Raw genomic sequence first — 288,358 nt, forward strand, 5'->3', positions numbered from 1 at the left:
CTATAGCAATGAGAGTTTTTTTTTCCCACAGCTAGTGTTGAGATGTGTGGTGTGTTTTTCCTTTGGTCAACCATGAGTGGATCATTTGTTGCCGTCAGTCTGAGTCAGCGGTCACCTTCCTCTCCCGCAGAGGATTTGACAGACGTATCTCTCACTTTAGAGACCTTCATAACAGTGGTTGCGCATTGTGAAAGTTTTTATTTAGTTTCCTCCATCCTGGCCCGCTGTCACATCATTGTGTGAGTTTTTTATTACAGGAGAGTGCTCGGTTTGTGTGGCTCTCTGGGAATTTTGATTTCTCCCGTAACTGTCTTTTCAGTCAGCCTCACTCTCATCATTTCATTTTGCTCTTTTGGTGCATTGATGAGTTTGAATTATGTTATGTACATCTCCCTTTTGACAATTTGGAGGGAAAAAAGTATCACCAAAAGAAATATATTGGAACCTCCAAAGTGGAATATTATCAATATGATGAAGTACAGTAGTTGTAAATACAAAACACTAGCCTAGATGAAATAGCAAATAAGTATAGCGCAGCTTATATTCAACTAGTGAATGGGAGCAGGACAATTCAATATATCCTCGTTTTTCTCTTAATGTCGCCCACGTCCTCATTCTGCAGCTCTCTGCTTCCTCATTGACTTACACTACATCTTTTTATGGATTAAAAAAAAGTGATAGACTACAACACACCGTATGTGGAGCCTCAGAACCCGATACTGGCTCACGCAGTTCACGCTGTAGGGCGTGCCGATATCAAATCACCCAATGTGAATTGTGATGGTCAGTTTGGGAGCATCACACGTTGCACGTAAACCCTTATCTTTTTTATTAATTTTCAAAAAATGTGTTTTTGAATTCATGAGTTGTTTCATTATTATTATTATTATTAGTAGTAGTAGTAGCAGTAGTAGTATTTTGTTTGTTTGCTGTTGCTGTATCCTTATCTGTTTCTTACGCATTACATTGCTGGCGTTGGGCCGGAGCCACCTATGTCACAATTTGGTAAATGTAATATTTTTTTCACAAATCTATACTATTTGTCAGTCCACATGTGTGTGTGTGTTATTTTTTTATTTATTTGTTTTATTTTACAAATTATAGACCAATCTAAAGTGTTGTAAAAGGCTTTGCTCTCTTGATCAAGGCAATGCTAATGGTTGAACAAACCTAATCTGAAAAGTGATTATTTTGGCGGTACAAGAATTTGACCCAATATCAGCAATATTTTTTTTAAAAATACGCATGGAGTGCGTGTTTTTAATCGGTGCGTGAGTGTGTTCAATTCCTGGGTCATCTCGGGTCATCATTACACTTGTCCTCACTTATCTTTCGATGGTGGTATCACACAAAAAAGAAAAAGCAAAACTGGTGGAGTTAATGCTTTCTATGGATGCTGATCTGAACTTCCTGTTTGGTTTGACTAAGTGGTTCCTCTAATAAAAAGAATTCCTCCAATATCCAAAAATCGAGTTTGTATGCAGACAAACAGGCTTGTTTAACAGCACAGCGAGGTCGTGAGGGTTTACTGAGCATCATACTGTGACACAACTGGAGACGCTTTCACAGCCTGACTCATCACCGAGCGAGCGTGCAAACTGATGAGAGGTGGCATGACTCCAGATGATTTCCAGTACATGGTGTGTCTGCCTTGTGTGTGTGTTAATCCCTGAATTTTGGCAGAGGAAGGAGCAACAACATGAGGCTGAAAAGACCAAACTCAATTAAAGCAAAGTATTACCCATAGTGGAAAAAGTTATAAAGTATGTACTGTATGCTGAGGTATGCACATTTCCTGGAAAACTCTCAGTTTACAGCGTTTACTGTTGAAGCTTCCTGCTCTGGAGCCCAGAATTATTTTTTTTTGTTTTTTTTAATGCAAGTGGAACTTCTAAAGTTGAACACAGTCTGTTTTGTAACTTTGAAATTGAAATACAGCGGCGAACCCCCACTAATAGCAACAATCTGTAATTGAACCCCAAAAAAGGTTTGTAATTACTTATAGATGCCATAAAATGGTGGCAAAGCACTTTTTTTCTGTTAGACTAAATGTAGCTCCTACCTTCATTTCAACATAGTTCCATGGCTACAAGTTAGCCCCAAAGCAATATTTTTATATTAGACATGGCTTAGGCCTGAGTGCGAAAAAAAAGAAATAGGTCAGTTTTTCGACAAAAAACAGAGAATAGGTCCCCCCCAAAAAATCTATGAATGTATTGGTGACTTCACGAATGACGAACCGCAAATATGCAATATGTACTGTAATCTGTTCCAGTGTCAAACTGCTACGGTTAGGAAAAGAAAGCACCAAATAAATAAATAAATAGCCCGCAAAAAAACATTTCAAGAAACATTCCAACGTTCTTAATTGTCACAAGTATAAAAAGAAGCTAGCCACTATAAAACATAAAATAGTCTATAATATATATTTTTTCAGAGTTAAACAATTTCAGGCTTGATTGTGTTTGGAAGTTCCTCTATAATAAAAGACCCTGTGGTCTCTATGAACACAAATAACAATATCTCACCTAGTCTGGCAGCCTTCTCAAGTGCTCCCTTCATGAGGTATGATCATGATGATGATGATGATGATGATGATGATGATGATGATGATGATGATGAGAGGACGGTGTTAGTGGATCGCTGCGATCCATCTCTTCAAATGGATGAACAGAACATCCCTGGAAAACAGCAGGCACTACATTACAGGCACTGAGCACTGACTGTTTTTTTTTCTTTCTTTTTGGTACAACACTGCCCCATTCTGGATCTAAAATGGAGCGCCTTATTACAGCAAAACACTGTTTTCGACCCGTTTTAACAACAACAACAACAACAATAATAATAATAATTCTAAAACTGTTATTGGACAGTGCAAGTGTACTAAATGAAGTGTTTGCTAAAAAAAATATTTTTGTTTTTATGTCCATCCTGCTCAGTCATCCCAGTCATTGTCATCCGTAAAGGTTGAATCAAAGTCATGTCATCTTCCAAACCGCTTATCCTATATAGGGTCGCGGGGAGTTGCTGGAGCCTATCCCAGCCATCAACGGGCGAAGGCAGACTACACCCCGAACTGGTCGCCAGCCAGTCGCAGGGCACACATAGACACTGTCACTGAGCGGGAATCGATCCCACGCTGCCCACACACAACTCAGGCGTGTGTACCACTACACTATCAGCGGACTTGAATCAAAGTAACTGGCATATTCTACAAAAAAAAAAAATCCCTGAAATTTTTTTCAAAAATGACCTACGCAATGCTAATAGGCTAATGATTATTTAATTGTTTAAGTAAAGCAAAGCAAAACAATAAAAAATAAATAAAATGAAAATGAAGATCAAAGTTTAAATGTAAAATTAAAATTAGTTCAAATAATTATAACTGTATATAAAACTATATATATATACATATATAAATATATATTAGTGCTGTCAAGCGATTACATTTTTCAAACTAATTAATCGCAACATTTTCCATAATTGATCACGATTATTCGCATTTTTCAAGTACAATTTTTTACGAAGCTTTGAACCGATATTTACTTGAGTAATGTCTTGGAATTAATGTGGAAAAAAATAAAAGGATATTTCGATTTAAAGACTGTTCTAATAGCTTTCATTAATCCTTGAATACGATTCTTTTCCTGTAAAATGAAACAGTTGAACGATACACCAAAGACATACAAATAATATAGTATTTGAAATTGGCTGTGCAAAGTGTGCAAATTATTTGGGATTTCTCCAATGAGCCATCAAGCCACTTTCTAAAGTAAAACTACGTAAAAGTCCATCTTTGTGACAGCGACTCTCCTCTAAGTTTGGCTGCACAATGAGCAGAGGTCAGCTGCTACAGGAAGTAAATTAAACTGAGTTAACTGAGTTAGTTTTTTTGGTGCGCTATGAAATTTAAATTAATCTCCATAGTCAATGCTTTAATTTTGACACACATTTTTCAAGACCAGGCAATGTAGCCAACTTGAAAGTGTTTCTTTTTTTTTTTTTTTAGGTAAATGAAGACAGTTTGAAAATAGTGTTTTAAAATAAAAGGGGGAAAACGAATTAAAACAGTGATTTGGTACAAATTTAAATAAAATGTTAAACGTATTATTTAACATCCATGTCAAATTGTCATGTTTCTTTAGTTGTCATCCCAAAAAAAAAAAAAAAAAAATCAAGAAGCCACACCCCCTTTACAAGGGAAGGTTCTCCAACCATGTACATGAATCAGTCTACAGAGCACCACTCCCACATCTGATAGTTTTGCAATGTATTTGAAACATTTTGCCTGTAAAGGTTTCCTTTCTGGATGTTCAAGGACCTATACAAACAAACTTTTGCGTGGATTTAGGTAAGAACTCTATGTGGGTGAAATAAATCAGCGTTATTTGAAATACAGCAATAAGCACAGTTCACATTTGCTTATCTTTCCCAGGAATGGTGTTACGGTACATTGCCGTGTGAATTTGAAGGGTCGCAGCTGTCTGACATTGAAAGACTTCACTTCTGAAGAAATCAAGAAGCTTTTGTGGGTTTCTGCTGATTTAAAACATCGCTTCAAGCATGAAAAACAGGTCAGGGTGTATGCACTTTTGTTACAATGTCGCGCACATGGTGGTGCAATTTGGGAACACGTATTCTCTGGTTTCTATTTCTAGTATCTGCCGCTTCTGCAAGGGAAGTCCATTGCAATGCTATTTGAGAAGAGGAGCACCAGAACAAGAATGTCTACGGAAACAGGTGTCCTCACTTTTAGACACGCATTTTTTTTTTTTCTACTGAGCCACCATTTACACACTGGTGCCACTGAAACACAACAAATCACACACTGGTGCCACTTAAACAGTCTGCTCAGCATTGCTGGACACAAAAGTATTGCTGAACCGGACACATGCATGCACATTCTGAAAAAGAAAGCTTTACCACTGTAGAGCCCGGCTCGAAGTGTGCTTTCAGTGATTTAAGCTAGCTACATTTAAAGCCTCTTTTGTAGCCTACAAAAGAGGGTCAAAATATTAGAAACTGTTCTCACTATGATGCAGTGCAATGCAAGCTACTAGCAATTAAAAAAACAAAAAAAAAAAACAATGTTGAATATGTATTATATTATTATAATTGTAGGCTTCGCTTTGCTGGGTGGACATCCTTGTTTCCTCACAGCCCAAGACATCCATCTGGGAGTGAATGAGAGTTGCACTGACACTGCGAGGTTGGTCCCACTTGTACGCTCTCATCAGACTCAAGAAGTACAAATGATTTGCCACTTGCAGTAATTTGAGACAAGCCGAAAGTCGCAACAACTGCTGTCATTTTAAAATATTACAAGATATTTTGGGGGAGGAAATAAAAAAATCACATTTTCCAAGAAATTTCAAAAGTTGTAATTTCAAAAATAAATTCAATGAGTTTGTCAACCTTTTTTGTTTGAAAATGTTCACAATTAATAATATATTTCTCATACGTGTACAGTATCACATTTTTTTATTCACATTTTTACATACGTCTTCCATAGATTTCACATACATTGTTGATTAATTTATTACACATTTTAAAGAAATTACTTTTATGATTTGTGACTCATTTTTCAATACATTTATGATTTTATTTGCATTTTTAGCGATTTCCTGCAGTTTACTCTTACTTTTTTATAGACTCCTCCGTTTTTCACTTTTCAACAGGTTTGCCACACATTGTAAATATATTTCAAAGACTTTTTTTCTTTACAAATTCCTCACATACTTGTCAAAAAAATGTCCATAATCTTTCAATTGATTTCGACAAATTTCACACGCATTTTTTCACGGATATCTCACATTTTTGCTGAGGTGCTAATGCAATTTTGTAAAGATTTTCATTCATTTCAAAGGAAAAAAATCAAGACATTTGTACTTCTTTATCCTTGAAAATTTCTGTTTTAAAAATATGTCTTACATAAATTTCTGTCATTCTATAATACATTTACATTTATCGCACATTTTGGGATAAAGCTCTTCACCTACCTATTTATTTTTTGTCAATTTCAATCACATTTTTACATATACTTCCATAGATTTTGCATCCTTTTTTTTTAAAATTAGTTTTTTAATACATTTTTGAAGAACTTGCTCTCGTTTTTCACTAAATCATTTTTAATCACAGGTTTTCCCACACATTTCAACAAATTTCTTTTATGTATATTGGTCAATAAATCCCCAAAATGTAAGTTCATTTTGATTACTTGTGTGACTTATTTCGGTTAAAGCCTTTGCCATTGTTTCCGACCTCAGGGTTCTATCAGGATTGTGTGACATCATCCTCGCTCGGGTGCACAGTCACTCCACACTTGAGGAACTGGATAAGGAGTGCTCCATTCCTGTCATTAATGGACTGTCAGACCTCTACCACCCAATCCAGATTCTGGCTGACTTCCTGACCTTGCAGGTGCCTGCAAGTACCTCCTCTTATCTAAAAACAAAATTCATCTAATCAACTTCTATATCAATGTCGACCTGCAGGAGCATTACAGGTCCCTCGCTGGACTAACAGTGAGCTGGATTGGAGATGGGAACAATGTCCTGCACTCTTTTATGATGGCTGCGCCAAAATTGGGAGTACACTTAAAGGTTGCTACCCCCAAGGTACTGTATGTATTGTAGTGCATGTTTGCAGTGTTCATGAATTGTACAGCAAAGCCTATAAGGCGGAACACAAGCTGTTAAAATAAAGAAAGAAAAAATAAATAAATACTGGCTGTTCCTGCCTTGGCCTCATAGGGGCAGTGTTGTCATGCATGCATGGAGATTAAAGAAGCCAAAATCGAAACCACAATTAGAATTTCTCTTATATGCATCCATGTCCATGCACAAATTCCCTGGCCTATCTACCCATTCACAACCAATCACAATCACACCTAGCGACCATTTAAAGTGCTCGCATTTTGTCCAACAGGGATAAAATATATATTTTGCATGACTTTGTAAAGCTAATTCCGATTGCTGTTTTTTTTTTCTCAGGGTTATGAGCCAAAACGGAGCATAATTGAAGAGGCTGAGAGACTCTCTAAAAAGGTGTAGCTCCTTTTGATTTTCTTGTATTTATTTTTTGAACAGTTCAGTTCAAACATTTAATTCTATTTCAGCACAATACCCAGCTGGTGCTGACCACCGAGCCGACAGAGGCGGCTCGCCACAGCAATGTCTTGGTGACTGACACCTGGGTGAGCATGGGGCAGGAGGAGGAGAAGAGAAAGAGACTCCAAGACTTCCGTGGTTACCAGATTACCATGGAGGTAAACGTGGCTGCTATTTTTCCTCTTTCAAACAAGGCACTTACTTTAACTCTTGTTTTGTCAAATTGTGCATCCTGTGTGTGATCTTCAGACAGGAAGTGTAGCCCGGGCAGACTGGACTTTCTTACACTGTCTTCCTCGCAAAAAGGAGGAGGTGGACGATGAAGTTTTCTACTCATCTCGTTCCCTCGTCTTCCCTGAGGCAGAGAATCGGAAGTGGACAATAATGGTGAGGAAAAGTATGGAGGGATTTTGGAGTGGTTGTCCGATAATACTATTTTTGTCAGTAAAATTAATCTTAACAACCTTGTGGCAGTTAAATGATCCCAGAGTTTAACATCTCTCTCTTCGTAGGGTTTGATGGTGTCGCTCCTGACTGACTACAAACCGCATATGCCTATGCTCAAGTTTTAATGTCAGGTTTCGGTGGATCCACGGCATGTCCTCCTCAACAAGATCCAGCTATTGTCCGTTGTGCCTTCTGAATGATACTTGAATTAATTTATACTCAACGATGGAGCTACATGGTGGTAATGGCCACCCCTTGTCATGCTCTGGCCACCCCTAAACCAAGGGGAAAACAAATATATTTGTCTTTTTTACATGGATGCAGTATTAAAAGACCCCTTGATATTATGCCGCGTTTTTTTTTGTATATTAACTGCATATTTGAAGATGAAATGTCCAATTGATCTTAAGCGCACCATAAAAGAATCTTTCTTGTAAAGAAAATTTGATTCTTAGGCAATATCAATAAAAATCATTACTTTCTCATCATAGCAAGCAAACGACACGGCTGATCCAGTCATGCTTTCATGAATTAAAAGGCACACATACAGTACTGTTTAGAAGTTTGTGAACCCTGCAGTAATGGTTAGGTTTTTTTTTTCTTTAATATTAAAGTAACATTCAATTTTTAGTTGCACCCCAATACACAATGCTGACATTGAAAATAATGAAAATATTATGAAATGAAACACATAGCGAACCCAGCTGAACACAAACCTGTCATATGCCTCCATACTTCTATTATTCTGGAAGTTCTTCAAGTCACAGAATGGGCTCGGGTGGAAAACGAGGTAGCGGACAAGATCGATGTAAATCACGACAGGGAGTGCTTGTGGGTCAGTAATCCAGTCTCTCTGTATACGTTTGTATGGGTCCAAATCGGCGATCAAACGAAATCTTTCGGCATACCGCACACGCGTCTGTCTGCCTTTCTGCTCTAAGTCTCTGCGTATTTCTTCATCTCAACAAACAGTTCAAATCCATTAAAAACACATAGTCACTTAAAAGGGTCCAAGTGACCAACATATGCGGTCGGAAGGAAAAGTTGGGGTTGCTTGCCATCCAAAATGGACGATCGCACGGGATTGTGGGATATTTTACCAGCACATACCTTGGAACATTCTACTCCCGACTGAACGTCTCCTTGGAAACATACAGTATATAACCTTTTATATCACACGTAATCCCCAACACTGCTTCCATAAAACATGTCTTTGTGCCTCCTCCAGTGACCCCAAGACACACCCCACCAGTAAGTTCAAAACGGAATATGATTTGCGAATTCTTTTCAACATATATTCAGTTATATGCACTACAAAGACACGCCATACATCAAACAAATATTTTCTTGTCCTCTTTGAAACTCTTCCAAGCAAAAATGTGCAGTCTTGGTGGTGCTTTCTGTTTTGTAAACCAGAAAAAGCAATACATTTTATAGCAAATTATTTACTTTATTTTTTTTTCTTATGGATAGAAAGCCTTGATGGGGGGGAAATCTTGTTGAAAAAGGTTTTTTTTTTTTAATGAAAACATTTAACTGCAGCAGTGGCAAGAAAACGGAAACAAACAAAAAAAGGCAACTAATAATATCATATTATTAAAAATTGTTTTGGATTCCTAGAAGTTGTTACAGGCAACATTTCTCATACTGACCAAGAGACGGTGACAACGTGGCACCAGAAGACGATGTGTTCCCACGGCCATCCAAGTTTCTTGCACCCTTTACTAGCGCTACTGTTCTTGGTCTAGGTTGTTCCTCCCAAATGCGATTTCAGTATGCATTTTTTTTTACTGGTGCAATAATACTCCAAAAAATGCAGTGTGTGTGTGTGTGTGTGTCCCGTTATATGTGTACAAATGCAAATATACATATACACAATGATCGTCGCTACAAACAAGGAAGACATTATTTCAGTCACACTCAGAGCGTTCACTTGTTGCCATGTCTCATTTGTAACCTCTGTCCACGGCTTTCGTGGTTTTGACAAAAAATGCTGAAATAAAGTGTTCATCCACTCGGCTGAGTCAGCAAGGTTCATTGGGGGAGTTCTTGAATTTAAAGCCTCCCTCGTCCTTCAGCTGTCCTTGTCTAGCGTAGTGGCCAACGTCACTGTGGTGATGGGCTGCCCGATGCCGTGCACCTGCACCCGCGACATCTTCTTCTGCTCACACTCCGCTACCAGGCTGTTGAGCTCGGCGGCACTGTAACCGATCAGGGTCCGCAGATCGCACACAAACTTGTACACGAAGCGCTTGCCCTGCACCTTGCTGATCATGTCGCCGTCGTAGTAATACCTGCAAGAAGGAGCAGTGAGTGAAGATGCCGCTAGGCGCTTTTTGTAGCATATTATACCAAAACCCCTTCTCAGATTCCGAATTGTTGTCCATTTGAGTCCACTTGATGTTTGTTGGCAAGAGGGCACTTTGAGTAATAATGGAGACTGCTGCTTGTGATCAAAAAGAAGTATTTTATGTGTGTTTTGTTTTAAAGTTTGACTTTACATTAGCTGATATCAATTTACATTTGTGTGACAGGTATGGTAAAATAAGTTTTTTTCAAGTCTGATGTGTCTTTAAAAATGGCAAGTAGTTTTAAATTACTTTTGGGCATGCACTAATACCAGTACAGGTGCTGATACTGCACATCTGTACACATTTAAAAAACGCTCCGATACTACGACACCTGATACCACTTTACCAGCCTGTCACTATACTATACTATCCTCCCTGTGTGCAATTTGGCAGATAGCGAACGGTTTTTCAAAAAGAATAAACGTCTGCTTTCTTCAACCTGTTGACACTTGTGTTTAGAGTTCAAACTAAAAAATTAAGACATAAAAAGAATTAAATATTGCATATTTAAGCAAACGCGCAGCTTCGGCTGGCAAAAGTCTGCTGGCTTAATGCTGAAACAACAAAACCTAAAAGATGGGCTAACCAATAGCATCAATGTAAGAGCATATTCCTTTAAAAAACATGGACATTCAAATACAAACGGTGCGGCAACATATAGAGAAAATCATATATTATTTCTATTCTGCAACAAACAAAATGTTATATTACTTCAGCTTTGCCACAACATTCTTAGTTGTGTCTGTTTTATTAAATCCACATGTGCTGTCTGTGTGCACCACACCAACCCATTGGAGGCCGAGGCGATGCCCAACAGAAGCAACGCGCCTCCCGGGCAAGTGGAAAAGGATTTTTTCTTGATATGGTAGTATATTTGAGGGACATTTATTCCAAGCTTAATAAAAGATGTGTTTTTATCAATGTGCACACATGCAGTATTGCAGTACGAGTGTACCTGAGGGCTCTGCTGAGTTTCTCGTAGTTCATCGTGGGCTTGTTCTTTCGCTGGCCCCACTTTTGTGCCACAAGTTCGGGCTGGTTGAGCTTGAACTCGCCCTCCTCGCCCACCCAGGAGATGCAGTCCCTGGCGTCTTTGTCCGTCAGCAGCTCCAACAGGAATTGCCACAGCTGGATTTGACCATTGTTGCCTGTCACCAGAGGAGCAGCTCGTTTCTTTTATTTGCTTCATGGCTCTTGCGGCAGTTTCAACTTGTCTTTTTTTTTTTTTGAGCAATCGGCACAAATTTTTTGAAGTGATGCCATTACAGATGTAGTTATTCAAACGGTACTTGTGTCTCTGTCCTGGCTGACATCATTATACACGCTACAAACTCGGCTGTGTTTAGCCTAAATATGAAGGGACTCTCTTCCCTCTGCTCATTCATGACGACACATCCTACACTTTTTTTTTTTTACAATACAGCGGGCTAACTCCATGTTACACTTGATGACTTGATTTGAATTGAGCTATGCCAATATGTTTAAGTACATAAAGACAGATTCTTGCTCAGTAGTAGTAGAAGATTAGTATTAAAATTGAGTTTGATTATGCTCGTGTGGGCTCGACCCTACCTGTGCGATTGCCGGGAGAACTACGCTCCTCTCCAGAAATGCGGGGTGCTCGGGGTCCACGGTTCTGCTTCAACACTTTAATGGCCGTTGGCGTGCTGACTTGGGCCGGGATTATCTGCACAGCTGGACAGCCACGGTGGACGTTCGTCAGAACAAAGCAGCAGCGGAATAATCTGCCTATCTGGTTTTCGGCAAATTCTTGTCTTACGTTGATCAATGGTGACTGTGGCGTCCCCTCCGGACTGGTCCTGGCTTGCCAAAACATCTGAAATTCAAAACATGAACATCAGGATTCGTTCCCGGCAAAGTGAACTAGGGCTGCCATGATTAGTCGACTAATCACGACGACGTCGACGATCACAATCGTCGACAATTCATTTTAATCGTCGACCCATCGTTTATTTATTTCTTTATTTATTTGGCGCATTATTTTTCTTTCGAGACTGCAGCTTCTCGCTCTTCTCCCGCTGGCTGTTTTCCTATCTGCAACGCACATGCGCAGTGGTGGTAATCCGGGTGACGTAAACAGAAGCATTGTGGGTAAAGTAGTGTAAGCCTTACGTTACGGTGTGTTTGATGTAACGCTCCTATTTGGCACACTAACACGTCGTAGCATCTTCTATGGATTAAGCAGCCATCATTCAGTAAACTCGCGTTTATTAACAACCAAAACTCTGTGTGTTTATGCCTGTGGTGGACATCGAAGCAGGAAGCGCGCGCTAGCTCTCTCTCTCTTTCTCTCACTCGCGAACGGAGTGACGCAATCATGAAATGGGAAATATCAGCACTCCACACAAAAACGACATACGTGCCACTCATCGGCATCACATAACAATAAAACCAATAATTAAGTTTGTTATAATATACTTTATTATAGGGCAAAAAAATTTTTTTTGTTACAGGTGCATACCACATTTGGATTGTGTAGCTCAATTTACTACTTTTAAATTATGCATACTAGTGAAAAGAATAACAAAACCTTTTTGATAAAGTTTAAATTAACACAAAATTAAAAACCAATACAAGTGTTTATTTTAGTTTTCTTTAGCACAGAGCATTTGCCCAATTTACTAATCTGATTTCACTACCTTCCGTTAAAAAAAAAAAAAAAAGTCTTGGTGCCCAAGAAGAGTGAAATATGCATAAAAGTACTTCTTTTTGTATTCATAGATAATTTCACTGTATTAATGCAACTCTGCAGAGTGTATAGTTTTGGTTCAATTTTAAAACGCACTAAAGAATTACAGCAAAAAATTTAAGGCCAGAGTATCGCCATCAATTTAAGTCGCTCCTTTTTATAAACATGTCAGGAATGATGGCTTAAGTTGAAAAATTTAATACAAGTTGAATGTACTATCATCTTGTCTGCATGATTAGTTTGTACATAAAGAATTTAAGATGTAAGCGAATGATGCTTATTATAAGAGCAGCAGCTTGCTGCTGCGATTTACTGAATCACTGAAAATGACTTACATTTGCGCAAAAGTTCCAGATGGCTCCAGAGGATCTCGCCGTTGGGCACTTTCTGGAGGAACTCTTCCTGGCTGAATGCGCAGAGGTTTCGACCGGGAATGTGAATGCTGCCGATTTCCATTTCGTCAATGTTGAATTCTTTCATCACCCACACAGCCCAGTGGATCGCCTGGTCGGCCGTCCACAGGACGGGGTCTTAAAGTAAAAGAAAAAGAGAAAGAGAAAGAAAGAGAGAGAGAGAAAGAGAAAGAGAGAGAGAGAGAGAGAGAGAGAGAGAGAGAGAGAGAGAGAGAGAGAGAGAGAGAGAATACCATGTCACAATACCCAAATTCTGACTTCAATACTAAATCTGTCAGATGAAAACTGACGAAACAACCGAAAAATCATTTCTATGTGGTAATTCAAAATATTACATGCTTTGATTTTGAACATTTTAAACCCTTAGGCACATTTGGGCCAATAACATCAAAGAATGTTAAACAGCATGGAACGTTCGAGCACAAAAATAACTCCTACGCGCTATAAATACATTTGAATTGGGTATTTGGCTTTAACCGAAGCCAAATAAAGTTAACAATTTCCTGCTGTCTCACAACATAAGCAGTATTACATTGGTTGCTAAGCGAAAGAAGATGCAGTTGACCGCAAGCAGGTCTAAATTGATGTTCAGCTTCTCGTCGCCTGGATTACGGCGCCTTGGGAGAGGTACAGTACACCTTCTCCAGAGCGCTCCCATTCCTCACCATATGGTATGCCGAGTCGGACTTGCTCCTTGCGGTAGCCTTCCAGTGCAGCGGCCCAGCGCGTCACCTGCTCCGAGGTCTCGTCGGACAGGCCGGATCGCTCCACGGCGATGAGCTGACCCTCGTCCACCAGCGAGCCCTCCTCCCCCGCCGCGTCCGGGTCGATCACCACCTCCACCGTCTCGACGGGCTTCACGATCTCCAAGATGTTCAGCTTCTCGTCGCCTGGATTACGGCGCCAAAAGTACAATGCGGAGTGCGACTTTTGCTTTTGGTGCTGTGGGACTTTGAGGATTGTGGTCCGATCCTCACCTGGTTTGGTGATGAGCTGCAGGCTGAGCTGCACCGTGCCGTCTGTTTTGACGCCCTGATCAAAGAGGCTGTGATCTGGGTGCAGCTACAAACAAGAACGGAACAGATGAGTGCGTACAACGGAACCTAGTCCTGCTTGACATGGATTTCAAACAAAAAATCTTTTCACAAAAAACAATTTTGAATTTCAATCTTATTTCCTCAATAGGTTCCACTGTGTTAGGCGTCCGATGTTATACGGAATTTGGAGGCAGCGGATGAACAAAAGTGTATCATCTTTTTATCGTCTTTTTCTACAACAGTCACTAGAACGAGTAATCTACACTGAACAGTTAAATATGTGGTGTTACCTGAATGTCTTGCAAGCATATCTCATACGAATCCAGTGACATTTGGAGACGAGGCTCCAACAGCTTCTTCAAATTGCCAACCGGCTCGTTGATGTCGATGTCTTGCTGGATTAGATCAGACGCCATGATGGTCTGCTCCTCCATGCTCCTGGCGAGACAAGACGGGATATTGTAACTGTGAAGTGACGCGACTACAACGGCTGGAAACGATGGAAAAGAAATGAAAGCGTCCTCACCCCTCTTCCAAGCATGCTTGTTTTTCCCGTTCGTCAATCTCGATCTCTATCATTTCGTCTGATCCCCCCTTGGACATTGTCTCTTAAAAAAAGAGGGGCGAGCTGCAAGAAGGTGGAAGTTGAAGGGATTTATTTCAAAAACTTTGCTTTGCATAGACATTTGTACTTGATATCAGTGTGGCTTGGTGCTTTAGGTTTCCGTAAGAGTTCATTTGTATTCTTTTTTTATTTTAATGCCTTCCTTTTGAATGTTATTTCAAGCTGTGTGAAAGAAACAGGCAAAGTAATTCCATAGAATTGCTCAGTGTAAGATCTGTTTTATTTTAATATCATAACACCATTCAACAGTAAATTATAATGATGCCGTTAATGTTTGGAGCCATAACAGACATAATGCAATGCTAATATTAACACACAGTTACTTCAAGCAACACTGACAACACAGGTGAATCTCCAAGGCAGGTGAATTCACACCTTTCTTACAAATTCTTTTGTATCCTTCTCCTGAGGGATGCCTTTGTCAATAACCTCCCTCTGAGTCTATGGAAGATCTCTGTGGACCATGGCTTGTGCTGTGGGATGCAACTATAAAAATGAAAGGATATCGTATAACAACATCTTAACTCTGGCCACACGGAAACCAGTTTAAGTACATCCACAAAGGTTTTTTGTTGTTTCCACATTTCGTTTACAAGGACTCATTTTTTTAAGAATAGGTCCCAGAGTGATGTAATTTGAAAACGCTGCCCTTGCATTTCTGTGTGTACAACACAAACATCGTACCTGGGACAATGGCGCCATCGTCCCAGCTCTGGAGTGATTGTGTAGTAGCCAACAACAATTATAATTGTAAATCACTGTGTCAGATGTTCTTGCTTGTGTTCTAAAGTAGAAATTCAAACTTGTTGTCAGTTCATACAAAATGTATCCCATTGCTGGCTACGCATTCCCTGCCATTGTTATATGTTTACATCTTTAGTTTTTTTTTTTTAGTTTGGCTACTCCCTGTGGCAATGCACCACTTGAAGACAACCATGTGTATTACAGCAATTCAGCGTCTTTGTACAGAAAGACATTTATTAAACAATTGTGTTTCCTGGAAACTTTCTAAAAATGAAAAAGAAATATTTTGTGTGGATACGAATGTGACTGGTTAGGTTTGAACACTGCCACATCCCCAGTTTTAAAAGGATCTGCAAAACACGATTGTGCAAACACATCTTTGTCATTGTTTTACTTCCCCTCTGGAGAATTCTTTTTTTTTTATTGAGTTGTACACATTATAGGTCATATTAATGGTCATGTTAAAGTTTTTAAGTGCTTTATCTTGGTCTCATTTTTCAATATATAACAATAACCTGTCATTTCAACAGGAGTATGTACACTTTTTATATCAAATGTATAACTTGTTTCTGCACCCATACTGATGTTACAAATCTTTCATTCATATAATTTTATGAATAACAGTAAAGACATACCCCAATGAATTTCATTTTGAAAATCAATTACATTTCCTGACAGGAGTATTTGAATTATTGGGAGTAATTATCGTTCAAATGGTAATAATTGTTTCGGAGGGAAAAAAAAAAAAAGATTTTGATACTCTTAATGCCAAAATGTCTTGACTGTTATGTTGTCCAAAATAAAATGTAATGATTTGCAAAATGTTTTCTGAAGATGCTGATTACATTTCTGGATATACAGGATGGTTCTCCTATTACCCAACATGCCTTTTCTGTTCAAATGAACAGAAAAGTGCACCTTGGTTTTAAGAGTTGATTGTTTTGATCATTTTTACAAGTGGTCCCTCTAAGTCACTCAAATTATTTTCCTCCCATCAATGCCACACTGAAGGGAGCCTCATTATTTTGTCGCATTACACCAGCAGGATCTGAGATCTCAAGTGCCAGGATGTGGCAGCCATCTTTAGTTTGTACATTATAAGAGCAAAATAAATTGGTGTTATTTCTGAGGTATGTATGATTTTGTCCAAGTGTCAGACCAATTGCATGTATTTAACGACATTATAAATGTATAAATACAAGAGTGTAATGGGTTCTGTGAGTAGTAAGGATCATTTATGCACTTGTATCAGCAGAGTTAGAAGGGCAACGCGTGTAAATTGTACAACCCACATGGTTGCTATGAAGTTTGTCTTCATCATTATGCATTTTTGTTTACCATTATCAAGAAGTGTATTTCAATGGGCTACCAACATTTGCTGTCTCTGCGCTCTATCAACAAATCTGTGGTCAAATTTAAGTCGTTATCAGATTTACATTGAGCAGCCACGGACTTACTTCATTAACCTCATCTTTACAATTATGGGCTAAAATATTAAATCATCATTAACTTTTTGAAAAAAAATGACTTCAAGGATGGAAGTACAGTATTTGGAAGTATTTGTTTGAGCTACCTGTTGAATGATTAATAGTGAACCCCTTAAATCCTCTATGATCATAGGACTTAAAGAACGCATTGTGTTTTATGAAGGTTATGAATCTGGTATGTATCCACAATAAGCTCTTAAAAGTGGGTGAAAGTGGTTTATGTGTTCAAAGTATGCTGGGTAGGTTAGAAATGGGTGTAGTGTGTACAGTCCGGGGTGGCCCTGTCAGCCTCCACTACTCCTACAGTACTGTGCCGCCTGGGACCGTCAACTGTTAACGGCTAACGTTAGCACACTCGAGGGCGAGGCTTTGGCGTCTTAAGGCCAAACGCTAGGCCAGCGTAAACAAAAAAGTGCCCCCCAATATTTACACGTACATGTTGCGAGGGCGAGGATGAATAAGACACGAACTAAACGTCAGGCCGAGTAAGTTACTCAGTGACGCTGAGAGTGTACAAAGTTAGCAACACATTTGTAAAGCGGCGTTGTTGGTCTTGGCGTGGGGGCGAGGCAGCCGTCGTTACACAACCGCGGATCCATCGTAAGAACAAGAAAACGCGTACGATTTCCCTAAACGCACGCGGGGTTTCGTACTTTTCAAAAATAGGAGCGTTAAGTAGCACTTGGACTCTGAAGGGGGGAAAGTTTGAGAAACGGAAATAGAATAAACGGAAACAAAACAGCATAGGGCAAATGGAAAGGAGCCGGAAATCCTGGCAAAGGTTTACTGCGTTGATAGACTTCCGAGAGCAGCCGCCTGGGCAGCACACAGGTTCTACGGCGACACTAAGTCCACGGAGCGACGAAACTCCAGCTCTGAACTTTTTATTCTTTTGTCACACGCTCGGTTTAAAGCCAACTGTTGATAGATGGCGGCGAGAGGATCGATCGACGCCCTTTATCATTTAACGACGTGTATTACGCAGTGTTTGGAGTAGGCGGGCTTGGCTACCAGCGCTAGCGACACGGCTAACTTCCGTTTGGAAATGTTTTTAAGCAATTTACATTCTTGTATGCCTTTAAGATGCTAACACACTTTGTTGGGCGCTCGTATAAAGACAAGAGGACTTTCTTTTCGAGACAGTAGGGCGGGCGGCCTCCACGCGAGGCTAACAACTGCTAGCTCACTAGCTAGCGCAAAACAGCGGGAAGACGGCGAGCACGAGCGAAGCTAACAAAATGGACTTTATTCCACTTCGTTTAGGAGCAGCTCTAGTGTTTCAGAAACAATCATACCTCTTAAATGTGAAGCCTTGGGCTTAAAATCTTGAAACGTGACCAGTGCGATGCGGTAGGCTTGACTGTATTCTCTCAGCCGAGTCGAACTTTTTAGTCAACTACTACTACAACACACTGTACACACACAAGAAAGGAGGGCGGGGACTAAATGGCAAGACTGAAGTGACTTCAGAACTTGTATGGGAAAACAAACGCACATTTTTGGGGGAGGTTGGTTGGCCATCATTGTACGTAGTTTATTGGGCGATTCGTATCTTGTAAGAGAAAAAGAAGCTATTGTTTTATGTTAATAAATGATACTTTCATAAGTCTTTTTCATGTTAGGGCAATGTGGGATCACTTTGTATGAGCAGCATAGACAGCAAGCATCTCCTTAACCTTTATGATACAAGAGTTTAAAAACTGCTGATCGCACATTTGGTGCAACAACTTTACCGGAGTAAAGATGATTGTTAATAGATGTGCATATGTAACAGTAACTATTGCATCGATAACACTTTTTAAAATGCACTTGCATCTAGTTTTATTTTTCCAATTCATACACAGTTGTACTCATAGTTTACATCACCTGGCAGAATTTGTAAAATTTTTAAAACTCGTCTTAAAATACTTATTATTTGACTTTCGACTCAGCGTGAGACTCAGCATTGTTTAGTGTTTAGCATGTGTTTACTGTTTTTATGTTCTTAATTAGTTTTAACTGTTTTTTTTATTTACTTTTGTACTTTTAAGTACAGAACTTTGTATGCAGCTGTGGCTTTTTTTAAAGTGCTCTATAAATTTGACTTGAGTAGCATCGATGAAAGAAAACGAGTAATCTGGCAAAACATTATTTTTTTATGGGATTAAAATTTAACTAATGTATTTCGGGATAGCACAATCATTGAACAAAACAGCAATAAATAAAATAATGAGGGAGTCCCTGTTCAGAATTGTCAATATTTCACAAATTCTGTAAGGGTATGTAAATGTCTAAGCACAAATACAGTATGTATACAACACTACTGTGTGTAATAACGTATTAGCATCCATTTTGATGCGGTGCTTGTCCTTATTATGGTCACGGATAAGTATGCTTGTGGCTTTTAAGTTGTAGGATGTAGTGGCTTTTAAAAATGGTATCTTTTTAATATGGAAAAACTTAATTGTCTACCACAAGGTAGATATGCGTTTTCATTTCCTATTGCGCTGGTCTTAACAAGGGTCGTGGGTGAACTGGGCGATGTATACCCTGGACAGGTCACCAGTCAATCACAGGGCGTCGACAAACATCACTCTCACGTATGCATCAATGGGCAATTTAGTGTTTTTTAACGTGCACGCTTTGGGGATGTGAGAGGAAGTTCACGCAAGAAGGAGAACATACACACTTCACTTTGAGTTTCTGATCTGTGAACAGATTTATCAACTGAATAAACATAATTCCCTTTGCTCTCTTGTGCACGTGTATCAAATTCTATAATGCAAGTAATATGCTATTTAGAGAAACTAGGAAAGCGTAACTAAATGGTAAATCCTTGTACACTCGCGTTTATTGCATATATTGTGTATTTGTGAGTTGAAATAATGCCAATATTTACTGTGGACGCCTACAGAACTCCACACACAAGCTGTGTCTAAATTCTTAAACCGCGTCCTCCAGACGCTGAATATGAGGACCATATGACATAACTATGGTGCGTCTCAACCGCATGCCGATGTCCAAATTCATGGCCGTCAAATCTGGTCTTCGTTTCCATGGAGACGGGCCCCGAAGGCTACTTTGGAGCACACTTTCATTGCCTGCATTGCTCTGCTGTTCTTTGCTAGACCAATCCAAATTTGCCATGGTTTATGAGGGCCATGGAGGCTACATCAGGAGAAGCCTTCAAAGGATTCAGCCGCAGGGGTCCTTCGAAGGATGCAGCCTACGAATTTGGAGATAATTTTCATGAACATTTTTTTGAGGAAAGTTACAGTTGGGCTTATTCGGGCAAACATATTTTTCATATAACAATTACAGTAAATTTCAAACCTACACAAAACAAATCAAAAAGGAAAACAAACTTGTTGAGAAGATTAATTTAGCACAGTCCCTGAAAACCACTCAACATAACACTTATTTTGAAAGCCATTTTAGACTGAAATGCACAGTGCTGTACATTTCCGTTAAGGATTTGTTGCTTTCAAAATAAAGGTGCATTTCCGTTTGTTACTTTGTTGGAACAATGAGTACTGTATTTCCTCGTGTTTGTGAGGAACATGTGATACAAATAAATGAAGAGTAAATAATGACCATCATTGTCAATGTAATGTTTTCTTTTTTTGCCATTTGAAAGTGTTCCAACCTGCATACATAGTATAATATTAATATACAGGAATATGTGTGAAAGGATTAAATTCAACTCGTGATAGGGCATTGTTTCCGAGAATGGTCGTCGCCTGGTTTGAGCTGGATTATTTTATTGTGAAGGGATGGGACGGGAAAGCGTGGTGTTTCTGGTAGGGCATACACAGGCTAGCCAAGATGGCGGAGTACTTGGCGTCGATTTTTGGGACAGAGAAAGACAAGTAAGCAATTTTATGAATAATTCGTCATTTAGTAAAAGCGACTCTGTAAATTTTACGTCGACATGTGTTCCATGCTTTTGTGCGCATGCTGTGGTACAGCTTCAAAAGAACTACATCGTTAGCGATTAACGCTAGGTAGCTTTAGCTAGCTAGCCAGAAAATGCCGCGCCGCTAACATTTCTTGGCCTGGACCGCCAACATGCCGAGTAGTGCTGGAATACTTCGACGAGTTCACCTTTCTCATTAAAATTGTAGTGCCTCAGTGTGTTGAGTCGCAGGAAGTGATACTATTATGGAATCGCCGCGTAAGTGGCCGCATTCAAGTCAAGTCTTTGTTTGAATGAAAACGGCGTGAAGCATGCCATGTAGCATCTCGACCACCTTCAAATATCAGTACAGTACATTAGACACATGTACCCCCGAAACCGAGTTAAATTTGATTCTAATTTGATTTGATTTGAGCTTTAGTATTGATATAAATTGTAACCAAATACCCACGTGATTTAATACTCTTCTTGCTAGTGTTCGTTCACTTTAATGCAACCACTTTCATTAGCAGTACCCTCGAAACCGATTTAAACATGATTCTAATTTGATTTGTTTGATTCGAGCTTTAGTATTGATATAAATCGTAACCAAATATCCACCTGATTTAATACTCTTCTTGTTAGTGTTCACTTTAATGCAACCACTTTCATTAGGAGTATTCCCCCGTTTTACACTATATTTTGTTGAACTAAAGAAGAGAGTGCAGAGGGGGAGGAACCAGGTTGCTGGATGATTTAGCACTGGGTCACCAACCCGCGGGCACCTGGTAGCCCCAGAGGACCACATGAGTAGGCTGTGGACCTGTTCTTAAAGCAGGTAACATCAGTGAGGGGACATTGTGATTTCCTAGGAATGTTGTAGCAGTAATTATTTGAAAAAAAACATGTGTAGGAATATAAAGGAATTAAGTTTGTATATTAGTATATGTCTGTTAAATAAATGATTGCTAATTATTGTGAGAAATAAGTGAACAATAAGTAACACGTCAAGGCTTTCCCATAATCTTGTGAAACATTCTAGGCGAGGATTAAGTGTGGTTTTGTTGTCAAAAGGGACAAAATACTAACATCAGGACCGCTAATACTTGTGGCTCACATGAGTTGATGTACTATAATTATTTATTAATGTGGGTGACCCCCCGCGCGCACACACACACTGTATGAATGCATTTGAATTAAAGGTTGGATTACCACCCCCCCCCCTCTTTTTTTCTTCAATTTTGGTCTTGTAATATTTAGGGAAAATGCATTTATTAGAAGCTTAAGAACACATCATAACCAAGAATGTCAATAATTATGGAGGGCAGCGTATATATATTAATTCAATACTTGTCAACATCTCTGCAATTGTTTACATTTTGAAATGATGACTTCAAATTGGTGACGACCACCGCTCTATTGGTTGCAAGTCCATAACTCATCTGAATGTTGGGCTCTCTCTTGTTTCTCTTCCAGAGTAAATTGCTCTTTTTATTTCAAAATTGGTGCCTGTCGACATGGTGACCGCTGTTCCAGATTACACAACAAACCCACTTTCAGCCAGGTAAATCCATCTTTTTGCTTCCTATAGATTCAATATTGCACCAGATAGATCTGCATAATCTCATGAGATCAGATGCAAACATTATGATTTTCACCGAGTACTGATTTGATTTCAAATGTTAATTGTTAGACTGTACTTGTAGTTGCAGTGTTGTAGACCAGCAATGCCCCGCCTTGAGCTGTTTCCTCCCATTTAGCTTCATGTAAGGGTCCAAATATCATTCTTTCTCCATGGGGATCACTACAACCACAATAACAGGCATATAGTTTGAAAATTACGGGACAAGATTGCATTGTGACGAGAATAAAGTAACATTTTAATCGAATCCCAATAACATTATTCATGTAAAATTCTGGCCTGCGCAAGTGTTGTGAAAACGTGGGCGCCATCAAACGATTTCAATTTGAAATTAAACAAGATCTTAAAATGATTGTCAAACTAATTATTTCAGTTGATAATCTATTAGTTTTTGCACGTCTCGTGGGTATATATGCACAACTTCTAGGTTACGTGCAGTAATATTAGTCATTTTTCACATTGGATAAAGAATATATGCCTGTGAGTATTGTTACATTGGTTGTCTGCAAGTGTGGCTCCACTGTTAGTGCTAAAATACTTTGCTGCCTTGCAAACACTTTTACACTCCAACATTGATGCTACTTTCACCAGTCGTCCATGGCGATTTACAATATATGTCAAGATAGCGGACTTTCATCATTGGTTAAATACAATTTTTGTTTTGTTTAGCTTTCTGATCAACTTCAATTGGGAGTGGCAATCAACAACTTGAAGAAAGCACTTTTTTTTTAAAAAAAGATTTTTACATCTGCCAAATTGCTTTTTGTGAAGTTTTATACCACCATCGAACACTTGTAAGTCAAGACCAAAAATGTACCGAGCAACTTTGCTCATATCAGAAAGCTTATAAGTCGGGTCATTCGTAAGTCAATGTATCAATTATCAGTTAGGAAGCCGTGAGAAGTCAGGGCCACAAAGTCTGAATCTTGATATAGCAAACGATTGCTCTAATAATGCAACTTGATGCTCATAAATGACAACATTTACATATAGCCCAAATATTCTTTCGGCTCTGACAGAGAATTGCCTTTTATGACGACAGAATATTTCACTGAGCGCTTCCATTGGTTCTCATGAGATTGTGCAGGTGTTCCTAACGTCTACTGAGTGTGTAACTGTTAAGCCCTAGGGTACACAATTGAAGTTTTTTCAGACTGTCTCCATTTGAAGTCACTATAAAGCCCTCTGAATTTTGTGCACATTGGGTTTCAGACCATCGCCCTCCTGAACATTTACCGCAACCCTCAGAACAGCGCCCAGTCTGCTGATGGCCTCACCTGTAAGATTCTTTAAATAAATAAATAAATAAAAAAACATATATATATATATATATATATATATATACATATATACATACATACATATATACATATATACATATATACATACATACATATATACATATATACATACATACATACATACATACATACATACATACATACATACATACATACATACATACATACATACATACATACATACAGTTAAATCACAAGTGCTGGCATGTGCCTCATTGTTATTCTCTGTTGTGTCCACTAGGTGCCATCAGTGATATGGAAATGCAGGAGCACTATGATGAGTTTTTTGAGGTATGGTTTACCCATAGGTGCTTTTAAGTGCAACTGGTCCTGTATTACATAGAAAATGGAGCCTGATTGTTCCCCGCCGCCCTCTTAGGAGGTCTTCACAGAAATGGAGGAGAAGTATGGCGAGGTGGAGGAAATGAACGTCTGCGACAACCTGGGAGACCACCTCGTGGGGAACGTTTATGTCAAGGTGAGTGTCCGATCTCCCTTTTTTCATTTTATACTTTTTATTTGATTTTTTTTTCAACTTTGTGATTGTTCCCTTGTAGTTCCGCTGTGAGGAGGATGCCGAGAAGGCCGTGATCGACCTGAACAATCGCTGGTTCAACGGGCAGCCCATCCATGCCGAGCTCTCTCCTGTCACAGACTTCAGGGAAGCTTGCTGTCGCCAGTATGAAATGGGGTGAGTGTGCGCGCTTCTGAGGCTTTGCTGATCAACCTCATGAACTTCCAAGTCCAACTGGGACTTGTACGGTTTCAAAGCCTGCTGGGTCACATTCAAACGTTGTCACATTTAAAGGCATAAGATGACAAAGTCAAGTACAAGGCGTTCTTCAGTGTATGATGGAGTTCTGTCCTTATGGGCTGCTGTAGCTAGAATTTGTCAGTTGGAAGGAGTCTCCATTGGTTTTCCTAATACCCCTTGTGAGGCTGCTCCTTCTTTTGGAATCTGTGTCACAAAAAAACACCCTCAGTGTTTTTTCTTTGACACTCCCTGGACTGTAGTCGTAGTTTTTAGATTTATACAGAGCATATTTTTGTCCCAAAAAAATGTTGGCTGAATTTTTAAGTACACCTCAAACTTCACAGAATTTTTTTTTTTTTTGCGTTTAAGTTTGTTTTTTAAATTTTTTTTGGGGGGGGGGGTCGTCAGCATCAGAGTTATAATGATTTTGATTTGTTAATATAGTTAGTTTTGATTTTGTTTTAACTTTTGGTTTTCAAATACAGTTAAAATGTTTTATTTCAACCTGCTGTGGCAACACATCACCTTCACCAGACGAATGTATAAATTCCACAAGAGTAGGCCTGTCACAATAACACTTTTTTTTAAATAGTTTTTAATAGTATCGTTTTTTGTGTTTTTCTCTTCCACTGATATAATGGATATTAGAGTATAATAATTCAAGTACATACTCTTACAGAGCAAACAACTTTTAATCATTTAACACAAAATAATCATTGTGATTTCAATCTCAATCAAAATAATCCTGAGTATTATATTTTTTCATAATCGTCCAGCCCTACTCACTGAGACATTTTGAGTGTCTGAAGTCACTGTCCTCCTGACAGCTTGTATGTTTTCTGTGCTCTGTGTGTTCCTCCTTCCACAGGGAATGCACTCGAGGTGGCTTCTGCAATTTCATGCACCTGAAGCCCATCTCACGCGAGCTGAGGAGAGAATTGTATGGACGTCGCCGGAAGGGAGGGTACGTTTACACAGTTACATGTTTAGTAAACCATGATACATTTGCAAATTCGACAATTGTGTCCTCTGTTATTCAATGAAAAACTCACCTATTCACTGCTTTTGTGTTCAGGCCAAAGAAATTAAAGTATTACTTTGGTGCTATCATGGTGTTGTTATTGGATCTAATTCTTTAGTGGGGTTTATTTTGGTCTCGTTTGAGAATTTGTTTTTGTTGGCAGCTTTGTGGAAGGGATCACTATGAATAATTTGCAACTTAATACTATTGATGAGTCTCATGTGAAGGAGGGGTTGTATGTGTTGAATGATTTGACTAGTGAATGCAGTGGCTTGTGTAACATGGTTTCGTGATTGTGCACGTGCCAGATGCGTGGTGTTGATGCCTTGCTGATTTTACTTTGTGTTGCTGAAGACCACAGTACATAAATCAATACAAATTCCTTTGCGTTTGGAAGCGATTGGTAATTTGTCCCTCCTCCTTCCTGTAGCCGTCACAGGTCCCGTTCCCGTTCCAGAGACCGCCGATCCCGCTCAAGGGACCGGGACAGAGGAGGCCGAGGTGGTGGACGCGACCACGATAGACGTCGCTCCAGAGACAGAGAACGCTCGGGACGTTTCTGAACCACACAAGCCACGACAACTTGCTTCCTTGTACCATTCTCTCATTTTTTTCCCCTCCTCTTTTTTTAATTTTTTTTTTTTTTTTAAGTTTATACCTTCCCGCTAGTAATGTAGGAACAATTGAGTGGTGCCAGATGTTGAAGCTGTGACGGCTGTAAGTAACCTGTTATGTTCTGAAATGACTTTCACCCCATTAAAATTTTTATGTAACGATGTGTGATGTCTTTAATCTGTCTGCGTAACTTTTTGGCCTCTGTTATCAGTTTGAATACAGTATTAAGACTCTCACATTTAATTTGTGGCTTTTGTCCAATTGTAGTATTGAACACTTCGCCATTAGTGACCCATTTGAGCGCAGTGCGCTATCTAGGCAGGTGATGTGGGCATTCTCTGTAGCTATTCTGGTTAAGGCATTCGAACAAATTGCTTTTTGGTGATGCTGGCATTCTTACTGACTCACCCATAGCTTTTAAATTACCGAACAATATTCAGATGATATATTATTACCCTGAATTGCATCAAACTGACAATGCTGGACCCCCACTAAGTGAAATTGCAATCAGGAACGAGCCTTGCTGTGAATAACGAAAATCAGTACGTTGGTAAAGATATGTGAAGCAATGACAGTGTTTGTGTATATTTACATAAAAACAAAACCTTGTGATAAAATAAAAACATATCGAGGATTTCTCTATGTTTCTGGGTGGTGTGCATCCTAGATATGGTACGGCCACGGCATCACGACCATGCACCTCAGAACTAAAACGATCTATCTGCTAAGATGATCTTGCCACCGAACAGAAAGTGGGGGAAACAAATGTGGTTCACGCCATTTTCTGCCGCAGCTGAAATGTATTAATCAGGGTGGTAGGAATTGACATTTTGTGACTGTTCAAGTGATGCATGAGTAGTAGAAAATGGGGAATGAAAGATGAGAATCAATTCCGTATTCCCATTCCTTTCCTACGTTGACATCCTGTGTAGAAAGCAAGTCGTACATTGCAGGCAAGCAACACTTGCCGAATCCGTTTTAAAACCGCCTGACAAGAGTTAGCTAGCTGGCCCCCAACAACGTCAGCATTCCCCCTCCTCTGATTGATTGGTCAGCGCAAGCTTAATGAATTTGATAATCACCACGTCCAGTGAGTACGATTTCTTTTGTATTTAAAAAAAAAATACTTTTGTCATATCAGATACAAGATACATATCGATTCTGAACTGTTCTAGCTGTAGCTGTAACAAATGACGCAGAGTTTATGGCCGAAAGCGTGATATTGACACGACAGTTTTTTTCACACAGTGATACGGCATCCCGCAATCCCGTAATAGGATGTGCCTTGTGACAAACAGTGACAAGCGATTGTGAACGAATGTGCTAATAATTTGTTTTATTTTTCCACCCCCCTTCTCGGTCATTTACTTTCTGTCTGTGCTTTGACGCCATCAGAAAAGCAGAAGAGGACAGGCACGTGCCATGATTTGATGACCACAAACCCCCTGCTCGTGTGTATGTGCGTGTGTGTGTGTGTGTGTGTGTGTTGGGGTGCGCGCGTGCAGGCGTGCTGATGAGGAACACGCGAGTTCAGACGGATGACGCATGTCCGCTTCCCTCTGGCCTTTCATGCACTCCTTTGCTTGCTGCAAATAATTGCAGAAACTGGAAGTTAAGTCGTTGCCTCGGAGCCACGAGTCACGTGAGGTTTGAAAAGAAATAGTATTTTTTAGACCAGATGATGCTTGTGTAGCGGCTGCTCGAATGACCTCAACACTCGCATGGCAAAAACCACGCTGGCTTTAGCTGCTCAAATTCTTTTTTCCCCATTGGTATTCACAATGGAGCTTTTGCCATGTCATTTTTGGCTTGATTAATATGTGCTATATGAGTGTTTCTCTTACATAAAATCAACTTGTAAACCTTCTATATTACTTGACACCAGCTGCTATCCCATACAATATTCTTACATAAATCCACATTCTTATGATGACATCCCTCCAGTGTCATTACATGCTTTGAAGATGTTAAGGAATGTGCTTTTTCTCTGATGTGGGCCTCAATCGAAATCATTGTTTCTGCAGCAGAAATTCTGCTACATTTACTTGCTCCCATTCAGTACAGCAGTGTTTTTCAAACTTTTTGGAGTCAAGGCACATCTATTTCATTGAAAAAAATCCCGCCGCACACCGCCATCTGAAATGGTTAAAAAAAAAAAAAAAGCTTATTTTAACAAAATAAGTCTTATATTGGTCATGTAAGCATTTTTAACATTGAAGAATGATGTTATATTATAAAATCTTGAATAGGAATTAAATAAACACAAATAAAAAAGTGTTTTATAATGTTTCATATTGATACTCTGTGAAACATGGGCCTGTTTGGATAAACATGTGTCAGTAATTCTCTTGTCTCTAAACAAAGACAATTAGCTACCTGCTGCTGCTGCTGCTACCTGCTGGTATGGAAGAGTACTACAATGTAGTAAAGACATGATTACGCTGCTAGGCACTAGACCGCACAGGCAAACAAATTAGATCATTTCCCACGGCACACCTGGCAATATCTCACACTGGTGTGCCACGGCACAGAGTTTGAAAAACATTGCAGTACAGTGCAGGGGGCGGCCATTTTGTCACTTCTGTCAACTGAAAATGACATCGCAGTTGCTCAGGGCTCAGGTAACGACCAATCACAGCTCACTTGTTTTCTGAAGCTAAGCCATGATTGGTTGTTACCAGAGCTGTCCACTTGACCCTTTTTTGCAGGTCCGGCTGCAACCCTCCACCCTTATTCATAAACAATGTTGGCCCACGCACCGCTACAACACCCCTCCCCCCCAAAAAAATAAGTGTCCGTGATTGACGCCGCCGCGGGAGAGATGCTAATGGCAGAAGCTTTTTAAGGATCATTATCTGGCTAATTTAATATTCGAACCCGCTGAAAAATTTGTCACCCATCGCCCCCTCGCCCCAAAAATGGGCATCCAGCCGGGCCGGAGGGTCCGGCCCAGGGATGGACTGTCCAGCTCTGGTTGTTATCTGAGCCCTGAGTATCTGTGATGTCATTTTCAGTTGACAGAAGTGACAAAATGGCCGCCCCTGAGATGGTTAAAAACGGGTGGATTTCTCATATTCCACAAAGGCAATATTAATCAGAATGCCTTGTTTCAACTAGTGATCCTGCATAGAATATAATCTGGAAAAATATATATTTAAGTGGATTGACATCCACTTTAACAATTAATAACATTTTTTCTCAATCGTTTGACTATGACGTGTTTTTTCAGAAAGGCGCAAAATGCGAATCAAACGTCATTCGCTGACGTTAGCACAAATGGCCAATGGAGACTATGTGCGCAAATCTGAACTCTAATAATTACTTTAATAAGCAGTGAGGTATGAATCTACATTGTATTCTGAGTTACTTTCTTTCTTTGACTTCCTCTGAATTCCTCAGGTAATTGTCATTTGGGGTTGTGACGTAGTGTTCCTTTCAGTGCTACTATGTAAATAGGTTGACTGTGTTTCGAAGTGGACCAAGGACACAGGGAGATATTACCCTCTCACGCGGCACACACGTACACACGTCGGTGTGAGTGACATGTCCCCGCGAGTGACACAAACGTCACCTCGGCATTCACACAGCACTCACATCCAGGCAGGAAGTTCGTCAGCGCTCTGTTGCTGGTGCTTATGTCACCCGGGCCTCTTTTCCCACTGTCCTATCACGTCGCCCTCCAAACACACACACCCTCACCCTCAGGCCACCATTATCCAAATCATTGACGGAGAGGTGGGTGATGAGGAGGAGGGGCCTCATGCGGCCGTGGAACCTTCAGTCACGACCCCGCGTCTGGGAGTTTGCGTCACACGGAGGCGGCCCTGATAGCGCTTGATTGTCACGTCCATTAGTGGAGGGGGCCGCTCAATAGAAGGTGAAAATAGCTCCACTCTCTCTCTCTTTCTGTCTGGCTGGAAATAACAATACAAAGACTGTGTCCGAAATGACTTCCTATTCACTATAAAGCACCCTATATAGTGAGTTTGCCGTTTTGTAGTGCTTTTCACTATGATGTCACACATACTTCTGTGTGGCAAAAACTTCCATTGCAGCACTAGTACACAAAGCATTCTGTTTCATTTGACCAAGGCAGAGCAATTGAGAAAACGGTACATGGCTTGAATGATGAATTCAGGCCCATCGCACATAGGGTTGCCAATTCCCTGAAAAATAAATAAGGGACACCTCATTGGCAGGGATGGCCGACCTGGCTTCCATACAGAAATATCGATATTCCGATCCAGAGTCCTCAATTTTAAGTATCGATCCTCAAGATGAAGGAGTGACATTTGCAATTAATTCATATATATATATATATATATATATATATATATATATATATATATATATATATAATATATTTATTAATCTATAATTTAGAAGGTTGTATTGTCATCCAATCAGAATTTCCACTACGTGTTGTCAAGGGCAACGAGCTTTCTGCCATGGCAACGCCTTTAAAACGCTGAGCAAGACATGTCATAGTTGAGGCTCAAAATGAGCTCACCTTTAATCAGTTCCGCAGAACATTTTCACATATTTGTCCACTTAACTCTTCATTAAAAGAGAAAAATAATGTAAACAATTTATTTTTACTTTTTTTTTTTTTTTACTATATTTATAGTTAAAGTGAAGTATATCGACTGGCTGTACGGTAAAAATTATGCATCTCTGTTTGAACTTGTAATGAATCTAAGGCTGTGTGTGTATTATTTGTCTATTATTCATCAATGTCTTACTTTCACGTATTATTAATCTATTTAACATACTTGTCAATCAATTGTACTTGTTTATTCCACCCCAAAATTATTATATGTTGATTGTCCATACAATGCTGACATTCATTGCACATTCCCATTTTAACCTTGATCGGAGGGTTGAAAAACAAATAATTCTTTACATACCATATCTATCTCTGGCGTTGCCTGGTGGACACCAAATTTGTCATGCTGCTTTGTTGTCTTCCGCCATCTACTTTGGCAAGCGACATTACCTCGACCAATTAGATAAGCGAATTCTGTATCCTGATATGCAAGAATGTGCTGTCAGCTCATTGGTCGCAGCGCAGGGGAGGGCTTAGGACCGTTACCGTAAATTGTCATATAAAGTTAACTGTTGTTCATAAATTTCATCGACATTTTACAGATTCTTTTTTACTTTGACGACATTACGGGACAAAGTGCGTCCCTTTACAACTCAATACGGGACGCGTACTTTACGTTCCGAAATACGGGACGATTCCGTTTTTCAAGGGACGGTTGGCAACCCTAATCGCACACCAAGAAATGCAGCCCAACGTGACTGAGGTAGACCATTGTGAAAAAAAATATAGTTGCCAACTCTGCCGCACACCAAGATTGAGCAATGCGCATCTACTGACGAGCTATAACAAAAAAACTGCGAACCTGTATCCGGTTTTCAGCCTCCACATAGAGTATCCTGTATTATTTTTTTACTGAGCCACAAAACCATGGCACCATAGTCAAGGAGGAAGTGGATTGCCACAAAGAGAATAAAGTAGGCAATTGTTGACTGCACCCATGCATTTCGGCAACGGAGACTCTCCACACTTTGCTTATTAACCACAGGTACAAAGGATATTATAAATATTGTTCAGTATTAGTGTAAAAACAATCATTAAAACTAGTTGCAAAACGCTGCATACTGCGCAACAGTTCACTCAGGTTTAGCTGTGTCACTGCAACCAACCTTAGCCATGTTGGCTACTGGCGTAGTTTAATTGTGTGAATTGTCGAATGAAAACAAGATGCTACGTCAGGTAAAGTGCTTCCAAAGGAGACAGAAGGCTGCTTTAAATTACATTTCAACAAGAAAGTTGATTGCAAATTAGTGGTGGCAAGTCAGCCATTATTTATTAGTTTATTTATTAGTGAAGGGCTGGCAAATTAATGGACTTTTCTGTCGCTTGGATTAATGGCATGCTGTTTTGGCGGTGAAACAGTACGTTGTAATTATGCGCCGGCAATGACGTAATTAACGGCACGCCCAAGTAAAGTTCAAAAAACATTTTTGACTCAGGACTCAACTATATAGTCCGCTATAATAATAACAATAATAATAATAATAACAACAATAATAATAATAATAATAATAATAATAATCCTTTCGATCCCTGCTCCGGCCTCCCTGTGTGGAGTTTGCATTTTCTCCCCGTGCCTGCGTGGGTTTTCTCCGGGTACTCCGGTTTCCTCCCACATTCCAAAAACATGCATGGTAAATTGATTGGACTGTCTAAATTGGCCCTAGGTGTGATTGTGAGTGCGGATGTTTGTCTCTGTGTGCCCTGCGATTGGCTGGCAACCAATTCAGGGTGTCCCCCGCCTACTGCCCGAAGACAGCTGGGATAGGCTCCAGCACGCCCGCGACCCTTTTGAGGAGAAGCGGTTTAGATGATGGATGGATGGATGGATGGATAATAATCATTTTAAAAATCCCCAAATAGGGAGTATGGCAGGAGTGAATGATTCCAGATGAACACAGCCAAAGTGAATGGAGGTTTGAATGTGCACTTTCTAACAGATTTAATGAAGAAAAAAAAAATAAAGTACCTCAGCATTTTAATCTTGCATTATGCTTCCATTTTGTATAATCCTGAGCCAAGATTCAAACCCAAACCTCAGGCGTACAGTTAGGGTTACCCCAATGATTCTTAATAACTGTCACATGTCAGAGTCAAATGAGGATATAACTCATTTCAAGTTAACCGTTATTCAAACCACTCTTTCTTTGGCTCTTTTTCCTCAGGGCTTCAAATCTTTAGCAATAAATCTTCCCACTGCGAGGACTATTTTGTTGTGTTGATCAAAATGGCTTGGTGACTATGTACAAAAGCGTTCCCAATAGAGCACCTGTTGTTTCACTGCTGTGCCCGATTCAGCGAAGCCGCCCTAGAACCTGAGCTCAAAAAGTTCCAGTGTGTCTTTATTTTGCTCTTGTTCCTTACAAAGGAGGAGGGCTGCTCGCCGGAGAACACAGCGGGCAGGAGTCACGTGAGAGGAAGACCGCATAACCGTCACACTTCTGTGGCAAAACATGAAGAGCCTTTGTCGCAACCTCTCTCAGGCTTTGCAGCACAGCAGATAGAGACAAAAGATAACGTGCTTTTTTTCTTTTCTTTTAGTGGCACGCATAGATTAATGACCTGATAGACAGCCCGGAGGAGAATAAAATGGAATTATAGATGTAGATAAAGGCAAAAAAGGACACATGTTGTGTTGTTGTGTTGGTGTGAAATCTGTCTTCACACGAATGAATCCCCTTCGGGGGAGTGCAGCCGTCTGAAAAGAAACTTTGAACTGTGTGTATTGCGCCTTACTTTTCTCCTCGCCAATGCCTCGCAGCTCACAAATGGGACTGTTCCGAAGAAGGATGCGGGATGGGGCGGGTGGCTGGGAGGCTTTGTTTTTTCTTGTATACTGAAGACATTTGGGTTTCGGAGAAAAAGATGAACATGAGACAAAAGTTCAGTAATTCCGATTTTATTTCACGGTATTTACATCTAGATGTGTTCAAGATCTCATAACAGAGCGCCTTTTGTTTGAAGCCACTCAACTTTGCAAGTGAGCAAAAGTATTGAAACGAATATTTACTTGAAGTGAATAACAGTTAATATTTGGTGCCATTGCAAAATGCATCAAGCCTGCGACTCATTGACTTCAGCAGACTGTTGCATTCTTCATTTGAAATGCTTTTCCAGGACTTTACTGCAGCCTCTATCAGTTCTTGTTTGTTCCTGGGGCTTTCTCCCTTCCGTCTCCGACTTGGCCAGTCTAAGACCGTTCCAATTTCACCCCCCATGATGAAGTCCTTTGTTGTGTTGGAAGTGTGTTTTGGGTCATTGTCTTGTTGGATTTCAGCTTCTGCCAATTACTTTGGATACGTTTTACTGTAAATTGCCTGACAAAATGGTTTTGTGTACTTCAGAATTCACTCTGCTGCGACCATCATTTGCAAGCGAGTGCCACATTCAGCAACATGTGTGTTTGGTTCACCGAAGAGTCGAAATAGCCCAAAGGTGTGAATGTGAGTGTGCATGGCTATTTGTTTATATATTACCTGCGATTGACGGACCACCATGAATTTACTATTTGCTAGTAGATCGGACAAGTTGTATAGAAATAGTCAAAAAAATAAATAGTCACAAGTTGGCACCCAAGTAATAATGGATGTTTTATCGCTTTGGCCAGAGAACTAAAACAGTCAATACATGAGTCCGCCAATAGTTGAATGTGAAAATATGTGAAATCGAAATGTACCAAATGGTATATTTGCGTTTCAAATAATGATACTATCAGTACACTTCAAAAAACATTAATTATGAGGGTTGCTTTCAAGAGCAATTTGATACTGATGTGTCGCATTCCGCACCTCGTGGACAGCTCAGTCCCTCAAAGTTGAGAATGTTTTATCCATTGGGGCTCATTTCAGTTTTACAAAGTATTCCATACTTCATTGATGGTAAAAATGATGTGTTTGTCCCGCTCATTGTTTTTTGTTTGTATGGAAATGATTGCCATCCCTTGTGCTAGGTGCCTGAAAGTGTCTCTCAGGGGACATTTTCAGCTTTCCTGTTATGAAAGCTGAAGTTTAGCAGCGAGCGCAGCTTTTTAAATACTTAATGAGATGCTTTGGCCTCATGACGCTGTGTGGGAGAAACAAATACAAAAAAAAGAAATGAACGGGTGTCAAGTCTGCAGTTAAAGATTCTCATTGTGTTTGCATCCCGAGCCTGCCGCTTTTCTCTCTCCTCTGCAAACTTTGCAGGTTATTGACGTCTGCAGTGTGTTTTCACCCCCACCCCGTCGGTGACCTTGCACAGCTCCAGCTTACGCAACATTCGCAGAGCTGTGTCATGACTGAGGACTCCACAGCTGCTGCTACTCAACTCGTGCAGCACGCATACTACCTTCGTTCTAAATGAATGAATAATTAATTGGTTTGGTATGCCTTTTCATGCCGCAGCAGTTTTGCTGTGCACCAGGAACTTTTGATATCCAGTCTCTATTGAGTGTGAATATTTAGTGGAAATGCAGACGGACAGAATAACTTTTGAGAGGGGACAGACAGAGGGAAAATACAGGAAAAATAGGACAGAAGAAACAACAATAGCATAACAAGAGTTTATCGCAACAATACATCTGGGTTTGATCTACATGTGGAGTGGGAAGGCAATGCTGCACACGGTGAAGAAGGGACATCATTAGCAGCAAATGGGACAGGGTGGGACAGGACAGAAAAGAACAAAGGAGGGTATAGAAATACAGGACAGGACAGACTAGGACACAATAGGACCGGTCAGCGCATGGCAACAGAATACATGACATAACAGGACAGGACACAGGATAGGACAATAAATAACTGAAAGGACAGGACAAATAGGACAGGACAGAAGGGGATTGAATAGAACGTGTGGATTTGACCAAATTACCAACAATTTCAAACACAAATCTAAATGTCATTTTTAACTTTATATTCCTGAATAGGTTGTATGGTCTTCAGCAGAGCTAAAAATAAACAACAAAAGTCCAAATCAAAACTCACAAATCTATTGTGAAAAGAAACAGATGACATTACTGATATTATAAATATTTTATATTATACCTGCGCCGTAATGAAACATAATTAATTTCTGGTTACTTGTTCTGGTACTGTCAAAGAGAAAATCAACCCCCAAATTTTCTTTACAATACTATGTTCTATGCAGCCCCACTAGTCTAAACACAACATTCTGATTGATATTGTGTTTGTAGAATATGAGTTAAGCAGTAAAATCCACCCGATTTTGTCCATCAGGGGGCGGCCATTTTGTCACTTGCCGTCAACTGAAAATCACATCAAAGTTTCTCAGGGCTCAGGTAACAACCAATCATGGCTCATCTTAAGAAAAAAAATACTATACAATTCTATAGCACTTTCACCATAGCTGCAACTGTAACGAAACACTTTACAGAACATAAAGAACATAAAGAACATCAACAATACAACAAAACACATAACATAAACCATTGACAATAATGCAATCATAATCTGAAAACCTGATGTCCTAGAGAAAAAACTAGGACAGATTTGGAATCAGTGCAAAAAAATATCTAGAAAGGTTTACTTGTGATTAAAATATTTGTAAAAAATTGTTGGCCAGTGTTATTTTTGTAAGCTTGGTCCCCCACCCCCCACCCCACCCCCCACCACCACACCCTCTCCAAAATCCCGTCTACACCCCTGGGGGTAGGACAGAACTAAGACAATAAAAGGACAGGACAATGAAGAATGAAAGGGATCCCACAGCAAGCGATTAAATCGCGAAAGTGTGTGACTAGAAAACATGTGGGCTAATCAACATCCGCACACACAGAAGTTATCTGGAGTTCCTGTGGAGGCGCAATGAGGACAGAGCATTAAATATATATTATGAGCAATTGTGGATCCCATGAGTTTTATGACTGTCACATAAATGTCTCTCCTTCCAAAGCCTTTCAGGGACATATGTTTGTGTGTTTGGAGAATTGTTATGGTGACTCAGGATTTTCCATCCCAAGAGCCCCTATCCTCCCCATTAGCTTTTTTTTTTTTCCACCTCCTACGTCAATGCATGCAGACAGCCGGGTCACCGGGTTTTCCTGCTCAAAGCCTCGTGAGAGCTGCGGCCATCCAGCCGCGCTTGCTCGCTTGCTTGTTTTTTTACAGGCTCATGATTGCAGCCTGCACGATCACAGGGTTTGTCCGAGGTGAGTGTTGTGTTTAAAATAAAGCAGTCAAGTGATAAGAAATTGATGTTAATCTTTATCCTGCAAAGGAACCATATTTGGTCACTTTAGTGACTGTTCGTAATGGATCCCGACAGCCTAACTGTAAGACCGTTAGAACCACCCAATTCTCAGGTTCAAAAAGTACGAAGCCCTGCCACAGTTAGGCTTTAGCCACAAGTGCTTCTACTCAACCAGCAGGTAAACGAAGCTCGTTTACTGATATATATTAGAGGTCCTGACCAATGAGTAATATATATTAGAGGTGCAATAATGAATCGATCAATCAACAACTACTACAACGATTATCAAATTAAAGGATAATTATTTTTGATAATCGATTCATTGTTTAGAGGCCTTGTTAAACGTGAACTTGTCATTCTCAGATTTTCCTTTAAAGCAGACTGATTATTTTTTTGTGTGTGTGTGTGTGTGTTTTTTAATAAGACATTTGCAACCACTTGCAACATCTGCTCTAACTTTGGACAACATTTTCTATGATTTTCTGATGGATGTTATGGACCAAACTGCTAACTGGATCATAATTAATTCACATGGGTGTATTTTCTGCACTGCCGATTTCAAAGAATGTCCTGTTTTTCAATAAAGGGACGGAAATGATTTTTTTTTTCCGATTCATCAATAAATCGAAACTATAATCAATTATTAAAATATTTCTTATATTATATTTCCACCTGCACGTGAGGACTGGCCAATAGTATAAATTTGTGAAAATATATGAAATTTACCAAATTGTGACAAAGCAGGTTTTGGCCCAGCGCAGTCGATATGTAAACTCCAAACGCTACCACCTTTGGGGTGTGTAAGGGGGAAATTTGTGGAAGAAATAACTCGGAGTGAGCTCATATAGGAAAAGTGACAACAAAAAGATATACAGAGGAGAAAATAGACTGAAATCTGTGTTAATTACCTCGACAAATCCCAAAAGAGCCTCCATGACGGACTGTTCTGGCGCAAACCACTCATCCTTGCTGCTGCCAATGCTCATCGTCATTTTGTCCTCCAGGCAGTTGTGCCAGCATGACACATGACCTACTTAGGGGAGAACTAAACCATTCAACATGGACATCCTGCACACTGCGCGTATGACGTCTTGATGACCTTGTGCAGTGTAATGCAGGTAAACAATGCAGATGCAGATGGTGTTTAGTGAGACACCGTCGCACTGACCTATTACCTGCAGCCAATCTTGCGCACAATGCTCATCCGAATGCAACATTACGTCACAATCTGCTTTCCACCCCATGCAGGTCAACTGACTGGTTCACTTGCCTGGCATGGCATCAGAAACAAAAACTCTAATGTTGCATAAAATAGTCCAAAAAAATAATAAAGTTCACTAAAATTAAAAATGAACTAAATTAGATTAGGTTAAAAAGATGCATCACATTGATTAGTAATTTATATTTTACATACATGTTAATATGTTGATATATTAAAAATTATGAACAACTGTTTATTAAATATATCAAATATATTCAATTATTTTCAAGAAAAAAATCTGTATCATAAATACATCCCGCGACCCTCGTGAGATTAAGCGGTTCGGATAATGGATGGGTGGGTGGACAATTAAAATGAGCAATTTAAATATAATGAATTAAGTTTCCATGTTCTCCCCGTGCTTGCGTGGGTTTTCTCCGGGTACTCCGGTTTCCTCCCACATTCCAAAAAAAACATGCTTGGTAGGTTAATTGGACACTCTAAATTGCCCCTAGGTGTGATTGTGAGTGCGGATGTTTGTCTTTGTGTGCCCTGCGATTGGCTGGCAACCAATTCAGGGTGTCCCCCGCCTACTGCCCAAAGACAGCTGGGATAGGCTCCAGCACGCCCCGCGACCCTTGTGAGGAGAAGCGGTATCGATAATGGATGGATGGATGGATGGATGACTTAAGTTTCGAAAAACTTTATCAAAATATCCCAAAACTTTTTTTTTTTAAAGTTACAGGAAAAGGAACATTATTCAATAAAATCTTTATAAAAGAATGTAATAAATTAATAAAAAAAAGCTACCTCTAGAAAACATAAATAAACAAATGTTTAAAACTAAAAATAAAACTAATTCAAAATTTACGTATAAGGTACATGAAATAAAACTGAACAAAATAAAATGTAAAATACATTCACTTAAAAGAAAGCTGCAATCCAAAATTTATGAATAAATCCCTACAAAAATAAAAAACAAATGTAAAAGTTACATAAAAATACAATGACATTGACATTCAATTTACTCAAATTATTCAAAAACCTGTAATATTATAAGGAAGTTTAAAAAGTTGTACCATAGTTTCATAAATAACTATTATGACGTTACATAAATCAAAATGATTTAATCTTCCTGCATCCCAAATTCTCCCTATCCAAAGAAAATTATGCTCAGTTACACTCTAAAAACAGAAGGGATACAAATAACACAATTTTGGGGAAAAAATGGACCTTTCCACTACTTGGGTCAATTTGACCCAACTTTCTGAATGGCTAACCAAAATGGGTACTAAGCAAGACAAGAGGGTGGGTCAAATTGACCCAATTAGTGGATCGGTCAATTTTTCACCCCAAATTATGTTATTTTTAACCCATCTGTGTATCAGTGACACTCTCAGAGAAATATTACTTTAACAACACATTTATTTTTCTGGTATCAGGAGTGTTTCCTTAAAGATAAAAAGTAAACATTTGCATTTTAAATTATTAAATAATCCCAACACTTTGTTTGTCATCACCACTGCAAGTGATGTAGACACAAACACACTCACACCCACACACACTTGCAACACATGCTCACGTCGCAACCACACGTCGCGGCGTGTCTCTGGTGTCACTTAATTGCGACACGACTCAAGTGAGGCCCCCGCCATGAACCCGAATTTCCTCCTCAGATAGTCGTGTGTCACGATGGGAATGTGTGATGCAACGAGAGGCACATGTGTAATAACGTATTATAATGTTTTACTTCACTTTTTAAAATCCTTGCTTATCATGCAAATGTGAGATGTTCAATCAGTCAATCAATCATTCAATCAATCAAACTTTATTTAAAATCTGCCAGACGGGAACATATATATACTGAACAATAAAGGGCCCAAAATCGAACCCTGAGGCACACCACACGTTACTTCGTAGACTTCCGAGGAACGTATTCAAACTTACTATAAAAGTCAACCGCTATTAATAGTAAAATGTGAATTACATTATATATGGGAAAGTTGGTGTCTTTAAAAATAATTCTGCTTACTCCACGCAACTTCAAATGTACGTTGTCATTTTGGAATAAGCGTCTCAAAAGCCTAAGAAATAGCAAAATGCACCGATTTAAGGTCTCTCATGGATCTCCATCCAATGTATAATACTGTGAAAATGTGAGAATTTTGGGAAGTGACATAAATAGTTGCGTATATGTCCTGAACGAGCTAACCAATTTTAAGTTGAAATAGATCGAATGATTTGACAAATATGCGATGGGGAAGTGGTCAATATGTAAAATATCTCTTAATTTGGGAATTTTACCATGAAGAATGCGTGGTTCCATATATATACCCTGAATAAGCGGAACAGTTTGAAGTCGGGATGGTTTGAAGCATTTGCGACGCATGTCTCCCACTGCGAGCTGGCAGCGGTCGGCCGTGTGTTAAAAACGCAGCTGCCTGCCAGCGGCTTCAGTTACGCGTATGAAAGGTGAGGCGCTTCGAACAAGAGCGCAGAAAGACAATCTGCAAAGGCCAGCTAAATCGGCACGCAGCTGCTCGGCTGAGTGGGCAGCAGCCATAATGGAAAGGAATGCCTGTCATGGAATGCTCGCGGAGCTGCTGTGCAATATTAACAGAGGCCCGACGTGCGTCATAGCACTCACAGCTGACAGCCCCTGAAGTGTGTGCATACGCGTGTGTGTGTGTTCTGCTGTCATATGTCCCATTACTGTGCTACAGTGAGCTGATGTATGCAGCGTCCTAATTAGAGGTCTGTGAATGCACTTCATCCCAAAGTGTAGGTTGACTACTTAGTGACAGATGGGAAGGTTAAAAGCCCCTGAACTGATTGATTCATTGTTCTGAAGGGAGCACCGTGCTTGACAAAGGCCCTCTCCTGAACCACAAACACTCTCTCAAAGAGGAAGTCAAGTCAAAAATGTTCTGAACAATGTTATATAATAAGAAATAATGAATGATTACTATTATATATGTTCTCTTTGCGCCCACTGATCCAAACACGGTATTCTGATTAATATTGCATTGTCCATGGTCCATGAGTTAAGCAGAAAAATCCACCTCAATCAATCTCAGGGGGCCGCCATTTTGGATGGTACTGCCACTTGTTTCGACTGGTGGGGGAGCATAGAGCATATTTATTGTACAGAAAATGTTTAAGTTTCTTCCTCTTTAAAATGTATACTGAACCCCTGCTATTTTGCATTTGAACGTTCATGCCCATGCTACGTTGTGGATTTCTAAGTGATTGTTTTGTGGATGAAGCGTAATTAACTAAAGTGCAGTAATAGTTGCTGCTCCCAGAGATTAGAGAAAATATATGCCCTTGAGTATTGTATCGTGTCCTCTGTTTATACGAGTTGCTGTTCTTTGTGTGTTAAAGCAGCTGTCCTTGCTAATTTCCATTAGCCCGTCTACAATATTTTGCATTATTAGTTAGCATTAAGCTAGTGGTGATAGAGTTATATGTTTCTGGTGAACAATTTGGTGTTTAACTATACAATGTTTAATTGTATTTTGTTTTATGTGTGGGCTTTGCAGTAGGCTTCAACTGGGAGTGACAAATAGACCACACTTTCCCTTATATTTGGAGAAGCGAGAGTCATCTTTTCGTTTCCTCAAAGTCATGACTACCATTTCTTGCAGTGGCGTGCACAGCACAGTGGATGTCCACATGATATATATGCCGCCTTAAAAAATTTTGCTGTGAGGAGGTGGAAGATTTGTAAATGATTGGCAATATAGCCAGGGTTAGAAAGATGGTTGCCCCTTCCCATCGTTCGATGCCCCTCATAAACGATTGTGCGAATGGAATATTGGTGTAATTGACATGGTGTATTGCTTGGCAAAAGACATTTTGCTAACCATTGAAATGTTTCCATTGATGGATGCCCCCCCCCTCCTCAGGTGGACCTCTTCCCCCCCCTCCCCGCCCTTTTGGCCCTCCACTTTGCACGCCACAGATTTCTTGCACTCAAGCAGTGAGAGCAGGCCCTGAGGATTACTTTTAAGTCCCTGTGTGTCTAAGTTTGTTGTAAACAACCCTGCCAAAATTGAATGCGTACAAAAATCAGCAATAAGATTACTGCGGTTTCAGAGTTGTTCAAAATCCAACAGATATCTCCACTCTCGCCAGCTGTGGCCGTGTCTTCACAATGTGCCGAAAACCACGCCCCACTCAACTGTCAAACAAATACCACTACGCCTCAACTCCTCTCTCAGCGTCCCAGTAACATTAACACTAGTTGTTATAAAGAGGAAATAACGGCTACCGTGACTAATTGTTTACTGTCAAAGTACACGTTACTGCACTTGTGCTGACGATAACTGCAGAACCTGAACAGGAACTGGATCTGGCTCTTCACCGTAATGTGAGCGCTATATAAATATCAATTACATACTCTAATTAAATTTACCAAGAAGATGCTAACGTAAATAGCACATAGTCGATACAAATGCAGTAAACAGTGAGAGGTCATGCACACACACACACACACACACACAAACGCACGCACACAGATATCATGTACATTTGGCTTGTGACCTTTTTACCGAGTAGCTTGTGAAAGGAGGGCTGCTGCAAACATTGACCAACAAGCACATTGCAACACACTCTCAACAACACCGTGACCACGTGAGTTACAACTACAAGGAAACGTTTGTATACTAAGGTTGAACGATTTCACATTCTAATTCAAATCCAAAAATTATTTTCTCATTATTGCAATTAGGATTTAATATGTGATTACTTTTTCAAGGTCTTCCTCACATGTACTGTTAAACAAATGCAAGTAATAAATTAATCTGTATGACAATATGCAATATCAGTTTTATTTTCCATAATTTTTTGGGTCTCATAAGTTAGGTTAAAATAAAGGCAAAAGAATGATGAATTAATATGAAAGACAGCTTACCAACTTTAAGTTGTAACAAACACTGACTTGCAGAATTTTATTTTAAGTATTGGCTACAACAACTTCACATAAATGAGTAAACCATAAATCAGATTAAAACAAATTACAAACAAATCTGTTGCTTTATCACTTCAGCTTTACATGTTTAATGAAACCATGACATGTAAACGTGGACTCCTGTTCTTAAAGATGAAATCAAGTCATAAACCTTCTTGACAATCTGTGGACTATCAGTATTGTGAATTGTGACTCACAAAGTCCGAGATTATCATTGAACATGTTATTATTACATATATGTGTTATATATGTAAATGTTTCTGCACCATTTGTGCTCAGATATCCATTGTTTAAAGGGTAGCAACACTGCCTCGCAGATGCTAATTGTTAGCCTATGTGCCTATGGTTTTAGCGGATACGCACGATGTAATTCTTTATGTTTTATATTTAGTTTAACAGTAACCTTCATCTGTGAGCAGCAATAAATGGCCTGAAACAAATTTGTGGTGTTTTTGGGGGTATTTCAGTTCATTTCACTTTGGAAATTGTATTTGACATAGAAGTAAATTAAATTCGTCACAGAGCAAAATCAGCTTATCACTGTATGTGTGTATTCTTGATAGTTTGAGTATTTCGAGCATACCACAGAGATCTTATCAAGACTCAAGATTTTAAAGTGTGAAAAAAGTGCGTACGATGTCTCCGAAAACAATGACGCGACATCAGCCGTAAACACAAACACAACAAGCAGAATTGTCAGGAAGCCGGCCGTGGAGCCCTGTGATATAAGGGCGCCGCTAATTGGGCGTACGTGAGGAGGGAAAGGAGACACATGCGTCACGCCGCATAATGGAGCTCTTTGGCAGGAAGAGAATGAATGTGGCGCGCGGAGGGCCGCAGCAAAGTCAACAAACAAGATCAGCGGGACTTTCAGTTCACACAGTTTGGGAAATAGCACCGTTTCCCTGAATGGGGACATATTATGGAAAAGTGACTTTTTAAGAAGAAGTGTCCACAATGTCCATTTTAAACTTGTGCTTTTATCGAAGTTGTAGTGAAAGCCATATACCTGAGATGCAGCCCCATTATCATCAACGACTGTGGAAAATTGCGTTTTCTTCACTCTGTTACCGCCTTAAATCTAATTGGAATGTCACCAAACAAAAGTTCCAGCCCAATGCCAATTCGCCATTCATCACTGACTTAGACTTTCATCCAGTATATCTCCAGTCCATGATTGCTTTTCCTTAGTCCATTGTGCTTGTTTTTTTTTCTGTTTAGGCGTTCTATGCGTAAATCCCATTTCCCTTTCTTACAGTTCGGTCACAGTCATTGATTGCAGTTTCCTCCCATTTGTTCCTCATTCGTATTGCTGTGCATTTTCTGTTTCCCAGACATATTGCTTTAAGTTTCAACTAGTGGGCCTGCTGGGAAGATATTCTTGAAAAAAATATGTTTGGGTTGACTTCTGCTTTAACAACCTTCTCATGTTGTTTGTACTTGATCCAGATTTTTGAGCCTGTTGATTGTGACCAATCAACATCTTTTGCAACATTGTGTGATGTTTTACCATCTTTAAGGGGAAGTCAATTCAAAAATGTTATTTACAATAATATGTTCTATGCATCCCTACTAGTCTAAATCTGGTATTCAGATTAATATTGCGTTTGTGGAATATGAATTAAGAAACAAAATCTAGCCGTTTTTATCCATCTCAGGTCCCCGGCTATTTAAACCGGAAGTCAAGCCATTTTTTTCAAGAATATATTCCCAGCAGGCCCACTAGTTGAAACGGCATTCTGATTAATTTTGCGTGTATGGAATATAAATTAAGCAGCAAAATGCACTCGTTGATAGCCATCTCTGGGGGCGGCCATTTTGTCTTCTGTCGACTGAAAATGACAACACAACTGCTCATCATGACTAATCGCGGCTGACTTGTTTTCTGAATCTGAGCCGTGGTTGGTCGTTGTGAGCAGTTGTGATGTCATTTTCAGTCGACAGAAGACAAAATGGCTGCCCCCAGAAATGGTTAGACACGAGTGGATTAACACTTATTCCACAAACGCAATATTTATCAGAACGCCCTGTTTCAACTAGTGGGCTTGCATAGAACATATTCTTGAAAAAAATATGTTTGCGTTCACTTCCTCTTCAAGACACTTGTTGTCGAAGGAAAGTGACATCGCAGCTGCTCAGTGTTCAGGTAACAACCAATCATGGCTCAGCTTGCAAACGTCGCATGACCAAACTCAGAAAACATCAATAGTTGTGTTGCTTTTGCCTGATCACAAAACAGCAAATTTGCTTTTCTAAAGCAAATAACATGATAGGTTAAAACAAACCATGAGTAGGTGAATGCGCAAATATCAAACCACCGTTATGCGCGAGTTCACTGTACTTACCATAATGTCCTTGCATGTGGGAAAGGAGAGACACAGTTGCCGACACACTTTTCGGCCATGTACACAGGCACTGTAATATGTACGGTATTTTGTTATTTGATGTTGCGTTCAAATACGTAATTTTACAGTGTTCAAGGGTACCTCACTGGTTAAGTAAATGACTCGCGCTACGGCCCCACATGACTTCTCGACATTCCCGCGTCTTCATGCATTCCCAAAGAAGTTATATAAATAGGCCGACACATGAGATCATGCTGGGCGGCGACAGTGGAATGCGTTTGTCAACACGCACTGTCCGGGTTTGTCAGGCAGTTTTATAATTTCTTCTAAATGAAAATGAAGCTGTGTGTGCTCACTCTGAGACACAAACACTCTTGTATAATGTGTCACAGTTTTTGCAAGGTTCAGGACCGAAGTGCAGGGAAGCAGGTAGGCAAGACCAGCGAGAAAATGGGATCCAACAAAGTGTCATCTTCAACACCGCATATCCTGTACAGTCTTACGCGGAGGTGCTGGAGCCTATCCCAGCTGACAATGGGTGAAAGGCAGCCTACACCCTGAACTGGTCGCCAGCCAGTCGCAGGGCACACACAGACACTGTCACTGAGTGGGAACCGATCCCACGCTGGAACAAAAAGGCAACCAAAAACAAGACTCCAAAAAAAAAAAATCCTTGGACAAGGCTTGGCATGAGGATGTGATACTGACAGGAACAGAGACAACCCACACAAGCAATGATTAGACAGAGACAGAAAGAAACCAGAGAACCAAATACAAGCAAACTGACGAGACAACGAGGAACACCTGAACAAGACACGGAGTGGCCAAGGGGGCTGACGAGAACAGATGGACAAATGACATGACATGACATGAAAAAAGGGACACAGAGAAAACACAATAAAATTAAATCTAATCAAACAAATCAACAAAAAAAGATCACGACAAATGGGACTTTTTTTAACTTCACAACAAAACCATTTTTTTACAATCGAACCTCTAGGGCGAAAGACAAATGTTCTCATAGGAAATAATTGAAATAGACAATTTGTTGCTGGATCACCATCATAAAAACTTTACTCAACTAAATAACGGATTACTGTAAGAATCAGTATCATTATACACTGAAAAAAAGAAAGATCCTTTGGATTTACTTAGTTCAAACATGTGCATTGGTTGCACATGTGTGAAATGTGTAAATGTGTTTTCCTAAAAAATAAACAATGATATGTATTAGTTTAACATATTTTAATAACGTGCAACTGAAAATCAAGTACTTTTTTTTCCGTGTAGGGAGAGTTTATTGAATTTCATATTCATTGTATTAAATTGGCATGTGGTTAGAAGAGCATTTTAAAAATTTAAATAACTTGAAGCAGACAACGTACATGCCAAGAACAAAATATATATGCTTGCTAACAAGGTGGACATTTTTGGCTCATGTTAGCATTTTATGAGCACATGGTGGACCATCAGGTAGCAAGATGATTCAGTTATCAAGCCATGTTGATTGATATTTCCCTTTTATAGCATGGACACGCTAAACTTGACAACGCCAAACAAACCAAATATGATGAAAATTACATAACATACTGGTGTTTCATTATTCCGCTGGTGTCATGATGACTAAATGATTGTAATGAGGACACCAAAGACACTTCATAGTGTGGTACAAGACAAAAAAAATGGATGAACGAGATTATCGTTCGCCTCTGGCTGCCCTGTATTGTAGTCGACTAAAGATGTGTTGGGGCTAAAAGTGTAATCAAATGATCCACACAGCCAATATACTACATGGCTGTGTCAATGAGAAATAAATTCCAACCACAGGCAATTTAGGAAGTGAACTTTATTCAAATAAATAGCACATAAATAAACACATCGTTCCTCATTCTCATACACACAAGCACACACAGTCAGTCAAGTAACAAATCAGGAAAACAAACAAGCATGAAATACTTATCATCCAAAATTGTTATCAAAAAGGGTCATGTTGCATCAAAAGTTTTAGTGTTTCAGTCGCTAGGGACCATTCTTTTTGCACAACAAATACAACTTGAACCCATTTCAGCAATAGGAAATATGTGCAATCTTGCTTTTGCTTACACAGCAAGGTCAAAAAGGAGCTCTAACATTGCACGTTTGTTCATATAAAGGCACACGTGTTAGTAGTGAGTGCAAAACAACCCGCAGAATCAACACTACAATGTTTTCCCAACATGGAAGTGGAAATAACAAATTATTCATGAAGAAGATATTAGGGTTTTTTTTTCTTCTTTTTTTTTAAAGTATGATTGACTTGCTTCTACACGTTGTTGCTGGGTACAGTATGCAGTATATTGCTAGACTGTGAGTACCAGCCGAAGCTTTTACAACAAGCAGCATTAGGATTTGGTGACCGCCCAAGTTTACTTCAGATTGGCTGAGCAACATGCTACATGTGGACAACTCAGTAGTGTGTCTAGCACTGATTCTAGTTGGCTCTTTGGTAGCAAAAAAAACAAAAAAAAAAAACTTTTGAAGTACTCGGTTACATAACTCGTACCTGTGCATTTGCAACCATCTTCCTATTAAGCTATTGCACTGTTCCCGCAGTTTCGGGATGGCCTGAAATTGCCTTGCTGAGATGTCAGAATCTTTTTCTGAATGTTCTCAATTCCTGCTTCCATCTCAGTGGAGCATTGAGCAGAATAGCCTCCTATGTTGGTCTTCCTCCATTTTGCCGCAGTGGCATTTTAGTATTGCTAACTTCTCCTCAGTGAAAAATGAACGAAAATATGTAGCTGGAGTGTGACCGAGGTTTGATTGGGCTCTTCCATAGCAATGGACCTTGCTTTGTATACCTAAGTCCACATGGTGTATTGCTGAGGCTGAGGGGATTGCCTTACTGGATCCAAGGTACCTATAGTTGTGCTTGTCTCGCTCAAAAAAAAGACCGTTTTCCTTCGCAGTCTTTTGAGGTAAAAAAAAAAAAAAAATGACAACAACAAATTCAGCATTGCACAGCTTAGACATAAAAAAATAATAATAATCACAGTTTCATCCAACATATTCATTGTATGTTAATTGGAGAGTGTCTGGAGAGAAAAAATGTGAAAAAAGTGGGAAGCGTATCATAAGGAAGTGAAATGTTTTGGTCCTCGCTCCAGTCATATGCCTGATGGTGTCTTCCTGTTTTCGTACGGCATGGAAACAGTCTGTTATTGCTTCTCGTGTCACCTTGTGCACAGTTTGGTTATTGCTCTTTTAGCTTATATGATAACAAAAGCGCACGCACTTAGCTTGCTTCAATGTTACTTTTCGCGTCAAGTCTTTCTACTTGACCATTACGCAGCTGCTCAGCGGGGTCTGACCCGTCAGAACCAGCTCCTGCATGTCGGGCTCGGCTCCGGTCAGCGAGCTTGCGGCCCAGGTGGCGGGTTTGCTGGCGAAGTGTGCTGCGCCCGGCTGTTGCTGCAGGCCCGTGTGCCGGTGGTGGTGGGCGTGCGGGCTTATGTGCAGACGGGCCTCCAGGAGGTAAGCAGCGGAGGTCACGGGAGACAAAGAGGTGGAGGTGGTCTCCAGGCCGTGCTGCCAGAAACCGTGAGGCAGGCCCAGTGGCTGAGGAGGCGGCATGGGGTGCTGAGGCTTGTTCTGAAGGAGGGATGGCACCTCGAATAAAGGAGACGAGGCGAATAACGAAGTAGGCGGAGGGGAGGGCGACTGCTGCTGGGACAGAAAACGCAAAGGATTCTGGCCGGGTCCTGGCGGAACATTCTGGACCTGAGCTTGGTGCGACTGGTGCTGGATTTGGAGCATCCTAATAGAAATAAAGGAAAGAAAAAAAGAAAGTTTGAGTTTTTGATCTGATGACATTGAACAGTATTGCTGTGGAACAAGGTTATCAGAGTTAACAAAACTAACTGAATAACTAAGACTAAAATTGAAAAAAAAAAAAAAAACGTTTTTGCTAACAAATTAAAATGAGAGAGGGCATTTAAAAAAACGATAACTGAAATAAAATTTTACATTCATAAAACAAAATAAGACTAACTGTAATTATAGCGAAAATGTACTTTGATTTTCTTCATTCATTTTATTTTGAATGTACTTATTTCGGTATGACTGTTTGGCCAAAGAAAAGACGGATGGTCGAGCAGGTTTTTGAGACCACCTATGAGGAAATGTGATGACCAAAGATTAGACAATGGAACTTCTCAGTCTCAGTCCTGGCTGCTCAGTATACAAAAGTGACAATAAATCAACAATAACAATCAAAGAAGAATGCGTTTTTAGTCTGTATGTGAAGAGACTCGCATCCCAAGCACAGGAAGTTATCTCCTTATGTTCTATCGGTTTCTCATTTTATGGTTCACATCTGTTAGCTTGTCATATGATGGTAAACATGTTAAAATTGACATACATATAATCCACCCTACTTTTCCATACATTTCTTTCTCTCGTCGGCAAAGCAAAGTTATTCATACACTGTTACTTAAAACATTGCCTGTACAGTTCATAACGGTTGAGGGCAAGAGATTATTTACATTTACATTTCAGGATTTAACATAGTTCATTTTTTTTACGTGACTGTAGTTATTTTTTTTACAGTAAACCTTCTAACGGTAACATTTGTTTAAACACATTTAGAATGTGTTTAAAAAAGGTTTTAATAGGTTTAACTTTTTACTGATTGCAGGTGGGTCTGGAAAATGTCATTTTAAATCTGACTGCAAGAGACTTTTTTTCAATGACTCACCGTTGCTGGTGCAGCACCTCCTCCAGCATGCTGCGGTGCTCGGAGAGGGCGGGGCCCAGGGAGCCACGGCTGCCCCGGTTGGAGGACGGGGGCGACGGCACCGGCCTCGTCAGGCCCTTGATCTTGTTCAATCCCAGGAGCCCTTTGGTGCGAGTGTTTTTCCTCAGCTGCTGCCGGAAAGCTTTGAGGCCTGGAGAGAGGCATGGGAATGTGTTACACAATACCATCTTGTGATCCGACAAGGTTCAGGCATGAGATAGCAGCGGAAATCAGGTTCGGAGAAGAGGGGGAAAAAAATGACCCCGTTTGAATGTTCTGTTTTGGTACCTTGTGTCAGGGAGGTGTCAGAGGCCCTGCGACCCTCCTGGAAGCTGGCCGCAGGAAGGCTCCCCTGGATCTGGGGCATGAGGTGGGAGGTGAGGGCCAGGGGGGTGCCAGCAGGCAGGAGGCCCGACTCTTTAGCACCGCAGGCAGGAGGTGTTGACATGTCGCCACCCATGGGAGCCTGAAGAGTGGCGGTGGGACTGGAGGACGACTTGAGGCAGCTGTCAGAAGAGGCGCCGTCGGAGGGACTCACAACAATACCTGAGAAGAAAAAGGAGAATTTTGTCAGAAAGGATGACAATATTGCTTGTGAGTCAAAATGGCAAAGAAATAAATGCTGGAAAACTGGATGGCTAGTGGATATTTAAACAGTGAACTCAGTCTGCATATATTCTTCAACTGCACTGTTTCTATCTTCAGTCCTGTTTGACAGTACAGTGCTGTCACTTTGACTTTTTAAAGCTGTCACTTTGACTTTTTAAGTCAATGTTAATGCAATCCACTTCTGTCCGTATCCATCATTGCGTACGAATGCAGTTGCGGAGTCAAAATGCCAAAGGAAAAAAAACTTTGGAGCCGAAGGGCTGGTTAAAAATATCAGTCCTACAAATATGTCCCCACAGGGCTGCAATGAATGCTGCAGAATGACATTAGAGCACTCTGACTAGATATTGTGGTGATTAAGATGTTTCAGCAATACCATGACATCACTGCCTTTTTTGTCCATGAGTTAGCTTTAGAGCCTTATTTAACTCTTGAAATGTGGCATGAAATATTGAGCATTTCTTGCATAAGGTTTTGAGTCTGCTTGGACAACAGATTATTATTTACATTTTTAATTTTAATAAATATTTATTATCTTCATATTTTTATTTTATTCAGATGTTTGATTATTTTGTTGTTAGTTAAATCATCTTATTTTTTCAATTATTCTTGTTTATTTAAAAAAAATGTATTTTATATCATAATAGTTCATTTGATCAGTTTATTATTCATATTCTCATGTAATTAAATGTATACAATTTTGTTTATTTGTTAAATATATAGTGTACCAACTATCATATATCGATTATTACTTCCATTTTTATGTATTTCATTTAAATGAAAATGTATTATTCATTTATATTTAATCACAATAATTACAATAAAAATAAACAATTATCATTATTATTTTTTAAATTATTTTTTTTCCCTAGCCTGATAAGGCAGAAAAGGCATAATGAAGTGGACTACTTACAAGGAGGGTTGCACTGGTGAAACCGTGCAGACACCTCGGCCAGAGTGTGCCGACGTGAGGTGGTGGAGGGGGGCAGCAGCGGACCCACGCTTTGCGCCGCCTCCTCTTCCTCCAGGTCGCGGGGCCGCACCTCCTCGCTGATGCTCGTCTCCAGCAGGCTGTTGGGCGAAATGGAGCGGTTCCACAGCAGCCTGTTCAAGCTGGCCTCCACAGGGAAGACCACGCGCTGGAGAGGATAAGCTCACTTTAGAAATGCGTTCAAGTTGATGATGATGATCATGTTTGGTGCCCTCTTTTTACTATATTTACCTGGAACAATCCACCTTGATCGCACTCCATCTCAGAATAGATCGTAGGAACATTTTTGGTTGGAATGGGAAATGCCGCCGTTCTGAAGTTGTCTGCTTTCATGATGACTTGCTGCAAATCGGAGAATCTTCTTAAGCGACTTGAATGAGATCCGGTTGTTTCTTGACAGAGCAGGAGGAGAACTAACCTCCGCTCCGGTGGTGTCGGAGATGCTCCTCTGCCTTTGGTTCCAGCTTCCGCACTGACGGCTCAGCTGTTGGTTGCGATGCTCTTTGACCCTCTCCAGAAGCAGGTAGTAGATGGCCGAAAAGTGATTGTAGCTGCTGCTCTGCAAAGACTTCAGACAGAACAGTAAAAGTTAGCTTCTTCCAAACACCATGATCAACTCTAAACTGAAAACCACTGTCCACTGTGTAGATGAGAGTATAAGTGACGGAAATACATTTATTTATTCTTTGTTTTTCCTTTACTTGTTTTATTTTATGAGTCCAGTCTTCAGATGCAGAGATATTTTGATCTATGTTGTGCAATGACCTAATTCGAATGCTGCCCAAGGTAGTTTAAATTGCTCACTTCGATGGTCCTCTGGCGGTCGATCCCCAGGGTGTTCATGATCCCCAGCACAGGTTCACTATAGTCCCCGAGGTTGGAGTTGTAATCTGTCAGGGAGTGGCTCAGGGTCTGGTGGGCCGCCGTGGGGTCCGCCAGCATCCAGCGGTGCTGCTTGATCTGGGCCACGCTGATCCTCTTTGCCGGGTCCACTACCAGCATCTTGCGGATGAGGTTTTCACAGTCTGGAGGAATTGTTTGGGAACAATGTGAGTATTTTTTTTTTTCAAACAAATGACCAAGAACTGATTAGTACTCATTTCACTGTGGTGGTAATTAAAAGCTACCTTGGGACATGAAGAAGGGAATTCTGAAGCGTCCCTCCGTGACTCTTTGCTTGAGTGCAGGCAGGCTGGGACCGTCGAAGGGAAGGGAGCCACACACCAGCACGTACAGCACCACACCGAGGCTCTGCGAGGGAGAAATATACATTAACCAAGATCATGACAAAATGTATTTGGATTTGTTTCATTTTTAAAAGAATAACTTACCCAAATGTCCAGTTGAGGGCCTTCATACTCTTTACCCTCAAAGACTTCAGGGGCCGCGTACGGGGGGCTGCCACACCATGTCGACAGGGGCTCCCCAGCATTGTAGAAGTTACCGAATCCAAAGTCTACACACACAAGAAAAAGATGCATTATTTGATTGTAATTGCTGCACTCTGCATTCCAATAAAACCACCAGGGAGCCCTGTAGTAGCTGAATGTGTATCCAAACTAAAAATGGAATATATGAAATTAAAATAGAAATTCAGATGTATTAACTGGATTTATTTCCTCTGCATTCCAAGTCTCATTTGAACAAGTATAGACGCCACAAAAGTACATTTTAATCAGGTAATGAATCAATCAGGAGTTGTCTTGTTTCTGTCTGAGTCTTAATTCTTCAAACGTATCAAGAAATCCTGCCAATTGTATCCTTCCAGCTGTGTGGGAACAATTTAATGGTAACAGTTTCGAGAATAATACCCCCTTTTGTTCCAAGGGCACTGAACCAGGGTTCAGCTTGTTTGTGGACCACATTACATCACTCGGCTGTGACTAGAACTACATGTTCTTTTGCGTGCTGATGTAACTGTGGTCAGCGTACATAGCGTTATCACGCTTAATTAGTGCCGAGACATTGCAGCAATTAGACGTTCTTGTCACGGGATGCTGAGCATGAAGTTATTTGCAATGATATATAGAGGACAATGAGTCATAGAGGACATACCGGCCAGTTTGATGTTCATGTTGGCGTCCAGCAGCAGGTTCTCGGTTTTGAGGTCACGGTGGACGATGTGGTGCCGGTGGCAGTAGTCCACTGCCGTAAGAATCTGCCAAAATTTCTTCCGCGCTTCCGTTTCGCTCATGCGGCCGTTTGAGGTCAGATGATCTGGAAGTAGGACAAAGATGTTTTTTTTAAAGTAAGTAAGGATTCCGTGTTATCGAAATTCCCTGATGTCATGTAAACATGCCCCATCATGGCCATGAGCAGGCAGCATAGCGTCACTGTCCTGTGAAAAGCACGTATGTCCAATTTTTTATTTTTTTTTCCCCACGTTAATGCAATGTCTGTAACGCGGAAACACCATTCACATAAAAATAAGAAAGATGAAAAAAAAATGGAAAAAAGTATTTTTCACAGGATAGCGACAATAGGGTACTCTCAGCATCATATTTTTCTCTTCATCATAGTTAAGAAGGTACATTTTAGAACAAATGTTTTCCTGCCCCAAGTTAAATTTTGCTCTTTGATTACTTTGATGAGTTATTGAAATGCTTATGATTCGAATGAGTCATTGACGGCGCCAAGAAATCCCACCAATTGGTTATAATACTTCACGAATGTAGACCATGAAATACGTTTCACAAAACAATTACATTCCAATAACAGTATAGGATCAGCTCCAATAGAACTTTTAATGTATTTACAATAATGTTGAAAATGCCACAAAAAAAAACTGAATGTGATGCAGGTTCATTGCAGAAAAAAACATGGATGCGTGAATGGATGAAAAAGTAAAACAATTTTAATGCCTCTCTCACACCGAGCATGCAGTAAGGAATGAAACTACTTGGCTAACTCTACGGCAAGTTGAGTTACAGTGGAAACTTCTCACTATAAACTTTCAGAGAAAAATTATTCAAGAACTCACCAAACATCTCCCCGTTCTTTGCATATTCTGTCACGATGTACAGCATGTCTTTGGTCTCCATGACCTAGAGAGAGAGAGAGAGAGAGAGAGAGAGAGAGAGAGAGAGAGAGGAATATTGAATGAAACCCACTATGAATGGAACGAAGTGGGAAAATTGATATAGTGAAAAAAATTCTCAAGCATTCTTTAGAGTGAACTAAAGACGACTGCGGTGTTGTCTTTCGTATCGTTTGATTTCTACGAATCATTTGATGTGGTTTCAGAGAGCCGCTCACATGGCCCAGTAATGTGTCCGCAAGCCATCGGACAACGCAGGCTGGAAAGACGCCCTTTCGGCTCTTTCCAGCTTCTAACAAAAAGGTATTATTTATCCAAAGAGCTCTCAGGGAAGGGCCCCATCAGCTGAGGGTGATAGCTGTATCACAAATGGTACTTTCAACAGATTAGAAAAATCGCCAGAAAACTTGGTGCTGGACATTAAATTCCGATTCTTCTTTCAGTGAGAGAGAGCAGCACTTGTGAAGGTGTCGCTGATGTCACAGCACCAGAGCACGTCAAGGGCCTTCGGGCATGACGGGATCAGAGACAACGCGTGTGGTGCAAGGTCAAAGGGAGAACGAGTCGACAGTAAAGTGCGCCTCGGCAGGAAAATAACACGATGCGCGTGTACTGTGTCAAGACTGACTGGACCCGATGAGGAATGCTGACTCATCGTCCGCATTCTGAATGACGCCAGGAAACAAGATTTTCCCCTGAGACCGAGTGAATTACGCCTGAAACCAATGAGGGTTACAGCTGCGCAGTTTATGTAATTGTTAGAATTGCCTCCAACAAGGGGAACGTCTGTCTGTTAGCAGGATTATGACAAAATTACCAGGATTACTGTCACGCAATATGAAAGAAGTCCCTTTGACAGAGCTGAAATGCAGAATATTAATTTTTAGCAATAACGGTCGATGAAAGGTTATTAAAAGCATCAAAAAAAGGCTAAAGCTGTTTATTTTACAATAAAAATATTACAATAAAAATGTCATATTTAAACTAGATTAAAAGTGTCATTTTTGAGAAACAACGTATCCTTGTACGATAATGACTTTTTATTACGCTATTAATTCACTAGAATAAAAGTAAAACAATGTCAAACAGGTGTAATGTTTAGTGAACAAAGTACTAAACAAGTATTTTGGGGATAAAATTGTAGTCTTATGAGAAAAGTTGTATTGTTAGAAGAATGAAGTCAGCAAGACTTGTGGTTATTGTACAATTACAGAGCTTCTCTGGCATTTTTGTAACCCTTTGGGGCGTTAGTAACTTGTTATTTGCAAGTAACAACAGAGACAAAAAAAAAAAAGTCAGAAGGAAAAAGCCAGAGCAACTTGATAATATTTCTGCTTGAACACTTTTCTTCCCCTCAAAGGACTTCCAACAAGTTTTTGAAAATGTTTTGTTGGTGTTGTCATTACATTTCTTTATTGAATTGATCACAGAAATCACAATGCTGTAGTTGTGAGCATTTTGGCATCCATTTTGATGCCGCAATGCACGTGAACTTGTCATATTACCAAAAACTGCCCAAATATGATTCCCTAAGCCAACAAAGGACTACAAAATAACAAAAACAACTAATCACAGTCTGCCAAATGATTAAAAATCAAGGTACTGTTGATCTTCTTATAACTGGAATTTCTATTAATAATCCCCCAAATTAGGTAGCCAAAACACAGCAGACTGGGACAAAAGGCAGAAAGGAAAACAAAGACGTTTGTTTACATGCTGGTGTGTTGCATTTCGCTGCCACGTGTCACGCAAAGCCAGTTGAGAGGATTCTCTCTACTTTAATTCCTCAATTTAATTAGCGAGGGAAGGCCTTCACGTGACGCGCAGACACATTGCACTTAGTTGCAGAGGACACTAACTGGACTTAACGCTAAGCTCTGTCAACCAATGTGACCCTCCCATTCGTACAAGCATTATATGACAACAACAACAAAAAAATTGAGGCATGCATTGTTCCATTAGTATGTTGCTACCATTTGGCCGGTGAACATGAAGTCACTTCCTGCACTTCTGAGACTTTCTCGTAAGGTGGAAAATAAATACTGTCAAACAGTAACATTACACCCACAAATGATGCAGCTGTTAACAGACCTGATAGAGTTTGATGATGTGAGGATGGTTGAGCAGCTTCATAATCTGCACTTCCCTGTAGATTTTCTCCAAATTGGACGGGTTCAGTCGGGTCTTGTCAATAATCTTTATGGCCACCTTAGCAAATCATTAATATTTAATTAGGATTTGCCAAATAAAACAGAAGAGGGTATATGCAAATGCATGCCAAAGAAGAATATTCTGCCAACCTGGGTTTTTGTGACTTTATGCTTTGCCAGTTTCACCACAGCAAAATTGCCTTTGCCCAGCGTGCGGATGATCTCGTAGAAGCCCACCTGCAGGGGCCTTCCCTGGGGCCCTGGGCTGGGCTGGACCCCCCGGCTGTTGTCTGACATGATCACCATGGTGCACCAATGCAGGCAGGGGACGGGATGAGGGTAGGGAGCTAAAATATGATAGTTCAGTGTTACCTGGATGTCAGTAAACGTTCTAACGTCATGCATTGTTCACTCACTGTATGGCTTAGCATCAACTTTTAAATGAGGACACGTGTTATAGAAAATGGATGACTGGAAACAGTAGACTTACAAGTTAGAAAACATAAATGGCGTATCGATTCCTTGATTCCACAGTGGGGATATTTTAACCCCCCGGGGGATACTTTAACACCCCCGACCCCCACCCCGCATACAAACACACAGCCCGTCAATACGTAAACACACTACATACATTACGTTTTTGAAGTAAACATACTAACTGTACATTGCTTTGCAGAAAGTTATTATGTTCTCCTCACAGCAATCATTTTGCCATGACAAAAGTACAAGTAGTAGTAGCAGACACAGGTATGATTTTGTTTTAATCCATTTAGTTTTAATAGAAAAAAATGCTGGCAGAGCCCTACAAACTTAATGAAAAATATGAGCATTTGTGGGCTTTTTAGAATAGTGCACACTAAGTGGCCAATGAGCCGCACATCCCTGCACTAAATACACAAAATTTCAATCAAATTTAAGATGTAAATGTTGTGATTATATTTCCCGGTTGTATTCTAATAAATGGACTGGTCAAATGATAATTTTTATGTACTTACAGAGATGCTAATTCAGCAAAACTAAGGGTGGCCCACAGAACTGCATAAACTGTCGTTAATATTGTGTTTAAAGAGATTGGAAATGAGTTAGCTTTGAGAAATGTTAGCATGACTCCATCACATGAAACCTATCGCGCATTAAAGACGCGTGAAAAATGAGAAGCAGTCATAATTAAAAGTCAAATATTAGTCTTACCTTACAAAGTGTACATAAATCTCCTCCGAGGGTTCTTCTCAAAAGAAGAAGTCAACAAAATGACATCACAGCTTCGCAGCGACGTTGGAAAAACCAAACGGGAGCAACTTCGCCTCCTCGCCTGTTTTGGGAGACTCGGCGTGGCACCGTGCTACCGCTGCGTGCTAGTGCTTTCCGCCGAAATGTGGCTGAGTGGCTCTGCCCGTACTCGCACTGGCGGGGGAACTCCTCCTCTCCGTACTCGGCCGCCTCCTCTTCCTCCACCCCCTCCGCCATGACAAATTGATATCCACCTCATTAACGTCACACTCGCGTCAGAGATCCAAGCCGAGTGCACTGCAAGGCCGGGCACGGGCGCAAGGAGCGGGTTGCCAGGCAACAACGCGGCTTGGGCTCCGGGTGACGTCGACGCTGATGGAGGGGTTGCTGGGAGATGAGCACAGTGACGTCAGTGGTGGGGACGTGTAACCCCGTGATATTTGAGCGAGAGAAAGAAAGAGAGAGAGTAGTGACGATCAGCAGTTCACTTTCGCTTTTAACATATGTATACATATTGTACTGTACTGTACAATAGAAATCGAAACATTGTATCTAATATTGTTGTTGTTACTATACTGTTTAAGCATCTCATTTCAGTATCTAATTCAATTATTGGTTGATTGATTTATTTAAAATAAACAGTTTGACATTAACATGTAACATTTTTCATTAATTTTATTTAATAATGAGCTGTTAATTAAATTAAATGATAAATCAAACAATGAATTCATAAATGTGAATAATAAGAATTGTATTATATTTTTCAAAGGGGAAGTCAACTCCAAAAATGTCTTCATAAGAACATGTTCTATGCAGGCCCACTACTTGAAACATGGCATTCTGATTAGTACTGCGTTTGAGGAATATGAGTAAAGCAGCAAAATCCACCCGTTTGTCCATCTCAGGGGCCAGCAATTTTGCCACATGCTGTGGACATCATAGTTGCTCAGGGTTCAGATAACGACCAATCACGGCTCCGCTTCAGAAAACTGGTGAGCCATTTAAATTTAGACTCTCGGTTTTTCAATAAAAGTCTAATACACACTAGTGGTGCAAGGTAGAGACATAAATTCAATACATGGTAAGATATGAATTTGCCCAAAGGCAGAGATTTGGACCCTACCATCCAATCAGGGCAATTGATTACATCTTTGTATCCCTTTCTGTGTGCACTGCTCAGTGTGACAGAAATGCCTACATGGCATTCCCGCATCACCTCACTGTTTTCAGCTGTTCTTAATGGGCAATGCTTGTTGCACACTATTTTGAAGCCTCCGCACTTATGAACTGTGGATGGTGCTCCGAGTTGTGCAGGCTCATTTTTCCTATTGCCCTCTTTTCCTTTACCTCTCTGGGAGACTGGGAGATTTTGGGGGAAAATGTGTTAAAAAAAAATGTTTATTACACAGCGATCCACTGCTGAGATGGACTACGAAAGCGCGTTCGGAAATTCGCTCTGATGCCCGTGCACTACTGAAGGAGGGCTAGACAGATATCAGGCGGGGCTATAGCGCGGTGTGTAGCAACCATTTTTCCCGATGGACTCTGAGCTATTCTCTTGTCTAAAATGGTGCTATCACTGCTATCTACGGTTGGTTGTGTGTCAATAGAGTTGTTTCCAAGCTTGAAATTCACAGCAGAGGAGCGTCACACCATCCGCCACCCAGCCTTATTAATTTGAAAAATATAATTGAAAAGTATACTCGTCAATGGCGGTGAATTTTATACATAACTATTTAAACTTGACCTGGCCCAACTGTTAGTTTTAAAAATCAAATCAAATTATGAGCCACTTCTTAAATACAAAACTTTGTTGGTTTAGCTAATACCGGTGGTCACCAACATCGTAGCCCCTGGGGCCCAAGGATCATGAGTGGCCTGCGAGCCTGTTCTGAAAATAGCTCACCAGTGATGGGACATTGTGGTTTTCTAGGAATGTTGTATGTGCGCATTTGAAAAGGTCAAAACACTTGCAGAGATATATAGAAACAGTCTTGTATGGGGTCGCCGATGGTGCAGTGGTGTACCCGCCTGAATTGTGTGCGGGTAAGTGTGGGATCGGTTCCCGCTCAGTGATGGTGCCTTTTGTGTACCCTGTGACTGACTGGTGACCAGCCCAGGGTGTAGTCCGCCTTTTGCCCGAAGTCAGCTGGGAAAAACCTCAGCACCTCCCTGCAACCATGTACAGGATAAGTGGTATCCAAGATAACACACATGACAAAGTCTTGTACAATATATTGATATTTATTTGTTTCCTTCTTTGTATTTTGTTCAATCACTGTCGATAATTACTCTGGGAAATAATTAAGTCAAGTCAAGTCCAATTTGTTGATATAGCTCTTAATAACAAGAAAGTCTCAATGGGCTTCACATGTCCATAGTTGACAACATATTAACAACATCCCCTGATTTTAACGTCCAGGAGTGCAAGGAAAAACTCATCGGGGGAAAAAATGAGAAAAATTGAGAAGGGACCACAGATGGGGGAATCCCCCTTCCAGGATGATTACGATGCAGTGGATGCCGAGTGGGCATCATTTAACACATATTATGACACTATACAATGTTTGTTAAAATAATGTGAAAGTCAATCAAACAAAGTGCTATAGCAAGAACTTTTGTGTAATTAATGATCAGTGTCATTGTCTTCATGTATTGCAGACGAGTATTATCAATTATTAACAAAAACATAATCAAAGTAAAATAAATGTGTTATTTCAAAAGTGTGTATAAAACTAGCAGACCTTAGAATTAATTAGCAACCAGTAGCTCCCACTTTCAAAGTGGTTGATGATCCCTGTTGTACTGGTGAAGAATTAAGAGGGTTTATTTATAGTTTTTTCTCAAGCTGCTGCACCTACCCTGAAGTTCCATGTCACTCCTCACATATAATTAAATTTGATTGTTATACTTATTACAATTATTTGACATGGAATTTTACATAATCAAAAAAAAAAAAATGTAATCATACATTAAATGAAACTGGTCTGTTGTCCGGTTAGGGGGAAGTTTGGAATTCGCTGAAAGCTGCTGCCTTCACAACCCAACCCAGAATTTGCAGAAAAAATGGCTTCATGAAGTGATTATGACTATTATTATTATTATTATGATAAATTGACGAAATATCTAACATACAAGCATAGACGTGGTACCCAAGAATAAAGACATGGAATGTAAAAATTGCATGCCAACTTTTGAGTGAGGACCGTTTCCTCATTCCAGTGCTGTGCGTGCAACCTGCTGTCATTCCAGTCTCACACTCGTGTCATCATGAGACATTGCCCACATCTTTTCATCTTCAGATAGTGTATCATCAGTATGAATGGAATGCTGCAAAATGATGACTGACGCTAACAGTTCACATTCTTGCTGCAAAGACGTGCAGAAAAGCAGAGCTAGGCATTCTGTCTATGTGACGGACCGGTCCGTCGGTCGGGAGGGGAGGGTTTGCGTGTGAAAGTTTAGTCGGACTCGCCGACAGATGGCCGTTCAAAAATGGAGGCGGACCGGCCGATAGATGGGTACTAATTTTTTCCCCCCAGCAAAAATTATTAATGACGGACGACGGTCAAGGGAAGGGTACCCTCGCTGCTGACGGATGACGAACGCTCAATTTTCAGTAGTATGCCCAGCTCTGCAGAAAAGGAGGGCATCATATTAGTCGTGCTTGGTTAGTTTTGATCGACATGGATTAAAAGCATGCAATCCAGTCACATGTGTCTCAATCAAAAGCCGTTTGGAGCGTTGTCAAACTCTTCCGCAAGCAGTAAGGGTTTGTATGGCAGGATGTAGTGTGAGTCATGCTTTTTGCCAGCGGTGTTGCTTTCCATGATTATTTACTGGCACTCACGTGTACCCGTTGACAATGAAACAAGCACAAAGGGAGGCATTGAGAGTGGAGAGCTGTTAATCTGCTGGTCTCGTATAATAACGTCTGCAGACGTACTTAAATCCAAATGTCCTGTAGGGGAGCCATCAAGGTCAAGATCACGAGATGCATGTTGGCAAAACAAGATGGATCCCCAGGCGGCAGCAAATTGGCACACTTTTGACGGCATGAGCCACATAAAGTAGTTTGTATGATGAAAACAATTGTTCCCATTGGAAATAACAGCAATGAACCCTTTAAAGCAGGAGTCTTCAATCCTGTTCCTCGAGGGCTGGTGTCTGCCTGTTTTCCATCTCTCCCTGCTACAGATATTCACCAAAGGTCTGCAGAAGCTGGATAACGATCCTGATCATTTGAATCAGGTGTGTGTTGCAGCACGGACAGATGGAAAACATGCAGGACACCGGCCATCGAGGAACAGGATTGAAGACCCCTGCTTTAAGGTGTCAAATTGTCACCGTTAATTACACAAAGTCCAAGCAATGTTTCAAGTAGCACTTTAACACACCTATCTGTCATCCATTGTCAAAATAAGTTAACCAACCGCTGCATGTGAATGCAGGTGCTCATTGGTTTATGACGTTCCCAAATATGGCATTATGAACGTAAACCATTGTGCGTTGCTTAGTGTTTTTGATTTCATTGTTTTAGAAAGAGATGGGCAGTCCGTTCCATGGACGGAACACTCTGACTGTCCGGAGGACGAGACGTTTTTTAAAAAGGATGGACTAAGCAAGGACGGAAGTGGGTTTTCAGGCGTCCGTGTAATCGTCCAAAACCGGGTCAGTACCGACTGACGTGTTGCGGTGATTTCTCTAAAAAAAACTCTCTAAACTGTCATTCATTTTCATAACAGTGCCACCGTACACTTAGGGTTAGGACAGAGATATGCAGCGCTTAGGTAATACAACCTCAAATATGTTGTTCTTCATCTCTTAGGTCCTTTTGTGTAAATGTTACACTAAACCTATCATTCATATGTTGAATACGATATGTTAAATGATAACGCATATGCTTTAGCAAGTGACATCAATTGCAATTAAATCCCAATGATGCCTAAGGGACAATATAAAACTCTAGATATTGACCCCCTGGGGATTTTGGAGGAGGGCGAAGTAAATCAACTAGCTTTAACAAGGAGCATGGACTACATACAGTATTACTCAAAGGAACCAAACACTGTAACACTGAACAATACATGGAAATGAAATAAAACACTCGACATGACGTGGTCAGAGCAGGAGCCTATGGCTCAAATTGACAGGATGCAGGTGAAACAGACGTTCACATATGGGGATCAAAATTTGAAAACAACAGTAATGGCGTTTGTAGGATTTGCTTTATGTATCAGTGTCAGTTTGGTTTATTTAAAACATTAATACTACACAAATAGTATTAGCAGAGTTTCAGGGTGGAACCAAAGTTTGATGTCAGGTTGTTGTTGTCAATCATCAATTAAGTTTGCACTGCTGCCCAAGTTTTATTGGCTGCGTCTGTTTTTTTGTTTTTTTTTGTTCTCACTCCACCATATTAGGGAGACTCAATTCTCCTCGATGTGCATCGAGGACCAAGCATCGAGGAGCCACCGATGTTTGTGACAAGCGTCAAAGAAAGATGTTATGTCATGTTTGATTGATGTCACCTGAAATGATGACAATGAGGAGTGGACGTCACATTTCTCCAGATATTTTGTCCTCTTCGCTCCTCTATTGTTCTCTTCGACCCCATGATTGGCTCTTTGGGAATGGGAGCAGCTAACATGTAAACAGGAAGATTGATGATCAAGGAAGTTGCAACCAAAGCTATGATATTCATCCATCTACGTTTCTCTGGTTAGCTCAAAGCTTACATGCTAATAATGACTTGTAGCCACATGTGTTGATTATTCAAGCTAATACTTGTAGTAAATGTGTTTAGAAGTTTATGCAAACAAGTTGTGAATTCATTCGTATTTGTATATTGACATCTACCTTCCTATATTGTAGCAAAACAATTGGGACACCTACAGGAAGTGAAAATTCAAGAGAGTCCTATTGTTATTTTTGTTCATTCATCTAGAAGAGCATTTGTGAGGTCACTGATGTTTGGCTTGCAATGCCCAATGTTGTTCATCCCAAAGCTGTTTTCCAGTCTACTTCTTCCACATCAAACTCATCCAAGCATGCCTTTACGGACCTTGTTTTATGCACTGTGATCAGAAAAGGACCTTCCCTAAAAAAAAGACCGTACAAAACGTCTTGTTAAGATGAAGAATTTATAATCCTGTTCCCGGTAGCCCTAATTAGTTCAAGGAGTCACATTATGCATTTGAAACACATGCTTTCATCAAAGTATCTGAAGGATCAAGAACAATTTAGCACATTTGATTTTAATTGATTATCTTTCTGAAAGCAGCTCATTTTGGGGGCATTCTTGTCTCATTCAGGTGAACCAAGGCTCAACTCACCTCTTTTACTGTACAGCTGGGTCAAAGCTGAGTAAGGCATAACCATGACAACCATGGGTGAAACTAGGGGGTTGCCTTAGGGAACGGCTTCTACTTGAAGATGAGCTTGGAACAAGCAAGTGATTTATTATTATTATATTTCTTAAAGCGGAAGTCAACCCAAACATATTTTTTCAAGAAAATGTTCTATGCAGGCCCACTAGCTGAAACAAGTCAATATGATTAATATGAAGTATGAGTTTTTTTAAGAAGCAAAATCCACCCATTTTTAGTCATCTCAGAGAGTGGCCATTTTGTCACTTTTGTCGACTGAAAATGACATCACAGACTCTCGGGGATTAGGTAACGACCAATTACGGCTCACCCTTTTTCTGAAGCTGAGCCATGATTGGTCGTTATCTGAGCCCTGAGGGTGTGTGATGTCATTTTCAATTGACAGAAGTGACAAAATGTCTGCCCCCAGAGATGGCTAAAAACTAGTGGATTTTGTTGCTTAACTCATATTCCACAAATGCAATATTAATTGGAATGCTTTGTTTCCTGCATAGAACATCCATCCATCCATTATCGATACCGCTTATCCTCACAAGGGTTGCGGGGCGTGCTGGAGCCTATCCCAGCTGTCTTTGGGCAGTAGGCGGGGGACACCCTGAATTGGTTGCCAGCCAATCGCAGGGCACACAGAGACAAACATCCGCACTCACAATCACACCTAGGGGCAATTTAGAGAGTCCAATCAACTTACCATGCGTGTTTTTGGAATGTGGGAGGAAACCGGAGTACCCGGAGAAAACCCACGCAGGCACGGGGAAAACATGCAAACTCCACACAGGGAGGGAGCCGGGATCGAACCCACGACCTCTGAACTGTGAGGCGGATGTGCTAACCAGTCGACCACCATGCCGCCCTGTATAGAACATATCTTACAAAAATGTTTGGGTTGACTTGCGCTTTAAATAATCCCACTGGCATGCACAGCCATAGGAGGGCGGGGCACATGGATGATTTTCAAGTGCCCACTTCATGGTGCAGATGTTTTGAAACCCCATGTGTCGGGCCGCTATGTCAAGACCCTCAATGCGCAACCAGCGCGTCATATTTAAAAAGAATGAGAGGAGCCGCTTTTAATTTGCCATAATTGAATTCGGCGGTGATCACTACCACAGTGGCGGATACCTCCATCTCTCTGATTTCCTGGCCTGTGCTCATCTTTGAAATGACCAACAACCCGCTTCTGGCACAGAGTTACGCCACGCACCACACAGGATTTAAACAGCTTTACCAAAATAAAGCCCATAGTGTGTTTGACAGAGAAATGCAGCATCCAGACTGTCACTTAAAACTGGCGGATCTTCACCAAGAAGATAAATTCCTTTCGCTCAAAATCTCAAAGTTAGTTTTATTCATACAGCACCATTTCACATCAGACATTATTTCAAGGCACATACGTACAAGCAGTTTAAAAGTAAAATTTCCATAATATGTCCCCTGAATTATTCAATTGATAGTATCTCTTTATGCATTTTAGCTCCATCAGATTGGTTTGGAAAAGGCATGATATCACTGATGCCGCAGAAAGCTCGTGTGAATTATTCGATTAAAGGCAATGAATCATCGGCAGTAGTCACATCTCATTCCAACAAAACACCTGCAGAAGATTATTGTGGGATGACGCAAGCAATCCATTAGCGTGATCAAAACACAAAGATGGCGTTCATTGCTCCAGAGCACGTAAAAGCTTTCACAAACTCTTGCAGTTGAATTTTCCCTACATCGATTACCCACAGTTCCAACAGAAATGTCAGTAAATGTTGGCCTAAGAGTCATGATCTCACTGCAGTGAAAACACAGTGTGAAAAGCATCTCTGTCAGGGCAATGGTTTGCTGTCTTTGTGTGACAAAGACACAAGGGGCTCTATTCACTCCTAATTTGTGCCACCATCATGTCCTCTCTCTGGCACTAGCACGTTCCATGTGCCTTTGTGCGTCACAACAAAATCCTCACATTGAGGGCCCTGAGCGTGCTTCCATGTGCTTTGTGTACTTTCAAGATTCATGACTTACATGATTTTGTTTACACCATTAAGTCAGTATAAAGGTCGTCGGAGGTCATGAAGCGTCGAGGCGTCTGATTGCGCCGTCTGATTGGTGTAGTGACCACCGTCGTAGCGACATAACCCATCAGGAATCGTCTGGGGGGCGCTTCAACATGTATAATCGGCATCGTGAGTCATGACATTTGGTCACTCTGGTTGGCTGTTAGCTAACAAATCGGCGCTCTGAATCTCCTTACAAGTACAAGAGCGAGGGTTGACAATTTAAGTATTTCACGGTATCGTATCAAGAACGTGATGGTTTACTTCGCGTGGGAGTTCATCGTCAGCGAAGAATATAGCTGAATGCATTGTTTACGTTTTTATAATCCACCCCCGGCCAATAGCTTTCCGGTTGGATTTTTCTAACCACGAGAAATAGTGACTACCGCCGCCGATGGTACGGAAGGGTATTACATCTCACGCATGCGCAGAAGGTACTTTAATGGTCAGCGCCGCTGTCTGTTGTTGCGGTGTATTTTTCCAGCGTGACGTGCCGACAGCTGGCCCCGACGCCACCGGGGGGAAGCGTCTGTCACAGTTGGCCAACGTCGAATTGGTCTATCTAGGCCTTAACTTGATTGTTTTGTTTAGTTATGAAACACGACTCGTTTCAAGGGAAAGGATGACAATGTACTTCAACAGAAGCTGACCCCAACATTAGGCACAATTGCACAACTGAACTGGTCGCCAGCCCGTTGCAGGGGACACACACGCAGACTGTCACTGAGCGGGAACCGATCCTACTACACCATCAGTGACCCTAATATTTTTAAGATCACTAGTGGTTAAATTATTTTTACACTTGTACTGTGGCTAAGAATGTTATCTAAAAAGCTTGTGCAGTAAATAAAGGAGTTTTATGGTGTCCGCCTGTCATTTTATTTATTTAGTTTTTTCATTTATTAAATTCCAAGAAATTGGACATCCATGACTCAGGAGGTATTTAAAAAAAGTAACCATTACAATATCGATACAAACACAAATTTCAAATTTGTAGTGTCAACCAAAAGTGAGTATTATCATTTTTGTAAATGTGCACTTTTTGGTAGAGCTCTTTAGAGCTCATTATATTGACAACACAACTTATATTGACATTTTTAGGGAAACAGGCTTTAAATTTTTGGCAGCAGGTTTTCCCTGACAGTTGTTGACTCTGAATGTCCTTACCACCCATTCACTTTAATGGCATGTAATCAAATTGCCGAAAAAAGTTCTTAAATCTGCTTCTATGATCACTTCCTACCAGCGCAATAAAAACTACTTTTTCAGCAAAAGAATGTAGTGCGGTGTACTATCAGCACAAAGCATGCTGATACAATAATCCTGTGGCGTCAGTTACTTATCTTATGATGTAAATACCTGCTTGCAACCCATGTCTGCAAACCAAGCAAGACAGAGCCTTTATGAATGCTTGTGTGTGCAAAAGTCCCTCTGGAGACCAAAGCCATGTGCGTCATAACATGGATCAGTCTATTATCCTGGCTTGTTTTTTTTTCGTTTTTTTTTTGCAGTAGAAGGCTTGTGGGATACCCTGGAGGTGAGGGTGAAAAGCATATGAAATATGAAGATGGCAGCAGACATGCAAGCCTGTAAAATGTCTAAAAAGGAAGGTTCATTTTACTTATGTCTGTATTGTGATGAATTGAAAGAAGAGAACTCCAAGCTAGTTCTAGCTTGTTTCACATTATAATGGAACTTATAATGGGAATCAAATTGTACTAAAAAAAACACCTTTTGAAAAGTCCAACTAACAGATCAAGAGTACAAAGTAGGCAACATTGTCTTCACAGTGTACAGGGCCGGAGTTCTGCTGACTTCAACACTCGCACAGCACGCACGCACACACACGCAGACACACGCAAACACACCCCCACACACGCACATGCGCACACACAGCCACGCACACACACACAATCTAAACCAACAGGGGATTTATAAAATTGAGCTGCTTATATTGAAATGGATTTAATATATCGCACAGTGGAAAAAAAAGATTGGCTCACGTCTAAACAAATCATGGAAGCTCCACAAAGTTAGAAAGGTAAAAAATGTCTGCAGCCCACAATAGAGAAATACAATAAAATAAACACAAGAATAACAGCAGTGATCCTATTGGTATTTAACCTTGTGATATTTTTGTTTTGTTTTTTTACCCCAATGGTCCTTGGTTAAAACCAGAGTAAAGGGCAGAGCTGAGCATTCCGCCTATCCGACGGTCCGTCTATCTGCCTACGACTGGCGCCCATTTTGTAGGCGATAAACGATAGAATGGGAAACATTTGCCCCGTTTGCCCCGGGCATCGAGCGACACATCGTCCGTCCAATACATTTCAGCGCCAATGACATGTTAATCTTGGGTTACTTTATCAATTAGCTTGACTTCGCCGTCTTTCCTTGTCATCCCTTCATAAGAACAATACTTGCAATACATGCAAATTATTAGCTCCCTGATAATTGATTTGGGAGCGACTCCACCACGTGTTTAGCTGCGCTAGAAGCCAGCCAAAGCTCGTTGCTAGCTAACTGGTGCAACGTACGTATAACAAGGCTTGCCTTGACCTACGTACAGTAGGTGACGTGAGCGCGTTGCTCCACTTTAACGTGGGTGCATCCGATCCAGCAAAGCCTTTTTTCTGCTGATCAGCAAAATTATAAATCTTTGATTCTCAGTTTTGCTATTCAATGCGATGTGAAACAGATTATTTTGAGCCTTGACAACTGTTGTGTATGTAATCCAGCTAACAGCCTTCTGTCTTTTTTTTTTTTTTTTTTTTTTCATTTGACACGGGTTCAGATCTGGTACGTCTGTAGTTTCAGACAAAGGACTTTGGTTGGTAGGACTGGATGATTAAAATGGGACACTTGTGTGTGAGATACTGTAGTGTCTGCTGCACTGCAGTTGTATTTGTAATGCGGCAACCATGCCAAAGAGCCTTTGACCTTTTTCAACCCAACAGACTAGGTTTCAAATCAGATAGTGTGACACCGTAACCCAATAAACTGAGGGTTCAAATAAGGCTTGATATTACTTCTCCTCAAACTTTCTTGACAACTGCATGGCCATTGTACAAGTTTGCTGACCTAAAAGACCCAAGGTTCAAGTCCATGTTTGGGGTAGTCAAATATCCATGGTGTCAGAAGCGAGATCATCAGGTGTGAGGCTACCCAGCTGTAAGGATTCTTGAGATGAGACTTGTGTAGGGTATGCGGCGGATACCATGCCGGACAGCCTTTAGCCTTACCGACCCGAAATGCCCGAGGTTAAAATTCAATTCATGGTCACTACTCTCTATGGTGTCAGAAGCAGGATTGTCGGATTTAAGGTTATGCGTGGTGGGCATAGTTGGAAAAACTCTCGGGAGGTGATTTCCTGTTTGCGATTACATCCTGGAGATGGGTGAGGTGCTTGGTCGGTTGTAACAGGCTACCTCCAGAATTGGGAGGTAGTGTGATGGAGTATGCCATACAGCTGAGTATGCAATCTGCATTGAGGTGTCATAAAAGGGATTGTCTGATCCTGCATGACTGTCGACTACGCACTTGTATTTTTACTTATTCCAAGGACAAATATGAGATGGCCCTGAACGTTTATGCTGCCAAAGTCCAGATGGAGAGAAAGTTTTATCCCTCCAGGTGTTCCAGCTTCTGCTCCTGATCCTGCCACTCAGCGTCCATATGGTCTGTCAGCCGGTCCCTTGAAAGCCGGATAAATCTCTAAGCGGCAGAGACAAGGGAAGAAGAAGTACAGGCTGGAAGTAGCAAAAACGCAGATTTGTGTGAGAACTCCTTATGGTTTTTGCATCACCTTCCGAAGTGACTTTGTGTACCCCCAAACGCTGTGCGTTTGGTCCTTATTTATTACTTAATTCCCTCCCTGGTATCACCTTACACATTTCTTCGTAGAGGAGGGCGGCAGAGCAATGTGCTTTTGATTTGGCAACAACGAAGAGGCCAGAGAGGCGTCTGCCAGAGGAAAGAACAGCTAAGCGAGGATTAGGAGTTCTAATCTGGGTAAAGGAGGGTGTCCAAAAGCCCGAGATGACACTTGGGACATCTGTGTGGCTGGCTGCTCCAGCCATGTGAGCGCTGGACTGAAGCAGAAAAAAAGGGGAGGAGCCCCTGGGGATCGTCTTCTATACGCCAAGGCCAAAAAAGGAAAGCAAAACACTGTGGGTCAATGAGGTTGATCTCCATGTGTTGTGGGATGAGTTTTACTCTTATCTGGAGAGGTAACCACAACATAAGTAAGATATAACAAGTACAATTATAAAAAGGCTTTCATTGTTCACGTTTGCAGTTTGCAAATATTCATGATCACCTTCAATAAACCAGTACAACACACAAGTTGATGACAAGGTGTTCATTAGTGCTTGATGTATCTTCTACACTAAACCGTTTGTGTAATCACTCCAAGAGAATGTGCAAATAAGCACACACACACCCACACACGCATACACACAGGCGGTGGGAGCAGCACATACTGTTCTCCTCTCTCATATGTCAGTGCTTTGAAAAGTCCTGGAACAATATATCCAGAGATTGTGCTCAGTTTTCTTTGTTCCCTATGCCCCTACCCCCCAAATTTGAAGGGCCGAATCAAAGTACAGTCCTGTACAATTCGTTCCTGGACTGCTGCTCAAACTTAAATTTGCTTATATTTCAAAACCATTTCTCCAATAACAAATCAAAAATTTGGCTTGTACAGTCGGGTAACGCTGGACTCTTACGCTTTTGAATGTGGAGCTTTTCTGCTTTTCTACTTTCCGTCACTTCCTGTGTATATTTCTTCTAAGGATGGAACTGTGCGTACAAAACAGTTTCCTAATTTCCAGTCTCATGTTTGGAACATTCAGCACTTTGTACTGACCTCTCATACAAATGCTTTAATGATCTAATTTGTGTAAATGGTCAGAAAACAGAATGGTAATAGTTCTAATAGTTTTGTTGCAACGGTTGTTAAGAAAATAAGGACAAGCGTCAAACACCTCCGTTGTTCTTTGGGCCAACTGGGTGAATTTGGTTCCACCCAGCTTTAACCATTAACCTGTCAAACAAAGACCCTGATTGTTTCCATCTCTATTCATCCTCCCCACCACGGGCCACCCATATTCACTTCTCTAGTTACATTATCGTCTCTGCAGATAAGTGCGAGTCACATACAGTAGGGCAGAATAATAAACTGTCAGAATAAATTCTAAATAAACTAATAAGGCTAATTACTGGACTCTTAACGTAACTTCATACACCTTTTCGAGAAAATAAAAATGATGTGCCGAAGAGCGGAGGGTTGAAAGTTGGAATCATGAGGAAATCTCGTCAATAACCAGTCCTGATTGACTTTTGTTTTATTCATAGCATGATTTGGTTCTAAATACTTCATACATGTTTGAAGATAATTGCTTAAAATGTGCAAGGACTGAGAACCATTTCAGTTTTCCTGATTTTTTGGGGCATGGCTAAAATATGGTACAGTGATGTGCTTGGGCTATGGCAAGAACTTGAGCACCTTTTTTCGCATCATCATCGCATCATCCAACGCAATTGTGGTGTGTAGTAGCATGCCCAGGCCGAAAAAGCGCCTTTCTTTCGGATAGTCTGCTTACGTGGCCGCTGAAGAGCGCCTTGTTCATTGCCATGAATGGCTGCACGTTAAGGAGAGAAAGTTTCAAAAGCATGAGAGGAAAAAGTCAGACTTGACAGCCAGTGTGTGGTCAGGCGCTTTGCATTTGCATGGCCGCTTTAGAGCACTTTGTTGTTTGCTGTGAGTGCACAAATGTCACAGAGAGAAATGTGGAACATGTAGGGATTTTTGGGCAACAGAAAGATGCCAGACAAAGTACCATCTATTTTGAAGCCCATTTTATATACTGTACACTTTTTATATACAATCTTTTTAAATCACATTTGGTCGATTTGCTCACAAAACTATTTTCTGTGGTGTCAAATTTATGGTAGATATTTATTTTCATACATATTTATTTGCACTTTACAGGGATTAAGAGTGACAGGAGAACCCAAATGGTAAATTTGAGAGGATCTTTGACATTCTATTATAACTCTAAAGCTTTGATGTACTTTTTTTTGCAGGAACAGAAGTCACCTGTCATTCTGTGTGCACTTGCCCGTTATAGTAAAAAGGACAGCAGACACGAGAGGATTTTTTGCAGTGCTGTCTTTGACCTATTGCATGACCTATTTTTGTACTAAACTTTGCCTCAAGATTTTAAAATCCTCCAGCTGTAGCAACACCATAACGTCAGTGATGTCAGCTTGATTGCCGCACTCTCTCTCTCTCTCTCTCTCTCTCTATCAGATGAAGCATCCCTCTGACTTCCTCACAATATCCATGCACCCCATGCTATGAGTCAAGGATCATTATCTCAGCATGATATACTTTCTTCTGTGTAATTAAAATCTGTAACCCTAATTATAATAATATGGAAAAGGAGGTGTGAAAACATTTTTTTCCTGGAGTGAAAATATAATAGTGTGGTGAAAGGGTGGGTGACTGCTGTATTTTTAAAATGGAACATTTCTCCCCATGGTATTACTCCCATTTTTCTTTTCAATCTCCCTTTCATCACACACACCCAGCGTCATAGGAGCGACCAAATCCACCTCCATCGCCGTCATGGTCGTGAGCGGCGAGCAGACAGCTCAGTCCAAAGGAGCAATGATGTCAGCAGCTTGCGTCAAAGTCTCAGGGGCACGTTTTACAATCCCCTGAGCCTGACTGAGCCTTCCATTGAAATCACACTCTGCACTAATCAAATCTGCACCACCAGCCCGTAGGGTGGGTCTTTAGCATGAGATTCAGTGAAGTCCATCAAATCCTTTCAATGCACAGAGGAAAACCAGTATGTACGCTTTAGAAAGGACTCTTCTCTCAAGGCCAAACATCCTTAGTCAGCAGTGAATAAAAATGCTAATTTCCTGCATATGCCTTCCTTTAACATTAAGATTCATGAATTACAGCATTATGTCAGTAACAGACACGCAATAGTTGGAAGCTAAAACAAGATTATCCAAACTATTTCTTAAAGAAGAAGTCAGCCCAAACGTATTTTTTTCAAGATTATGTTCTATGCAAGCCCACTAGTTGAAACAAGACATTCTGATCAATATTGCGTTTGTGGAATAAGAGTTAATCCATCCGTTTTCAGCCATCTCTGGGGGCGGTCACTTCTGTCGACTGAAAATGACATCACAACTGCTCAGGGCTCAGGTAACGACCAATCACGGCTGACCTGTTTTCTGAAGCTGGGCTGTGATTGGTCGTTACCTGAGCCCTGAGTAGTTGTGATGTCATTTTCAGGAAACAGATATTGACATTTGCTGCTTCCAAATGCATCTCCAAACATCATTTTGGTTAGATATACAATGCAGTTTTATAATCAACATGATTTGTCAGATTGGTCTGTTGTAGTGTATGATAATAACTTAGACTGAATTATTACAGATTTTATTATAATAGAATTGTTTTAGGCTAAACCGGCAAATTAACGAAACCTGCAAGTCTCACAAGATGTAATCAAAATGCTGATTCTGCTGAGCATGTGGCGCTTTAAGTAGTTTTTGAAAATGCTGAAAATAAACAGTCAGAACAATCTAGGTGCATAATTGACTGACAGATTTGTTAAAATCAAGGCAAAACTCTCAATGAAAATGAAAGAAAAAAACATGCATCCACACCAGAGCAGCTCCTTCTCTGACATCATACCTCCACAAAATTTAAATTCGGTAGTTATTGCGCAATTCTTCTAACAAATGTACAATCTGATTTAGATTAGAACCAAATCATCCAATTTAATAGATGCTGTACATTATTTACTGATGAAATAAGGAACATAAAAAAAAGCCCAAAAATTGGAAAATATTGTCATTACAATTGTTCGTTTAGTCCAAACATATTAATAGTCTCAGTGATTAATGCGTATTTCTTGGATGTATAAACAACAAAAATGAGTAAACATTCTCAAAATATGTGGACATTGCCTGAATAATTTTTGCATAATAACAAATTAGTGGTTTGCACCTCCCAGTTGAGGGAAGTGATAACAACAAATAGACGTAATGGGCAATGGAGGTGACCAATATCATTTCTGAACAGTGATCTATTGTTCCCCCTTTAGGCTTATTGCAAAGGTCCGATTTTACTGGCTTGTGGACCTTGGAAAGGATGAATTGTTTATTGACACTTTCACATGCACTGATGCACACACACCCACACACACATTTGCACGCGCACACATGTACATAATGGATGAGCATTAAATGAGTTGTGCCCTGCGACTGGCTGGCGACCAGTTCGGGGTGTAGTCTGCCTTCGCCCATTGACGGCTGGGATAGGCTCCAGCAACTCCCCGCGACCCTATATAGGATAAGCGGTTTTGAAGATGACATGACATGACATTAAATGAGTCAGCTGGCTTGTGTTTCACATTCATGCTTGATTGCATCACGTAACACGCACAAAATGTAACAGCACGTTTGCTTTCACAATTGATATCCACCGGAGACAACATGTACCAAAGAAATCGGGCATCATTACTCAAAGAAGTCTTTAACGAATGAAATCCTCACCTAAGAACTTGCAAAATTTCTTGGAAAATGCCGTTAATATGGTTAGACGGCGAATCAAGGCTGTCACATTGCAAGGGTCAACAAATATACCAAGCAACATTTCACTAATTTAACAAGGGCCCCTGATAAAATATGACAGTAAAACAGCTTAAGTCTGAGATGTTTCATGTGATTCTGAAGTACTCAAATAAACAAACACATATATTTAAATTTAATGTAATGTGGTATACACGTTTGTGTAAAATATAACAATGTCCGAAAAAGGAATCAAGGATGACAGCGACATACAATACTGTATACAGTATTCACTTTTTATCTGTTTGTTTCTTAGCAGGCTGGCTATCTATCTAAAAGTGAAAATAAATTCAGCACCTGGCTTTTACAGGACATCAAAAATCGTTCAAAACTCATAAGAATCAAGCCTCTGTCTCCACTCTTGAACGCTGTGGACATGTCAAGACATGTCAATGCGCCGAAACCACGCCATGCAAAACTGTTAACTGTCATACCACTACTGCAGAGAGCAGTGTATACATTTGCTATGACAATTATGGTATCTTACACAATGAAAAATCACATTAGAAGGGACAAAACGGAATAGTTACTGTAGGCTATAGTCATAAAATACATACACAAGCCAACCTACGCTCTTTGGTGGAGACATAAAGTGACTGCCTACTGCTCGGCCAAGTGCAGCACTGGGCGCCATTTTAGCCACGCCTCAAAAATCTGGGAAAAATAAAGGTGTTAATAAATGGTAGTTAAAGTAGGCTTTATTTAAGTGGAGTTAATATTATGTGGGAATCCTTGGAAAAATCACTTCCCAGTAGTGGGTTCAACTCAAAATCTCTGGAAACCCTGATTTAAAAAATGTCCCCCATTATATATTTAAACATTTAGCACATTTTCCAAATACCTTGATTAGATCTTGCATAACGTATTTGTTAATTTTTAGTCTACTGTTTGTTCTCTTCCAAACATACCAGCATGATTTCATTGTGTTAGTCATCATATGCAAAATAGTTTGTTCAATTGTCAAAATAAGTCAAGAACATAATACCATGAACACCATGTATGAATTCCTTGGATAATAAATGTTTATGGAATGGAGCTACTACCACCATACTCTCCTTTCCTCAATCCGACTGAGAATTTTTTTTTCCAGCTCGGTGGTCGAGCGTGTATGAACATTGGGCCAGGACCAGAGGTCCCTGCTCCATGCAATTTGTTGTGTTTTCATGTTGATCTTGCTGGTGTTAGCCACATAATCAATCAACAATGAGTCCCACTCAAAAATCCCAAAAATCAATTAACCGCGTTCCTGTGAGTGATGAAGTGTTACAGACTGTTGCCGTGTATGGAGACTTCACTCGAGTTTCCAACGAGTTCAGGTCAAGCTGGTCCACATACAGTCCATGGGTACTGCTGCCGAAGCGAGTTAGCATGACAGAGTTGAAGGGAGTGCGAGCTAACCCATTAACCGGTTGGAACTGTGAAAGCACAAACCCTGCATTTGTGTGCCGTTTACGTCAGACGGCAGCTGCGGTTCTTCCCTCCTGAACACCCGCCCCGCCCCTATGCAATACTGTGAGCGTAAGCCAGACAGGAATCAGGACTGGGAAAGAAAACACACTACCGATGTAGTAGAATGCGCATACAAACAAGGCACACAAATAAGATTAAAACGGTGGCCCTTCCACTCAGATGACAGAGCTAAGAGTCATACAAAGCTCCCACAATCCACAACATGACATCTGCTATAATCCTCCTTGGCATTGAGAGTGCGAGCACAGCTGAGCTATGATAACAGGTGTCACGTCATGTTTAAGGCCGGATTATCCTGCATGTGTCTTGCAAACATGTGCAAGAGGGTGTGAAATGTCCATGCAGTAGACTCATAATATTGTTTTATTTGAGGAATGTGAGGACTGACGTCTACTGTTTGGGATTTCAATGTGCCCCTGCTGGAATTCGAGACCCAGAGTGGATTAAACCTGCAAAAACCAACAAATGAAAGCATATTGAGCAGCCTTAATGTTTATTTCTGCATGATCTGATAGACTGCTGGGTGAATTTGGGACGTGTTTTTGCAATTGCTGTTTGCGCAAAAGAAAACCTGTTTACTGACTTGGTCAAAGTCTGAAAGTAGAGCGTCTTAACGCTTTGATAGAATAAACACTGACTCACAATTAGAGCTCTGTATTGGTGGAGTGCCCTTTCCCATTTAATGAGATTGATTGGGGATGGATTGCGTTGTATCACAAGCATTTTAGACGAAAAAATATGTGGAGACATTTAGTGGGAGTTATTCTCCGAATTCGGAACGGTGGTCGACTGATTAGCACGCCCGCCTCACAGTTCAGAGGTCGTGGGTTCGATCCCGACTCCGGCCTCCCTGTGTGGAGTTTGCATGTTCTCCCCGTGCCTGCGTGGGTTTTCTCCGGGTACTCCGGTTTCCTCCCACATTCCGAAGTTGTTAAGTTGATTGGACTCTCTAAATTGCCCCTAGGTGTGATTGAATTAGCAGTTAATATAAAATAATATCCAGCCATCCATTATCTATACTGCTTATCCTCACAAGGGTCGCGGGCTATATAATAATAATAATTATTATTATTATTATAGAATTAAAACACAGTAAGACAACACCATGTGAAGTGTCCTGACAAACACGCAACAGAACAGGGGAAAAAAGGGTTAGCTGGTTCAACTTTAAGTACAGTCAAAGTGACCTGAGATTTCATCGGGAGTCCATCCCCATAGCAACAGTGTAACCTATTCTTCACCTCTGACGCCTTTTCCACTGCACGATAGCTGCCCTCCTTGCATTAGTTTGGAACAGCCAGCTTCAACATAGAAAGATGAGAAACTTAAAATGAAAAACAATGGCATAAGAACAATAACCGAACAAACAACAAAAAAGCAAGATGAAAAATGAGGGTCTGCTTACTTGCGTTATAGACTGTGGAGTATAACACTGTGTTGCAGCAAGCTAAAGCCGCACTAAGCCAACGTTAGCATCTGCGTCTATTTTTGTCATTTCAACCTGAACATCTTCAAACAATGACTAAACTTCTCAAACAAAGAGCAACCAATACCTGTTTACGTTGCACATACACAATTGGCTTAGCACAGTGGGTATTTAAATGAGCACATTGTCGTACCTAAGTTTGCCAATGGTATTGCTTCAATAGTGAGCACCCTTTTTGACGAGATGAAAAGCAAGGTCCATAAAAACTTCAATAAACAAAGAGAGTTACTAGTGGCTGAAACAAACAATTTATGAATTAAGACTAAAAGGCATAATCTGGACGTTGATCTTTATTGAAACATTTCATTTGTAAACTACAATTTTTGTTGTTGTTGCGCTGCCATTTTGTTTTTTGTATATGTGGGTTTTTGTAATGTTGATTGTTTTGTGTATTGTGGTTGTGTTTTATTTTGTCTTTGTATGTTTGAGTATATGGATGGGTGATGACGTTTAACTCTTTTGTTGTATATGTAGATGTTCGTAATAAAAAAGGGAAGAAAAAAAAAAAACACTCCAACATCTTGGATCAAATGTTCTAAGAGAATTACACCCTGCTGTTATATACAGTACCTGCAACAGCATGGACAACTCCACATCATGCAGCCATATCATCTGTGTCAATGGAATTCTGCCCACAACCCACACTCGAAGAATAAGCAAAAGTATGCTTTGCTAAAGTATGTTGTTTGGAATAAGTCACATCACACCATGGCTACAATGGCGATACTTGTTAGCTATCTGCCATCATGGAGACTCTGTTGACACACTGGATGATCATTTCCATGTTTCTTACAAGGCCCCCATTGTGCACTGTATGTTATACAAAGTACAGTACGGTTAAATGACGTAAGTGCGCAATAGTGAAAACAAAGTTGACTATACCACATCTGGTACCAAAAAGAGGTTTAGCTACATGGCCAGTCAACCCAAAATTTTTCTTTACAAGAATACGTTCTATGCAGCCCCACTAGTTGAAACATAGCATTCTGATTAATACTGTGTTTGTGGAATATGAATTAAGCAGCAAAATCCCCCCGTTTTTGTCCCTCTCAGGGGGCGGCCATTTTGCCACTTGCTGTCGATTGAAAGTGACATCACAGTTGCTCAGGGCTCAGACAATGACCAATCATGGCTCAGCTTCAGAAAGCAGGCGAGCCGTGAACATTACAACATACTCTACAGAGGTGTACCTGCACGGAATATATTAGGTAAGGGACAGGAAATGGAACTATCTCGTGTTCCAGTCACACATCTATTATACAATGCGGCTCGGCCTCTGACAAGTGGATGTCAGGCTAGCAGCATGTTTTTGCCAGAATGTCAAGTATTAGAATTGTCGTTCAATTTATTCTCTTTCAAAAATAATGAACAGAACTGTGATTTTTAGCGTAATGTTAGACCCCACTATACTGTAAAGACAAATTAAACAAAACAGTTTCATGAAACAGTACATGCATGTAAAACTCATTAAATAGAACAACATCACGCAAACTCTTTGGAGGGGGGAAAAAAAAGCTGTTAATCATAATCTCTTGCCATAAGCGCTAGTGCTGTGCTGGCGTCAGAGGCAACTGATGTCAGCCCTAAAGCTGCAGCCCCTCCTCCAAACATTCTCAGGAGGACTGCAGGCTGAAGGGCACCCTGCTGATTACACTGTATATAATCGACCTTGGGATTACATGTATATCCTGAACTATTTTGCATGGCCACGTTCGATATGAGGTCATTGAATGACGACGGTATGTGGCGGAAAAAGGAAAATGAATGTGGTGAAACACAGGACGTGGTGGTGCGACACAAGTAGAACAACAGATGGCAAGACAATGTGTATACGCATGTGGCAGCAGAGCGCGCTTCCTCTCTGCAGCGACGCACACAAAAGCACAAATGGTGCGGCACATGTTTCTCATAGCTGCTTTATCCAAAACATGGCTGTTGGTTCTGGAAGGCGTTGGGGAGGTAAGACCTGTCAAAGGGGACGCAAATCCCTCAAATAGTTTGGGAGAATGTGTCATTCATGCAATTTGTTTCATGCAAAACTTGGAGAAAAAAAGGCAGTAACAAGGAAAACCAACAGCCTCTAAATTTCCTCCCTTGAATACTCGTAGAAGTTATATTCTTCCTATGCATGCCCCGAATCCACTGAATTGTACTGACAATAGTGACAATACTCGTCTTTTTAATTCACAGCTCAATATCAGTGATTAACGTCTTTTCCCATCACATCTACTCCTCTCAGACATGCATGCTGTGACTATTTAGACAAGTGGTCACAAAATCCGGTACTCGAGGGCCGCTTTTCTGCATGTTTTAGAAGTTTCCCAACTGCGACACACCTGATTCAAATGATCAGCTCATCAGCAACTGCAGGATCCCGATCAAGGAACCACCCCAGTTGTCGAGCCATTGTACCCCTAAAAATACAATGCTGTCATTTCCTCAGAGAGAATAATGTGCGTATCGACACACTGAGATGAGATCTTCGACAGATTTACATAAGAGGGACATTTTGTGATTGAATGAGACAACCTCAGAGGGCCAATCTGCCTGCGAGTCACGTCCTACTCTACATACAAGGTCACGTCATCATCTGGATTAAATCACTGTGGACATTCATCTTTCACAGCTGTCATGTGTGGCACAGCCCGACTCCTCCTCAAAACCTTTAAGCACTAAAGTATCCACTCCACCTCCATTAGTAACAGAGGCATTTACTGTGTTGGCTTTAGTGTAACATATTTTGACTGACAGGTTACTTTGTCAAATATAAAATCCTATATCTACTATGATGTATATTTAAGGAGTGAATGCCGACGGGATTATACATTTAAACATGAGAGTCCACATGGTTGGCATCATCACTGACATCAGCACTTAGCATGGTATGGCGTACAGCAAGGGTAGATAAAGAGGCTCTCTTAATAATTCTACATCCTGTCTCATTCATCACATGATGTTTTGCTCAGTCAGGAGGGGAACATTTCGCAAAGCAAAGAACAATGTTGGTTGTTCTGTGAAAAGATTTACAACAAGAGGAAGAAGGAATGTTTACCTTTGGCCCAGATAAAACGAGGCAAAAGCTATTGTATTGTACTGTATATTCTCGGGTGTATTTATTGCAATTACGCAATAAATGATTTCCATTAAACTTGTCAGGCTATGGCACATATCCAGGTAGGTACAGATAAAATCATTTATTTACACATTCCCCCCGTGTTGTTAACAGATCATTTGCATTTGAGCCAAGGATTGCAATGACCAACTAGATCCAGCAGAGGGAATTGTACTTCTAGAACAGAAGTGGACAATATCTTTTTAATTTGTGATATTTGTCAACTGAAACAGTTAAAAATACTGTATACGTTTTCCTTTTTATTTGGTCCCATGTGAAAGCAATATGAATAGATATGTGCCTACATTTTAATGTGTAACGTCTGGAATAATTATATCAAATATTTGGCTTGTTTTTGAGCATCACATTGCTGTTCAGTGGAGAAGCTAACGCTTATATATAGTTTGCTTTTGTTGTTGTTGTTGTTGTTGTTGTTATACACACAAAAACAACAAAAAGTCTTATTTCTTGTGATTCAGAAGAAAAGAAAAACAATTTTCTGAAAATTTAGAAATGCTGCACACAAAGATACAAAATGCATAGACACAGTGGGGACAAGCACTCCCGGTCCACGGTCTATTACGCACTAATGTCCCTGTTATTTATCAAACACCTTTGCGTCACTTAGATTTTGCCTGCGTGGAGTTGACTCAGCGAAGCGTTATCGGAACAAAGCAAATAATTCTCTGTACACTTTCAACACACAACTGAGGAAAGACCGGGGAATGGGGTAGAGGGCTTTAATGAGGTTTGATTCACTGAGAGGTCTGCATGTTCACCCCGTGCTTGCGTGGTTCCTTCCACAGTCACAAAACATGCATGACAGGTGAATGGTTGGTTGTTTTTGCGATTAGCTGGCGAACAGTCCAAAGTGTACTTGCCTCTCGCCAAAAGTCAGCTGGGATAGGCTCCAACTAAAGTCAATTGCTATAATAATAATAAAAAAAGGATGGATAGATGCACTACATCAAGTGCATCTAAAGTGTGCTTCTGTCCATTGGCATTGCTTCCAAAATCCAACGTACAAATGCACTATCAGACATACCCTTGCCTGTCAAGAGTGAGCTGTGTTATTGGTTGTGTGCTGCCATCCTGTGGCAAAAAAGAAAACAAACTATAGCAGCGTGTCATGGCATTTCGACACTGGAGCGATTCGATCATAGGTAGAAATACAGTATTTGGGGGAAATGATGAGGCGAGGCTTTTTCGATCTCATTTCATGGAGACGTCACTAAAGCTGACGTCACGTCATAACCGCGCGTAACACATGATCCGATGGAGCCGTGGTTTAATTTCTACTATCACCATAAATGTCCACTTCATGGTTTATGTTTCAAGTTGGATTAAATTAAAGTAAAATATAAAGTCAATACTGTTACTCAAAACAACTGCAGAGTCACTGTCAGCACTGATCCCTCCGCCCGTGCAAGCGCATTTTGGGCTCCTGACGTCAATGTCGGATGTATGCGACCTGGAGGTTCAGACTGGCATCGCATTGCAAAAAAATAATCAGACAGGTACCCGATATAGGACCACATATGAAGTGGAAAAAAAATACTAAGAAGGCACGTTTTTGAGACAAATAACATGCATTTCAATCGGACACTTGACACAATTTATTTTCCCAAGCCACGCAGAGCTGCAACATAAGGATGAAAGAGCCGCGAGTTGCTGACCTACTGTAGTGTAGGGTGTCCCAATTCTACAAAGTGCTCTGTCGCCCCGCCCCCTTTGCGCCCTTGCTCTGCACTTCTGCCAAACTCTCATCCGTGGCTCCTCAGCCGAAGTATATTACCCACAATTAATTGCAGATTTGACCAAAATAACGGGACACTGACGACATCCGGTGGAATTCCTTTACCTGTGCCGAAAAAAAGTCTCTTCAGGTGTAAATATCCCATTATTACAAAGTTTATTATTTGGTAATGTGTTTCAATCGATGTTTAGCGTAAATTTGGACATTCGGACTCAGTTGTATGGTATCCAGTCCATCTCTTCCGGGTTCATCGACTCCATTCCGCGCTTTGTGGAAACTCCGTGCCACGTTTAACATCTCGCACGGCTTCTCTCAAGTTTCACTAGGCAGTAGGGGTGGGTGATACTGGGAATTTTGGTATCGATCCGATACCGACGAAATACAGGGTAGTATCGGCCGATACCGATACCGATGCTTTTGCTTGGAAATGTTATGATCCCCCTTGAGTTTGATGTATAGTTTGCCACTTATAGCAAGCTGGTTGCAATTAAAGTAAACAATACAATGTAAAAATCTTTAACACTATAAAAAAATCAAATACTTCTACTACAACAACTATTGTTGATTTTTGGGCTGAAAAACCTCTGCCAGAGTAGGAGGAGGGGGGAAGAAGTGGCGCTTTGAGCGAAGTATCGATAATATACCAATAGTATCGATCACTTGCTTAGTATCAATAATATCGATATTTGGATCGATCTGCTCACCCCTACCAGGCGGTGTGCTTTGTGTTGTCAGGCAGAAAGGCAACTGGGGCGGCGTGGGACCTGCTCTCACACTCACTTCATTTCTTTCCCTTTCGTCAGTTGTTTGTACGTTTATCCGTTTTCCTAACTATGTCGGTGGGGTGCGAGTCTGGATTCTCGAGCGAGGAGGTGTTAAATAGCCGCTTCCCTCTACACCGGGCGTGCAGAGATGGAGATGTCGGCGCCTTGTGCTCCTTCCTTCAGACAACCGCGAACCCGGCTGACCTAATCGTGGAGGACACTTTCTATGGCTGGACGCCCATACACTGGGCAGCTCATTTCGGAAAGGTAGCTTGACAATTTGGAGGGGCACCTTCATTTCCATTTCGTTTCCATTTACGTTTCCTTTCGTTTCTTCCGAGCGCGCCAAGCCTGTCTGGGCCATTTCCTGACGTCCGCCTCCTCGTCTGTTATCTCACGAAGAATATAAGCCGCCATAGTTAACTGGAAGCAGTAATGGAGGGAATAGAGCGCGGTCGTCTTTTGTTACACACAAACACACACGAATGCACTCTCCCCCCCTCAACTAGTCATAATGATTATTTCGCACATGGTAGCTTTGTAGACGTTTGTTGCCACTTGTGACATTAATTGGACCGGGAGACCTACAGAAGATTTAGCTGAACTAAAAATAACCCTTTAAGCCTCAGCAAAACTGTTCCAATGTTGATAACCGTGTCGACATTTTTACAAGTTTTAATGTGTCACAAGTAAATAATGCTTCCTTTGCTTATGCTAATGTTTAGCTAGTGGTTTAAAAATAAACCCATTATGTTCACTTATGGGAAGGGCCCGTTCATCCTGCCTGTGAATGATATCATTCATCTGGTTCATCAGGTCCTGGAAGAGATTCAGTAATTTAGGCTCTAAGTAAAAAAACTAACAAAACACTTTTGGCGTTCAGGTGCTTCCACAACAATTGTTCAAACTAGACGGAAAATTCAGAACACAAGGATAATTCCACCTGTTATTTGCAGGCAGAGACCTCTACTATATATTTAAACAACTGTTTTGTATCCGAAAAAAGTTGAGTTGGGGCGTGCCTCTAAATTACAAGCTAAATACTTATATGTTTCCACACCAACACTCAGGCTAGATCTTTGCTATCCAGCCCGTGTGCATGCAGTGATGAAAGGAGATCCAGATGCATGCAGTGATGAAAGGACATCCAGAACAGTCAATTCAATGCTCTGCAAATATCTGTTAATCATTCTCTGCTAGGAATTTGAAGACACGCCGAAAGTAGACTGAGCCTACTATGCAAATGAACTACAGATAAATGTCCCAACCAGCCTTTCAAATCACCCGTCAGTGTCATTAGTTAAATGAATAATTATGGCGATCATCTCTTTGTGTCTTCACAGCTGGAGTGCGTGATGCGTCTGGTACAAGTGGGCTGCGGCGTCAACATTGTGACCTCCAAGTTTGCCCAGACGCCAACTCACATTTCAGCATTTGGAGGCCATCCCCAGTGCTTGTTATGGCTCCTACAAGCCGGCGCAGACATTAATAGACAGGTGTGATATCAGATGAGTATGCGCACTGGACACCGAGAGTACGAAAAGAAAAAAAATCACTCAACTTCATCAGGAAGTTCAAAGTTTTCTGGCTATCTCTTTAGTGCCGCCACTCTCGTCTCCCGCACGCAACAGTCAGCGTCCGTGCGTAAGGTCGCGCTAATAAGTGGACCGAACCGAACATGCCATACTGAAACTTATTAATACACCCGAGTGTACCGTTACACCCCTAATGATTACCTTATATTATCACATAATACACAGCAAATTGATGGATAACTAGTTTTGAAATCAGAAGCCAGTAAATAGTGTGTTCAAGTATTTTCAATGTATTTTAAAGGAGGAATGGGTTGCAAATGCTTGCAATATCTCATATCATCACTGTCATGTGAAAAACACTTATGTTCATTTTTAAGTACCTTCTGCGCATGCATAAAATGTAATCCCCTTCCATACCATCGGCGGCGGTAGTCACCATTTCTCATGGTTAGAAAAATCCAACAGGAAAGCTGTTGGCCGGGGACCGGATTATAAAAAGGTAAACAACGCATTCAGCTATATCCTTCGCTCACTATGAACTCCCACGCGAAGTAAACCATCACGTTCTTGACACGGTATCGTGAAATAATTACATCGTCAACCCTCACTCTCGTACTTGTAAGAAGATTAAGGTTCTGAAAACATTCGCTGTGCCCGCCAGGAATTTAAAAAGACTCCCAAGGACTGCCGCATCAGATTCCCGTTTTGAGTGGCAGAACTGCCAGTGAGACCACCCAGTGTACAGTCTAGCTCCAATGCAGTAATCACTGGTGCTGCTTATCCTCACAAGGGCTGTGGGCGTGCTGGAGCCTGTCCCAGCTGTCTTGGGGCAGCAGTAATACTGTATATGTTACAAAAAATATGATATCATTTGAATTGAGTTCAGTTTGGTTCGGCATTGAGTGAAATGAGCATTGTTGTGACAGTTTGCGCTCAGGCTGATCCCATCAAGGAGGATCATTTATTGACGACAAGCTCCGCAGACCGGTATTTCCTCTCCATAGTCCACTTTCCTATTTAGCATTCTCTCAAAATGGAGTTGCACTGTTTTGCTTTTTTTTTTTTTTTCTTCATGCACCTTGGTTGTCTTTTCGCAAACGGTGGGATTATATTTTATGCTCTGCTGCACTACTTGGAGAATTGAGATTAGTAGGTCACAATGACATAACACACTGACGTCATCATGACACAGAGCGTGCAGACTGTTTATTTCTAATAGCTGGTAGTTCTCTTCTTTTGTGGGCTAACCAGCCATCTTAAAGTGGAGGATTTGTGTCCTTTCCTGTCTGCTGAACAGTTGCACTAGACTGCCGGCAGCTAGCATCGCCTGGTATTTGATCATGACTCATTCGAGGTGCGAGTGTGCGTTTCTCTCCCGCTCTCCTACATTCTTAATGTTAATTAGCTAATGAGCTAGGATGGTGTTGAAGTCTGGGTGAAAAGTTCACATATTGCCTGCAGACTTCCACCCTGTTCTCATTAATACATTGGAAATGGAAAAAAATGATTCAACACCAATGTGCATAAACTGCCCATCATCGCTGGGTTTTTCATGAAAACAAAACACAAAGGGAGAGACCCAATTCATCCTTTAAACATCAATACAAAATACTTTGGGCATGACAAAAAAAAGTCTTTTTAATCCTCTACCAAATGGTTGAGATGCCACCTGATACTTTTTTGTAAGAAATACACAGCTCAAAGATTTGGCTACACTGTACAGCATTTCCTTGCATATTATTTTGATTCTGTTTTTTTTTTTTTTTTTTTTTTTGCAATGCATGGAAAATTGCACAAATGGTTGCAGAAAACAGAAACCGTCATATTACACCTTCATCTCCTTTGCATAAGGTGCAAAAGCACATAATTGTTTGAATTTTGCAATAAGAAAATGTGCTTTAAATGTTAAATATGTTTTAAAACTTGGTCTACCAAATGGTTCAGTTGGCATCAAAAAGGTCTGTGGTCCCTAAAAGACATTGTTTTTCTTAATGTGCTCCACTGATTGGTTGAGTGGGTAGTTGGAGATAAACCAATTCAAAAGATGAACCAACCAGCCAAAGAGAAACCATTCTACCATGTGCTGTAAACATTCATCCAAACATTCATTACCCAAGGTTGTCTTGTCTGCACTCAATTCATCAAAAGAAAGCTGATTGGCTCTTTTCTGGCGAATGGAAATTGTTAAAATATGGTGTTGGTTTCCACTTGTTCGCGCAAGTTAAGAGAATGTCATGTTAAAAAGTCAAACTAGCCGAAAAGTTGACTTCAGACAGTGAAGATATTTGCCATTGGAAACAGGAAATGTTGAGGCGCTCACTTTTGTTCTATCTAGTCTAAACATGTGTTTCTATGTTTAACCGAGCTCGTCTGTTATCTCTCAGGACTATGTGGGCGAGACGCCCATCCATAAGGCTGCACGTGCGGGCAGTCTGGAGTGCATCAACGCTCTCCTGGTACAGGGAGCAAAAGCTGAGTAAGTCCTGTGGTCAATGTGTCGAGCTCATCTCTTTCCCCCCCTCTCCCCCACCCTCTCTTCTCCAACCTCTGGACATGACATCTTTACAAGGGCTCGCCACCAAAATCTGAATCAGAATTACGGTGATGTTTACTGGGTAATCTTTATGAAACATGCTAATAATGGTGATTAAAAATTCAATCTGCTCTGTTTAGCCAACTGCACACGGAGTCACGCGGCCGAACGCCATTGAAGTGGACTGTCTCGGAAAAAAAAAACATGACAGTATGCGATTCCGATCCGCATACCAAGCGATTCAGCACCGCGCATGAATCGACGCGCTGCAATGAAAAAACAGCGACACTGTATCAGGTTTTGAGGTTCCACAATACAGTCTGCAACTGTACTAAATCATTTTTTAATCGAACCACAAAAACATGCCGCGATTGTCAAGGACGACGCAGATTGCCACAAAGAGAGGAAACACTGACCGCACGTGTGCGTTTTGATGACAGAGATGCTGCTCACAAAAGCTGACTGCTTTTCTTTCTAGCCACATGTACAGATGAAATGTTCCATCTGCGACGTTGCAATGTCATTCACCAGCGATTCAAATTTTTAATTGCAGCAAAACCCCTGGCCGACAGTCACCCGTTCATAAAAAGCTAGTTGCCGATCCCTGCACAATGTGTGACGGTTCAATCAGTTTTGGCCACCAATCTCTTGTTTCCGTTTGAAGCCATATATTAACATAAACATCATCTAAAGTAACTTTAACGTAGCCATGATCATACAATTTCTTTGTCTTATGTAACACTTTACAGTGGAACCACGTGCCAAAACCGTGACAAAATTGGCCTGTCGGTAATTATATCTGGCCCGCCAGATGGGGAACCTGCTCGTCTGTCTAGCGAATTTAAAGGCGTATTTTTCTGTCAAACGTTGCCACTGCCACGTTGATGCGATTTCTTCTTATATCACCTTTGATCGTGAAATTTTCAATTTGGTGGTGCGCCCTTGAAAAGGTGATTCATTGTGTTCATTTTTTCAATTGTTGTTTATCATTGTGACAATTCTCATCAAACTGCCCCTTGTGTGTCTAGCAAGATTGAAGATTTCCGATCATTTTTGTTTGCACTCAATTGACTGGATAATCTTAGCTAGTTATTAATAAAAGTTGATCATTAACTGAGCCTAACGGCTTCGAGCTCCAGTGCTACCTTTTTTGGGTCACCTGGAACACAAGGACAGCTTGATGAAAATGTTGATAAACTGTTCTTAACTTAGTAGGCCATGTTGCATGATATTTGTTATATCTAAAGTGTGTTTTTATTTAACGTTTTGGTTCATGTCTTAAATGCAGTTTTAACTATATGACCAAATGCACATTACACTTCATTATGGTTTGTTATGACCAAAGCTGAAATGCATTGTATGGAACTGCATAAACACAACATAACTGGCAATGTGACTAAAACTATGGGATACATTTTGTCTAGACTTTTTATGCAGCTACATCGACTAACACACACATGGATACGATTGTTTTTACACCCCTGTGAATGAAGTAAAAACTCACACAAATACCAACATAATAAAACACAGTAACAATAAATAAAAATGCAATTCAAATTAACCATTGAAAAATGTATATTGCTTTTTGATTGTGGTTCAACAGAATTATTTTGAAAGCAGGTCTGGACAAAAAAAATATGGTACCCCTAACTTAATATTTTGTTGCACAGCCTTTTGAGGCAATCATTGCAATCAAACGATTTTTGGCACTTTAATTGCCTCTTCTGCACCACCCAGCAGGAATTTTGCCCCACTCTTCATGGGCAAACTGCTCAAGGTTTGAAGGATGATTTCTCCAGGCGGCATGTTTCAGCTCCTTCCACAAATCGTATTAGGATTTAGATCAGGGCTACGAGAAGGTCACAAAATAGTCCAGTGTTTTGTTCTTAGCCATTCTTGGGTGTTTTTAGCTGTGTGTTTTGGGTCATTATCCTGTTGCGAGACCCCATGACCTTTGACCGAGACCAAGCTTTCTGACACTGGTAGAACTTGTCTCTCTATAACACCTTGATGGTCTTGAGATTTCATTATACCCTTCACAGAATCAAGATACCCTGTGTCAGATTCAGCAAAGCATTCCAACAACATAACAGAGCCTCCTTGATAAACATCAAGTAGGGACAGTAGGGACAGTGTTCTTTTTTTGGTATACTTCCTTTTTGCGTCTGTGAACATAGGTCTGGTGTGCCATGCCAAAATGTTCCTGCTTTGACTCGTCTTACCAGCCGTAGGACATTCTTTCAGAAGTTTTGTGGTTTGTCAGCACGTAGTTTGGCAAATTAAAGTCTCTTTTTTTCTTCTTCTTTTTTTCTTTTTTTTTTTTTTTTCAATAGCCGTGTCCTCCTTCGTTGTCTCTCTTGAAATCTGATGGTGTGATCTGACACTAATGTAACTTGACCTTGGAATTCATCTTTCATTTCTTTGAAGGTTATTCTTGGCTCTTTTGTTACCATTCGTAATATCTGTTTCTTCAATTAGTCATCAATTTCCCCTCTGCAGCCATGTCCCGGCAGGTTGGCTACAGTCTTTGAAATTTAAATTTAAAGTGCAACTGTCGTCTCAGGAATATCAAGTTGCTTGAGGATGGTCTTGTAGCCTTTACCTTCAACATGCCTTTCTATCATTTTCTTTCTGATCTCCTTAGACAACTCTCTCCTTTGCTTCTTCAGGACCATGGTTAGTGTGGTGCACACAATGTCACCTAACAGTTCAGTGACTACTTGTCAGCTTTTCAGTAAGGTGACTGAGATTACAACTTTGAAGACACTTGCGACGCTAATTAGTGGGCACAACTTGGTCGAAGATGTCCCTATGGTCAAATGATTTTCAATCTTGTGTAGGGGTTCCTTCAAGTCCAGGCCGGTTTCATGAGTTTTTAAAAATTATGTTGAACCTCAATTCAAAAGCAATTGTCTGTGTTTCATTGGTTCATTTTTATGTTTAAATTTATTATTACTTTATTTATTATTATATTCATATTTATTGCTTAATTTTTCCCACGTGTGTAATAAGGTACCATAGTTTTCACATAAATGACGTGAACCAGCCAAGTGAGGTTCATATATTTAATGATTCCTAATCCAGAATAAAAATAATCACAAATGACTAGTTGATGTCTTTTATTTTCTTACATCTTACTAAGATAATCATGATTCAATTTTATTGATAATATAATGCATGTTCCTGGCTCAAAGACTATATAAAGTACAGCAATAAAGAAATATTAAAACACACCATCCTAAGGAACCTTTATCTTAAGGTTATTTTAAAACGCCTACAGATGAAATATCATGAGCCACTAAATTCTCACAAATTTATTGAATTGAATTATTAACTTCAAATGTCATGTTTTGCAATTTTTAAAATATATTTGACTGTTAATAGTAACGATGTAATTGTCCTTTTTCAGGCTAAACCGATCCCCTGCAGTCTGATTTTTCTATTGTTTGCTTGGAATATTCTTGGCTTTTACGACCCAAAATAGCAAACATTTTACTGCATATTTCCAGTTTATTTCCCTCCTTGGTTTAAATTTGACTTGCAGTTTCATACTTTGCATCTGACTGTGTGGCTAATTGTTGTTATGCCATTTGACATTGTTCTGAGAGCCAGAGCTTCCAGGGAGCTTTCATATGTGGATTTTTCTAATTGTTTTACTTATTGATTAAAAAAAAAAAAAAGATTTCTTTAAATGACATGTTTGAGCAAAAAATGTTTGGAATCTTCTGTACCGGAACTGAAAAAACAACATTTCATTTATTGGAGATGAGCCACCGTTTATGTAGTTTTTGTAATGATGAAGAGAGAAGAAAATCATTTGACTTGATAAAACAACCGAAACATATACTATCCAATGGTAACTTACAAAAAAAATCACATTTAATTCTGATTGTCAAATTTTCACTAAGCATTTTACTCTGCATTGAAATGTGACTTTTCATGGCACATGAAATCCCTGGTTGGTTTGGCTTCACCAAAATTAATCAATGCTCCATCTTTTGTTATGTGCATTTGGTCATTACCTGATGAGTAAATGTATAAGTGATGAAAATGATGTTATTTTTTTTCCCTTTTAGATCACAGATTGTGTCTTTAGTCTCGACTATGAAGTTCATTATTTTTAACTAGTGGGGATTTTTTTTGGGGCACATTTAAGAGGGAATCTTAGGCAAGTAAGTTAGGTGGGAATGAGGCTCATGACAAACCAATTAAAGTCTTAATTTCAGGCCAAATACTATTGCACTTCTTAAATACATAAAATGTCTTAACGAAACACTTAGGATAAGTATAGTAGGTCTTTTTGAAAAGGCTAACACAGTGAATAAACCAACCTGCAATTTACAAATAATTAATTCTAGTTTTGTATGAAAATGTTTCGTAACAGCAAACAGATAGCATTGTCAGTCAAAAGATGTGAGTCAGCTCTTCACTTTACCAAGTGTAGAGCCAATTAAAAATGAGCATACTATTCCAATAAATATTAAATATCACAAACCAGATTTAACTGTTCATACTATTCAAAGCCTTTACCTTTATCGTTACACTTAAAATACAGTGCCACAGATAGCATTTATCATCTCTGCTTCTTGAGATAAATGTCAGTTCTAACTTTACTCAAGCGTTGCTGTTTACCCTGCATCACCAAGCCAACCTCTTAAACCCATGGAAAGAAGACGTAAAGAGGTAGACTGGAATGGAAAAAAAATCCCCACAGAGTTTCGTATTGGAAATCATGAAGCACAATTCAACAACTACTGCTTAGTCACCACACCCGGCCAGAGGAATACATCTGTGCACCCCATTGGCGATCCTCATCCTGGACAAAAAAGGCCAAATATCCCTTCAGTGGAGAAAGAAAGTCTCACATTTGCATGGACTTGGATTTTAAGGTCTTGACTTACAGGCCCATCTTGTGCTCCACTCTTATCTCTTCTTGGGATCCAACATCCAAACGCTTCCACTTGACAGTGGATGAATCATTTTCCCGTCCTACCCGGCATCAGAACTACTTGCAATAAATAGTCTGTTTCATCTCAGGATTTCTTTCAACCCCTCTATGTTCACGCTCTTGAAATGACAATTTATCGACTTAAACCAACGAGAGGACACAACATTGATCAATTTGGTACTACAAAGAGAAATGGGGGTGGTGGGAAAGGTACTTTGCCACCTTGAGGATCAATAAGAAAGCTTACATCTTGACTGACAACTAACCACAGAGCCATTTTTGGTCAAGCTTTTTAGACAGTAAATCCAGCATGTGAAAAAAGATGAATACATTTGTCTCGTACGTCCTTAAAGAATGGTGACAGAATCAAAACCTTTCATTATTATTCAATGGTCTACTTGCTAGTGAAATGATCCAAAAACTCAACATGCATCACCTTTCTCGGTGTTGGCTAACTTTTCAACTTCATAATACTGATTGCCTGACCACCACCCCCCCCAACCCCAAACAGACTAATATTCATATTCTTAGAATTTTTAAAAATTTGTCATGAGCCTTGGGAATTGGAAAAGCAACCAGTTTGCAGGAGACAGGATGCTGTGAGGGAAGAGTGCAGACATTGAATATTAGAACAGCTGAGCGATTAGAGGTTGTTAGCATTAGCGTTGCTAAGCACCATGTACTCACCTATTAACTGTTTAATGGTAACAATCATCCTGTGCATTGGTTATTTATTTATTCACTGTTATGTCACTGTGTCAAATATTTTAACGTCATGCCAAGAAATGTCTTAATTTTGTTATGTCACACTATTAACCTGATACAATATCCTGTAATCCTTTGTCACCTTTTCCTTCATGAAAGTGACACTAAGTGACAAGAAAAAGACAAACGTTTGCTCACCTGCTAAAACAGAACCGTACATCTTAATTGTTTTGCAGCCATTGAGTTGGAAATGACTTGGTTTTTTCAAGTAATCCTAGAAAGGGGGAGAATAGACACTGCTGAGTCTGCCCCGTTCCCTGGGATAGCCGCACTGTTGTGGCATTGAGTGTTCTCACTATCGCTTCCTATCTACACACTGGCAAACTGTTGAGGTATTTCTTGCGGTGATTGGTTTTGATGCTAGGTTTTGATGTCAATGAATCACAACTGAATTTTTGTTAGACCTGCATGCTTTGCTTATTACCCATGATTGTTCTTGTATCTAGCTTTTGTCTTTATTTGTAGCTTATTTATTTTTATTCAGTCTTTATTTTTGTCAACTAACCATTAGGAGCCCTTTATATGGACAGGTTTAATCACGTGAGTCCCATGTCAAAGCACTAGCATGACTATAGGCTGCCTCTGGGAGGTTAGACGATTAGTTAGCGAAGACATACAGTATGTACATAGGACTGAAAAGCAAAGCATACCAGGCATTTACAAGAATTAACGCTTCCTTTTTTCAAATGTAGCTAAACAAATGGATTGGTGAACAATTAAGATGTCATGTCTCACTAAAGGAATACAGTACTTGCCTTTTTTTCCCCCAAGATTGTAAATCGAGTTTTGCTAAATTTGTCTGATGAAGCAAAAAGAACCCATGCATATATTTTGCTTGCATTTAAAGACACTAACAGTAAACGTTCAAAGTTTGATTGCAGTCTTTAAGTTAGGCTTGCGCTGTACTTCAAGTCTTAAAATTGACACACTGTACGTAAGCTAATGATAGAACACAACAACATCAACGAAAAGCCCTTTGCCAAGAAATTGTATGTCTGCTTTATGATCAATGAAATGATAATAAAACACGTACTCACTTTAACGTATTATGATCTATTTAAGTAAGCCTACCTTTGCAAGCATATGGGTAATTGACGAATTTGCAAGCACTGAGAGATAGTATCTGAAGTCAACTTTTGGCAGAAAATGTTTTCGTTTTGTTTTTTTGTGTGGAAGTATCAATCTGACTGATAAATCAACAGAACAGCTCTACTCCTTATAGGGAGCGCCGGAGCAGTGCGTTTAAGGTCACGCTGCTGGAAGTGGAGCTGAAGGCCTTAGTTGGAAATGAGTGGGAATATGAGCCGATGTTATAACACATTTTAGAACTTTTGCCCTTTCACCCTTTTTAAAGAGTTAACTGATAGTTTATTCCAAACTGTGGGTGTCTGGACCTTTATACCACCTATATATAGTTTTATTTTTTTTAAATCTCTCTCTATATATATATTTTACAAATGGAGTTGTATTCCTTGGTGTGAGAAGAGTACATTTAAATGAATACAAAACCTAATACAAATGATCTGATTTGATTAACGTTTTGGAAGCGTTAATTTGAATGGGGGGGAGGGGGGCGGATGATGTGCAACAAGTAATTGTGTGATTTTTTTTTTTTGGGGGGGGGGGGGGGGGGGAATGTTAAGATCCTTAATGTGCACTACTTCCCTAAAGGTTTTTATGACACGAGTTGATTTGAATTGGCTGGAAGTTGTCACGTGGAAGTCGATGGCACTTACAGTAAAACTATACAGGTAACACATTGATTAAAAACATTCTTCAGCACAAGTGAAATTGAAGGTCTTTTAGAACTTCTGTGGGGAGGTATAATTCCTACAGTACATGAAATGGTGCCTCTCACATAGAGCTGCAGCCTGGCTCTTTTCCATAACTCCCATTTAGTTAACAAAGACCTTTCTGTTTGCGCTTAGAACACATTATGCACTGTGATGACATTCACACGAACAAGTGCAGTATTGTTTTGTAAATGGAGAATTCCGTTCATAAAGCTAGAAGAAATCCATCCCTCAGCTGTTTTTTTCCCCCCCACTGTCAATCAAACAACTATTTTCCATTGGCATTGGATAATTTTGGAATAATGATGGATAATTGTTTTACTGTCAAGTAACATCGATTCCACAAACGGCGACGATCCAGTCCCAGCACTGTTTGCTCGATCTTTTCTCGCATTATCAAAGTCTGCTGCAAAGAGGCATGATTAACACAAAGGTGAAAAATGCACACGCAAGGATGCATATGCTCACATTCTTCTGCACAGTCTTCAGATAAGACTTTTACCTTGAAAGTCCAATTTTACTTGTCGAAGATACTTTAATTTTTCAATTCCTTTCAACGGGCTTCCCCATGTCTTTGGCACTTGCCTCATCCTCAGGATCTTGGATTTATCATGGAGCAATTTGGGAACCCTACTTTGTCTGCTTTTGACACCATTGTAATTTTTTAGCAACTGTCGTTGGCAGAGGTGTGTTTTTGTCAACTGTAGCACTTCTACCTGACAAACAGACTTAAAACTTCACATACTCTCTTCTGGTGCACTCCATACTTGAATCCTTGCACGCATTTGGATTTGGACGTGATCTTGTCCTATTCCGTATTAGCTTGTCTTGCATTTCGAGCACGTTGGACACCAAGTCTTTTCTGGATCACATGACGCTTGATCGCCCGCTCTCATGTCGGATCATGTCAGGTACACGTAAAAATGAAAATGCATCACTTCCAATTGTTTTAATCCTGTCTCTTGGCCAGCAGACGTATTTTTCCTCTGAATATTTGGAACCATTCGATTCATTCAAAAGATGATGCAAACGATCCAAAAGGGATCCATCATCATCTGTCATGATGATGACAAAGGCAATTTATTTCATCGTTGTACATGTCCGTGTGCGAGTGTTTGCCTGATAAGTCTGTCAGTTTGTGTGTATGTGTGCGTGAGAGAAAGAGAGAGAGTGTGTCTGCGTCATGTTTTCTTTTTATTTGTGTTCAAGAAACCATGCAGTAAGTCCCACTGACACTCAACGTCTCCCATTGTGCAGTGTAAGGAATGCCAGTGGGCTGACCGCCGCCGACCTGGCCCACGCGCAGGGCTTCCAGGAGTGCGCTGAGCTTCTCTCCAATGCCCAGAACTTTCAACAAAACATGGCTCAGTTCCATAACGGGGCCTTTCCTAATGGCACCAGCCAGAATGGGGGCCACGCTCACCCCACTACCCAGGGCCGCAGCTTCTTCAAGGGCATACCCAACAGAAAGCGGTCATTCGATGAGCAGGAAATCAACCCGGTCAAGAAGGCAAGACCTAACGGTGAGTCAAAATCAGACCACTTCCATTGTGAATAAAAAATAGAATTTGTATCAGACATCAGGCAAGCGTTAATGGACAGATAGATGTACACCAGGCCTGGCCAACCCGCGAGCCCCGTCTCTGATGCGGTAAAAGTTCCTTGCGATCTTCACTGGTCTTGTTTCGCTGCAGTTCTTCTTAAAATATCATTTTGCTCGGCAGGGTGGCATATCAGCGTCTCACGTCCGGGTTCGTGTTACGCACCCATAATGCGACGCATCTGAAGAAATACACTTATGATTGGCTGACTGGCGCATGTGACATTTATCCTGCGAGCTATGTAAACAAATGCCAGCCGTATGCGCTCGGAGCTATGGGACATTAATCTGCCTATTAAAAAATATTTATAACTAATGTGAATTGAAGCACACGATTAGGGACACTTTCAATGCATTTAGCGGCCCCGGGTCCCTCCTGGACTACCCCCTGTGTTACCGTGGCTTCGCATGTCACCGTCATGTGCCGTCGTCTGGTGGGGAACGGTTGAGACTTCCGCTTCGCCCGACTTCCACCTCTTGTCTCAGATAACACATCAGAGATAAATTGCCCTCCAAATTTGACCCATTCACTGCTAGACATTTTTAAAACCCTCTTTTACGCTAACCTTTGAAAAAATATAAATAAATTCCTGCATTTTGTGTTTACCTCTCTTCTCTTACTAATATTTAAATTTGTTTGATCATCTGAAATTTAAGTGTTTTTCTTTCTAAAGAAAGGTTAGCCCATCAATTGGTGGTCAGTTGATCAGGCTAGTGTTCATATAAATGACATATTTTTTTATCGTGGTGGCCTGTCTTCAAGCTATAGGTTGAGGAACAAGAGTTCGCTGCTCGGCAGCAACCAGTAGAGGGTACCATTGACTCAGGTTCAACTAGTTGCAGCCTTTACAGGTTGGCATGGAAATCTATATTATGAAACAAAGTGATGAATTTGCCAGATCAAACAAATGGTTGAAAAGTCAATCCTCACAACACACGGGAGACCAAATTTAATGAGACACAATACAAGCCCTGTATCAGACATTATATTGAGTGTTTGTATCATTTGCGAAATAAGGTTGCCTGTATTGAGTTGCTAATGCTTAATGAATTAACTAGCCTGTAAAGCAAAAAAAATAGTCAAAACATTTTTTCTTTTTTCTTTTTTTTTTTTTTTTTTTTTAGGTCTGGGCATGCCGTTTGAACTGCAGAACGGCAACGGGCCACTGGTTGGTGCTGGAGAGTCCCCGACGGAAAGCATGGAGTTGGCGTCTACTGTGACCTCAGGTGGGCCAGGACCCTTTGCGTTGGGGCTGAATGGGGTGGCGCCAGCGAACGGGTCGGGGCCCATGGATCAGTGGGAGGACCGGGGGGGACGGGCCACTCCCAGCCCCACAGCTAAAGAGCTGGAAGTCTTCAATGTGGCATCCATGCAGACTCCTTGTCGCTGCACCAACTCGTACGCTTATTTGTAGAGAGGCTGCGAGTGTGTATGTATGTCCATTTGTGTGTGTGGTGTCACACTCTAATACTCATGTTTGTGTTGTATATATTTTGCTATTGTTAAACTATCGTTTACGGTAATTGTTTGCGTCTTACATAATAGATAAAGGCAAATATTAGAAAGGTGTGTTGCCGTGTGCGTAAGCACTCGACCCTCCTATGTACCCGATTCCAAACATAATTTAAAGCATTTGTCCAAGTTATACTGGAAATTTAAGAGGTTTGTTGTTTAAAGAGTAGACTTATTTTGCACATTTTATAGAACATTTACATACAACAGAATTATTTGCAGTTCCCTGTATCATTGGTTGAACAGTGTAAAAAGAATACTGTCCTTGGTTATTAGTCTTAATAATTTAAATGACTGTTGCTTCACAACATAGTCAGTTTCACTATCAGTTTTATTGTTGTGTGCTTTTGTGTGTTGTGGCTAAAGCTAAACATGTTGGGAAATGTAAAGTGTTAATTTGCCACGTTGAAGGGAAACTTGAGTTTTATAAATGGTCATGTGATGTCATACATTTAAATTGGGGCTATAAGGTTTAATTTTCATAACGCCCCCTCCCTCCTCTCTTTGCTGCGTCTGCTGTCGAACATTCCTTGCACATTTGTCTTCAATGAAAATCTGAGAGCACTGAGGTATTAACTGCCCTGAGTTGATACTGTTAAATCATTTCAAACTGCCTCATGCCGAAGCAATTCCCAACATGAATGTAGCTCATAGCATAAATCATTCACAGTGCAGTTTTTCTACCAGCTTTTACAGTATATTGATGTCACAAATTAAGACTCAGTACAGTGGTACCTCAAAAGGTCGTCGACGATTTATCCGTGACGCTGGTCAAACTTGCTTTTCCCACTTAAAAAATCAATTGTATTTGAAATAATTTGATCCACAGTTCAAACTTTTGTCACCACAAAATCTTGATTAACTGTACAGGCAATTTTTTTAAGTAACATTTTAACATCATTACCGTAATTGCCATACAAGTTTACAACAAGTGACAAGTACCAGTATATGGCAGCTAACCAGTCAGCAACTATAGTGAGAAGCTAACATAGCAGTCTACATCATTACTCATTTTTCCTTAACAACGAAGGGAAGGGCTCAATTACATAACACCAGGACAGGAAGGTGCAACTCAAAATCTGTTGTTCACACAATGTTTGCAAATAACTACATACGTGGAGAACTCCTATCAAATACACAGGAATGGGAATTTAAAAACAAGAAGTAGAAACTGGTCAACATAGCTTACCCAAAACAGCACTTCTGCTTAGAATCCACATGACTACCGATCATCGCTTCAGACTATTTTGGCACCAGGTCAATCCTTCGATGCTGCCTAAGATGAGGTCTACAGGTGCATGGAGGCTCACGCGTAATCAAAGTTGAATTTCTCTTGAAAATATTGGTAAAATTCCCAAATCTCTTAAGCGTTTATGGCGTTCGACTTGGAAGGTACCAGTGTACTCCCATTTACTTTTTTTTTTTTTTCAAGAATTGTTGCGCAAGTATGATGAATGTTTACTCTGTTAGCAATGTTGTTCTATAATAATGTTCATTAAAAAAAAGTTTTAAGTTAATTTTATAATCGGTGTTAACTGCCCAATAAAGTTTGCATTGAATTGTACAGATTGCTAAGGAGAAAAAAAAAAGCCTTATTACTTGAGCTGATAGTGGAACAAATGTTTTGTTTCCTTATTGCATTTAAGAGTATGGGATTTTTTTGGGTGTGTGTCAGTATATGAAAGTTTCAGGTGATCTGTGAGTGTGTCACAGTTGAGCAGGTGTAGCTTTGTAGTTAATGATGTCAAATCATTAAACGTTGGACAATTTTATAAATGTTTTTTCTTTCCTTTATTGCACTACTTGAATCAATGTAAAAAGTGTTAACTTCTTGTTCTGACTTGGAGCGCAACAGTTGGAGCTTCTGTTTTGTCAAAATTTGAACCTTCCGTTAAAGTGGCACCTAGGAACTAGTTCAGCGTGTCATTCAGCTTGCACAAATCAGGTTGTGACCTATTTAGAAACAGGTCTGGGCTTGTGACTTTTGAGATTTTGTCAGCGTCTTTCACAATTTATTGATCACGCTTGCACATGCCTGGTGAAATGTACATGACAAAGTTTGCACAGGACTTCACTGACCGATGTATTTTAAACAGGTCACCTCCGGAATCAGGTCTACATTCACCAATGATTTATTTTCACACGCTCTTGACTGTTTGTCTTCTTCCTCCCAGTGTCAGTGGGCATTTCCTCACTTGGTCACTGTCAACCGCAGCTTCCCTTCGAGCGCAATTCGACTACAGTCTACAGGGGGTCGCCTGAGATCAGCCAAGTGGAGCACCAGAAGTCTGTTAAAGCGGAACAGTTGTACGACCACACCTTCTTCAGCACCATGCTCCTCTACCATGGAGCCTAAAGATAGATGAACAACAACAGGCTGTTAGCCTAACATTTCTTCATTTGCCTTAAAAGCCATTGAGTGGTTTTCCGCTAGTTAATGGAAGCATTTCCTTTTGCGAAGGGCAGACCCAGTGTGGCTGTTTTTCTTGGTGTATGTGACGCTTGAAGAATTGGTTCATAATTTGAGTTGACGTGATTGTTGTTTGTAACTTCATATCTTCGTAAGTAAGCATCTTTATTAAAAGCACTGCCAACGTACAAAATGATTCAGTTTGATTTGTGTGAAAGAGTATTAGAAGCCACGGTGAAAAGGAAAATTGTGTATAATTTAACACTGGTACAGTGTTATGAATTTTAAGTTTTGATACCAAATCTAACTTTTATGAATTAGGAATAAATCTGTGCTTGTAATGTTACAACTCGGAACATTTTTGCAATGTTCCTACTACTGACTAAATTGAGTTTTCTCACTATTGCAACATAAAATTGCCGCTTGTAATATTTCATTTTCCCCCTTCTAATATTACAACTTATTTCTTGTATTACAACCTTCTCTAGCTTCCCCCCATATTATAACTTCTAAAAATGTATTTGTTCTCTCAAGACTGGTTTTCTTGTTATAAAATTAGGATATTTAGAAAAAAAATTGCAGCTTTTCGGGGCAACCTTTGCCCCTTTTTTTATTTTCCCCACCAAAGTTCTAACTTCCTCTTTTTTATCACATTGACTTTTTTTTAAATCTCGCTGAACAAGTATGTCTTTTCTTTATACTAATGTTTCATTTTAGCTGTATGGCTTATTTTATATTTTTTTCTCCAGTGTGGCCTTAACGCACTTTAGTTTTGTACAAAGAAACAATCTTTTATGTTCCTAACATTTTAATATATACTCATGAATAATTTTCATTTTGTGCATTTACAGAGAGGTTGCGCTACTGTATTTCTGTTTCACTACTGCAGTGGAAAGTCGTCAATTTTCTGTTGTTCGGTTAGTTTGCAGGCAGCTCGGTCAGTTCATGAATTCCTGGCCAAACTATCTTTAAATAGAGCGGATGGGTTGGCACAACCGGGCTCACGTGTTTGGCCCCCGTAGAGTCGGTGCTCCGAGCCCAGTCACCTGTCAGGAGCAGGCCCGACCTTCACCACCACAGCACCGCACAAACAGCACGTCATTGTGGCCGCGCCCCGTCGCGCGCTACCACTTTACCAAAACGGGGGAGTGTAGAATCATGTCATCAAAGAAAAACGGTTTGTTTGTAATTTAAGGTTGCAATTGTGGAAACCAACTAAGATGTGACGGATAACAGTAAAGTTGTTGTATTTATGTATATTTAGTTCGAGGTATTTATGGCATTTATGTGTAATTTAATATTATTCCGCCCTCTATTCATTCACATATGGTAGCTACCATTTAAAGCGACTGGGCTAACCAGACCGGATTATCCGAAAACGACAGGGACGATAACTTCAAAACGAGCGAACGGGGATGTTATCAGATAAACGTTAGTGGCATTAGTTAAAAACGGTCTCGCCAAAACACAAACGATAAACGAATTAAATAGGCCGTTCATAAAGTTGGACCATGTCCACACCGGCTAGAAGAAGACTTATGAGAGATTTTAAACGGTGAGTTGCATTTTTTTTGCATGTAGCTGGTAATGATTTGTCAAAACGGCTAACATGGAGAGTAAAGTCCGGTCGAAACTCGCAGCACCGTTGTTGAAATTCGAATTATTAAAAATACATAATATGAATGTGAAAAGTATATAAAGTATTATGTTCTTGTAGGCTAGAAACTAGTCGAATAAATTCAGAAAACAACACGTTAGCCGTCTACGTGTTCACAAGTTTCGAGAGAGCTAACATTTAGCCAGTGGTAAGCAAGACTTTGTTTGACAAGTCTATTTTTTAGCCCATGTCATCGTTTGCATGTTCTTTCGTAGCGAACTCTTAACATTTGTTTAGTCAGTAAACAACTGAGCAATGGCGGAAGCTGTCAAGGAACACTTTGTCCGTGGAATGTGGATCGTTTTACCTTTCCTTTTCATTTGCGAGCAAGTCTTAACTAAAGAATCTCGTAAACGTTCAGGTGCTTATGTACATGAACTTATAATGACCCCGACCACTCACTAGCCACTCGATTAAGCAGGAAGGATTTTAAACATATACATGTTTTGTTATTGCTGTACAGGTTACAAGAGGACCCCCCAGCTGGTGTCAGTGGAGCCCCATCTGAAAACAACATTATGGTGTGGAATGCAGTCATTTTTGGGTAAGCCATAATGTACTGAATACATTTGTGCATTAATTTAGGAGTTTAATTCGTTGTGTACCAAGCATGTTACACAGTGGTTCCTTGACTTGCGAGTTTTTAAAGTACGAGCCGTCGCTTGGCAATTTTTTTTCCGTCTTGTTGTGAGCAAAATTGAGTTATGACTTAACGAGATCCAGATGAGGGCAGTAAACATCACAACAATCAGCAGACAGTGCGTGCTTCAAACTTGCATTCACAGTTGAGGTTTACTGTAAAAAAAAAAAAAACTAAACAAAAAACCCCTGAGAATTCCATGTGTAGTTAACCAAACTATGACTTACAAAAGTCCACTATCTTAATGCTCACACTGAATGCAAAAAACCATAGACAATGCAAGGAAAAAAGCATCAATGTTACAGTAATAATAACACGCTATTTGAACACAAACAGTGCTGCCACACATGTAGACAGACAGTATAACAATACTTAATTATTTTACTATCTTCTGCAAAAAAAAAATACTATTACTGCAGCTAGTCGTGATGGAAGTTCAATTGTTTCACTTTAAAACATGATGATAAATAACCATTTTTGTTTATTCCGCGATGTCAGAATTGTTTACGTGTCGAGCATGGTGTCCAATATTGGAAGCGTCCATATAATAAATTAGATGAATACATCTTTTCAAGCTAGTTGCATATGTACAATTTTTGGGGTGTATTTTTGAGGATGTGTTAGCATGATTTGAAAGGTGCACAGTTCAGCTGCAGGCCTTTTGTATTTTGTGAAACAAACAGCTAAGTTGTAGTGTCCAAGTGGTCCTCGAATGTATCACAGCCATTGTTCACCATTCAGATGTAATTTCCTAAGTTTAATTGGTCATTTGTACCAGTTTTTCAACGGAATATCTTTGTAGGAAGGTAGTGAAGCTGTCTAAGTGGAAAAATAATTGAACATTAATTTGGTACTTTGTGTGCGAGCAACTGTAGGAGTGGCCAATCAAAATGCATCCTCCAGTTACAATACATGATTTGAACATGGCTGTCCCAGCGATGTTGTGGCTACATATTAGAGGATGAATTGGTTGATATGTAGTGTCGTACGATTTCACAAACTGAAGATGCTAGCAAAATGACGTTATTCATTTAATTGCTAAGGTGTCACCGTTGCCTTACTTTTTTTTATCCCCACTTCACTCGAGCGTTCCGAACTGAAATTTTGGCTCACAACAAAAAAATCTTTCAAGCGACAACTTGGAACTCGAAAAGCTCATAACTTGTGGCACTTGTAAGTTAGGGTACCACCCGTCTATGTTTTGTCTTCTTCAAAGCCTGAAATAATGGAATTGTTAATGCACAATTATCTTGTTTCAGCCCTGAAGGAACTCCATTTGAAGATGGTAGGTGTTTTGATTTCATGGGCAATGATAGTGCCTGACAGTTTGTTTTATAATTGATTATGAGGCACATGACTAAATCATTGTTGTCTGTTTTTGCTCACAGGTACATTTAAACTCATTGTCGAGTTCACAGAAGAATACCCCAACAAACCTCCCACAGTGCGATTTGTGTCAAAGATGTTTCATCCTAATGGTAAGAATGTCACTCCACTAGGTGCATAACTGTCATGCACGTGTTTCGACAAAATATTAGGACCATGCCAACAAAGACAAAAATGGCACAATAATAAAGGCTACGTTTTACCAAAATGGAAATATTGCAAGAATAAAGTCACTGCTTAATTTGAAAAAAGAAAAAGTCCAATATTATAAGAATAAAGTTGTCATATTATTTATATTTTTGTTATATTTTATATAATTTTAAAAGAAAAGAAATTGAAAAGTTGTAATTTTAGGAGAATATAGTGCTAATTTTCATGTCAGTGAGTACAGCCTAATGTTTTGGTGGGAATTTTGATAATGAATGCATTAAAATGACCACTTTGTTCTTTTATGAATTTAACTCTTTCTAGGAAAAAGCGACTATTTTCACATTACAACTGTTGAATAGTTACAACTTGTCATAAATGTACATATTTTTTCCCATGAATTACAACTCTCAAGTTTGTTTTTAGAGAAAAAAAAACCCTACCATTTTTTTAAACTAACACTTTATTCTAATAATTTTCTCCTTTTCAAATGTAGCCTTTTTGCTATAATGAGTTGTAGAATGGCGGATTTGTAGAAATATATTATTTTAGTATTTCTGAAGTTCAAAAAACTTTTGAACTTTAGGACTTTACTGTCATTTTAGATTTTGTTTCTTTAGAAAAATGATACTCTCTTGTAGCAGTGTGCTTTTAATATTAGTTTTATTCTTGTAACAAGACAAATTTCCTGTGTTGGCTTTTAGCTATTTTGTCTTTTCACTGTGACCCTATTCATGTCTGTATTTGAGGAAACAATGGAATAATATTAAATAATATCTCAATGTTACTCCCCCCCACAGTGTATGCAGATGGTAGTATTTGTTTGGACATCCTCCAAAATCGATGGAGCCCCACTTACGATGTGTCTTCTATTCTTACGTCCATCCAGGTACAGAATATGATGTGTGATATTTGCATTGTTGACACTTTGAAAGTTATCTAAATCAATGGCCGTCTATGTCGTTTGTCCTGCAGTCTTTGCTGGATGAGCCAAACCCCAACAGTCCGGCCAACAGCCAGGCGGCTCAGCTGTATCAGGAGAACAAACGCGAGTACGAGAAGAGAGTTTCGGCGATCGTAGAGCGAAGCTGGCGAGACAGTTGACCTGGTTGAGGATGTGTGCTGAACGCTAGCGTGGAGAACACTCTTAATTTCCTCTCACCTTATGTTTTTTTTTTTTTTTAAACGTTTTATGCACTTTACCTTCGATGTCCCTTCATAGGATTTTTATTTTTTTCTTGCCTGCCAAGAGGGAAATGTTTTCTATCGCTACTATTGTTGCCCGTGTTCCCAACAGCATTTGTGCTGAATCCTGCCTTGTTTGCCGGCCACCAGCTTACTCTGATCACGTTTAACGTCCCGGGTGCTTCACAGATCTCGTCATTTTTCACAGAGAAGTTTGCCATCGAGGACTCCTGACATTGTTACGCTATCTCTCCGTTGTGCTGTGAAGCGTTTGTTGCATGCATGACACAATGAGCAAACCTTACCTCCTCCCTCTTCAGTACTCATGTATATAAGAAACCTGCATCTGAATATATGTACAGATTTTGCACTGGTTGTCTCCAATGTTGTTTTTTTCCCAACACTGGTACATACACAAAGAAACCTCGAGACTCATAAGCTGCGTTTGAATTGTTTAACCTAAAATAGATGCACAATGACCTTCTAGTGTAATTCTTTGTGAGTGCCTAAATTTAGACTTACATTTACTTAACCAATCCCTTGCGTTACGCAATGTTTCAACATGACCACAATTAACAGGCATCATGTTACACGTTCTTGGCAGCAAATCCAGAGAGGGTATTAACCAGCCTTTTGCGGGCAACTGCCTTCTTTGTATTAGTACAGTATGTGACTGGCGTCATGCATTTCAATCTTTGCCCTGTTGATTAGGAGCACCGAGTGACGATGTAGACTGCTGCACTAGATTCTCGCGCTAGCCACTTGCGCTTATAAAAGGGGTACTGTTTTGGCTGAACAGTTTACATATTAAAATAAGTGTTGTTTATTTCATACAGCACACAGTGAATGAGACACTATCGTATTTTTTTTTTATTAAAACAAATGGCAGGTTGACCACTTGGAAGGGCCACTGCATACTTATTACTAGCCTGGCAAGCCACACCCACTCTTGCCCTCCACCGCAACTGGGCCCCGGTTCAAAACGAAGCGTCCAATCAAATTCATTTATTTGCTTTGACGTTTCCCGTAACGTCATTCTTCAGCGACGGAAGTCCATCCTCATTCAATTTTTTTCTAAACTTTATTGTAAACTGTATATGATACAAAAGTTGTAAATAAGGAACAATTTTGGTAATAGTACAAATACAGGAAATAGAACAATCAGTCAAATAACACTCTATATATACAGAGAAATAACCAACAAAGAAAGAATAATAATAAAATAATTTAAAACAAACAGATAGGAAAAAACTCATGCTTCGACGTGCCAGGGTCACGAAAGTTTCCAGAAATTTAACTTGATGCAAATCTCCATTGTTTTCAGAGCCTTTGGATTGTTTGAATATTCAATAGAACGGATGTACTGTCTAAATTCGTTATAAAAGGCAATAATGCATGGCTTTCTTCCACGGAATTTACAACAATGTATATTATATTTTGACATGAGTACCAAAAGATTAATCAGGTATGTATTACTTTTTTCCATAGTATCTTCAAAAAAACCCATATTTTTTCCAGGCGATGATGACATCCCTTACTATGAATAAAATCACACAGTACCTGCCAAAATAAACCAACTGAAGCACAGCTAGTACCGAAATAATGAACATTTCAGGGCACGTATCACAGAAGCTACAATTCTCATCAATGTCCTTCTTAAATCTCTTGTTTAGGTTTTAGTTGGATAGAATTTATGGATCTGTTTAAAAGATATTTCTCTAACTTTGTTCGTAATAAGATATTTGATAGAAGCCAGACTTTTTTCCACTGTATTATCTAATCTTGGTAGGTTAATTGGACACTCTAAATTGCCCCTAAGTGTGTTTGTGAGTGCGGATGTTTGTTTGTCTCTGTTTGCCCTGCGATTGGCTGGCAACCAATTCAGGGTGTCCCCCGCCTGCTGCCCGAACACAGCTGGGATAGGTTCCAGCACTCCCCGCAACCCTTGTGAGGATAAGTGGTATAGAAAATGGATGGAAAGTATTAAGAATACCACTAAAAAAGTTTATCAAAACAAAACACGTTTTTTTATAGGGTGATTTATTTGTTAACTGGACACAGTTGAATGGCAGATGCCACATGTATCTGGAAACAAGATGGATGAGTGCTGGATGTTTGCTTACTAACATACCCATCGTTCAAGGTTGGGGAAACTGAGAGAGCATTTTAGCCGCCATTTAACCATCAAACAAAATCTCTAAACCGTTAACCCCCACAAAAGCTCATCACAGTGCTAATCGGACAGGTTGCCCACCCCTGCTTCAGAACAATGCCCTGACAAGTAGCAGGCAGTCTTAGAAAAATAACTATTTACAGAACTATTCAGAGACAACACAGACAAAACCTAGTTGTAATAATAATACTACAAATGTTGAAAAGTGTTCTTGGAGAGCCGGGGTCAGCTACCTATTGTAAGCCCGCTCCTTCTTGGCCCTCTCCAAGGCTTTGTCCATGGTCTTCTCATTTTCGCCGCGACACTTAGGGCAGTACCACTTGCCTTTGGGCTTGTGATGGAGGCCCACGCAGGAGAAGTGGAACCACTCAATGGGACACTCGTCGTTGTCGCAGCCGATCATCTCGCCGTAGGACACCTGCTCGCACAGGCAGTACGTGGGCTCGTCAGGGTCGATGGGCAGGTCCGGCGGCGACACCTCCCGCTCCGACTTCCCCTTGGATCTCTTTTTCTTTTTGGATGAGGTCTTTGCTCTCTTCTCCCGGGATGCCCCAGCGCCGACATCGTCGGCGGTGTCTAGACCGCCGTAGCTCTCCCTACTCTCGCCGTTCTTCTGCCGCCTGGAGCGCTTGCCGCCAGACTTGTCTCCTCCTGCCGAGCTCGGCGTGACATCGTCGCGTTTCTTGTCGTGGTGGCCCGTTTTGCTCGGGGTGGCGGCGGACGAAGATGAGGACGACGTGATCATGGATGCCGCGGCGGTTGCCAAGGACGTTGGCGTGGCGATGTGGCTCTCTGGAGCTTCTTGGGAGGAGACAAGGAGTTGGGAATGCCAGTCTAACTGCCGGGTTCGGTTCTCCACCAACTCCACCTGAAACAAAGTACATTTAGTACTCATAAAGAGGATATTCTGAGTTCATATGCTCTAAATTGTTAAATGCGTGAAGGGCTGGAGGATATGGCCTTAAAATAAAATCTCTGATATTTAAATAAAAAGTCAATTACCAATTAAATCCACCAATCACCCAGTCCGGATTGGTGGTCTATTTGTTGTAACATACTAACCATTTGTCCAGCAATCTGAATCTTTTCATCTCCGAGCTCCTGACTGCGGATCAGCGCCCTCTGGATAGACAACTGCAGCTTGCGTCTCTGGGGTGCGTCCGATTCCTTGCGATACCGTTCGTATGCATCCTCGAGCTCCTTCAGAACATCTGATAGAAAGAGGACAGCATCATGGCTGATTACAAATCTTTATAACTACTGTCCGGCAGTGGTGGAGGACTTTTAATGCATTTATTAAACTCATAAAGTGAAACGTTCTTAATCTTTCTGTCCTGTCTTGTCAAACTTAATGTGTTAAGCTACATGTCAGAGTCAGTGCATTAATGTGTCTGTATGACAAAACCAGATGATTTTAATTTGGTGAACAATGTGCATTTTTACCTTGATATCTGGCATCAATTTCCTTCATGAGGGACACACTTCTCTGCAAATCAAATGGCAGTGACTCCACTAAGTCCAAGTACTCTTCCACATAATTGACAACAACATGGCCGGGGTCGCCATTGGTGGCGTTCAACATCGTGCCTTCACTCTTCGTGTCACACACACCTCCTCCACCTGGAAGAAAATGTAGCGAGAAGGCTGTCATTTATGTACAAACAGCTGCTCTAATGTAGTTGGTATAATTAATAATCATAATATTGTAATCTTGTTATTTAGTCTTCAACCGCTTCAACTGTCTTATTTTAAGGTTGATTAACAAGGCATTTTATCATTTTACTTCTGTAATGATGGGCTGAATTTGGGTAAATTTCCACTGCAAAAGATGATCTGGTGCATACCAGCATTGAAAAACAACCTGCTCTTTGTTTTTGGTTCTGTGGATTTTTCAAAGTTCAGTCAAAACAAAATATGTGGAACTGTGCTTTGAAAACGGCTGGCAGTGAATGAGTTAATATCGCTGTACTCAATACTTAGCATTGCAAACCATCACAGCATTAACAATACAATTATAAAGGTTGTTTTTTGGAGATATATAAATAAAAAGCATCTCAATGTTTCCGCCTTCGGAAAAAATCTAACGTGGATTATATTAAACACCATAAGGGGGCAGGGCTAAAAGACGTTCACTGTACTCCATAGATGCAGGAGTTGATAAATAACGTCGCTTTCAAATCAGTTCCAACCCAATACGGTGGTAATGAAAATAATGACGTTATAGGTGGCACATTGAATATATTAGTATGTATGTAACCTCAAAGTTTTTTCCCTCGAAACTACGACAAGAAAGCGAGGCTTGCGTGAAGCTGGTAGCAAGGCTAGTACGTTAGCTCGTTTTCCCGGCGACTTTACACTAATTAGATTTATGTAAACGAAGCATAAAAGCAACATTTGATGTTAATTAGGGAACCGACGTCGGTTAAAATGTTATGCTCATTGTAGAATATGCGTTTTACAGCGTCGAGTAGTGACGTCTGAGCGTGTAGTAATTAGCGTATTAATGCAGCAGCTAGCCCCTTCGGCGAGTTGCGTCAACTCCAATCAAATGTTAATTTGAAGAGTCAATGTTGTCCGTGGCAACCGTTTTGAAGTCTTCCATCTCTGGGTAGTGTGCATTTAGCCATGTATAACTTGTAGCGTTTGCTTACCGAAGTTTCGTATTTAGTCTTAAGAGTGGGTCAGTCAAACGTTGGAGTTAAACGAACGGAGCAGAAAAAAAAAACTTCGTACGCTCAACGCAACGATCGTCAAATCTATGGATATTTGATCACAGAGGTTCACATTTCGAATGCTAAAAACTTGAAAGTTCCTGTAATTTCTTGGTCGCAAACTGTAGCTAGCGTGGTGATTTATCACTGCAAAACAAACATAACCGTTGTATTTCTATTCCGCGGTTACTCGAAGGCATGCTTACCTGTGTGTGTACATATATTGCTACTTTTCCAGTCAGTTTTCTGCTCTGAGCGTCAAATCAAATAAAGAGGTTGATGAATGTTAACATCAATCGTGCAGTGCCAGGGAGCGAGTCGGCGACTTGAGAAGCTAATGCTAACCGTTAGCTCGAGGTGAAGGTCGGATTTGCGCATGTGCGTAGTGCCACACGCCGCCATCAACACTGGTCTTTCCAATTACCGCCAAACCCATTCAGATAGAGTTAAATACAATGTGTAATTATTAGATATGCATTTCTACTCGACGTTACTTCCATAAATTATAATACTGTAGGATTAAATGTGGAGTAGCAGTCATAAATTGATCCGTTCAGGTCGATGCTGCCACCTGGCGGCGGACACAGGTTAGCCTTTTCTTTTTACAGTGCAGTACAGTATAACGGTACTTAGATAATTATCATGTAAACTGACTCACACAAAGTCGTATTTTTATTTTTTTCATAAAAAACATCAATTACAACCACGTTTATATTTTCCCCAATCACTTTGGTGGCCTCGGAAAAACTGTTTGAGGGATGCTTATGTTTACATGATGCATACACAGAGGTATAGTCCACACATCTTCAACCTTCGGGTACTTTTATTTTTCATTAACCCCCACCCATTTATGAAAACGACTGTAAGTAATAATTGGGAGCAAAGAATGAAAAAAAATAACACAACTGCCTTTGTTTATTTTTTGTATGTACAATGTCAGTTTTCATCTTTCAAATAGATTTTGGAAGACTGCGCCAATCTCATGGATCATGTCCGAGGTGGTGGTAGACCTGCCGTGTCGCTGGAAGGCTTGTTTGTTGCACTGTCTGGTGAGTGAAGAGGCCCCCATCGCTGCAACCACCGACGGGTTCACACTGCGGTAAGACAACAATGATGGACTTGGCAATAATACATGTTACTTTAAAAAAGGAATGAAACATTTGGTTCACTTGCACAATCAAATGAGATCCAATATAATACCTGTATCAAATTACACCTTTGTGAAGGTGAAGATGAAGTTAATATTGCTCTATTGATTTAATGTAGGTTTGCAGTGTTGAATTGCACGATAAGATAGTTTTAACATTCCCTCTCGTGCATTTAACAACACGTTGTATAAATACAGTGCAACATCGGAAGCTCCAAAGGTTGTACAGTGCGAATTTTTCTGGAAATGTATAATATAATAATATATATAATATATATAGCATAATTTTCAAACTCTTCTATTGGCTAGACTAATGTTATGGCTGAGCATATGATTGCCACCATATCAAGTTGACTCAAGACTCATCCATATTTAATGCGTATTACCAGCAACATGTCTTATCAGGTTTATGCAGCACCCACCCTGTGATCAGTCCTGCTTGAGAGGCAGTGTGGGCCCAGTGGGCCAGTACACCAGCAGATCCAGACAGAAGATCACCTTGTCCTCCACATCGCCTCCCACTGCCCTCTGTGCTGCATGCGACCACTGCATAAAAAAAACAAACGAAAAAAAAAAAAAAAAACAAGGTGACACTATCAGTCACTGACATAAACCCTCATCCAGTAGTAGGCTCAATACAAACCTGTGCTACCATCTGCAATTAGATCCTTCTCTCCTTTAAGCAGCACAGTGATGTTTCCCATCGTTTCGCTTAGCTGCAGTACGCCACTACGGTGATCAACGCTGTCCACGGCCTTATGTTGCTAAGATGTCAACATGCAGACGCGTTGAAAACACTTTTAGCACAGACTTGAATTCATCACTTGGCAAGAGACCCACCAGCGTCTCGTACAGTCGCGTGAACTCCATGAAGTTGGGCGTGATGATGCCCTTCTGGTAGCCCTGAATAACTGACGGCTGCTTTGTGACCAGCCATAATCCGTCCTGTAGAAGAAGGCAAACAGAGAAAAACACCGCATTGACTCGCTTTGATTTTGTAAACACAAGACAAACCTGATCCAGACAAACACTCACTGCATCGATGACGATTGGAATATCTCTTGCTTTGGACTTCTCTATCACCTCCTACAAGGGAGAAATGCATTACTTGTGGAAATAATCCATGCCTGCCTCCATTGGTCTTATCCAAAAACATCTATTAAATGCCCCTCATTAGCGTATAAGCAGAGCCTGCTTTTAATCCTTTCAGGAGTGCATGAAGGTGTGGCAAAGAAGGCTGGAAAAGTGTGGGGAGATTCCAGGGGGTTACTTCGAAGGGAAAACGTGTACATTGGAACCTCGTGTAATAAACTTTTCAAGTTACAAACAACATTTTTGTAGAAAAGACACTACTAGTTACGTGCATGTTTCGTTATGCGAATCGTCTCAGCATGGACGAGCAGATGGATCAGTGCTGTGCTTCTCGTGCTTTTTAACCATCATTGGCTCTGCGTAACTCAGAGGTATAATTATGCTTCTTCCAATCACAATAACAATGCATGCATTACCATTCATTTCAAATGGGAAACTGTTCCTCGATTTACGAACGCTTTGAATTACAAGTGGGGTCATGGAACCAATTATGTTCATACGTTGAGGTACCACTGTAGTATATAATATCTATAATGTATAATGTAAAAGATTATATCTTTCTGTGACAACAGTCTTGGAACTTTTTTCGACACACCTTGTCAATAGCTGCATAAGTGACAAAACCAGGCAGTGACAACACAGACGTAAATATTGCGACGATACATATATAATACTACGATTAAATTATTGATTTAAATGAGGATAACTTTCCCATTATTGCAATGGCCACCATTAGCAAAGATTTAGCTTATTAAATGACGAATGCAGCTCTAATGTAGCACATTTGCATGTTTTTTCATTGCCTATGCTTTTGCTGTACTTTCGATTTAAAGCGGATGGCTGATGCAGAATTTTTATCCACAATAGGAAGAGGCCTGATTCTGATCTGATGATATGCAATTCCAGGTATTTCTTTCCTGTTTACAATACCATTATGCAATTCCGCATTGTGTCACTTGAGAGCAAATAAATTAATAAAATCATAATTGTTTTACATGAAGCATGATGAATAAATCCAATACATGTAACAGAATCCCCAGCATGTAAAGAATCACGTGGTCTATGTGAGTGCTAACACAGTAGCCCTTACTTCCATGTTATAGTTTAATGCATGCAAATATGTTGTACGTGCCTTGGCTGTTTTTAATAAGAAGTCTTCCCTCCCTAGACCAGGTCCCACTACAAGGCTGTGCAGTCTCGGAAGCCATTTTTCAATCTCCTCCACCGCGTTTGGGCTGTCCCTTTCAAAGGTGCACACACACACACACATTACAATTAGGGACACACAATTGGTACAAATGTTACATAATTAACTCTAAAACCTAGAAATGTCGCAATTCAGCCACAGATCTGCTTTGGGCAAAATAAATAAAAATAAATAAATCCAGAGGTCATTAATTGTGGCCCATGTCATAAAGCAGAACTTCTTCTCAGCGAGCATTTAAAACATTCAATCCATGAGTATGTTTTGCTTAAGCTTTTTTTTTTTTTGGGAACACCACCACATATGGGTGCCAATGACGGCAGGGAGAAAATGTGATGACCACTACTAGAGCTTTGCATCCCTCAAATAAAAGCCAATTTGATACGTATCACATACAGGGTACGAGGTGTTTCTAAAACGGCACGTTTTGAAATGGAATACTTCAATTTGGTTAGACTCAGTGAGATTTAAATATTGCTTGACATTGCCTGTACAGTTCATTAAGAGTTCATGCAGGCAGTTTAAACCTGTAACAAACAAGGCTATTAGAGTTAACAAAAACTAACAAATTAATTGAAGAAGAAAAAAACATTTGTTTAAACGAAATAAAATAAAAACGAGAGTGCTTAAAAAAAAAAAAAAACTGAAACTACATTTTACTTTTATAAGTCTAACTATCACTATAGTGAAAATGTCATTTGTTTTCATCTTTGTCAATTAATTTCATACATGAGCTTTCGGGGGTTATTTCAAACATTTCTTTCGATATTACCATTCAGCCATACAAAAGAAAGAAGGTCGAACAGTCATTTGGAAATTGTGGTTTGCTTTACTTGATTACACAATACTTGGTGACCTTTCTTTCTTTGTTGCACTTAACAAATACTCCACATATTAAAAAACAAACTAATACAAACAAAATTAACACGAAGCAATTTCAAACAAATAAAAACCAACAAACCCACTCTAAAAACTAATTCAAGCTAAACTAAATTAAAAAAACAAACATCAAAATGAAATAAACTGTAACTAATGAAAAATTCCTAAACTATTATAACCCTGAAAACAAATGAACTCAATTTACATTATTTCCTATTGATGTTTTTTTTTTTTTCCCAAAACTGGAACAAATCGGACGCCGACAAGCGCCCTGAAACCTTGTAACCGACTTTAGCGGACCCCCTGTCCTCTGTCATGTGCTGAAATACTGCCCAGATAAAGCGATTACACTGGATCATTATAGTTTTTAACTGCGACCAAAGTGAGGCAGCGGGAGTTTTTCCTGCCATCTGCTCGCATGATCATTTTACACAAATGGTCTACTCACAGGACAGGATGAACTATGAGCTCAGGGCTGTAGGATTTGATTACAGCTGCAGCGTCTTTGGTGCAGAACACGTGAGACAAGTCAGCACCCTGGAGACGAGACAAAAACGTTGCACCGACGCTGCATTTCAAGAAAAAATACACAGTGAGGTATATGCGTCTTACCACTTTCAGTGCAGAGATGGCAGCAAAGTAGGGCGCTCCAGTGTAGCTTGAAGGTGAAGACGGAAGCATTAGAGCGTGAAATCAAATGTGATCAATACAAGATTGAAATCTGAAGCTGGCGTGCGCACGCGTGCGACATACTCTTGGCATCCGCCAATGATCCCGATTCGGCCATCTTGTCCCTTGTGCTTGTGGCTGGACAACGGAGGGACTATCTTCTTCACTAGAGACAGGATGTGCTCCTCCATGCCCCCGTCAGATGTCGGGGCCAGGCTGTAGCGGCGCTCAAACACTGTAGTAAGAAAACAGGGTTTAAACAATGTTTGGTTTTAAGTATATGAAATCTAAAATAAATCAATAAGAAAATAAAATACACCAACAATACTAAAAAGAACAGCTCATTTGTCCCCTGCTTAAAAAAAGTGGAGAAGTTGCAAAGTCAGATCTTCATAAATAAAAGATCATTTTCATCCAGGTATGATCATCCGTTAACTGATTGTTAAGAATTGTGGATTTTGTGGAACTGATTGTTGATTAATCGTGTCTTGAAGAAACTGAGGCAATATGGATTGCACTACCGTCAAAAGAACATTATTTGAAATTGTGGGAAAAAAAAAAAATCTTTTCATATTTTCTGGAAATGAAAATGAAAATAAGATTTGAATAATTATTCAATTATTTTTTTCCCTGTTAGGCAAATGCCCATCCCTTGTCTAAGGTAACAGAATTTAATATTATCCTCCGTAAGCGCATCGCACAACAATCTGATTAGCGTGAGATGCAGTTTGTTGACCGTGTTACATTAGATTCTCAATGGATGGATCATTTATATTACTACCACACCTACCCAATCTGGATTTATATTTGCTGCACGTTGTGTTCATGACAGTGATATGATTTATTTTCCGTCTATTCTAATCAAATAGACCAACTATGGTAATTTCTTAACATGTCAGTAAAGTGGATTGCCACCTGAGCGCAATAGAATACCATCAGGATGGGAATTTGACCTTGTCCTTGATTAACTATGGGGAGAATGAACATTAATTTATGTAAGAAATTTCTCATTTCCAATTTGTATGGCGGAAATCTCAGAAATGTGTTAACACCTGTTTTCATGCCAGTGTTGTATGAAGCCGAATAATGGTGCCATGGCCAAGGTCTACATATATGTAGCTCAACTTCCCATAGCTGATGTCATGTTGATCTTCCAGACAAGAACTAGTTAAGAGTGAATCAACAGCGCCTCTACTTGTTGGAGCCAAGCTTGGGATGGAACTGACATACGGAGTTTTGAAGTTCTGAACAGCGCAAAGCGACATAGTTTGTGCAGAGGCATTACAATACATCATCACAAGAAGGGGCACCTTACCCTTTTTTGATTGTTTACTGGCCTCTGAGTGTTTTTCATACCAATATTTACTAAAATTTTGACTACCACTTTGACTACTATGAAATGGAAGTTGAACTTCATCATAAACCGAGAATCCCCTATAAAACACCCCCTAGAAGAGGAAATACGGTATGTAGTTTGGGCATCAAAAAACGAACAGAGGTCCTTTGATTGGGTTCCTTGCTGTGGCAGTAATACCTTCAGAATTCATTAATCACTTGAGGTGATTTTTACTTTCCACAATTTCTCCTGTGTTCAATGTGAATATTTACCTGAAGTCTCTATTCAAGTCTGCGCCGGTTTATAGGAGGCATAAAAAACTACTACAGCGCGTTACGTAAAAATTCATGTTATATCGTTGGAAGGGAACTCGTCGAAAACAGAGCACACTCTGTATTGTGCACTCCGTTTTGCCTCACCTGCAGATAATCCACAGTCATTTCCATATAATCAACCAAATTATTTGATCACTGAATATGCCCATTCTTATTATCAAACATTAAAAACACATTATAGTACAGGGTGTTCATAAAGCCACTTTAAATTGAACAAATTGATATATATTTAAACACTGAATTCTTTTTATTTATTTTTTTTTCTTTTACTTATTTAATAAAGCACACCTCTAAATGGGCTCCACTAGTTCAGAAGCTATAAAGTGGGGGAACTTTGTGAACACCCTCCAATATTTCCTGTAAACAGATATTTCTCAGCAAACAAACCCCGCTGGAGGTAACCATCAGATTCAAGCCTCATTCAGAAACAATCGCAAAAGCATCATTGAGTGAAAACTCCGCCACAACCTGTTTGTCTGCACAGGTGACAACCACACTAATACCTAATGGCTGAGAGTCTGGCTTCAACAGCTGACCCTGCTTGGCCAAACTGTTTGTTGGGGGCGAGGGCTGGCGGGATGTGCACGACAGCAAGGGTTGGGAGAACACGGGGGCGTGGGCGGGCACGGCGATTTTCAAGTGAGGAGGGGGCGCCGCTCCCGAGCCAGGCCTGCTGGAGGAGATGTTGGAGAACATCTGACCGAGCATCTGGAGCATGTGCAGCTCCCTGGCGTGCTCCGCCTCTCGCCGGTTGTCCTCAGCCTGCAAGCGGCTCTCCTCCATGCGGTAGAAGTTGTCCTCGGCCTGCGAGCTCTGCTTCAGGAACTGCTCCATTAGCCTCTCCATAGGGAAGTTAGCGCGCCGCCTCCGCCGCTGCTTGGGTGTGGAGGCAGAGCAGTTCGCTGCCAACTGGCTGCTGTTGGGAGGTCTTTCTGAGGTACCTGAAGGGGACACGAAACATTTTGCTTTCAATATACATGTAGAAGTCTCAGAATTTTGATGGTAGAGTAGCTAGTCAAGAGTGGTCATCCACTAACGTTGCTGTTAGCGCTAGCCCCAGGTTGACTGGTGGCTAGCGCGATGTTAGCTATGAGACAGAGTAAAGTGTTGCCCTGCCTATTTGTGATTTGCTACTTGTGAATTCACCTCACTCTATCCATCCATTTTCTACACCTCTTATCCTTTTCGTGGAGAGCTGCAGCAGACATCGAGTGAAAGACACAAAATCACAAAATCATATTTTTGTGAAGAAAACTTTAGAAGAAGACTTTATCATGCACCCGGATCTCTAATAATTAGTGTATTGTTAGCTTTGAGACAGTGTTCCAATAACAACATCAACCTAAACTGTCCTTAGGTGTGAATGTGAACGGTTGTTTGTCTATTTGTGCCCTATGACTGGTTGGCACCCAGTCAGGGATGTACACGGCTTCTCGTCGTTGCTTCACCTGGAGTGGAGGCCCTCTCAGGCCACATTATCTGCTTCAAAACTGGTTTGGCAACGTTCACATTCTGTCTGCATGCTGGTATTAGCATAACTGGTATTAGCATAACGGTGATGTGGTCTGACATTCTAATGTGGGGGAAGGGGAAGGCTTTGGATGTCTGTCTGTGAGTCTTTAATGCAAGGCCCTAGTCTGCACCGATAATAAAGGTTTTATAATGGCGACTCTGCAACGGATTAATTCTGTCAATGATTTTGTTTTTAAATCTGAAAAAATCCTGAACGGATTGCGTTAAACTGGATCAACAGAGTTCATCTGTACCGCATCTCGTCATGTTGTCTGTACTTTATTCTACCTACACTAACCTGAATATTAAATACGTATGTAACTCTGGAGTATCTTTGACACAAAAACACAATAAGCACTAACTTTAATTGACGCATAACAACGAATGCATGTGCACTTACTGTTATTGCCCACTGTGACTTTAACCGGGATGGGAATAGGAATACTGGGGTACTCCAGCTTTACTTCAGTCTCAGCAGGGAAGGGACAGTCTCCAGTACTTTCGGAGTAGACGTCCTGAGCATCCTCCGCATCCTCATCTAAGCCGTCCACGGCCTCTTCCCCTCCCGGCCCGCCATCTATGAACTCTTGGGGGTCAAGGGCGGGTCGGTTGCTCAGGATCCTCTCCATGGTGTCGTAGAACTTGGCGATCTTGTGATATTGCCTGTTGTTGCGCAGATTGCCCTCCTTTGCGAGCAAGTATTGTCTTTTGAGGCTCTTAATCCGCACCCTGCACTGCTCCGGCGTGCGCTCGAAGCCCATCGCCGCCAGCCGCCGGGACACGTCGCGGTAGACGAAGCTGTTGCGGAAGTTGCCGTCCAGCGCCTCCTGGACGTCCTGCTCCCCCCAGATGTTCAACAACGTCCTCGTCTCCGCGTCCGACCACAGAAAGCCCCGTGTTGTGTTGTTGAGCAGCATAGTCGAGCCTCGAGTACTTGGGATGGATGTCGCTGGCCTGGTTCGCTACCCGTGCGTCGTCTCCAAAAACCCCAGGCAGGGCGCTATCTGACCGTTCAAGTGTCTTAAAATTGTGAAAACGTGCGTATTGTTTGAATGAGGGAGCATCTGTATGTCGAATCGCGGTGTTCTAGCTAAACCTTGCCATGTTTATCCTTTACGTCGTTCGCAAAAATGCCTAAGCTGGGAAGTTTCACCAAAACTGAACAAGGACCAGCTTTCTAAACCAATCCACGTCGTTAGCCTCATTTTGGTGAATTTAGGAAACTGACCTCTGATCGGTCCTCTCAGGGAGTCGGTTCGCGTCCACCCCCTGGTTTACGAGGTGTCTGCGGGGTCTTAAAGACCACCAAGTCAATTTTACAAGCTAACAACATGGGCGTAAACTTCGACACAACAGTGAATATAACAGAAGGAACGCCGTAACACGGAGAGGACAATATATTAAACACGTGGTCCCACTTTACCTTCCATGTTCAAACAGAACAATGTGGCGAGAATTGACACCATTACGGTGACAAACAAGAAGGCGAACGTCTGACCGGGCTGCGGCATGTTGTTGTCATTCATTGTTTACTGACATGCTAGCCGTCAACACGAAGCTTTTCACCGAGAGGACGACCCTATGTGGTGCACACACTTCTTACCTATACTCCAAGTGCGTATCAACGCTGTCAACTGTGCACAAATACGTCTGGTCATAAGGCTTTACTTAGCCACAGCAATACAGGAAGAAATAGTTCACGATGCCTTCAAAGACTGCTCGGAAATTCCTAAATCCACTAAAAAACGGTCATAACTATATGACAATTCTAGGACATAAAGCTCGGGTCCTATAAATAACGTATTTTCTTTTATCTGGATTGCTCGACGTATTCATTTAGACTTGTTAGTGGGACATATTTTAGAATATTGACATATCAGTATCATGTAGGTGTTGTCGTGACTGTGTTATTATCAGTGAAGCCAGCAAAACTCGCGAGACTTCAGTTTAGTGAGCATTTAGGGATTACCTCCAAAATTGTAATTAGCTTTTTCTGTGGCTTTTATTTTTGGGACAACGTGATAACGAAAAGTGTTGATGCTATACTGCTGAATGGTAGACTAGAATTTTCTTCAATTCATTCCAATGCGAAAGCTAATATTTAATAATCATATTTGAAGAATGATTTATTTATCAATTTCATCCATCCATCCGTTATCTATACCGGTTTTCCTCACAAGGGTCGTGGGGCGTGCTGGAGCCTATCCCAGCAGTCTTCGGGCAGTGGGCGGGGAACATCCTGAATTGGTTTCCAGCCAATCGCAGGGCACACAGAGACAAACATCCGCACTCACAATCACACCTCGGGGCAGTTTAGAGTGTCCAATTAAGCTACCAAGCATGTTTTTGGAATGTGGGAGGAAACCGTAGTACCCGGAGAAAACCCACGCAGAACATGCGAACTCCACACAGGGAGGCCGGGATCGAACCCACAACCTCTGAACTGTGCTAACCAGTCAACCACCGTGCCGCCCTTATCAATTTCATGCCCATTTAAATTATTTTATGGCATGTCACAGGTGACAGGACCCTATCCGGAGGGACAGACCTGTGCAGCATTCACCCTGAATTTCACACTTATGGACTGTTTAGAGACTGAATGAACATAACATGCATGTTTTGGGAATGCGGGAGTACCCAGGCAAAAACACACAAGTGTAAGAACATGCAAGAAAGTCCAGAGTTGAACCAGAGACCTCTCGACTAGTTCACTGCATGTGCGGCAGACTCACTGACCACCAATTCGCCATGCTACCCTCCCCTAGGAATATTTAATACTGTAATAGAAAATCACGTCAAAACAGTTGCTAATTATAGGACAGTGATTCCCAAATCACTGTGCTGCAGCACTTTTGTGTGTGATTATAAAATCATTATTTATGTACTGCAAATAATATCGCTTTGTATAGTGGCAGGAAGAGCAATTCAATGCTCTTCCACCAGATGTCAGAATGCGTGTCCACACGCCCATGGTTTTCACATTGAGTCAATACATTTGTTTTTGTTTTGTCAAATTTCTGTTTGATGGGGTCCGTGAGAGTTTTCCAATGTAAGCATGTTCCTTGCCCATTAATACTTGGGCAACACTTCTATACAGGAGATATAGGTGACTGACAATGACATTACAGTGCCTATAAGGGCTCAGATAATGACCAATCACAGCTTACCTGTTGGGTTTGTGCACGTGGCGCTTGCAAGCTGAGCCTTTCAGCACTATGATGTGATTTTCAGTCAAGAGCAACTGGCAAAATGGCCGCCCTCTGAGATGGATAAAAACGGGTGGATTTTGCTGCTTAATTCATATTCCACAAATGCAATATTAATCAGTATATCGTGTTTAGACTAATGACTAATGATGGCATATACCACATTATTGTAAAGATTATTTTTGACTTGACTTCCCCTTTAATAACTTTGAGCTATTGGAAGCATTTGTTTTTGGTACCAAACTTAAAATTTTTGTTAAATAATTGAAAAATAGTTGAAAAACAATTTTCATTGACTTCTGAATTCAAAACCGTTTATCCATCGATTTCTTATGTATATGTAAAAATATGACATGGTAAGTTTATGTTTACATGGTTTCGGAATAGTTTTGGAAATCATAACTAGCTTGACACACCTGCTACAGGGTTTGTTCCAAAATTAAATAACAACTCAATATTATTTATCAAGCACTTTAAAAACAACCACATATGAAACGAGGTGTTGCACGTAAATAAAAATTGAACTTCAAAACTTGAGAATTGAACATGACGTAATTTAAAGACAACAAAACAATAACAAAGTTCAAAAGTATGTATGTATGTATGTATGTAAATTATTTTCATTTTCATATTTAATAAAATTAATTATTTAATTATTCCGTTATTTTTTTTGTGACTGTATTTGTTATGTATTCCAAAAATATTAAAGACAACCTATTTCATGACGTAGAATTGAAAAAGCGCTCTAAAGTGTGTTATCCTTATGAAGAGTGAAAAGCGCCTTGAAGGGGCGGGGCCACGGTTGAACCTGCGAGGCGTGATTCAAGACAAGTTGCCCAATTTCACTTCCTGCTTTACTCCACTTGTGGTTGCTGCAAACACTCAAAGGTTCGAGCGCAGATTTCAGGATGAGTATCTTGTAACAGTCACCACCTCCAACTATACCACGTCAAAAATGGCGTTTGTCTACCGTACGCTCTTGACGTTTACGAAGTAGACCGCCCATTGTGGTTATTTAACGTAACGTAACGTAGCGGTAAGTCCGACTGAGGGAAGTTGCGCTGAACATGCCCGAGTCTTCCAAGATGAGGAAGCCCGACGTGAAAGTGGTGCTCCTGGGGGACATGAACGTGGGCAAGACGTCTCTGCTTCACAGGTACACTGAGAGGAAGTTCAAAGACACCATCAGCACCGTCGGAGGGGCGTTTTTCCTCAAACAGTGGGGGCCCTACAACGTCTCCATATGGGACACCGCTGGTAATACCTCCTCTCAAATGTGTTTTGTTTTTCTATGTGTGCTTATTCCCTTGGGGTTCGCTGGAGACAGTCTAGAACGCTTAATGTACGTGTAAAAAAAGAAAAAAAAACGTCTCATGATCAGAAAACTGCTATAAATTATCACCAGAATTCACATGCACATCTGTACTTGTGCCCACTTCAACCACTCAAAATATCAAAACAAATGCCATAATATTTTGCATTTTATGGGCATAATTTTTTCCTTCCCATTGACGGACATTGACTATAGGGTAAAAGCTTAACGTCCCTTAATGTTAGAAAACTACGACCGATCGCCAAGTTTCATGTGCACATCTCTAGGTATGCCCACATCAAGCAATGAAATACTAAACAAAAGTGAGTAGTTTCAGAGGTTGAAGTGGGCATCAGCAGAAATGTGCCTGTGAATTTTTATAAAGAAAGGTTGTAGTTTTCTGACATTGACGTTAACCTTTTTTACATTAAGAGTTTTATACTGTCCCTACTTGCTGCATTTGCCCAATGATGTGTGATTCCCGCAGTTGAGGCAATCACTCGCATGTGACCTGCAGTTTAGATCGAAGCAAATGGGAACTCGTCTCTCTCATGGGGTCTTGTTGGCACAAGGCTTACATGTGTGATGAAGTGGACAAAGTATCTGCTCTATGCTTGTAGAAGGGGAGGCAGATGCCAGCTCTGAAAATGAGTTCAATTTTCCCCATTTGACTGATTCTCCCAAGACCCACAGATTATTATCTTCTGTGGCAATAAAAGTACTGTCTCACTCCCTACCGAAGGAAGGAATACACAAGGCTCTCTTATTTAATTAGAAACAAAGTTTGTTTCTAGCGTTTTCTGTTCTTTAGGAAGTAGAGCATGGGTTAGTCTCATCAAACAGCGGAGAAAACAAGCTTTTTATGTAAACATGTTAATTAAACAGAACACACTTTGATGCTAGCATTTTTTTGCTTTTGTGACACCTCAAACTCTTAAGTAATTATCAAACGCGATGTGAGTGACACTGATCTTTGGCTTTTTTACATGGCATTCGTCATTCACGCAGTGTACCCCGCAAGGTCCAACATTAAGCGCTTTTGTTTGGGCCACCATGAGCCATGTTTTGGTCGCCCTGTACATTCATGAGATATATGGTTTGTTTCAAACAAACCATATATTTCACATTTAGCATTTTTATACTGTTTTCATTTAAGCCGGTAAGAAAATTGTAGTACAACTCAAAACAATGAATGTTAAATATTACAGAATGAAGGATGTGTTTTAATGTGATTTAATCATATTGATCAAATTTACACTGTGCAGGTTGTGCTGGTGTCACTGAACTTCAGGTAGTCTGACACAGCCACATAGTGTTAATGTAGAACCCTGCATTATCTTCCTTAAGATTATGATGCACACTTCCTACTCATTACCATGACACATAGTCTGTTATAACATAACATAACATTACATAACATATTCTGTTTGAGTGAGGTGCCTAAACATTCCCAACTTCCATGTTGGCATTTTTCTCCCTTACAATCATGTGACTAGCTGAGATTTAACCCCTAATCTTTATCTTCTTCTCAAATGCTGATTTCAAATCCAAAGCGATGCAACGCCACCATCTACAGGGATCTCTTAGTCATTACAGTGGTTTACAATGGTCAGTTTCACAGACAAGCGGGGTGAGAGCCTCTTCCACACCTACCCAAGAAACGTACGTAACGCATCTATATGTTAACGGTTAGATTTACTAATTTAATTAGTACACATTAGTAATTTACTTTACTAATGTGAACATCAACAGCAGTGGCACATTTAATAGATCAAACCCAAAATGTAGACTGGATTATGATCCCAAAATACTTTTAATATCATTTCACACCCATCTTGCATAATTTCCCTGAAAAGTAAATGATTATGGATGATTTTGTGTTGAATGAATTAATTGGTGTGCAAGGACGATGGTGTATGTCGCCTCTTCAAAGCCTGTAAAAATACCAATTAATACTTTCCTAGTAGCCATCTTACTACGTTTTTGACTCTGTGATGCGAGAGTGAAAATAAAAAAAAAAAAGTTACTTTTGTAAGATTAGAGATAATGTTCTACAGAAAAATTGGCGAGTAGGGGTGAATGATTCTTAACAGTCATGAAATTATATAAGTAGGCTAATCACTGTTCATATTATGACACAATTTTATGGTAACAGCGTCATACATCAATTAAATGTCAAACAACAAGCAGAAGCTAATCGCAGCAAAAGTTAACATAACAAAATTCTCTGCCGTAATTGTGATAAGAGACTGATTTGAATGTCTGTTTACTTCATGTTACTTCCGATGTATGTTTGTCTTCTCATAACACCACTTGTTGAGGTATAGGTAGAGCTGTTCGCATGAATTTTCTGGACATTGGTTTTCGTTTTCTAACATTAAGCGATATTAAACGTTTTCTCTATAGTGAACGTCTATGGGGAGTAAAAGGGGTAATTTCTATAAAATCCAAAATACACTGGGGATTGTGTTTGATATTTTGAAAACGTTAGCCCAATAAAAAAAACAAAAAACAATCCAAGTCCAAAGCTGGGCCTTTGATGCTTTCTTTACTGACCATCTTTTGTGGTATCATGTGAGACAGAAGTTTGAACGTTCGTGTGAGAAACGTATATATAACCCCCCCAAACATTCGCTTAGCATTCCAAATTGTCCAACGTCCCCGGCATTCAATTCCATGTTGCTTATTATTTGTCCAATTACCAGCAGGGGCAACTCCTCAGCAAGTGCTCCCTCAGAGAAATGCTAAAAACCTTTCGTGATGGTTGTGGATTTGACCCATGGCTCTTGTTGCAAACGGTTACGAAATATTGGAATTCATCCGTAGGAAAATCCAAGGTCAACTCACAGGAAGAACGTTGGCCACAAAGAAGTATAGCGTTTCCTCATTTACAGTCTGGGGTTGTATGAACATGTTGTGAGTGGTAACCTTTTTAATAATGGCCTGTCTTTCAAATTGGGGTTCAATTCTAAAGCTCTGTGACAAATTCTGCCACAACAGTCAGAAACAGACATTCATTGTGCACTTTCTCTCACACTAGCAATTGATTATTCACGATGACTTTTGCATTCATACAGCGTCTCTGCCCCGTGCTAATCTGAAAGATAATAATGTCCCGTCATGATGTTTACTGAACGTGCTAGCTGTGACGTGAGTCATTATGCGGACCGCTATGTCAACTTGACTTACTGAAATACTTCAGTAATGTAAGAAAAGGCATGGTTGGTGAGTCACTTCCTGTCTGTGTTTCCATGACCTATCCCAAGACTTAATCGTCTGGTTTAGTGGGTCACCTTGCTTATGAAATGCAAGATCAGCGGAATTCTGCTAAAGAAACCTGTTGTGTGATGTTTTCAAAACAAACAAGCTGGCCGCTGCTCTTTTCGTCTTTCTAGTCTGCCTTTTTCATTTGGACAGCTGAGTTTGTTTCAAAACAATGGTTTTAAGGATCTTACCCTGTTCCTCTTAATAGTCACATGATGGTGTCATGACAGGAAGACCTTATGCCCCAGCCAGCTGTTTTCCAGAAGCACAACATCTCATCAGTCCCTCCCAGAACGTGTATATAGAAATACTCACATCCTCAGCAGATGTATTCTGGGACATCATTGTGGTATATTGTACTTATGGTCACACAGAAGGTGATTCCTCACATTGCATTGTTGTCTGAAATGACGGTGCATTGAATATTCTGGAGTTGCTTAATCGATGTGTAAAGAAATTGTTCTATGGCACAACTTTTCCAAGCAACAATGTTGTGCCTGGCCTGGCCTGAAAACAGGAGGTCAGAGGATCCGGAAGGAGATCAAAATCTTCTGTATGTTGGACTTCAAATATGTATGTTGCTCGTCGCCGTTTTAGTGTGTCTTCAATGACCGCTCTGCTTGTCCGACTGCGCTCCTCTTGTTTCCGTTGGGAATGTACAGGTCTTTCTTGCCTTTGAGCCACTTATGTGACTAGAGGAGCCTCTCAGTTACGCTGCTTATATCGAGAGTTGCGCTCATGCACGCGGTGCACATTGAATTCCCTGAATGCAAAATGCCCAGCTCTGCCGATACCGATTATTAGTAGTCAAGTAGGCCGATGATGAAATTTGGAGCCGATATGAATTTTCAGCAAAAAGGAAAATATTGGTGTTGAAATCCAAACAAATCTAAACTCTTATGAGCATGTGTTTATTGAACCACTTTTGAGATTTACAGTTTTTTTTTTTTATTATCAATGTTTGCCAATATACATAAATTCTAACAAAAAGGGAGCCCCCAGGGTCATCAGCATGTCTTCAAAAGTTAAATGAAACTTAACAAAATAGCTCCATATAAGTTTCTACAGTAAATAAAGCCCTCCAAAATTGTAAAATCACAGAAATGTTAAAGTTTTACTTACCTTTCCTTCGGTTTCAAACAAAAACCAAAAGTGCAGCACGTTCCCAGGATCAGTAGAAATGTTAACTGAAAATGTAAATAAATAGATCATTGAAGTAACACAGTTTAAAATTGGTTTATTATCGGCCATCAGATTAAAAAAAAAAAAAAAAAATTGAAAAAAAAAAGGCAGATGCCGATATTCGGCAAAACACCGAATATCGGAGCCGATAATCGGTCTCCGTCCCTCTCTCTCTCTCTCTCTCTCTCTCTCTTTATTTATTTAGTTATTTATTTCAAGAATCTGAATCAAAATGCATTTAGGGACACATAAACCATACTCTTATCAAAATTTGCTGTTGACCTTTGTTATTAAAGTTGTCTTATTGTTGGTGAAGAAACACTTCTTGAGGCAACTGAATGAGGTTTTGTACAGAAACAGAGGTTGTTTTTGTTTCAAAACAGCTGAGTTTTCCCACGCTGGGCTCTTGGGGGCCTGTGCATGTTTAAATTGACCCAGTTTTGCTGTGCTACGTTGTGCTTCATATAATAGCTTACCAAATACATGAATACTAAGTGGTAATGTGGACAGGATAACTAAAGAGTGTTGTCACCAGATAAAGACTTGTTGATGATTTAACCAAGAGTCACTTGGGGTGCATGGCGACCAGAAATACCTGCAAGTGTTGGGTTTTTTTTTGTTTTGTTTATGTTTTGGTCAGAGAGGCATGAATCAAATCGGGGAAAATTCACTAGTAACAACCTGCACTCCACTTCCAGTCAAGTCAACAGACTCATTCCAGGCGCATGATCATTTGTGCAAAGTGCAAAGTCTGTAGGTTAAATGAGGCCGAGAAAAGTTTTGGCATGCACTGTACCTTTCCATTTTTTCATACCCAAACATGACACGACAGTATGACATTATGAAAAGAATTAGTTGGAACTTATGTAACAAATTTAGTCGGAACAGGTCTACTCAAATCCAGCCCCAATCCAAAAGTGAGTTGGTCATAATCAGACTTGAAGTGTGTGCAAATCTTGCGGCTTTTTTCGCTGGCATCAAACTTTGATTCTCCCTCCACAGGCCGGGAACAGTTCCACGGCTTGGGCTCCATGTACTGTCGCGGCGCCGCCGCTGTCATCCTGACTTACGACGTCACCAACTGGCATAGCCTGGCCGAACTTGAGGATCGCTTCCTGTCCCTGACGGACACCGCCAACCACGACTGCATTTACGCCGTTGTGGGCAACAAGGCCGACCTGACGGACACTAAAGCAAAGCTGTCTCAGGAGATGACCGACGTGAATCCAATGGAATCCGAGGAGGACAGATCAGATGTGCTGAACGCTTGCCCCACGCCGCCCGCCTCGCCCGTGTCCGTCTCCAGCGTCACGTTTCCCAAACAAGTCACCCGCGAGGATGCGCTGGCATTCTACGGGCGGATTCTTCGCTACAAGGGCTCGGATGAGAAGACCAGCCTGCCCGCTGAGAAGATGTGTTTCGAGACCAGCGCCAAGACCGGCTACAATGTGGATACTCTGTTCGAGGCGCTCTTTGACCTGGTGCTCCCCTCCATGATGAGGAAGAGGAATGAGAACCTGGAATCTGCCACCGTGGACTTGGAAGTGTGCAGGAAGGGCGGCAACAAGCGGGGTCGATCAACCTGCTGCTAAGACCCAACAAGGGAGAACCAGAGGAAGAGTTTTATTTAACAAGTGATGGTACCACTTAATATGTGAATTGACAAAGAAACCACTAGCATTTGTCACCTTAATACTTTCTTCATACTGTGAAGCAGCATCTAATTGACATTGTGAAGTCTTCCCAATGACTTAAAAGTAGATGTCTGCGGACAATATACCGTACACACTTCAGTATCCGGAAAAGTAGTTTTCATGAATTTCACTAACCTAACTGCACTAATTGATATGATTAGGTGGTGTTTTACACTGTCTTTAATAACACTTTAATTTGAATGTTTTCATGGATCAGACTTAAATCTGTTATCGTTATTAACGCCAATGTATTTTATTTTGTTTATGTAACTTGTCAGTTTCCGTAAGTAACGGCACATAGCTATGTTGAATTTTTAAGACAATTATCATGATAATAAAGATTTTTATTTAGATGTGGTTCGTGAATGAAATCACACAAGCACTCTTAAGAAACAACATTTAATCGTTTACATTATAATGCAACAATAATGTATTTCAATGAATAAGTGTTGTTTGACTAATAATTATCTGCTGTGTTTCCAAACAAGGGGTAAAATGGACAGTGTGTTATATGGAGCACTTGATCTGGCCTACCATACAGAAAAACATTTAACCCACAAATGCTCATAAATTACAAAAAAATATATATTTTTTCCATCTTTGCATCAGATTTGTTTATAAACAAGAGAAGTCTACTCAAATTCAGCTCCAATCCAAATATGGTGGTAGGACAGGGACGGACAACTTAAATGATGGTTCTTCAGCGGTCATAGGACCACACACTTTCTAACCTGCAATGTCTACCATCTAGTGGTGAATGGTGATATTACAATTTAAAACTACACAGTCGACCCCCGCTGCTCGTGGTGGATTGGGACGAAGGCTATCTAGTGAATGACACAAATCTGCATATAATTGATGACCATTGAAAAAAACATTTTCATTTTGATTGTAAACCTCAAACCGCTGATAAACTTTTAATGCGCTAAAAAAAAAAATATATGAAAAAAAAAAAATCCAATGCAAGCAGGTTTCTTTTATAGATTAAACATATTTATAACACACACCCAAAAGGTTTTAGTTTGTTTCTTTGGGGTGAAAATTAATCCAGTTGACCTGCAGTTGCCCATCCCTGCCCTCGGAACACTTACTAAAAACTGCAAAGTCCCCTGATAAGGAAAAGGTTACCCAAGGACCTTTGATCCAGGCTGTTTACGCTCTATCCGCCTGGCAGGTGAATTAATCATTAGCAGATTTGTATAGTGGAAAACGAGCCTGAAAATACATTTCACTGCAGTTAAATTCAAAAACTGATAACCCCAAAATTTGAATCAGTGCGTTCTGTGGGTTGCAATTAACATTACGGCTGATAGAAGTGCATGTGACAGGGAAACGACTCATCGGAAGTAATAAAAAGCATAACAATAGTAAAGGCCTGGTGGACAAACAGAGTTAGTGGCTTAAAGATAAAGGCTGGATGCAGTGCAATAGTAGCAATGAACAGTCTCTGTGTGATTACCTGAGGTAATAAGTTAAAACAGTAAGCACCATTACACATTTAGAACCAACATAATGATTTCTCTAGGCACCAAACAGTCATAGCGTATATGAGCTTCGTGGCTCAAGCGGGGCTGTTGTCGTTTACACTGATAGATGGCCTAATGACCTATTACACAAGGAGTCTCCTTTCACAAGTTCTTCATGCAGACTTGGCAGCGGCTGATGCGCGACAGGAGCTGGCCCGCTTTGAGCGTCTCTGATGCCGGCTCGGCGTGGAAAGACTGATCTATGGAGGTGAGCCAGAAGCTGTGCTTGTTGGCGAAGTAGTGACACGTGCCTTTGGCGCCGTTGCACTCGATGAACGGCGACGTCCGGAAGTCTTCCAGGCAAGATCCTGGCGATGACAGCGACTGACCCCCGCCTTCGTTTCCTGCTGCCGTGTGCTGCGCGAAAGAGGTAATTGATTCTTCATTCATTTGACTGCGACATGAATTTGGGTAATATTTGTTGTATTCTGTAATTATGATGAACATTCTCAAAGTAGTGACCATACATTAATTATTTGCATGTATTTTAAATCTGGATGCATAATACCGATACAAAATATGCATGTGAGGTGCAGGTAGTATCTTTGTCCATTTGGGGTCACCATCCTCATGTTCTACACTGTAGTTTATGTGCCTTTGAATGTGTGTGGCTTTAAAAGGCCGGGCCTAACCTATTGAGTGATGTGGAAGTCAGCGAATGAGTGTTGTTGGCTCAGTATAGCAGCTGGCTTTTAAGTGGATAACCGACGTCAGTTGTGACATTTACACACTCGTTCCTCCTGGCCGAGTGAGTGTGCAGTAAAAACTGTGTGGAAAAATGGTCACTGCAAAATCTTCACAAAAAAATGGGACTGTATTCTAAAAAATATGCCTTTTGTTGTTGAAAGAAAAACACAACTCAATTTCGGTGCTAATACGTATGCCTTTTGTTGTAAGAAAATATTTTACAAAACTATTAATGTAGGGATGTCATGTTTATGTGATATGTCATAATCATATTGGAGGTTTTAATTGGCCAGAAGCTAAGATGGGAAGGAATAATTTGGTGCTGGTCTCCATTGAAGGTGTGCACTTTTTTAAATGGTACTATAATGAGCTCCAAGCTGCGGCTTGTGGACCCGCTGAACTCCAGTTTAAAGAGGAAGTCAACCTAAACATATTTTTTTCCACAATATGTTCTATGCAGGCCTTGTAGTTGAAACACGGCATTCTGATTAATATTGCGTTTGTGGAATATAAATTAAGCAGCAAGATGCACCCACTTTTAGCCATCTCAGGGGGCGGCCTTTTTGTCACTTCTGTCGACTGAACATGACATCGAAGTTGCTCAGGGCTGAGATGACGACCAATCGCGGCTCACCAGTTTCCAGAAGGTGAGCCATGATTGGTCGTTACCTGAGCAACTCTGATGTCATCGTCAGTTGACAGAAGTGACAAAATGGTCGCCCCCTGTGCTAGCTAAAAACGGGTGAATTTTTCATATTCCACAAACGCAATATTAATCAGAAGCCGTGTTTAGACTAGTGGGCCTGCATAGAACATATTCTGGAATGTATTTATGGTTTTGGTTTCATTTTTATTTGTGGAAAAGTATTTTAAAAAAATGAATATAGAAATGTAGGGTCTTTGTTAGCACATTTGTACACTTCTGTGATTGGGAATTCATGTGGTTTGTATGTTCTCTCTGTACTTGTGTCGGCTTCCTGCCAGTATTCTGGCTTCCTTCAACGTTCCATAAACATGCATGTCTGGTTCTTTGAAGAATTTTAATCAACCATGAATATGAATGGTTGACCCATTTGAGAATAAGTGGTTTAGGAAATGAATGGAAGGATTATAGAAACACATTTATCATACTGTAGATGCTGCATGTTGTGTTGTTGTACAGTGTTGTATTGCAGTGCCTTTGCTCAGCCTACATTCTGTAGAGTGCTTACTTGAGTGTCTTTATTTCTCCCCCTCATTGTAGCCATTCACATTCTGATTTTACAGTTGATAATCCGTGGCGGAGGTCTGCACTTGCAGATTTTACTCACCATGAGGAAGGAGTAGCCAATCCACAGGCTGCGCCATCCAGCGGGACACTGCGGGATAGCGATGTCCTGGCTGTGCACGGCGATGGCGACCGACGGGGCCTCGCAAACCGAGCAGCGACTGATGTAGGGTTTGATGTCGCCCTCCTCCACGGGCATCATGGGCAGGGGGGCGGTGGTGGACAGCCAGTAGGACTTGTCATTCCTGCTGGCGTAGTAGCAGATGTCTCCAGGGTTGCAGTACAGGAAGGGCATGGTGCTGAAGCGTGGAAGGCAAGAGCCAGCCAAACCTGACGAGAACAACACGAAGGTAATGCACGTTGATTTCATATTCATCAAGCAGGACGTCGCTTGAATTTCGCCAGACTGACCAAGATCCTGGTTGTGAGCCTTTTCCTGGCCTTCCAGGTACAAAAGACTGTATCCATCCCATATTTTTGACATCCCCACGGGGCACATGGGAGTCTGCTCGGACTGACTGTGCTTCACCAGCAAGTAACCCACACTGACACTGCGGCCGGGCATGCCAGGTAAGCCGGGGGCACCTGGTTTACCGGGATTACCTTTGACCAAACATAATGCAAAAATCAACAACCTGGCACAAACAGCTACCTGAAGCCTCAACAACCATCTCAACTATAGTAAATCAAGAGTACAAAGATAAACTCCCTTGTCCTCAACTATCCGTTGATCATTTACAGCTCTCAGTAGTTTCTCAGTTTATCAATGAAACAATCTTTTACAAAAGAAGAATGATAAAAATCCTATTTGCTAACTAACCAGTTCCCTGCAAAAAAAAACAGCACCTACTTTTCAATCCTTTAATCCAAGACTATTAACACTAATCCTCATCTGCCCTGATCAGATGTACCTTCCATGCCTTGCAGACCAGCGTGGCCCAGTTGACCTGCCTCTCCACGGAACCCAGGCGTTCCTGGTCTTCCACCTATTCCAGGCATGCCTTTCTGTCCGATGGGCCCAAAAAAACCTATAAAAAATTATAATTGATTTTATTAACTTGAAAATATGAATGTTTGTCAATATTACAGCATACAAATGTTTCCTTTTTTGAAAATCAGTACATCAGTGTTGCAGAATTATGTTTATATCAATGAATTTATTTAAATGTTTACATCATTTCTTCAGAAAAATCACAGCAAATGTCTATTAAAAAAAATACAGTAAATATACATTTTTGAAAACAACAGGGTGTATGATTACCCTCTTATTCATTCATTATTTCGTTCACAAAAAAAACAAAAAAAAAACTGACCAGCATCCCCAGGGGGTCCTTTTGGCCCTGGTTCGCCTTGGATGCCTCTCGGTCCCTGAATACCCTGTCGTCCCGGAAGGCCCCTCTCTCCTGGGACTATGCTGGGATCTGCAAGTGGACCCTGGTTTCCTGGCAACCCACGGAAACCTGCAGGCCAAACAGATCATTTAAGACACCACCAGGACAACAAACTGGACACTAACCAATAGGAAGTCTTAATCTCATCACTTACCTGGAGGTCCAGTATCTCCTTTAGGGCCATATGGTCCTCTCTCTCCCTTGACACCAATCTGACCAGGAGTTCCCATTGAGCCTTGTTCCCCTTTCCCACCTGCAAGAAATGCATGAAACTAGAAATGTACTGTGATGTAGACGGCCATAATGAGGGGTGTGGTGGACCTTGGATTTGTGACGCAGTAATTTTTGCAAGCGTATTGTACCTTTCTTCCCAGAAATTCCATTTGGTCCTCTATATCCGCTTGAACCTTGATCTCCTTTGAACCCTTTCCTACCCGGGACTCCGGGATGCCCAGGTGTTCCAAATATACCCTTTTCTCCAGCGGAGGCATCAATACCAGGAAACCCACTGGCTCCAGGGAAACCTGGGAAACACAATTTTAGGGTTAATAAAATCGATTACCATTCAAAACTATTATAAATAGTTCTTTGCTGCTTATACCATCAAATTTGGAATAGATATGCTTAAGCTTGTAAGGCATATTATGTCTTACTAGGTATATTGCAGCGCCATCAGAGCATTTGAGCTAACAATTGAGCTAAGTAAACAAACATGGTAATAATGATGGTTTTGGTTTTTGAAAGTATATTCTTACCTTGGAACCCTTGGGGTCCAGGAAAGCCCTTATCCCCTGAGTGTCCTGGTCTGTCTGGTTTTCCATCTGGTCCTCTTGGCCCACGGATTCCTGATGCTCCAGGGTGACCTTGGTCACCTGAACACGCCCAACATGGGGATAGTCATTAGCCCAGTGGCTCAATGAAATACACATTGGTCAGCTGAGAGCTTAGTAAGTGGCAGAGAAACTTACCAGCATCTCCTTGCAAGCCTTTTGAACCCGCAACGCCTGGCGCACCTGCCTGGTTGTTGGGGTTACCACCATCCCCCCTCTCTCCCTTGGGTCCTGGGTTGCCAGATGGTCCAGTCGTATCCAAACCTGGCAAGATTGCAACAAGAAGCAATGTTCAACTCCCACAAGTATATGCCTCAAATTTGGATACTTGGCGCATCCGTTTTGACAGTTACAGGAACACTGGCTATTCATGATTATGGAATAACATGCTGTAAAAATACCTGTGATTCCCGAGACACCCTTTTGTCCTTTCAAACCATCTAATCCATAAAGACCAATGAGACCAGGGAAGCCTGCACACATTTGCAAGTAAAGAATGAATGTAACAACTAAAATTGCTATCTGCCGAACAAAAGCAACACTGAATTGATCTGATCCTTTAACCTTTTGTTCCTGGAACGCCTGGGAAACCTGGCTGTCCCTCTTTTCCAGGTGTCCCAGCAAAACCCTTATAACCTTGGTTGCCAGGAGTTCCTTTCTGTCCATCGGAACCTATCATTTTTAAAAACAATTTACCGGTAATGGAATACAACTGCAATCTAATTCCATGTAAAACAGAATCATAAAGCCTGGAAGGTAAACCTCTTACCTGGATATCCCACATCACCTGCATCACCTGACTGTCCCCTTTTCCCTTCGATACCATCAAAACCAGGGAGTCCCCTATCTCCAGCCAGCCCAGGTATTCCTCTCGCACCTATTTGGATGATATCAAACATTCATAACAGTACAGCGATCGCCAGAAATGCTATGAAGCACTAAAGCAGAATTAGTATGAATTATTTTTTACCTGGGTCTCCTGAAGAACCAACCTCTCCCCTCAATCCAGTTGCTCCTGGCATGTCTATGCGAAGGCCGCCCTCACCTTGAATCGTATAAAAATACCAGGTAAAGATAAACTACTGTTAACAAATATTGTTTAATTGTAAGTGAATTTGAAATTATCACCTTTGATTCCCGTCTTGCCCTTGTCTCCTGTTGCACCATATGCACCGGGGCTTCCCTTGACCCCCTAGAAACAAGAACAAGACATTACAAATGGACTGTGAAAAGCAATAAATGGTGGTAGAATGGAACAAGAAACTGAAAGACAAGAGATTCCAGACTTTTGACAACATATTTCTAGTCACCTTTTCACCGCTCATCCCATCAAAGCCAGAAATTCCTTGATTCCCGGTATACCCTGGCATCCCCTTAAACCCCGGTAGTCCCTGTGCACCCGGATCTCCTTGGAAACCCTTTTCATGACTGGGCTCTCCAGGAAACCCATGACCTCCCTCATGGCCCGGAACACCAGGGAGACCCTTTGAGCCTGTGGAAATTAGTCATGTGTGAGGAAGTAAAATGACAAAGAAAATGTAACATTTCTTGGCAATTGGCAATATCTGATTAACCTCTTGGACCGACGAAACCCTGAGTTCCTAGGTCTCCACGTTCTCCCTTGATTCCTTTCATGTCGACTTTCATCTGTGCAGGGATCTCTGGCTTCTCGCCAGGTGGGCCCCTTAACCCCCGATCACCTAGCAAACAACATTTGATCAGCGGATAAGAGTGAATAAAAAAAACTCCCTAATAATGGCTAAGATCATTTAACCCCCGATCACCTAGCAAACAACATTTGATCAGCGGATAAGAGTGAATAAAAAAAACTTCCTAATAATGGCTGAGATCACAGTTTAGAAAAGATAGGTCCAGCACCTTTTTGTCCGGTTTTGCCTGACATTCCTTGAGGGCCAGTTTGTCCTGGCAATCCAGTGTCTCCTTTTACCCCACTGACTCCTTTAGCGCCTGTATTACCAGAGACCCCGCCAAAGCCTGACATGCCAGGAGACCCTTTGTATCCTTGAATTTGAGAAACATTGGTTCACAGAAATTCTCAAATCCTGGACATTTGGGTATGAATATTATAGAAATAAACATCGGTGGAACCGACCTTTCATTCCCGGAGGTCCTGGTTTTCCATCTGGCCCAGGCAGTCCTGCGTTACCTGGCAAGCCGTTCTCCCCAAGAACCCCATAGTTACCTGGTTCCCCTGGGAAACCTTTTATTCCAAATAGACCTGGAGCTCCCGGGTCTCCTTCTGTTCCCCTTTGACCAGTTAAACCTGGATAACGGGGTAAGTGAGATAAGTCAAATATGAACAAGGATGTTTCGAACATATGTACTCGTGGATAGGGTCTCACCTGGTTGTCCGACTGCACCTGGTGGTCCTGGTGGACCAGCATTGCCAAGATCGCCAGGGTAGCCATAATTGCCTGCTGGTCCAGGGCTTCCTTCCAGCCCCTGAAGGCCTGGAGGCCCAATGTCGCCTTTGGGACCAATCATACCAGGCACACCCCCCCTTCCTGGAGTGATAGACAGAATGAAACATCATATAAAAACAAAACCGGTAAGGCATTTTCCTGGCTTTTCTCTTTGTTGCCTTGTAGAAATGGGACCAACATAGAATGTCAGTGGAAAACGCCCTTCCACGCTGCCAGTCAAAGATGGTTTTCATTGTCTTATTTCTGTTTTACTGTTTTGTGTGAAAGGTTATGAGTGTGAATAGGTGGGGCTGAGGTAAACTGAGGCAAATCTTTCACCTACATTATGGAGTATCAGAGGCGATGGCAGAAACGGTATGATTACCTTTCTGTATTGATTTATTCATGGGTATTAATGCAGAAATTGTGTAATTGTGTGATCATGTTAAAATATGCCTTACCTGGAAACCCTGGTTGTCCCTGATCTCCAGCGAAACCCTTGCTTCCTTGAAACCCATACAGTCCTGGGTCACCGGGGGGTCCCTGAAATGCACCCAATACTTCCCCGTGGACACCTTTATTGCCGACTGCTCCGACCCATCCGGACAGTCCAGGCACACCTGGAGATCCAACGGACCCTTTTCTGCCCGGCACGCCCAAGTCACCGCGGGGGCCAGGAAAACCTATCAGAAGGGGTTAATCGGGTTAATTCAACAATATGATAACGTTAGGTTTCATAATGGCTTGCATAGATGTCATAGTTACCTGGTGGTCCAGTTTGGCCACCTGGGCCATAGTCTCCTCTTTCTCCTCTATCTCCCTTTCGTCCAAAAAGACCTGGCAGACCCTTATCACCTGGAAGACCTTATCGTTGATGAGAGAAAATAATAGTGAGACCAGCTATCTATTTGCCAAAAAAGAAAGATCACTCTGTTGCTTCTGATCTTTGCCTGTGAGACCGGGTAATCCTCTGGGTCCAGGAGAACCAGGCAGTCCAGGAGGTCCTGGGAAAGTCCCACAAGGACCTAAAATGAAAGTAACAAACAACACATTTAATCATGATTATATCATGGTTATATACCGAACTAGCTGTACAAGAAAAGTATGGTGACTTTGTCTGGTGCCCAGCGTGGATTGTGTTCATATATGCAATAGCATTATCTTTACTTGATCAACTTACACAGTTGTACTTTTATCGTCAAATTGAAAGCAATTCACTTCTGGCAAAATTCATGCAAACAACGGTGAAGCACAAAGAGATTTAAAAACATCATTATGCCCGCTACCTGTTACATCCCATTGTTCTCCATCTCCTGCTGGACTACAGCCGCCTTTCAGTCGCGAGAGAGACAGAATGAGAAAGGCATTCGGTACAAGAGTTATTCAAAAGCATAAGCATTATTTTGCAAACAAGCTCGATCTGAGCTGGTTTGATAGCTGCAGGCCCTGCAACAAAGGTGTCAACTGGAGGCACAGAAGGAAAAGTAACAGTACAACAGTAAAATATACTCATCATGCGTCCTTGTTTTAATTCTCAAGCCATGAATATTCTTTTCAAATTCAATGCTTTGCAAAAAACAATGAAAAGAGATGAAAAAAAAGTGTTAAGACTTAGTAAAAAGAAAATTAGATGAAGCATCAAATGAAACAGTGGAGCGTATGTGTCATTGAATCAATCAGATTCCTCTTACCTGGGCTACCAGGTGTTCCTGCAACTCCAGGATAACCATCAAGACCAGCATCACCGGCTAAACCAGGCTGGCCTTTGATACCCTCTAACTCTGGACCTGGTTCTCCTCTAAGTCCAGGTGCACCAGCTCGACCTGGTACACCAGAAGAACCTTTTTCTCCTCTCTCTCCTTTGGAATCGTCTCCCTGTTTGCATGAACAAAACCTGGTATCTAACCATCCTAAGGAGACGATTGATGTTTACTTTGGGAATGAATGAATAGTGGACTCACTGGAAGACCACGACTGCCAGGAAACCCAGGCAGACCCACTTGGCCCGCCAATCCTTGCTTTCCCAGTTCACCATCTTGCCCCGCAATCCCAGGGTCTCCACGGTAGCCTGCGGACATTATATTGCATCCACATAAAGGAATATTGACACCATACAGGCACAGTGTCGAAATACATTTAATTATGTGGATGTGATTGCTCATTAATCATGTCTTAAAGCAATTGAGAATAAATTACTACTTGACTAAAACTATTAGCGACACTGTTGATTTACTGTCATCTAGTTTGCTGTTTAAAGAAGGACCTGAATCTGTTATGGGAAATTGAGCTACATGCATGAAGATCTCACTTATAGTCCAGGATTATTCTGTTAAATATAACACTGGCATTGAAACAGGAGGTCAGAAGATTCAGTCATCATTCTCATATGTTGTCTCACCATTTGGGGCTTCATTCTTCAAATATTCCGACCTCATTCCTTTATTTTATAACCTATTCACTATTACTTTCAATGTGGCTCTATCGCTCCTTTGAATGATTATGTAAGGTGGTGGGCATCGCAACTGTACTGCATTATTGTACCTGAGCAACGTGTCATCTCTTCTAAACATGCTTGGATTAGGAAAGTGTGCCATGCTTGAACCCGGTATGGCCTTACAATCAAATAAGTAAAGCACACCTTTTTGTGTCGCCACAGCTGTGTCTCCTTTTCTTCCTCTTGCGCCTGGCTCACCAATGAGCCCCGGATTTCCCTGCAAGAAGACATTATCATGGGAAGTGAGCAGGAACTTCGACAATGTCTTATTTCTCTTACTGAGAATCCATCCACTCCTGCGGGACCCGGGTCTCCAGTGTCACCTTCCCGTCCAAACTCTCCAGTCATCCCGGGGTCTCCGGCATCACCAAGGGCCCCGGGTGGCCCTGGTGGAGAGTTGTTAACGGTGCATTCACATTGTCCGTGATCTCCTGAAAAAATGCAAAAACAACAAATTCAGCTTAACATAAAAAACCCTTCAAAAACAACACCTTTAACAAAAACAGTACCTTTGACTCCCTTGAAACCTGCATTTCCAGGCCTTCCTCTACCACCAGGAGACCCCTTGAAGAAATCTCCCCCTTGATATGTCAGGCAGAAACATTGGACATTTAATCTTTAATTACTGTATCAACACATGGTGGCGACCAATGATGCTGTTCCTTTACTCACATGATCCTTTGGGGCCCGGAGGACCTCTAGAACCCGGGCGACCAGGGCTGCCTGCTGGTCCTGCACTGACAGCAGGACTTCCTTGTTCTCCCTGTTGGCCCTTCTCTCCTGGCTCCCCCTTTCTTCCGAATGGACCGGCATAATCAAACACTGGCCGACCAAGGAAAAGGTTCCGTTTGACTTTTGATCATGGGGTAGCGCATTTCCTCATATAGTGGTTTATTTACGCAACTGTAGAGAGTACCTTGGTCTCTTCTTGGAAGTGGACCACAGATTATTTGTATGTTCTGGGATTTTCTACATAGCATACAACAATACTTCAAACTTGAGCTGTACAGATATGACGTCTACTGTATGATGGTATCACTCGTCTGTTAACGCCGTTTTTTTAAATTGTTTTTCAGATTAAATGAGAAATGTATTTGTGACACAGTATTGATTTTTAGAACTGGACACAAACACGCAGCTTCAGTTGTGATTTATTTGAGCACTATTTGAGGAAGTGGCACATTTCCATACCAACTTTGTTGCTTATTTGATAATCAGTATCGTGATCTTTACGTTTTTAACCAGTAACACTAACACAAACCTTGTTGCTGTGTGTACGATGCAGTCCGTCCTGGTGGCCCAGGAATGCCTTGATCTCCTATCGGTCCCCTCCCACCTTGGGGACCTTGCTCACCCGGTGGACCAAGTGCACCAGCTTGTAAAGTTAATAAAACAAATCCAGCTATCAATATTTGTATCTGGGTTTTTTTTTTTAATAAATGTGTAGTCATTACATTGGTTGTTGTAACTGAATTAAAGATGTTCAAACAATCATGGTGACTTTTGAATTTGTTGTTAGTCAATTGTCATACCTGATGAAGACCAGGGCCATAATCCAGATGAAATCAATTCCCCCGCTTCACCACTTACTCCCTAAAATACAAAATTAGTACAATTTATGTATTCTCCACAAATAGGTATCTGATTTGGTGCATTTTAAGAATAGGCATAATATTAAGCACATAATTTGATCATTAAAAAGTGTGTTAATTGTGTGGGGAATTGATGTGCAGTGTATTACTTGGCTGCCACCAACAGATGTGTTGTTGATTACCAGTTAACTCTACTAGTTTGCTGCCTGAAAAATATCTTTCCTCTGTATTTTTTGCCCATTTTCTAAAATGAACAATTACAGTCACACTTTCCCGTTCGTACAACTAATCAATTCTTAATCTTCCCCAGTTATGATCAAGAAAATACATTTTGTTATTTGCCAGCTCTAGCATGTCTCCAAAGGATGCTACCTCATTAGCACATAGCATCAATTTTTGTTTTTTGCATTTTACACACAAACCTCTCAAAGATAAAGCTAATTTTGAATTATGTCACTTAGTTTATTGTTGAATTTTGTTGAATGAAAATATTCACCTTTGGACCCGCTCTGCCTATTGGTCCTTGTTCCCCCGCATCTCCCTGAAAGGTAGACTCGTTAATAACACTGCAATAGATTACCTCATCAAAGATCACATTGTTGATGTGTGATACAATCTTACCCTTGGTCCGGGCCTCCCAGGTGCACCAGGTAGACCCTAGAAATGCATCCAAGGCACATTATGAAGATAAAATGCATCTCAGGCTTCAAAAAGGTCTGACTGGAATAAGCAGAAATGTGCTCACTCGTGATCCCGGGAATCCCGTGATTCCAGTTTCTCCTTTGTTATCAGCCTGTAATTCAGCAACAATAACAATGCCGTTATGTAATAAAATTAGAGGAATAAGGAACTAGATGCATTAACGAGTGCCTACCAGGTCTCCTGCTTCTCCTTTAACACCCTTAGGTCCAGGAGGGCCCTAAAACGATGTGTATATTTTCACAATTTAGAATCAAGGCACATTTCTTTCAGGCAGAGGAATGAGATTGGAGCAGATGTACACACCAAGGGTCCGAAAGGGGGCTGACTGTGGGGATGAGTGGAGTTTCCTGGGGGACCCGGGGGTCCAATCTCCCCCTGTGGTGCAAGAAAGAAAATTGATCTCCCAATTTTAATCAACTGCAGTGAGAATCAGACATCTTATTTGAAGTACTGTAGGCATCTACAGTATTTGAGAAGTTGCCTATGCCTTATTTCCTCAAATAGTGTCCAGAACTGTTTGTTAAATCAACTTCAGAGCGCACCAAACATTTTATTTGAAATAAGGTGTTCATTTGAGAGGAGGCCTATACTCTATCAATACAAATTGCATCTTTGGTTTCTTATTTACTCAGTTGATCAGAATACCAGACACCTTATTTAAAGTTGGTGCGTGTATGAGAGGACAGCTATACTGTATTTATACTCAGACACTCAGGGTAGAGGTGAAAGTTATTATGTCTCCGCCTGTTATGTTTTACTGAGTAGAGAAAAAGGTGTGTTCATTGTCACTCAGCATTTGACTTAAAGCAGAAGTCAACCCAAACATTTTTTTTCAAGAATATGTTCTCAGCAGGCCCACTAGTTGAAACACGGCATTCTGATTAATTTTGCGCTTGTGGAATATAAGTTAAGCAGCAAAATGTACTCGTTTTTAGCCATTCACGGCTGACCTGTTTTCTGAATCTGAGCCGTGATTGGTCGTTGAGAGCAGTTGTGATGTCATTTTCAGTCAGAAGAAGACAAAATGGTCGCCCCCACAGATGTCTAAAAACGAGTAGATTAACACTTATTCCACAAACGCAATATTTATCAGAATGCCCTGTTTCAACTAGTGGGCTTGCATAGAACATGTTTTTGAAAAAAAAAAAAAAAGTTTGAGTTGACTTTCGCTTTAAGGCTACTATTAGAGCGGAGGGCACTATTTGAGGATATTACAGGACATGTGACATATTCTACCAATGTTGTTGTCACAAGCGGTCACTAACCTGATCGCCCTTCATCCCCTTGAGTACGTTTGTTACAGCCTGTGCAGAAAACACAACAAATAGCGCAAATTAATTAAATTGAGTGACAAAAGGTCATCCACATGCAAATTTATCAACTGAGTCAGAGTTACCTTTGGTCCCCGAGGACCTGGTGGCCCTGGTGGACCCTAGAAGAGGACATTAACAGCAACATTTTAGCACTTACATGTATGAAGTCTTAATATTCACACAAGATGAAATACACAAAAGTGCATGCATGTTAGAATTATTATTCCAATTATTTTTAAATTATTATTATTACCTTTGGTCCTGGGATCCCTGGGTTTCCCTGCCACCCTCGGTTACCAGGGGGTCCCTGTCAAATGTCACATAAACAGTCAATAGGCAAGTCTAACGAACGTTTCACTACAATGTAGGCAGACCAAGGTAAACCCCGGCCCGCGCGCCACATCCGGACCAACCACAGTGTCTGACTAGCCCTCACAGCCTTTATGGATTCAAAATAAAACCTAAAATATGCGGTGTTCTTATTTTTGAAAGCGGTGCTTTTGTTTTGATGTGCGCGCATGTGTACGGTACAAGCGAGGCAGCGAGCAGGTGCTGTAAATTATGTCTGCAGTGTTGTCAGCTTTGCGACAAATGTGCTATATTTAGTGACTTTTCCGTCTTCTCTAGTGACTATATTTCAAATTTCTATCTATCTATCTATCTATCTATCTATCAAGTGGTGGGTATATCAAATTTGTGGAATCGATATGTCGATACTCTCACATGTATCAGTTAGGTTTTGACTACACTCATAAAGTCATTGGTTAAATCAGTTAAAACTAAATCAGCCCGCTTTGGGTCCAATCTCTGTGATTTTTAAGAAACCACTGCACCTAAGAAAAAACAACCAAAAACAACAGAAGGCGTGACCAACGAGGTGTTAATCATTTGACAGGGACACGCGTGGTGGGCACACCCCTGCAGCCTCGCGCTGACAGGGTAGCTTGGGCTTCGGTAACTTTGCCGAAACTGTGCTGGAAAACCCACCTGTGGAAAATGTTTAAAATGCTCACTCTTGTTTGCAAATAACTGGGAATAAGATTAGCTAACAGAAGCAGAGTGAAAGGCTCTCAGGCAGATGAGGATTCCGAAGCGCCATGAATTAGTAACATTAACGCTCAGCAGCGTTGAATAAGTTTATCAGCCATTTGATTTTTATTTGATAGTGCATTCTAAACATTAAACTCAAAACCAGTCAAATTCAGTGTTATAGTAGAACTTCATTACGAATAAGTCATGTTACCAACGTAGCAGTCGTGGCTAACTTCGACCTTTTAGTTTATGTGAGTGGAGTGTGTGGTTTTGGTCAGAGACTCGAGGGCTGGGGGCCTTCAGATCTTGTTTGTTATTTTAAAACTGAAAACTCTCCTGTTTAAAAATGAAGCTAAATTAAATGAAATATCATCATGCATAAATACACATCCAACAATTAGGTCTTACAAATAGTCCATTGGCTCCTGGTGTGCCCGCGTCTCCCTGTGGAGAGATGATCAAAACATTCATATGATCTGACTGCAGCAAAATGCGGTTCAAATGTCAACATCACACAAATATTTCATGTGATTTCCTCTTCACCCTGAATCTCTGCATGTATACGGTCACATCCAAGGTGTCGCCCTTCTCGCCCTTCCTGCCCACTTGTCCCTGGCAGGAAACATAAAATCAGGCACTGCAAGTACAACTTGCAAGTTACTATCAAAACCTAATTGGAGGTACGCTTACAGGAAAACCAGGTTCTCCTTTACGTCCGATTTGACCCGGGATGCCGGATTCCCCTGCTGTCCCATTACAGCCGTCCGCCCCGGCCTTTCCTCTGGGTCCCGCTTGTCCTGGGTGGCCCTAAAGAAAGGAATGACCATTTCAATGTGTATATACAGTATTTGAAAATGTGTCCACAAAAGTAGTTGCTTACTGGAATTCCATCATTTCCAGAGAAGCCAGGTACACCTGTCATTCCCTGCGGACAAATAATTTAGCATGAAATGGAGCATGTATGGAACCCCCCCCAAACATCGACAATTTACCATATTTCCTTTGGGTCCAATATTGCCATTGCGTCCGGTGTCACCTTGGTGCCCCTTTGGCCCTTGGATGCCTGGATCTCCTGGTCTCCCAGGGGGCCCCGTGATGCCTTGGGGACCAACAGGCCCGTGTTGACCCTGACGTTGAAGGAAAGAAAAAAACCCAAATATGAATCAGTTTTTTTTTGTACGTGTGTGGGAGCAATAAGCTTGAGTACAAAGAATATGGTAGTACATTTTTAAAAAATTGATAATTAGTTAAAATGCATTTATTTATTTAATTTCCATTTATTTTTACGTTATATAAACTCAGTAGCTATTTTTCATTCAGCCATCTGTTTCTTAATTGTTCATATTATTTTAATGTAAAGTGCTTTGTTACAGCTGTAGCTATATGCGCTATATAAATAAATTTGCAATCGTATTGTATATTTTGGGTTATGTGGGTATATGTATTTTACTGGTATTTTAAAGAAAAGCAAAATTGATCTAAATTTACTTTCATTTAGCTAAAAATAATTAAAAAAAATATTTTTTTTAATTACAGACTCGTATTAAAAACTCTTTCAGCCCATGTTATTACATGTGCTATTATTTCATTTTTAATTTCATAATTAATTAAATTTTAATTCATTAATTAATTACTTTTGAATTTAATTCTATTCATCCATACAATTCTCTTACATCTATTTTATTTCAAATTAAATGAAGTCATAATTTATTTTTATTAATGATACAACTATCCCTCTTACCCATCTTTTAAAAAATGACCTCATGTGCACCGTTTTTTCTCGCAGAGTAAGCTCTTCTGGCATTTGAAGCTCTTTACATACATCTCCTGGTCAAACCATGGTACTACAGCAGCCGTCTGCCTCTCATAGAAGAGTTGCATGTCGACCAAAAATAGCCACTAGACGTTTAAAAAGGTAAGTAGTACAAAGATGGAAAAAAAAAAAAAAAAAAAAAAAAAAATCAACATTCTTGTTTACATTCCTCTCTTTGTTGTTTTTCCTGTCTCTGGTGGGAGTGACAGTGGTGGTCTGAGACGTTGGGTTGAAGAGTTGGACTCAGGAGAATCTATGACTTTGCAAATGATTGCGAAGCTTGTGGTCAGTGATATCATGGGAAACGGCGTTGTTTGTTTGGTCTGACAGCCCAAAAGGTCAGCCAGCGATGACCGCTGAGGTCGAGGGGTCTGAACGTGTTCTTGTGAGAAACCAACAAAAACACCCACGGACAAATAGTTCAGAGGCTTGGTGACAGCAGGGCATGTGTAACAAAATGTCACCCTCTTCACTTCATCTGTTGTTTAAGCCTCGTGTACATCAGTGGTGGGAAGTAATGAAATACAAATACTCATGTGTATAGGCAGATTTTTTTTCGGGAATCAGTAAAATACCTTTAAAACAAAGAGTGAAAACATTTAGTGTGCAGTTTTTTTTTTCAAACTGTTGTGCAAGGTTATATTGGACGTCTACACACGCCTGTTCAAATGCCATTTTATGATACAAAAATAAGCACGAGATTAAAAAAAAAAAGAAAAAAGAAAAAAAAACACCATTATTGTGACCTTCAACCTGTACAACTCAATTGATTTATTTTTCTTTTCAAGGGGGTCAGTCAAAATAACCTGACAGTGTTGCACAAGTGGGCACACCTGCTTAACATGTGGACCGTGTTCAGAATGAATGAATCACATTCACACTAATGTTAAATGGGAGTCAGGAATTTGATTAAGCTCAACAAAAGTTCAGAAGTTCTATTAATCTTTTTGTGATTATTTTCTTATCTCGCAGAAGCCTGAATGTTTTGTGCTAACACTGACTGCTATTTTAAATTGTTTATAATTCTTCCAACTTAACAAATGGCCCCAGTTCCAATTGAAGAAACAGCCACAAGCATGGTTCTGCCTCAACAAATGCTTTGGTGGTTAAGCTGTTCTTTTGGCAATGTGTAGTGTTGTATTTGCACCAAACATATCTTTTGGAATAATTGCAAAAAAGTTCAACCTTGGTTTCATTGGAACATAACAATATCGCTCAAACACATGGGGAAATGTATCATTCTGAACGCAACCGCACCCTACTTATAAGAAGTTGTGCATATTATCTCAGTTGTTCATTTTTACTCTCACTCTTGAAAACATTTTACCCCCGAATTGGATTATACAACCTGTATAACTCACATTAATAGTGGAAACAGTTTTGAAGTGATTTATCTTGGTCTCATTTTATATTTCATAAAAACCTGACATTTGAACAGGGGTGTGAATTCTTTTTGTATCCACTGTAACAAAACAGAAGTGTATACATTTGCAGGTAAATTCACATTTTACTTTAAAAAGACAATGAGTAGAATTTAGTGCCATTTAGTGGTCAACTAATAGAATGCAACGACCTAAGATGGAAGCGCATGCATTTTGAAGCAGACGGACTACGGTGCCTCCGAAAGACCACAATCGCAAGCCTACCAATAGTTTCTTCCGCAAAGGTGCAAGACAAATGTCATCACAAACGACTTCTAGTATTCGCTGAAGTCATGACGTAACTGTATTTACATATGCAGTAGTCATGATGGTTCGCACCTACATTCTCAGTCTCCTTCGAGTATCTGTAGGACAAGGATGGCAGCGAAACATGGCAGCCTCCTGTAGGGGAGGCGCACCCTATGTAATATAATTAGATATTATTTCACCTACAATTATATAAAAATAATTACGTTGATGTGAGCATATATTTTTTTTGCATATTGTTGAAATGAATAGCGAATTTTGAAAATGAATGATCATTGAAAAATCAAAACATTGTACACATTGTCACTTTAAGTATGTTTGAGAGTTTTTAATTTTTTTTTTTTTTTTTTAACTTTTGCTCAAGCAACAGTTTTACGAACGCTTTTACCGGGAGTCTTATTATTATTATTATTATTAATTATTTTTTTCCCCCACAAGTATCTCTGTAATTGTACTTTAGAACAGAGTGTTCAAAATTGTGTCACCTCAGATGAACATGTCTGAGTATAAAAAAAATAAACGTTAGTAAAGAAAAAAGCAGATTTTAAGATTCACTTTAAATATTCTAATCTAGATTTAAATGATTTACAAAATGAATTAACTTGAAAAAAAAGTTTGAACTCTGATTTCATTCTAAAGAATTGATTAAATCCTCAGATGACTGGATTCTATTGTACATGTGTGTGCGTGTTTGTTTGTGTGCGTCAACTTAGAGACAGTTGTGTCTATGACACCCATTTAGGATGTGTGTGTTTTGTCTCGCGTCAATCTGGACACCGCAGCTGTTCAGACAAGACCACCACCATTCTGGTCAAACAAATTAAACCAAACGCCACCTTATGGGGGCGCTATAACAACACGGATTCCAGGTCGTGCACAGACGTGCGCCTCTACATTTAAAGTAGAAACCTGTGTATGTGCTTAGCTTCCAGCCACAAAATTCATCCATCCAATATCCATACCACTGTTCCTCATCAGGGACAACTTAGAGTCTTCAATTAATTTAACGTGCATGTTTTTGGCGTATGGAGGGAAGATTCTCCACACAAGCCTAAGGAGAACATGCATGATATAACCATAAAATAACCAAGAAATGAGTATTCTAATATGCTTTTACCTTCTGTTAAGTGGATAAAATGTTAGCGTAGATGTGCTAAACTTCTCTACGGCAGAATTGGACAAATTAGAGGCAAGATTAGGATCAGACAGTTACAGTATGATGACGGTCAATGTGTAAAGAAACAGATGTGCTCCCTATTGTTTTAGTGGAAAAGCCCCTTCACAGGATGATAAATGACGCACCACCACACTCGCAGGCATTCGTAGATTAAATCAAAACCCTTAACCAGCTAAGATTTAGTGAGATAACTAATTTGATGGAGAGTTTTGGCTCAGTCAAAGTAATACACTTGCTCCTATTTACAGTGCGCGGGAGGCATGAGGTAAGTTGGATTGTTGTAATTCTATTATGTTTGGAAAAATGAAACAAATGAATAACTGTTTGCCAATAAGCACGATGAGGAAGTGATTCGCACTTCTCCTCCACAGTTCTGAGGTTGGGGTTTGAATCTTGGCCTTCCTCTGTGGTTGTAGGTGTGAATGCCAGTGCGAATAGTTGTTTGCCTATGTCTGCCCTGTGATTGGTTGGCGACTGGTCTAGAGTGTAATACCTTACTGCCCCAAATTTGAATGTAAAATATCTAAAACAAGTTTATTATGATAATAAAATTACAATAATACTACTAATAATTAATTACAGTAATTCTAGTGTATTCTTTTATTATTTAGAATTAGTTTAATTATAAATGATGAACCAATTGTCTAGTAAAAATAAATGAAAAATAATAAATACATTTTAATTAACAAATTATAGCGGGAAATGGCTGAATTAAGGCAACAAATGTGACAGGTTTCTGGATTATTTCATTTTTTATCTTAGATGAGATTTGTATTTTTCTTTTATTCTTCTTAAATGCTGCTTTTGCATGTGTTTTTTCTTCCTTTTTGGTAGTTTCTATGTTAACAACACAAGTATATACAGTAGGTGTGAATATTGCTGCTGTGACCGTTTAGTTATGAATAATATCCATATCTCCATCCATCTATGTATCAACATTTCGAATCATAATATGCTGCATTCAAGAAAACTCGTAATTGGTATTCGAAATTCCCCACATTTTGTACTTGAATTTACAATGGCGGCGCCCATCATTAATGCAAAATGTCAAATCAAGCATTGATGACAACCAGAAAGGCGCAGATGGAGATTGCCATTGACCTTGGTGGAGGTATGCACGTTGCATCGCCTTTACTGTTGAACACTGGACATTCTTTGGCATCGCTCTGCCGTCACTTCGTTTCCTTCATTCTTCGTCCTCGGCTCGCCATTGTTATCTGCTCGCACCGCTTCCACCCAGCATTTCCTGCCTTCCTCTCCCCAAACTCTCCTTCTAAATCGCCGTCAAAGTACTTCCCCTCGTTCGGACGCCAAGGGGACAATCTCTTGACAAGGCGAACGGATAACAAATAGAAGACATCCTGCTGTTGTCTGCGCTCCGTAACACTGAACCGAAACAAGTTCATGGCAGGTGAGCGTAACTTCAAAATTTGAATATTCCTAATGTCGTACAAATTGGAAATCGATCAAAACGTTTGGGAAAAATCCACATTAAAGTGGCACAAAATCTTCCATGCATGAATTGGAGCACTTTTCCATTTTTTCGATCAAAGTCAGCGGAAACCTGTTCAATATTTCCAACTGCAGGTATCGAGTCTCAAGTCATCTGCCACAGTAAAAATGACAAGGAGAGGAGTTTGCAATGGCAATCTAACTACCAAATGAACGCAAAGTTAGCCTAGCTTCTCCTATTTCCTCATTTATTTTTACTCTGTTGGCAGTCTGGATGCTCTCTGTTACCATTCTGCCTATTACATGTCAGTAGTAGTATTACAACATTCAACATACAACATCGTCCCCTTTGGCCTTGCATAACAGAACAAAACATTAAGAAAACACAATATTATTAGATAATTAAACCATAAATAACGGACCTCATTAAGCAACAAACAAAAACAAAAAACTGAGCAATAAAAAACGATTTTCCCAGGCTGGTCTGGTAACTTGCGTCTGCTTTTTATTCAATCACTTCTCACCTCATTTGGAGAGCATAAAATGCCACACACACACACAGTCGCACACACATCGCCAGACACAGACACACCAGCTGACCGGTCACAGCGATGCTGAGGTGTGCAGTGATGGGACGCTGATACTGAAAATGTCCTTCGGAATGTCCGAAAAAGATAAGACGTCAGTTATTGTTCCTTCAGAGATGGACATCCTGCAGCTGGAATCATGACAAGGTGACAAGGTTTCTTTTCGGAATAATGTCCTTCAGTTGAATGTGACTCACATGAGTGCAGATAGATGAGAAGAAATGAACCTCTGATCTGAACGTGAAAATACCAAAGACCTGCGCGAAGGACGTGGCCTAACACGTACTTGTACAAGCCACGTCATTAGGTACACTTGAATGTTGCCTATTGAAACCTGACAAACTAACAAAAGCTGTATCGAAAAGTCTGCCTTTACAAAAATAAAAAGACTTACTTTTGATTGAGAAATTAACTTAAAAATGTTTGTTATTGTATTTTTTCTAAGTAATGGAACAATCTATTTTGACCCTTGTTGAACAAAATTTAATACCTCTTTGACAGTGGAAATCAAGACTGAGCATTATTATTTTTTTTTATTTTTGGTACAATTCTTTAGAGATTAGATCGCATAAGATCATGCAGGTGTACCAAATAAAGTGGCAAGCAGTGATGCCAGTAACTTGTTATTGAGTGAAATTGTATCTTAGGTAACGTGTCACTAAGTAACGCACAACCAGGGGTGCAAGCTGGTCACATGCATGGCCGACTACATCATCCGCAAAGGGGAGATTTTGCAGTTTACGCGCTAATGTCATGCACGGACCCCAGCGAATCTATTTCTCTTTCGGCAATGTTAAATTGGAATGCTCTGATTTTGAAGCAAATGAGGGATGGGGCTAGGATTGACCGGGAAAAGACTACGTTCCATCCCTCAATGCTGCACAAAGGTGAAATCGCCCCGTTAGGCCCAATTCGACTTGTGCAAAGTCTAGCAAAACACCAAAACAAAGAAAACCCCATCCATAGACTGCACTTTGTGCTAGACTTGCACTCAGCACAAAAATAGGGCCCTACACCTCTGCTAGAATGTACTGAACTCCTGTTTCCATGCCAGTGTAGCTCCACTTCCCTTATCTGATGTCATGTTGTGCTTCTTAAGGCAGCAAAGAAAGCATCACAAACATTCTAGGCTGTAATTATCTTTCTCATATTACTCACACAAGTTAAACTGTAAGGGGACATGCAGTTTCTGTGAAACCTCTGAGACCCCGACCAAACACCGCCCCCCTCCTCTTGCTTTTTGTGTTTGCATTTTTGTTACCCTTAAATCGCACATCTATTAGTCACTCTGTCTGATGCCGTAAATTTAATCTGGGCCCGGGAACTGTCTCCTGGGGTGTACGTTTTGGGACGGGCCCAATAAGAGCAGGATGGGAAACACACGGCCCTGTGTACCGACCTCTGACCTCCGGGAAAAATAAAAATGAACCCATAAACAACTGTCGGAAAAGCACGCTTTGTTGAGAAAAAAAAAAAAAAACTAGGATGATTCAGCATTTCACAATTAGCACTTGACCACTTGCAAATTTTTCACCTGTTGCTTTAAATGTCGTAATTATGATATATTGATGATATGTGTATTGTATAATAATCTATACTTTTGTCCTTTTGAAATGAAAACAGCTCACCTGCAACCCTTAGAAGGATAAGCAGCATAGAAAAAAGATGGATGGATGCATGCTGTGATAAGGCACAAAAAGCCAAAGAAAAAGCTCAAGCTAATTTGGGACTTCTGTTTCCAAATTGGATTGGAAGTTGAAAATCATCTTGGGTGTTTGACTTTAGCCTTTTTTTTTTAAATTAAAGTTGTCATCGTTAAAAGCTAGCAGCCGTTTAAGAAATTGTCAAGAACATTCTCATGATGAGCAGAATTGAACTTAAGTGCTTTAGGGACAAGTTTCTCCTGAAGGAATTTTGGTCCCACGTGACAAATCCACAACCCCATTTACAAGTTTGTATTGGACGGAACTTTTGTGAACCCATTTCCTGGAGATCACTGTTTGCACGATGTCCATGAAGAAAAGGGGGTCAGCTTCACCGGTGGGGGGTTTGCCCCAAGGAGAACTCAGGCAGAGTAAATAAACATCTGCAGATATGTTTGGAAATCTATGAGTTTGTTTGGATCGGGGGGGCAACTTCTCCATTCCCCCACGGCTGAAGAAAAACGTCAGTGACCCCGTTGCATGAGCACAGACTTCAAATATACAACGGCAGTGCAAGGAAGGACACGATTGACACATACTTTTGGAGTCCGTTATGACTTCTCATCCCTTGTTTTGTTTCTCACTTTGGCCTGCTTACAAGCGTTGGCCCCTTTGAGCCCCGTCGGCTATGAGAATCCTCATTTGCGCCAAGTACCAAATTACCGATCATGCGTTTAATGACCAGTGGCTGCACTGGACCCGAGGGGTAGATCCAAGAACTGCTCGCACTTCCCGCTACGCTCCCAAGCTTCTCCACGGCCGGACACCTGCGCTCTTGCCTCAGGTCTGAGGAATGAGATGTCTGCGGGCCCAAAGCACGCGTGTGTCGAAACAGGACACAGCTGCGGCGTCCGCGCGTGAGAAAAAATATATAATGGCGCACGGTCCAGAATGAGGTGTTGCCTTAAACGTGTCGATATTGTGCGTCTGCACGATGTCTGATTGTGTTTATGTGTAATGAAATCCATCGTGGGTGTGTTGCTTTTTCGCTCCCACGGTTATATTATAACACCGACTTCTTTAGGGGGAACTCATCTTTTTAGGGAGTTTCTACCTACCTCTAGGATTGAAGCATTGGGGAATCTATACATGGGCAAAGCACAAACGTGCAAAGGCTCGACGTATTGTTTTTGTCGTTATTTGACGTCACATGTTTTTTAGCAGTTTTCTGTAAAAGCGTCATATGATCAAGAGCCCATTAAATTCCTTGCAAAGCAAATTAAAATGCAGACACTTCCTGATACATTGCCTAAAGTCCAGTTACTTTATGACACTGTTGTGCTTCTATTATGATATAAATCTTGGCAATCATAGATTTTTGCTTTTGGATTTTTCATTGTTAGTTTTTATTTCATTTTGACTTTTGTTTTTTAAATTCAGTTACCGGTAGTTTTAATTACTTTTGAGAGTTTGTTAGCTTGATACGTTTTTTAGAATAGTTTTTATTAGCTTTAGTATTAGTTTTAGTTTTTTAAATGTGTGGATTATTTGTCAAGTCTAAGGTAAAAAAAAATGTCACTAAGTATTGCGTGATAAAATAAAGTACAATTCCCAAATGACTTGTTCGAACTTCCTCCTGAGGCTTACGTCCCATACAGCAGTTTCGAAATAAATTCATTAAAAAAGAACCTGAACGCTCATGTAATGCATGATATTAATTGACAAATATGAGAACGAAGGACATTCTCGCTATAAAGTTAATTTTAGTTTGTTTTGTAAACAAAACAGTTTCAGTTGAGTATCATTTTTAATACAGCACTCGTTTTTATTTTATTTTGGTAAAGAAAATGTCTTTTCAAATTTATTTTAAGTTATTTTGTTAGCTTTTGTTATTTGTAACAATTGGCCTTCACTTGACTGTTTGTAGTTAGTTAGCCATGCTTAGCCATGCTTTTCACTAAACTGTACAGCATAGCATGGTTGACTTGGCATTTATGTTGTCATAGTGGTAAAAGCTAACAAAATGACAATTTTTTAAATCTAGTGCTACTTCACAACACACTTCTGAGAATTTTGTTGACTTGATTGTCGACTCAAACGGTATTGAGAGCACTCATAGCTTGTGTCCTAACAAACTACATCCTACAAAGCTACGTCCATGAAGACTCCCTCTCGACAGAATTTTTTCAGTATAATACAATACTGGCATGAAAACAGGAGTTTAGAACATTCAAGGACATTCACCGATCCCTAAAAAAAAAGAATATGTGCGTTTGATGGTCATTGTATTGAAAAAAAAAACAAAAAACTGGAGGTGTGTTTACACTTCAAAACTGAACTGAACTATACCTCTTGGTGGAGGGTTACAAATCAGCCATTGGATACCTCAACACATTTGACCCTAACCTTGTGCCGAGCATGATCACTCAGGGCAGCTTTGTAAACGTTGAGAAAAATGGAACCAAGAGGGAAAGGGACGTATTTACGAGAGCTAATTGTTTCCTGTGCGGCCGTGCCCTCGATGTAGCTTTCACTAGGCGACCTGATGGGGAACATATGCCGTCGCTCTGGTGACCCGCAACACTTTTCCCTCCTGCTCCAAGGACACTCTTCGTTGAGCGTTACATATCCTGACTCCTGTGCGTAAATCAGATGCTACAGTAGATTCCAGTGGATGACCCATGTGGACACCATATTAAAAAAAAAACGCTACTTTCACGAAACTTGAACCTAAAAAGACGTCTGGTTGAAAGACGCAGAAGGACCGTAGTGCCAAATAAATCACCGTTTAGATGTAAACTCTTCCTATGAAGCAGACAATTCCCCTTGCACAATAGGAAACCGAAAACTTGGAGCGTGTTGGCCTTGTCTTTGTTAACAGTGTTTATCTTCGCCGTGCGTCCTGGCTGATGATTAAAGCACGCAGGAAGCTTCCAGAAGACTGGTGTCTGATGCCTAACACATTTACACAAATACGCCACTGCTGATTGGGTGCACACTAAGCAGAAATGTCACTAAATCTAAATTATTGATGATTGGTAATTATTTAGAATGCATCGCGTTACAGTCCTTTTCATATGTATAACGAGCACCAAGAACAGAGTGTGAAAAAGTGTGGCCACATTTGTGCTCATACAAATATATCCCGACATGTTTTATGATTCCAGCTGCACATTTCCAAACAACACAATCTTTGTCAGACAGAAAACTGCACTCCCTCACTATATTTTAATTTGGCTTATAACTTTCAACAGTGTGTTTTCTCAAGGCCTTTTTAGTGATACAGTATTGCTAAATGATTTTCATCTTTAAACCAAAACATGTTGCATTATATATCGTTGGGAAGGCTGACAACACGATATAACTTTATATGAGGCGTGTGCATCTCTCTAATACAAGACAACTTGATATGTAGCTCAATACACTGGGTGCAGTGTGATTCAAGAACGGTTCGTTTTTAATGAGGAGTGATTCGATCCGGTTTGATTCGGTGGGGTACGGCTCATTTTAAGAGGGTGTGACGCAATGTCTTTCTTGTCGTGGTTTTACAATATGAATACTGTACTGTAAATGTGCCATTTTCTTCAAAGAGATTATACAATATGTTGGAAGTTTGCATCTCTTCAATAAAAGATCATTTCATGTGCATCTTATGTTTTTTAAAGTAGAACGATTCATTTTTTATAGCTTTATGTCGTATTCTAAAGCATAAACAATTCATTCTGAATAAGTAATTGGGAGTCCTTCGGACTTAGACTTGCAAACTAATTACCACGACGATCAGGAAAAATATGCCCCCAAACTCACACAAAACCTGGATTTTATACCACGGTTGATCTCGGTATCATCACATGAGGCGTTATATCTTGCAAGATTGCACCTCAGGGAGCAGCTGAAGGATTATTTCCAAAAATTGGAATTTTGTTGTTGCTGTTAATGGGAAGCGACAGCAGGGTATCATTGATGGCAATTTGTGACTTAGTGGTGGTAAAGTGACAAAAGGTGTGTTTCTGGTCTCTGTCCTGCCTGCTAGGGCTGCTCGATATTGGAAAAACATGCGATATGGACGTTGACTACAGCGAGATTGAAATGATTGCGATATCTAACACGTTTAACATGTATTTAAAAATCTTTTCATGCGGCAAAATATGCAAGCTCAATGTGTTCTTAGCTAATTGATTTTACTATTGGGTGGCGATGCGCATTTAAATTTGCATCCGACAGGTCAAATTCAGATAAAAGCATACAACTCCATAAGAAAATTATGGCGTGTCTTTGCGATATGCATATTGCATAGGCCATTACCGCAATATCAATATTTTTTAGGATGTATTGTGCAGCCCAACTGGCTGCTCAGTTCAATAGGACAATAATAATAATACACATAAAAGAGGAATGGAATGTACATGCAGAAGCGAGCCATGTTTCTAAAATACTGTTTTTAGGGCAAAAACAGTAGTGCCGTTGTTCCAATAGCAGCACCTATCATCTTTGAAATGTGGGTGTGAGTCACAGCTGTGTGCCAAAAACAGATAAGGATAATAATTTCTTTGTGTTATTATCTTGTGACATTTGTCTTGTGAGTCATCGGCAGTCCGGACTAAATGTCTCCAAATTCTTGTCTGTTGTTCCTGCCAGTGAGGGCTCATCTTTTCTGGCAAGCTGCTTGCTTTCAATTAAAAAGAAATGACTATGAATAGATTCAAGGGGTTATTCTTCTATCCTTGACTCTTTTCATTTCAATTAGAGATTGTCATGGTAATTGAGTCACTCCGTCAAGAAGGTTGATTGCGGGGCATTGATTGTTGAGTCGTGTCTTGAAGAAAATGAGTGAAATGGAGTGCACTACTTGGCTGCAACCAGCAGAGGCACTGTTGCTTCACTCACAAGTAGTTTGCTTTGAAAGAAAATCCAATGATATCAACTATGGTTAATTTCAGCTACATGCACACAGAGTTCCGCTATGGCATAATGCCTCCACACTGTTCAATTTGACAACACTGACATGCAAACAGGAGTTCAGAACTTCCGCAGAGAGACCACAAGTAATCAATTAATTCATTAATTCACTTACCCCCTAATCAATCAAGAAAATTGTGTCCAATGCTAAATCACTACTTTGCATAATATACTCTATATACTGTAGTATACTGTATAGCTATGCTATATTACACTTAGTCATGGTCATTGCGTCTTCTATATCCTGAATGGATTCTCACCTTGACATGTATTTATATATCATCTCATGTTTTACGTTCTTTATATACAGCGAACCCTCGTTTATGCATTCAGGGATACGTTCCAGACCTGCCTACAAGTGGTGGAAAAATTGCTATAGAGATATTATTAACAACATATAAAAAAGATTTACCAATCCCACTTCAAAGACATTTAAACTTATTAAAAAACAGTTCATCTTATTTAAAAAAAAAGAAGTACTATTTAGTGCCCACTTTCACTCCACCACTTGCACAGGTTTACCAAAAAAAGAGTTAGCGTACTTGCTTCAAGCTTTTTATTTGTCACTGCCAGTTTAAATTTACTATAAAAATGACTCATTGAAGGGCAGTAGCAAGAATGAGAGGAGATGAAGGCAAGCCATGTCTCTTTTACTCCCCACAACATAAAACAAAACAGAATTAAACACTAAATGTTTATAAAATGTTATTACGACAGAATCATATAATTTTGTCTAATGAAAGTCTGCTAGCTTACTGCTACCACATAATGCAAAACTCCCTGTTACGGTAATTATAAACCTTCAAACAACTGCTACTTTAACACATGCAGAACTCATACAAACAGATTATCCAACAGTAACCAAAGACTTATTGTTTGCTCTCTCTTCTCTACGGGAATAACAACCGTTGCTCGGGTTTAGTTGAGGTCTGGTGTATCTTTTCCAGTAGACCTTACTGCTGCCCTGCCTCTGAACGTGTTGTTCCACTAAAGTTGCACAACTTTAAATTCATAATTGCTTTCACATTGTAAAACCCCATAAAAACAAATCACGTCAAAATCTGCACTATAGCGGTTAAGCACTGTACTGTATCTAATTACTGCTAGCGTACATCTTTTTTTGATGCAATCAGCATTGCGTTGCCTTGTACTTGTGAAAAAGTCCAAGTTCTTTGCTCATGTTGCTTGAATGTCCCACTTTTATTTGTATAATTTCCAGTTAAATTCTTTAGAGACTACTTCATCAATTAGTCTTTCTTCTATCTTGATATAAAGATCTCCTCTTAAAATCCCCCACCTGTTGTTTAAATCTACCCATGGTGCTTCGTTCCATCTTAAATCCTGGTACATCATAATATCACACAAGAAGACCTTGTTACTGTCCAATTCCTGCATGGAGATAATCCAAGTCTAGCAACAACATACCCTTCTCTGCACAACTTTTAGTGACGGCAACAGGTTTGCACTCCCCAGACCTCCCCTTCCACCATTTTTGTTGATTGCCAAACAGTTGGTAGTTCTCTTTGCAAGGCCTTGTTTTGAGCGATTTAGGGGATTTAGAGGTCGTTAGAGGTTTATCTTGGGGATTTGGCGCTATATACCAGATGTGTGAAGATTTGCAAGACTGTGGTCTCAGAACTTTGGTTTTGGATCTTCAGTGACTGGTATTTGAGTCCGTATGTTGCGCTCGGTGACACAAAAAGGAGCATTCAGCAAAGTCGCCGTATGCTTTTCACTTCTGCTCTAAAAGTAGAGTTTTACATTTGACCATTAGCCGTTAACCCTTACATTCACATCAATTGGACAATCTCGAGTCCTCAATTAGGCTACCATTAGGGATGCTGGATTAAGCGATTTTGAACTGTAACCGAATTATCTGGATAAAACAATTTTAATAAAATCAAATCGGGCGCGTTCGATTTTTTTATTTTTGGTGTATCTAAGCCACCGTAGTTTCCTCTGCATTTCCGCTTCCTCCCATGGCTACCGGCCATTCTGCTATTTGCTCAGGCAAGTCAGCGTTTAGTTAATAAATTGGGCAAATATAGATCTGCAGTGTAGTGTGTGCCCCGCATGTACAATACAACTCGTGAGCAAGTAACTCAACGTCTGAAAGGCGTCCTTTTTTTCTCCTCTACAACGGACCTCTGGTCCAGCCGAACTATGTTTAAGTAAGACCAGGGAGAAAAGTGAAAGGCTAGTCACTAGCTGGTTGGCAAAATCACTGACTGACAGACTGTTTGGTTTACAGACTTGACTGACTACCTTCTCCCATGTTGATGATTTCGTTTCAGATGGTATATGCACTTTCTTCTTTCATTATTGGTTTAATTAAGAACAGATCTGAAATCTATTGTGTAAGTAAAATGCTGTTAATCCCAATGGATTGTTCTGTGTGTATTGTAAATTATGTAAATTAAATTGACTGGCATTTTGAGTTCAAAGAAAGAAAAATTAAGTTTGAATAAAAGATATTCCAAATACTTCATTTTTCATTATTTTTATTTTACAAAGAAATCGTAATCGAAAAATCGGGTTTGAGAGAAATAATCTGGATTTTCTTGTTAGGCAAAATCAAACAGCCCTAGCTACTATGTATGTTTTTGGAATGTAAGGGTAAGTCGGAGTACTCAAACATACAAACCCCACACAGCCTGAGCCGAGATTCAAATGCAGACAACTTCACCATGCTTGCTGTTCTTAATATAACTAAACTAATTTATTTCGGCATTGTCTGATGCGACCGTCTGAAGCAATCCAGGAGGTGATCCAGAGTTTAAGTTCAAGGGTTACTCTCCAACTACAAAACAGCGCATCCTGTTTGCCTAAGGTTTAATGAGAAGAGCTCTTGAATAAACATGCACGTCATGCGTTTGGAAGTTTTGAATTGTTCTGACATGATCTTACGCACCAGGGAGCTATAAAGTATGGCCGATCCAAGTGGTTGTGATCCCTTGGACAGAATCGACTTGCATCCTTTTGGTGAAAACACCATCAAAAGGTCTTTGAACCTTGTGAAATCCTTAACATTCCTTGTTGGGCCATTATCCCATCCTGGGGCCAACAGGGAAGTGCACGATATTCATGGGCAATAGAATCAGAATGTCGATGTAAGCCTGTTTTCATGGAACAAGGAAATCTCAGCCATTTATAGACGCTGCTGGCAAAAAAAAAAAACAGAGACGATCTTTTTCCCACAAAAACAGAAGCCATCCATATAGAAAAAAAAAAAGATCAGTGGTCTGTCATTGTGCTCCACTTCCTGAGATGTGTCATTTCCTGCTCCAGCATCAGCTGTGCCAGTGTTTCCCAGGATGGACCAGACAGATTCCCCCAGCATCTGCATAACATCCAATGATGCCCAAACCTCATCAAGGAGGACTTGTGCAAACAGGCGCCACTGTTCTCTGTGTACTTCAGCAATATAAAAATCCTAAGGCATTTTTTTTTTTCTTTTATGCCTGCGAAATGAACATTGTCCAAAAGAGCCACACAAAAGATGGCATTGAACTGCAAAACATGCTTTCGGGCTGAACACAGAGGTTGCCTTTTGTTCCGTTCTGACTGTTGCCGTAGTTTATTTTCCCTTCAAACTGTTCTGATTCCATAACGCTAATGCGTCCAAAAATGTAGTCTTGTAAGCTTTCTTTTCAAAAGACTACACCTCCTATTTAGGTTGTCACCACATGGCTGGGATTGCTGAGTAAACATCAAGGAATATAGAGGAGTACAAGATGTTTTTCTGCATTCCTCTAAAGATGATCTTTGCCAGGGGAGTGGGTAGCCAAAGATTTATGATGATTATGTCTTTTGTCTCCTTCTCGGGGCTTCTATCCATTTCAGTCCTCGCTTGTATTGTACGCTACCGGTTGGGAATCTTGGGCTTTTAGGTGACATTTCAGGATTGACCTAAAACGCAATACAACATTTCCATTTGCATGAATCGAATTCTGGTTGAATTAGAATTGCTAATACGATCCTCTTCATTATGCTGGTCACATCGACGACACCGACCAATTGATCAGTCGTATCTCAATTGTGCAAGACTTCTAACGGTGTTTTTAGAATGGAGCTTTGAGTGTCTAACAGTGTCATCCACTGGAAGACTCACAGAAAGGCATACAAGCCCTTCGAAACCCCTTGGGAATTTTTATGGCCTGTTGTCTATCATTCGGCTCCTTGTTAGAGTACAGCATGTGTCCACATGCATTCAAATGTTTGCAGAGGGTCAAATTAAGTTCATCTGTTGTCATTTAAGGTTCATCCTGAAATTTATCAATTGAGTAGTGCACGTCTATAAGTCACCGTTTAGCCTTTTGACTGGAGTCATCCGGCACCACAGCTGAGTCAAGGCTTTGCCAAATCAAGCAGCTGCAAAGCATTTGGCAGAATGACGCGTTCACAGAGATTTGAGAGGAAAGACGATAGATGCATGTCGAAGATAAAGAGACGAGGAGCACATCTGTGAGGAAACATCTTGTTTTCTGTCATATTCCCAAAGTAAAGTACTTGGGTGGCGCACAAGGAGAACATGTTCTAAAAAAGTTTTTTTTTAAAAAAAGGGGAAAACCTAGCAAATGTTTACACTATATTGTATTGATTGACATTTGTTCATCCATCCATCTATTATCATTTTCTCCTTAATTAGCAAAATTACAGAAAATTAATCATTACCATGGAATTTCATAAAGGGATGAGAACCATAAATTAAATTTTGCATTGGTGTTATTTTTTATTTTTTTCATCTACTGTCATCTACTGCCTCATTCTTATGAGTGTACAAGCTGCTGATTGCCACAAAAAAAAATCCAACACTGATGGAAAAATCTCAACCAGTGGCACAATGTAAACCTCTTCTCACAACTTGGCACGTTGTTATCACGTTTTTACGGGATGATGGAAATCCTTTTGACGCAAATTGCAGGCAAGTGAGTGTGAGGTGCAGGAAGATAAAGGCAATCTTCTGACCCTCGTCGCAATCTTTCGCATTGCTTCAACGTGGAATGCGGGACTTCCTCTCTCTGCCTCACTTCACCTTTTTATGGGCTTTTCCTGTGTCCTCCTCAGTGAGCATGGAAGGTCAAGTTCAACAGCTACTGTAAAGTTCCTCTTGTAAATAGTTGGTATAACCAGTGTACAGCAGCTAAACCATTCAAGTCATATAAATATATATATATATATATATATATATATATATATATATATATAAATGCCTCCTGAACAGTTTGCGCCTACTTTTAATCAGTCTTGGTCTTTGCTGTCCGTAGATATCTTAGGTTACCATGACGCCTGGTTAATGATTGGTGAAACAAACATACACAATGATGATAAATAAAAGGTTTCCAGCAATTTAGCACCGCAATTAAAATTGGTAAGAAATGAGTCACCTTTGAAGGGCAACTCAAAATGGTCAAAATGACCATATCCTCATCTATTCAGTTCCAAGTAACTGAAAATAACTTTTTCCACCAATGTCATTGGCAACTACAGTTTGTACTCACATCAAAAATCTGCATTACTATTCATATTAGCATTAGCTACCGAATGACCGAGTCAACTTGAATGGGCAACTCAATTACTTTTGCTGTAAAACACATCATAGTTCAACGAATGAAAAATCCAATTTGATCAAAATGGTAAATCGAGTGCGCTAATATAGGGCTTTATCTTGATCATATGTTTGCAAAGCCATATTCACTTATCTCATTCAAACGTATCGGAGTGCAGAACACACTGGCATGTTGACGCAGCATATCAACCTTAATCTTTTTAGTTTAATATAAATTAGTTCAACCCCTAGGATAACCAGGCAAACGGTAGAACAAAGGAGGTTTTTTGTCTTTGGTCCCATTTTAAATCCATCTACATTGCTACTGGCCTCACACTAGCTAGCACTAAAATACTTAATCTCTCAGGTCCAGCGTTCAAGTTTAAAAACTATCTTTCGTTTGTTGCAAGCGTGACATTACCCGGTCAAATACTCCCATTGCTAGGATAGCGTTAGCCGACCAAATATTCCTGTTGCTAGGATGGCGTTAGCCAGCCAATTATTACTATAACTACTTCTGAGCGTTCGATGTATGTAGCTTTCACACATGTACATCTCTACATAGATAGGGTACTTAGGGCAGACATAGGGGGGCGGGAAGTGCCTTCTAAACATTCCTTTCTGATGACTATATGTTATGACATTCTGACTTGAATGGGAAAAATCTGATTCGGCAGTCGTTTCAACAGCCCACTCACTACTCAGTTGGACTCACCACTGATTTGGCAAGTGTTTTTGTACTTATTTGTAACTTAACCCTAACTCTAAGCCTAACCCTAAAATGTGAGTTTGGGATAAAAACAAACAATGGGAATGTGCCATTAAATTGGAATAAAACCATAAGTGGTTTGTCGAGAAGTGCTCTAGGGAGCACATTTGAAGAACAGATGGAAATCTTCTCACAGATGTCAAATAGGTGTGGAAGGTAGGTGCTGGTTTTCCAAATTTCAAAAGTTACAGAGCCCAAAGGATCCCAACGTTATGTACTGATATGGACTGCACGTGTTTCAAGTGAGGCGAAAAGTAGCCTGTCGTCATTCATTCGGAGATGATTATCCCAGCGTGTTTAGTCTATGTCTGTCTCTATGGGCTTAAGCCCTTGCATCAGGTTCCTCAGACTGGTCTCTATCATTCATTTCTGGCCTTAGTTTGGCCCATACTCGACGCACTACTTCCCATCTGACCTTCTGCTTTTACAGTGATGAATGGTGTGAATTCCATAGTTCCAGCTGCGAGAAAGAGCGATATTTCCAAGTCATGGGCTTCAGCTGGTCAAAAGCACACGTCATTGTCAATGTTGTGATGAGATGCAACGTTGCCCTTAGCTTCATAAACAGAGACAACTTTGTCTAGAACCAGTGATATAAACGGAATTAGATACACAATTCAGACATTGCAGTATGATGCCACTTTATTCACGGGAGAAAGGCTGAGGTGCCACCTGCAGTATCAACACGTGAGCCAATTTGAATGATGCGCCTTCAACCATAGCAACTGCTTTGAAGGAACTTTCAGACCCCTCGGTGCGCCGTCTTAGCCTTATTTGGTCATCCAGTGTGATGACCAAGAGGTTTATTTATGCAGCTATTTAGAACAGTAAGGAACTTACCCTGGCACCCTTCTCGGGAAAACATTTACAGCCTCCACTGCAGTCTCTTCCTCCGCAGGGACCGCTGTGCTTCTTCCCACCCTGCACAAATATATAACATGCAGCTATTAGCAACCAGGGAATACATTGCAAACATTCAGGAAACTGGGTCATTTTATACTTCTGTATTGTACAACAATACATTTTACAATCTAAAAACAGTTGGGTTAAAAATAACACAATTTTGGGTCAAAAACTTACCGATCCACAACTTGGGTCAATTTGACCCAACTTTCTTTGTTGTTTTTGCAGAAAACAACCCCAAAAAATGGGCTGTTTTGTACAAACCAACCCAAAATAATGGACTGTTTTGTACAAAACAATGCAAGATAGTGAGTCAAATTGACCCATTTTGTGTATCGGTCCATTTTTGACCCAAAATGGTGTTATTTTTAATCCAACTGTTTTTAGAGTGTAATTCAATTCAGCCCACCACTGTAAGCTTTGGAATAGTAAAACCTATTGGAGATAGAGGTATTTGAGTCCATTGGTGGACATATGACAATGGAATGGGGGAACCTCTCTCTGAATGTTCTGAACTCCTGCCCCCAGTCAAAAAGCGCATTTAATTACGCCTAAACTGTGTGAAGACATGAATATTCAACAATCGAGCCTATGCCTTTGATCAAATTCTTCTGAGCCCTTCCCTTGCTGCTTCAGTACAGTAAATAATGTGTCAACATAGCAAAGAAACACAATACATATACAGTAACACACAAGTAAATTATACAAAAAAGAAAAGCATTTTGTCTTCTTCCTTCTTGAAAGCTGATTATTAATTAATTTTGTTTGAGAAAATGCACACCATTCGATTCCTTGTCTCATGAAAATATCAAGATTCCGAATCAACCCTCAACTGAAATTTGAGGGAAATAAGAATAATTTGGGGCTTTTATTTCAAAATTTAGAAACAAATTTGGAAAATAGGAATGAGCTGAACCATTTAAAATTGAAACAGTTTCAATCGTCAAAAGAAAAAAAAAAAAAGAGAAATTAGAGGTAAAACCCCCAATTTTGAATTCTGGGCTTTTAATTGACTGCTGCTGATTGTTCCAATTTTAATAAATAAATACATAAATAAATAAATAGTTAAATTTTAAAAATCACATTTTCAAAATAAAGCCAACAACTGATTAGACCATTGAAAGACTTCCTTTTCATTGACAACAATTGTTCAGATATTTATACAGGGAAAGGCTACCCAACAGAAAGCTAGAAGTCTGTATGTGTTTTGCATAGAATAAGATATTTTTACATCAAAAGTATGACAAAGAGGGCAGAAGAAGTAATTCATCCAAGTCATCCTAAAACCTACCCCAAATGAGTGTAACAGATTATATCATTTAAATGAGTCAATTTTGATTATGTGGAAAAAATTAACCTGTAAAATGGTATTAAATGAACATAACTGCTGCCATCCTGTAGTTATAATGAGAGGAGACAGAGAATGATGGTTTTAATTATTATTATATTTTTTACAAGGTTGACAAGTCAGAGGGTGCCACAAAAGGTACAGTAGGCTACAGATGAGTTATTTTGGTAACTTTCATGATTGTTCTGCTAAATGGATGTAGGGCTGATGGAACACAGATATTTGGTAATTTGTTGAGTAGTGGAAGTGTTGTTTGTGTACATTGTGGTGTGTGGACTAAGCTGCTGTTTATGCAGCAACTGGAGTGCTTGAATGAGTCATAATGGACATCCAGACATGAATGGTTAGCAAGTGTCTTTGATAAAGAGAAGCTTGAGCAACAATTCAAGTAGCTGGATCGGTCTGAGAACGTCTCTGTCGTTGACAAACCACCCACTGTCACTGTGACAGTCTGCGTGAGGGTCCCCGATCATAGAAAAGCAGAGGTCAAAGGCTTCAAAAGTCCCTACGCTAGCTAAAGATGACAAGAATGGAGCTTGTTTCAAAGTTCAACCAAATCCCTTTGTGTCTAGTCAGGACAATATTGCTAGCATAAGGGGTAGAAGATGTAGAACAAAGTGGAGTCTAACTCAAATTGTAGACACAACAGACACATTAATATTACGAGCTGAAATTCTATGTGGAGTCTTCAAATTGATTCAAGTTGTCAAAGCTGTCTGCGGTTGAGAAGTCCCACTAAACATTTCCCACATACAGTAGTGCTACAGGGTAACTAATATTAATGGAACAAAGCACCTTCCGCACAGGAAATGAAGGAAATTAAACTCTAGCTCTTTCACAGATGAGTGAATTTGCTGTTCATGCTAGTCCAGGCCTACGTCTTCCACCTACACGATCATACCATAGCTGGATCGGGTTCCAAATGTCCCTTGTTTAAAAGTCCAAACTGTCTAATTTGTGCCCACAATGGTGCAAAGAATCAGAATAATCCCCCCACCTCAATCTCAGAGCATCGCTGCTGACAAAGGGTCACATTGAGACCCTCCTCACAAGCTCACAAAGACCTTCTTTTACCAGAGACGCGCCGTCCTCTAATGATGCCCTATCTTTCCAACAAAAAGACTCTCTTCGCCCCCTTATATGGAATCTACAAGGCTGCGTTTCTTTGTCAACTGTCTGAGGGCTCCTTTCAAAGTGTTACTTGATATCGCTGTTGCCGTGCTTTAATCTTCACCACACACCATGCTGGTAGACACTCTGAGGCGTATGTTTCACATACGTCCATAATGATGAGCACATTGCGTGATGGAGGCTGTAAAGAAGCTAACATCTGCAGGGTCACCGAGTGGAATGGAGACTAAATACAGGAAGTCACTTCATCCCAGCGAGGATGCAGCGCCATCGCCACTTTTTCCACATTGAGGCCAACGACTAAATCAAACAATAGTCTGAGTCATCTCCACAAGGGCCTACAGAACAAAGGAATAGCTCCCTTGGAGACAGTCACTCAAAATGCAGCAACGCACCATCGGTCCAAGTCAAACCAAAATAGGTGACTGAGTACAACAGCAGTACAGTATCCTGTTTTCTCCACCCTATTGTGCATCACAGCGTACATTACATTAGTTGCACTTACTTGTACACAATCGAATACAACAAAAAGTACAACCTTTACAAAGCTCATAATGCCCACTTTTTTATTGACACCAAAGGGAGAAATATTGCAGGCATTTCTCAGTATGACGCAGGCAATTCTAAATCACAATAATTCACATTTTGTTAAATGAATACCTCTCCGACAGTGTCATTCCGTAAGCATTGTGGTATCCAACCAGTTATCAAAAAATAGTATTTTAGTTTGTGTACACAGAACTCAGGTCACGGTTTTATTTGGATCACAAGTTTTGTTTGAACAATACTGTAAGATCTCATCTTAGACCAAAATCTCTTCCTTCTATTTTTTAAAGTAACCACAATAGCTCTATGTGGGAAATTGTAATTGGAATTGTGTTGCAAATTGACCGTTAAAAACAAATGCCGAATCGGAATTTTTGGATTTGACTGAAAATGAATCATAGCATATTGATGTCACAGGAATGTTTGGATGGCAAAACGTGCGTGACGTAGCACGTATGTGGGGAGTGCACAGCGTCGTGTGACAAACGCTCTTCGAGACCCACACACGGAAGTGTATGCGTATGCATGGGAATGTTTAGTCGGCTAATTTGAATTATATTCAACTGTTAAAGGGGAAGTCAACCAAAACTTTTTTTTTTTTAAAGAATATGTTCTATGCAGGCTCACTAGTTGATACAAGGCATTCTAATAAGCATTGCGTTAGTGGAATAAGAGTTGACCCAACCATTTTTAGCCATCTCTAGGGGCGGCCATTTTGTCATTTCTGTCGACTGAAAATGATATCACAGTTGCTCAGGGCTCAGGTAATGACCAATCATAGCTCACCTGTTTTCTGAAGCTGAGCCATGATTGGTTGTTATCTGAGCCCTGAACATCTGTGATGTCATTTTCAGTCGACAGAAGTGACAAAATAGCCGACTCCTGAGATGGACAAAAACGTGTGGATTTTGCTGCTTAACTCATATTCCACAAACGCAATATTCACCAGAATGCCGTGTTTCAACTAGTGAACCTGCATAGAACGTATTCTTGAGAAAAATATATTTGGGTTGACTTACGCTTTAAGCAACCAGTCAATAAAGCCCATCTAGGCAGTGTATCAACGCCTACGTCGCTACTTCGCTGTTGGCCTCTCACGGCGTGCTAGTACGAAGGGAGTTTGCAAACTTGGACACTGGACCGGAGAGAAGGTTAGCTTAGGGCTAGCTAACTGGTACAACAAAACAGGGAGGGATTTAAAACTTTACCAAAAGCGAAAAAAAACACCCCGGGTTTTGCCGTTGGCCACTGTACGGAGAGGGATCCTGGTGGTTATAGTATGTTATTACTTAATAGGAAAACATTTCTGTATGTTGACACGGCTGCGCATTGGCTGCATACGTACACTCTCATATGTTTTCAAAAAAAGTGAATATGAGGTTTGGTAAAGCTCTTTGCCCAACATATATCCCGCATGATGAACAAGGCGGTTCAGCGTATTCAGCTTCAAAGAGTTCTGTCTGAAATGAACAAGTTTATAAATCCCTATGCTAATTATCCGCCCCAGATGCGCCAATTCATTTGGAATGCAATGTGAAAAGTACTTTATAAATCCCTCATGGAAACATATAGAGTGTTTAGCATGAACTCTACAAGCCCAGTGGTGAAATTAATGGCATTTGTCATGAGGAATGTTTTTTCTGTTACCTCCCCATCCTTTAAGTCTTCACCCCAATTTGGCCAGATGTCTTGAGATAATGTACAATAAATGAAATAAAAGCAGCTGGGTCAACAGCGCTCTTTTTCTCACGGTCACTTATGCCTCTCTCGCTCTCCCTCCCCGATGCAATTTATGTGGCTTCATTATGCTGTGAGCGCCTCCTCGGTCATATGAGTGTGTGATGTTGTCAACACGGCAGATGTACACACTGCTCATCTCCCATGGCAAAAGACTCATTAGAACCACGATGTGATGTGCCCACATTAACGATAACATCACTTGGAGACTTGCAGGACCAATTCATTTTGGCTGTGATCTGGAGAAACGCCGCGATGGAAGCGCTCACATTACTATGTCCGCTTTCCTCCTTATAGCCCGGTAAACACTGTTTTTGCTTGTAAATACTCAGGTTCTCAGGGGTCAGCCTTGATGTCTCCAGCGGCTCCTGCAACGCTGATCACGGTGATGCTTGAGTGATGGAGTTGACTGAGTGTCCCTTTGAGATGGATGCTTTGCTTTCAACATGAAACCACACAGCGGGGCATAAACAGTACTTGTGCGAGACCCCCCCCCCCGGTTGTCATCGGATCGAATGGACAAGATCATAGGCTACGCTGCACATTTGAACTGCGAAGGGTGGCACAAGACTTTCCTATGGAAGACAACTTGAGGGAAATTAAGAGCCTTAAACGTGTTGGGCTGGCAATAAAGAATGTATTGGGACAACAGAAATTCCATTACAAAGAACCCTGCAACCACTTAGTAGTAGAGTAGCAGCGTAGCGTGCAATGGCTTGACTAGTCATGCGGGATTTGACTGAATGTCCTTGATTGGATAGAGATTAAATTAACAAGTGATACGTGGGTCTGCGATTGGAGATTTTTAATTTTTTTTATTTTTTTTTAACAAAGGCTCTTGAGTCCTTTTTCCATGCTTTTCATTCAAAAGCAAATGAGACCGGCTGTAGCTCACCTGTGATCCGAATGATGATAAGCTATAGAAGATGAATGAATGGATGGACTACGCTTATAGAAAGAAGAGCAGAGAGAGTAGAAATAAAGGCGCAATCAGTGGCGAAGGTAGATACAAAATTATGGTAATTAACTGTTTCTCTCCTTTTGTATTTTGTAGTCACATAATGACAAAGAATAGTTAGTGTATGTCCATATACTGCATTGTAAATACCACATGCAGGAAGTGCAAAGGAAACTGTGTTACTTTTCAGCTGTCCTTTCCAGATTTCAGATTTTGGCTATTTTATTTGGGAGACATTTAGTTTGAGTTTTGGTGGCAAAACAAAGTCAAATCAGTGCTTGCCTTAGATCTTTAGAGCCGACGCTTGTGAAAATAGAAATCGAACCCTGGACCTCAGCGCTGTGAGGTGGACGTGCTATCCAGTTGACAGCGTGCCGCCCAGAATATCCGAAAATGCATCTGAATTGTTTTTTTTTTTTGGGCCATTACGGGCCTATAGTACTGCTGGCCAAGCAGTGTTTAAATCGAAAGTATTGAATGAACCCAATTGGGCTTGGTGCAAAGTTTTAAAAGAACATGTTTAGCAGATGACAGCAATGTCTGACTCAAAAAAAACCAAAAAAAAACCACGCAAAACAAAACACATGTAAATGCATGTTCATCATAGCATCATATGTACCGCTGCTAACCAAAGACTCTTACCACCTGGATGTGGTGAATGTAGGTTTACGGACGAACCCATTATGCTCACTTTAGACATTGTGAGAAATTGTGCTGTATTAATGATTCTTTGTGTGTTTGTGCATTTTCAGCACCTCCTTCATTTATGAAAGGTTTGTCTGTTAGCGGCTTGCCAGGACAACAGCTGACATGTTTTACGCTAATGATGTGGCTTAAATCACAGATTGGCTGTATATGAAACAACTGTTCACTCACAGCGAGACACGTCACATCTGTAAAGGAAACACGACGGCTTGATGCATCAGTGTGGGTGTGGGATACTCCCCTCTGCTAGCTGACAAGCATGCTTACTCACTGATTGAACAACGGAAACACTTTTCCTCAAGATGCTCAGACTAAAGTAACTACATAGGGTTATTCTTTAAGCGGACAATTCTGAAGGCTAACGTTTATTGTTTCTGCTACATATTTAAGCGCATCATTACTTTTCTACTGTTCAATCACATTCTTGCTAGTTACAGTATGTCGTCATTATGACTTACCAGTTGCCACCATTGACTTCTCTGACATTGCATTTGATTCGGTCCATGTCCATCCATCCATTATCTGTACCGCTTATCCTCACAAGGGTCGCGGGGCGTGCTGGAGCCTATCCCAGCTGTCTTTGGGCAGTAGGCGGGGGACACCCTGAACTGGTTGCCAGCCAATCGCAGGGCACACAGAGACAAACATCCGCACTCACAATCACACCTAGGGGCAATTTAGAGTATCCAATCAACTTACCATGCATGTTTTTGGAATGTGGGAGGAAACCGGAGTACCCGGAGGAAACCCACGCAGGCACGGGGAGAACATGCAAACTCCACACAGGGAGGCCGGAGCCGGGATCGAACCCACGACCTCTGAACTGTGAGGCGGACGTGCTAACCAGTCGACCACCGTGCCGCCATTCGGTCCATGTATTAAAACAAAAATATGTTGTTTTTTTTCCCGTTCAATATCATTTTAAATATCATTTGATGAATGATAGAATGAATAAATGAATAATCACTTTGGAGGGCTGGAAGTCAGCAGTACTTTATTACATTGTTTAATTTTTGAGAGTAGGCCAAAATTTTAGTTGAAACATTAATTTTGTTTAAATATTGCCGTATCTTAATTCCAGGCTATAAAGAGAAAAGAGATGTGTCTACTGTCTAGATGGCCTACTGTCATTTTTATTGGAGTTAAAACAGCAAATGAGTGAACTAAAGTTGTGCTTCTTATTGTTACAGCCTGTCAATGTGATTTTTGTATGGGAAGTAGGAAATGTTCCCCCAGTGCATTTGTGAAACAGTACATGGAAGTTGCTTCAACCAAAATGGCTTTAAAAAGGAGGACAGCGTGTCAAGTGGAAATGTTTTCTGTTTGTCTTTGTCCTGCAACAATAGCCCGAAACAACTCAATCAGATCTGCTCTGGAAACAAACATTCTAAAAAGAAGTCAAGCTGAACAAGCATCATGCCAAACATAGTCATGTTTGTGTTGGACTTACTATTCTAGCTGAGGCATATCTTGATTTTGCACCAGATCTCCCAAAGGCTTTCATTGGAGTGATAAAAAAAAAAAAAAAAATTCTGGAAGATGTGTTTTCACCATGGCTTTATTACTGCAAATTCTACATCCTGCCGCAACACCATTAACTTCCTGTTGAAAATCCAATCTATCAAACCAGCCCTGACAGAACATGTGCACAAACGGAAAAACAGTAGGAAACTGGAAAATTGTTTGTCACCAAATTGAAAACTGGGCCAAGGATCGGTGGATGAATAAGATATTGGATGAATACTCAATGAAACAATGGTTGAGTCAGATTTGAGCTCGCTCACATTTTAGCAGTAGGCCTACATAGCAACACAGTCCTTTAACATATTTAGGCGGTCACATTCATATTAATTTAACGAGATCAACAAGTACAATATAATAAAGGTTAAATAAACAATAAACGGTTCAACAAAATAATGCCCGTCCCAATTCAGTGGCTGCATCCTGACAAGGCTGCGTTTGAAAGCCAATGACGTACGAAGGCTCCCCCATTTCAGTTGGCCTTCTTTTCATTTTTTTTTGGAAGATGCCATGCCACTATTCTTTGTAGCCTCCCATATCCCAAGATGTGGACTCATTTGAACAGTTAAAGCCAGATATATTGAATCTTAAATCTTAACACTAGCATGTGGCCACCAGCATCTTGACATAAGTAGAAGGGTGGGAACGTCACACAATCGGGAAATCTCTAGGAAGGTAGCGTCTCCTGCAGTTTTTGCTGATGGTGTTGCCTTAATGAACACTGTTGGATAATTCCTTTGAAGTGCGCACTCTCTGGACGAGGACACAGCTATAAGTTTCTGTCACATGGCAATCATGCAAAATAGCTGCCGTAACAGAAGATCCGCCATCAAGCCACACACAGAAACACACACAAAAGTGTGATGACGTAAGCGCCTGGATCTGGTCTGATGTATAAATGTCGGACAGTGAAAACTTGAGAACTACAGGATTTTATTCCAAGGAATCCAGCTGTTTTAGAGACTTACAGAAAAGGACCACCAACTGACCAAGCGATTGTGTGTGCTGAAGAACGACGTCACCGTTTAAGTATTTTTGATGATCTATGGAGTCAATGTCCATAAACTTGTCCAAAGCCAAATGTGTACAATTTCTTATGCTAAAAAGACAGATGGCTTCTCCGGTCACCCCAAAACCCCCAGTGGCTACCCTTGGGCTATTCCCTTTTTCAGAGACCTTCATCCCCTTTGCCATCGTAAACATACTACACTCTTTTTTTTTTTGCTGTAGAAATGATGTGGCGGCTCTTGTTTGGAGCTAAATGTCACCACGACCATGGAAATGTTCATGAACTTGAGCAAGAATGCAGAAAGAGGGGGAAGGAGACTCTAACCCTCAATCAGTGGGAGATCCAACTGCCATTTCCTACTTGGGCAGATGTTTTTTCAAAAACTACTGAAACTAGTTAAGATTGCATGAAAGTATTTTTTTTTTTTTACTGCAATGATTTCATCCCCAAGGCTTCGTAAGAACCATTATGGAAAGTGAGGCAGACTGGTTTCGCAAGGAGACTTGTCCTCTTGGTTTCATATTTGTCTGTGATTTATTGCCATTCAAATTAAGCAAAATTGGGGGGGGGGGGTGATGAAAAGGAGGCCTAGAGACACAAAGATCAGGTCACATTGCAAATTTAGGAAGGCAGCATGTTCTTCAGTTGAAGAGCACCGCAAACTCCCGCTGTGCTCCTCTGGCCAGGCTGTAAACACAACTGTCATTTCTGCCCTTTTGCCTGACCCAAGTGGACCTTGCCTCGCCTTGCGCTGGCTTCAGGTCATACACAGACTCTACTTCATTCCCCAGTGGACCACGCTCCTAATCAACACTTCCTGCGGTTAGCGTGAGCTAAATGGGGATGGGATTAGATCCAATTTAAATCTATTCTGGACCTCTGCTCACACTGACCTGTCAGATGATGTTTGGGAAAAGGATCGCTGCTCACTCCCACAATCAGAAGTTGTGTGACGTCCAAATGGGACGATCGGGAAGCGGTTCACATATGGATGGAGATGTGAGAAGCCTGACAGTATAGAAAATACTGATAAAGCCCTCTGAAGTTGAACACAATCTATTTCGGGATGCTGGTCGACCTCGGATTTGTTCGAACTTCAAAATAATTTTTCCCAGAGGAAACAATGGGAACAGAAAATGATATTTAAAAAAAAATAATCTCTGCCCATATAAAACACAATTGAAACCTTTCAGGTGCATGCTGAAACAACAGGTGGTGCTATGCTACTGTACAACATCTTCTCATAGGCCATTTTAGCCCATTAGAAGCCTGAAGAAAATGAAGAAAATGCGGCTAATTTAGGAAAATGGGAGTTTTGTAACAGTTTTTTTTTTTTTTAGTTCAAATCAGTGTTTTGTGCATACCAAAGCAGCAATGTGGTCTTATAACCTCTACCCATTATTCTATTTTAGCCGGTCGGATACCTGACGAAAGAAATCCCGGGAAAAGGCGTGGAAAACATACTGAAATGTTTTTGGAGCTTTCCATAACAGTTCCTGTGATGTTTTATCTGGATTTAGAATGATGTTGGTGACACAATCAAATGTTGCTATGTTTGCACTTTCCTGTGTGAAATGGTAAAAAAGACTGAAAAGAAAATAAAGAGAGACGAGTGAGGAGGCTCGGTCAAGAAGTTATCACAAAGTGTGCATGTAAAATGAGTTTCTCGCGTGACATAGATAAGATAACTCGGTCAGTCTCGGCAATTAGAGCGCAACTGGTGTGGAAATAGGAAGGTGGGTGCCTCTCATATGGAGGAGGACCTTTATACAGCTTGGACACAAATTGTCCTTGGAGGCAGATATCAGATGCGATGGAGTCGTACCATCTGCAGGCTTAGCAAAACAGTAAAAGTCGACGAATCCATTCACTATGCGAGCACGTTTTGAACTACATCATCCACGTAAATGAATCCTGAGACACACGTGACGAGAACGGAGTTTGAATGTGACAAAGGGAATACTCAGAGCGAGGGAGGACAGGCCATAGAATGACCTTTAGAGAGATAAATGAGCACTCGGGTACACAAGACAACCGTGATAGTGACGCGTGGCTGCATGAGGCTATAAAAGGAAGAACGGCAACGGCAATAGCTGCACTGACCAGTCGAATGACTGATTGGACTCACTGAAGATTTGGGATCCTCTCATTGTAGCCTGTTGGGACCAATGTGTCCTTCCATTTCTTATGGAAATCCAGATTATGTAGGGATTATCCATATAATGCACACTCAAACTGCCAAATAAAAGTCAGCTGCTGGGTTTTACTACTTCTGGTTGCACTAAAGTAATCACTGAATGGACTTTATTAGGTACAACTGTACAACCAAACAAAAAGAAGAAATTTGCCTTTACAACTGTGTTAATATAACCATAATTTGTAGTGGTGCTCTGCATTATTTTAGCATTGTGTCTCATATCATTACCTGCAATTGAATAATAGCAGTTTGATAAATATCTTACAATTCTTATAATAGTTTTATTTTACATACACACACCTTGGGACCACGACTGATTATATTCAAAAATGAAAATATAAAGAATGTGTCAAATTTATGATTCCTGTGTAAAGTGAAGAACAATGTTGAAAAACACACTCAAGCATTTGATATAAACTGAAAAATGCTTGAAAATGTTGTTTGGTATTTAGCTGTATTAAACTAAGCAATGTTTGTGAGAGCGGCTTCACATCTGTGTTCCGTGGAGTCGACCATTTTATGGCAGCTGACCACTGCTGTTGTTGTAATCAACAGTCCAAGCAAAACACATATAATTGTTCTCAGATTTTGCTACATTTTGGGTTTAAACCTTTCAATTCCTAGCACCAAGCAGCATACCATGCACAATTGTGACTCTTCCACTGGAACTCGTTGCCTTCATTGCACTCTTACAAAATTCAAATATCTCAATGTCAACAAATTGTGCTAAAAATCATACCTGGTTTTGAAAATTAATTCATAAAGCAGAACAGATCTTTTTAATGACTATAGCAAAATTGTTCAGTGAATACCTTTCTAACAGTGCCATTACTGTATCGTTGCAAAGGCTGATTTTTATTTTTTTTATTTTTATGGGTCAGACTACTTTTTCCCCACTAATCACAGGTGGAAACTGGATTAAGTTGTGCTTCAACTGATCACACCTTAATTGCATGAATAAAAGATACTGACATGTAATACAGTACACATGTACTCCCAATCAGCGAGGGGTTAACAATGCCACTCATATGAGGTAGCCAAAATATGTGAGGTCCAGCAGGGCTGTAAAGAAACTCTGACACATTGAACTCCACCCTCCTTCCTTTTCCTGTTTAGAGACTTTCTCTGGATAATCTATGTAGTCGTCACACAATGCTCAGCTCAGGATGTTCCCCATAAAAGTGACATTTAGCCCAGATAAACACATGTCACACTTTGTGCACGTGCGAAAAGGAAAAGCAGACGAATGCACACATAATTAGACCATTACCACTACATTTTTTGTTCATCTGCCTCACTTTTGAATCGGAGTTGAGTGCAAGATATAGGATGGTGTCTAACATTAGTGTACACTCTTGTGTCAGAAATGTTGTGAGAAAGTGGAACTGCAACAATGCAGGTGCCAAAATTCATATGTCATTCTTCTTTTGAAAAAAAGCAAAATCAGGCCTATCGTAGGTGAGTTACTCATGCATTGTGTGTCGAAACTTTTAAAATAACACAGCGTCCATGTTTGGTGACATACTGTGCGTATATTCAAACCTAACCCGAGAGCCAAATTAAGCAGATCTTTCCTTAAAGCGTAGGTCAACACAAACATATTTTTTTCAAGAATATGTTCTATGCAGGCCCACGAGCTGAAATAAGACAATATGATTAATATGATATATGAGTTAAGCAGCAAAATCCACCCGTTTTTAGCCACCTGTTTTAGTGTGTGGAGTCATTTTCAGTCGACGGAAGAGATAAAATGGCCGCCCCCAGAGATGGCTAAAAATGGGTGGATTTTGTTGCTTAACTCATATTCCACAAAGGCAATATTAATCAGAATGCTCTTTTTCAACTAGTGGGCCTGCGAAGAACATATTCTTAAAAAAATGTTTGAGTTGACTCCTCTTTAAGGATCACAATGCTGAAACCGATCATCATCAAGTCTCGTCATTGTGCAGAAAATAACCCCTTGTGGCAACAAACGGCCACACAAGCACATGCCCATTCATCGATAACACTGACACTGTCATCAACCTCTGAAGGTGACCACCACCTCTCTTCAGTCCCTCGCCCACCGCCTATGGATGCACTCTCGTCGCCGCGATGCCGGCTAAGCCGTACGCACCGCAGCGCGCATGTCTTTTGGCTGCCTGCCGCACAGCACAATGGGCTCTTCCACCGATTGTTATGGCTGACTTTTCGTATCACCGACACTATTTGGCCAAGCGTTACATTCGCCAGTTTCCCTCGTTTTATCGCAGGCAGACATCTTCCTCTCGACTCAGACGCATAAAACAATCACCCTCAGGAGGTTGCTCACGTGTCGGAGGTGACTCCCTTTAATATCACATGCCACATGTTCACATCAAAAAGGGATTTATTGGCTAAATCGCACAGTGAGCTGAATGCTTTTTTTTTTTTTTTTTTTAAAGAAGCCCTCACTTTGAGATTGAAACAAACTACCACAACCCTTTATTGACCATTTAAAATGTCTTTCCTTTTTTTCTAATACATCAGGGTTTTGATATATTGGATTTTATTTATTTTTATTTTTTATTTTTTTTACGTTTGACCTATAAAATCTTGCACAATATGGGTTTTACCATGCAGATTAGCTATGACATTTTCAGAAAAAAATTCCACCTGTTGCTGACCCAAAGCCTTAATTAATAAATACATTACTATGTTACGTATTATATTAGTTTTTATTATCTTATTACTATTATTATCATGAAAACCTGAAGTGCTAGAGAAAAAAAATGAGGGCAGATTCGGAATCAGTGCAAAAAATAATCCTGAAAAGTTTACTTGCATCTCTGATAGAAAAGAAAAAAAAATCATTAGTCTTGCTGTTTGTTACTGTTCAAGATTGTTGTGCTTAGATCTCATGCAAGCATTGCGACAATGTTAATTTTAAAACAATGACAACACAACATCAATTTGTGCCGTCTAACCACATCGACCGACCACGTCTCTTATTTTTAGTGCGGTGGATTGTTGGTAAGATAACATTTCTATTGCAGTTGATAATCAACCAAAGTTTGATCAAGTTTGACTGTACCTTGGAACACAATACCGGACCCCTGAGAAAAAAAAACGCAGACCACAACAATCAATGAAGTGACAAGTTAACTGGTAAAGCAGATTCAGCTGCTAGGCCGCCAGGTACAGTAGGAAATCTGTAGCATGAATCGCTTCTTTCTCCAGCACAGATCCCATTCCCAAAACATCCGCTGCCAAAAGACCGCCGACCCACCCACTCAATCCATCTCGCTCCAACACATCTTGAAATATCTTCTCAGACGCACGTGAATCAAAGCCTCCGATTCGATACATCCTGTTAGCATTTATAGTCTCAAGAGCTTTCCTTCCTCCAACTGATGAGAGAGGTTCTGTGTGTTGGGAAGTATGTTTATGCTCTCATTAGCTCAGTAGTTGATCTTTGCTTTCTTAAATAGCTAGATCTAGGTCTACTAAACCACATACCCAGTGTTACATTTCCAGATATAGTATATTTGTATAGAACTTAACACTGGGGTTTCACCACATGCGCATTCATTTTTCCATTGTTAAAACGTCACAAACCATTGGAAGAAAAACAAACTTGGTGAACATAAAACCATATTCTTTGGCTGTCCAACACATCAGGTTGTACTAGAAATTGTAGAAACATTGGCAGAAAAGGCAAAATAAATAATAATTAAAGGAGTAATTGTGAACTGCGTTAACTCTTAAATGACGCCCATATATGCAATCATCCATCCAGCCATCCATCCATCCATTCAAGATGATATCTTTCTGTTGTGAACAAGAACGCCACTTTTCCTGTTTGTTTACAATGCAAGAGGTTGGCAAATGCGGAGTAAAAAGATCTGATCAATCTTAACATCTTGAGCGTGTTATTCCCCATAGAGAAGAGGGGGATCCCCAAAACATCGCATGGAGGATGGATGGTGGGAAAAAGTTGTTAAGCAGAGGTGGGGATCTGCTTGAGAGATCCAGCAACCTCCCGTGGGTGAGGTTTGGGATATGAAATTGAACAGAAACATATGTTGCAATGTGCAGCGAGATGGGAAACACCGCAAGGAGATGCGTTATGAGTTGCACGTTTCCTGGTGATTGGTGTGTTTCAAAACAGACTTTCTTGTTCATCTCCTTTCAGCAACTATTTGAATGTGTGCGGGAATGTGTGAATATTGGACAACATTCCACTGAGCTCAACAATCTAATTCAGTTTTGCTCACTATAACAGTTTCTTCTATTTGGCCAATCAATTGGCACCAGATTCAACGATGACCTACATTGACATGAATAACAATGCAGCACAATGGTGGGAAAACATTTCTGCGCATCAAAAACACTGGGAATCAATTTAAAAAAACAAAACCTCCGTTGTGTTAGGTTTGTATGCCGATTAAAACTAAAATTGACATGCTGATTCCAAAATTGCAGTCAGTTTTTCTTTTCATGTCAAGTTTTGTCTCCACAGCTTACCCTCCAGATAAGCAAAATTCCACTGATTAGCCATAGTAAGACTGTAGTATGAAAAGCTGATTACAACTGGACTCATCTAGAGCTACGTGGCAACTTGTTAGTGCAGTCACAATCGAGACAGTGCAGTGAGAGGTGTGTGCAGCTCCCAATAGGTCAGTACTATCAATATCTACAAACAGAAAGCTAGCATAGCAAAATTGTGTTCCCTGGTGTAATAGAGAGAGATTTGGATAATGCTTTATTTGAACTGTGAGTTTTATTTTTAAGGCTGCTGAAAAAAAGTTCAACCAGATGTTTATTTTCAATAGGTTTAGTAGCAAGCTTGTTATTTTTGTATGTATGACTATCATAATAACATCACAGCATTTCCCTCTTATGGTGTGGAATTTGGATATGTCAATCTCGTCTTGGCAAAAAAAAAAAAAAAAAGGTTCATGTAATATGATACACTCATTTCCAAATCATGCCTTATCGATATATGACTAGGGATTTACATAATTGATTAATTGAATGGTAACCACATGCGCCAAGAATTAGGTTTATTGTAGCAAATTGATTGTTAATGAATTGCATCTAGTTACCACAGAGACAAAATGGAGTGCACTACTTGGCTGCAACCAGCAGAGGCACTGTTGATCACGCTCAACAAGTTTGCTGGCTAAAGAAGTACAACAAGGCTTTGGCTATAGAGTTGATCTACATGCGCACTATAACACAAATTCTTAATCTGCTCAGAGCAACAAGTATGGAATCATGTTCAGAACATTCAGAGAGAGACTCTCCCAAAAATAATAGTGGAATAATTCTACTTGGGACATTTAGTTAAACCCTCATACCCTTTCTCATCAAAATGCAGATGTACAAAAAAAACTCCACATATTTGTGGCTCACTATTCACAAATTTGCATTTTTTTCTTTGAATTCCCAGCTATTCATTGTAACACTTTATGTTTTTGTGCTCTATCTGAAATGACCTAAGATGGCGCCAAAGCCCAGTCTAAATAAGAAAGTAGTATCCAGTTGTCAAGATAGTATGTTAAAGTCCACATTTTGTTTGAAAGACAAGCTTTGTATGTCGGGAAGAAGCTATTTATGGTTAAAACTATTAGCATAGACAACAACACACATTTTTTCAGGGTGAGTTCAACTACTCAAGGGTTTTCACTGATTGTGGCAGAGCTCAATGCCTATCCCCTGCAAATACTGGGGGATTGCTATATGAAAACACATGTACTCAAACATAATTCCCCCCAAAAACTACAGCATTAAATGGAAGGTCCAAAAATAGGGAAATAATGAGCAGTGGAATTAAAAGTTGTAATATTCAGTTCATCTGCCTTTTTAAGCAAAGCAAGGAAGCATCAGTCCAAACTATATAACTAATAGAGAAAAAAAAAAAGTTTACAAGCAACTCTCTGCCAGAAACGAGATTCCAGCACATCATCAAAGCACAGTGATATTATATGTAGGACACTTGAAAGTTGGTAAATTGTAATTTTCCATGTAAGACCTTTAGTGTAAATACAGCCTCAGCTTGTTTTACTTACTGACTTACAACTGTAAGTCATTTTAATGTTAAATTTTCCTAAAAACAGAACATTGACTCAAACTAAAATGAGTCCACTGTCCCTGTTAGTACAGTCTTGGAGCAGAGCAGCACAATACATAGAGGACCTGTGCTGTGTCACATGCTTTTAAACCCAAATCTGATAAAAACACAAGACAACAAGCACCTTTTTCATCCGAAAATAACCCTTCATCTGAGAGATTTGTTTCATATGACAGTGGAAATGCTCAGCATCCAACGCTCTGAATAAGTTGCCAAAAAGCAAATCGAAAACACAACTAACGTACGTGCAACTGCCAAAATGATGCAGCAAAGTAGTTCTTGGTGCAACAACTCCGACCTGAACCACTTTGGTGGAAACCAAGCTAAAAATCATCACAGATTCACATTGTGAAGTTTGTGACCGATTTCATTATTAAACCAGTAGACCACAACCTGAGGACTTATGTTCCACTATAAAAAAAAGCATGTGCCTGTGCCTATCTTTGCAGGGTGTGGCTCCAAATAGCCAAATAGCAATTGCGTGTGTTTGCAACGTTCCCATCTCTCAGATCAATTTTTACAACAAAATTTTCCCAAAACTTCTGACCAATTAAGTTGTTGTGCTGGCGACATGTGAACAAACTACAGCAAAGCTCAGTGATTCACGGTGGATCAGAACCGAGCGCTTCTGCCAATAGCAAAAAAAAAAAAAAACATGAGTAGTAATGCCACCCCCCCAACCCCCTGCCCCAAATAACATTTAGAATAACCTACATTCATAGTTAAAACAGTAACTGTACCACAAACAATGGTCTGAAAACACTGCAATGAATCACTTCAACATACATCTTTCACATCAAATACTGTTTTCATATTAACCTTTTATTTTGCTAAATAACTTCAGACATTTTTCAACAAAAAGTTAATCGACAGAAAAAATATGAAAGAGTGAGCTTGTGACTAGTGAGCTGCAAATATGTGGGAGTTCATTGTATATTTGAAGTAGTTGTATAGTTTACTTTAAAAAAAATGACGTAACTGGATCCAGTTGATTATATTTTGTCAAAATAAAATTTAGTAAATTCAACAAAAACTTTTTTCATTGCGGTAAATAATCGTTTCTCCGACTATTTTTCAATTTATTTTAATGATGGGCCACATAAAATGATGTCCTGAACTGGCCTCCTCATTGAGTTTGACACCTGAGATGTAAATGCTGATTAGCGCCCCCTACAATTACCATATCCTTTATATTTATATTATATTCCTTTATAAATCTCTTTATTCTGGCGAATTTGTTTTTATTTCTCTAAAAAAAAAACCATGTTTTTTTTCTCTTGCAATCTACGTTTTTTTCTCCATGTAATATTGCAAACATGTCTGGTAAATTACAAGAAGAAAATAATAATTCTCTAATCATCATCTTGAAAATAAAATCATATTTTTAATAACACCTTTTTCATGCAATATTACGCTTATATTCCTGCAAAATTCCAAGTCTAAAAAATGTGAGTCTTTTTTACTCTTGTACAACTGTAGCAAAGGTATGCCAAGGCCAAACCCCTCTTTGCTTGGAGATCCTCCCCACGCGTGACACTCCCACTCTGTGCACACTACACACTCTCTACACGTGCCCACGCGGAGAAACCTACTGCAAAAACACCGGTAAACTTTTAAACACACACTTTACATGTCGCGTATTATCTCGACACTCGTGATCCAAACAGTAGCCTGAATCAATAACACGTGTGGTAAACACTTACCGCGTGCGCTCCGGACACAAGGACGGCCACGCAGGCGCACAGCAGCAGCAACCTGTAAAATTAATTGATGAGAAGGAGGAAATCTTCATTGAGACTGGTTCAAGTGGTCTTTATGCACACGCTCACCTGAGATGCGTCACGTCTCTGTTGTGATGCCCTTGCATAGTTCCAAAACAGCCCCACGCCACGCAGCTCTTAAAACATGACTACGGACACAGCAAATGTGAACGAAAATCTGCTATACGTACTCATTGGGTAGTTGCATCGAACCGTTTACAATGTTACACTGGATTCATTAACACGCACTCACCCGAGTTTTGCGCGTAATGGAGCGGTAAGACGTTCCGCAGCAAAAACTTTCTGGAATATCCTCCCAAAAGCCAAGCAAAGTATGCCGAGTGGATCCTCTCCTTACGCCGAAACGTCCAAAGTGTTTGCACTGGTCGTGTTCGTTCGCATGATGGGCTAGGGTGGTCGTTGGCGTGGGTGGAGAGGGGTTTGGTTTGTTTGGCTGTAGAGGTGTGGTGTGGCGCAAGCCCCCAAACGAAACCCACTCGCCTTGATCAGAACTTCATATCGCTTCTGGACACAACATGCAGGCCAACGTGCAGAGCGCGCTCCGCCGCTGACCGAGTGGAAACAGAAGCCGAGACTCAAGTGCTTGTTTGCGGACACACAAAGTCGGTGCGCCCAGCAGCAGAGATGCTGCTGCCCGCCGCCACTATCCTGCTCCTGCTGGCTGTCTCGTCAAGCGTGGACCATGCCACGGCTGAGGTCAGTCTTACTCTTTGTAAAATGTGTTTTTGTATTCCAAAAAGTGACTAAGGATGTGCCCTTTTATGCGGTTCGTTATTATTATTATCATTATTATTATTATTATTACTACTTGCTGTGGAAGCAGCTCTGCCCTCTTCTCTTATGCCTGCAACGTGCTGCCACTTTACTACTTGAATTCAATTACATACTTAGGCAGAGTTCAAATCATTAACTGTACTGTACTGTACTTTTATTCCTGCTGTCATGCATGCAACTCTGAACTCCCGCTTACTGCCTCTCATCAACCCCCCCCCCCCACCCCTTCCTGGGGGCATGGGGTGGGGTGGATGGGGGGGTTGAGTACTGGGAGGGCGTTGTATATGTGAGTTGATCATCTTGTCAAGAGTAATGTACTATCAATCCAGAACTAGTAGCCTTCACATGTAGTTCATTGAACATTACTCATCAATACAATCAATGTCATTTTTATATGAACATTTTGTAGGTCATGTACTAAGAAAGCCGCACGGTACACTTCTTTAATGTATGATACACTTTCAACTTGCCTTTCAAACACATTCATGTTGACATGCATTTGAAAAGTTTGTGGGTTTTTTTTCTTTTATCAAACACAAATGACTATTTTTTTGTAGGTTTGGGGAAGCACATTTCAAGGCTCACATTTTCCATTGGACACAGTGACAATGAACTGCACCCACAAAAGACATAATCAAACAGCACAATGTTCCCTAAGCATCTTCAGCTCGAGACAAAATTCGAAATGTACTTTTCCTCGTGACCCAAATTTAGAAAATACATCCTCTGTTGTCATATATAATCTTGACATATACTATCTATTGACTAATGATGAACGAACACAAATTTTGTGATTTTCTAAAAACGCTTTGCCAAGAAAGTGTGTGCCTGTATGATAATTATACGCTATGAAATGATACTGCTAACCATTTTGTGTCCTTGACGCTAAGTTTGGGGAACCTCTGATATATCACACAGAAAAAACACAGATCAACAGAATAGCTCAAGTTCGGTTTATTGTCATAAGCTTACAAGCTACACTCTCTAACTGCTGCGTTTCATTCCATAACAGAAGGGAGACAAAAATGCTTCAGTATGGACCAGTTACCTTGATACACTTGACCATTTTTGACCACCAATGGGTTTCAGATTTGCCTTTAAAGTGTACATTTATACTAGTTAGAGTTGTAACCAACATGAAAACCAGAGAGCTGTCCATGGGTGAAACACAAACAATTGTGAACACTTCCCTTTGAAAATATTGAAACAGTGAAGGCCATTCATTTATGTTTGCGTTAACTGAAAACATTTGGGTTTGGGTTTGACTTGAAAAGATGAATATGAGACATCAAACCCAATATGACCCAATATGAAAAAAAGTGTACCAAACTGTATTATTTGACGGAAACAAGGCTATCATGCAGCACTGTCATTCAAGAAGCTGGAATTGAACCGTTGTTTTTGTGCGGTGCCTTTCTCAGGGGTAGCCTGGCAGGAAGCAAAACTGCCTCCAGTTTTGCATATTCTGGTCCAGAAGTCCGGAGAGCACTGAGCCCTGAACATTTAACCCACCGGTTCCTGAGTTAGTTCCCCACATCAAAGTCTTAACGATCTCGAGAAGTGATCTCGTTCGCTTGGCTTTTAATTGCAAAACAATATGAAGAGCGTCGTCTGGTTGCTATGCATTCATGTAGGATGATATCCAGCCAAGTGGAGATGTCTGCTGAAAGCCTTTGGTACCATCACAGTTGGTGACGTTTCCAGCACATTCCTCACCCACGCGGATGCAGCACAAGTGCAGGTGAGGGGGAGGAGATTCCAGAGGACCATCTCATGTCAAGATGACGAAGAACAGATTCGGTTGTAGCGCAACGAGAGGAAAGACACCTCATGGGGGAGTCTGACGTTATCACACGAGGCTTCCCTCGGTTCATCATCCACTATGTTTCAAGTTCTTCTCATCAAACTCAGATGAGCTAATTTGCGGGCTTAAATAAGCAGAGGCGGCTTATCCACTTTCCAAGCAACACAAGAGTGACACACAACATCTGGACTGATTAAATTCTGGAGCACACTAGGGACGAGGGGGTTTTATGTTTGGCGGAGCATCTTGTGGCTGATCCGATGACACCAATGAAACAGAAATTCGGAATATTGGCTTGAATGCCGGGAGTAGCGCTGCTGCCCACGATGGGTCTTGTCAGCAGAGAGAGGGGTGACACATAAAGACAGCCGGGGTGACGCATATTTGAAATCAAACATTTACACAAGCTTGCATACATTTAACTTTTCACTGATTATTCGTACTTTGTGTGGCCTTCCACAGAACGCAACCTCTTGTTTGGTCTATGTCACAATCTCTGGTATTGAACTAAGGCCATGGATGAATATACAGTATAGAAACACCTTGTCATGCTGCAACCCTGAACCCAGCTAAGAGGTTGAGCTGATTGCCTTTTGGAAGGCAACAATGCAAGATAATGTAAGTTGTCCTTCCTTTAACCTTCCGCCTGGTTGTAACTGGTTGCTAGCAGGATCTTGGCTCTCATATTTTTGTTTGTGAAACCTGATTCTGAATGAATTTCACCACCAGAATAGTTTCTCTCCCTTGGTGGTCACTTACTGTGGCCACAATGAGTCAAGTCCTTGAGGAGAAAGAGGAGGAGGATTCTAGCTTAGGTGATTAGCAGATTCCTGCAGAGAGTTTGTGTGTGGGATGAATTGGACGTTTATCCGGTAGCTAGCTGGTGGGAAATGTAAGCCTCAACTTCTGGTTTGGCCTGGGAAATTCTGGCATTTGCTAATCCTGCCGCAACCTGCGGAATGCGTGGTCAAGACTGTCAAAATCCGTGCGACACCTAGTTTGATGGGCCAACGTCGGCGGGTGCTTGTAGTTTTGGTTCGCACCTCATCCTCAGGATGAACGAACAAAACCGCCTCCCACTGAGACAACAGCTGGCCTTCTCACTGTGACAGGCCACCAGCCAAGCACTGCAGCAACCTTCCTGACCCTCTGCTCTCAGCATTGTAAAAATGCCTACATTTGGAAGAGTTGCGACTATGTCGGTTGTCTTTGTATTTTGACAGGCGTTCGTTGGCGACAAAGATAAGTCTCCTCTGACCCTCATGCTCAAGCAGTGTGGCAGGTATGGCCCATTTTTGCCTACTGTCTGTGTGCTCGTGTCAGGGCTTACTGAGGATTAAACAGCATCTTTACATGATGATGTCCCATTTTGAATTGCCAATGTCTTAAAGAGGAAGTCAAACCAAACTTTTATTCAAGAATATGTTATATGAAGGCCCACTAGTAGAAACAACGCATTCTGATAAATATTGCGTTTGTGTTATAAGATTTAAACCACCCGTTTTTAGCCATCTCTGCGGGCGGCCAGTTTGTCACTTCTGTCAACTGAAAATGATATCACAGTCTCTCAGGGCTTGGGTAACAACCAATCAAAGCTCACCTATTTTCTGAAGCTGAGCCATGATTGGTTGTTATCTGAGCCCTGAGACACTGTGATGTCATTTTCTGTCGACAGAGGTGACAAAATGGCCGCCCCCTGATATGGCTAAAAGCGGGTGGATTTTGCTGCACAATCCATATGCCACAAACTTTATTATAACAATATTAATCACAATGCCTTTTCTCAAATAGTGGGCCTACTGGGAACAAATTCTTAAAAAAATATGTTTGGGTTTACTTCCTCTTTAAAGTAAAGTTGTATTTTCCTTATAGAAACATACCGCAAACAACAACTTTCGTTCCTGAAATGAGCTGTGATCACTGTAAAGTATGTTGCATGTGTTTAAGCAGACATGTCCGTAACGTTCTTCTTAGCTACCGACAATGGATGGCAAGGTAGAATGTTATGTTTCCACATTGCTCCCAATGTCACCAAAGCATTCGAATCATGAAAATGAACAGTTTAATGGCTAAACCGTCTGATATTGGCCTATATGCATCAATCTGACAAAATGGTGATTGTCTAAGGTTGATGACGTAGTTCACATGTCTGGACACAGAATACCAATCACAACACAAGTACAGAAACTTGTCTGAAAGATAAATAAATTAGTCCAGGTGTCGCACCCCGGCTGTAGCTCCGGTGCCTTTCCTGTTTCTCACTAGAATCTGGCCTTGATTTAATCATTAGGATGATTTCGAGTCTATGGTCCAATGAAGTCCTTAAACCTGTGACCCTCTGGGCTCCTCATCCGCCAAATTTTTATGGATCGAGCTACTGCCGCCAAAGGCTTCCTTGTGGTCCAAGCGTTTCGCTGAGACTTGTCACAGCTGTGTTCTACTTTTCACACACAAAACTCCTCTCTGGTCCAAGACTTATAATTCTTGCACATTATCTCTGTGAATTGAGACCCTCTGGAACGGTTGCTTTCCTAAAAGTGCGCTGTTTTTATGGTCGGCGGGTAAACTGAGGCGTTAGATTGCTGACACATAGATGGGAGCTGATGAGATAGAGGTGACAATGCTTTGAGAAGCAAAATTGATGGAACGGAATGGCACCTCCGTAGCAATCATATGGTTCTCAGCTACACAGGTCTTGACCTGTGTGTCCATTTGTTGTAACTGATGGATGATAACAAAGATGACAGATTTTACCACATTCTGCATTTTTGTACAAAGAGGAAAGTTTTGGCTGCAGCCCATTCCAGCTGTTCTCGGCAAACTTCCATCACCGTGACAGGTGCGGGATAAAAAACAAGGTCTACTCAGGTTTTCCACAGCAAATGTTTCATTATGTTCTTGTATCTGCAGTTAGAGTACGTTCTATGACCAGCCACAGTATTTATCACTATTTTGGCACACTCACCAGCTAGCATATTAGCATAGTAGCATCTAGCGCTCACTATTAAATTGCATCAGATTGAATTGGTTTTCATTTTAATAAATGATGTAAATATTGTAAACAAAATATGAAGACAGCATACCACAACCTGTCCATTTTTTAAAACGAAAACACATTTTTGTTCTTTGGCTTTTGACCCAAAGTGAGTCTGACACTGTTCTGCTGTTTTGCCGTGTCTACTGTGTATGTTCTAGTATCATTAATTTGTTTTAATTTATTGCCTTGATTGTCTTTGTTGTTGTATTATTGCAATTTTTGTCAAGTGTAAAGTGCTTTGTTGCAGCTGCAGCTGTTGAGAAATGCGCTGGATACAGTAAATAAAGTTGCATTGTATTGTATTGAATAAACCTATCGTTAAACTAATACCTCTCTGACAGCGCTACTCACAATGGTTGACCGCCACTCCAGACAAACACAGTAAAAAACCTAAAAATGAAACTCCAGTTGCTTAACTAAAGATTGAAATGAACCATAGAATAGATTTCCTACACTCAGCCAATGACGGCTCATTTGTCTATGCCCCTGTGGATGTTGCTCATTGTGGGTGTGTATGTTATGAGGGGGACAAATCAGCTGTGTATACTAAGAAGTCATTGCACAAGATGATCTGCCTGATGGAGTTCACATGGAGCCCCTCATTGTGTGAGTGTAGATCATCTTAAAAGCAGTACAGTTTAGTTCAGTTGAGTATTCTATGTATTTTCTTTTTAACCCTCACTGATTTGCTCATTAGTCAATGCGATTAAGCAAAAACAACCCATTCGATTTCCATTAAACTAGCATATGGGTAGACAAGCAACAAAAATGTGGCCCTTCCCGATTTTTTCCACTTTTGTTCTTAGCTTTTTTTGCGCTGTGAGCCACTATTGAAGCGTACAGCGGCCCCGCAACTTTAGGTTCACGAAGGAGTTCTCTTTCTAAGGTGGCAACCTAACCCCAATTTATACTTAGTCCGTAGTCACCTAAACCTAATTTCCGGTTCCTGCACCTTTATCTAAATATTGAAAAAAATTGAATGGGTTAATTCTGGCCAGTGCAACATCCCTGTACAATGTTTTGTGCACCACCTTATACAGTATCTGTCCTTTTATGTATTATTTTACTATGTCAGGGATGGGTGCTAGCGATGGCCTCGAGCTATGGGATGCATCCATGTATGTGGGAAGTGCACATAACTGAAAACATATGACCCAAATGTACCATGCCTCACATTCCCGTCCTTGCCGCTCTAAGTCATGGTTGTGGTCTGTTACGACCATTTACGTTTGATGGTAAAGCCAGACTCAATCCTGCCTGTAATTCCCAGAAACCAAGAATGCACAAGGTCCATTCACTCTGAACCTTTCAAAATAAGCAGATGCTTTTTCCACCTGTCCTTGCTGGAGGCTCCTGACAACCACAACCCTCAATGGCGCTGTTTTTCCTTCCAGAGCTTAATCAGATCGCTTCCACGCAGGAAATGAGTTAGACAGGTCACATGACACGGCTCACGTGAGGAGATCCTTCTAGTTGGTCTATTAAGTGATCTGACAGCACATCTGTTTTGATGAAACAAGCGCGTCAGGCAATTTTCAGGTTCAAACAGTGACATGACGTCACAGTGATGCAGGGGATACAGCGCAACCTGATATGGAAGCAAAATAACAATAGAGAGTTGTTTTGGATTGTAGATGGTTATCATCACAAGTGTTTTTAGAGGATATTGGGATTAAAAGACTCCTTTGAAACAAGTTCCTGCTATTTTCCTGTTCTCTCATTTTTTAGTTTAATGTACTGCACTTCCAAGAGATTTGGTCAGCTACATGCAGCAGCCACAACATTGAGTGCAATATTTAATCAGATCACCACCAAATTTCCCCATCGGAAACAATTAAAGGCAAAATGTTATCTAACAAAGTTAGAACTACAAACGTCTTCCAGCAGTATCTTAACTTTGATGAAAGCGCCTCGCAGACTACACATAAATGTTTCCATCATTCTGAAAACACCTGTCGCGTTATGGAAAATCTCAACAAATGTTATGTTATGGAAAATCTGAACAAATCTTTTGAGAATGACTGATAGCTAGCGGCTAGATGCTAATGTCAGCTGTCCACGTTTTTACTTCACTAATGGCCCTATTTGCCATCCGGCATTTTTATAGCACAAAAGCACCAGTAAACAAATCCAAAATAAAGGCAAGTGTACATCATGCATGACGTCACAGGGATTACATGAAGCGTCCAAAATGTCCAATATGGCTGCATACAGGGTATGTCATTGTTTTGATGCGTAATCTGCTAAACCCTTTTTTTTTTCAGGATATCAGTTGCCATTGATGTTTTCATTTTTATTCCTTATACACACTGAGTAATCGAATGCTGAAAAGTGAATTTTACCCAATCTTTTCCTTTAAAGGGGAAGTCAACCCAAACAATCCCACTAGTTGAAACAAGGTATTCTGATAAACATTGCATTTGTGGAATAAGAGTTAATCCACCTGTTTTTAGCCATCACTGAGGTCGGCCATTTTGTCACTTCTCTCGACTGAAAATAACATCACAACTGCTCAGGGCTCAGGTAACGACCAATCACAGCTAACCTGTTTTCTGAAGCTAAGCCGTGATTGGTCATTACCTGAGCCCTGAGCAGTTGCGATGTCATTTTCAGTCGACAAAAGTGACAAAATGGCCTCCCCTTGAGATGGCTAAAAATGGGTGGATTTTACTGCTTAACTCATATTCCACAAACTCAGAATGCCTTGTTTAGACTTATGGGCCTGCTGGGAACATATTCTTGAAAAAAAATATGTTTGGGTTGACTTGCACTTTAATGGTGCTTTCGCACTGAGTGGACAAGGCATTTGAAGGAATTTTGTGCTGTTTATTGAATGTGACTGCTAAATAAGACACCATGGGTCCAAAGAGAGAGAAATGCCTGCCCTTTGACAAAGAGACAAGAACATGTTAGAATTCAAGAACGAACACATAGCAAAGCACTTCAATTGCACACATGTGGCCAATCTCGTCAGGATGTATTGGAAGTCCGCTTCAATGATATATTTTTCCTGGACGGGTCCAGTGACTCTCACACTGATCCTTTTGACGGTGAAAAAACAAATGAAAATAACCCCAGATATTAGGGACGCATGTTGTGTCTGGTCGACGTGGACTACTACAGTGAGAATATTCTAGTAGTCGTGCAGACTCGTTCGCTGTCCTCATGCGTTCCAGAAGGCAGAGCCCTCCTGAGGAGGCGACCCAACCCCTTCTTGTCTTTGTGAGCATAAAAGGCAAAGGAAGAGAGGCCTTCCTCTTTGGAGAAAGAACGGCTTCCTCCAGCCGACATCCTGTGTCACACTGCTGCGCATTCACAGGGCCACAGCTCGAGTGTTCTTCAAGTGAACAGAGCCTTTCTCACAGGGAACAAGTGCTTAAACAAAGTTAGACGCTTGCTCTCACACCCACAACATGCATGCTATTCGGGACTATTCGATGACATCACAACACATTGACTCCCTTGTACTGCGGACGACACATACTCGATGCAGTTGTTTCTGTACATGTCTTTGGCTAAGAAACAAACCGCCAACCCAGATTCTATGAAGAAGTTTAGAGGCCAAACTGAATAGAAAATTGTGAAGGGGAAAATGTCTGAATTTTACGAGAAAAAAAAAGTAATTTGACAAGGATGAATTTGTAATTTTCTTTTACAGTAAAGTTAAACATTGCAAGAAAGAAATGCATAATTTTATGAGACAATGGGTATTTTATGAGAAGTTGTCATTGTTGCAAGAAATTACAAAAGCAGACATTGTTAAAAAGGATGAAGATGCCATTATACGGTACTATAAGGAAAAAGTCAAAATATGAGAAAACATTTTTTTAAATATATGATATGCATGATGAGTACTGCTGAGAATGTTGTCAAGTTAAAGCTAAAGTTAAAAAAACATCGATTGAACTTTTTGTCCACCATCAACAGTAGGTACACTTTCATGTGAATGTATCACATTTCTGTTCGGTGAGTAAGAACTACACAGACTCCCCCCCGTCAGAAAAATCCAACTTTATTCTCCAATGAATATAATATTGGAACTATTTTTTGCAACATTACAACATTTTTTTTCTTAGAATTCTCCTTTTTAAGATGTGGCAGCGTCCAACTAAGGTCAGATACTCTCGGGTGGGGCACCAGTGTGTGTGCGTTTGTAAGAGTTAGGGCGGCCTTCAAGGTGCAATGATTAGAGTCTTTCTTAATATGTGAACAAAGTATCTTTTAACGCAGAAGTCACAGCACACAAAGGAAGAGTGTGCTTATCTACATGAGCCTCATATTAAAGGCTGTTCTCTGAACCCTTAAATCCTTTCTAATGACCTCATCGGAGGTGAAAGATCAACAGGATGAGCCCAGGAGGGTCATGTGACTGGTCAAGATGCGATGCAGATGCAGGAACTGATTAGGTGGGGTCAAAGACCCAAGTCAAATGGCTGCATTTTTCTTCTGAGCGGGGACTTTGATGTTGCCTGGGTTTGGAATCTGGCCAAAATGTGATGATTGTTTGTTGTCAATTTAAACGTTTCAATGAGGTACTGTAGTTTCATTGAACAGAGATGTCATATCATTCTTTCTCCCTCACCCCTCCCGACCCCAAAATCAAATCCTTCCTCATGTGCAATAAGCCATTTGCCACTTGAGTGGAGTGCAGCCAATTGCGTCCCTGAGAAATTGCCGAAAACAATTTTCCCATTTGCAGAGTTCATTTTGCATTGGATGAGTCCGGTGTGGACTTGTGGGGTTCTGCCCAATGTCCTGCTTCATATTACAAAGTCGCTGGCATGTTGTACACTTTCCTGCGGTCCCAGTGGAAGTGCTCGCAGTGATTGCTTTGTAACACCATTAAGGGTCTGTGAGGGTAACATAAGGAAGTATTGTTCTTTTCTGGCTCCTTTGCTTGCACTACAGTGTCACTGTAGGTGATCTGGGGTCACCATGGCAACAGCAGAGATGCTGCCGTCCTTATCTCATCATCTATCAAACAGATTTGGAAACGTATACGTTAAAGGCTACAATATTGCATGTGGTTGCTTTAACTGTAAATCTCTCCTGTCCTATTTTGATGACAGGTAGCAGTAAATATGGTCCTGCATAAACAAACAAAGAAAAAGTGTAGTTGTTAACTTTGTCCATTTGACACTCTTGCATGGTATGTAGTAGGACTACACTAAGGTAGTACAGTGCATTAGACAATGTCTGGCATTCATTTGCCTTTCTCTCATGTTTACATCCCGTGCACGTGTATTTCAACTCAAGCAGGCTGGTTTTCATTTTTTTTCTGCTTTACTAGGGCCTCAACAGATCGGCGCAGATGCATCTGCTTTTAGTTACAGATGGTACTGATTGCTTGTAGCAAAAGCAGCCTGAAGCAGGACATGTTTTACATCATTCGGTTCTCAGCAAAAGAGGATCTGTTTTAGTTTAGAGGCTCTCGAGTTGCGTAAAATATGATTCAATTTGGTGCCTTCTGGCATGTTGATGTGTTACTACTGTGTTGCCTGTCCTTTGTAATTAGGTATAAAGTCTTCTATAAAGGTTATGGAGATTCCATACAGAAACAAGCGTGTTGAACTACTGTTAGATTTGAAGATGGACAGAAGTATTTGAACAGTGGGGAGTTTTAAAAATTGTGTTTATCATCGAAGGGTACACGCACAGATGTATTTGAAGGGGTTTCACAAAAATACCAAATATGGCAATTCATCCTTGGAAAATGACAGACATATTAGCCAGAGTACCTCCATTTTCTGGGGAGTTCAAAAATATTTGGACAATCATCATGATTTTACTAATACCAAATGAACGGTTTTAAGTCTATCTGTTTGTTAGCTATTGCTACATCCCGAGCCATGGAGACTGGCAATTAAAGACATTTCCATTGATTCCATTCGTTTCTCACACTTGTACACGTATCTGCACCTTGATCCAGATGCTCACCAGGAGGCCGCATACATACACGCCAGCAACCAGATAGCAACGATTGCCAACTTGTTAACTTATCGTAACGCACTGTATATCACCAACTCTCCTGCTGCTGGACCCCTTTTCCTTTCATTTTAAAATAAAAGCCGTTATAATTTTCAAAAATGTCCACTTTGAATGCTATTTTTCAGTTTTTAGAGTCAGAAGACGCGGTCATATTGAAGTGTAATTGACAATTCAAAAAGGTTGTGTAAATGGCACCCAAAGTTTCATGGAAGTCGTCTTTTTTTTTTTTTTTTTTTTTTTTAGTTCCCTACTTTTTATAGGTCAAAATGATTGCTGTCAAAAAAGACAGTTTAAAAAAAAAGAAGCTAGTGATAGCCAAAGACTTCGACACTTGAAAAGCATATAGCAAAGAGGAGACTATGACATCATCCACATCCACACAATCCAGCTCACCTCTGCTCACGCACATACACATGTTCCCGCTGTTTACAGAGAGATTTGTACCGGGAAGATGGTCTTCCAAGTATGGCAGTTGGACAGAAAATTCCCTTCAACGCCTCCTCTCATTCTAACCTGTCAGTACCAGAGAAGGTCAAGAATGTCCCAGCAGCCAACTTAAAAAAAAAAAAAAAAACACAGTACCTGACTTCTCACACGTGTATGTTTTCCTTGGAAGAAAAAAACCCTCTCTGAGACAGCAAACCTGATTGCGCCGACTGAAGACATGCTTCATTTCCGACACGGCTGTAGTGACGGTGATCCCAGCTGACTCCATATGGAAGCCATGATGTGTGGTTTACCGCAACGAGCTTATCTTTATTGGGTCGTTTCCAAGGTTAAGCGGCCCAGACCATTACGACGCTCCTGTGGTAAATTAACAATAACAAGAGCGCGAGTCTGCTTGATGGCCCATAAATGAGCGCTGCTGAATACATGTGATCTGTAGCGGATTTGGGACCGACTGCAAAGGAGAAACGGGAGCTTGAAAGACTTCCATCAATTATTTCAGTGGACCTCACAAGAGCATACACATGTGAACATTCAAGGACACGTTCAATTTAATAGCAATGTGTAATATTTACTTCTGACTAATAGTTTGACAGATTCTATTACGACCAATTAGTTGGGAAACTCAACCAAAATAGTCCAAAACCTTCTTTCTTAACTTTATACAAGTGTAAAAATAAGTTCTATCTTAACTTTGACAACAGATATGTAACCGTAACCGTCTTCGTCAAGGCTGCTCCTTCTTTTGGAATAAGTGTTGAGAAAACATTTGTTTTCTTCAACTCAAGCAATGAAATCTATAATCAGAGGGCTACAAAATGTTCATGTTTTGACCTTGCCTTGTTTCCTTCAACCTTGCCGCTAACCTTGTTTTTTTGTGTTGTTTTTTTTTGTGTGTGTATATGTGCTGGCAATGTTGAAGGTCATGTCATGGTAAACAAACAACAGGTGAAACGTGAGAAGGCTATGTAGAATCAACGCAAGGTGCCGGCAAATGCTTGTAAAACGTTGGGCTGTAAAAGCAAGGCAGTGAAGTCAGAAATGCTGAAAGACCTACGTACTTCGTCTTTGATGTAAAGGAATGACTCACTTACACTGACACTCTCACAGACCTCCCCGAAAGCTGAACTGTTCACATGTTTTGCTTTAAAGTTCAGGAGTGGGGTAGTTTTGTTCTTCCTGGTTCGCCGAGTAGGGTGATGTAATACGTTACGAATGGACGGACCATTTCGACCAATGTGCTTCAAACAATGTTACCAATAAACAGTCAAGTTTGCAAGTGGTTTAAAAAGTTTTCAGTGACTACAGACGTGTCTACAGTGGATACAAAAAAGGATACACACCCTGGTTCAAATATCACATTTTGGTGATGTAAAACAATCATCATCAAGTAGAGAAAATATGGCACGATAGTGACAGAAAAACTGGTCAGGGAGTCTGCCAATAGGCCGGTAGCAACATTGAAGAATCTGAAGGAAATTTCTGGCAAGTACTGGCTGTTTAGTACCTGTGACAACAATCTTCCATCTTCTTCATGTCTGGGCTATGGCCAGGATGGCAACATGCTAGCAGCCAGTGTAAGCACAAAAATTGGTTTCTAATAAAACCATGGATGGATCTAATAGTATTGATTGAAAAGCAGACTCTACATGCACAGTGAGACCAATCTGATACATATTTTATTTGGATCATTAATTAAGTGATTCATCTCTTTTTCAACACAGTTCTCATTAGCTGGTAGAGAATAAAGCCCTGTTTTTTTGTTTTTTGTTTTTAAACCAAGTCCTCCCTTACCAAATCAGCAGGGTGGTAAAGGTATAATTATAGCTACCAAGTGGCACCACCTGTTTTTTCAGCAGCTGTCTAACGGAAAGAGTTGTTTATTTTTATTGTTAAGTGCAAGACGTACTGCTTGGGTATCTTTTCGCTATTTCACTAAACCTGCCGAATTCAAAGACCAAATATATGCAGTATTTGTGATAAGAAACGGACAGGCAGGCAAAATAATTCTAACTAAAAATGCATTCTCATGATTTCATTAAACATCCTCAAGAAATGTTGTGAGGAAGAAGTTTCCCAGTTTTGATTCAAATCGCAAATCTCCGCCTGCAGGCGGCAGATTTACACGTGCTTTCATTCCTGACTTTTACGTCCCATGGAGGTCAAAGGTGGTAGAGAATATTAGACAGTGAAGGTCAACGTATCCTTTTTTTTGTGGTTTTGTGTGTGTGTGTACAATCCCATGGGGGACACACTTTGGAACTTACAGAATGGTCCGAACGCTGGCATGTTTTTGCAGGAGATACGCTGAGTGAAAATTCTGTGGATGACATTGGCCAGATGTTTTTGTGCTCTCATTCTACATTCACCAAAAAGGCACACAACAATCCAGTTGTCGCCAGTAAAGATTTTGTTCATAAAGGAAAATGAGAAAAGTCTTCCCTTGTGCAAATGATTTATTTCCGCTGTAGTAATCAAAGTGCAATAACCAGCATTATTATGCTACAGACTGCTTGTACAGACTTTAATGCACATGTGCTACTACAAGTGGCCAATAGGGAGCCTGTTCCCCAAATTCTTGTTGGGGGCCCACTTATCCAACACTTCCAAACACTCAGACCTGCTTTCTACAAGTCATAGTTATGTTAATATTGCTGTCTGTTTTGTCCAAACATCTCTAACCATTAGACAAGCTCACGTCACTGGCAGACTGGCATGCATATCCGATGATGTCAGGTTTATTCTGAGAGTGCTGCTGAGCCTCTTCACACGGACATTCCTGACTGTGTTACAGTGCCGGTGCACACCTCAGTGCAATTTTGGCCTTTTGCTGCCATTTTGGGCCGGAATGTGCTCCATCCCCGGTAAACAAATACACACTGGTAATATCCAGGAAACCAGAAGACACCTTATTTGTTCTTCAGAGAGGCATCCAGATTTAGGCATGACATACTTCATTTCTAGACGCGTAAGGCTGCAGACATGCACCAGACTCACCAGTCACAAAGTAACACCGTCTGCGCCCTGTGTTTGTTCTCTGCATCGTCTGGAAATTCGGGCACATCTTTTCTGATAAGGCATACAAGTGTCAGTTCTTCATAGCTTTGTTAAAAAGTTGTTATTCCACAGTTGAAAAATACTCCATTATGCCAAAAAGAAGAAGGGCTTGAAGTCCCATCTGTATATGTCCGATATATAGTCAATAGATTTCTATTTATTTCAATTTTGCGGATTTGTTTTGTTCAGTTCATAACTCTGTTTGGTTTTGCCGCATTTTTTTGGGGGTTGAAATTCCACTGTCGACCACTAGATAGAATACGCTATTTAATTTGACACTAAATTTGACTAAAGAAGATTGAAAACAGGAAGTACAGTTTTTCATCTCTTCCTTGTTTTTTTGCTGAAGATTATTGAATGTCCATCCTTTTTAATCCTGCTTTTTACACCTACAGAATGCAACAGCTGTAGGTTCATTTTGTCATGTCCATCTTTAGGGCTGATTATTGAGTCATACCGCGAGAAGATATATTTGTTAGTTTGTAAAAAAAACAGGATTTGTTTGCTGTAAACATATAGTGGGACTACTCTGTTTGTACAATACTTTAGTGTTATCCATTGCTTTTGGTCCCTCTCAATATATGTATGTTAATACATGTGTTTGTATTATATTAAAACTATGTTTGAAACTTTAGAAAATGTAGGAGCTGTAAATTGTATAAAAACATGTTTAGGGTGTATTTAGATAAATCGATATTGTGTTTTTCTTTTATTTTAGGGATGGTCTGGAACCCGCAATGGAAGGGGGATTACTGTATTAAATTGAGCCCAAAATTATTGCATTACCATAAACACTCAGCGGACACTTTATTAGGTACCGGTACACTATTAGGTATCAAATTGTATGCCTTTACAACAATATTAATATTCATTTTAGGAAGAAACAAAACATTATTGTGGAGAAAATGAACAAAATACTCTCCCTGTATACAGTATATGATATTATAAAAATGCATTTGTAAAAATAAAGGCCTCCTCTACTGCTGGCTGATGTCGTGAAGGGCTGGGTGCTTTTCATCACTTTTCAAGCTCTGCAATGTGCTGGAACATTTCAGCTGAGATTTAAATGTGAGTGCTGCTGATGATAGGCACACATGTTCTCTCACGACCCCCCCAAAAAATTAATCTTGTTAATCCAACACCGGGAGCTCTGATTGCCGCGAGCCACAATTTTATTTTCATAATGAAGCACATATGTGGCTCATTTTTGGTGCAAATGCTCCCTATCCAGATTTTTTATCACTCTAATGTGATGTGAAGCAGGTGTTTTGTCCGCACGTACACAAAGAGTTGAGATGGCGAGAAAGGTGTTTAAGGGGCTCAGAATTAGGGGGGAAATGGCGCACCTTCGCGGACCACACGTGTTAAAAATGGCGGTGAGAGTGTGGGACTGGGTGGATGAGAATCCCATGTTAGTCAGACAGTCTTAGAACCACATCTTGGTCCACTTAGTGTGGGTGTCAAATTAGGGTTTCGAGCCTGGGATAGAGTTTCAGACAAGGTTAATGGTTTAATTTTATGGTTTCAAAGTAGGGTTTGAAGCCAGCGATATGGTTTCATGTTAGCATTTGAAATTAAGGTTTAAAGTCAGTGTTGGGTCAGCAAACAACGGTTAGGGTTTCTAACCTGGGGTAAGGTGTCAAACCAGGACGAGGGTCTTAAAATTTTTATTAGTGTTTCAGACTAGGGTTAATGTTCTAAATAAGATTGGGTCAAATTGACCCAATTGGTGGATCGGGCCACTTTTGACCCCAAATTGTGTTATTTTCAACCCAACTGTTTTTAGGGTGTTGGAGTGTCAAACCAGGGTAATGGTTTTAAACCAGTGTTATGGTTTCAAGCAAGGGTTAGTGTTTCAAATGGGGGTTTTCAAGACCAGGTTAAGGTTTGATGTTAGGGATTACAGATAGCGGTTGAGGCCTGGGTTATGCTTTCAAATTGAAATTAGTGTGTTATATTAGGGCTAGGGTGTTAAACAAGTTGTAGGGTTTAAAATTAAGGTTTCAAGCAAGGTTTAGGGTTTCAAGGTGGGGTAAAGGTTTCATGCTAGAGAGGATGTCAGACTACATTTATGGTTTTGGAGGTGTAAGTGTTTCGAATTAAGGTTTCAAAAAAGAGTTACAGTTTCAATCTGTGGTTAGGGTTTCAAATTAAGGTTCAAGCAAGTGTTATGTTTCATATTAGAGTTTCAAGACCGGTTTAGGGTTTCAGATTAGGGATTTCAGTTAAGGTTTGAATCTTGGGTTATAGTTTCAAATTGGGATTTCAAAAGTAGGGTTCAATCCTGGGTTAGGGTTTGAAATGACAGTTTCAAATTAGGGTTTCAATCCTGAGTTAGGGTTTGAAAATGGGGTTTCAAGATCAGGTTAGTTTTAAGCAAGTGTTGGGTTTTCAAGTTGGGGTTCCAAACCTGAGTAGGGTTTTGGGATTTGGGGAATCCAATTAGGATTTGAAGCCTGGTTTATGGTTTCAAGATAGGGTTTCAAATTAGGGTGTCAAACAAATAAGTATAAGGGTTTCAAGTGAGTGTTTCAAATCAGGGTTTAAATTCTGAGGTAGGTTTTCCAGTTAGGATTCCAGGTAGGATTTGAAGCCTGCATTTGCGTTTCAACCAGGCCCAAATTTGTACATTTATGTTAGAGGATTGCGTCTAAATAGGAAAGAGGGGGAATAAAGCTCTATCTGGACAGGAAGTGAAGTTTCAAATTCAGCAAATAGGTTTCATGTTTGGGGGCGAGCTGTTCATTTGTTGCTGCTGTGAGAACGAGCGAGATGTTTCTTGTGGTCAGAACTCGGCAAACATGTCCAGACCAGCACCGCAAACCCCCTGACAGGCTTTTGGCTGAACGCCTGGCACGTGAGTGCGCAAACAGCTGCACAATGGATGAGGCGCTGCGCGCTCGTTCTCAGGGCTCAGCCTCTGGAGACCCCAGAGCAGAGGAAGCCGGGGAGAGGGCGGAGGGGAGGCGGTGGGACCAGCTGTGTTTGTGTCACTCGTGACGTAGTCGAGCACAATGAGAGAGATTTATCATCAACCTCATCATATTTACATGAATGTTTCAATCGTCAGACTTTTGATAACCCCAACGGTGTTGCTCTTTGACCTACTATTTTTGTCTGTCAGAATTAAAATAGTGCACTAGACATTTTATTAGGTACACCTGCACAATTCGTGGAAATTATTATTATTATTTGAAATAGGAAGTCTAAGCAACTGAACACCAAATAAGACACAATATGAACCTTTCTCTTCTTGTTCTTTCCCAGGGCTGTGGGGCATCATGTGGAAAATGTGACTGCAGTGGTGTGACGGGAGCCAAGGTAAGAAGTTTTATCATCACGTTGGCTGAGGTCACTGCAATTTCATGCATTTTTCTGCTCCATTAGGCCTCTTGGTCTTGTATGCTCGCAGTCGTACTGTACAGTCTCAAAGTAGTGTACTGTTCACTCAGTGGGGTTGACTGTGGCTAAGTGTCAGTCACCAAGCAGTGACCTAAATGTTAGCGAATGTTAGCTGAATTAGAGCGTATCCGGATGTACAATTTGAAGGCCTCACAGGTGCACAATGAAAAGTGGCACATTTCCACTTCTGAGAACATGTTTACATTGTTCACTCAGGTACTTGAAGGCAAAAATACCATCCCCAAGTTGAAAAATGGCTTACAATTCACGATCCAGAGAAAATGCTCACTGCCTATTTAAAGTGATATGTACATCTGAACAACAAAATGAGATCAAATACAAGAGCTCTTTCAAAAATGGTCTTCACAAAAACAGGAATACTATTATTTTAAACAGAATATTTACAACTTCTTTATAGTATTTATTACAAATGTCACTGCTATTATTATTACTTGTGTTTACTTTTAATATATTTTAAAATATATTAATCTTACTATTTTCATATTTGTAATTGCACTCCGATGTAGATAAATGAGATGAGCAGTATACTCTATGTATATTAGAATCAGCGCTTGGTGTGATAGAGTTGCACATCCTTGCAAACTACAATAATTGGAGCGTTAAATTGTTCACTATATCACGATTATTACTTTTTTAATCCCTCCACCTAATAGGATGCATGCATTATTTTGGGTTGTGATAAACTATTGGGCTTTATTCTTTAATCGATTTTCAGCCCATTTTCAATGCAACTTGTGCTTTTCGGGTTTGTTTTCCTGTGTGATATTGGCTCACGTCGGTGTACTTAAACACTTGAGAGTAACAACAACAGGTGACTGGTGTGGTACACGAAGTTCCTAAAGATGATCAAAGGCCAAGCACATTTGCTTAAATCTCCGCTGAGAGTCCCTTCAGTGTCAGATATTGCTCAACAAATTGTTGTTGTGGCAACAGCATGATGATTCCCGGACGGGACTGAATACTTAACACACTATTTAACACAACAGATGCAAGTCAGGTGCTAAGTGTTCTGGGAGAGATTTTGGTCCAATGTGATTAAGTTCTCACAACATACAGTACAGCCAAGTTTTCCATTTTTGCATGTGTCCAGGCGAGAGCAAGGGTTCAATCATTGTGCAATGCTTCCCCCTTCTGGCAGTTAGTGGAAATATAGCAGAACATTTTGGTCTCTTTGCCAAGGCCATAAAAATGTGGTCTTGTAGTTTATAAAGTAAATAAAACATTCAAGCAATCATTCTGTATTCTACCAGGCATGATTTCATTGCTTTACGCTGAAATTCCATCTAGTTGCTTTTATAGTGCCATATGTTCTTATCTTCTTTTATTTTGTTTTTTTTCTATTTATTGCATTGTTTGTAAAGTGCTTCATTACAGCTCTAGCTGTTATGAAATGCGCTGTATGAATAAAATTGTATTGCATTGTATTGTATTTTTAAAATGTCCTTTATATTATATATTTTTATACATCTATCCATTATCCCAACTGCTTTTTCTTTTTTTTTTTTTTAAAACTATGCTGACATATATATACTATGTAAAATATGGATTGATTGATTTATGCACAATTTAACTTTTTCAGGGTGAGCGCGGCCTCCCCGGTCTTCAAGGTAACATGGGATTCCCAGGAATGCAGGGACACGAGGGGCCACCCGGGCCAATCGGGCCCAAGGTCAGTTTATACACTCAATGGTGATGATGTCATTATTATGAATTTGTTGTTTATGTGTATTAATTGTTATTCAGGGAGAGCCAGGGCAGTTTGGCGCTCCTGGAATTAAAGGAGTCCGGGTAAGCGTTTTGGGAATAATTTGCCGAGTTATTGTTACGCAGTGGAAAATGTCAATGGGAAGTAATGTTGGTGTGGTTGTTGACTTTTAGGGTCCTCCTGGTCTTCCAGGATTCCCAGGAAATCCAGGATTACCTGTAAGTACCATATTGTTTTTCCATTCTTTTATTTCATTTTATTTTAAAAGGAGAGGACCACTCATTTTGCTCTTCTTTTTACAGGGAATCAATGGAAATGATGGTCCACCTGGTGCGCCAGGTATCCCAGGATGCAATGGGACAAAAGTAAGAAACTCAAACTATTGATAAACTACTCCGCCCCTGATCTTTTTATGAATTATTTATGAACTGCCCACTTTTCAATGATGACTCATGCTTGCAGATGATACAACAGCATCATGATAATTTTATGAACAAAATGGGATTTTGATGTAATATTTTGGGTGTATTAAATGGGGGGTTTGCAGTGTTAAAACTGCTAGTAAGATTTGAATCTAATTCCTCCCCTGCTTGAGTCTTTGACGCAAACCGCGCCTCTCACAACATACACGAGCTGTGTGCTGTAAACAAGTTGATGTTAGCCACAGTTGCTAGCCTGTCGCTGTATGTTGATAGCGTAAATTATTTTAATGCAATGTAAATGTGAATTTGAATTTACAATAAATAAAAAATAAAAAAATGTTCATCAATTTAACTGTTGAGCAGAAATGCGGCTGCTATTGTGTCACTTCTGAATCCTCTCAGCTGCCTGAGTTTCCTCCACCACTGAAAGATGGCACCTTGTATGCCCTGTTTTGACTCAGGATCTGTCCAATTCCTTCTTTTGATGCTTACAAGCCCCCCAAAGCCTTAAAGGAGCCTGCTTCTGTTTGCTGAACTTATAAACAAATGGTGGGCAAACAAGGGACAGGAATTTCTTACTCTCAGAAGATCAATACTCTGCCATAATTTCAGCAAAATTCCTGAAGCCAAGGGTAAAAATTTCAGAGCGAGGCCGATACAAGTGTGCCCGCGAATGTACCAGCGAGTAAACGAGCTATGATTGAAATCTCCAAAAAAGAATTTGCATGTGAAACTCAACAGTTGATTCTTGTTTGTAGAAATTAAGGCTATGCCATGCGAGAAATTACCAAGAAACCGATGATGATCCTACAACGGCGTGTACTACTCCCTACCTTCTCTATTAAGCTAAACTATTTTCAACAGTGCTAATGATGATTGCACAACGGTTTTCTAATATCCTTAAGCCTTCTGATGCAATGGGCAAACACCTTGTACCTTTAGAACACTGGCGTGAGAGTTGCTGCAAATGGGCCTCTATACACCTACGTAGATTAGTAGATTGCACAAAAACCAGACATTTGCGGCTAGAATTGTCATTTACCACGTTAATAATGTATAGCGTGTATTTCTGATTTGTTTAAAGTTATCGCCATTAAACGTGTATTTCTGATTTGTTTAAAGTTATCGCCAAATATATATATATATATTACTTTATACAAGCACATTAGTATAATCATTGTTTTGTCATGATATACTTATTTTTTGTTTTTGAATACATTTTTTGCTTTTCCTGCCCGGTATTGAAGCAGCCAGTTGGATTTACTTACCAAAAATTTTTCCTTTTCCTGTATGGGCTTCAAGTTAGACATAGAACATTTCGCTTAGTTAAAGATGAATTACGCCAACCACCCCGGCAGTTGTGATAATGTGTGTGTGTGTGTGTGTGTGTGTTTTAGGGAGACAGAGGAAGAGACGGTGTTCCTGGTTTTGATGGTCTCCAAGGACTTCAGGTAAGCACTCACACTGACCCGATCACATTATTCCATGTTATGAGAAACCAGCTAAAACAAACAAACATTTATCGACCTTTGCTCTTTTCTCATGTTTCAGGGTATCCCAGGCCTTCCTGGATTCAAGGTTTGCTGGAATCACATCAATGTTTTATACAAATATTTATAACAGCAGCTATCTGCCACATTTGGATGAAATAAATTCTACAGTAGCAATATTTGGACTTTTGCAGGGTGATCCAGGTGGTGTGATTGGCATCATTCCTCTTAAAGGAGACAGAGGCTTCCCGGGCACACCTGGACTTCCTGTGCGTATTTTGTGCATGTAAGCCTGAATATCTGAATCAGGAAGTTTTTCATCACACACTGTGTTGCTCAGGGATCTCATGGAACTCCCGGGCCTATTGGTCCTCCAGGACCTCGAGGTTACAGCGGACCTAAAGTGAGTTATCCCAACACAACATTTTTTAAGACAATAAATCCATGGAAGTGGACAGCTAATTGTGTTATTTTTGTATTTGACAGGGTGATGCTGGCCCACCAGGGCCCCCTGGAGAAAAGGTACAACCCAGCATAGGAAAACATGTCAAGCGTCATCCTCTTTATTAGTTATTTGAGATAAAGTATATTGATTGAAACATTTTTTGCTCTCTGACAGGATGACAAATTGTCCTTTGAGAGTGAGAAAGGAGATAAGGTGAGGTACCGTTGTTTAACTCATTATTATCTCAGAATCAATGAGAAGCACCTGCATGCTGTTTCATTGTTAATAATATAATTTACATTTCTTTTTTACTCTTTTATTTCTTGCATCCAAGTGTTTTATTTAACACATCTCACATGTAAGACACTCATAAGATTATTTCATCTCATTAAACCTGTAAAATACCTAGCAAAATTGTTTGAATAATTACATTACAATTAGTATTTATAATAATGCTATCAGAGTAATCATATTCCACTCAAAACATTTTCATTTCTGTGTCTTTTGATTAATATGGTTTTAGATGCCCTTATAGCACAATCATCAAATATGAATTTTTATGAATTAAAAAAATATATGACTAATATTCACTTCATTATATTTTATTCTCATTTTCATTATGTTCAAGACTTTCACTTTCACTTTTCTTCTTATTTTAGATCACACTCATCTGAACTGTTTTCATTTTTTAATAATGATCAGTGTTTTTTTTTTTTTGTGAAAAAAAAAACAACCTAATGACCCATTGTGAATTTAAGGAAGAAGAATTTCCTGGCTGCACCTACAGCACCACCACATTAAAAAAACATACTGTTAAACTAATCATTATTAGGTGATTATGATAATTAGGGATATTATTACAATGAGGATTCTGGTGATGATTATTTTGTAAAGGCAAACATTAGAATACCACCCTTGTGCACTGAGCTCATTAAAATGTACAGATGTACCTGTGTATGTATATATAAAGTGTCCGACGGTGATGGTGTTTTCTGTGCAGGGCGAGCGGGGCTTCAGAGGCCCACCTGGCCCTCCTGGACCCCCTTCACCCGGTGTGGAAGGTCCTGGCACAGAGTTTATAGGACCACCGGTGCTTACTTCCTCATATCTCTGAAAATTCAGCCTTTGTTGCATGTAATTAGTAAGGTACTTTTGTTGATACAAATTCTGAATTCTTACTGTGTACCGTTTCTATCTCCAAAGGGAAACAGAGGATATCCAGGGGAGAAAGGAGAAAAAGTTAGTTGTTTGTGTTCTCACCGCTTTTGAATTAACCTAATGCCCTTACTTACCATATAGGCATTTAACACAAAAATAATCCATTGCAAATGTGATTTTCTCGGCAGGGCTATTGTAATATATCTCTGAATGGAGTGAAGGGTGACCCAGGCCCACCAGGATCGCTAGTAAGTAACTGGAAATCGAATCAATGGTGCTGTGCACGTATTGTATTATCATTTTCAAGCGGCATTTAAAAGTGTAATACTGTACTGGTTTTACAATTAAAAAATCTACCTCTTTTATTTCATCTTTTAATTCCAACCAATGTGACTGTTTTGTTTTGCTTCTTTTTAGGGCAAACCTGGCAAGGAAGGAGATGAAGGTCGAAAGGTAAAAATAGATAAATAATAATAATAAATCAAGGGTGTGTATCGTGTGAAAAATAAAAATTAAAAATATTTTAAAAAAAAGAAAAGAAAAAATATGTTTGGGTTTACTTCCCTTTAAAATAGAGTAAATACAACAGACACTTTTTTCAGTGTATGTATATGATGGACTGTCACGCCAAATGGTATTGCTTAAAAAGAAAATTTTCTGGAAATGCTAAAACATCAACGCGCGGTCTGATCTCCCGACGCATGTTTAATTCTCTGCGTAGTAATGCTGCACCTTCATCCATGGGATCATTATCAAAAGGACATGCACCACGTTTGTCTCCACCTATTGTGCCTATTGGCACTTCTCATATACTCACTCCGATTTTTTTAAAATGACAGACGGCATCACTAGGCTATGCCTGCGAACTGAATGAATGAGGAAAGGAAATGGAGAGTTTGGCTCTGAAAGAGTGCGGAGACAGGGAGATACTCGATTTTCATTGAGATAAACCTGGTCCCGAACAGGTTGGGTTCAGAGAGTCTGTTACTGCCGTAACAAGGATCTTAAGTTACCACTCTCTCTGAAACTGGTTAGATTACTCCTCTTTCCCTGGTTTAAGTTACCTCCCTTTTGAAAGGGAAAATTTAGGGGTTCCCTCATTTCAGCATTAGCAGACTCTGAGTTTTCACTAAACCTGCTTTCTGAAATGGACCCCTGAAATTTGCTGGGTTTGTTTATAATAACAAGTCATGAGTAAATGTCGTCCAGAATTGAAAGTCATCAGTCATCATCAAAGAAAGTCAATCTGAATTTCAGGAAAGGAATTCACCTCATTGAGCTCCAATCGGAAGCTGATATACAGATGGGCCACGCTAAATTGCCAAACGTATTTGCCCACGCCATTGAATGTGGGCTGTGTCATTGTGATGATTCGCCAGGAAAAATGGGGATGTGAAAGTCCAATTCCCACTGCACCAGAGCTTTAATGTCTCCTATAAAAATATAAGATATAAGAACAGTGAGTATTTTGCAGGCCATTCAAATGATGACGTGCGAGATAATAAAACTATCTACAAGTTGATTATTGGCTTTATATTACTGTGACCAAAGAAATCATGAAAATCATTCTGTCACATAGGGAGAAAAGGGCTTCCCCGGAAATTTTGGCTACCCTGGATCTCAGGTAAACAATGCAACTTATTGTGTGTGTATGTATTGTATATATTGTGTTGTGTGTGTGTGTATATATATATATATATATATATATGTATCTATATATATATATATATATATATATATATATATATATATATATATATATATATATATATATATATATATATATATATATATATATATAGATACATATATATATATATATATATATATATATATATATGTCTGTATATATATATATATATATATATGTATATATATATACATATATACATTTTTTTTTCTCATCATATATTAAACCTTTCATTTTTCATCACAAAATGTTATTATAATCTTTTGTTTTGTTTCTAGGGTGAAAAAGGAGAGAGAGGGCCTCCTGGATATGTACGTAATGATTTATTTATGAATTTGTCCTATATTGACTTGTCCTATAAAGCTAAAAAAAAAAAAAAAAAAAAAAAAAACTGAAGTAATTTTCAGAAATGACCTGGTAAATGATTTATATTAGTGCATTTAACAAAACTCAAGTTAGAGCACGTTCTAACAATGCAAATATGGTAATGAATAAGTGAGTTGGAATCGTAGTTTGTGAAGTCCTCCGATTGGCGTTTATAGGCAAGCGGTGCCCCTGGTCCTCCTGGTCCTCGTGGCCTCCCTGGGTTACAAGGAGAAAAAGGTGAAATAATGCCAAACAAACACACGCATTTGAAAAAAACACACATATACACTCTGCTAAATCAACAACAGCCCAGAATATTAGCTCCCTTGACTGATGGTTGGTCCCCATCGTGTTCTGTTCCTAAAGGTTTTCCTGGACCCCAGGGAGAAGCAGGCCCGCCAGGTAAGACATGTTTGCTTATGGAAACACATGCACACACACACACGCACACACAGTTGTGTAACACACACACTGTCTCTTGGACTTCAGGACGCTATCTTGAAGGACCTCGTGGAGAAACTGGCCAAAAGGGGGATGTGGGTCAGAAAGGAGACAGGGGTGTTGAAGGAGAGTCTCTAGTTGGACCCCCAGGGCAACCAGGCTCAGTAGGACCCCCTGGGCTTCCAGGATTACCTGGTATGCTTTGGTTTTAGCCATTACTCTCACTGCAGGGTGATTTCTATGCAAAATATTTGACTATAGATGTTTTAAATTCCTCATTTTATGGATTTTGTGTGTCCCCACAGTTGACCCTAATGAATGCACCAATGCAAAAGGTGTCCCCGGCCCACCCGGACCTCCAGGACTTCAAGGAGAATTGGGTCAGAAAGGTTAGAACAATCCAATTCAATACTTCCATCTGCGGGTCCTATGTTATACAGTAGTTCCATGGTAATTTTTGTGTGTGAATCCAAACAGGTGACAAAGGAGACACTTGCGTCCTGTGTGAAGGGTTCGGACCTGCGGGATTACCTGGCCCCCAGGGCCTTAAAGGGGAGCGGGGTAGGTAAAAGTGGTGTTATGTAATAGAAAATGTCAAAAGTATTGTAGAGTTTCACACAGTTGAATATCGTGCAGCCGTTACGGGAATGATTCACATTTAGTGACTGTAGGTCGGAATGTGAGTGTGAACGACTCTAAAGATACACTGTGATTGACTGGTGACCAATCAAAAGGCTGTACCTTGCCATTCACTCAGGTGGGATAGGCTACACCTGCCCGTACCCTTGAACGGCATAAGCAGTTCAAGATGGAATGATGAATGGATTCATATTATAGAAGAACTACTACTGGGGTCTGAGATGATGTACAGCATGTAATATGATTCAGACTGTAATATTTAGCCATAGCTAGTATTTGTACCAATGTGACTGTAAAGATCACAAAAGCTGTGCAAGTTAAAAACGACCTCTATAAATAAGGGTGGGAGCTTGTGGGAGGAGGAGGGGGGTGTTTTTAAAGACACTACAAAATATCCTAACAATAGGTCTGGGTTTGTATAACCTCTACTCATATGCGATCCAAACCGAAATGAAATATTGGTACAATTGAAGTATGTGGGCTTGACTTTGACTCATTGGTTGTGTAATGGTTCACATAGCGGTCCTTTGTCCTGTGGGTGTCAATTTTCTCTTGCACTGCACGCAATCACTTTGCGTTAGACTGGTGACCAGTACAGGCTCAGTCCACCCTAAATCTTTCTGTAAACATGAACAGGAACTTAACCACAGAGGCTAACATTTTTATTGATCCAGATTGGCCTTTGTGTACCTCGACTGAAGTATCCCTCATTTGTCTTCAGGACCTCCTGGTCCAGTGGGAGGCAAAGGAGACAAGGGTAATTCTGGACCACCAGGAACTCCTGGAAGACCTGTAAGTAGCACAAATAAACTTTTATACACTAAGTACTGTATATGTATTTATTAAATGATTATAACTCAACCTGTACTTAGGGCATCAATGGCATTCCTGGCTTGATTGGGGCCCCAGGGCCAATTGGAGAGCCAGGAGACATATTCATTGCTCCGGGTCTGAAAGGAGACAAAGGCTTCCCTGGTCCTGGCGGTTCACCTGGACAACCGGGTCTGGATGGAGTCCCAGGGAGGGATGGCCTACCTGGTGTTCCTGGCTACAAAGGAGAACCTGTATGTATTGTGTTGTGTGAATAGTTTAAGTAGGTTTTCATTCAATTCTTCATTCTTTTTGCCAACCTTGCTTTCAGGGCAAAGGGGGCATCAAAGGTGATCGTGGATCAATTGGGGACCCTGGTCTTACTGGTCCCCCTGGGGAAAGGGGTCCCCCTGGTTTGCCAGGCTTTGGGCGACCTGGGGTTCCTGGAGACAAGGGGAGTCAGGGGAGGTCTGGCATCCCTGGATCACCTGGAACACCTGGTAAGACATCAACACTAACAATTACGTAGAAGCCTATTTAAGAAGCCTTTACAAATGGGTCTAGGGTTCTCACACATGGGCATCCATTCTTGAGCTCACTTTGTATACTTTACATCTATCAGGTGCGAAAGGTGAGCCAGGTCAAGGTGTGAGTACTCCCGGGCCACAGGGTGTACCTGGACCACGAGGAGAACCTGGCAGAGATGGACCTCAAGGTGAACAATGACTTTCATTCCTTAATTTTGTATCTTTCATCAATCCAATGAAGTTGATTTGATAATTGTTAAAAGAATAGACTTCATGTGGAAAAAAAAAACAATACATCCATTTCACCAGACGGTATTGTTGATTGCAGGTCCAACGGGTCTCCAAGGAGACTCGGGAATACCAGGTTTTACTGGACAGAAAGGTGATCAAGGACCACCAGGAATTGGATTTCCAGGCCCAACTGGTGCAAAAGGTAAATTAGCACACCATGACCTCATTTTTTAATACATTAATAAAATGCAAATACTAGAGGGATTTCATTCATATTTCTAGGAATCAGTGGAATTCCAGGTGCTCCGGGATTGCCAGGAGAGATAGGGAGACCTGGACAAGATGGTATTTCTGGAGAACCTGGTCCACAGGGACAAAAAGTGTGTATTTCTTTGGTACCCTAAGCCAAAGGACTGGCGAATGGAATGATATTCTATAAAAGCAGGACCTTAAAGAAACTTGTTTCTGTTCATTTAACTTAGTGTTTTGAAAGTGTTTATGCGTCTAAGGATCAGCATCAACACTGCATCTTATGTGGCAGGGTGAACCAGGAATGGGGCTCCCGGGGCAAAAGGGTTCACAGGGTCCTCCAGGAATTATTGGCTTACCTGGAGAGAGAGGTACCACAGGATTGCCTGGTATTCCTGGGCAAGATGGCCTGTCAGGACCACCAGGACTTCAGGGAGTAAAAGGTATAAATGAACAGCTTAAATATAGTATTCAGTCAGTGGCATCTAATTGAAAGATGAAAATATAAAATATTTACATTTGGTTTTAGGTAACATTGGACCGCCTGGCCCCGCTGGAGTGGTAGGGTTACCAGGCGCTCCAGGAAAGGGCTTGCCAGGGGCCCCAGGACCACAAGGACAACCTGGAGAGCCCGGTCCATTTGGTAAGTAAAAATCATGGAGGTGTTTTTACACTGCTGATTGCAATACGATTGTTGTAACCGGATAACTTAAGTTGCAAATGTACCTTTTTGTTTCACTTATCTCCTGCATTTCTTTGTAGGTAGGGTAGGTGAAAAAGGAGAGAGGGGCTATCCAGGTCCTCCCGGCGTTGGCATGCCAGGGCCTCAAGGAGAAAAAGGACTCACTGGGTTCCCAGGAGTCCCTGGTGTAAAAGGTTTGCCAGGACCACCAGGCTTGGCAGGAAGGGATGGACTGATAGGAAATCAAGGTGATAAAAAGTGTATAGCGTTGATTCCATTTTTTTGTACTTTGTCAATGCATCCATCAGTGGCACAACTTATTTGTAGCGATGTGTAAAGGAATTCTCTAGAACCTTCTTTGGAGTCATCGTAATTTCAGTCTGTGTGTTTGTTGGCCAGGTACAAAAGGTGAAATGGGGGTCATAGGTACTCCGGGAGTGCCAGGATTTCCCGGATCACCCGGTTTACCTGGAAGCCAAGGCTTGAGAGGTAATGAATCAACTAATGAGATAACCTCTACTTTTCATCAGCTCTTTGGGTTTGTGGTCAGTGTACATGCACAATCCAATTTTCTTGTAGTTAGCCGTGCATCCTTTTCTGTCAACATCAATAGACCCAGGTTGAGGGTTCTACTGTTCGAGTTTTGTGACAAACACATCTACAACAGTATAAGGAAAGACCTCCTTTAAATGTATAATTTTCAGGTGATCCTGGTCTTCCTGGTTTACGAGGACAAGTGGGAGAATCTGGACTGAAAGGAGAAAGGGGAGAGACGGGTTTACAGGGACCTCCGGGGAACATGAGTAAAGTTGACATGGAGCACATGAAAGGGGAGAAGGGAGACCTTGGAGATCCAGGTGTGCAACCATGAAACACCAAAGTCCATTTTAGTCTCACTCTCAAGCACAAATCACAACAAATCCAAGTGATATTCAGTAAAATTTAACAACACTGTAAATGTTGCCTGTCTCATCAGGAAACCCTGGAATAACAGGACAGAAAGGCTTTCGTGGACTTCCTGGAGACCCTGGAATGCCAGGAAAAAATGGAGAACCTGGTTTACCCGGACAGCCAGGTGTACTGCTTAATTGATTACAAAAATGTCCAACGTAAAAAACATCAAAGGAAGAACCAAATGCATTTCCTCTACATCAGTGGAGGAACTTGTAGTTCCAGCTAAATGGTGTTTGTACTTGATCAATTTGTCTTAGGTCAGAAAGGAGACACTGGCATTCCTGGTGAACCTGGCAGCATGGGCCCACCTGGACAAAAAGGGAGTGCAGGCGAGATGGGAATACCAGGTAAGGCAAAATGCAAATGTGGATTGTGTAAATAAGAGTATGTGTGACAAGAATGGAAAAGTACTCTTTTTTTTCACCAATGGCCTACAGGTCCAATCGGTCCAAAGGGTTTTAAAGGAGATATCGGTACGCCGGGCCATCCTGGTTTCAGAGGAACGGATGGAGAGAAAGGAGAACGCGGAACACCTGGTGAGCCAGGTATTGGTCTCCCAGGATTCCCAGGAGAAAGGGTAACCCTCTAGCTTTATTATTATTCATTCGTGTTGAGCGTGTTTTCCAGAATGATTTGAACTCAAACTTAAAAAAAAAAAAAAAAGTATTGCTCCAATATAGACAAATACATATTATTACTGATTATGATCCGAATAGAAATTGTCCCAGGACCTTTGTGGGAAACCGTTATCAGCACCTTTCAGTGCTTCAGTACCTTTAGCTGTACTAGTGTATTGTACATTTGCCTGATATAAGTACCCTCAGTGCTTTTGCATTCTTTATAGTGAGAAATGAAAATATGCCAAGCGTTTATAGGTGCCATCTGCCTGTTTTGCTTATTTGCCAGTTTATTGCAGCATACTGTCAGTGTACCGGTACTTGTTTTTCACACTTCAGCATTATTTTATTGTCCATTTTCTTCAAGGGCCAACCCGGCCAACCTGGATTCCCTGGACTGCGAGGAGAGAAGGGTCTCAAGGGTCACATGGGAACTCCCGGCATGCCAGGATTGCAAGGGACTAAAGGAGAAAAAGGGATTTTTGGGATTCCAGGTCAGATTTCGCTGCGTATTGTCGCACCCTTCCACAAGCATCCAGGGGTGGTATGACCCATTATATGTAACCATACAATCCCTGTAGGCCAGCCAGGAATACCTGGTGAGAAGGGTGTCTCAGGGCTGCCAGGGTCTGCAGGAGAACCTGGTTATGATGGTCGGCCAGGTAAGGGACAGGTTTATTTGGGGATACAGACTTGCCTGCAATTGCAGTATATATCAATTCACCAGTACTGTGTTGATTCTGCTTATTTAGTGCACTGTAACAAATCCATTTGGAACTTGTCCTCTACCAGGTGAGAGTGGTTTGCCTGGACCTCCTGGTCAACCTGGAGACAAAGGAGAAGCGGGTGTTGATGGCATCCCTGGCTCTTCAGGGGAGAGAGGAGACCCTGGTTGGTACCACATGATGATTTTCAACAATTTAACCCTTTTTTTTTGGATCAGGACACTACACAACTAGTCAGAAAGGATTCCTGTCCCAAATCTTTAGGAATGCTTTATGATTTTGAAGTAAACTGTGTTTTGCAGGTTTACCTGGTCTTAGTATTCCAGGACCCCCTGGGGAGCTGGGGAGCAAAGGTGAGATTTACCTCCATCACAAATTCAATATTTCACGTATTTTGTTGAGTTTAATTATGAAAATATCTCCTGCATTTCTTGATATCCAGGTGATAAAGGTGTTCCTGGCTTCCCGGGCAGCCCAGGCTATCCCGGTGTGCCTGGTATCAAAGGTGACAAGGGACTTCCCGGCTTTCAGGGGCGCCAAGGTGAGCCGGGAGAAATTGGGCTCCCAGGATTCTCTCTTGAGGGCCCAAAAGGAAATCAGGGAGAAATAGGACAACCTGGAGAACCTGGTATGCCAACATTTGCAGCAATTTACCATTTACAAATAGGATTTCTGACCAGTCTAATTATAGTGCACCACAAATAAAAGCAATAACTACTATCTTTATATTACAGGGATTATTGGCACTCCCGGACCTTCTGGTGTGCCAGGGCGAGATGGCCAGAAGGGAGACAAAGGAGACCAGGGTCTTCCCGGTTACCAGGGAGAGTCAGGGCAAAAGGGTGACTCTGGAACAGCTGGATTTCCCGTATGTAACAAAGCTATTGATAAATGGGCAGTAAATAGTTACTTAAGTTGGAGCAAGTTCTTAAATGTGTACGTATTTTGCTATGTAGGGGCCGGCTGGTCTTCCAGGTGTTCATGGTCCCAAAGGAGAGAGGGGACTTATGGGGGTGCCCGGTTTCCCAGGTGGATAAACATGGATCTTATTTTTATCTGTGAAAGACAACATGTGCTAAAGCTATTCTTCTGGTGTTGTTATCGTGGATACCTAGGTACAAAGGGTAGTCAAGGCGACTTTGGATTCAAAGGAGAACTTGGAGACAGAGGATTCCAAGGAGAAAAGGGTAAGAGGAATGAGCATAAGGTTGAGTCACCTGACCGTCCATTTTCGATTCTGCTCTAGTCAGCGTAACAGGAAAGCTAGAGGATAGCCCAACTGACAAGCGATACCCTGGACACATAAGCCATCAGTTATAGGTCTTGATGGATGTACATAACACAAAACAATATTCCATTGTATTTCAGGAAATGTTGGCCCGCCCGGTCCACCTGGTCCACACACCTTCATCAAAGGAGACATTGGTCAACCGGGTATCACAGGCTTACCAGGACCGCAGGGGCCATCTGGGTTCCCAGGGCAGAAAGGACAGCAAGGTAACTTGCTGTGTATTGTTGAGGATTCAGTTGTTTGTGTGGAATTGATTGTTCACTGTAGTAATTCACAGCTTGAGGCCATATGGAGCTGAGGCCATAAGTCTGATGATCATCCCTAGGTGTTGCAGCTCCTCCCTGCTCACTTTAATAACTTTGCCTCCATTTTTATTAATTTTCCCAGGTCTGACCGGTATTCCAGGGCCAAAAGGAGAAGATGGCCTCCCTGGATATCACGGCCAGCCAGGTTCCAAAGGCGATGCTGGTCTGCCTGGGCCTCAAGGTCAGAAGTCCATATAATCTGTGTGTAAAGATACAGTATATCCTATTTAAAGAAGCAACCATTAACAAATCATGTTCTTAGGACCCAGAGGGTATCCTGGCCCACCAGGACCTGATGGTGTCCCTGGCCAAGTGGGACCACCCGGCCCATCCTCTATGGATCATGGTTTCCTGGTGACTCGGCACAGCCAAACAATAGAGGTTCCCGTTTGTCCTGAGGGGACCTCACCCATATATGATGGCTACTCGTTGCTCTACGTACAAGGCAATGAACGCTCCCATGGGCAGGATCTCGGTGAGAATCTTACACTCAGGAAAAAAAATATGGAAGTCATATGAAGAAGGAGCATTGTAAGCAACACTTTATTCCTTGGGTGTCCAGGTACGGCTGGAAGCTGTCTAAGAAAGTTCAGTCCGATGCCCTTCTTGTTCTGTAACATCAACAACGTCTGCAACTTCGCCTCCCGTAACGACTACTCATACTGGCTCACATCGCCAGAGCCCATGCCCATGAGTATGGCACCAATTACCGGTGAAAGCATCAAACCCTTCATCAGCAGGTGTGTCTTTATACCGTCCATTAACTCCCTTCGGTGCTATCATCACGCTTGCATCACATATTGGATCCTTCTCGTGCACTTTTTTGTTTAGGTGTGCAGTGTGTGAAGCTCCAGCCATGGTGATTGCTGTTCACAGTCAGACCATTATGATCCCTCCATGTCCTTACGGTTGGGACTCTCTGTGGATCGGCTACTCTTTTGTCATGGTGAGACACAACAATATGTTTGCTGGATTTGATCACATCATTTATCATATCATGGGCGGTAAGCACATCTGCCTCACATTTTTGACGTGCAGGGTTCAAAACACAACTTTGTGGAGTTTGCATGTTCCCCATATGGGTTTTCTTCCAATACTCCAGACACTTTTTCTCACATTCCAAAAATATAAATATAAGATTTATTGATTACTGAATTGCCCAGACTATAGGCGTCTGTAGTGTATGTACCCTGCAATTGGCGGGCAACCAATTCAGGGTGTACACCATCTTGCCCAAGGACACTTTGACAGAAATCAAACCGGCAACCCATAAGTCATTGGTCGACCAAAACTCCCAACTGCGCCATAGCTGCCCAGTGATGTGAATGTATAAAGTATATGCATAGCTTCACATTTACATTTTTCTGTAAGAACTTGTTTGACAAGCTTTCTTAGTACCAACATGAAAAACAGAGAGCTACCTATGGTTGAAAAGCAAGCACTTGTAAAGTAAGAAGAAGATGGAATATCAATCCAAACTATTGTCCAAACATCAATCTGAGGCCGTACATATTCAGGCCATCGTTCCCGCTTGTCACATTGGTACCCAACTATGAGGTCTATGAGATCCAAATTGTTGCAAAATTTGTGTTATGCACAGTGATGCGTGATGTAGCAAAAAAAAAACATGTACTGTTAAACACAAACGAGAAGTACGATGGCCCTAAAATATCAAAAGCATATACTAAATGTGGACATTTTGTGCAATTGCAAAAAAAAAATAAAAAATGCATCCAGGCTACCTATACAATACCCCTGATCACGCTCTGTGCATGTGTGTGTTTGTGTAGCACACTAGTGCAGGTGCTGAGGGTTCGGGTCAGGCTCTGGCCTCTCCCGGTTCCTGCTTGGAGGAGTTCCGAAGTGCTCCGTTCATCGAGTGTCACGGCCGAGGAACCTGTAACTATTACGCCAACTCTTACAGTTTCTGGCTTGCAACAATTGAAGACAGTGAGATGTTTACGTAAGTTGGATGGACTTCACACACGTGCCATTTAAGCAGAGTAACTTGTGATATAAGTTATTATGACTGTCATCAATAATGACAATATATTTTGTCAACCATAATACTGTGACGATACATTTCCAACAACATAAAGTGTATCACCATATGTTGCCAACAATAACAATAGTATCACAATATTGTGCCAATAATTCATCACTGTTTGTATATCAAGAAAATCATTGACTATATTTCATGAAACAAACGTTTTTGTTTGCTGTATCAAGATACCGTGATTATCATTGCAAAAATATTGTGATAATATTGTATTGCGAGTTTCCCTGTGATTCCAAATACAATAGATAGGCTACTGTACCATTAGAGATGCCAATATGATATCTTAAAATTTTGATTTACCCATTTGATTTTTCCATAGTAAGTTGGATTGTATGAAGTTTTTCCTCTCTCTTGATCTCCAGGAAACCTGTCCCAACGACGCTAAAAGCAGGAAATCTGCGAACACACATAAGCCGCTGTCAGGTGTGCATGAAGAGGACATAAACCCTGCCCGACTTGCGATGTCTTTCACTTGGCTTTAAAACTTCCTAATGTCCGAGGATGGTGCTATTTCCCTGCATGTGTGAGAGCGGAGGGAGGTTTGAACTTTTGCAAACCAGAACCAAAAACAAAGACCAAGTGCCTCTCGCTCCACGTGGAACACTTCTACTAACAAAGAATGGCGCCCAGTTTACCGCTGCACTGAGTACTTGCCCCCGAACTGGTAAACTAGTGTTCATTTTGAATGGGTTGCTTATGTAAGCCAGGTGCTATTGAATCATACTTATCTGCCGTATTCCATTTCTTCTTTGAAAGATAAAGCTACTTGTTTATAATACACAGCCACACTCTGTTTTTAAACTTGTTTACACACACTGACACTAAGGATGGGACTTGCCACTGATTCCACAATCATTTGCTAATGCACGACACGCAGATGTATAACGATTATCCTGTTGTAAATATAATGCATTCCTAGTTCAACATACTCTCCTCAGGTTATTATTGAGTCTACTTTGTGTGTTATTAAATCCCTTTTTATTTATAAGACGTATGAGACTTTGTTGGACTCGAGTGAATGCATGGTTCAATGGACCCAAAGACATTTAGCGCCTTAATAACGTGTATAACAGCATTGTAGTAGAAATGGCAAATCAGAATGTGTTTGTTTGGCAGAGATGTAACAATGCTTATATCAATAAAAAGAATTGATACAGTTAGAAAAGCTTTACAGTACACCAAAGTTTCATTGTTGCAACAAAAGAACAAATAGATTGGCCTTACCTGTAAGGTTTAATGCGGTAAATCTGCAGAGAATGTCAGACAATCCGGTACAATGAAAACTATCAAGGTTTTGTACTGAAAAACAGCCAGAATACCAATTATAAATTGACTACAACATGCATTTGTTAATCAAGTACAGTGGAAAATGACAAGTGTCACTGATTAACATCATTTTCTTTTTTCCAACTTTGTGTAACTCTTGCAATAAAGCCATTTGTACAACATTTGTCTGTTTTCTGCAACTGTGAGAAGGCTGAATGGTGGAAACATGTCAATGCAGTACTTCTCTCGGCCACAAGAGAGCGCCAACATGATTTGTGCGGGTGATTTGTGACCTTCCAACTCCTGTGGCTGTCTGAGATTTTATTATATTTTATTTTAATTTTGTCCTTCCAGACAGCAGGAGGGGATCATAAAAGTTATGCAGCCTAATTGGAGAGCATGATAAGAAGTAGAAGACACAGCCACTAGATCAGCACTTCTGCCGGGACGCAGGCCAACAAACCCGTTCACCCCTCCTTCCTCGACGAAAACACAAACAGATCGCTGGCCACCGCTCTGCCCCCCTCCACGCTCTCGTCTTTCATCTATTACCGGAATGCTAGCCCTTGTTTCCGCTCTTGTCACAAACAAAGGCCTTGACCTCGGCTGTCTATCATCATAAACGTGTCCTGCAAATCTTTGACCTCGTGCTGGCCCTGGGGTCACTTAGCTGGGGGTGGGTGGTTTCTGGGAGGTCATACAGGGACCAATGGTAATGATGTTGATCTTCTTCACCAGCAGTCCTTTTTGGACCTTGCTTTTGTGCACTGAGGCCATCAAAAATGCTATGGTCCTATCGTCTAATGTCAACTTTCGTATATAGAAATATATTTTATATATATATATATACATATATATATATATATATATATGATCCATGTTTCAAGTGGGATTCAATTAAATTAATTAATTTATAAATTAATTTTATCAAATTAAAGTCAAATATAAAGTCAATATTGTTACTCAAAACAACTGCAGGGTCGCTGTCAGCACTGAACTGTGCGAGCGCATTTTGGGCTCCTGACGGCAGTGTCGCATGTATGCGACCTGGCGGTTCAGGCTGCCGTCGCATTGCAAAAAAATAATCAGATAGGTATTCCATCTTGGACCACATATGAAAGTGGCCAAAAACTTTGACTTAATAAGAAGACATGATACACGTTTTGGAGACAAATAACATGCACTTCAATCGGACACTTTTCCCAGAGCTGCAACATAAGGATGAAAAGCCGCATGGGGCTCCGGAGCCGCGGGTTGCCGACCCCTGATCTGGCCTTAACAGCCTGCTATACCGTCTGAGCCACACCCACTAACAAATAGACAGATAAATGAACTGACTATTTTAACTGTTTGATATTCCACTATAGAATCTGAACTGTAGGTTCCATTTGCCCTAATCTCTATGTTTATGCCATTTACCATGAAACCACATTTTTCTATTATTGTCAGGGGGAAAAAAATGATAAGATCTTCTTGTGAGCGTTCATACTCCCTGAACCAGGATATGGTCTGCTAAAAAAAGACAAACAGATCTTTTTTATTCACACTTACTGAAGCCCTGCAACTCATTACATGGAGAAATGATTCGATCAACGCTCAATCCATATGCTGCCACTGACTTTCAGACTCGCTGTTGTTACACTTAGTGAATGTAAACACAAGAGTGCAGTGGCCTAAATAGCCTAAGCTTCTAACTTAAGCCTGCACATAACTGGTGTTTGCATGCAAACTACAAGTGTCACTGCCATGTGGTCGGGGTCAGCACTTAGCTTTGCCCAGTCTGTTGGGTGGCGGTGGGCTTTGCAATCCAAACCCTTAACTTCTTTAAGTGTTTTAATCCCACTGGCCATCCACTAATGCTACTAAGTTGAGAGTAACAATTATCTGCAGTGTGAAAGGTTTCGTGGCAGTTAATAATATTACAATAATCTGTTTATAATCTCACTTGAAGGGAGAGCAAAGTAAGTGACCCAGCGCCAACAAGTAATTCAATCATCTTTTGTGATGAGACAAACTTTGTTGCAACCAAATGTTCAGTTAAGGACAACACAGAGAAGCTAATTTAAAAAGAAAAGTAAACAGAGCACTTGTTTATGTGTTTGTTTTTTAATCTGGCTACCAATTTGGTGGAAATCCCGCAACCTCAAACAGAATGTTATTCAGCCTGCGTCAGGTGGTTCGCGTGACCTCGACCTTTCTCTTGAGTGGATCAGCCAGGTTGCAACCTCCGCTAGATCCCCCTTGAATCTGAGCCCCGCCAAGTAAAGATTAGCAGGCTGCATGCATGGCGTGCAACAACAGTTAGTGCAATGCGAGACATCCACCACAAACATATCTTTAAACACCCTTTCACGCATTTTAGAGCCTGCTTATTTCACATAACTTTCTGTGTACAGTCTTCTTCTCCCCCAAGACCCTTGGTTGTAATAAATGATGCAAAAAAGCCCCATGCAGCCAATTAAAAAGCAAAACATAGAATTTACCTGTCAACATATTGTGCTCCAGCTGTTTGAAGTGAAAATCTTGGTCAAATTTCGAGTTGCCCCAACACGAAATGTGGCATTAGCATTATGCCAATGCTTACGCAACATTTGAATTATCCTGGCTGGTCCACTAATATTACGTACACTAAATGTAAGTGATGCCTAGCAATATCAGAGGCTTTTCTCTTTCTTATAAACACATCGCCTCACAGATTTGGTTTGAAGCTCGGCTCAGGTCTTTCTGTGCGGCGTATGCATGTCCTCCTCGTTCTTAGTTAGGCAGGAGAGGCTCCAACTAGAAAGCAACAAAAAGCAACTAATACATTTAAACTTTATTTGCAGTCATTAGAGGCCTTTTAAATTGTGGACTGACTCCCATTTAACAAAAGTTTGACTAATTCCGGTTAATTCTGAATCCAGCCACATTAACAGTTATAAAATGGCGCGGCCAATTCTGTAACCACGTTAGAGACTTTTTTTTTTCAATTCTGTCGTACAGTTATTGGTCAAATTAGGGGGGGGGGGCGGGGGGAAATTATTTATCTGACTCTCATGTCAGTTAAAAAGGGGTCTGAATACTTTTTATATCCACTGGAAAAGCACTTCACACAAATTGGAACAACAACGTTAGCATTGAAGCTAACCTAAGAGATGTTTTGGCTGGTCCACCAATGTTATCGCCCTCTCGCAAAGGCGGATGCTTTTCTCTATATTATGCTGACAATTAATCATCAATATGGTATGCTATTTTAAGAAAACAAAACATATTGTTGGTTAAAAAATAAAAACAATCATTTCAATCTTTTCCAGCTGCTGCATCATCTGCGCAGCTTTCCTCGATCTGGGTCTGAGGGGAACTAATAAAACGGAATGATTGCCTCATTGTCCAGCCTAATGAAGCTAGCAAAATTCAGTGTGGAGCACTAAGATGAGACACATAAATCGTAGTTCTCGTCAACACTATTATACTTGGCAATGGACACCTCCAATGCATTCATGTATCTCATGTTTATTGGATTGCAGTCTCGGAGTTAACTCAACATGCTCATAATTTGTGTGGAGAAGTCAATAGGCCCCAAATACCAATACGTATCATCTTAGTGTTGTATTATCATTGTAATGTAGAGATGTAATGGTTGTATCTACAGTTATTAAATCAATTTAACAGTATTTTCCAATTACCTTCTTACTGAGTACCATTATTGGATTTTATTTTATTTTTTTTCCAAAGGAAGAATTAAGCAGTGGCTTTACCGGAACTCTGATGTGCTTGCAGGAGGTTAAAATGAGGACTTTGTGCACATACTATTACAAACCCTAATCTAGACTATTCATGCTTTGTTAATACTGTATACAATTACAACTTTATTCTCGAAACATTGAACTGTTTTCTTTTTGATCCCCCCCTTTCCACATAAAATGACATCCAAATGTAGCTGTAAAAATTGGACTTCATTTTTTAAACATTAAGGATAAATGGAATGAGACTTTACTTCTGAGTCTTTTTTGAGTCGTCTGAAGCCGTAGGAGCCATTTGGTTTCGGAACTCTGATGTGCTTGAGGAAGGCCAAACATGGCGCTTCCTCTCCCTCCTCCGCCTCCTCCATTGAAATTTGGTGCGGCGGCGTAGCGTCCACTCGGTATGAATGAGGGAAGACGAAGAGAACGCCTCCACGGCGAAGCGGGGGAGTAAAATAAATAAATAAAATAATTTTAAAAATCGGAAGAACATGGAGTGTGTGGGCACCGCAGGCAGCGTGGGACAGAATTTCGTGGGTGTTTTCTTTCCTACAATATTGCTCCCAATCTGTCTTGACTCATCATTCATTCACTTTTACGTTTGTGATTTTCGTACCCATTTAAGATGTCATGAACTATCACAAACAGGGAGATTAGTTAAAAGTGCACCAGGAACTAGAAGAAAAGGTGCATATCGACACAGTATTAGAGTGTCTGGCATCAGCATGAGGGTCTGTTGATGCCTTCTGGAGTGTTAGTAGCATCAGATGGAGGGTCTGTGTGGGCTATATAGGCAATGAGGATGGACTCGTAGTAGTCACAAGAAATGGAAACCATGGAAACCTTCCACAGACTAGTGGCAGACTGAGAGTGTGAAAATGTCCTTAAATGAACCAGTAGGAAGGAACTCAGTTTAAACCATCACGGAATGATGTTTTGCTTGATCGTTTGCTCAAGGGCTCCCTCAACAGGTTTGAATGGAATGATTTGGAATGTTACAGGAGTGAAGTTATTTTACTGGGGGGAAAAGGTTGTAGTGTTACAAGGGTCAAAATATTTCAATAATATATAGTATAGATAAATAAAGTTGTGATTTTTATAAGGAAAAAGTTCCAGTTTGGCTGGTAAAAATTGTTGAGATTTTACGAGAGTTCCCCCTCCCTTCCCCCCAAAATTGTTACATCATTAAAGGTGGACTGTGACAAAGTTATGTTACAAGAATAAAGACTAAAATGTATAATGTTACAGAATAAATCAAGAAAATTAGAAAAAAAAGACTATGGACTACTGCATCTGTCTCATAGTTCTGATGTTGTGGGTTCAAACCAGAGCTCCGTGACAATAAGCATGACGGAAAACAGATGGGGGATGAAGAAATGTAGAATATACATACTGTCATAATTTTAACAAGTAAACTTCAATATCCCCACCCAAACGTGAACACAGTTCGACACCAGCTGTCTCTACCGATAGAAACCTAACATTTATTCATTATGTAATATCATTAAGCATTTGGTAATAACACCCAACAAAAGAGGTGGTTTTAGTCCAAACGAAATCTTCTTTATTCTCATGAAATTGGAACCCTCACCCCCAACATGTAATTCTCGGTGACAGAAAGTAAACAGCGCTTGGCATAAAAACGGGCGCATCTTCCTTTTTGTGCCGGGGCAAGTCTAGTTTGGCGTGTAGTGCTATGCCTCGAAAGGCGTGTTCTATGGGTCTATTTCTATTTGTTAATTTGGTGGCTAAAAGTAGACCAGATTTTAGACTACGTAAATCCAGGTCTAAGGAGTGGTGCAGGTGGTCTAGCGCGATTATGACTGCCCTCACCAATCTCATGCGCGGACCCCAGCCAGTCAATTTCTGCTTCTGCAATGTCAAGCACTATGTGCTCTATGGGAATAAGGGGAGCAGGAGCCTGTTCCATCCCACAACGGCGCACAACGGCGCAAACACCCTCTTTCACCTGTGCTAGTCTAGGAAAATACTATAAAAAAAAAAAAAAAACACCCATGCACAGTTACCCTGCGCTGTGATCTAAACTTGTGCTTGGCACGAAAATAGGGCCCCATGTCTTGAAATGCATCTCATGATAAGTCTTTTAGTGTGTGGTTTGTACAAGCTCTATAAACAACTCTAAGGAGTAACCTTACCAACCTAACGCAACATGAGAGGCGTTCCGGCTTGTCCGCTTATATTATGGTCCACTGCAGTTTTATCATGGCATGAACAGAGATGCTATACCCTCCTTTACAAGCACATTTTTCATCTTTACTGCCATCATCAAATGACACCATATGCAGCTTTAACATGCAGTCGAATATCCTGTGTCTCTTATACAGTATCTGTCACATATGAATTCATATTTGACAGGGGACTTCTCATCTCATCCTCAAGTTAGGAAGCATACTGTGTATATATGGACAGTACAAACAATGTAAACAATGAGCAAAATAGAAGCTGAGAAGCAGTTTCACGGACGCACTACTTTTCGTAATTAACTTGACTTGTCCAAAAATTGTCTGTATTGCAGGCTTGTTCGCTACGTTGATGACAGCTTTCTTCATCTTTTACAATGCTGTCACATCACATTGTAAATTAGCAGCTAATGATTATTAAACTATATCATCACAAGAAATATCAACCGGGACACTGTCATTAGTCTTCATGTCGCTTTCTCATGAAAGAGGGGGTTGGAACATGTCCCCACATGTACACTTTGACTTATTAATTTACACAACAGACAAATTAATATTAGCACATGAAAAAAAAAAACCTTCTACCATTTTAATGCTAAATTAGCCCAGTTAATCTATTACGGGGTGAACGTCTCTTGACTGGCCTGCTTCATTTGCATGCAGAGTGAAGCCATCGTCTACCTCAAGCACCATTAACAAATGTGCATGCGGCTTCAATAATTGTTCCTACATTTATTTCATTCGCACTAAGCAAGCACGTCCTTTTATTGGGGTCATCATTAAATTATAAAGAGATCAAAGGAGGTGCATTTTCCACAGTGTTTACAACCAAATGGCATTTTTCGTCCAAAAACAACAGTATGAATAACAAGTCACTACAATTGATTTCACTTATCCTTTGCATTATATTAAGAGAGAGAGAGAGAGAGAGAGAGAGAGAGAGAGAGAGAGAGAGAGAGAGAGAGAGAGAGAGAGAGAGAGAGAGAGAGAGAAAGAGGGAGATGTTTTTGTGATATTTTAAAATGAGATCAGGGTGGATCATTTCAAAACTTTTTCCACAGTTATATTATTACTATTAGAACCTGGCAACTCAATTTTGTATGAAAATCTTTTTGAAAAGAAAAAAAAGATAGATCATGTTGCACAAGTGTGGGCACCCACTATGTTCATATTTCACCGATCACATACAAACTCATGTTAAACGGGAGTCGAGTCAAAACACAATTGTCTCAAAATTGTCTCGGATGAATTTCAGATGTTCTAATAGCCTTTTTCTTTTTTTTCCGGCTTTCAACACTGAAGGTTTTGTGCTACCCACTGACTGGTAATTGCAACTGTTCATAATTTCTACCACCTTGACTAACGCCTAGTTCCAGCTGAAGAAAAGCAGCCCCATAGCACAATGCTGCCACTGCCATCTGTTTTTTGGGGGATGAGTTTTGTTTGCATTTGTGCCAAACACACAGTATCTTTTGGAATTATGGCCAAACAGTTCGGCCTTGGTTTCATGTGATCATAACACATTATCCCACATGTCAATGTGAGATTTTAAGTGTGTTTTTGCAAAATATGATGCCAAGCTTCAAGCCAAAAGCTATGTCTGACACAAACACAGCTGATACAACGAAGCATGGTGGAAACAATATTATGATTTGAGCCGGTTGATTTTGGAACAATTTGATTTGAAATCACTTCTCCATCTATACAACTGGACTTGCTGAAGCCTATCCCAGCTGTCTTTGGGCTAGATGTGAGGTGAGGGGTAGGTACACCCTGGACTGGTCGCCAGCCAAACAACCATCACACCCAATCCGAATGCACTGTTAGTTTCCTAGTGGAAAACAGCACATTGTTCTTGTCTAATGATGTGGTCAACAATGCTGTTTGTAGGCCAAAGTGTTGATTTCCTCCCAAGCTGCTGAATTATTAAGCAAAGCTGCGCTCACAGCAGCACACTTGTGTGTTTACAATCGCGTCAGTGTTGTTGTGCTGTTAATGGCCTCTTCCATTAGCCCTGTGTGAAGGCCCCGGTAACACCTGCATCAACAAAAACACGTGCACATGTACAAACAGGCTCGCACACGCACTCTTACGCCCTTCTTGAGCGTTTGGTGGGCGGGGGTTGGGGACCCTCATGGGAACGACTTGTTTTTCAACACTGGCCTTAACGCGCCAGCAAATGTGCTTACGCCGTGGCGACGCGTGCTGGCTCAACAGTATTACGAGCGAGGCTGTCCTTCAATGTCTCCGCGGTTTCTGGATCAAATTGGCTGGCACATACATGTGAGGGCCGTGTGACACCATTTTGGGGGGGTCGGATCTAGCTATACTTCTTGTTTACAGGTTTCACACCTTTTTATATACTGCATGCATGCCATTATCGGCTACTACGAGAGGCCATGACCACCTATCCACTGAGCTATTCAGTATTTACATTCTCTGGCAGTCATTAGCATATTCTTATAATAAATGTACACTATTGCAAAGGCAGTTTCTAGCGTTGTGGTTCGATTACCTTTTTAAAGGAGACATAATGCTACTTGCAACGATTGCAACAATAAATGCAACGAGGTTCAAGCATTATATCATATTTTGCACACACTATTTCTTGTCTCGTCACACCCCTTTGTCATGCAAATGAGCAAAGGTACACTTAGGTTAGGCGATTATGGAAAAAATAGTCATGGTTATTTTTGATTGATATTGAAATTATGATGAATAAAAAAATGATTATTTATTGATTTCAAAACAGAGTATTTATCTAACTACCAAAACACGACTACCATCCTCCATGCTTATTCATCCCTGCACATTGAACACTTTATTCTTGAACACTCTATTTTTATACTGTCACGTACAAAATGACCTTGTAAATATCAAGTAACTCCGCAACTCAAACCTCTTGCATTTTCATTCTGCTGCATCCACGCCTTTTCTGCATTGCATCTTTGCGCGCAATCAAACCATGAAGAAGCATCTCCCTTATCCCTTTATTCTTAATTTCAATCTTAATTTGTTGTTCTCTTTTTATTTTCAAGTCATAAATATGTGTTGGTATGACAAGAAATCCCTTGAATCCTTGAAAAGTCAACTTTAAATGAAAGAGCAACCAGGAAATATATCTTAATCTAATCTCATCTGAGCAAGAACATACAGAAGACTCTCTAAACTTAGCTCCTCCCCAACATATCAAGATAACACTGAGTGACGTGGCTGAATGCAACTCAAAACAAAAAACAAACAAAAAAAAAACGGTGTTTGCACACACTGCATCCATATGGCATGCAGAGATAATTATGAATATCACCGACAACCCAAATAGTCACCGTGAATATGGTAATAGCCGCAGGTCAACGGTCAGGACCTTCGCTAACACAAAGCCGGCCATGTGCGCCGAATACATTCGACTTGAATAAACGGGGAGAATCATTAGAAACACATTTGCATGCAAAGGCCTTTGGGATGTAAGCGAAAGCGCTTCTGCAATGCGCGGCATCGAGCGATAGCCCTTTATGGCCGTAACGGGTGGGCGGGGCTCTGATATGCAAAACAAAATGGATGTTCGCCAATGTGTGACGGGCCCGAAATGGAAGGTTTTGCTCCCTTTTCACGGCCTCTCTTGTTTTTATCAGCGGCACAGCCTACTGCACACTTCCACGCTGTTAAGCTTTTATAAATACAGAGCCAACACAGCACGTCACTGTCACTATCCATTCTGCTCATTTGAAAACTTTCAGTCAGCGCGGCCTCGCCGCAAATCATCGGGAGCCTGCTCCGACAGTCACACGGTCGGGTCGCGCCTCATGAAATAGCATCGTCTCACCGTCAAGCCTTGACACGCAACCGGCCAAAATTGACAGAGCGTCAGAAACAGCGGAAAATGAGAAGAATTGCTTTAGTCTTTGTGTGCTCATATGTGTCAGAAGCATACATTTACATGAAATATCACATCAAATTAATTGTTTGAAGGAAACCAATTACATTTTTGACTCTTTCAATTCTATTGCACTGACCTTTTGACTTTTTTTGTCCGGTGCAAGAATTATATCCATTCTTGAATGATTTTCGACACAAGACTGTTGCATGGCTATTTTTTAGTGAATTTTTTTTGTATTGTCATAGTAACAATTGTATTGATTTAGAAAAATATAGCACTGCCGCAATGAGATAAGCGGGAGGCAAAAATGGACGGAGGGACAGATGGATGGATGGATGGATGGACAGAAGGATGGAGGGACAGACGGACGGGTGAATGGATGAATAGACGGATGGATGGATGGATGCATTGGATTCAATACTTTAACTAATATATGGCATTAGCTTATTGTATTGTGGGGTGGCAGTCGTGATCCAAAATATCATGACCTATTGCCAGGGATCCATTAATTATCTCATTCATCTGTTTCCTGTTTAGAGTCGCATGGAGAATACACTGGGTGATTCGGGGAAAAAGTTGACCAGAACTGCGCATTCCGTCAACGTAAGCGCTCACGGAAGTGCGTTTAAAATGACAGAAGGACCGGCCGATAGACGATTACTATTTGATCCAGCTCGACAAAAAGGCGGATGGATGGACGGCGGAAGGGTACCCAGACTGCAGACGGATGGCGATAAACGGACCGGCAAATTTTTTGTAAAATACCCACTTCTGAAGTTGACGACACTCAATCGGTCACAGTTTTATTTTATTTGATTTTATTTTGCATCAGGATCATTATCATTTCAGACTTCTACCGAGCATGGTGATGAGCTGATCATTTGAATCATTTGTGTGCAGGATATGGCTCTCGAGAAATCAGAGTTCCCTACCCTTGATTTAGAGTCTTCATTTAACCTTGCTTGCATGTTTTTTGGGTGGGGTGTGGGGAAACCAGCGTACTTGGCGAAAATCCACGCAAGCATGCGGCGAACATGCCCGGATACAAGTCAACGACTTGTGAAGTGTGAGGTGGATAGGTTAACTCTCAAATGAACAATTTCTTACGGTTGACAATGGCATGGCGTTGGAAGATGCTTTCTTCTCAGTGTGTCAATTCAGAATAAGCATGTGAGGGATGGCGGATGCATGTATTGTGAGTGTTTTCTGGCTATCCGAGCGCCTCCTCACATCCTCCCACTCCCACTGCTGTTACCAAAACGACTCGAGCACTCCAAACCCACACATGCTCCACAGCCCCCGACTTCACTGTGACTATTTCACCCCTCCCACCTGCGTAGTACAAATGTGATCCTCTGTGATCTCCACCCACCAGAACCTCAAAGAAAAAACTGTTTGAATGAATGAAGAGAACATAATAGAAGATGTTCATATTCAAACATAAATGATGGAGGGAGAGAGAGATGAAATATGAGAAGGCAGAAAGATACATTTCCTCCTAATTCAACTCTCTCATTACGTATTCATGTGACAACCATCCTGTGTGTGTGCGTATGCGCGCGTGTGCGTGTGTGGGTGTGAGCGTGTGTGAGTAAGCGTCAATGAGCATATCACTTACACTTAAATTACATACAGCAAATGGGGGGCGGACTCATTTTCTGGCAACATATTACTAATCAATTACAAGCAAATATCCTCCGTTTGGGATGATTTGCTTAAATGCATGGATCTTTTTAGAAGCGCACAAATGCAATGCAAGTATAAATGTTCCATTATATATGTATGCATTCATGATGCATATATATATATATATATATATATATATATATATATATATATATATATATATATATATATTTTTTTTTTTTTTAATTTAATACGGCCATTTTCAGTTCCAATTCGTGATAAATAGTTTAGATATTTTTTATATATATTGGTATTTGCAGCAGTCAGTGTATACCTGTATATGCCTGAGGTAGGGCTGCTCGATTAAGCGATTTTGAACCGTAACCGAATTTTCTGAATAAAACTATGTTAAAAACGTTCAAATCGGCACGTTCGATTTTGTTATTTTTGGTGTATCTAAGTGTATCCCAGTTGAACTTTCTGGATTGTGTTCTGTTTATACATTCTCTTCGTATTTGTACTTTCTGTTACTCTTCTCTTTGTATTGAGATCTCTGTTTTCCGGTGGTTACTCCCGTGTTTGTCATGTATGTATATGTGTGTGTATGTATATATATCTAAAAATGTATCATTTTCTGTTTTTGTATCTGTTTGATTTATTTTTATCAAGGCAGATTGTTTTAAAATCATGGACGATTGCTCCCGAACTATGTGAACTATGACAATGCCATTGTTGTTGTTTTTTTTTCATCCATCCATCCATTATCTGTACCGCTTCTCCTCACAAGGGTCGCGGGGCGTGCTGGAGCCTATCCCAGCTGTCTTTGGGCAGTAGGCGGGGGACACCCTGAACTGGTTGCCAGCCAATCGCAGGGCACACAGAGACAAACAACCGCACTCACAATCACACCTAGGGGCAATTTAGAGTATCCAATCAACTTACCATGCATGTTTTTGGAATGTGGGAGGAAACCGGAGTGCCCGGAGAAAACCCACGCAGGCACGGGGAGAACATGCAAACTCCACACAGGGAGGCCGGAGCCGGGATCGAACCCACAACCTCTGAACTGTGAGGCGGACGTGCTAACCAGTCGACCACCGTGCCGCCGTTTTTTTTTTTTTTTTTTTTTTTTTTTTTTCATTTTAAAGATAATTGATATTTGAGGCTCATCTATTCTACTTTTCTTCTCTTTCTTTTTTTAAACTCAGGAACAAAGGGTAACTGATCCCAGGACTTGTGCACAAAAGTTAGCTACGTGAATCACTTAAATGTTTTTTTTACCTTTTATTTATGTTGCTATGCATGCATTTGTAGTCAATCCATTTTTCCCATATCAAATTTCATCAAACCATTATTTTTATTACTTTACTGCATATTATTTGTATTAGTTATTGCATAATTTAACTTGTTTTTTTCCTTCAATGTTCATTATTACTATTACTAACTGCTAAAAGCAAACTGCAACCTCAACTTCAAAGCCACTGAAAGGGTACTTGTGTATTGGACATTAAGTTCAAAAGTCAGCGATGTGAAACAGTACTTTAACACTTTACCCATGACTATTTTTATCGACTTGTATACATTTATGTTTCCTTATCTGTATTTATTTTTATTTTGTTGATATTCAGCTGTATGTTCATCTCTTTCTCTGTCTCTCTCCCACTCTCTGCACACACACCCACACACATATAGATTACAGTGTATAGGCCCATATTCTATTAAAGCCATACAGTATTTGTCTGTCGTCATTTGTGTTTGTTTGTTTCATAGCATGTGGCATAACAGTTGTAATATCACTTCTGAGAAAAGCACATCCTGTGAGGATGTCTTTGACTGCATGCACATGTATGGGCGTGTATGCATGCAATGGTATAGGAATGTATGCCAAATGGCTCTCAAGGACCATTGATAATTGGATTTTGTGTCCACGCTGCGCCCATCAGATTTTTAACCATGGAAAATATCTTTATCCGGAAAATACCTTGTGACTGTGTCGGACAGGGTCAAGCATGTTATGTGAGGTAGGAATAATAATTTCCTCAGTAAGGCAGATTTGAAAAAAATATTTCTTTTTGGACAGCCGACCAAATAAAATGTGTAGTCCTTCTGTGTTTCATACTTCCAAATGCGCTTTCTATTTAGAAATGGGCCGTGAATTGCTTTACAGTGAAAGCCTTATTTAAATGCTTTTGTTGCAGGGTGCTAATTTATCATTCATCATTATTATTGCTGAGCATTGCTTATCATCTTCTGTTAATAATAGGGTTCCTTAGAGGTCAATTTTAAGCTTATAAAGTTGCACATTGCAGTCTAATTATTACAGCAAGCTACTGTATGTTGCACATTGTACAGATTACAGAGGAGAGCGTGGTGTGTGTTCATTGTGTATTCATGTGACCACTGGGGTCACTTCAGGATAAATAACAACAACAATCAGGCCTTACACCCCCACACACACGCACCCCCCCGCACACACACACACACACACACACACACACACACACACACACGCATGAATGATCAGCATCCTACACTTTCCGATTAGATCATTTCCCTTTTTAATACTATTCATGCCGCCCACTTTCCCCTGCCGCCTTCTGCTGCTCTAAATGTGGACTGCATGATTTAGGCTTTGGAAGGTAATGTTAATAAATAAAGAAACAGAAATTGATGCCCACACTTTTTTTTTTTTTTTTGATCAGCTTTCTTTCTGTACAGTGAAGTAAAGTGCACCAAAAGTCCTTGAATATGGACAGAGTGCCTTCTTAAGATTCATATTTAATAGACAATAAGATCATGCATCTCTGTCGTTTCCATCCCAGCACGTGACGCCACACGAGGCATAATTGTGACAAATGACTGATGATGGTGTTATGGAGCATGAATAACATATGCATTCATATTGATTTCAAGGAAGGGGTGCACAGATTTCACTGTTGTTGTTTTTCTCCCACCTTGTGCGGCCAGACGAGTCATATGTGTTGATGAATACATTTCTTATCGGTGTGTTTCCAGCCTCTGTGCACACTTTATCATTGCCCTTCTCATCAAATTGTCACACAATGAACGGCCTTATCATTTGAAATTTATAAATGTATACCTGACTCACTGACCTGTGAAATGAGAACATGTTTCATAGTGCTTACATGACAGAAAGGAATGGACACACGTATGAATATATGAATCTTTAATCAATTAATAAAATCCTTTTGGTTCTGTTCCATGTAACCATGGAAACCTAATTTGCTGAAATATGTACTAAATATCCATTTACAATAGAAAATGAATGGGAAGCTTTTAATGAATTTGGCCCAATAGGTCACTTTGATTTTGACTTTCTACATAAGTGCAGATGGGCAATTGACCCTATTTTGCTGGTTCGTCCTCCGTCTGCAACCTGGGCACCCTTGCGTCATCGTCCCTCTGTCCTTACTCATAAAAATAATCATCCACCGTCCTCATCCTTTTTTAAAAACTTCTCGTCGTCCCTCCCCAAAATGGGCGTCCATCCGTGGCAGACGTTCTTGTGTTCGTGGGACGGAATGCGCATCTCTGCCTATTTTATTATTATTATTATTATTATTATGGAAATGTGATGTGCTACAGAAAAAAGGACAGATTCTGAATCAGCTCAAAAAGTTTAGAAAAGTTTATTTGCATCTCTGTTTTAAAAAAAAAAATGTTGGAACTTGTTAACCAGTGTAATTTGAAAAAGATAATTTTGCCAGATAGTGGTGCTGTTATTAAGAGCCCAAGTCAAAGAATTTAAACTCCCTTTACCTCAGAATCATAAGGGCGCTGCCTATCTGTTCATCATCTTCCACAAATTAGGAAATAGCAGACTAACAAACTGGTGGGCAAACAAATGCTTTACCGAGGGACATTGTACTTGTATGTGGACATTACACTATCGCTAATAAAATAAATCATTCTGATGAAGGGTGAAAATCGTAAGTGTTTCTATTATTCCAGTGAGTTACCCACCCGAAATGATCACACCTTTAATTGCTTCTATGCTGCTGCATCATTGCATGCCTCCGGGCCAACTCAAAGGAGTTCAATAGCTTGCAAAAATTACTTGCCAGAAAATGTCAATTGTCACGGTACTGATCAGGAAATCGAGTCAGTTATTAGCGACAATGTAGGGCCAAAGCGAGCGATCCATACCATATAAACTCGAGACCCTGAATAGTGATTTCATTATCATCATCATATTGAACCCTGTTTCCTCGTTGTTGGCCCTCATTGCTAGATGAGTAGGAAAACGTACTTTTTTTAAACCAACGGTGACGCCTCTAACACCTCTTGTAAAAACAACTTCGTCTTTGCGCGGGAAGGGGGAGACTTAGGGTCTTTGGGATCACTAACCAAACATCAGCTTTAAAGAATAAGCTGGAACAAAGGTTAATCTATTCCATGAAAGACACAATAGGCCTGACGAATACAGTAAAAACATCAATTCGTTATAACACAGCCGAGACACTCAAGGATTTCGGATTTAATCTTTTTTGCCGTTGACTAATGAGATGAGACAGCGGTCGGTTAAAGAAACGTTGCAGTGCTCATTTGATGGCGACTTATATGTATGACATAGCCTAATCTTTAACCCCCAGCACTATCCGTCCCGCTTGTCCTTAATCTTATCTCATCAGATTGGCTATTCTAATCTGCTTTATGAAGCTTATGAAAGTAATCTTCGTACACAGTGACAGTGGAGTGAACGACTGAGACAATAGAGCATGTGACTCGGTCAAAACTACTGACTAAGTGTTCAATGGTAAAGAGGTACGACGTGACAGCTCACCCTGTTCCACTTCATGAGCGTTTCAAACGGTTGCCAAACTGTCTGCATGGTTTGTTTGATGGAGTGTAAACACTTTAAGGTGTCCCCCAAAACAAGAAGAAGTAGGCCACTTGCAACCAAAATACTTGTCTGGTCATGTCAGACTGGGCCCCAAAGTCAGCAGCAGTGATAAAATGACAACAGTTAAATGCAATTCTAGCTGCATACAGTACCTAACGTTCTTAATTTCACCAATACGATGACCAATAAGTGAAGTGAGGGGCCTCACTTTGGATTTTTTACGACATAGGACAACTGTTTCGGACGAGACATCAGATGATTCAGACCACAGAATGCCAAAAAATTGTTATTGAAATCGCCTAAACCGTACCATTGATCATTTTCTGCTTGGGTCCGGAATGTGAACGCATCTTGATTGGGTCTGAATGGATGTGATGGATGGAATAATTGCCTAATCTCCTTCCATGAAAGTTTCATGAAAACATTTCATCTCTTTTCCCAGATGGATTTGTGCAACAAACGTGTTTGTGCGAACAAACCATCTGGCCTGTCAGGTTAGAGGTCACAGTCACTTGGATCAGAAGGTCGCTGCCTTATTGCCTGTCTCCAATAATACGTGCCTCGCATTACATGTGAGTTGTGAGCACGCTCACAGTAATGGCTGACAACATTCTTTTGTTTGTCCCAAATAAATGACTACGTAAAAATAGAATTCAATTGTACAATATCCCGAGTGCGTATTCAACCAACCAAAGCATAGTCTTTGAACAAATAAAACCTTAAATTACCCACCACTAACATTTTCATTGACATGCAACTAAAGTCTATATTTAAATAAAAAATATATATATATTGCTTTAATATAAATTCAGCAAACCTAACCCTGTTTTTGATCAAATTAATAAAGACATTCAAATTAAAAGTCATTTAATTTAATATATGAAGAATTATTTTAAATAAATGCAACCAATCAAACAGCCTATCCTAAAATAAATAAATGCAAATTAAAATATTTCAATTGAATTGAGAGGCAGGAACAGTTTACTTAAATGTAACCAAGCTGTAATTTTTTTCAAACACACAGAGAAATGCAATTTAACCAACCTGTAATTTTCTTAAACACGCAAAGAAATGCAATTTAATTAATTGTAATTAATTTATTAATTACATCATTCAATTCAAATCAAATCTAATCAAATTGACAATCACTTTCCAATTATATGAATTCAGCCAACTTAAGCATCTTTTTTGAACAAATAAATAACAGATTAAAATTTCATGTAATATAATGAATAAAGAATACATTAATTTAATTCAATTTAAAATTGTTGTTTGAAGTTTGCAAGCTCCTCTGTAGACTCTGTAAATTGATGATGGTCCTTGATGCCTCGCTGTCATGTTAGACAGCTTCTGCCCTTTTCCCTAAATGACTAAACCTATAAAACCCCTAATGGCTTCATACTCTGGAGATCAGAGGTTCAATTTAAAAGCGTGTAAATCAGATTCATCCGTCCATTTAATTAACTTGTAAATGAATGCACCATGCTGCGTAAATTGGAAGAATGATAAATATTCATGTTGTTACCCGAGAAAAGGGCAAAGGCGCATCACGTTCATATCGGGTTTTGTTCAGCTCCCCAGTCCCACCTTATTGCTACTTTATGGAGTGCTGGTTTGAATTTATTATGGTTCATTGATTATGCAAAAAATATATTGTCATTGCCCCTGCTTTGAATTCACACCAAATCGTTTTCTGCCTGTCTCACAAATATTGTGTCACAGCATCATACAAGGTGATTCTGAAAGTGAAAGTGGAAGTCAACCCAAACGTATTTTTTTCCAGATTATGTTCTATGCAGGCCCACTAGTCTAAACGCAGCATTCTGATTAATATTGCATTTGTGGAATATGCGAAATCCACCCATTTATAGCTAGCTCAGGGGGCGGCCATTTTGTCAATTCTGTCGACTGAAGATGACATCACAGACCCTCAGGGCTCCGATAACGACCAATCACGGCTCACCTGTTTTCTGAAACTGGGCCATGATTGGTCCTGAGCGACTTCGATGTCATCTTCAGTGGATAGAAGTGACAAAATAGCCGCCCCTGAAAAGGCTAAAAGTGGGTGCATTTTGCTGCTTAACCTATATTCCACAAACGCAATATTAATCAGAATGCCGTATTTCAACTAGTGGGCCTGCATAGAACATATTAAAAAGAATATATATGTTTGTGTTGACTTCCACTTTAACTACCTGAGAGGTTTTAAATGCCTTGCAAAAATAAATAACCTGAACAAGTTTAATAATACCTGTTGTTTCTTATGTGAGAGTGAATGGTCACATGCTTATACCGGTGACCTAAAATGAACTGACAGTGAGGAGGGAACCATGCTAATTCTACAGGGAGATATCTGACCACTAAATCTATTTATATCAAATACGGCTTCATAGCACTTGGGCTGAGATGAACCCAGTTTCAAATGTTGCAAAGTCAAGTGTGTTCCTTGGTCTTCATAGTGCTGTTGTTCACTGTTGTTCAAGTGCACTATTTACAAAATAGGTGACTTCCGAGGGCGATTGATTGCACTGGATTGTATTGTGGGGTAGCAGAGTATAGGGGCTTCAATACAAATCCATATCACACGTTATATTCTCTTAAAATGTTGAAAACGTGTGTCATTTTTGTTTTATTTCACAAATATGTGCTACTTTGTGATTGTCTATCAGAAAAAAGCGGAAAAAATAAAATGAGGTTTGTGATTGTAAGGTCACAAAATGTGAAAAAGTTCAAAGCGTATGAATAGTTTTTCAAGGCACAGCAAAGAGGACAAACACTATAGAATATGGATACATGAATGAGTTACATTATATATTACAATCACATCTTGATAGCACCCCCCCACCAAAAAAAAAAAAAAAATGTGGTGGGAAATGAAAGCAAAATCATACAAAGCTTTGTCAATGTCCAAATAATTCAAATCATTCTTGACCTAACTGCAAAGACATTTGATAGATCATAAGTGTACCCTATATTGCATCGACTGAAAGTACTACTGTATACAAGCAACATTTTGGTTTGCTTTCCTATGGTGGTGTCAAAGTCAAATCATTGCTACTTGGCGGCATAGTTGACCTGCACCGGCCATGATAATTGACTTTGCCTCTGAAAATGAAGAGAAAGGCATCATTTGGTGCTGAGCCAGCAAAATGGAGTCTGAAGAAAAATTGGAATATAATGGGGAGGGATGTGTGAGTACATCATGGGGGCTGGGCGTTGGAAGAGGTTGGGGGTAGTTTCTGCAACATCGTGGTTGCGTGCAATTACTGAAATGAAATATTGTAACTAAAGCAGCATAGCTTGTCTAGATTTATCTCTTTTTCCTCCGGGAAGTTTGCATTTTCACTCTATCATCATCCTCATCCCAAACACGTCGTGGTACCCAGCTGGCTCCTGCACTAGCTCTGTACGCACACTGCCAGCCTCTGACGCATGGATACTCCTGACATCATCTTTTTTTTTTTATTACACATGACCAAATTTGGAATATGCCTCCGCTCCACGGAGTGAGATTAATATGAAAAATTGGCGACCCTTGCTTAAGGAACAATTTAACAGAGCTATTAATCGGATGTTATTGTACTTGTAGTTGTAGAACTTCCCTGCCTCACACTGAAAGCTGTGCCAAGTATTTTAGTTATCTTATTTAGCCATGAACCTCCAAATATTAGATGATAGAAAGATTGATTGCTAGACTGATTGACTGATAGATGGGTGGGTATGTAGGCAGATAGATAGATTAGATATATAGATAGATAGATAGATAGATAGATAGATAGATAGATAGATAGATAGATAGATAGATAGATAGATAGATAGATAGATAGATAGATAGATAGATAGATAGATAGATAGATAGATAGATAGATAGATAGATAGATAGATAGAGGTGATTAAAGTGCTCTAATGACGCAAAATGGAGGCTGTATCGAAGCAGCCAAATGCTTGCTCCGCCGCTATAAATAAATAAACGGATCCCTGACTAGGCTCAAACAGGTCGGAAGGGGGCAGAGTGACGGTAGTAGGAGGCTTTCCTACCCTCTCGCATTCACGCTCAATCCACCAATGAGCCCAATGAGCTAAGCGCGCACCGCCCACTGGCTGTGTGCGTATTTTTTCTTCCCCCCCTTCCCGTTTCCCTCCTCCTCCTCCTCCTCCTCCTCCTCCTCCTTTGAGTGTGTAAATGGTCACATGTCGTATCCCCTCCCCAGTCCGGACACCAGCTCTAGCAGCAGCAGCAGCAGCAGCAGCAGCAGACGACGACATGTGTTATTTATCGCTCAGCCGTGGGGGAAGCAAGAGGACGATTGAAGCGTAAAAAAGGAAAAAGAAAAAAGAACTAGCGTCGTGTGTTCTCCAATTCTTCTTCTTCCTCGTAAGTGTTTGAAGAGTAGAATGGCAAGTCCGCCGAGCGACGCCGGACCCCCACTACCGGCCGCCGGCGTGAAGAAGTGCGGCTACCTGAGGAAGCACAAACATGGACACAAGCGATTCTTCGTGCTCAGGGAGCCCGGCGAGGGCTGCCCTGCCCGGCTGGAGTACTACGAGAGCGAGAAGAAATGGAGGAACAAGTCTGCCGCCAAGCGGGTCATCCCACTGGACTGCTGCCTGAACGTCAACAAGCGAGCGGACGCCAAACACAAATATCTCATCGCGCTGTACACCAAGGACGAGTACTTTGCCGTGGCTGCCGACAGCGAGGGCGAGCAGGAGGGATGGTACCGGGTGCTGACGGATTTAATCGCGGAGGGGAGAGTGTTCGACGGCTCGGCGTCCAACTCTGCGTCCTCGCTAGTGGGCTTCGACGAGGCGAGCTACGGCGTGATCACGCCGGTCAGCGCCGCCTACAAGGAGGTATGGCAGGTCAATATGAAGTCCAAAGGCTTGGGGCAGAGCAGGAATTTAACCGGTGTGTACAGACTGTGCTTATCCAGTCGGACTATCAGTTTTGTTAAACTCAACACCGAGGTGGCCTCGGTCACTTTGCAGCTGATGAACATCCGGAGGTGCGGCCACTCTGACAGCTTCTTCTTCATCGAGGTCGGTCGCTCCGCAGCCACCGGTCCCGGCGAGCTTTGGATGCAAGCAGATGATTCTGTTGTGGCCCAGAACATCCACGAAACCATCCTGGAAGCTATGAAAGCAATGAAGGAGCTGTCTGAATTCCGCCCCCGCAGCAAAAGCCAGTCATCAGGCACCAACCCCATCTCTGTGCCCACGAGGCGGCACCTGAACCACCTTCCCCCCAGCCAGACTGGTCTTCTACGGAGGTCACGCACTGACAGCATGGCTACAACCTCACCTGTGGGTAAATTCTCCTCCTGTCGGATACGCACGGCCAGCGAGGGCGACGGCACCATGACACGCCCTATGTCGGTCAATGGGAGCCCCCTCAGCCCGGGGGTCCACCGCACCCTCCTGAGCAGGTCTCATACCATCACCGCACGCCCATGTCGGACGTTCGAATCGTCCTCCCTGCAGCACAGTAAGTCCATGTCTATGCCTCTGTCTCATTCCCCGCCGATGGCTGCCCCCAGTCTTGTGAGCCTGTCCTCGTGTCCAGATAGCAGCGCTGCTCGTCCCTCCAGCTGTAGTGCCTCCTTTTCGGGCTCCCCGAGTGATGCTGGTTTCATATCCTGTGAGGAGTACGGCACGAGCCCCGCCGACGCACGCGATCTCCGGTTGCCTCTCACGTACGGTAGCAACACTCCGGAGTCCCTTAGGGCAGAGACTCCCCCGTCCCGGGATAGCAGCAGGCTCGATGGCTACATGGTGATGGAACAACAGAACCAGAACTGCTATCGGTGGTTCCCGGAGTTGGACAAGGCTTATCGAAAGCGTACATACTCTCTGACCACACCCCGCCAGCAGAGGTGTCTCCCTCAAGTGTCTTCGGCCTCCCTCGACGAGTACACGTTAATGAGGGCCACTTACACCAGTGGAACCCAGTCTTCTCGCAGATGTCTCACAGCCTCTCCTAAAGGAACTTTTCCAGATGAGCACAGGGATGTCCGAGTGGGATCAAACTGTCTCCAGGGCGACAGTGGTTACATGCCGATGATGCCAGGCGCGGCACCTCATACATCAGGAGTTAAGAATGACCCCTACATGCCTATGAGCCCCATGTGCGTCTCTGCTCCGAAGCAGATCATCAACCCCCGATCGCACCCGCACCCCTCCTCTGCAGCAGGGCTGGCCCCGCACACAGATTCCCCAGGCAGTATTTCCCTCGAGGACAACGGCTACATGCGCATGTGGTGCGGAATCAAAATGTCTATGGAGAGCACTGACGGAAAGCTCACCAATGGAGAGTACCTGAACATGTCTCCCGGAGAGCACATTCTTAGTTCTTCCGGAGGAGAGCAACAACACAGACAGCCTTATAGCACCCTGCCGCATTCACTTAAGGGCCAATTGCAGCGCAACGGGTCCACTGACACAGACCAATACGTGGTGATGTGTTTACAGAGGCAGCGGATCGAAGAGGAGTCCAACTACTGTCCTGTATCTTCGGGAGACTCTGCGACATCGGGCGCCCCTTCATCCGCCCCCCCTCCTCTCAGAGGGGCTCGGAGTGACGGAGGTCTGGCGCACAGGAGTAGGGCATGTCGACCTAACCGCCTGGCTCTGGATTCCCTCAGAACCTTACCATGTATGAGCGAACACCCGCTCCCCTCTGAGCCACGCAGCCCAGGGGAGTATATTAACATCGACTTCAGCAGCGCTTCCAGTGACGCGGTGGCGTCCGCTGGCGGCTCGAAGTGCGCAGACGAGGGATCTTTACCACTCTCGGACTATGTTAATGTGGACCCTGTCTCGCCTAAGAGCGTGGTTTTTCCCCCTGGGGGAAGTTTGAACCAAGAGGATGAGGGCAAAGGCGTAGAGGGACAGGCAGAAGTGAGAGGGGTTGTGGATGAATATCCTCTCCAGCATCATGCGAGTCTGGCGTGTCAGCCAGCTGCAGTCAAGGATGACTACACCGAGATGACGTTCGGTCCCCTCTGCGCCACTGACGACGTCCCACTCCCTACCAGCCCCACCGCCTGTGTCCATAGACTGAGTCTTGACAGCAGCCTTTTGGTGGACAGAGTACCAGCGGCGCCAGTGGATTCTTTTCTCCTCGGGGGACCCTCACTGAATGTCCCCCCTGCAGATCCGCATAGGGGGGCCAAAGTCATTCGTGCTGACCCCCAAGGACGCCGGCGACACAGCTCCGAGACCTTCTCTTCTACCACCACTGTCACGCCCGTGTGCCCATCCTTTGCCCACGACACCAAGCGCCACAGCTCGGCTTCGGTGGAGAACGTGTCGCACGGCGTGCGGGGCTTAGAGGGACCCGATGAGGACTATGGCAGCGGCACCCCGATGTGCAGGGAAACGTCTGCGGGCTATCAGAATGGACTCAACTACATTGCCTTAAACTTGATGGAGGGTACTCTTGGTGGGTGCCGGTTAGGGGGCTGCGACGGACTGCTGAGATTCAAGACTGCCTGTGGATGCAAGGGTGGCATGAATGGCTTCAACTCCAGCCCCTACGCCAGCCTCGGATTCAAGGAGACGACTGCCGCTGCTGTGAAAGGTGAGTGCCACGACATGGTGTACACACATTCATTCAGGAGGCTTTCATTCATGAAGGGAGTGGTATCATTACTGGAGCAGGATCTGTCGTAGTGCTTCTGTGTACTCTGCAGATTGACTCGTGGTTGCTAAGCAGCACTAGGCTCATTTTCATTCCCAAGTTGTGAAAAATTGTGAGAGCGCAGTGTTCCTGCCTGCGGCCGGCCTCGCAGTCGGTGGACTCGCCGCACTGACTCTGAGCTCAAAGCTAGGAATCAGAATGTGTTTTTGTGCGCCTAATCAAAAAGAATGCGGCGTGCTTTTCAGCTTGTTGCTCAACACCATATCATCCTACATTGTTATGTCACAAAACGAGGGCAAAACAACATGAGACGCATCAACCGTGGTCGCACAAAGGCCACGCTTTTTGAAGTTTTAGGTGTCACAGTGACTGAGGGAAGTTGTTCCAAACATCGCTCTGAGGTGCAGGAGGCGATGTTTAGATAGGATTAGTCACCTCCTAGTCACCCACTCGTCACACCAATGACACAACGAGAAATTTCACAGGAGCGTGATGTGGAGGTGAGCTGTTTGCTCAGCCTTAAATCTACTTTGGGCTGCATGGATACTTGGTTGTGATGATATACCGCAAAAGTCAATCTAGAATGCCGCTTACTATTCCGAACACCATTAAAATGATCATTCATGCTACAGGCTGTTTCTCTATTCCTATTGGCTGTCGTTTGAGCTCATGAGGTGTTGTTTTAGACTTCGTCAAGTGTTTCATCTGTACTATGTGTTACTACACCGGCTGAATGAAGGTAGTAACACCAGCAAAGAAACTGTATTTTATACCTCACTGTAAAGCAGGTTTATTGGTCTCCTATTTGGTTCTATTGTGTTTATACGGCTGAATACTACACTGTTGATGGGTGTTCTTTCCGGGAAAGAACAGTTGCCATCAAAATATCACCTTTCACCTCATTCTTTGTCCTGTTGCATCACTGGCTTTTCATGTAACTCTCAAAGGCAGGGATTATTTACACGGATAGGTGACCAAACAGCGGCATTTCAGAAGTCGCTGTTACCCGAAAAGACAATCCGGGGCAGGATTGTTGCAAAGTCGTTTGTTTTTTTTAAAGTATTTTTTTATAAGCGCTCTTATCCCCTCTCACTCACCAATGAGAACTTGCGGACAGGTCAATAACCTATCAGCTCAAAGCTTGCTAAAGCATCAATGTCCATGTCACGCTGTCACCCTTTCTCCCAGAAGTCCTTGCTTCCCGGCCGCTCGTTTGGCGCCAAGACATCCTGCTCTGTACAATGTTTATAGGCGGGAGGTACGAACGGTGCTGGTTCTCTCCTCTTAGTACTTATAACTAATCCTCGCCTTCGTTTCCTAACGAGGAGTATCCTAAGCATGCCACACACTGAGCAACAAGAAAGAACATGAGAAGATGGAGACATTAATGCTAATCGCTAAACTAATGTGAAATGAGTCGTGAAAACAAAACAAAATAAAAACAAAATAAGTGCTTAGGTGTACAGTACACTTTTCACTAAAGTCTGGCTTGAACCGTGTTAGGGCGGAGAGCAACAAGCTATGAACAGCAATGAATAATTATCTAGAGATAAAAGCTACATAGTGAGCACATGCTCGGAAACCGGAAATGAATCGGTTGGTGCTAACGTCAGCCATTACGAGAAGCTTATAAGGTCAAAAATATATGAAATATTTATAATATCGTGTTAATTTGCAGTATTTTGCGCCACCGATTACTGAGTTTTGACATCTACAGAATCATAGGTCTCAAAAGTACTCTTAGTTTTTTAATCAATTTAGTTTTGCTGACATGAATTTCAGGCCATGTCACTCAAAGTGGAAGTCATCCCAAACATATTTTTTTCAAGAAATGTTCCCAGCAGGCCCACTAGTTGAAACACGGCATTCTGATTAATTTTGCGTTGGTGAAATATAAGTTAAGCAGCAAAATGCACTCGTTTTTAGCCATCCCTGGGGGCGGCCATTTTGTCTTCTCTAGACCGAAAATGACATCACAACTGCTCACAACGACCAATCACGGCTGACCTGTTTTCTGAATCTGAGCTGTTTCTAAATGTGACTCTACATAGTGAATATTGCAGTGAAGCTTGATTTGAAGAAAAATTGTGATTTGAATGTAAAATGCGACATCTGTCAGAAAAAGCGCAATTCAATCATTTCCCAAATTCCGTCAGCCCTATTAGCCAGTCTGTTTTTTCGTCTCTGTGCCAGCTCTGACGCTTCTCGCGGCACTCTGTGCAAGTCATTGGGTTCCCCAGGAAAACAAGTGAGTCAGTTGTTTATCAATTGTCAGGTACCGGGTTTCAGGCCTGGAATGCGGGGCAGTGTGCAAAGGTTGCTGGGAGAGGTGAATGCTCACTTGTTTTTCCAACCTGGCAGCATGGAAGACTCCGAAGGGGGATGGGAATTTTTATTTATTTATTTAATTTAAACTCCGAGCAACTTCACAAACATGCTATGGCTCTTACTGGTTGTATAAACATTTGTGATTTGATTTTTGCATAATTGTTAACGGCTATGAACAAAGCCAGAAAAATGTTACATATTTTTGGGGGGGAAAATGTATTTCAAAGATGTTTTGAGCATTTTGAACTCATCTCTGTTGTGATGTTACACTGTGTACTAGGAATAGACAATGCCTTGATTGACCAAGTGGAAAAGTAACAATAGTTGTTTTTTTTTTTTAAATAATTTTTTTTACAGTATATTAATTTTAGTTGGCAGAAACTAATTGGGAATTGCCACCGACTGGTTTGACTTTGGCATGCATCGAGCAGGCGTTCTTTTTTTGATGTCATCTGTACTGTGCCTAAAACTTCAAAATCGCAACAAAACAAGTTTTACGTGTTCATTGTCATGCAAATGTCCTCTTCAAGACCAGTCACTGCTACTTCCACTACTCCCATTTCTTCTTCTACTACTCCTTCCAAATGAATAAACACATGCGTCTCAGCGATCAAAGGAGAGATGAGGCGTTGCCTTCCGCAAGCTTTGCCACATTTTCTTGTTATCACTGACTGAGCCCATAGTTTACATTCCCTTCAGTGCTGCAGTTCGGAACTTAAATCCTGTGTCCTCATTTGGCATTTGCAGTCACCCCGTGGGGGGGGGGGGGGGGGGGGGGGGAAGAAAAGAGGGAAGGAGTGTGGGCTCGAACTGAAGTGGGGAGGGGGGAGGCAGTTGCTGTTCTAAAATTCAACACACATGTGAATGAATATGAGGGGGGGTGCATTCTATATTTCTATATATGGACTTTCTCGTTTCTGCATCTAGTGGAACTTTTAATGGGCAAAGGATTTGATTGGGTAGTTGTTTTTGAAGCTGCGGCTCCACGGTTTCGCCTTCAAGGGCACGCCTCCTAAACCTGCTGCAATGTCAGTTTAGTGACCTTTGAACTACAGAGAAATGCAGCAAGCCACATCATGGAAGCGTGTGGATTACTTTCACCATATTTCTTCGGAGGCCACCTTTCATCTTTCACCCCCCCCCCCCCCCATACCCCGCCCCACCCCCACCCTCTGTTGTAACAGCCGTCTTGCATGGTTGCATTTAGGGGAGAATCTGACTCACTCCCTCCATGCCTTGCCGAATTTAGCAGCCCAACGCACACACCGTTCCACTTTGTGCGTCTTCCTGTCTGCATATGCGCAGCCGCCAGCAGATGGCCGAGAGAGGGCTGTGTGTGCGTGTGTGTGTGCGTGTGTGTTGCGTGAAGAGGTGGGTGGGTTGTGTGTGTGTATGTGTTGGGGGGGGGGGGGGGATTCAGTCAGGAGTATTTGCACCTGCCCCGCCAAGCAGCACTCACTGGTTATCTGGCTCTTTTCGGAGGAGAGTGACAATACGCTAATGACTGGCCACCATCTGCCACAACAACAGGGAGAAGGTGGTAGTGGAGGAGGGTGGTGGAGGGTGCGCGAGGGTGTGTTCAAGAAGCCTTACATCAAACCCCTCCCCCCGTTTTTTTTTTTTTTTGCATCCTCCCTCCCCCCCGATTCTCCGCCTCTTCTCTCCAGGCATCGCTTTCTGTTTTGCAGAAATCATGTGATGCAACCTACGCCTACCCCCACAACCACCCCACAACCCCCTCCTCGGTTGACACACACATGCTTTATTTGGCACCGGTGTGTATCTTCTGTTGTTTTCCATACCTCCGTGGCCTTCTTTGGCTTCTTGCACCAGAGGCCTCAGAGGAGCTCCTAATGACCCGTTTAGCAACTAAAGCTAATCATTCTTGATTAAATGTTGGTGCTGTCATCACAAGCCTAAAAAAACATAGCCCTGACATATATATGTATATATATATTTGTAATTTCATCTGACCCCTCCCTTATAATATTCCCACTTGTATGCATTTTAATGACAAAGTTACAGAAGTACAAAGTGCACTTTTTCGAAGTCAGCCAAATGCGAATCTTTGATGACACACAACAGAGATAGGGAACACTTTGTTTCTTGCCCTCACCTGTCCAGTAAACTCCTCCCCTATAGCCCTGCACAGTCACAGTGAGTGTGATACATAACTCTTGAGAGTACACTAGGGCAGGATGTTCCAGTCGCAGATAAAAACAAAGTCAACCTATCCCCAATTTAGCTTGGAGGTAAGAAGGCTTAGGTTCACTTCGGGATTAAACATTGTTGAGCGGCTTGTTTTGTCTCGAGCTGGTGTGTGATGTGAGCATGTCTCAGCCACTCAGCCTCTTCCAATGACCAATTTATGCTGAACATAGACCCAGGATAAACTTTTTATTTGTTTGTTAGTAATAGACATTTGAGTCCATTTCCTTGATGGACTAAGTAATGGATCATCTTAAAAATGCTCGTGAGGCGTTTTTCTGCCTTGAGTACCCGCTTATTTATTGTACCCTGTCAGGAAGAAAAAGTCAAGCTAACCGCAGCAATGTTTGTTCATGCTAGGCATGGCACAAACACGCTGCCAGCCGGTAAGAAGGCTGACTTTCAAATAAACCTTAGTTACCATCCATTATCTGAGCTCCTTTATCCTTATGAATATATGGAAATCAATGCTTGGTAGGCATTTATGTAGCAGTTGTTCCCGGGAGTGTGTTGCGGCGCAAGGGCTAACTTGAATCATTTTCCAAACTGTGTTTGGGGGGTCGTTTATTGCCGTCACAAACGGTTGCTTCCGATGGCGACAGCATAATGTTGTCCTGAAATAATGTTGAATCATTAATTAAGGGCGCTAAGAAACAACTTAATTACACTGACACTGTATTGTACAGTGCTAGCCACGCTGGCAGCGATCGTCGCGCTAGCAGGGCCGGCAGCGCTCAAGTTAACAGACCTAAATGACTGCACACTTTGATGCTGACAGCCTGACATAGTTGCCATTCCTAGTGATCACTTTTTAATAAACCAAGCTTCCTCAATTGTGTTTTTTTTTTTTTTTTAGCCAGCAAAATCACTACAGTGCTTGTGATGTCATTTCATCTCATAGCCCAAAATCTATGGGGAGAGATGTATCTAAATTCTGACTAAGATTTAGAGAGAGAGAGAGAGAGAGAGAGGGGAAAAAAAAGCAATGAAGTGAGCCAGAGGGTGTCCCACTCCCGTTTCCTGACACACGCGTCACTCACCAGGCCAGTCCCCGCGTTTTAAAGCCACACACACAAAAAGTCACAAATATTACTGTAGAACGTGTGGATAGCGACAAGTGGATTAAAATATTACCTGCACCTTGCATGTATGTTATTGCGTTAAATAAGGCAAAGCTAATTTTTATCCAATTACTTGATCAATCGATGAGTAATTGTTAGAAAACACAATTCTAAAAATACTTGATAGCTGCTGCCCTAGTTCACATAAGCACATAAAAAAAAAGAAGACTTGCACTACTTGGCTGCAACCAGCAGAGGCACTACTAATTCACTTCATTCATTTGTTGCCTAAAGAAGAACGTCCTCTCAGCATTATTGTGCTCACTATTGCACTAGGAAGGAAAAAGGAAATTGTTACTGGTTATTAGAGAGTGGCGAACATTTATTAGGTTCAATTTATGTATTTTGCATGCATATAAAAGACATTTGTGATGCTTTTGGAGTAATGCTGTGTATGCCTGTTTAAATTACGCAATATGATGACCACACTGGATATAGTAATGGGAGTTTCCATCATTTTGAAAATATCTTCAACTATTGTCACAAATGTGCGCAAGTCGTTGCAAGGGGATACTGTGTTTGGATGTTGTGTTTACGCCACCAGCAAAGACTGAGGTGAGCAGGCAGGGTTTGTTTTTGTGTTGTGCATCGGACAGGCCCAAGGCGTGGGAGGTCACAGGTCATAAGGCACTCTCTGTTTGTGTAGTGGAGCTCTGCGATAGATCAGGGAGGAGCCAGCCGGCAGGAGGCTGGAATGTAAACACAACGTATCCAAGCCTGTTCATCTCTCAGGGAGAAGACCTGACATCACTTTTGCTCTTTTTCACTGTAGGGGTTGTTTACATGTCATCTTGGAGCCTGAAAATGCAAAGCTTTATTCTATTTGTTTAGCAGTGTCACATTTTTACAAACCATTCTAAATAAACACATGCCAGGTGTGTCAGAAAACATCCTGACCGGTATCCCAAAAGATGCACTGTATTTCAAATCCAAAAAATGACTTCAGAAAAGACCCATGAGGAAGTGATATAGCCACCTACTGGCTTGGCATGCATATTACATTTGTATTCTCTGCGTGAGCGGGTATTGATTTGTGTTGTTTTGACTCAACATTACACAGATGTGATCGGTTGGATCAGATCGACACATATTAAGCATTGATCTGTTGTAACCCTTACCCATAATTTGCCGATCGATCAGTGACGTAATTGATCAGATCTGCAAAATAAGACATTACAGCAAACACTCTCGTTCGCTCAGGGAAGTTCTTTGCTGCCACCGTTAGTAGTTCAAGGTTTCTCAGCATATAAAGTTAGATTAAAAAAAAATTCCCAATGTTTTTATTTTATTGGGGTGTTGGGGAAAGGTTTCGGGTTTACCTCGGGTCACATGAGGCCGCTGTTAATCCTTTTGGCTACTGTCGTTTATACATAAACTTTTCAAAGTCACAAGAGATTCATATTTGCTGAACCCCAATGGGAATTCGGATCCCCCCCGGGCCCCGCCTCACATTTTTAGTGGTTTGCTGTCTTATTTGTCACTGTTATGGCTATTTATACAAGATACGGTAAGCGGAGGAGGCCACAGTGGACATGTTTACGTCGGAAGAGACCCGGCCGCTCATAACGCACCCCGGTGTCCGAGCCCTGAATGGAGCTGGGCTAAGTTTAGCCTGCGAGCTAAATAAATAATGAACAGTCAGTGAGGCCGGGCGGTCGTAATGGTTGTGGGAGGGACTGAAATGGCGTAAAACATTGAGGGGGCGGGGGGGGTGTTTATGTGCCCCTCCTACCAGCCCCCCACAAACCAGGACAGGGTTTAGTAGCCATTGGGTTCATTCCTTGATGGACCTCTATCCCGATCTTTGGGTCACACCCCCTTTCCACAAACCACTGTTGTCTGGTGTGTGTGCGAGCTGAGACGTGACATGTATTTGTCTCCTGTGCAGCGCCTTATTAATCTACACTCGCAGTGATTCATTTTCCCGGCACATCTCAGTCATTCTCACCCAAGTGTTTGCCTCGACAGGCTACTGTCTGGACCAGCACTCGCGCACACACAAATACACACACAGATTGTTATAGGCCGACGGTCCCATGACCTCACTGCATTCCCGGTCCTCTCAGTCAGGTTGATTCTGTTACTGTGGTTTTTCCACCTCTCCCCAAACTCTTTCTTCTTGCTTCTCTCTCTTTTTTTGGTTGCCCTCTAATGAACCCAAACAATCAGGAGGCACCAATAGGGGAGCCAAATTAAACCCTCAAAATGAGTCATCCATTGAGAAAAAAAAAAAGGAGACATAATTGTCAGATTTTTCTTTTTTTTTTTTTTTTTTTTGTAATTTGTGAGTCCAAAACAGGAGAACAAAGTGTGTGTGTTTATAGTAGGAGTGTTGTGGGGAGGAGGGGGGGGGGGTCAGCTTGGCCTGAATGAAAGGTTTGTTTTAGAGAATGAACGATCACATCCAGCTTTGTGAAAACAGCTCTTGTTCGCCTCCGGGTGGGAGGGGGGCTAGAGGAGACGGCGAGCGGGGGACAAAAATGCGGCCGGCCGAGCCGTGTGTATTTGTGCGAGTGTGTGTTGTCGACCGGCACTTCCGCCGCTGTTTGATAGCTGCATGCAAATGAAAGCTCACAAACAAGTGCGTGGGGGTCAGAGTTCAGCAGTGCTTTCCAGTGGGACAGAAAGCGACACTGTGGCGACTGCATGAATGAGAATAAATAAGAAGAATAGGTCACTGTGCTAGTGTGTGCGTGGGGGTGACATTTGCATGTTTTATTTGGAGTGTGTATGCAGTCAGGAATACCTGTGTTGTGTCTGTGACTGCCAAATGCCACGCTGTTTTAAAGCCGCCGAGTGACCAGTTACGTGTCCGCTAACTGAGGAACACATACTTTCAAGAGCACTTATTCCTTACTTGGTAACAAAGTGGGGGAATCCATTTGCCCACACGCGTGCGCGCACGCACCCACGTACTTTTATATTTAAAGCAAGGCTATGTTGTGATCTTAGTGTGAAATAAACTCTAGTCGATGGCACAGTGGCTTTGAATAAGGAGAACGTTAACGGCAGATGACCTATTTTGGCCAGGACACTCTTTGTTTTAAGTGTGACTTTATTCCAGTAACATTAAAAAAAAATTTTTTTTTCAGTGAAGGGGAGACTTTTTCTTGCAATTACGATAAGATTACACCTTTTTCTTAAATGAAAAATACATCTTGCTTTCTCTAAATGTCACTTTCTTCCAAAAATTCCCCAAAAGTAAAAAAAATTCTGACTTCATTCTTGTAAAAAAAAAAATTCCTGAAAAAAAATGACTGTTCTCGCTAGATTACGCCTGTTTTTAGACTGTTGAGAAATATGAATTAATATTATTATATATTTTTTTTAACCCTACTAATCCTATGCACTTTACTTTTCTAAGATTCCACTTTTTTACTTGGGGGGGGGGGCAAATTTGACTTCATTGTCATCGTTTCACATAACGTGTTTTTTCCTTCTCTCTTTCAGAATGAAGGCCACCGGCTCAGTCACCCTCCCCCTTTCCCCTTCTCCTGTTCGTCAGGTCGGTCCGCCGCCCGCATGTGATGACGTCGCCTCGGCAACAGCTGGACCGCGGGCTGCCGCCCACATGTCCTTTGACCCCCGCTGCCATCCCTGCAAGGTCACAGAGGCGGCAGTCGCCACAGCAACACGGACACTTGATCTTTCACCCCAAATCTTCCCTCGGCACCAAAACGATGAGGTGCCATCCATTGATGCTGCTGGACTAGATGATTAAAAAAAAAAAAAAAACTCATACCAACTATTAACTCTTGGTAATTATGTTATTTATCTGCAAAATGACTACACAAGTTATTATGTCATGTTGGATATATATTATTTTGGTTACCATTAATAATAGAGTTTGAACTGGTTGCCTGACCTGAGAAGACACCAAACCTGGATATCACACGTGCAAAAAAAAAAAAAGAAAGAATGCATACAAAATATTTATTTATTTAACACGGATGTATGCATTTGGTGAAACATTTTCCAAATGTGTGAATTTCTATAAATAATAAAAGTGGCATTTAGGTACATATTTAAAAAAATAAATAAATAAAAGTTTGCTTAAGAAAACCTACCTCAGCAAAACAAACAAAAACAGGTTGGTTAAAACCCCCCATAGTTGATATGAATATATATATATAATATTTATTTTTTAAAACTTTTTCTTTTTTTTTTAAAGAAAGGAATCACCAATCCAAAGCCTTACTCTCGCCCCTGATGGGCTGTTTTGTCTGGACCTAGCAACCCTTTCACAACTGAACCGATCCGCAAAGAATGAGCCACTCTGAGATTTCCACGGTACATTTACGACAAGATGATGTATGAAACATTTCTACAGTTTATTTATTCGCCCGGCGGGGGAGGGGGGCGGAGGGAGAGATTTTCTATCCTCGCTTCTTTGAGGAGCAATGATGTCACGCTCAAACACCGAAGCATGACCCAGGTACACCCGTGGCCTGTCTGAGCAAAAGTCTCAGCACCTCCAAACACTTTTGGACCTGTTCACCTGTAGTCCCCTGCACACCCGCCCAAGCCGCCTGCAGGACCTCATGACATGATGGAATGTTAGAAGTTCTTTGTCTTAACTAGGGATGGGCATAGTGATAGAATTTGGTCGATTGTGAGGAACTGATCATTGATTAAACGTGTTTTTGACGCAATCAAAATCGAGTGCGCTGCTTGGCTGTTGATTCAATCTGCACTAGTTTGCGGTCTCAAGAAAATGACGTCAGCTAAGGCAAACATCCAACTCCCCCCGGCAGCATTGTTCTGTTCATTAAGACACTGCAGTGGAAACAGGAACATCGAACATCCACATCTCAGTAAGAATTAATGCAAAAAAATAGAAATCGGAAGGCTGCGGAAGGCTTGTTTTACAAAAAAAATGCTCATTAGATGTTTTTTTTCCCCGTAAATGTTTTTTTTTGTCATATGTGACTTTATTTAGAAAATATATGATTTTATTGTTGAATATTGACTTCTTTTTTGCTACTACTTTTTTTATAAATAGACTAATTTAACTTTTTCTCTCTTAAAAATAATCACATCATAGGTGACTTTCTCTTAAAGGGATTTTTTTGTCATGACTATTGTGACAAAATATTTGAATTTTTTTTGTAAAATGAGTCCTTTATTTAAAAAAAGGGGTGAATTTTGACTTTTTCTCCCGATATTTTTGACAAACAAAAATTTTCTCCTAAGAAAGAAAAAACATTTAGTTAAAATTTCACCTTTTTCTCTCCAAATTGTTCTGTTAACATTTCTTTTCTTTTCGTTGAACCAATTATTACCCATTCTCTTATTCTACAACTTTATTTTGGCTAAATTACATTTCATTCTGTTGACATTTGCTCTGCATTCTCATAATTACGTACTTCTTGATTCCCGCAACGTTGTGTTTTCCACCTTTTTAGAAGGAGTCATTTAACAATCAATTAATTGATTGTTCATTTTCTCCACTGTCGATCAATGAAAGGTGGTCAAATGCCCATCCCTGGTCTTAACTGGACAATGCACACAGACACACAGTCACACACTCACCTGTTGCCTCATTGCGGCGCCGAGCCACGTGGTGAGTTTTGTCGCCGGGCCCCGCGCCGCCATTTTTGGACGCTGGCGGACCGAAAGCATGGTCTTGCACTTACAAACTTGTCTAGATTGTAACACAAGACGCGTTGAATGTAGTACACGCCGCGTTCCAAGGTTGGGAACGCGCAACCACGACAGTGAAAAGCCAACGAGTCGAAGCTCCAACAACTACAAACGCAACACAGAGCAGGACAAGCATCATTGCTGTTTATCTGGATCCACTGGTACTTAAAGACTGTAAATAGTGTGACGTTATGACAACAAAACAACTTTAAGTTAAATAACTTATGCTGTTTTTACTGTACATAGTTTGTGTTGGCGTGATACAACAAAAGCACTAATTAAGTTATACGCTAACCAGTTCTGGTTTGGCTTTGATTTTTCCTTTTTTTTTGTGTGCGTGTTTTCAAGTAATTTAATAACTCTGATGGGATAGTATTGTGAAAGATGATGCCACAATTTTTCTAATGCTGTAACTGCAAATTTTACCAGAAATTCATACTTGTCCTAATTAATTCTTGACACTTGGGGACAAATGGCATATGCAATATTTACACAATAGAAAACTAGTTTACTTACCAAGGTGTACCAAATGTACAAATATTGTCTATATTTGTTTATCAAACCTTAAAATTCATTTTTGTTGTTGTTGTTTTTGTTTGTTGCGGTTTGTACATGTTTATTTTTCTCTTCCAATTTGAAATTTGCTAATCGAGCCCATTTGGTGTTTGAGCAGTGTTTTGCATTTGGGTCATGTATTTTGATGAAAGCATCAAAAAGTTACTGTTGGGGGGGCCCCCAGCTTTGCTGTGTTTTTTTTTCCCCACTGTAAATACTTTACATCTTGCATATTATTGTGATGCGACTAAGAGATGATAATTTAAATTTACGTCTTTGCTTTAGATTGGATTGATTCTTTTTAGACACATGGAATAAATATTGATATTATTTAAGAAAAGATGTCTGCAACTGTTTGTTCTTTCACACACACGCACACAAATGAATTACGGCTTTTCTTCCTCGTGAATTTATTACAATTGATTCTCCTAAAATTGCATTTATGCCTTTTTATTTGGAATATTGCGACTTTAATGTCATGACATTAAAAACTCAGTCGTCACGCAGAAACACTATTTCACCCTTTTCCTTGGAATATTATGACTTTATATTCTAAGTATTGTCACTACAGTCTCATAAAAGTAGGACTTTAACCTGACTCTAGTCTAGTAAGAAAATATTACAATTTATTAGTTTGTTCATATAAGATTCTAAAAAAAATTCTCTTAGAATTATGATTTAAGGAGAAGACACATTTGCACATTTCTTTGTTTGATCTCGTTTATTTCGAGTGCAGTTTGTGGAGAAAGTCTGCATCCAGCCTTTTGGGCGGGGACTCTAACCTAGGATGCCTCCTGTTATTGTTTAGCCTCGCAGGCCCCACCCCCTCCTCGGCAATAGTCGTTAACAGCATGTTACAACAGCCTCTGGAGGTGGGTGGGATTAAAACGCCTGTGAGATCAACGCTTTTGCACACTTAACCGTATGGTAGCGGATTATTCATTCCCACAACCGTGCTAATTAAAATGATAATTAAGGCTGAGACAAGTTCTAAATGTCTCTGGTTTCTGATGCACGGAGATACTATTGCTATTTGCTATCAACCAGTCTTGGGGCAGGGTCAGCGAGGGCAGATGGAAAGGTAACACGTACCTAATGTTTCCACAAGCATCTTTTATTTTCTTTTAACTATAGTCAAATTCAAATATGATACTGTTTCATATTTATGTATTATATGTTACTTTTTATTTATTGCTATTAAAAGACAGTGCCAAGTGTTTTTCCTGAGAGTAAGAAGTATAAAGGAGTCGTGTTCAGCGCGCATAAAAAAAACAAACATCATACATTGAGGAAGGTTTTATTTATATGTTAATCCCCCATCCTTTTGGGAAATGGGAACGCACTTAAATCAATTTTTTTCAAGAATTATATTGTATGGTTTTTCAAATATAAAAGACAGATATTTTTATTTAATATATAACATATAATAATACAATCATTAAAAAAAAGTCATAATCTTACTACAATAAAATCAGATATAGTAAAAATGTCATAATCTTATTTGAATAAAGAATAAAAAATATGTTTGATTTAATTTTGAATGATTTTTAAAAAATGAGGATAATTTCATTTACTGTATTTTACTTTTTTCCTAAAAAAAATTGTTATGACATATTATTGTATTTCTTTTCCCTTCAGTATGGCCTTAATACTCATTTACACACAACCCTTTGAATGATTTATTAAAGACTTGAGATCCAGACAAACAAGATACACAATATAAAAACAAGAATATACAAATACAAATACACCCACACCAAGATAATACACTAAGACGGATCATACAAGAGGCAGCCGTAATACCAATGTTTGCAGAACTGGGACTGGTAGTGTGTAGCGCCTAAGCGGATGTTTGACAAGTGTGCAATGATTTCATTATTTCAGTCATTTAGATGGCAGATCAGATTTCTTAGTATTGACCCTTTCACTTACAAACATTTCACTTGCTCGACTCCAGCTTGGTCTATTGAGTGGGGCATCATTACAGGGCTATCTTAATTTTCTGTAGGCCAGTCTTGATATATTTTGACCGCAGATGTACTGTGTAGAGAGGAGTACATCCAATCATGTTTGGTTGAATATACAACAGACGGACGGTGCTGCCTAGAAATGTCTTCATCATTATCATGACCCAAGATACTTCAAGACATTTCAATTAATTATAATGGAATATTAATTTAATGGACTTGGAACCAACGTACTCCAGATTTAACGGATAGAAAACAGCTTCCAGTTTGCTCAAGACGCGGTTTTGTACAGTAGCTGTTCAAGTAATGGCAACTCCAGAATTGGCCGCTGTTGTTTACGCAATCATCAGACAGAAACTAGAACACTTATTTCCATGTTACATAGTAGACTAGAGCAGGCTGACGGACCTGACGATGTGGCGGCCATGTTAACGGGGTCCACTTCACATTAAAGACATACGTGGAGGCCATGTTAGCGGGGCAACTGACATGCTTTCCATCAAAAGTGATGCAAAGCTAGGACATTAGCTTAGCATCACTGTAGGCATTAGCTTAAAAGGAGCATGTCATATCTACCTATTCATACATCCATGAGTGTTGTTTAATGGAGCAAGCTCTCATCACGTGGTACGTGTTCTCTCGAACATGCTATTTTTTTTGGTACGGTATATTTGTTTTCGTCAAGCACGCTAACATGAAAGCAACCACCTGCACGCTATTATCCCCCCAAGCACAAGTGAAGTAAGTTTGGATAAGCTTTCTATATTTATTTACAATCATTTTGTACTGTACTGAGCATTTTTAGGCCACAAAAAACTATAATTCAATTTAATGGACAATAGGCTGTAACAGATGAACCGTTATATGAAGTTTCCATCGCACATATATCAAAGAAAATGATTCTAGTAATTTTCGTAGTTAATTTTCTTGTCATAATATATATGCGAAATAAAAGCGAAATCATATGGTTTTACTGCCTTATAGTGAGATGTATTGCATCCAATTTGTCCATTGTTTCTTTGCCATACAAAGGGCTACAACCATTTTTAAGCCATGCTTATGTTTCCGTAATACAGGGATGTGTCATTTAATCGGGTTTAAAAACAGATAAGACCATTTGAGTTGGAGAGTGTTTATGATTGAGCATGTGTGTGCGTGGGTGTGTGTGCGTTTGTGTGTGTGGTAGCGGTGGGTCCACTAAGTGTCATAAAGTGTAGCTTTGGCTCAAGGGAGCCATCGGCCTTATGGACAGCGACATACAGCAGTTCCACAGGAAATGATCTTCTTCCGGAAAGCTGTCTGGAACGTCGCACGTGTGTATTTTAAAAGCTAAATGCTTTGAGGCCATCTGAGGACCTCCCCCTAAGCCCCCACTCAAATCCTCACCTACCTTCAAGACTGCTTTGTGTATGTTTTTGCTTGTAATTAGTTTGAGGTGAAGCGACTGTCATTGATTATTAGCTCCCCACTCACTCTTCTACTTTTGCAAAGTGGAAATCCTAAATATGTGCATCATCCATCTTTTATAATCATAAATATAGTTTTAGATTTGTCAATCAAGTGTCTGTATTTACGGGGCAGGGAATATTATTTAGATAGTATGATTTGTCATTTATGTTGTTTTCTTTGTTTTTTATGTGTTTACCTTTTGAAATCATGTTTTGTTTAATAACATTAATCTATCATTAAAATACGCTTATATTTCATTGAACACTGCAAATATTGTTCCTATGGTGGGTTTAAAAAATATCAACCATCCAGCATTTATTTATGACAGTGTTTGTCCTCATGAGGGTCACATATGCACAGCCCATCCCAGCACTTTGGTCAAGAGGCAGGGTACATGGTAATAATGACCAGAATAACTTACCATATATGAAATGAGCACCGCAAAGGCGGCCAGTCTGTGCATTTAATAGAGCTCTGGAAGTTGCATGTTTGGTTGGTTTGGAAATTATTGAATTTTAATAGCAAGTCATTTACATTCCAATATACATTTTCCCTCTGTAATTATTTTCACAAATAATTGTATAAAGTATGGCCTGATTACTTAAAAATATTAACAAGAGCCTTTAAATTGCTTGTTTTCCTTTGCGTTTATGAAAGTCATAAGTGTAGTGTATTGTTTTATTGCATTTTAAGATGTGGCTGCAGATCTGCTAGTTCAACCACTCATCATTCATTTCTCACAGAAGCAACCGGGAGGAATGCAAACACCATTTTTTGTATTTGTCGCCTTGTTTGTCCGTGCCGCACACACACACACACACCCACACGCATGCACGCACACACACAAACACGCACACACACGCTGGAGGAACTGGCTGACAGGTTGATAAGAGAGAGCAAATACCCTGGGGCACACCCATTTGTGTTTCCGTCTCCCGCTCAAAAAGCACTTCCTGTTCGGGAGTGCTGTGTTGATCTATCAGCTGCATATCTTTCACGTATCTCTCTCACTCTCTCTCTCTTTCTCTCTCTCTCTCTCATTCTCTAACCCCCCCCCCCCCCCACCTTCCTCGTAATCCAGCACCCTCGTTGCGTAACCCGCCTGCACCAAGTACGGTAAACAGGCACTTCCTCTTTTGCTAATGCAAAACACCCTTTTACTCTCCCTCGTAAAGCTCTGTTGTTGTTCACCTAAAAAAAAAATCACACATGTAACGTGTTGAAAAAGTTAGTTGTTTTAGTTAGTTTTTATTTCCTAAGGGAGGGACATTAAAGGATTTAGTGAGTGTGTTTTGTGTTTTAAAGAACCGCAAATAGCAGTCTTGGGCGTTTTTCTTTTTTTTTTCAACTCAACTGCAGATAGGGTGAGGCATCTATTAACGGGGAGGCCGTAATTTGAATGCCTTTTTGGTATAACATCAAACACTGGTATTCAAAAGAGGAGGACTATTATTAAAATCATTCTTAAGTCAACCCTTGTATGGTGTTCGTATTTTTGTTACTCAGCCAGTGTTGATGGCGCGCACGGTGGATGCACCGGAGTTGTTGGTTTTCAAAACAACACAATCAAATCATTTTCAGTTAAAATACTCAACAGATGTTTACACTACATCCCAATTGCAAGTCATATGAACAGCAAACATTGTTAATATTTGCCTTTTAACTTTGTTAGATCTTATTTATTAATTAATGTGCTACTCATTTTTAAAAACAAAATGTATTAATAAAAAAAAAATAATAATTCCATAACAGTGTGTTATCACCATGAGGAGAAGATTTCTGATATGCCTTGGGTCATTTTTTTTTTCTGTTTTAAACTGAATGCGGGTCCCATAGACCCGCGAACACCATACGAGGATTAAATCAGACCAAGTAGACTCCCAGGGTAAAAACATGAACGCACACAACACGGTCACTTGGTGCTGCAACACTAAAAACATATTAACATATAAACATATAACATAAGTTCATCTCAAAAACTGTATGTGTAACTTGCATACAATATGCATGACTACCCCACTCTTTTAACTAAACTGAGACTTAGACTTTTGTATGTGCTGCTGCTTTAAAGACGTCGGACTCTATTTTCATGCCTAAGTCTACACGGAGGCGGGCAAGACCCATGTTGGTATTTTTCAGGCAAGATCCGCAAGAAGAGAGGGCTGCGCCGCTGTGGCAGTGGTCGCAGCCGACTTCAATCATGGCCAATCAAAGCGGCTCCTTTCATTCCCTTTAAATGGGGCGTGCTTGTCGCACACTAGAGTGTCAACATGGGCTGTGAAGTGCACACTTTGAGACCACCCTCCGCCCGCGATCATTCGTGTACCCTCGCATTACTGATTTGATCAAATCAGGTTTGGGCACTTCTGTGCAAATATTAATGAATAAAATGTATGACATTAGTCCCGTCCGTCTCCCCTGTGTCAGTATTAGACGTGGTCCCAGTAAGGTTTAGTTCAACTTTCTGCCACCGAAACTCATCCAGCCTATCCAGCTTGAAAAATAAAGTATTCAGCCAACATTTCCGCCACGGTGCAGATGCACGTTTTCTAGACATGTTTGTTCATCTTTAAAACTGCACAGGGCACTCGTTCACAACATGGGCTAAGGCACCACCCTTTGAATAATCTGAGAGATTGATGACAAACTTTGGTGGGTGCTGCTGTTTTGGTTAGCAATTCTAATAGTCCTTAGAAGCATTATCTCCATGTGACATAAGATTGTCTAAAACTGCATGGGAAACTTTTTTAGTGCTACATGGGTTACATCTCCACACTTTTCAATTCATCTGAGGGACTTTTTATGTACTTCAGTAAGTGCTGCTGTTTTTGTTAGCAATTCCAATCATCAATAGAGGTGTCAGAACATAATGTTTGATTTTTTTTTTTTCAAAAGAGCAGGGAACTCATTTACAACAAAAGATACGTCTCAATGCTTTATTTGATATGATAAACTGCTTGCGTACTTTGAGGGGTTGTTGTTTTGGTTAGCGATTCTAATTGTAGTTAAAAGACGCCATCTCCGCGAAAACTGCACAGGGAAGTCGTTATCAACATTTGGTAGTCCCAACATTTGAATTAATGTGTTTACGTAATTTGGTGGATGCTGCTGTTTTGGTTTGTAATTGTCAATTCTCCACATAACACAAGACTGTTTTGAAAACTGCGCAGGGGAATCGTTTACAACTTGCCCAAATTTCCACACTTGGAACAAATTTATCTGAGGGACTGTTTAGGTACTTCTGTTTGGGTTAGCCTTTGCATGAACAAGAGTGTCAACGTACCGTGATAATTACATTTACTCCCTACATTTTTTCATGATGGCAAAAAGGTAGGTGTGTATTTGAAGGAGGCATGTACTGTATTTGTTTATACAGCATCTATTTGAGGGAAAGCTACACAGGTACGACAAAGAATGGCTGGGGGTGGGTGGGGTAGGAGATGAGATGTGGGAATGTGCGGGAACCGACGGGGATGGGCTCATGTAAGTGAGTTCTTGGGGCCCCGCCCACTCTGCCACGGTGACTCACTCTTTGGCAGGTGTGCGGTTCGTGCATGCGCGTTGGCACCTGCGGGTCAGCTCAGGGTGTGTCGCCCTTACTAAGCCCGACAAGTTTCCTCAGGCTCAGGTGAAGCTATTCACTGCTGCTTTGTGTGTACTCACTCGCTGCCTCGATTCATCAAAGGAACAGGCCTACTGCAAATATAATTTTTAAAAAATGTGTTTAATGGGACAACAATAACGCTTACAGACCGCAGACGTCCCCAAGGGTAAAACTATTGTCACCAGCCTAACCAGTGGTTGGTCTAGGACCGCGGGGAAGATCTGGCCCTCCCTGCTACTTGATGTGGTCTGAGAAAGGTTGCTGCAATTTTCCTTGACTTCTGTTCAGAACTAGCCTAAAAATGCTAATAATGTAATGCAATTATCTAATATTGTTGGGCTTTTAGGGTTCACATACAGGACATATTAGGTAAGAAACAACAAGTGTGCGTTTGGATAACTAGCAGCTTCTCCGGTGCTCTTCAGAAGGAAACTTTGTTTTTCCCTACAAGGAGATAAACTATTGATGTTGCACTTTCTTAAAAAGAAAAGTTTTAAGTTGTTGATCTTCCATTAAAGATGCATGCTTAATAATAAAAAAAAAGAGTTTGTTTTGCATTTTGCTCTCTTGCTGGAACGAATGTGAAGCAATAATGAAATTAGAACCAAGGTTGGCGCCGAGCCATGATTTTTGGCATCATGTCATGTCATCTAATACCGACCTAACGCTATCACAGATACTGAGTTCAAATCGGCCGATGTGTTGATATATGTGGTGGCTGAGCAACAATGACTTACATATGACTTGATTTATGACTTGCTTCATCCAAGTTGACTCGGCTCAACTTCAATTTAGTGGGGACTCGATCTGACTCGCTTGATTTTTGCAACAGTAATTTGGGACTTGAGACTTACTTGTAACTTGCACATACAGGTATGTGACTTACTCCTAACTCTGCCGGCATGTATTAATCCCATTTAAGAACTCAGTCATTGGTTATTCTGTAAATGACTATGTGTCCTATTCTGAAAAAGCCGCTGCAATGCTAGACCAGCATATACAGTAGTAATCCCCTTTTAGAACTCCAGCAAAGTTTACTCTTTACATAAAGGGGTCTCATTCCAGTAAAACTGCTGCTATGGAATCTTAACATGTATCCTATATGTATCCTCTTTTGAACTTCTGCCATTGTTTATTCTTTAAATGAAGAGGTCCTGTATTGATAATACATGCTATGCTAACATGTACAGTATGCTAATCCCTCTTTAGTTCCCCGCCGTCATTTGTCAACTTGCCCTTCTCCTCCTCACTTTCACCGAATCTAAACGCTCGCAGCTGCTGCTTTTGTCCGCTCACATTTCTTGGCTGTTTGGAGGTATCTTTCTTGAGGCTTGGCAAGATGACTGTGTGAGATTACATACCTGCGTTCGCTGAATGTAAATAAATAACTGCGGCATTCATTCGGCACAGTAAGCCCGTCTCCTTCCAATTATAATGGATGCCGTGGTTGTTGGAAACAAACTACAGAACATCATTTTTTAAGGTGTTTATGTGTTGTTATTTTGTTGGATAAGTGAGTTCTTGGAATACGATGCTTCATATTTTACCACACAACTCAAAATCGCCCGCCTCTGACTCACACTGTAATTGTTTTATAATTCCAAGAACCTCTGTTGTTGTTGTTGTTGTTTTGCACTCTGCAGGAAGTTGGCACTCTACTTGCATCAAGGCCTTTTAGCTCCTGCTTGAACGACAGCCACTGGATGTTGACTGATCAAGCACACGAGCCACAATATTGTGCTGGAGTGCTTATATCACTGTTAATGACAGCTAGTAAAGGTTAGTGTAAGAACAGGGAGTGGTTGCGTTTGCTTAGGGGCCCCCTGAAAACAATAAATCAGCCCCTGTGCAACCGTTTGACAGCGTCATGATGTTTGACTCTCAACGTTGAACTTGGATTTTTGCCAAATTTACAGTTATAACATCATCGATAATCAATGGAATCCCTGTCGAGCTCCATTTTTTCAGATTTAGAGAAAAAAAAACATCTCAAGTGCAAATAAACTTTTTTAGCATCTGAAAATTGCATCTTGAAAACCTTTAACTACTGGAAATTGTATTGGACATACAAGTGTAAAAGGAAGTTATCTGGTGAAAGAGTAATACGTTAAACCCATAAATCACATTGATGAGAGTGTGATGGAAAAGCACCGGGAATATTGAGCCTGGGAGTTGAGGGTCTTCACATAGACATGAACAAAACTATTAAAGTCAAATGTAAGAACAGGGAGTGGTTGACTTTGCTTAAAGGCCTTCAAAAAACCTTGAATCAAGCCCTGAGCATCCATTTGACAGCGTTATTAAAATGTTCTCATGTCGCTCTCAACGTCGAAACACAATGAACCCAATGACACTAATGTGACACTAAACGTAGAAAAGATATAAAGAAGTCAAGTGCAACAAAACATAGGTTTTAGGGATGGGCGATACCGCGCTTTGCAGATTTGATATGATACCGATACCTTTTCTTGCAATACAATCAATACCGATACCGATACGATACCTTTTTGGGGCATTTTTTTCAATCAAATTAATTGTACACAGGCAAGTCACATGACAAATATTGTAATGAATATTATTTTGTGCATATGATGTGCAATACATAATAAAAATAAAGTAAAAAAACAATATATACACTAAATGAATAAATATACTTATTAAATAATAAATAAGATTTGCACCTAGTTTGTGGTAGACAGTATTGTATTGCAAATGTGAAAATCATCATCTAAATGTAAGGAAGCATGCTACAAATGAAGACCAATAACAAAACATCAATATTTAAATATTCTCTTTTCGGTGGAAAAATAAAATGTCAAGCAAAATCCACATAATTATATATCTCATATTTTAGACACAAATTCCTTCTGTAGTTTTGCTAGCTATTCATCCACATAATAAAATATGCTGTTTTTTGTTTTGTTTGTTTATGCTGTCTTAATCAAGCTTTAAGACGCCTGAAAATACATGCATATTTAACACATACTGTACATTTTGTGTCAATTACTATTATCCTTTTTACCTGTGTATGTGTGACATGTTAAAATGAGATTGTGGCCCTAATATTTAAGGACTCAGGAACAGACACAATACAGGCATTGTCCATATCACTGCAGTGGCAAAGGTAACAGTTTGTACCTGGATAGACTTTTTGCAAACTGTCAAATAGGGTCTTTTGTCGGACAGCGGATGGTGCAGGAGACTGGTCTTTCTCACTCCGCTCACTCTGGCTCTCGGGATGTGCTATCTTTAGCTTGTATAAATGACTTGTGTTGCCGCAGTATGCAACATGTTTATCACACAATTGGCACCTTGCACTAACTTTATCGACGGGTGAAAAATAACACCACACCACACTTCCCTTCTTCACCGCGCGTTTGACTCTCATATCACGTCTTGTTTCCTGTTCATGTGACACGCACCAGACCGATCTTCCAATAGGTATGCGGATTTTTGCGCAATTGCGTAGTGAAGTAAACTACCAAAAACAGTTGAAAATGATGCATGCGCTCCCATTTAAAAAAAAAAAAAAAAAAGTTGGTATTGATACTTGTTTAAGGAAATGGATGCCAAATATGCATGTGAGTATCGATATGTTGATACCGAAGGATTGATACGCCCATCCCTAATAGGTTTGCCAGCGTTAGTGATGCTGAGCTAAACGCTACAGTGATGTTAAGCAGACATCAGTGAAGTGTGACATTAATTGGACAAAAGACACATCCACTTAAGCAGAATTAAGTTCCCTCATTCCATAGATATTACATTATTTTTCACTACTATCACTGTGACTATATGATGATGAGAGATGTTAAAATCTGGGTTACCCAAATAATTTTACAATTTTCGTTTATGTTTAAAAGGCAATTTTTGGTTTAACCACTGTAATGTGCTTAGTGTTAACATCCTATGAGCATAAATGCTATGTGTTTCATGTATTTTTTTTAAAATTCTATACTAAAACTGGACACCAGTTTGGTGGAATGGACCATATGCACATTCAATAGTATAGATAATGACTCGTGTTCAACTGAATTAATTCAAGATGGATCATTGTAAATATCTTAAATGGGTGTATAAATCATTTCTGCAAAATAAGTAAAAACAACTAAACTTCCCCTTTTCCCCCCACAGAATTGTAAGACGCCTTACCAGTATGACGTATCTGATTGAACCAGAAGGAATCAAGCAGCCGAGGCAAGTAATCTACTTCCTGTTTCACATTTGTGAGTCACAACAAAAACTAAAAACATTTAAATGTGGCAGTAGTCGCAAAGACATATATTGGAAGACTTTTAGCCTCAGAAAAAGCAAAAGGTAACTTTTCTAACATTAGCGACTTTGCGCTAATTGGCTGCATTATGAAAATATTGTTGAGTTTGTGGAAAACTGTAGAAAAAAAACTGAGGAAGCTGTCTGGCATCACAAGATACGTTTTTGCCTTGCACAACCTGTTAGTGAAAAACAAGGCAACAATGCGTGCAAGTGTATTATTAATTGTGGTAAATACACAGATAATGGTTTCTCGCATGAACAACCTAATAACTACTATCATGCTGTTTGTTAAAAACAAATGAGGGATTTGCGACACTGAAAAATATGTTTTATTAAGATTATGACCAATGTGCACATACATTAATCAATATCCAAAGACATGAAGGGTTTATTCGTGGATCTGGATCTATTCAGGATAGATGTTTGTAACAGATGTAGCGGCAAGATTATTTCCATCTGTAGTTCAGTTTGGAAGACGACTAACACGAACAGCACTGAGCTAACTCTATGAAAACACAGCGCTGTGTTTGTTAATAACCAACTACCAATGGTGAAATGTTAAAAAGAGATAAAGGAAGTCACGTAGCTTTCCACGCACAGTAGCGTTTGTGACTGAGCGCTAAGTGGCTAACAATATAATGTTTGTTAAACATAAACCGATACCACTGAAATGTGACAAAACTGCATATGTAGGCTTGGATCTGTTCACTCGTTCCCGACTCACTAATTACTGTGTAAGGATTTTTATAAAGAGAATTATTTAGTTCAGTCAACAGTCAAATGAGCGCTGTAAATTTCTTCATTTTTCTTGTATAAAAGTATAATATAATATAAACATATTTTACAAACATATAGTATTAAACTCTGCAATTCACAAATTCAATACAAAGTGCTTAATGTCCTGTGACGTGTGGCTAAACTTTTATTAAAGATAATTTTATCACCAGAACGCATGGAACCCCCCCAAAACATTTCTCGAGCCGCAAATCAGGCAATACCCGAGGAACAAAAACGGAAAATATTTTAGGATATATTTGATTTTCTAGTGAGCAACATTGCTCTCTACTTTTCAAGATGCATGAGTGGACCCTCGCTCTCATCCAAGGTCATCTAGGATAGGCCTAATGCCAATAGAAGCATTGCTCAGTGATGCTCAGTGTGCCCAGAAAACACTTTCGTTACGTCAAATGGCGTAGCCGTTGACTACAATGGAAATGTTTGTCAATTATGAGGGGGGGGGGATATTTTTTCCAACAGCTGATCTTGAAATGACACAAAAACATTCATGTGTTGCACTCTAATCTCTGTCGACATTCATTCTGTTTTTCTGATAATATTCAGAATTCTCAGAAATCATGTCTTATCTCGGCTCAGCACCGAATGACGCACGAGCTCCAGCAAGGACGTGCGATTTCTATACTCGCAAGAACACAACCTTGAATTGCAAATATCGCCGGTCTATTTTGTTCTTTTCATACAAGCGCCGACTAAAAATAAAGTGGAAAGGTGCACTGGGAGGAGAAGTCAAATAAATAATCAAGAAATAGTTAGCAATCCCCCACCATTCATTTGTCTGTTGGCAATTATAAATTGCCATTGGAGAGACAGTGTCTATGTTCCCAAAGACACTGACACTGTCTGGACGTGGGCAATAGCTCCCCTTCAATCACACTAATGTGAAGGGCCGTGAAACTGACAGTCGCCTATTGCGGTGGGCAGAGAGCCCACCAACCCCTCCTCACCCAAACCAAGCACTAATAAATAAACACCCACCCGGCACTGCGCCCCCCCCCCCCCCCCCAGGTGGCCTCCGTCAATCCGCTGAATGAATCCTCAATGATCCCTCAAAAGCATGACTGTCTTCCTCATCCAACATTTGATCTGGCTTTTCTCGTTTAGGCGCCCCTGCAGCATAACCTCCTCCTGTTTGACCGCCCCCCCCCCCCACACACACACACCGATGAGAGAAATGGATCCCCAAGTGGTCCCAGATGAAGGAGGAGCACCGCCATTATTTCTTTTCGACCAAGTCCCGTATGTGTCATGCATATGCGCGCGTCGGCTCTTCCATTCATCAGTAGGCATGCACGTAAAGGCTCAATTACTGTGAGTTTTTTGGCAGAAACATCCTCCATTAGCGTCACATTTGCATTAAGCACACAACACAATCCATCCTCCCTGCATAAAGGATCTACATGGGAAAAAGTGATAGCTCCCTGCAGAAAGCTGTAGTCTTTATATCAATTTAGTGTCCATTTACACCAACGGCATCGCATGGGGAGCAACATCTTATCTTATCTTATCTTATCTTATCTTATCTTATCTATTTTGGAGGCCCAAAAATTCTGTAGTACAATTTGAAGTTCTGCAGAACTTTTCACCATCGTCACGCGTACTTCCAGATGGCAATGACTCTTATAGTACCAGTACTAAATAAACTTCTCTAGGTCATTTGACCAAGGTGGAACGACTGAGAAAACAATGTAAATGGCCTGAATGATCATAGCCATCTTCTTACTTTGAATGATGCGCCCGGCGAAGATGATGAAGTAAATTGCCTAGAACAGAGCTAAAATGCAGGCCGTTATTTATATTCCAACAGCTAAATTGATTTAAAAAGACGTGGTGGAAATTCAAACATTATTCATATGATCACTGAGGGACTGACTAATTATTTGACTGTTGTTCGGAATAATGGCACGGATATGCACTTTTGACGTTGAAATAGGTAGCACGCCCCAACCAAACATTTTAGTTTTTTAAGGAAATAGGGGACAAAAAACACTAAACGTTTTGCGGGATAGGTGTCTGGCAGTACAACCCCAAACACATTATTGTTGCTGCTTCAGTTCAGAGCAGCGTTAGCTTTTTTATTTTTACAAACAATATAAAACGGTCTAGTAATATATTTTTTTTCTCCAAAAAGTATGTCGTTAAAAACCACTCAGCCTTTTGTACCGGGCTTGAGTCCATTTCACCCCTGAAGTCTGGTACTTTAGAGTTAAGAGTTCTCTGAGGCATCCTCAAGATTAGGTCGTGCATACGTACATGTGTTGTAGAATTACTGCATTGCGATCATTTCCTGTCTGATAACTGCCACCTTGCACAATAGAATCCAACACAACTACTAGAAATAACCCAAGTCAGGAAGTCAGGTTGCATTCATGCAATTGTGCCCAAGTCCAGTAAGGTTTAAATGGCCTATTGTGAGTATGCCGTATGAGTGCCTGTTCACTATTGAGGTATCCAGTTACAGTGTGAGGGTTTGGGACTATGGTCTTTTTTTTTTTCAGACAGACGTTTACATTACGTGCATATTGAAGTGTCTTGTACAGTACATGTATTTATTTTGGCACATTTCCACATTGTCAAACACCAGCAATAACTACAGCGGCCCTGAAAGGTTAAAAAGGCTCAACGCGTGACCCACTCACCTTGAATTGGCCTTGATTTCCTCTCTGTTACGCATTTAAGAGCCACTGTCTGTTGTGTTACTGTGTATGCGGCAAATTAAAGACCTTCCATTCCTGGATTGCATATTACAGACAGCACCAATCATTATCCTTGAAGAACATATAGGCAAGGTTAAAGTTGATACATAAATGGCAAGCACCTGCAAGTTTGTAAAAAAAAAAATGGAAATGGCCCCCACAAAAGATTGACATTGACATGGACAAAGTAGCAGTTTTATCAGAACAGGACAACATGTCTTTCGCAGAGGAACAACAAATAACAATACTAAATGCTTTTCTTGAGGGAAAGGGTGTTTTCACTCTTGCACCTGAATAAACACTGTCGTTTCTACTTATTGATGAGGTTGGCCTATGATGAGAGCTTGACTGACTAAAATGGACCTATCATGTTTCACTTTTACACTTTACTCCACAGACTACCACTATTACTGTTAATACGACTATAATTATTTTTGTTGTTATCCAGCCATTTTCTTCCGCTTAACTGGGCACAGGTTGCTAACGACGGAAGCGTTTTAAAAGGATGAGGACGGACGGGGTCGGAGGATGATTATTTTTATGAATAAGGACGGAGGGATGATGACGGAAGGGTGCCCAGGTCGCGGACAGAGGACGGACCGGCAAAACAGGGTAAAGTGCCCATCTCTGTTCTTCACTATGACAGCCTGACGCAGACTTTGAATTACTGTATTGCAGACCAAGCTTCTTGTTGATCTCCTGCTTTATTCTTCCCTCACTCGTGAACAAGGCGTCAAGATCCTACAGCAGGATCTCCTCCTCAATCTGGAGCGAGCACTCTGTCCCTTCTGACTGAGGACCATGGCCTCAGATTTGGAGGAGCTCATTTTCATCCCAACTGCTTCACACTTGGCAGTGAATTCACTCCTGCGAGAGTTGGAGATTGCGGCCTGATGAATCTGCGAAAAAAGAAAAGAGGTACTGAGGTCACTGAATCGGACCTGATCAATGCCTCAGCTGTGCCCTGAAATTCAGTCCATCAAGGGTATGAACAGAATCGGTGACAAAGGGCAGGCTTGCCGGAGTCCGGCCCTCACTGGAAATGAATCGGACTTACTGCTGGCAATGCGGACCAAACTCTGACATCGGTTGTAGAGGGACTGAATAGCCCATATCAGGACATCTGGTACCCCATATTCCTGGAGCACCCCACACAGAACTCCCTGAGGGACACGGTCGAACGCCTTCGTCAAGTCCACAAAGCACATGTAGATTGGTTGAGTGAAATCTCATAAATCCGCCAGGGGATTGTTGAGTGTTTAGAGCTGAGCCATTGTTCCGCGGTCAGGACGAAAACCACACTGCCCCTCTTGAATCTGAGGTTTGACTTCCTAATGGGCCCTCCTCTCCAGAACCCCTGAAAAGACCTTAGCAGGAAGGCTGAGGAGTGTGATCCCCATGTTGTTGGAACACAGCCTTCTAAAAAGGGGTCCCACCACCTTGTCTAACAATCCATAGGCACTGCTGAAGAACTGCAATGCATAATACTGGTCATAATAATATAGCATAATACTATTAGTAACAGTTGTGCGATGTGAAACTGAGCATTAAGGACTTGGCAAAGAGAATTTTGATCAGATTCTGTGATATGCTGCAGGTGCACAGTTGAACTTGAGCTGTGCCGTCAAAGTCTAAACATGTCTGAAACACAAACTATTTGTAATATATCTATCTGGTGGAAAATGATAAACAACAACAACAAAAAACCATTTGTTGATCACAGCTGGCTTGCCGAAGTATGCTAAGGTGTATGAGCGGCTGGCTGAGGTTCATAGGGAGCAAGCAAATGACAAGCAGGCTGTTACGCAAGACCTGGCCTGAGCACAAAGCATGCTCACAGCTGTAATGAAAAGCAGAGACAAAGTGCTGGTGAAAAACAGCAACCACTCGCAGGAGAATCCGCGGTAATGGACTTTTCTTACGCAACTACGGACACTTTTTTCCTCCTCCTTAATGCTCCCAGGGTTGCTCTGTTTGCCTTTTTGTCTTTCCATGCAGCATGATAGCATGATAGGTGTTTCTCCCTCTGAGCGCTAGCAGAGCAACAACACATTCCTGTCCACATTCCAGCCTCAGGAAAAACAGTGTCCGGAACATAATAAAAGGCCAAGCATGTCAACGCTGTGCTGAGGGCAGGATCGGGCAAATGTGTTTGTGTGCGTAAAGAAGGGAAAGGGGAGGGTGGGAGGATTGCTGGAGAGAAAGAAGCATGTTTGCGCGCTTGTTTATTTGCTGTTCTTCTCTGTGGTTAATGAAGACATGATGAGCTCGTAGCTCTCTGTCAGCAGTGATCTGTCACACGGCCGCCGCCCACCTCCAAGTGTAAACGTGTGGAGATAAGAACAAAATGAAGTACTAATCAATGCGAGTCACTCTGTGTCTAATCTTATTGGTGTCAATACTGCACTCTAGCTGTCTGCTTTTGGTGTCTACCTTTTTTTCTCATTTATCTTCATGGGCTACTTTGTTAAGGCCAAATTACACCTGTACGATCAATACATAAACAACAAACAGCCTTGACAAAGATAATAGTGCTTATATTTGACCAATAGTGTCACGGTGGGATATACACTATGATTTGCAGAGGTGTAAAAGCGTACTGAATGATACTGACGCAAAACACACTTGTAGGCTTAGGTTTTTGGATATTTGACTTTTGAGAACACTTTATTATGGATTCCATTTTGACCCAGGTTACCAAATCTGGGTCCTTGCCTTATGATATTTTGCAGTCGACTAACTGGCAGTGGCTACATTTACATGGACACATGTATTCGGATTAAATGCCTGATTGGAATAAAATCGCTTATGTACACATCCCATTCGCAATATTCCGACCCGATCAAGCCCATTCCGATCAAGATTTTATTCCGGCAAAGAGAGGTGGTTTATGTCGATTGTTAATCCGATCGGCGCGCATGAAAACACTTATTCCAAAATTTCAGAACAAACCGTGTTTACCGCGCGTGCCTCTGACGTCACTATACGCGTTTCGGTTATTCCCGGAAACTAGTAGAAGCAGAGCGACACCCAATTCCAAATATTCTGACCCGATCAAGCCCATTGAGATCAAGATTTTTTGGCGTGGTTTATGTCCATTGTAAATCCGATCGGTGCGCATGAAGATGCTTATTCCAAAATTTCGAAACAATCTGTGTTTACCGTGCATGTCTGTGACGTCAGTATACACGTGCACGTTATTCCTGGAAGCTAGTTGAAGCGGAGTGAGCAAAAGAAATGGAGGGCGCAAGACTCACAAGTCACATGTCGCTATGGCTTCTTCTTCTTCACTGTGGAAAAATGTAAAATGAATAAACTAAAATATAAAAGGGAGGGAACTTGTTGTTGGAGGGTTGCTAGTTTGCTTGCTGGCTACTATCGAGGTGCCCTTGAGCAAGAAATTGTACCCACTACACACGCTTTGTTTATTAAATTCCAAAAATACATTTTGTTAAAGAACTGGTCTTTAGTTTGTGTGTGTGTGTGTGTGTGTGTGTGCGCATATGTGTGTGTGTGTGTATTATTATCCATGCAAACAACATCATGAACGAGAGTGCAGGCAGGGTGAAGGTCACGATCATACTTAATGGAGTATTTTGGCCCTGGCATATCCTGGCTCAGACATCCTCTTGACCCAAACATCCTGTCTGGAACAATCTCACTTTCACTCCACCCTCTGGCTGCAAGGCAGATCGCTCACCTGCCTCCACTATGACTGATTTGTGTGCAGAAAGTCCAGCGTGTTGACATTTGTCATCGTTCGTGCGTCATCATTTTTCTCTTTTAATCCTTTCCCCAACTCTCCATTTCTAAATTTGTCAAGGAGGAGCAGTAAGTGATACTCGGAGCTTCCGACGGGCCGATCCATAGCTAGTCCCCGCTGACCTCATTCTGTCCTGCTATCCCCTTTCCCCCAACGACACACACACACACACACACACACACACACACACACACACACACATGCACGCGCACACACACATCATCTCTTCAGGAAGCTAATAATCTCCTTCCTGTATTTGACATGGGGCGTGCCGGCCCTGGAGTGTGACGGGAGTGCGCACGGGCCCGTGCACAATGCTTATTCAGCCATAACGGAAGTTATAAAGACTTCCGCTGATCACTATCAGTGTGGACAGAGCGATAACGCGCGCACACACACGCACAAGCAGGCAAGACAATGTTGGGGAAGAGCTGTATTGACACCTAAACAAAGCTGCTCCACATTAACCGTCTTATTTTTCCCAGCTAACGGGGTAGTCAGTTCAAAGCTACTGTCCTAACACACTAAAACAGATATATTCTTCATGGCCATGACTTGATGAAGAATAACAAGGTGTGAAGGACTGCACGCATGATTGTTTTCAATTATTTACGCCGGTGCTTTGGAATAAGTATTATAAAAATAATTTTGAAAAATAATAAAGCCACAAAAAGCTTTGTGTTAATACTTGCGGACTGAGGTCCAGTTGACAGTTTGCATTGTCTGACATCGTTGCCAAATAAGACCCCCCAAAAAAGCAAACCAGGTAATCCTGTGATACTTGCTGAACCGTGATCTTATGTGGTACTCATTTCGTGGAATATACCGACATCTCACATGCCGGAAGAAAAAACATGTGAATGTTACGTGCGCTGTGGCCTCCAAAATCGAATCAAAACTTCACCTTCAATATAATTAGTTTGAACTGTTAAAATGGAAAGCTCACGGGCATTTTAAAGGCATGACCAATTAAAGTATGTCGTCGTCAAACCCCATGGCCTCGTCCCCTCACATCTCTGCCCAAAGAAACGGCCCCAGCTCACTAACGCTGACGCATGGTGGCATTGATAGCATCACTCATTCATGATGGCGTATTAAACATGAAAAGTAACCAGTTTGTTGCTGTATTTTGGGGGAATCAATTCAAACATAAGGGAGGTAATCAACTTACCTGATGACCCATCCGTCACGTCGCCGCCGCTGGTGCTTGCAGCCCTATGCAGCCGTCCATAAGCAGCTTTCCGTACTTCAAGCACCACCGTTACATCCCTTGACATGAAGTAGAGAGCTTTCCAATTCCTTCTTTGTCGCTAACCGAAGTTAAATAAGTGGCTAAGAATTGATAATAGTCTCCTTTGGGACAGCCTGCGCATGAGCAAATGATTGACGCATCGATTGGTCACGCCTCTTGTCCCTACAGTCTCTGATTGGCTAGTTTTGTCTCGCCATGACAAGTTAAGAAATAATAGTTAGAAATTAACGCGGTGCGTCCGTCACGCGCTGAAAGGTAATCAATGACGGGGGGCTGACGGCTGCTGGTGGCCGTGATGTCATATTTTCGCAAAATTCACGATGGCCACCATGGCCCTGGTTGAGACAATCCACTTGTTTGAAAATACTCCACTAGAAGGATAATAAGGACTTCATCTAGCTCAAAATGGGAGGATATTCTTAAATTCAGACTTTTTAGTTGATGATAAGCAATAAAATCTTTGGTAATAAATATTCACTTAGAACTGAAATCTGATTAAGTTTGTTTACAACTTGCATGCCATTTTTCAAAACACTGGTCTTGTGGAAGAAGTGTTGCTAAAAGTCAAACATACTGACTCCTTCAGAATGAATCATAGAGATTAATATTTAAATGTTACTTGTTTGTTCCGGCAAAGAGAGAAACAAAAGCCATATTGTCAATGCCTGTGAAATGAAGAGTGCCTCTATCTACAATGACTCATAGTGCTGCTTGCAGGTGTTTACCTGTGCATCATCACGTCCCAGAAAACACATGCATGAGTCACACTGCTAACCGTCTCCCTCATTAGCATCCCAATGAACAAATGTTGACCTGTTGTTGTAAATACTAAGAAAGAACATTCGCTTTTAGCACACAAAAAAACAGCTAAAGCTAGTCCTCAACAAACACTTTCACGAGTCAACACCATGGGTCATGTCTTAAAACTGCACAAGTAAATAATAAATACGTCACATATTTGCATGTTTATAAGTCCAAGGTCGAATGCCCTTGAAGTCATACAGTATGGAATACAAACCGAATGTATGTAGAAGAAAATACGCCTCTAAAGTATCACACAGAACGAAAGTCAACACATCTCAGCGCTAGTATGCGGCGCTGTGGTGTCTGCCATTAAGAGACAGAGTCATATGTTTTCGGGTTGTCATGATTAAAGCATTAGAGCAGGCAAAAACACAGGCCAACATGGGGGCCAGGCTGACTTTCCCATCAACAGTAATAGCCATTTGTCAATATGAAGAAAAAAAAGAGTACGGTCTTGTGAACTTGCCAAGTGCGGTCAACATACATAAGAAAGTTCTTTCTAAAAACGTGAGTCTCTTTGTAAGATGGAACGGCTGTGTACTTGTTAACTTCCCACGTATTTCCGCAATAGCAGCATGAAATGCATCTTGGGATAGTTTCCTTGCCAAGCCTTCACAAGTATCCAGCCGATTCATCCTTGGTTTAAGCTAGCTGACAAGAACAACATCCGTGTGTTCCATGCTTTCGTGGTTTAGTTTTACTTTCAATTGGAACAGGACTCGGGCCGCGACTGATGATGTTTCAAAAGATCACAAGGACGCAAGAATGGATAAAAATGCCAATTGAGAAACGGCTAATGCAGGGACATACGTGGAGGCCACGTTAGCATTAATGTAATGGCAAGTATGGATGTTAGCTTACTAGTTTAGCATTGCTGCATCGTCAAAGTAGCATGCAATATTGAGCTATTCATACAGTATTTATGGCTATTTACTCAGGTACTAATCGCGTACACTCCAACGTGCTGTTTTTGTTTTTCTGTAAAGCTCCTATCAGTGGCATCTAATTAACAAGGCGGAGCTGAAATGAAAGGAAGCACTAACATGGTAGTGTACTGGGCATTGTTAGGCCACAAAAATGTACAAAACACTCATTTTGTACTGTATTGTGTATTTTTAGGCCATGAGAAAAAGTACTCCGATTGAATGGAATTGATTCTAACGTACGACCTCTTCCCTCAATTGGTCCATTAAATCAAGGTTCCACTTTATTAAGAAAATAAAGTAGAAAAAATGTACACTGGAAAGGAAACTGTGCTTTTACATATGTACGAAGGGGCAGCACAGTATAAGTGGTCAGCATGTCTACCTGAAGGTTCTGAGGTTCAGGGTTTGAGTCTTGGTTCTGGTGACCAGTCCAGGGTGTATACCACCTGTCACCTAAACTCTGCTGGGATAAGTTCCTCATTAATCACAAAACTCACAACCTTAATGAGGATAAGTATTATTGAAAATTGATGGATAATGTGTCCCAATGTTCAACAGATTATCCCTAATAACCTTGTTTTCTAAGAGGAAAAAAAATGTCTAAAAAAAATGCAACTACTCTAATGTCAGATTGACAGCTAAAAATATTATTACTTAATGCCTCGTGTTAATGAACAACTATTTTCTTCCCTTATCTAAGATCAGTTGTGGGGTCAACTGGGCCACTATCCTAGTTCAGTGATGTCACACTTGTAGACCACACAGGATCCATCCAAAGGGCACAGTTTAACGACCCGGGCCATAAAGCAGCAGTTCTAACAAGCTGCGTTTTATATGATATTATATATCACACTCGCACTCTGTTAAGACGTGAGGGACCAATCACTACTGGCATTAATGGCCGATGCCTTTCTACCTGGACATCAAAGATGGGAGGAGCTCAAATCACAGTTTAAACACCTTTATTATGGCTCTTGGTTGGTTCTTCATTGCCCATCTGTGTGAGTGAAAAAGATGGGGGGACAGAACACATCCCAGCACCCTCACTCATTATTTTTCCCTCTCTGTTTCCTCCACCCCCCTTCCGCCCAAACAGAGCTACTTTCAACCTATCATGTGACTTCCTTCCTGTTGTTTTGACCATGTTTTTTTTTTCTGCCTCAGGGTCATTGGACACCCCCTCCAAAACAACACACACAAGCTAATTAAACACTATCTGAAATCAGATTCTTTTCACTCTCAAACACAGCACGAGTACAAACTCCACATTGCGGCAGCGGTTTTGTGAGACAAAAGGACGAGAGGAGGAGGAGTCGCTGTTGAATCTGATTGAACTTTAGAGGAACTCAATGACCACCCTTAACTTCTCTTTATGGTGCTCTCTGGCTGACCTTTCTGTCTGTGAGGAATGGCAGACGGCGGCCTGGTGGGGGTGGAGGGGGGGGGGTGCACCGCCGCGACACAGGTTGTGGTCCAACTGGTGCAAGTGTCACACTCTTTCCTCACACTGGATTATTGGTCTGGATTTGGCTGTAATGCAAAAACAACACACGGCAAATGATCATAATCTTCGTAGGCCTACTTTCCAACTAATCTTAATACTTGTCATTCAACGTTGGAACTAAAATTAACACAAATATTATGATAATTGTACATGTAAAATGGAGTAGAGGAGATCGGCGCGCACAAAGTACATTTTAAAAGGAACCGCAAGATCTCCACTTGCAGATGATGTAAAGTAGGTCGATAGGCACACCGGCCTATGGGCGATTACTATTTGTTCCGGCCGAACAAAAAAGCGGATAAACGGTTGGCGGAAGGCGATAAACGGAATGGGAAATTTTAGTAAAATGCCCAGCTCTTGTATTGGTCACCAAATTAACAGATGTGCCGTGGGCATGCAATAGCGTGGGCGAGGTAGCGTGGTCTACCAACCTGTTTTTACACGCGGGCACCTGTCTACGAAAATAGCACCCATGGACTTCACGACTTTAATCCTCCTATCTTAGCATCATCATAGGCACATAGCTCAAAGGGGGCATGCTGTTTCTAGATATTCATAACTGTGCTAATGATGTCATGGGTAGTGTAGCGCAATGGTTGATATACTGTGTCATTGGAAAGATGAGCTCATTCTCTCTTTGATGACGCCGAAACCTAATTTCTAAAATATGGGTCACTGTGAATCATTTTGCCGTGGCGGGTCACATATGCTTTCATTGTCTTAATGGGCACTCACTTCTTCCCCAGGTTCTGCTCCACTAAGTAGAAGCCACAGGGCTAAGGCTCCACCCCTGGTCATCGTGGTAATGGCAGCTATAGCAGAGCAGGATATGGGGCGGAGTTTTTAGTAGGTCATTTGCAGAGAGGACCGCCCCTGCAAACCAGGTCAATTTCAGTGTGACTGTGACAGGAAACAGGGTGTTTGGGGTATTCGGAGGAAAGTGCATCACAGACATAAAAATGCCTCATACGGCTCTCTTAAAACAGCAATGTTACACAACATACACACAAAACACAACGTGGTTTTGAAGCTGACAGGGAAAGGTCACATTTTTACGTACTGTCGCTTAAGATGTTGAGGTCAATGTTATCAAAACAATAAAAGGTCAACAAAACGCAAAGGACCAAAGCTTAGCGACTTGACTGCAGACGTGTTCAGACGTTCAAGTTCATTTACTGCCTTATCCCGACACACAACAGGCGTCAAAGTGGATGCGGTGTGTTGCCATGGTAATGGATAAGGCCGTGCGTTATCGCTCGCTCCAGCTCCAGAAAGCACATGAACTCTATTTGCTAAATATGAATGTGTTTGGGGAAAAAAAAAATATTTGATACAACAAGAGTTCAACTTTCCGTGCTTGAAAATGAACCCCCAAAACATCTCAGGGTTTTATCAGTAAGAAAGCGTCTTTTCAACAATGGAGGAATGCTATTTGCTCTTGGGAAAGAACACTTCGTCTCCAAATGTAATCTTGGTGAGCGCAAGGCATACGGGAGCTTAACCGCAAGGAAGGGGGTGTTTCCTGTTGTATTTGACGGCTGAGGGGAACACTCGGTGCCGGGATAATTAAACATACCCTCGGCTACAAAACGTTCTGTTCCCAATTTTGGGAGCGTCTAACTTAAGCGATCCCCCGCACACTCCTTGCTTGGATCCAGGCGTGCATCTCAGCAATGTGTCCTAGTGGAGCAGCCTGACCTGCCTGCATCACGTCAGCTATTTGTGCAGCTATGTGCTACTACTACTATGCTGTTGTTTTATATGCCTTGAGTTGTTTTTCATACAGCTACTCACTGTAATGTTGAATTAATGTCCGTATAAGCGTAGGTTCGTGATAAACTAATTAGTTCAGACCAGGAACTACCTCGTAAACCGAACACCACTTGTATCGCGGTCGCAGTAGAAATAGGTAAAAAAAAAAAAGATCAGAATCTCAGAGTTGCAACGGTCACCTTGGAAGTATCGCAATCATGCTTCCTTTCCATCATGGCGCTACAATGTCTATATAGTGGGCCGTTTTGAATTAAAAAAAAAAAAAAAATACAACAACCATTATGTGTACTCTAAAAACAGTTGGGTTAAAAATAACACAATTTGGGGTTAAAAATGGACCCACTACTTGGGTCAATTTGATTCAACTCTCTTCAGCAAACCCCAAAATTGGACTGTTTTGTACAAAACAACGCAAGAAAGTGGGTCAAATTGACCCAAATAGTGGATCAGTCCATTTTTGACCCAAAATTGTGTTATTTTTAACCCAAGTGTTTTTAGAGTGGTGCCCAATGTGGCAAAAAAACCCAAAACAATGTGAAGACTCAGTTGTGGACTGGTAGAAGAGTGATCAATTCAAACTTGCACGGAACCTAGAGGTCACAACATTTATTTTGTCTCTTACAATGTGACACCTTCATCCCCCACCCTACTGATTCCACAATTAACCATCAACTGTCACCTGCATAACCAAAGTAAGAGTATGTAGCCCCTTTCACACATATAATTTGCTCTTCACAGATATAATTATGGTCTTTATTCATCTGTGTCTTTCAGACACAAACAGCTATTACAGATTTGCCCATTGAGAAAATCCGATACTTGGCAGTGCCAGTTTGCGGGACGGATCGATTTGAATTCTACCAAGAATGAATCTGAGCTCCACCCTTAAGCACTGAAGAGACTGTGGGTAGGTTTTCACAGATTGAACGTGTTACTAGCTCTGCGAATTGTTATTGCTTCACAAGGCTCGTTTACGCAACGGAAAGCCCCGTACTCTCATGGCCCGCATTTGCATCTTCTATCATTTGTCATATGAGAATCGAGATAAAGGCATATTTACTGAGCGTCTCCGTATAAATCCACTCTTCAGATGCGTGAGTGGAAAACGAGCCAGCAAGCCTGGCGCAAATATGGCCCAGATGTGTTTGCATGCAATATGGCGAACGTCGGAATGCTTTAAGGAATGTGGCACGCGTCCAGAGGATCTGGGGATGCCACGCTCGAAAGCACATGGGCCCGTTATTGTTCCACAAAGATGACGGCGGGGTCATCGGAGCATCTGAGGTCATCGCCGCACCCTTTGTCGATTATTCTGTACGCAGGACACTTTATCAGGTACATCCTTCCATCTGTGACTTTTAGGCAAGAGGTGGGGCATACTTTGGACTAGTGGCCGGTCACATGCAGGGCACAAACCGTTCCCGCTCAGGAAAAGCCACACAAACATGGTGAGAACATGCAAACTCCACACAAGAAGGTCGGAGCCTCTCGACTGTGACGCAGACATGTTAACCACAAGGTCACCTGATGCCTTTCATTAGGTACATACACAATGTAATTCTGTTTTTAAAAATACATTTTGGAGCTCAAGGGAGCGGTTGTCATAGAAACATAATTATTGGAACCTGATCTGCCTCTGGTACTTGTACAGCACATCATGTAACGTCATTATCTCATGTGACTATTCTAACTTTGTAACATAATGAAAGTGTCATTCTCCTGCGTGTCCTATTCAAAATACGTACGGTAGCTAAACAAACAAAGCTGTTTTTATTACCTCTTCAGTGACTTCCAGATCAAAACATATTTTCACAAGAATTTAGTTGTATTTCACGCAGAAATGAACATGATTTCTTTTGATTTTGAATTAGGGTCTTCCCATAGGTTATAATGGCAAAAAATAACCTGCAAGTTTGTTTAAAACGATGGCAACAAGTGATGTTGCGCATGGTGATTTTTTATTGTCATGAATGAATCTTGTTTACTGTAAAAAAAAAAAAAAAAAATCCCATAAACCAGGGCGTGCTGTTAACACAGTAGTAGACACATAATTACAGTAAATATATTATATAGAAAACAGTTTTCAAAAATAATTACACGAAAAACTGAAATTAGGGCATTAACTGAGCATGACGTATTCTTAAACCGTTGCCCAAACTAGTTCATTGCACGCTGTTCCTAACCTTAAAACATTGCATATCATGAACCGAGGGCCCCCTTGTGATAATTTCATGATTAAGATGTCAAATTCTACAAAGTAGTTATTTACATGTATTCCTGAACAGAAACATGTATTTTTAGTGTTTGAGTATGGGTGTAAAAAAAAAAGATTAACTCAGTTTGAAATTGCTGTTCGAGATTTCAATATTAAACCACTCCTTGACGTATATTTTCTTAATTTTTCCATCACTCCATGTTGAGGCTTCTCCTTTTGCGATAAGTGCTATGAAAAAGCCAAATAAAAAACGAATGTGAAAAACGGACTTTCTGACGCTCATTGAACGGAGCTATTGTGAGGTCTCACGTGATATGCTGACGACTCGTGACATTGTGTATTGCGCCAATTCAAACTTTCCCAGCACTTTGTTGGACTGTACGGTTCGGTTCGGCTAAGCTTATTTTGGGGCTACTTCTTTAATAAAATTGAATGTTGGTACATGAGACTTAACCCTATCGGCGGTCTTTGTGGAGTGCGTTATGGCAGGTCGAAGCCTTTCTGGAGTGTGTACTGGGAGGGATTTGGACATATCCAGAGAAATTGCATTTGGATGTGTGGAAATACAGATTTCTGTATGTTGTACAAGTACATTTCTCATTTCTCATCAAATCCAATGAAATTCCATACACAGGTGTACTCCTCCAGCTTCAGTGTGATTTAAGCACCAACGAGCTCAATAGCTGCAGTATTCACCAAAGCAGAGCAACTGATGCTGCAAATTACATTGTGTATACCACTCAAGTAGGCCATTATGAGAATGTAATTAGTCGGTGGCGGGCTGATTAGATGGTTAACCAATGGTTGATTAAAAGAAGGGGAAAATGCTCATTAAGAGGGAGATGGAGGGGATGAAACAGACCATGATCTGCTTGGAGCAATGAGAAAGACCACGATTGGGCGTGGTCCTCATTAGAAGATGATAAGGTACAAATGGGCTGAGCATTTTTTGATGCTTGGTTTAAATGTGGTGCAACCTCTTCCAAGCATTTAGACTTTGTACAACAACTATAATTAAGAGGGAAAAAAGCTTCTTTTTTTTTTAGATAAGAAAATCATGTTACTATAATTACTAAAAACAAAACAAAACAGGGTTTGGCGGTATCAAAAGAAAGGTTGAACATTTTTTTAGAAAACTGAATTGAAATGCCTCTAATCTGATCCAGGCTCCCCAAAACAACTGCTATTTTTAATAACACATATGCACACACACTGTAACACAGCCCGTGTTTTTGTGTACCTTTAATGGGCTTGGCCTAATGAGTGACATGACGAGCCTAGAATCAGTCAGGGTGGTCATTCACCAGATGGTTATGGTTTAATCTTAGCATTTCCCCCATGCTACTTGCGAGTGTTTTTATTTTGTATTTGTGTCTTTGACTGTTTACCTCACCCCAAAAAAATCTGAAAGTGCATCAGTGACTGTGGCTCTCCTTGCCCACATGTGAGGGCATTACAGTAGACTTCCTTATTTGATCCATATTTTTTTATACTTCATGTTCATTCCTATTTGGGCTTGCAACAAAGAAAAATGTTAAGGTATCAATGTACTACAAGGTGACTACATTTGTAGAACATGGTCAGTAACAAAAAGTAATGTACATATATATGCATTTTTTTTTCTTGGTACAAAAGTTAAGGTAGCAAAAATGAGTGGAGGCGTAACATTCTCAGCTATAAAGTGAGGTATGAAAATAAAGCAAAAGTGACTTCTCTTTTTGAGGTAAAACAAGGTACTAAAATAAGACAGTAAAACCGGGGGCGGAGCTACGTGGTGGACAGGGCTGCTCAATGAATTCTCACTTACAGAGAGGATTTACAAAAATGCCAATGATGTGTGCACATGTATGGCCCCCCCTCAGTCAGGTGCTGTCACCCTGGACACCCTACTGAATTATTTTCAGGTATACAAAGTAGGACAGTAAAATTTGTAGAGTAAGTATTGTATGAAATTTATAGATCACTAACATATTTTCAGATACCAAAAGTAATGCATAAAAATGAGTACAAAATTGGCCTCTTTTCATGGAATAAAAAAAGGTACTAAAACTAGGTAACAAAATCAAGACTTCAATTGAAAACATTGAGAAAACCGAATCATTTTCTTGTATACAAAATCAAACACAAACATCAATCAATCAATCATTCACTTTTTGTGCAACTTTCGACTCTATTCTTGCAAAAACACTTCATGGCAAACCACTGTCCTCACAAGGGCAACACCCACAAGAAAAATCAGGTGTTTTCCATCTCAACTAGCAGCGTTTGAACAGGTTCTTTTACATAGACGTCCTCCTTCCATTCATTTGACTTGTACAATCGATCGCCACTGCCGTAACCTTCCCAGAGCATGTCCAAGCTATGCACATGGTCGTTTTTTATATGAGCCTGCTCGGGCATACAGTATATTTTGTCCTGTGGGAGTGCTGCGACTTGTTCATGTAAACATGACATACAGAGAGAGGTTCTAAGAAAGATGGCCCGAGGGACAGAAGCGGCACTGCCCCCCCCCCCCCCGACAAGGCCTCCCGTTGCCACGGTAACCATACAGAGAATATTGACACAATTTCTCACATAGTTTGACGAGGTTCTACCTGCCTGCCTACAATGTGGCTCTTTGCTTCAATGTGTACATGTAAAAAAACAAAAAAAAAAAAGCGTCTGAGGTGGTAACCAGTTAGCATCTGGGTTGACCAGCATTCATCTCACCGTAAGCAACAAATTTATTACTTACTTACCATGTATATTTTGGAATGTGGGAGGAAACCAGAGTACTCAGCACAAGCACGGACAAAACGTGCTCACTCCACACGGGAAGCCAGGCCCAGATTTAAACCCACAACCTCAGAATTGACTGCCACTGCTAACGGTACATTTGTCAAGTTTTCCACCACTTTGAGTACATATGACGTCTCAGCTTGTGAACCTGATTGACTCGTGTTATTTCAACATGAATTAATCTATTGAATGTGAAGTCAACCAGGCTTCATGCAAATTCGACTTGATTTAATCATGTTCATTTTATAAACATGAAATTACAGATTAGGTGAGAGATATAAGTAGCCAATTCAGTCAGCCAATATCCAGAGGTCGGTATTCTTCTATGCTTTAGTCCGTCTAGTTGCCATCTGTATTCCAGACCACCCCGGTCGGTCCAAGTCAGCCAAACCGTGTCGAGAACCGACTTACCAGTATACCACGTCACTCACAGGTGCCCCACTCCCGGCACGCAGCCAAACGACTAAAAAATAAAATATAAAACAGTATTGTATAGCTTTCGGTCCCACAGATGCAATGACATGTGCCCCTTTTATTTGATATTTGTTCTTTATTTGACCGCGTGTCTGCTTGTGCGGCGCCTGAATGTGACGTAAAAATTAAGTTCTCGATGCCGATTGGCTGTCGCCGACGAGGGACGGACTGCGCCCACGTGGGTTGGCAGATACGACCCCTTGAACTTTAAGGGGTCATATATGCCTGCCTGCAATGTTGCTATTCGTCTCACCGCGCATGTGCAAAAATGCATAGTGTGTTCCATTTTTTCCCCTCGCATCATAATACAATTATGCTGTCATACAGCACATTGAAGACACTGTTACACCTCATTAGCATTTCCTCATGAGTGCCATTGAGCACGTTAGCACTAACGTCAGACAACGTGACCTCGTCAGCAAGATATGGCCTCGTTAATTGCCACGCTAATTAGCTTCACCATCAAAGCGAGTGTGGATTTGCTGACTGCTGGCTAAGCGGAGAATGCAAGAGCGTGGGGGAGTATAACGTGGGGGGGAAGGCTGCGGTCGTCTGGATGCGACCGGGGTGGAGCAGACAGAGTTTATCTTCTGTCACTAATATGCTGCCAGTGATTTTTCATTTGCCGTTTTATGTTGGGAGGCGCACGAACGCGGGACCGCTGGCCCGACATCAAGACGGTAGCGGTAGAGTTCACTGTCATGTTGATGGAGGCCATATGCAACACTAACAGGGTGCACTCTGCTTAACCACTGCCGATACCATACCGTAGGATGTTTATATTAAATAGTAGAGGTGGGCATTTGATAAAGATTTCTGTTTATTGCCATCCGTCTGCAGCCTAGGTACCCATCCGCCGTCCGTCTATCCGTGTTTTTGTCAACCCGGATCAAATAGTAATCACCTATTGGTCGGTCCATCTATGATTTTAAACGTGCTTCCGTTGGCAACTTCCCCTCCCGCTGAGTGAAACGTGAAACGGAAGACTCACCGCGGCCGATGTGAAACGGACGCCTCACCGCGGCCGGACTAAATACGTCCCCCATTTTGGACCCTTTTGCTGTACACCTCAGCTGCCATTGCCCACCCACTCCGAGGCAATACATTGACGGAAATAATACGCACGTACGCCTATGCTTAG

The 288,358-nt window shown here is 40.8% G+C and overlaps 12 protein-coding genes across 15 annotated transcripts; 7 read left to right on the forward strand and 5 right to left on the reverse strand.

The window, feature by feature from the left end:
- The first annotated feature begins 4,194 nt into the window (after positions 1-4,194).
- Positions 4,195-7,903, forward strand: otc (ornithine transcarbamylase). The gene is made up of 10 exons (XM_086051393.1): positions 4,195-4,351; positions 4,436-4,574; positions 4,659-4,740; positions 5,122-5,209; positions 6,267-6,420; positions 6,495-6,617; positions 6,993-7,046; positions 7,118-7,267; positions 7,359-7,496; positions 7,622-7,903. Exons 1-10 carry the CDS (start codon positions 4,269-4,271, stop codon positions 7,679-7,681), a joined length of 1,071 nt encoding a protein of 356 aa, XP_085907519.1. The 5' UTR covers positions 4,195-4,268; the 3' UTR covers positions 7,682-7,903.
- Positions 7,904-8,985: 1,082 nt separating this feature from the next.
- On the reverse strand, positions 8,986-18,368 carry gabpa (GA binding protein transcription factor subunit alpha). Of its 2 annotated transcripts, XM_086051392.1 has the most exons (11): positions 18,219-18,368; positions 15,068-15,178; positions 14,594-14,695; positions 14,358-14,505; positions 14,008-14,092; positions 13,696-13,920; positions 12,953-13,147; positions 11,688-11,744; positions 11,480-11,602; positions 10,863-11,055; positions 8,986-9,850 (listed from the first exon to the last, which is right to left on the reverse strand). In XM_086051392.1, the coding sequence occupies exons 3-11, from the start codon at positions 14,668-14,670 to the stop codon at positions 9,631-9,633; spliced, it is 1,323 nt and encodes a 440-aa protein (XP_085907518.1). In that variant the 5' UTR covers positions 14,671-14,695; positions 15,068-15,178; positions 18,219-18,368; the 3' UTR covers positions 8,986-9,630. The 2 variants fall into 2 exon arrangements, with proteins under 2 accessions (XP_085907518.1, XP_085907517.1); XM_086051391.1 differs by lacking the exon at positions 15,068-15,178.
- A 2,248-nt stretch (positions 18,369-20,616) lies between these two features.
- u2af1 (U2 small nuclear RNA auxiliary factor 1) lies at positions 20,617-26,291 on the forward strand. The gene is made up of 8 exons (XM_086051394.1): positions 20,617-20,771; positions 22,274-22,361; positions 23,652-23,718; positions 23,982-24,031; positions 24,120-24,218; positions 24,298-24,431; positions 25,363-25,458; positions 25,946-26,291. The coding sequence occupies exons 1-8, from the start codon at positions 20,728-20,730 to the stop codon at positions 26,076-26,078; spliced, it is 711 nt and encodes a 236-aa protein (XP_085907520.1). The 5' UTR covers positions 20,617-20,727; the 3' UTR covers positions 26,079-26,291.
- Positions 26,292-47,265: 20,974 nt separating this feature from the next.
- On the reverse strand, positions 47,266-58,460 carry sik1 (salt-inducible kinase 1). Its single transcript, XM_086052143.1, has 14 exons — positions 58,190-58,460; positions 57,149-57,345; positions 56,940-57,056; positions 54,792-54,855; positions 53,867-54,028; positions 53,143-53,267; positions 52,939-53,062; positions 52,616-52,836; positions 52,230-52,379; positions 52,043-52,153; positions 51,734-51,959; positions 50,500-50,757; positions 50,173-50,362; positions 47,266-49,233 (listed from the first exon to the last, which is right to left on the reverse strand). Exons 2-14 carry the CDS (start codon positions 57,302-57,304, stop codon positions 48,750-48,752), a joined length of 2,388 nt encoding a protein of 795 aa, XP_085908269.1. The 5' UTR covers positions 57,305-57,345; positions 58,190-58,460; the 3' UTR covers positions 47,266-48,749.
- Positions 58,461-83,749: 25,289 nt separating this feature from the next.
- Positions 83,750-101,195, forward strand: ankrd10b (ankyrin repeat domain 10b). Of its 3 annotated transcripts, XM_086051622.1 has the most exons (6): positions 83,827-84,172; positions 85,249-85,401; positions 87,825-87,916; positions 96,737-97,002; positions 98,205-98,306; positions 100,767-101,195. In XM_086051622.1, exons 1-6 carry the CDS (start codon positions 83,975-83,977, stop codon positions 100,946-100,948), a joined length of 993 nt encoding a protein of 330 aa, XP_085907748.1. In that variant the 5' UTR covers positions 83,827-83,974; the 3' UTR covers positions 100,949-101,195. The 3 variants fall into 3 exon arrangements, with proteins under 3 accessions (XP_085907749.1, XP_085907747.1, XP_085907748.1); XM_086051623.1 differs by lacking the exon at positions 100,767-101,195 and having other exon boundaries at positions 83,750-84,172; positions 96,689-97,002; positions 98,205-100,370; XM_086051621.1 differs by lacking the exon at positions 100,767-101,195 and having other exon boundaries at positions 83,783-84,172; positions 98,205-100,370.
- An 851-nt stretch (positions 101,196-102,046) lies between these two features.
- Positions 102,047-106,387, forward strand: ube2al (ubiquitin conjugating enzyme E2 A, like). The gene is made up of 6 exons (XM_086052300.1): positions 102,047-102,557; positions 103,123-103,203; positions 104,559-104,584; positions 104,688-104,777; positions 105,633-105,721; positions 105,808-106,387. The coding sequence occupies exons 1-6, from the start codon at positions 102,514-102,516 to the stop codon at positions 105,934-105,936; spliced, it is 459 nt and encodes a 152-aa protein (XP_085908426.1). The 5' UTR covers positions 102,047-102,513; the 3' UTR covers positions 105,937-106,387.
- Positions 106,388-107,079: 692 nt separating this feature from the next.
- Positions 107,080-111,327, reverse strand: ing1 (inhibitor of growth family, member 1). Its single transcript, XM_086052462.1, has 4 exons — positions 111,108-111,327; positions 109,634-109,810; positions 109,253-109,401; positions 107,080-109,058 (listed from the first exon to the last, which is right to left on the reverse strand). Exons 2-4 carry the CDS (start codon positions 109,770-109,772, stop codon positions 108,420-108,422), a joined length of 927 nt encoding a protein of 308 aa, XP_085908588.1. The 5' UTR covers positions 109,773-109,810; positions 111,108-111,327; the 3' UTR covers positions 107,080-108,419.
- A 471-nt stretch (positions 111,328-111,798) lies between these two features.
- naxd (NAD(P)HX dehydratase) lies at positions 111,799-120,478 on the reverse strand. Its single transcript, XM_086052460.1, has 11 exons — positions 119,476-120,478; positions 118,067-118,504; positions 115,977-116,127; positions 115,836-115,881; positions 115,672-115,760; positions 114,273-114,381; positions 113,084-113,134; positions 112,889-112,993; positions 112,692-112,812; positions 112,471-112,594; positions 111,799-111,995 (listed from the first exon to the last, which is right to left on the reverse strand). The coding sequence occupies exons 1-11, from the start codon at positions 119,990-119,992 to the stop codon at positions 111,845-111,847; spliced, it is 1,902 nt and encodes a 633-aa protein (XP_085908586.1). The 5' UTR covers positions 119,993-120,478; the 3' UTR covers positions 111,799-111,844.
- A 2,585-nt stretch (positions 120,479-123,063) lies between these two features.
- rab20 (RAB20, member RAS oncogene family) lies at positions 123,064-130,090 on the forward strand. Its single transcript, XM_086052463.1, has 2 exons — positions 123,064-123,538; positions 129,042-130,090. The coding sequence occupies exons 1-2, from the start codon at positions 123,349-123,351 to the stop codon at positions 129,629-129,631; spliced, it is 780 nt and encodes a 259-aa protein (XP_085908589.1). The 5' UTR covers positions 123,064-123,348; the 3' UTR covers positions 129,632-130,090.
- Positions 130,091-130,116: 26 nt separating this feature from the next.
- On the reverse strand, positions 130,117-184,931 carry col4a2 (collagen, type IV, alpha 2). The gene is made up of 48 exons (XM_086052458.1): positions 184,789-184,931; positions 184,605-184,684; positions 184,479-184,530; positions 165,467-165,547; positions 145,983-146,117; positions 145,871-145,915; positions 145,681-145,797; positions 145,534-145,602; positions 145,399-145,434; positions 144,212-144,265; positions 144,042-144,077; positions 143,911-143,949; positions 142,949-143,020; positions 142,818-142,862; positions 142,689-142,736; positions 142,565-142,600; positions 142,440-142,484; positions 141,884-141,944; positions 141,613-141,726; positions 141,024-141,173; positions 140,861-140,932; positions 140,631-140,782; positions 140,496-140,568; positions 139,819-139,925; positions 139,549-139,732; positions 139,144-139,188; positions 138,808-138,882; positions 138,623-138,721; positions 138,319-138,540; positions 137,798-137,959; positions 137,548-137,718; positions 137,313-137,456; positions 137,009-137,134; positions 136,745-136,926; positions 136,563-136,626; positions 136,405-136,479; positions 136,204-136,311; positions 135,999-136,106; positions 135,836-135,907; positions 135,573-135,698; positions 135,360-135,476; positions 134,967-135,128; positions 134,759-134,857; positions 134,527-134,673; positions 134,125-134,241; positions 133,625-133,816; positions 133,257-133,543; positions 130,117-131,616 (listed from the first exon to the last, which is right to left on the reverse strand). Exons 2-48 carry the CDS (start codon positions 184,640-184,642, stop codon positions 131,362-131,364), a joined length of 5,016 nt encoding a protein of 1,671 aa, XP_085908584.1. The 5' UTR covers positions 184,643-184,684; positions 184,789-184,931; the 3' UTR covers positions 130,117-131,361.
- Positions 184,296-221,338, forward strand: col4a1 (collagen, type IV, alpha 1). The gene is made up of 53 exons (XM_086052459.1): positions 184,296-184,380; positions 185,078-185,252; positions 202,931-202,984; positions 204,666-204,755; positions 204,830-204,874; positions 204,965-205,009; positions 205,094-205,156; positions 206,611-206,664; positions 206,765-206,791; positions 206,898-206,972; positions 207,044-207,106; positions 207,190-207,225; positions 207,323-207,361; positions 208,149-208,238; positions 208,352-208,387; positions 208,495-208,554; positions 208,724-208,759; positions 209,886-209,930; positions 210,275-210,307; positions 210,539-210,599; positions 210,729-210,764; positions 210,852-210,998; positions 211,109-211,192; positions 211,281-211,364; positions 212,164-212,234; positions 212,315-212,506; positions 212,584-212,752; positions 212,875-212,967; positions 213,108-213,212; positions 213,293-213,390; positions 213,552-213,702; positions 213,789-213,902; positions 214,022-214,189; positions 214,341-214,430; positions 214,646-214,798; positions 214,918-215,016; positions 215,153-215,242; positions 215,333-215,472; positions 215,880-216,006; positions 216,094-216,174; positions 216,305-216,403; positions 216,540-216,590; positions 216,680-216,865; positions 216,972-217,105; positions 217,194-217,266; positions 217,353-217,424; positions 217,606-217,734; positions 217,916-218,014; positions 218,096-218,308; positions 218,396-218,573; positions 218,665-218,779; positions 219,624-219,796; positions 220,255-221,338. The coding sequence occupies exons 2-53, from the start codon at positions 185,181-185,183 to the stop codon at positions 220,334-220,336; spliced, it is 4,920 nt and encodes a 1,639-aa protein (XP_085908585.1). The 5' UTR covers positions 184,296-184,380; positions 185,078-185,180; the 3' UTR covers positions 220,337-221,338.
- A 20,267-nt stretch (positions 221,339-241,605) lies between these two features.
- On the forward strand, positions 241,606-257,282 carry irs2b (insulin receptor substrate 2b). The gene is made up of 2 exons (XM_086051809.1): positions 241,606-245,027; positions 254,195-257,282. Exons 1-2 carry the CDS (start codon positions 241,844-241,846, stop codon positions 254,197-254,199), a joined length of 3,189 nt encoding a protein of 1,062 aa, XP_085907935.1. The 5' UTR covers positions 241,606-241,843; the 3' UTR covers positions 254,200-257,282.
- Positions 257,283-288,358: the final 31,076 nt, after the last annotated feature.

The sequence above is a fragment of the Filicampus tigris genome, chromosome 14, assembly GCF_054856515.1.
Source record: "Filicampus tigris isolate MCC_2025a chromosome 14, RoL_Ftig_1.0, whole genome shotgun sequence".
Taxonomy (NCBI): Eukaryota; Metazoa; Chordata; class Actinopteri; order Syngnathiformes; family Syngnathidae; genus Filicampus; species Filicampus tigris.

Bases quoted from the DNA above. Each gene is read 5' to 3' on its own strand.
- irs2b (XM_086051809.1), top strand. From the start codon at position 241,844: ATGGCAAGTCCGCCGAGCGACGCCGGACCCCCACTACCGGCCGCCGGC.
- col4a1 (XM_086052459.1), top strand. From the start codon at position 185,181: ATGCTGCTGCCCGCCGCCACTATCCTGCTCCTGCTGGCTGTCTCGTCA. The intron at 185,253-202,930 runs GTCAGTCTTACT...GTTCTTTCCCAG, and splicing joins TGGACCATGCCACGGCTGAG to GGCTGTGGGGCATCATGTGG. The intron at 214,190-214,340 runs GTGATAAAAAGT...TTTGTTGGCCAG, and splicing joins TGGACTGATAGGAAATCAAG to GTACAAAAGGTGAAATGGGG.
- ankrd10b (XM_086051623.1), top strand. From the start codon at position 83,975: ATGTCGGTGGGGTGCGAGTCTGGATTCTCGAGCGAGGAGGTGTTAAAT. The intron at 84,173-85,248 runs GTAGCTTGACAA...GTGTCTTCACAG, and splicing joins GGGCAGCTCATTTCGGAAAG to CTGGAGTGCGTGATGCGTCT. The intron at 97,003-98,204 runs GTGAGTCAAAAT...TTTTTTTTTTAG, and splicing joins CAAGAAGGCAAGACCTAACG to GTCTGGGCATGCCGTTTGAA.
- rab20 (XM_086052463.1), top strand. From the start codon at position 123,349: ATGCCCGAGTCTTCCAAGATGAGGAAGCCCGACGTGAAAGTGGTGCTC. The intron at 123,539-129,041 runs GTAATACCTCCT...CTCCCTCCACAG, and splicing joins CTCCATATGGGACACCGCTG to GCCGGGAACAGTTCCACGGC.
- col4a2 (XM_086052458.1), bottom strand. From the start codon at position 184,642: ATGCAAGGGCATCACAACAGAGACGTGACGCATCTCAG. The intron at 144,266-145,398 runs GTAAGACCTAAT...GACATTTGACAG, and splicing joins CAGGAGCCAATGGACTATTT to GGACCCCCTGGTAACCGAGG. The intron at 138,541-138,622 runs GTAACTATGACA...CCCTTCTGATAG, and splicing joins TGGCCAAACTGGACCACCAG to GTTTTCCTGGCCCCCGCGGT.
- ube2al (XM_086052300.1), top strand. From the start codon at position 102,514: ATGTCCACACCGGCTAGAAGAAGACTTATGAGAGATTTTAAACG. The intron at 102,558-103,122 runs GTGAGTTGCATT...ATTGCTGTACAG, and splicing joins CTTATGAGAGATTTTAAACG to GTTACAAGAGGACCCCCCAG. The intron at 105,722-105,807 runs GTACAGAATATG...TTTGTCCTGCAG, and splicing joins CTATTCTTACGTCCATCCAG to TCTTTGCTGGATGAGCCAAA.
- naxd (XM_086052460.1), bottom strand. From the start codon at position 119,992: ATGCTGCTCAACAACACAACACGGGGCTTTCTGTGGTCGGACGCGGAG. The intron at 118,505-119,475 runs GTAAGTGCACAT...TGTCCCCTTCAG, and splicing joins AGTCACAGTGGGCAATAACA to GTACCTCAGAAAGACCTCCC. The intron at 113,135-114,272 runs GCACGTACAACA...TCTCCCTTGTAG, and splicing joins TCTTATTAAAAACAGCCAAG to GAGGTGATAGAGAAGTCCAA.
- ing1 (XM_086052462.1), bottom strand. From the start codon at position 109,772: ATGTTGAACGCCACCAATGGCGACCCCGGCCATGTTGTTGTCAATTAT. The intron at 109,402-109,633 runs GTAAAAATGCAC...TCTTTCTATCAG, and splicing joins AATTGATGCCAGATATCAAG to ATGTTCTGAAGGAGCTCGAG. The intron at 109,059-109,252 runs GTTAGTATGTTA...ACTTTGTTTCAG, and splicing joins TTCAGATTGCTGGACAAATG to GTGGAGTTGGTGGAGAACCG.
- u2af1 (XM_086051394.1), top strand. From the start codon at position 20,728: ATGGCGGAGTACTTGGCGTCGATTTTTGGGACAGAGAAAGACAA. The intron at 24,032-24,119 runs GTATGGTTTACC...CCGCCCTCTTAG, and splicing joins ACTATGATGAGTTTTTTGAG to GAGGTCTTCACAGAAATGGA. The intron at 24,219-24,297 runs GTGAGTGTCCGA...GTTCCCTTGTAG, and splicing joins TGGGGAACGTTTATGTCAAG to TTCCGCTGTGAGGAGGATGC.
- sik1 (XM_086052143.1), bottom strand. From the start codon at position 57,304: ATGGTGATCATGTCAGACAACAGCCGGGGGGTCCAGCCCAGCCCAGGG. The intron at 52,837-52,938 runs GTAGCTTTTAAT...CAATTCCTCCAG, and splicing joins TCCCTTCTTCATGTCCCAAG to ACTGTGAAAACCTCATCCGC. The intron at 49,234-50,172 runs GTGAGTCATTGA...TATTTCTATTAG, and splicing joins GAGGTGCTGCACCAGCAACG to GATGCTCCAAATCCAGCACC.
- otc (XM_086051393.1), top strand. From the start codon at position 4,269: ATGTATTTGAAACATTTTGCCTGTAAAGGTTTCCTTTCTGGATGTTCA. The intron at 4,741-5,121 runs GTGTCCTCACTT...TTATAATTGTAG, and splicing joins AAGAATGTCTACGGAAACAG to GCTTCGCTTTGCTGGGTGGA. The intron at 5,210-6,266 runs GTTGGTCCCACT...TTCCGACCTCAG, and splicing joins AGTTGCACTGACACTGCGAG to GGTTCTATCAGGATTGTGTG.
- gabpa (XM_086051391.1), bottom strand. From the start codon at position 14,670: ATGTCCAAGGGGGGATCAGACGAAATGATAGAGATCGAGATTGACGAA. The intron at 14,506-14,593 runs GTGAGGACGCTT...TTGTCTCGCCAG, and splicing joins CAAGCATGCTTGGAAGAGGG to GAGCATGGAGGAGCAGACCA. The intron at 9,851-10,862 runs GTACACTCGTAC...TCCTTCTTGCAG, and splicing joins AAACTCAGCAGAGCCCTCAG to GTATTACTACGACGGCGACA.